We start from the raw sequence: 288,358 nt of genomic DNA on the forward strand, positions 1-288,358 counted from the left end.
CATTGGTGACCATCATAAGAAATTGGAACTTTTAAAAATCCTTTGTTATGATCCAAAAGGTCATTTAGACATGTCATGCCACATTCTTGTATACCCAGATGTGCTTTAGATTTCACTGCCTTTTGAAGAGGAAGAACTACTAAATGGGAGTAAAAGTGCTTACGCATTTCCATTCAAAGACCAATTCAGCCAGGGAAATCTGGTATGAAGGCAGAAGTCCGGTTGATACAGCCCTTCGTAGCACAATACATGCAAACTTTTTTAGTTGTTCTGATTATTTTTCCTTTTGGGTAGTACCACATGATATAAAAAAATCTCCAGCTAGTATTTTGCCCTCCAGCACATTGGCTGAATGCTGACATACTTACTGGCAGGAATATATAAAAAATAGGACAAATATTTCGAGGAAGGAATGCAGCATGAGGTCTTGTTACCCAGCAACCATGTGTTTAAAAGGACATCTGACAGTGGTATCCACTGAGAACTTGATGGCCTTCTAATTATCCGTTGAGGTCAGCAAGGTATCATAAGACAGATAAAGAACTGTGAAACAGCAATAAAAAAAGGATACCTTAAAAAGACTTCTCTAAAATGTCAAAGTAATTTTGATTTCTGTCCTGTGTTCCATTTAAGACCTTCGTGGAAATGACCAGCCTTTTTAATGGACATAGGTAAAATGAAATTCAAAGGAGAAATATCAACATATGTTCTTATTTGTTCTTATCTTGCCTTCAGCTGTAGGAGAGAGGGATTCACAGTAGTCAGGCACATTATTATTTTCAAATGTTTTCATCCATCCAACTCTCAAGTGTTAAGGAATAACTTTATGACAGCTGTGCTGTGAAATATTCCAGCTGTAACTACTAGTGGCTACCCAGGGTCAAATTCTGAGGTGAAGTGTGGTACCAGTAAGTCAGCTTTTTGCATTCAAACTCCCTAAAATATTCTACCGCTGCATATGAGGAACAAGATTTTCATGACACACAGTTCAAAGGGAGAAGTACAAATAGGGTCCAATTAAACTTCACTTTCTTCACCTTCTTCAAATATGTATTGTTTCCTTTATTACTGTGTATGGCAAGATCCCTAACCTGTTGGTTGCTGTCATCTCTTCTGGCTTTATAAAATTATTTTGTTTTGCATTACAATGATACTTAGATGTCTTCCCAAAGAGCTAAAAAGATCTGCTGGTAAAGTCTCTCTGGGCAAACACACTGTAAGACTCTATTAAGTTTACAGTCTCATCACAAGAGATGAAAAAAATGAGGCCAGAGACTTGCTCCAGGTCATCGAAGTGAGCTTCAAATTTAAACCTTGAGTAACAATCTCTGTCAATACCTTTATTCTCTGGGCTGCACCACTTACCATCTTATTATAAAATAATCATGCTTGCCCCAGGACTTTTAGGACATGAAGGTCTTCTCCAGGATATCTGACAGTGCTAACAGCAATGGGTGTTGTAATCAGAGCCATTGCAGAAAGGCAGGATTAGGAACTGGATAGGGACAAGGTGACCTCAATGCCAGCACAACCTGAAATAAAAAAAAGGATAATAGGAAACTGCCACCCTTGGCCACAAGAGGTATGCTGAACATGAGGTTAGGGAAGAAAGAGGACAATGGCCTGGGACACTGGAAATCACCATCACTTCTCCCTGTCCCTTCTGCCAGTCCAGACTGGTGGCTTCCTGGTGTCAGTAGCTTCCTCAGCTGCTATCAGAAGAGCTAGAGACACAACCCACAGAGAGCAATACGTGGTGTACTGTGAACACTGTGTGTAGTCCTATCCAGGTGAAGGAGGATCAAGGGGCTAGGAAGCTTGGAGCCCAGTGCAGGTGGCTACAGAGTCCAGGAGCCAGCCTGCAAACACCCAGCTTCACTCTAAGTCAGCACCCTCTTTGCACACAGTTGGAAAGTGCCAGGTAAGCACATGCTCCAGTGCCCACAGAGCCTGCTGAAAAGTCAAGGAATAAGCAGTGAGGACAACCAGCATGAAAACAGACCATGGGAGCAGCTGAATTTTCCAGCGAGCACCCTGCTCCAGCCAAAGAGGTGTGAACGGGCTGTTGTCCTGCAACATCTCTAGGTGTTCTCAGCTACTCAGGGAGGTGACAGCTTTTGCCACTGGTGTGAAACAGATTTCTTGCCTCTTTAGATAGAAGTGTTGCTTCCATCTCTCTCAGCGTAAACCAGCAAGAGCCCTGTGATCTCACAGGCACCTTTTTTTGTAAAGCATGCTTCTGAACCCACTCCAGATGCCTTCTCCTTATACATTCACAGACTACTATGGACAGGAAAGTGTGGGACACATAGTACTGTCTCACTGTCAGAGAAAATAGCTACCGACAGTTTATGATTGTTCTTCTGAGGGTTTTTCCTGTGATTTATTTAAGACACAATTCTGATGAAATATGTACCAGGCACTTTTAGCTGAATCAGAAATATGTCTTTATACAAAGAATGGCAGAAATGCAACATCCCATCCTGTGTGTGGAAAGAAACATTCATCCCTACAGATCTTTCTTTTGAATAAAGAGGGCTCTGCTATTCCTGCAATATTGTCTCCATATTACAATTGGATTCTGTTGTTCCTGCTCCTGACTAGTGTAGAGGAAAGCATGGACCTGGAGGGAGAGTGACATGGTGAGATGCTGCTCCCATTTGGCCCTTTGGAGAATTCCAGAAGGGAATCTCTGAGGGTGCTAGATCCCCTAGAACTCCCCCACATGTCTCTTCACTGGTTCTCAAGGCTGTGATGACAGAGTCTGTGATGTGGCAGTAGAAAGCTTCTGCTACAGTACCAGAGACCTGAGGAGATTGCGGAGCCAGGAGTTACAGCCCTGCTAACTCCCTGTTGCATGGGATGCAAACAACATATGGTTTCCTATCTAATTTTATACTGTTAGCCATAGCTCACATGAGATGAAAGTTTTAAACCAGCCATTGCTATAATATACAGAAGTCTTTAAAGTGTCCAACTTCTGAACCCACAGCCCCAGCAACACCCTCAATAGACTGCTGGAGTCTTGGCACTGGCCACATTGTCGTCCGACCCACCCTGCTGGTGTTTTACTACTGTAAAAAAATCCACAACTTGGGCCACAGGAGTGAACTAGGTAAATGTTTATTGCATAGAATTTGCCACAAGCCTAGCTCAGTTTCACTAAGGTTGGAAAGACCTCTAGGATCATCAAGTCCAATTGTCAACCCAACACCACCATGCCTCCTAAACCATGCCCTGAAGTGCCACGTCTACACGTCTGAACACCTCCAGGGTTGGCGACTCCACCACCTCTCTGGGCAGCCTGTTCCAATGCCTGACCACTCTTGCAGTAAAGAAATTTTTCCTAATATCCAATCTAAACCTCCCCTGACACAACATGAGGCCATTTCCTCTCATCCTATCACTAGTAACTTGGGAGAAGAGACCAACACCCACCTCACTACAACCTCCTTTCAGGTAGTTATAGAGAGGGATCAGGTCTCCCCTCAGCCTCCTCCAGACTAAACACCCCAGCTCCCTCAGCCGCTCCTCATAAGACTTGTTCTCCAGACCCTTCACCAGCTTCATTGCCCTTCTCTGGACACGCTCCAGCACCTCGATGTCCTTCTCGTAGTGAGGGGCCCAAAACTGAACACAATATTCAAGGTGTGGCCTCACCAGTGCCAAGTACAAGGGGCACAATCACCTCCCTGCTCCTGCTGGCCACACTATTGCTGATACAAGCAATGCTTGTTTTAGCTTGATCCACAGTGTTAAGTAGCCACTCCAAACCTAATTTTGCTCTGTCAGGATAGGGGATACTGTATATCAATTAATAATCTTGGTTTTGGCCAAAAATGTTCACAGGAGCACAGCTTAGTTGAAACAAATGGAAAGAGCTAAGAAAACACTGTCTGAATATGTTTAGTCCAGCTGCAACTCAAAATTCACTACCTGTAGTTTTTTAATGATATTTTCCTTTCTCTGACATTCTCTCAGGTCAGAATTGGGGCATGCAATTAGAAGCAGCAGGGACTACTTACTTACATATTAACCTTTCCAGCACCCCGTGTCCTCCCTTTTTACATTGCACAGTAACGGGTTTCTGCTGATACAAACTGTCTGTTTCTAGAAGGAGAGTGAGCATCTAATAAGTGACGTCATCTAATATGACTGTTGAAAGAGTCCTCCTTAAGAAAGGGAGTGTTTTGAAAGTATAGTTAATCAAAGAACTAATAAAGACCACCTGGAAATCATATTATCCCCAACAGGCCAATCTTCATTTTGTTAAGCCTCCTCAAGATTGGGCTATAAATCCCCCTGGCTGCGCAGAACAGTGCTGCATAAAACTCTCCAAAGTTTGGTCACCATCTCCCAGTACCGTGTGATGACCATAAGCCTATGTCCTTAATGGTACCTCTTTATCTGTCAGGACTGTGTGTACACCAACAGGCCTTAATGGCCTCACCAGAGACCTACATCCCCACCCTGTGTTCAGGAGCCCCATTTCAGCTCAGGCTTGGTCTTGCCTCTGGTCCTGTCTCCTGGATAGGCCCTGGATCTGTGTTGTAGCCTTGTTTCCAGTCCTGTCTTTGGTCCTTTCTCCTGCTGCTCCCAATGGGCCTCCCTGGATGGATCCTGGACATGGGTTATCACTTGTTTTGCGGGGGGCTGTTGAAGGACCCTGTTACCAGCACCCAGCTCTGCCTGCTGGAGGAGAGTGCCCTGGTCAGTGAGGGCACTATGCACTCCGGGGTTGCCCTCAGCTCCTGGCTCATCCCCTTGATGATGGCTAACCATCCGCTGTAGGTGGCTAACACCCATATCATCTAGGATCTGGGTCACACAATCAGTGTAGTTGACAATCTGCTTATACTGCTATATATGTGGAGAGCACATCTAATGTTCACTGGCTTCCATCTGTCCTGCTGCTAGCAGCCTTGCTCCTGGAGACTCACTTTCTCCCTTGTTCCTTTTCTAAGATGTTCACATTCTTCTTTACTTGATTTTATTTCTAATGATGATTTTTTCCTACAAAATCTCTGACTGGAAAGTTCCAGGCATAGCAGTCCAACCTTGTGAGAAATCTGTGGGCATGCTGGGGGAAAACAGTAAATGGGACTTATCATTTGTGTGTATAAGCCTCCTCCACTACTCTACATTATCTGGGTTGTTCAAAACATGACAGACAATTATGTTGAAAGGGTAAAATGCTATGATAAAATAATGTACTGCTATTCAAAGAAGCATATTCTACCATATGGTTTCTCCTCCTGCTCCAAAAGCATGAACGTAAATCATGTTGCTGGTTACATTATCACCACGCACTGCAATCAGGCATTCATAAGATTCAAATCCACTGAAGTCATCAGCAGTCTTTGAGTTAACAAGAAGGTCCAAAAAGTATTTTGCAGTGCTTGGTTTTCTGGTTTTGCAACATAGTTTGGTCTTTTGGAAGTGGGGGTCGGCAGAGAGCAGGCTGAGTTGAAGATAAAAAAAATTAGCATATTTTGGTATGCTTGAACAGATTCTACATCCATTTGAACATAGTTTTCTACATGCCCCTTTGCCATGATTCAGACTTCACCTCCTGTCACTGATAAAGTCCCTGGTATTCATTCTTAATATAACAGAATGTTACTGTTACGTAATATTTATAGCAAGCCTTCCTAAATCCTCTAAATTACCTAAAGTATGCAAAAATTCAAGGTATGCATCAAGGACCAAGCACAACAGCTTTCAGTTGTGGGAAAGAGTGAGAAGTTTAACTCTCAGTTTCCTGGATTTGACAAACTTAATCCTAACCCAGAACATTTTTTTGAATGCATTTCTCTGTGTTTTGGGAAATAAAGGAGCATGCGTCTCCATTGCATGTGCTCACAAAACCAACTTCAGCGTTTCCAACCATCATATATAATACACTGAAAAGATTTGCTCCTGAACCGTGTTCTTCTTGTCTGGGCACATCAGATTTGTGTAGCAGATGCATGATCTTGAGATGTCTTAGTCTTTCCCTAGTGTATCCTGAGTCCCTGATACATGCTGATTCAGTTTCCTAGTCAGGAAGCATTGGACCAGATAAAATAGATTGAAAATTACCATAAAGCCAGAAAATGAGCCTGGCAGGAGCCTTAGGAGTTCCAGCCCTCTGCACAAGAGAATAATCCAGGCTCCTCCTGATAGTTTGTCTTCTGCTTTATTCTTGAAGACCTCAGTGCTGACAATCACATCTCCTCTCTGCATATGTGAGAACATAGGTACTTTCTTCCAGAAGAAACTTTTTGTAGTCTCTGACCTAAATCTTCCTTGATACAATCTTATTTTATTCCCTCTTACCTGCTTCACTGTGGTTAGAGAGACAATTTATTCTTTACTCTTTTCATCTTTACTTGAAGGCTATTATTTTGTTTTCCCTTAATCTTTTCTTTCCTAGGATAAACAAGTCTAAGTCTTTTAATCTTTGCTCATAGGTCATGTTTTCTAGGTCTCTCTCTGTTGGTCTTCTCTTCCCTATCTGCAACTGCTCCACATATCAAATACTGATCTTCACCTGCCTTAGATAGGACAGTCCTGCTAAAAGATCCTGGCATTTATGGGCATTTTTATGCATATATATACTTATAAGTATGTATATATGTATTGTATATATGATCACATACACATACATATATCCCAGTGTATGTATGTGCATGTATACACAGTGTTACACATAAGCACGCAAATATATATCCGGCAAGCAATACTTCCTTCACTTCCCTTCATTAAATGTGGATGGAAGTACAATCTCATTCACAGTAAAAGAGCCTGTGCAGCACAGGACAGATGCCACTAGTCAGCAGATTGGTTTTGCCTGGAGGAAATTGGTGAAATTTTACACTAAAGGGCAGGGAACTTTACTGGACCTTTTGATGATCTCCTCCTGTAATGTCACAGAATCTTGTTAGCACAAAGACAATAAAGCAGACTTGTTTAAATAACCCATTACTATTAGTCTCTTATTCAGACCACATCACCAAATAAATGACTGCTGTGTCTGTTTTTTGATCAATCCTTCTTTGTTTCAGGCTGCCACAGAGGTTTTCCAGATTAACTCCCAAGTAAATTAGCTAGCTCCTGCTCAATGGACTGCGATGAATAGGGCACCAACCCAGAAATACTACGTACCTGACAGGGACTGAAAATCTGTTTCTTGTTGAACAGTACTAAAACGAAGATGCAGACGTGTAAATATTAGTATTGAAATATGAAGTGGTTGGAAATTGTGCATGCATAAACTGTTCTTCACTGACATATGAAGGTGGTGAATGAGTAGGTCTTGAATGTCAAACAGTTTTTCTCAAGTTTATCTCAATATATCATGTGAATCAAGTCAAAAAGTGTCTTGCTGAGCTGGACTGAGCCCAGTTGGAGAGACTGGTGCTGCTGAAGGGGATGGCCCTCCTCCATCTTCCTCCTCTTCCTTCTCCTCTCCAGTCTCACCTTGCTCTGACTTCCCAAGGAGCCGATTAGACTCACTATATCAGCAGAAAGCTAAGGCAAAAAACAGAGTAGGGTTTTACTGGCTTAGTGAGCTGCACTGGATCACCCCAGGGCCATCCAGCTACACGTGTTCCTCTTAATCATGCACTTATGGGCCAAGGCCTTCTACAGCTTTTGCGCACACCTTATTACATACTAGAAGTTGACCAAGGCCCATGGACACTATCATAAAACATGTGAAGACTAATCAGCTGCTCTGTTTGCTTATCCATTTGGTAATCTTCCCCTGGAAAGTACAGCTCAATTTCCCTTGGTGTTAACAGAGGAGAATGGGCTTCTGGGAGAGGGATTCAGAGCAGAAGTCCAACTTTGTCTTCTTCAATCAGTTTTGGAGAAACATAAGTCCCAGGGAATATTAGGCTAAATTCTCCCTCGCAGCACTAGACAAAGGCTTGTTATGAGCACTCCTCCTGCCACCCCAGTGATATTATCAAAGACTGAGGGAAGAAGATTGGACCCAGAATCCTGAAATATGGGTATATTACCTAAAATAGCTTGCAAATAAAAGAAAAGCCCCCGAAGAGAACAAGCGTTTTAAAATTGAATTTCACATTAGGAGAAGTGCATATTCATTAAAGTGATAATATGAAAGTGCATCTCTTCAGTTGTGATAAATAAATAGCAGCTCTAGAAATTATATTTTGTTATCAATTTTCAGGCCTATGTCACTAACACTAAATGGAAACTTTGCCTTAAAACTATGATATGGATTAAACCCTTTTGTAAATTTTAATAAACAGTGTCATTAATAGTTATTGTATGTTGCTGTTTATTGAAAAAAACAGAAAATTAAAAATAAAAGAATATCTATATATATTTGTAGAAATAGCAATTGAAACCCACCAATAATAACCTGGAATATTATTCATTTGTGAAGGCAAGCAAATCTTTACTTTTATGTCTAGACAGGCAAGGCTAAACCCTTATTTTTTCACTGAAGGCAGAAAAGCACCTGGAAATGAATTTGCCTGTTTCAGTTATGTGGACTTCTCAGTCTAAATGTGGTAACCTCCTTGGGTAAGTGAGGAGCATCGCTCTTGAAGTCAATGGGAATATTCTAGTAGAGAAGAGATAAAAATTAGACCAAAAAGTCTGAAAAACTGTACTAACAACCTCCCACTAACAAGGTTTGGCTCTGTAACAGAAGGGAGGATTTGTCTGTATGTGTGTCTGTTATAATTTTCATATTGTTCTGGAGTTTTCATTTCTATCTTTGGTTGGAATATTTGTATCAAAACAATTAAAACTCACATTTCAGAGCTGCAGAATCTGTTTATGTTCATTGCATATAGAGGATTCCTCCAAGGACTGAAGTGTGGCATGTCTGTATTCAGATTCAACCTGTGACTCCACTATGCTCAGAGGTAATGCTGCCACTGACTTTATAGAGCCACATATCACCTGAAAATTTGGGTGGAAGCCAAAACCTCCAAAAATCCACCTTTCTGGGCTTTTCTGTATGAATAAGTCTCACTCCAGTGCATGGGACCATACCTCTCCCAATCCATGGTTAAAACCATCACTGTTCCCCATAATATGAACATTACATTAGTGCGTTACTTTACTCTGTCTTTTAGTGGATCTTCAGTCCCTGGTGCAAAAAATGGTAGTGCCTTTAAAGTTCAGCTGTATTTTGCTCCATCTTTTTTTACTGTGGGTTTTCTTCCTTTTAGAGGACCAAGGTAACAGCAAAAGAAAAAGATGATTCAGCAGGCTACTGCTGATATCAGCAGAATCGTGGTTCAAAAATGTGAGGCTGGGCAGCAAAACTATTCCTCCTGCATTCCAGAGAGCAAGTTGATTTTGATCTTCTCCTCAGTGTGTAATCCAACAGCAATGAGCAGAATTAATATTCTGAACAGCCAGACCGATATGGATGATACAGAGACTTCCTGATCCTTCTCCCCTTGCCGAGCCACAGCTGCACTGAATTTTGGCTCAGGTTCTGGCAGAGTCAGATCAGTTCTTTCATTACGCACTTATTTTCCATGTTCCTTGAATTTCTGGATTCAAACCACCATCCTACTGAGTAAAAGACATCTTTTTTTCCCCACTCTCTTGATTTTCCAGGATAGAAATTGAAGTAGGAAAATTAAAAACTTTGCAAACTTGCAAAAACTGTCTCAGAAGATGCCAGATTTCCCCAGTTTCTAGTGATGCACTTAGAAGAGGGAATTTTTCAAGTCTTAAGTTTACACAGGAGCTGGTATTGTCCTATTAAGATAACATCCTCTCCAAGAGGTGCCACTCTGGACAAAGACAGTCCCTTAAGCACTGGCATCACAGAACCATTGTCTTTTCACCTCTGTGAAGCTCTGGGACCCCAGGTCAATCTGGAATGAGCAGAATGTACCCTTAGTACTTTCTGTACTGTTAAAAACAAACTTTGTGTTGTATGCCAATGAAGCTCATAATGTCAGTTTTGCCACTGGCAGAATATGTTCTGTGTCCTCAGAGTTCCTCTTGCAGCCTTGCTTTCTGGACAACAAGTGAAATGAGAATGCTTCCTATAGGTTTTAAACCAGAGGTATTGTGAAAAAGCATTTTGTACTGTAGTGAGATCTCAGGCCAGGAACTAGTAATGGCTTTTTTTTTGTGGTATGCCATGGGAACACTCAGCTAACAGAAGTGTGTCCTCAGGATGTGCTGGCATCTGTGGAAATAAGGGGCAGTGTGGCTCTTCTTCTAGAGTCAGTGATATATCACAGCCCTGCACAAAATTAGCATCGACATATGCAGTACTGTCAATTCTTGTGCTGATGTGAAACTTATTTTCTAGGGATTGGCACTCAGTGCCTCTACATTAATGCATAAAAAGATGCCACAATCTTTTCTCCTGCATCAAACAAGTGCTTACCTAAGTACTGGATTCTTTCTTTCTTTCACGTAAACCAGCTTGAAATGATCAAATTTAAAGCAATGAAGAAGCAAAACACTTCTTGAAAACATATTTTCACAAATTGCACTGTGGAACATAAAAATGCCTTTACAAAAACATATACATTCCACTGTTCAGGGAAGCTATTATTGTTCCTGTTACTGCTCACTCTGAGGCATCTGTCCTTTAGTTTATACCTGCATCTGTCCTAGAGATATGTTCCTAACAAATATTGTTTGCTCCCGTATACTCTGGATTAAATCCTATTCTCTCTGAAATCAATGGCAAAACATCCTTCGGTGCAGCCAAAATTTCTTTCTGTAATTATAATTACAGTTCATTCCCTGTCTCTAGTGTAAGTTTCTCTCTGCGTGACACTGGCATACTCCTTCCATCTGGCTCCTAGCCTATTAAATTTCCTACTTGTTTTTACAAATGTATAGCCAATGGTTTCCAGAACTTCATTCCTAGATCACTGACTTGCACATAATTTGTCAAAACTTAGTTAAAACATTCAATGTCCCCACTGGCCTAAGGATGATAAATGGGATGTCTGTTCCTCATATTTCTTTCCTTAGGAAGCTCTAGAAACTCCACTTATGTGAACTGAAATCCACTATCAGAGACTAACCAAGAGAAACTTGTCTGGTAAGTGATACTTCTGTGCATTTGCTGATGTAGTCAATTAAAGTAATAACCTAATATCCATGGGCTGGCACTATTTCAAAATACTTCCCTAGTCTTTTCCCATGTATGACTGACTAAGGAATCTGGATATAACAGACATGAACGTTACAGATGTTTTTTCTACCTATCTCACAGAGACGCATTTAATCACTGCTGATTAAAACTATAAGCCAACCAATGATTATCTCTAACTGCACCCCAAACATAACAAACAGGATCTGATTTTGACATATCCCTGCTATATGTCTTGCATACACTGGGTAGCCTTAGGTTTTTGCTCAGCAGGAACAATTATAAATGCAGACAGCACAGAGACTTATGCTGCTGCTGCCCTGTGCCTGCCTACGAGTGGTATAACATGCTGCTAAAAGAATGACACTTGAATGACACTATAGCAGTGAATAACATTTGCCTTATCTCGATTACAGTCCTGCTATAAGAATGTTTTAAAGAAAAAAAAAATCATTCTTACGATGTGATTTGTCGGATTCAGACTGGAATTTGTGCCACCAGCTCTCTAGCTTCATTCCTTCATGCTTCATCTGCCCAATTATCAAATCCCCTGTTGTACAAAGACACAATTCAGCTGTTCTAGGGCTTAACTGTGCCCTCAGATACAGGGATGTGCAGTGCTCTGCATCTTGTAACATCAAAATGCACAGTAGCCAGTTTTCACTGGGTACACAGAGACGCATCCACATCTGCGTACTGAAGTAAACAAGTAAACATGATCTGAAAGATCATTTAAGGAGACAAACATGCATTCAGATGCAATGAACTACCGACCTCGTCAAACCAGAAACATACTCCAAAACAATACTGAAGCATGAACGCTGGGAAAACAGATGCTCTGATTTACTTGCACTGTCCTCCAAGAGTAGATATTCTGGATGTGCAAATGCACTGGAAACTAGACTTTTATCCAACCTTGTGAATATCTGACATTCTCTTTCATTTTCAATAACCAGCTATTCCCTTTCCTCTGAAAGATTTATGTCATGGCCTTATTTCCACATTGACTATCTCCCTGTCAGTTCACCTCCCTGATTATCAGTCACTGCTAAGAAAATCTTCATGATCTAAGATATTTTATGTGTGCTTGCAGTTTTTATATCACACATTACAAATAAGGATTCTTTTCTGTGCCGGAATGACCAACAGACTGATGCCGAGAAAATGTTTAAAAAGAAATACTACAGAAAAAGAGGTTGCAGGCAGAGCCCCATTCCAGAATGACCCACCAAAACCTGCTTTTGACCAGTACCGAGCCATGGATTTGTTCACTCTCTCCGGAGGTTTATGATGGGTTGCACCTTCTTCTATGCGAAATACCAGAAATATCATTATCATTCACATCACTCACAGAAATATGACTAAGGCCAGTGAAAGGATATTTTCTGGTCTTCAAAAAGGAAGGAACAGTTTCAGTCCAACTACTTTCTGTCATCACAGGGCCCCAGATAGCATAACTGGCGCTAGCTGGCAGCCATGGCAGTGACACGGATCACTTGACAGCCAAGGGCTAAGCGACAGCTGAGAAAGAGTGGTCACCTGTCCCCATTGGTACCTTCTCCAAGAGACCCATGCAGGTGATGAAGGGAAGACTTCAGTGCCCTGGCATTGCCTCTGTAGGCAGGCATGTTTGCCAGGTTTCCAATGAAAGGTCCATTTCACGGTGCTGAGGATTGTTTCCACCCCATCTCCTTTAGGCATCTGCAATTGCAAGAAAACAGAGATGTGTCCTCTCCCCCAGCTTGTCAGTGAAAAGGGCCAGGAGCCTCCAGGGAGCCATTCAGAGCATTTAGGTTACAGTTCTGAAATAGCTTGTAATAGGCAATGTCTGTCCTTCTGCCAGATGCACATATTCCCCCTGAAGGAACTAACCATGGAGAAAAACTCGTGAATGGTAAAGGCTACCAACAAGTAAAGAGAGGACTTCATTCCTTGCAGCTTCTTCAGCACTTCAAAGCACTTCACCCTACAAAATGTTATCATAACACAAAGTTAAGAAATGGGGATAAGCAGATTCAAAGGCTTCCTCTCCCTGATTAAACTGTTAGGCTTTTGTAGCATGTTTAGCTGGGGAGTACACAAGCAGACCGATTCTTTAAAAGCAGCTTTCATTTTTACTCACAGGCTGAGCTGTCACAATTCATTATGCATACAGGTAAAATCAAAATGCAGATCTCTGCAGGAATAAATACCTACACAGCCAAGGTGTTGCTTTGCTATGGTTACTACTCAAAAATATACCATATACGAGTTCATGGAAAAGCTCCCGTTAAAACAATAAATGGAAAATAATGGGCATGTGGCACTGAAGCCTTCTTAAAAGGTTGCGTGAAAGACTTTATCATTTCAGAAGCACTGAGTTTTCCCTTGGAGCATAGTGAGAGGTTGCTAAGCTCCTGAGAGAATAAATAAAATGGACATGTTCATTTTTCATTCTCAGTAAAATATTGATGAAGCACCTTTGTCAAAATCTGTTTGGCAAACTGCATGGTGTATCTTGCATTATTGCATTTTATGCTTCTGGACACAAAGAACATAATCTTTCAAGATGCTCCAAAATAATAGTTTTAGTGAAACAAGAATATTGAATTTTGGTTTATTACAATCCACTAGGTAATAAAACTGTCAGTGTTACATTTGGACAATTTTACTGAGTGGAATAAATACTCGTAAAGGTCAGTATTTTTCACACTGTTTTTTAGATGCTCACTGACCATTTTGTGGTTTTACCACAGTTTTCAGCTTCATTGTCATAAAAATCATCCCTTGAGAGAGCTGCAGACTTACAAATATTAACATGCATTCTCATTTTGGATTAACAGGACTGACCAGTAGGTCAGTGTCACAGACAAAGACTAAGGAATCATTTTAAAAAAAAGACTTGGTTCACTTCAGAGTGGTGCGAGTATACTAATGATTTAATTGTACCTGTAGTTGATGAACACAAGATGGGTAAGTAAAGCAGAGAGGCGATTCCCCTCTACAAAAGGCAGAAAGCAGAACCAGAAAAAAAAAGATCATTTAAGGCTCATGAGATGCAGAGATACAGGGGAACTCCATCCATATCCCCATGCACCACTGCCACCACATATGTACATATAAATATACATATATGTGTATCACCATTTGCAAAGATAACTGCCCTCACTGCATTTCACTGGTAAAAAAAAAGACAAAGGAAAGAGCTTCCACCTTCAGACCAGCCTTTACAAGCCCATGGGCTGCAGCCCAGCTTAGAGCTTAGGAAACTTTACAGCTGGCCAAAAGGTTTAGTGAGCTGTGTGCCTGCTGGTCTCAGTCATTTCTGCGTTTATTCTCTCTTTCACTCAAGGCTCAGACACAGGGAGTCCCAGGGACTCGTGCACCAAAGCCCTTTGTGCAAGTATCACGTCAGAACTGCTCACAGGTCGCTGTTAGCAGCAGGCTGTCGACCGGTGGAGTCAGACCGTCTGATCTGGGTCCCTGGCTGGGAGGCAAAAGCACTGTGAATAGAATAGGAACATGCTCCTTCGCAATTAGGTATTTGTACGAATAATAACCTCATTTGTGAGAATGATCGTGAATAGCAAATAAAAGGAGGTATGAGCACGACCACGCTGAACAGCTGTTCAGAACTGGAACAAATGTTGGCGAATACTCATTTGCAGTATTCTTCTAACTCTGGATTTTCTTTTCTCCCCTCAAATATGGTCTCTACTTGAGTGGCTTAGCAAAATAAAGACAGATGGCAATGGATTATCTCTAACACTTCATTAATTGCAGTGCAGCCATTACAGTATTTCTAAAGCACTCACTAGAGCTTTGCCTGATGATTTCCTTTTAACTGAGTCGCATGCCCCTTAGTGAGTAGGGACCTAATAAGAAATTGCGACTTATTAATTAAGAATGCCTATGTTAGTCATAACAGCATATAAATACATTAGTAAATTTCATGGCTGAATATATGGTGCATTTCAGAGAACTTTTTCAGTATAAAGTAAGAAGCAACAAATTCTTGCAGAGGCATGGCTGCCTCGGACTGCCTTGCAGTGATGGCACAGCCATGAACTGAATCAAGCCAGGTTTTAGAGCCTAATTCACTCTGACGTCATTCAGCTTTCAAAATTAGGAGTCTAATTTCCTTTTTCAAAATTGGCTTAGGCACATACAGCCAAACTGAGAGATGATTCAAAGCCTAAAGATGCAGATAACACACAGTGAAATTACTAATGCGATCAGGTACTTAGTTCTAATGACCTCAGAGGCTATCTGGAAATCTCTTGGATATATTTCCTTCTGTTTATAAAAATGTGATTCATCCAATCCTGGAATAGAATTAATAGCAGGTGACTTAAGTAACCCACTACCCTCACACCTGAGGATAAGCGACAGCACACATCTCATTTCTTTAATTCTCTTTTAGATAAGTGGCAGGTTGAAATATATGTGAAGAAAACATCTGTTAAACAATTTTGAATAATCTTCTTTTAAAAAAGCAGACATAATGTGCAGAAAGAGAAAGGACTATATTCATAAAGGATCTCCGAATTCTGACAGAGAGTAGTTAAAGGTAGTACCTGATAGGCACTTAAAGCATTGCCACATTTCCCTTTTTTACCTAAAAATCATGAGGAGTTCACATACCTTGTCACTGCACATCAGACAGGACATTCACGATTCAATAGAGTTATCAAAGTCCACAGACATTCATCCAGTGAAAAGCTGGCTGGCTGCCTCCAGCAGCCGTACAGGCAGTACAACTTGCACGTCCAAGGAGGGGATAGCTACAGAGGTCAGAAGGATGAGAACTGTGTGTTGTGTGGATGTACTTGGACAGGAAGGAATTAGGGAAAAGAAAGAGAGATAAAAGATGTAAAGCAAGTGAGAGGTGGAATAGGATCACTAATATGAAGTGTTTCAGAGGAGAATGCTCAGTTTGCACTCTGGGTGCACTCTGATCCCTCAGGAGATCTCGGTGGCCCAGGCCAGCTAGAGGCATTCCAAAGGTCCAGCACCATGTGTGACACATCCTCACAGTTCACTCAGCCAAAACCTGCCATGCTATCCTGGTCTCCTTCCCCAGGTTTTCACAGGCAGCGGATCCCGTGGCACAGCAATAGTCAGTGCCCAGACTCCACAGGCAATAAATTACCTTGCTCCGTGCATACAGGATTCTATCCTCAACCCCTTTCCAGAAGGAGCAGCAGCTCTTTTCCCTGTACTACCCTGAACAAACTTCCATCCCTTCCTTCCCTTTCTGAGGTGGCACCACTCCACCAAACTCAGCATAGGCTAAAGAGAAGATGTTCATCCTGCCAAGTGGGACCTTTGGGTTAATAGACAGCTACAGCAGAGAGAGAGGTATTACCTCTCCATACAAGACAATAAAGTTCACCACTGGAACCAATCCTGGTGCCTCAAAGTAAATGCCAAATAAAAGGGGCGTCAGAAAGAGCAACAAAAATAATCTCTGCTCTGGAAAGTCTGACTGAGATACTGAAATCTGAGGTGCTCAGCCTTAATTTGGCTTAGCAGTAATAGCCTTAGTTTGGCTAGGCAATAATTCAGTCACAGTCTAATAGTGCCAATATGAGGAAAAAGATTACTGACTGTGGCTGGCTTTTTAATTTTGCAGAGAGAGGAGAAAACAGAAGAAAGGAAAAAAAAAAGAAAAATAAATAGAAAAGCAGATGAAATAGGAGCAGAAGATAAACAAAATCAAACCAGAAATAGCACATTCCTAGAAGCAAGGGTGGATAATTAGTCACTGGAACAGTTTGCCTCCGTATGGGTGAAGACATTAAGTCTTTCCGTCCAGACTGGATTTGTTCTCCTTTATCCAAAGAGAAGTTTTGATCTTTATGCAGAAATCACTGAGGTTTTCTCTCACATGCGTTGTCCTGAATGTTGGACCACATGATTGTTATATTTCCTTCTGGTCTATCAGACTATGGACTACACGATCTTCCTATACTAGGTTGGCAAAAAAATGCAAGTGATGTTATGTTGACTTATTGTTCTACTTTTGCTGTTATTTATTAAGAGGGTTCTCGAGACCCCGAGTAAGTGCCAGGCTCCCCTCAGGTTCTCCCCAGCTGAGTTAGAGGATGAAATGCAGTTGTGCCTCCACGGGGGTGTTGCAATGCCCAGTGTCCACTGCCTCCCTAAAAGGAACCTGCTGCCCTGGGTTGGGCATCGCAGCTCACCCTACACTGCATGAGGAGTACCGGGTGCCTCAGGTGGGATTCAGGACAGGCAGCGCACCGAGTGGTGAGATACATAAGCGAGCTCTTTGAAAACATCGAGACACAGATGTTTATTTCTCCTTCCGTTTGACCTCATTCTGAGATGTAAAGGTGTGACCAATGCTACCTCTGGGCTCACAGCTCAAAACCTGCTCTTAAATTAGACAGCAAGGTGTCGGTTTCAAAACCAAGCTAGGCTCATCTTTACCTTTTAAAACGAAGGACCTGACAGTCCTGCTCATTAGCAGCAGCTTCCCATCAGAGGGCACTTGGCCAAACACAGGTCTTCTTCGGACCCTGGAGCATGGGTTCAGACCCAGCCTGTTTTAGACAATAGGTAAGACAGTGAACGTGAGCACTTTCCAAACTTTGCACTGAATATATAGTGTCACAGGTCTCACTGGACCATGAAAAGGAAAATTAATTGGAATTAGATAATGTTTGGCTTTTGATTACAATGGGAGTAGAATTAGATAATTTAGCTTTTAAAGTACATGTATAGAACAAATACATCAGCACTTCCCTTCCCAGTGGACCATCATTATTTTTATCATGTTTTTTTTCATGAATCTAGGACTTTTGACATATCAGGTGCTCTCTATCACTGTGTTCAAATCACACCTTAAAAGTCCATTTCAAATGGATCTTTGTGGCTTTTTAACTACAATGCATTTGTATCTCTTTAGTTTTAATTGTGCATATGCAATTTTTGCAAAATCTTCTCAAGGCAGGACACCGACTAACCACAGGTTTTGAAAAGATTGAGTAACAATGGTAAATAGCAATAGTTATTTCTGCTAGTGCTGGGAAAAGGGTGAGGGTTAACAACTTATTCAAACAGAGATACAGAAGTGTCTAATTTTATAGCAGCACGAGACTACTTTTCTGAGGTTAGCATTCAGAGGTTGGCCTCACGCTGATCTTTTGACAGAAAGATTCTTTTTTGATTTATGGCTGAACAGGCAGAAAGAAAGCATGTGCATAATAACTTTCCATGGAAATTCAAGGGAGCGCTGAAAAATAATTTTAAGAGTTCTATGGGGTAAAGTTATGAGCAGCTATATTAGTGGCTCTGTCCCATTCTTTCCTCTTTAATTTTCAACAAATATAGGAGTGTAGGAATTGTTATAGTAGAGATGCAGTCCAGTACTCTCAACAACCACCCAGCAGATGTTTCAATGTAAGATTTAAGAACTTCTCAGTAAGTGCAGGTGGGGTAGTTGTCCCTCATTATTATGTCTCTCCTGATCGGATAAAGATTAGTCTATTCATGAGATTTTCTAGCTATTTCACAAAACTGTTGTCATCCTTTATAATCACTTTAAAGTCTTTTTTAAAATCCTGATTTCATTGTCTTTCTGGTGTAGTCAGTTCCACTTTGCAGTTTGGTTGTTTCACCAGTCTTTTCTGAACTTGCTCTTTTCCTCTCCCCATTACTGTTCATTGTATTTTAGATGGGGCTGCACGCTTGGTTACAGCATTATAACCTCTGCAGGGTTTATCACCCCATTCTTATCTCTGCAGCATATCCTGTCTTTTATTGACTGCATTCAGCAGAGTCCTAATGGCGCTGTGGTGAGAACCCGGCCTCTCTGCTGGGCTGATAAGGTTAATTGAGAATCCTCTAATGTCTGGGTAGTTCATACTTTTCTCTTCAACAGGCATGATTTCACATTGCTTAACACTGAAATTCACTTGTCATCATTCATCTGGATAACTGAGGCCTGAATCCCTCCTTAGCCCTCTGGTTCTTCTAAGTCACTTTGACTCATCTTTTCCCCAGTGATCACTCTTCCAAGTCATACATCTGTATATATAATAAACACTCTATACCTAAACAAGCTGATGTATCATATCCTAATCTTAACCACTCTTTATCACTGCTTCTCCACCTGCTCTTCTTCTTGAAAACAGGTCACGGGAGGCAACAGAAAACTACAGCCAGCTTTGCTGGGGACCATGCTGAGTCACCAGCACTTCACAGCCACCTCAAAGCAAGGCACTCCAAAGGGAACCAACAATGAGAGCACAGGTTGCAAGCAGGGTGAGGTGCTACCTAGTATCAAAACACACTACTATACAGCATCATTATGTCTCCAGTTTACACCATAGGTATTGACAAATTAGCAAGACAAATCCATGCTTTCCTACAGGTCCCTTCAGATGCTTTGGAGGGTTTCAGTGTGGGATTGAGGTTGATAATATTATACGTTGTCCGCATCCACCTGATTTGATAAAATGCCAAGAAGCGGTGTAATAGAAACTTTATTTAAATCTCTGCTATGACTGTATTTCAGTCTTTACCAGGCATTTCATAACAATAAAAAAATGCATCATCATTTTTTCTCACAGCACTGAAACTTCACTGGTATTTTGTAAGGCCTGTGGTTTCTGTTCAAGTATGAAACAGCTCATATTTCTCTCTTACCTAATGCTGAGTTTAAACTGCATCATGCCCTATTGAACAGTAGGAGTGTTTCCTATAAGACTTGGGAAACCTGCGTGAACTTGGTAAATCTACCTTTAATCTTCCACATGGAATAAAGCTCCTGGGAATCATAGCAGATAGTTTTACATGGAAGTCTAATTGTCTGAGGAACAGCCCTCATTCTCCAGAACAAACACACATTCAGAAATATACCACCTGTGAATATGATCAAGTTTGTCCAAACTAAAGATACATCTTTACAGAAAAATCGCTAATAAAGCTAATAAAGGACAGAGAAAAAAGTTTAACAAAAAAATGCTCCAATAGATCTCACCCAACAGACACACTCATTAAAATTTTTCAGGGTACATCAAAGTTCAGTTAATTCCCTGTTACTTTTAAGCATTTTAGGTACCAGGGCACTTTCTGCTTTCCTCCTATCCTTTTTCCAGATGCACAAGTATCAGTATTGCTATGCATAAGAGTTGCAGATTCACTGGAAGAAGGGAAGCTGGTTTTCCCAGGAGTTTCAATCCCATTTTTCACATTAGAATTGTGATAAACTCCAGGTGCATTTAAAAAATATTGGCACTGTATTCATTCCAACAACTGGACTGTTTGGGTTTGTAATGGATGGTCTGTGCTGGAGATGCAGAAGCTGTTGCTAGTGTGGGTAGTGTTTTGTGCTGAGCTTTAGATCAGAGCGATTGACTCACACTGAGCTTACTCCGGCTTTCTTTGGCAGAGCAGCCTTAATTTTAATCTGAATAACAACTGTTCAGTTTAGGCACCTTAAAACAGTGAGTTGAGGAGGCTGGCATGGCCCCTAGTGTAAGGAGTGAATTTGGGGCAGCCAACACCCATTCTCACTCCTGCTTTCTCAAGTCTTTGCAGTCTGACACCTGGGTCCTTTCAGCACGCATGGATAGCTACGCGGTGACTGAGCTGTGAAATACTTAATTGGTGTAATGCTGTCTGGCAATGCTAGCAAAGGGTATGAACCTGTCGGGGACATCTGAATACAGAATCTTTTCAAAATACCATACTAACAAATTGAGTTTATTACAATATTTTATTAAGACAAAAGAATGGAGAATGGTCTTCCTGTTCCTGGAAACTGCTGAGTTCTTAAAAATTAATTTTCACTCCCAAACCCAGTTGAACAGCCAATACAGAAAATTTCCTCAACTTGGTCACCAATAAGAATAAGAAAAAATGGAAATTATTGAAATGTTTTGGAACAAAATTGTTTAATTTTTGTTTGAACACTGTATAATTCTTTTTTTGCTTTCCTATGAGTTAAATAAATTTGTTTAAGTAACAGCCATTGCAGCATGAACAGTTTGAACTTTTTGATTTGAAAATAGAATTAATTTTGATGAATTTTGAACATTTTTACAAAACCAAATCCCAATTAAGAAGTTCATTAAAATCAGTCGTTTTTTACAAATATGCTTGAGTCTTCGGAGTAAAAGCTTTTGATAAAAAATAAACCCAATTTATCTTTGCTCTTTGAGTAAGAGTGAAACTCACTGTTTCTCACATCTTTCTTTTGCAAATATCAGAGAGCACCAACTTTTATAACAACAAGATTAAATATGTTAGTTTTAATTTGCATAAATATTTTAGTGACTGTGATAGACTTGGTGTCAATGTTTTTATTTCAGCATAGGAACAGCTTGTCCTTGGGAATCTCTTTTCCTCATTTTTATAAGCTTGTATAGATATGCTCAAACCATACACAGTAGGAAATGTGCCGCCAACGTGTTTCATGACCATAGCAGTTTTACTGTTATTGCATTTGATTAGGCTGCTTTATTCATTCCAGTTATCTTCTTCAAGGTCAAAAAATCTGCCCTGCAACAGCTGTTTTCAGTGTACTTTTCCTGTACACTAACCTACACCCTCCCAATAACACTAGGTCAAATAAAGTGACTAACCATTCATAAACAAAATGGTGATGTATTATAACCACAGAAAGAAAGAGAAGTTGCTACTTCCTGTAAATGTAGAGATGTAATTTTCAATAAAGTGAAGGGGAAAATGGCACTGTTCCCAGTTTTTCAAGGCTGTACGTCTAAGGATCCATTTATCAACTCAGTGACGGAAGTTCTGGAACTCCTGTCATTAATGCTGAAGCAAAACACATTTGAATGTCATGTCAATAAATCATTTCCCAACTAAAGGGTTGAAGGTTTTTACAATTGTTAATCTGGATGGTCTGGGAATAGAATTTACACACCATTTTCATTCATTACTAGGAAAAAAATAAATCCAGATTATTGCAATCATAGAATAAAAAGGGGACCCTCAGTTTCAAAGATTATTAAGAATGCAGAATATATACAAAATAACATTGTTTAATATGAGAAACAGAATATGTTTTGATAGGAAGAGATGTGCTTGTTTTTCTGATTCTTATACACTACACAAAAACCGTGCAAAAAACAATCACTTGCCATTTACTTAACAGAAGGCCGAATACTTTTTTTTTTTGCCAATTGATTCTACTGTGTTTTGTCAAGAACCAAGCAAAACAAATGGGCAATGAAGCACAAACTGAAAATGAGCTAATCAAAGCTATTCTGGGCAAAGGACAGGGAAGCATCGCAGACTTGCAAGCCTGTAAGGTCAACATCTGTCAGCAGTTCACTCTCTCCTATGAAATGGAGGTCAAACATCAGCATCTCGCCTGCCTGTAACCGTGTCAGTGAATCAGGAAGGGCATCTGTGATGGGATCTCTCAGGCAACCACAACCTGGCATTAGTCATTATTATATTAGTTTATGCCCCATTTATGTCTTTCAATGGGTATAATACAATTATGTATAGTGGAAGGCACCATCAGAGCAATAAGGTAGGAGCCAAAAAAGCTTCTTCAGCAAACATTTTTATAACACTTGCATTCTAATTAAAAGTAACAGTCATCCAAATCTTCAAAATGCGAGAGATGCAAAATCACCTCCTGTATTTTTGAATACAGGAAAAGTTTGATCAAAACAAGAGTTATTCACACAGAAGCTTTCAGTGTTGAACTATAATATTTTTTTCATGGGATAAGTAAGCCAACGGGCCAGAATGGAGGCACGGTGGACAGAGAAAATGAACAAAAATGTGTGAATTCCTGTAGAGCAATTCTAAGGCTGTATGGTGGTAGTGATGAGCAGTGTACGTGCAAATCTGACAGTGTTACATGCTATCTACAAATCTCTTGAACAATCCCACTTTTTTTTTTACCTCACACCATGGATTAGGAGGTTAATCAAAGCATAAATGTGCACATACCATCCTGTGGAAAAAGAGAGAGGAGGCCACTATACCACAGGGGCCACATAAATTCTAGTATTTGCAACCCAGGTTTCAGGAAGGCTCAGTACTTTTCTGTCAGCCCTCTTCTAAGGCAAAACACCAAGATAGGATGTTGGTGTTGAAATAATATATGATCCAGTAAATGTACAAAATCCATGGAGCTGTAGGGTAATATAGACGAGGCTGATATATGCCAACTTTATAAAGAAAAAGTTTGGGAAAAAAAGTGGGTTCCCCAAAGTTAGCATATTAAACTCAATGGTATAGCTCAATTGGTTGTAGAAGGCTAAAATTTTGGATCAGATAAATGGCTTCTGAATATTTATGAGTAGTCTCTATGTTATACAAAGTAATAGATCAGGACTCGAAGAATATCAGAGTACCATCCAAGCCTTTGTAAGCCATATCACTTCCACTCAAGGCCTTCACAGAAGGAAAGCAACCACCCCAGCCAAAGCGACATGACTTTCAGGGGCTGAATAGGATTTCATGAATGAGCAAGGACTGCTCATCCCCAGGGAAGAGGTGAGCTGCTGGAAGACATGAAATGCCTCCTAGAGCATCCAGAGCTACTGAAGAGCATAGAGCTACCACCCCTCTTGGACTGTGCTCTTTGCTCTTCATGCACACATATACAGTTTGGCTGGCCATGGGGGGAACAGCCTTGACACCCCACCTGTCAGTGATCCCAGAAGTATTGAAAGAAGAGATTTCTCTCCTTGGAGCTGACAGTTTCTTGGGCTTAGTTTCTCCTGTCTGACTGAGTATAGGGAACAGTTTAATAACGGTTAAGTCCAAGAGATTTGGGGAAATTATCAATGCTGAAGGTATTCTAAAAATAAGACCTCATTAGTTACTAATTCATGAGATATTCAGAGAGAAGAGTATGTCAGAATGGATTACTGAAGAGAGAACATTTTATAAATAAACATTATATTAAAAATATTAATTATTTTACTGGTATATTATTTTTATTAAGACACCATATGAGAGAACAATGGCTCTTGAGGGGACAATTAAACAGGAGGTAAATTGTTACCAGATTTAGTATACTATGTTAACATACCTTTGATAGCAAAACATGCTTGAAAAATGTAGTGAGTAGTTCTGCTGATTTCTTAGTACTTTTTCTGCCACTGAGATCACAAAAATTTCCTGTTGCATTGCACAGAGAATAGACTGTACCTAACAGTTTTACCTGAAACTTCAGTTACATGCTTGTAACACAGAAGGCTATGGTAGAGTCTCACAAATATAGCAGGAATCAGGTCTGTTCTTCACCAGTAACAAAATTTAACTTGCTGCACCCAGAAGATTTAGAGAAGTCTAAATATGGAGATTTTTTTTTTCAAGGTACTCACTGAGTACCTTCTTGAGTAGATTGGCATAAGGTGGAGTTCATTAAATCTGCCTGAAATTATAGGCAGCTTCACTTTGAGTTACATCTTACAGTAATGAAAATTCTGAGAAAAAAACTGTTGTATTTTAAATGTTTACTGCAATTGGTATCCAAGGGGATGTTAATGATTTGAAAAGTGTAAATGTTCATTTTGAGAGAGAAATTAAGTTTTCATTTGAATATTAATGCATGCTGGGCTTATGAGAGAAATTTCACTTCCAGTTCACGCAGTTTAAATGCTGGTGTGAGAGTCCCTGGCAGAATTTTCACATTCAAACAAAGGTCCAGATCTGTGGGTTTGGCAGTAGGCCAAAATAGCCCCTACAAGATAAATTCCTTTTTATTTGGGGGAAGGTAGTACCATCGTGAAATTTTAGGTTCCACTCATAAATTTAGAAAATAATGTAAGGTATATTTGATCATTAGAGGGTACAATCTTCAGTTTCGCTGTTTCAAGAGCTCAAACCGGCCTCATAATCTCTTTGAGCTTCTTAACACATTTGTTCTCCTTCAGCTCTGCCCAGGAATGCAAATGCCCAGTCAGTCATTTCACACAGCTGGTAGCAGGGGTTGGAAGGGAACTGTTACTTAAGCAGTTAGGTCTGGGGAGTGAAGACTTGTGGAAGAGACCTTGAGGAGCTATAGAAAGTCTGGGCGTATATCCACAGAAGTCCAAGAGACAGAGGGCCAATGCATATGAAAGCTGTGGAAGTGGAGTTAGCTCCAGCTGTTGGCCCCTGGCTCACCCTCCGGCAAGCAGCAAGCAGATAGAAGGCAGGACGGATGCAATGGCAGGCAGCCCTGGGAAGGCACAAAGCATTTTAGAAGGACCTAGATCTAGCTAAAAGCTTTTTGAAAGGCAGTTCGTACGATGCTTCTCACCCAGCTGTAATGGCCTTTGTCAGGTCTATGCTCACTGCTGAAGTTTTCATTTTAGGCTCTCTGTCAAAAAGAGAGAAATAGGCAGTCTTAGGTGGCAGTTCATCTGACCTATTTTAATGTATTGCTGAGGAGGGGGTGAATTTTCCAGAAGTGGATATTTCTGGTCAGATGAGTTTGTCAAATGGTCACATGAAACCCACCTTTAATCTCAGCTTTGAGAAGAAGAGATTTCTGAAGGAGCCTGGCGTGGCTGAGTATGGACGGCTGTGGGTTGATTGCATTTGTTTTAGTTGCTCTGACCTTTATGTAAGCCTGTGCAGAGTAGTGCACTAATCTTATGTTTAATGATGACAGAAAGTGCCAGGTTCCCCGTATGGGCTGCACAGATGGTCCACAGTAAACCCAATTGTATTTACTGTGCACAGAAAGACCACTTGTACCGCACATATGTGGGAGATTTGAAGCCTTGCAGAAACATCAGGCTCATCGCACACACGGTGAAAAGTTGATCCTTACATAGCGGGAAACCTGTGATGAAGAAACTATTCCAGCTTGGTTCTTTGTTATCCATAAATCCTAGACAAATGTACACATTCCTCAAATACCACCCTACAGCTCTTCCAGAGACCCAATGGGATGTATGTGGGGAAATCCAGACGCTAGATAGCACTACCATTATAGTCATTAGGAGAGCAATCCCCCAAAGGGATCAGTGAGCTAAACTACCATGACGGTAGACACTTGGTGTAGCAGAGTGGCAGGCGGCTGTGCCATTGCAGGAAAAATACTTGGAGGTCTGATTTAATCCAGGCTCCTAATAAAGAACAAGCTGGGAAGTCATATAGGAATCCTGTACAAGACTGAAATTTCATCTCATATTTGTCCCAAAAGAATCATGTCATTAGAAAGATCTGCCCTTATCATTGAATTTAAATACCTTTTCTGATAGCTAATCAATTTCTAGTGTCTAAATCTGGCTGCCTTTCCTCAGTTCAGCTAATACTTTGCATCAGTTCTGAGAAAAAAATCAAGGCGCTATATTTTACATACAGAGCTACTATTTTAAACTCGTAGTTCAAAAGACAAACCATTTTTTTTGCAAAGTGACAGCTTCTCCCCATCTTTTGACTGGCTGCCACGGATATTATGCCACCAGAAGATTTTCTGGTTTCTGCAGTTTGTGCAGTTTGGGCAATGTGTACAGTGGTTAAATACTCAAACTGGAAAAACTGAAAAAAAAAATCAACTAATTGAAAAAAACCTGCAAAGTAAAACCCCCCCCAAGAGTTATTTTACAATGGAGCTTGATATGTTTACAGATGGGATTGTATGATGTGCTTGTGACAGCAGTGGCCTTGCAGGGAAAGGTCAAAGTGGGTCTTCCCACTCCCATATTACTTTAATGTTTCTCTTTAGGGTTTCTCACTGCCAGTGTAAATAAGAGAAGGAAGCTGAAATTCAACTTGTAGTGTCCAAAGATAAGGGAAGGATTTTTATTTTCCTTGTTTCTGAATGAGAGCAGCTGAAAACTCTGTATTGAGGAGAGTTTGAGGAGTTGGTAGCCATGGGAACCAGGCTGATGCTGGTGTCTTTGCCTAAAGGAATCAAACCTCTCAAAACTTCCAGAAACATCTTTATAAGACCAACAGCAGCAGAACTGACAACAGAAAGAACAGCTATTGAGGCTCTGACACTAGAAACTGGGAATGTCAGGATTTTGGAGGACTGTGACCATGATTTAACAAGAAATCCATAAAATATGCAAGAAAATTCCAGCAAAAAGCTGAGAAGCTACAGAAGACACTGTGTAGCAGCTGTTGGGAACAGGGGTTTGAATGTAGGAGGGAATGACTCAGTCCTCAATTAAGTGGGGTGAGCGGGCATGAGTGTTCTTTGCATGTGTATAGGATGGAACTGGGGCCCCAGCTCAGAAAGTGGGATCGGCAGCTTTTAACTTGGAAAGCGAACCACATGGAAGATTTTTTCCCCATGTGATAGGAACAGAGAGGATCTTTGGAAGCCTACACGGCTCCTCTTCGGAAATGTCAGCCTCCCCAAAACCTGAATACAGTGGCACCACAGAAATGTCTGCGCAAAACTAAAATTGAGAAATTCCAAGCGGCATGTCATCCATCACCACAGCAAGATGGAAAATGGTTTCATAACTGATTTGGGAGAAGAGCATCTCTAGGCAGATGGGATTCAGCCAGGGAGCCTGCTTACAGGAGGCTGATCTCAGAGCACCATCCCACAACATCTCCCCTGGCGCAGGACAGAGGACACACAGCAGCACCTCTCCCCCCACGTGTGAGAAGTCAACACCTTTCCTTAACACTAGACCCCACCATTGCCCCAAGCTACTCCTGACCTGGCAGCAAGCACAGATCAGGGTGTTTGAAAATGAGAACTTAAATCCGAAGTTCCCCGCTAGAAGCCTAACAGCAGTCTGATCAGGGAAGAGGCTGAACCTCTGATCCTGCAGATCAAAGGGACCGTCTCGGCTGCTGACTCCCGTCCAGCACACTCAGGGCATTGCAGAGTTCAGCTTTCTGTGCTCCTCTTCGACAGAGCACCGCGTGAGAAAACCCCCAGGTTTGCTCCCAGCCTGTACATTATGTAATATTTAAATGCAGCAATGGGATACCTGGAGGAAAAAGATCTGCATGCATACATGTGCTGCTCCATAAAACAGATTAAACCCTCAGGAGCTGCTAGCAAGAGTCTAACAGGCATTCACCCAGCCAGACATCTTATGGGAAACTGTATTTAATGCTGATCAATAGAAAAAGATTCTGGAAAGTGACCTTGTGAGCTATGGTCTCGGTGGCATATATATTTGGAAACAGTGGGAGCTTCTGAGGTTTTAATGCAGTAGTTTCTGGAAAAGGATATCAGGAAGGAGTAGTGAAGGTATGTAAAGGTGGCATTTGTTGGAGGCAGTTATCCAAAAAGGGGGAATTTCTGGGCAGAAAATACTGCTTAAAACCCAAGAGTCTGAGCCAAGCTGTTTAAGCTGCATTCATGGTTCCTCTGTGAGTTTGTTGAACTGTTACTGTATGATCAAATCATTAAACTTCCCTTCCCTGAGGAAGTGGTAAAGTATTTCTCATCACAGCCAAATTGTGAAGCTTTATTCATTAATATTTGAAATCCTGACTACTTGTAAATGTGTAAAAGAGTGAAAAAATATTTGCTTTTATCTATAAAGTTTCTCTCCTTTGTAAGCTTAAAATTTATTATGTGTATATAAATTCTATTCAATATTCCAAGTACTCCTCCTTTGCTGCCTGATAGTTCAAGGATATGTCAATTTTTTTAGTGCCAAATAAATATTATGTCTTTTTTCTCTCCTTTTCTATATGCATTCGGCCTTTTTGGTTTGGCTCCAGACACAAAGAAATTAGACTTTGTAGTATTTGCACCGTTACTAACACTATAATAACTTAAGAGTAGTACCTGACAAAGAACACCAAGCCTTTTTCTTGGCATATGTTTTTGTATTTCCATATCCATTTATCCACATCTTTATTTCTGAGGAAGTCAGTATTCATTATCAGAAATACATTTTAAAACGTGTCATTATGGTAAAGCATTCTTTATGTGAGGTAGAGAAAAAAATTGCAATCATTTTCATCCTCACATGTTAGTATAAGGAAATAGAACTGCTAAGCATTTTTTAACATACTCTTTATTTTATCTGAGAACTTCCATATAAGTCAGCAGACTAATGTCTCACTCTGGAAAAAAAAGTTAATGTCTCAGCTAAAAATAGTTTAAAAACTGAAAAGTCTGATTACATTCAGCATCTTGCAAAATATATTTTTCTTTAAACAGTTTCTTTTATGCCTCAAATGCAAAATGAATGTAATAAACCACTCAGCTTAAAGCACAAATTCAGTAGAATAATTATTTGTGTGCCTAATTGCAAGTATATGAGGTGTGCAATTCCGGTATCTACAGTGAGGTCACTCACAAGTCTGAGCAAAAGCATGTGTTTAAGTACTTTGCTAGATCAAGACCTTAAGAAAATTATTGTTGCAACAGAGAAATTAAAATCACACTGATAGAGCTCTAGTGTCGTGAATTTAGCATAGGTATTACCGTTTACAGAAATCCTTTGTGGTACCTCCTACAACAACAGACAAACAGCAATGTTTTTTCTTCTTCTTTTGAAATTTAATGAATAACTTTCTTCCCCTGCTTTTGCACTGTAAATATCAGACACAAGTCAAAGGCATACATCTGACTGGGTTTGTATTTTGTTCTTATTCTTAATAGTTGAATCCAGTATAAAGTACTTTTTTCTATCTTCAGAGGATTGAGGTGCTAAGAGAAAGCCAACAAAAAAGGAAATAAAAATAAACTTGCTTGAAGAGGGAAGATTACCAGGAAAAAGAAGCATGAAGGGAAATCTTAGCAATATCTAGAGAGAGAGGAGGGGAGTAGAGAGAAACTACAAATGAGGTGTTGTCACATAAAAGGTACAGAGTCTTAAAAATGAGGGTAAGGAAGCCTGTATTTTATGAGGAAGATATGTAGGGATTCTGGTGAGCGAACCTGAGCCTTGGGTAAAGTTTGTTTGAAATTATGTACATTGTACAGGTTAAAGAAAGGCCAGTAATAGGAAGTGGTTAATGCCAATTATGAGACAATCGCTGTTGGATTTTTATCACATACCTACCAAAAGGGGTTGTTATTTTGAATGTTCCAGAATAAGCAAAAAGATTCAGTGAAAGTCTCAGTGTGAGGAGGAGAATAAAGTGGAAAAGATCAAAGCCAATACTGAGCTTCAACGCTGCAGAGAAAACTGATGATAGAGCAATGGGGAAGGGAAGGCATTTTAGGAAGAAGAGAAGCTCCATTTTAGAGCTGCTTGATTTTGAGAAGCAACAGGAGATCCAAGAGAAAGGAGTGGAGAAACAGATGTAGAGACAATGTGCTCAGAAGGAACAAAGGTTTTGGATCTGAGGGTCAGAAGCACCGAGGTAAGAAAGAAAATGAGAATAAGCCACGCCACAGTCAAGGAGTGGTGAGCAATACAGGGCAGGAATCCAGAGATGCCCCGGGAGCCACCAAAGCTGCCAGAGAGGTTGCTTCTAGGAAAATTTAGCTATTGAGTGATCACAGCTGAAAGCAAAGGAAGCACATTTTTGGTGGGGGTGGGGGATGCTGTCAAAATCTCAGTTCTTCTCCAGATTGAGGCCAGGAGGGGGAAAAAAGGAACAGAAGAAGCGGGATCTGGGAAAAGGGGGAGCTGAGAGAAATAAAGGCAGCAAATTACATCTAGAGCAGAATGAGCAACACAGAAGAACACGGAAGAAAATGAGAGAACTGAAATGTGAGTCCACTGCTATAAAATCTGAAATGACCAGAAACACTCTCCAGGACAGACTGTTTTAAACTTTCCTCCAAAGAATTATCCCCTCTGCAGGATAGGGGTGTGTTCATCTAAAATGATGGCTTTTTGTTACACATCTTGAATGGTATTCAGCATGTATTTAATGGGATGTGTTGCAGTTCAGCCTCAGGTATAAAGCAAATGATGCATTTCGTTGCTTGAGGCCCTCATTATGCTCTGTAAACAATCAGAATGGAGATTTATTCTCCACTCACTGATTTCCTGCTCTCGGGGAAAAGCACGAGGGGCGAGGGGCACGTTAGAAAGAAAGCACTAAGATACTGATTATCTGTTTCTCCAAGCCAAATTGATTTAGGTTTCTCCAGGCCTCCTAGCAACGGCTTTATTATTATGGAGTTATTTCCCCTCAAATACTTCTAAAACAAGTATCAGATTAATGTTTCAGATAAGAAGAAAGTATATTCATTAACTCCGAGAGCTGGTCTATTGAAACAGGAGCTTCTAATGAAACATGCAAGTATAGTTTCATTTTGATATGTTGATTTTTCTTTCGGTTTTACATTATTTAACAGTAAACAGTTAATGATGAGTATACAATACACTCACTCCATAAATGAGAAAAAATAATTCCTGTTAGTGAATCTTTTTCTGCATTATTAGCATATTCCATTTATTATCTTTTAATCTAGCTGTAGATATGACTCATCATACATACATGCATCACTTTTGTTTACTTATAAACCAGATATACTGCATATTACATTGGAAGTAAATGCATATATGAAGAGTTTATTTAGCTCTACAATAATGGCAGTTTCTGTTGTTTACAACATGGAATTCAAATTTCTTATCATTTCCCAGAAGAATTATGCTATGTTATGAGAAGTGAATTAATCTTATAAATATGTATTTTTTGTTTCATGGTAAAGTTTTCAGAAGTTGTCATGTTGCTTAGACTTGTACTTCCTAATAACCATTTTTTCAATCCCCAAGTAGAAAATCTGTTATGCAGTCTCATCTTCAAAAGTAGCTTTAGTCCCTACAAGTCAGTGAGACTCAGGGTCACATGGCAGTTCCTGAAAAAATATTTCTTCAAACTTTGAAAGACAATAAAAGATGAGTATATTTACTGCTGTTATACAGACCATTACTTAAAATTTCATGAAGAAAATATACAGAAAGGAGCACTTTCCTCATTTCCTGATTTTCCATGGTACAACTACAATTTTTCAGGAGGGACAGAGGGGTTTTCTGGTGCTTTCTCATGCTTTAGCCATAGGTATAACCTTCCCAATTGCTCCCCAGAGGAATACTGGCTGAAAACTTTTTTTTTGCCCCTTTTATTTTGCTTCTTTGTGGGCTGCCATGGTGATAAGGTCTCAGGCAGGCCCAGCAGCCAGCTCCGTAGCATCACTTTCTTCGACCACAGCACAAACTGCAAAGGACGGGTGAAAGCTGATGTTGGAGGACACAGGTGTGCCAGCATGGATGTGCTCATCTCCTGGGGGAACATGGGAAGCTCTTTACAGGTTATCTTAACAGGGGACTCTCTTAAGAGAGAGGAAACAAAGAGGCGGAGATCAAACTATCACAGTGTTTCTAGGGGACAGGAGTAAAGGGGTAGGAACTTTTATAGCCATATTGCAACACCCAGATGCTGCTTTGTGTAAAATACAGAATGGTAACAGTTTGGCCTACAAAGTCTTTTTAGCATTAGAAATCTTGCTGGTAATTACAGAATGTGACTCCCTTGAAGGCAAAGTCAGTTTGTATCTGTTTAACTGTTCCTAGAGATTTTTGCCCTATTCCTTCCTTCAAGAAAAACTCAGATGTGAGCCCAAGGTAGCCCTGGATTCATTGTGCAGGAAAATAGACTCAGTTATTTAGCCAATTTTGTCCAAGTGAGACTGGGCAGGAAAAATTAACACCAAAAAAAATAGTACTGAAGTGTGTAAAAATTAAATGGTATTTCCTTTTTATTGAAAACAATGTGTTTCGAGCAGTTTTGCATTTAGCAGCGTTTTATGATTGAACTGAATTCAGGTGGAGACAGTTTATATCACTGTTCCTACTAGTGGTACATGTAATGGCAAGACTTAATATTAGAAATATGGATTATTTAAAGTCAGCAAATACTTACAGCCAATAACTTATAGAGTGAATGGTGCAAAACACTTTGAAGTTTTAAAAAAGAAACCCTTCAAAATGTCAAGATTACCATCTGGCAAGAAGGTGGGGAGAATACACAGAAGGAATAGATGCTTTTGTATAAAGTCACATGAGACCTAGGAGGAAAGTTGTTTATAATGCAAGTTTTTTTTATGAACAAGAGCAATCTGTAGCATAATGTGGGACAGTGATTCAGAGACAAGTGGTTCTAACTTCGGATTAACTGCGTTTTGAACATTCAGTATCATTAGCAAAAGCATACTTCAAGTTTAATATGTTCCATATTAACAACACCAGAAAACAAAGGAATAAAATGAAACGTAAGTCATAACTTTTTTAAAAAAATCTATATTAAGACTGTTTTCTTCCAGTGTCCCCAAAAAATGGGACAGCCTAAAAGGTGTCACGGAACAACAAAGGAAGTTGTGTGCTACAGTGCTGCAGTCAATGGCCAATTTCAATATTTTTATTCTTCTTAACCGGTGCCACAGCTACAGGACCCATTACACCCTGCCCCTGCCGAGCAGGTTCCCCTGCACAGCACCCATGGCAGAGTCACAGGGGATGAGAAATCCCTCGAGGACTGGGCTCTCCCATAGCACTGAAGAGCATATTTGACGCTTTTAAATCCTTTCCTTCTTGGGATGTCTGCCTCTGGTTTGGCTAAAGCAACTAAAACCCAGTGTCTCCAGAACAAAGGGTAAATACAGTATGAGCTCTCTGATTCTTTAACACTCGTGTGAGTTCCCCTCTGGCCAGATCTCTGGCTGTCTGGAAGACAGATTTCTGCAAACACCACATTGCTCTGGGCTGCCCGAGCATGGTGAAGCACTGAAAATATATGGCTGCCGTTACTTACAAGAGATCATACAAATAAAAAAAACATGTCAATAATATAAAATATCAAAAAAGGGGAAATTTGTCTTTCCTTAAAGAGAAATCTATTCAGTTTATAGCAATGTTACAGAAAACAAATTTTTGTGATAATAATCTTTTTTTTTTCAAAAATATTTATGACTTCTAGTTTCTTCCCTATTTTCTGACTGGCAAAGATCAGTGATTATAACCAAGATCTGCATCTGGTTTACAATGAGGTCTGGACCTGTGCTTTGTAACTCAGACCCATATCTCAACAGAGCAGTTCTGGTTTGTTTCGTTTTAACAGGGTGTCAAGGCAGCCACATGAAGGCACAAAACACAAAACTGGAGTGTTAATTCCTTTTTGCTCAAGAAAAGGAGTTATTAAAGCACCAACAAGTGTTTGGGGCCTCCTTATTATCCCATCTAATATTGCCTCACACTTCTCAAAACTCCACCGAGGACTAAATGCAATACATTTATACCAACAATTCCTGCCTGGAATATTTAAATTCCTTTCAGTGAAACAAAGTAGTTGTTGCTACAAATCAACATCAAATTTAATGAAAAGGCAAAGGACAGAACATGTTCTTTCCCACAGCCTTCATTTTGTGGGTACAAAACCAAGCCATCCCTTGCTGGTATGATGACCCTGCACAGCAATGCACAGAGCGCAAGGGAAAAATCTTGGCGCCTACAAAGCTCACACATGAATTCCCCAAAAGTTTTCAAAGTGCCAGGGATTTTAGAAAGATTTGAGATACCTTTTTGTTGAAGAACTGTTGTTTTCCATGGAGACTTTTATTACCTAAAGACTCAAGTTTGCTTCTGCCTTATTGAGAATACATATTATAGTACAGCAAACAAGTAATGATTTATTATGGAGTCAGAAGGATTAGCAACATAGTTTTGTCACTTTCTTTTATGAATAAAACATATTAATAACAGCTTTGTAAAACTGAGTAAGGTAGGGCATAATATACTAAGGCATATAATCAATAAAAGTCAGAAACTTTAATAGGCAAGAATATTTGTTTATCTCTCTCCTTGAAATCAGCCATATGCAGCTTTCTTAATTATTTTACATACCTCTGAAGAAACTCGCCTTAGTGGAACACTGAATTTATTTAAAGTTGAATGTACCTCTTGAATATATGCCTAAATTTAAATCCGCAGCATTAACAACAAACAAATAATTCCCAAAAGCCTAACAGTGTTCCGTATGTATTTTTAAATAGATGATGAATATTACATACACCTGGTCAAAATTCAGGGAAATGCTTGTGCGGTATTTGAAGACTATCACTGAAAGCATGAACTAAACACAAATTAACTTTGAGGCATCCCTGAAAAGGGATGCTGTTCTGCACTCAGGTTGTGCTTTGTATGGGTAATAAACGCTGTAAAATTAGGAATTATGATTGTGAGCGAAGTTCCATTATATAGTTTTTGACAATATGCACACTGGTTTGGCTGCTGCTGTGAATTGTATTAGGTGTCTTTTAACGGGGTGAAAAATGCAAGAACCCAATCTTTCTTCACACGCACCAACAGTTCCCATCATTTCATACACATAGAATCTCCTTGTTGCTAGTGAAAAATGGTAGATGAGTAAAGTATCCCAGTATTTGGTAACTTCAGCATAACATCTCCCACTTGAACAGCTGGGATATACTTTAGGAGTAATTCCAGAAATTCTGGAAAAGAAAGAATAAATAAAAATTAAAAATTCAAATAAATGTATTTAAATAATAAACAATTTTTTTTGTGGCCGAGTCTTTGTTGTAAGTTATACTTTTGGTTTCTGTAACATTACTATAATGTTACGTCATACCTTTGCAGAGCGTTCCTTTCCTCACAAAAAACTCTTTCATTGCTATTTTGCACACCCTTTTATGGATAATTCTATCAGGCATTGCCATTTCCACAAAGCGTCGACAACAAATCTGTCTGGTGTAAAATAAATACTTGCATTGCTTCACATAGCCGTCAACTAAGCAATATATTGGTCCCTTAGCTAATCTGTTATATAATAAAGGTACCTAGTGCCTAGCTGTGCGTAGGGCCTCCTAGCCAAGATCTCTCTGCTATTTACACACTTTATCATATAATTTTGCAGAGGCCTCGTGAAATGAGGAAATAACAAATATTTATTCAATCCCAAGAACAGAAGCACAGAAAGCATGTTTTCAAAGGTAACATCTCCCTTCACAGCTGTGGAAACAAGAGCTTTTGGATGACGTTTAGCACCTGCAGCTGGTCTGGAGGTAGGGCTGAGTGCAGACCCTACCCCACCATACCCAGCCTTGGTTCAATCCCTTCCTAAAAACTGAATGTATGGCTTTTCTGCTGTAAATAAGTCCTGTGAACAACCAAGTACAGAAAGCAGGCAGTTGGTGTTCCACTTCTGTAATACAATATTAAAATCCTGTATTTTTTTCTTGTGGATAGACAATATGTCTCTTTCATGATTTATGATATTTAAACATGCTGACTTGCACACTTTTCCTGTTATTATGTTCAGCACGTTGAAAGTGTGCTGACTGATGTGAAGTTTTATCTGACAACTCTTCCATGTAAAAGTGCTGTTTGAGGGTGATAATGAGACCACCATGTGGGAGCTGATACTCTGCTTCAGCCATTGACCTATCCTGGAAGCCCCTCATCTTTCTTTTTTCTGGTTTTCTGACATAAAATATTTCCTTTCAGCAAATATTTCAGCGACTTTATAGATTTGTTCCCTGCTATATTTTACCTGCTCCTGCTTTCAAAGACAATAGTGGTCAATGTGTGAATAAAGAACACAGTGTAAGTACATACCACCTTATAGCTTGTTGCTTTCATTGCCATTTCTAGTCTACAGATAATTAACAAAGAAAAGCAAAAAGTCTGAATGAAAATACAGTCATCAGCTTCACTGGAGTCGTTGAAAGAGCCCCCCCAAGTTAATTCAAATGTCTTCCCTTGCATAACTCTCCTCTTGCTGAAATAACTGCATTGTTCCTACGGGGGTTAAATATAATATTTGTTTTACAACGTGACTTCATCACCATCCAAATTGCTTCTACACTACGCTTACCCACCACCCCACCCACTCCTGCTGTATATTTTAAGTACCTTCACAGATTCCTTTTTAACTTGCAAACTAGAGTGTCTCACAATCAATGGGATTTCAACACACTTGTTTTACAAAAGCACCCTTATTTCATAGGGTGCTGCAGTCATTATTGACTGCATACAGGAATTTAGGCTAAGTTTACAGTTTCTTCATTTTTTTTTTCCTGATCTGTTACATTGTGATTCCTTTAATCTTCAATTTTTCTCCTGTTTTTTTGCAATTTTACTTTAGCTTTGATCCATTTGTATGTCTATATTGTCTCTTTTAATACTTCCGCTCCCTTTTCTGTTTCTTAGCTTATTTCTGCTTGCTTTTTCTATTTTTGTTGGTTATTCATTTCTCTCTTCTGTATTTGCTCTATTCCCCTTTCCTTCCTTTCAAGCTAACAAACATAGGCTGTATTTACAGACCGGATTTTTTTAAAGAATAACATACCGAAGTCAGACTACAAATATTACTTATGCATGATGTCAGTTATTCACTGCTTGTCACTTCCAATGCACGCGTCCCCGGAGAGCCTCCACTGACGTTCTGGCCCAAAGTATAAAACCTCTACCATTACATTTCAAAAAATAACAAAATCTTTTAATGTATGAGCTGTCAAAAGAAGCTCTTGGATTACCCAGCAGAAAAAGGGACACAGTCACTACCTACACACACTATGTAAGTATGTGCCATGTAACTACTAGCAGCAAGAGCTGATAGCTCTAGGGGGTGGTGAGCCCTTTCTAAGCAGCTCCAGTGCAGGAATATGGGTTGATATGTTTTGTTTTGTTTTGTTTTGGTTTGGTTTGGTTTGGTTTTTTTAATCTGCCCTTGCCAGGGTATTTGGTGCACTCTTGAAAACAGGGCTTGGAGGGAAGCAGCGCCTGGAACCCAGCTGCAGCTCCAGTGGAGGAATGCCGTGGGTGAGTACCACGGTGGCATTGGATATTTGGTGTTAGACAATAAATAAGGCCACGTTGTGCTGCCTGCTGAGCTGCTCCCGGCAGAGAAACCAAGTGAGTAAGATAAACCAAACTATAGAAGGTGGGGTAGTTTCACATTCTGCAAAAGTGCTTTAAATAACCTGTCTCTGATGGCCTCACCATAGAGGGACATTAATGTGACTCACCCTCCACCCCAGGAAGATCCTGCGCCAGCTGGGGTGCAGAGAGGGTGTGAGAGTGTTGCTGCCAGCTCTAAGCCAAAGGGGAAGTGAAACCTCTCATGCAACTTAAAACCATCAGCCTTCTGGATCCCTCTTATGGAGATTGGACAAAAATGGGAAAGAGCTGGTTCAGGACAGCAATTCTTGCAGATGAAGTTCTTGAGAAAGTGTCACCTGTTCCTTCTAGCAGAGTGCTTTAATGAAAAGGAGAAAAAGATGCGCAGAGCTATGAAATCAGTATAAGGTTTCATGTGTCTGGTCTTATACCTCAGCCTTTGATTAAGTTTTCATTTGTCACATTAGTGTGTTACTTTGATTACAGTATTTCTGTATAACTGGCCCATTCTCATGCTCAGAAAATTTTACAAATACAATAGATACCATGAAATAAACATTATGAGTAATTTATCTTTATTTCTGTATATCATAGTTGTTTAAATAACAAATTATTCATTTCTACATATAACTCACTTCACGCTCATCTTTTAATATTCCTTGCTTTTCCTTAACTGTTCCTGAGATCCTTGTAAAGCTGACTCTCTTTTCTGAGAAAAAGTAAGTAAATACATCTTTAGAAAGGGCTATAGCAAGCTTTCTTTCGGACAGGCAAACACTGCTGTCTGGGCTAACGCTTCACCAATCCAAACCAGTTCTAGTTCTTGAGAACTAGGTGTGTTTTTCTGTCCTTTTCCCCATGTGTTTCAGAGCTCAACTGCAACTCACAGAACACCTGAAATAAAAATAGATCCGCTTTAGTAATGGTGAGACCCTGAAATCAGAACTTGCAGCTTCTGGTTTTATTCACACTGACATCCACACCACAGCTCAGCTGGCTTGAACGGTACTCAGTCACACTTGGCAGTATTGACCCATCTCTCTTGATCTTGAATTTTCTAGCTCCTGGTAATTAAAGGAGAAAGCCATGACTCCCGTAGTGACTCTCCCCTAGTGTTTACTGTGTGTTATAGGAACTGCCAGATCTTTCACACCTCACTTTCTCATCCAGCCTTGCCTGAAAGCATCAGTTCCCATGCTGACTTTCGAATAGCTGAAGGAAAGAAACGCCTGCCCTGGTGTTCGAGAGCTGTGTAACAGCCAGAGAGCTGCAGGGTGATGTGAACACGTAAGTAGGGTGGGGGCTTGTCCACAGATAAATTTTGCATTGCAGTTTAGTGTCATCACATTTTCTATCTTTTACTGGTTTTGTTATTATGTGCCATTCCCTAATGTGGCCGTGAGTGTGTTCCTACATTCCTCTGGTATAATAACGAGAAATGCGATGCTCTGTGGTTTTAGTCCCTGTAATGAGAACAAGGCACTTCTCCTCACACACAAAATTTGTAATTATACAAGACTGTATTGTGTTACTGGCAACTAATTAGAACTCTCTGTTGAAATGACGTTACTTTATTATATATCGTTAACATAAAATGTCAAAATTAGCATGATAGATGTTTTTATATGAGAAATGGGCCTACTTTTGTAAGTGTAATCAGGAAAATTAGAGCACTTTAAATATCAGTATTTTGAGATATTTTATATAATTGTTGAACAGATATAGACACAGGTTTTGCCATATAAAAATCATAAAAAGGGAATCTTCCTTTTAAAAATGCCAGTGACTGTTGCTTTTGTCCTCTGCATGTATTGCGCAGATTAAATAAAATTTAAAAAACATGAAATGCTGGAGTGGGGCTGAAATTACAGTATTAAGCCCATATTTCACTCTATATTCTTAGAGCACAGGGCACACATTAACCCTCCTCCTCTGTGAAGTAAGTAATATTATTATCATATTACATACAGTTAAAATGAGACAAGGAATTGAAGTGAATTCCTCCCGGCCAGCCAGTAAGCAAAATGCTAGTGCTGGGATGAGGACGCAGGGCTCTGCACTTTGGAGCAGGCTGAATATCAGGATGTCACATATACTTCTCACTCATGGATTTAACAGAGGATAAGGACAGTAAACCACCTGCTGTTAGTGGAAAGGTGTTTCGCAATGATAGATACACAAATATAAAGTAAAGAGGATGTTCAGAGATGTAACTAAAAGTTTCTTACTACCTATAACAGGTTTAGGACTAAAATAAGCATATAATCACTTACTACACGGTTGTGCGATTCTTGTTTATTGGAGCAATCAAGCAATCACTCTTAGCATTTACATGCCAGGTTACAAACGTTTGTAAACTAGATAATAGGCATGTTTTTCAACAGGGGTCTGTACGAGACATTAGTGAATTCAAGCCATAGTTCTCAAGGTACCTATTCCTTGACAATATTATGATGTTGGTAACATACAAAAGTGATGTGAGGGTAACATTCCCCTGGCAGCGTACTAAATATGCCGCAAGACGCATAACTAATGGGTATAATTTCCAAGTATGTATGGAGAATCAGTCTTGACAGTTGTGTTTACAAAGGCAGGCAGCTATTTGCTGAGAACAGATATGACATGCTATTCATCTTGCTGCTACTAAGCCGAAGGGATTGCAGCTATGATAATGAACTGTTAGATTTGATTGTTGGAATGCTTATGCAATGTTAGTAATAAAGGGTGTTTAAAAGCATATCTCATTTGTTCTTGGGCAATCATATGGTATAATAATTTTCCTGGGACACTTAAGAGGACAAGCCTAATTAAAGAACTGATATCTGTCTGGCTCACCTTTAATGGGTCTATGTTCCCTAAGTAGGTGTATGTAGCGAAAAGAAGCAGGCACATCTTTGTTTCTCTGCTTGCATGGGTTGAGGCAGCATGTCACATGATGTAGTTGTGGCCTCACACTTTTCAGTTACTCCATTTTGGATGGGGTTACCTCCACACACCTTCTGAAACTGGAAAGTAAACACAACTGTAACGACCTTGTAAGTAAAGCCCAAGGTGATAGTAGAGAAAAACAGGAACAAAACTAATGCCTTGTGCTGGATGCGACATATAGCCAAATTCAAGCTGACAGGGAGAACGCAGTGACTGAGTGAAGACAACAGTGAGTCCTTGTATGTAGTGCTGAGAACTTCAGGGAGCTGAGAAGGGGGTTTCTGGCTTGCTTCCTGTGCCATTTGAGCACCAGAAGAATGGGTCAGCATGGCTCTCACACCTCTCCTCTGTCATCAGACCCCTGCTTCAAACAATACTGAGAAAACTCTTTTTCCAACACTCCTAAATACCTGTGCCATTTACAGACCCCACTAGCATGTTGCTCACACATTTTCTTCAGAGCTTATTATTAAAGCAAAAAATAAAAAGAAAAAATACTGCCCAGTGCACAAACACAGGACTAGAGTGTCCTGAACCACCTTGTTTTTGTGAGCAGCTGGATGCACATGGTGGGTGGGAAAGGAGAACTCAGGGTTTTCTTGTGAAATATTGCCCAGCAAGCTTTGTTGAATGTGCACACGCAGCTCAGTGATGTGCTGGTGCTGGGCTGATCCCGTGCTGGTGCGTAGGCTGATCCAGTAGTGATGGCTAAAGTGGTGCTTTCCTCCAGCCATCTCGCCCCCACCTCAGCCAGCGTAGCTGAGGTGATGGCTGGATGGGCTGAGCAGGCCGACCAGGCCGACCATCAGAAATCAAGCACATGCCTCACTCACGGATTTAACCAAGGACGAGTACAACACACACTTGGTGGTGGTGTAGCTGCTCCAGGTTACAGCCTGGCCCGTTAACGCAGGCTGTTGCTGACCTCATTTCACAGCTCCTGGTCAGTAGACTGGAGAGGCTTGAGAGTAAATACACCCTACCGATGCAGGGGCAGGCAGTGAAGATACACCGTTTGGTACTTGAGTTGCTGTGGCTAATTCAGCCTGAGTGCCACGGTAATTCAGGCAGCAGCCTGCGTTTTGAAATGTATTTTGATCATTACACGTAAGTTTACACAAGCAGGACAGATCCAAAACCCAAACATCCCGCAGCCAGGCCTCTAGAGCTAAACAGAGGGAAATGAGCTGCTTTGTTCTCAGTTGTTCTTACGCGCAGTTACAGGTAACTTTGTGAACAGCGTATGCAATGCCAAAATAGAACTGAAATTCTCTTTGAGTGCAAGCAAGCCTTAGGTTTAGACGCAGCTGTGAGATGGGGACTTACTGTTAATGGCAGATTCAAGTACCACCAACAATGACAACATGTTGTTTAAGGTAGACAGAGCTTGTCTTCACTGCTGTGTTGTGCTGCATGAGAACAGGACCTTGAGTACCTGTGTTAATTAACACAATTTTAAGTAGTGTCAGCTGTTTCTGAGTAAACCTACTGATTAGAGCAACAAATGCTTTATTCTCAGTCTTGTAAGAATATGGATTTGGGAAGACAGTTATGATTAACAGCTAGGTTTTTTTAATTTTTGTATCTCAAAACCTTTTGAAAGTTGTGAAACATTTTAATAGAGTAAGAATATAAATGCATTTTATAATAATCTGTTCTTAGGAAAGTAAGTCTGAAACTGGGTAATTTTATGTTTATCTCCAGAGGTTTTTAGCTTAGTTCCAGACAACACATTTTCTTATGCACACTTTATTTTACTCCTATTGAGTAGTCTTATTGAATTAGACTAGCTTAATCAGGTGTATGCATGCTTATAGAATTCGTTTCTTGCCTTAGATATTATTTATAAATCAGGGGTTATGGCATTTCAAAATGCAGAAATCTGTGTACAAGGATTATCTTTTAAGTTGCCCTTAAATGTCATCCTGTGGCCAGTGTGCTGGTTTCATTAAAGGGATGTGGGACACGATGAAGTTTGTGGGTGTTCGTGATCAGCTCAGGTCTGCAGCTTGCCTTGCAGCTGTGGGTTCTCTAGCCACTGCTTCAATAGCTTGGTCATCCATCTGAGGCACAGGCTAGGCTGACACTGGTCTTGATGGTGAGAATGAAGACCATATTTTAGTAGTATATTAAAATTAAAAGGTGAGACACTAATTGTATTATTCCATACTTCTTCCCAGAGGCAGCAGCTGCACAGTGTGGCATGATTTAATAAAGCTATCCATCATGTAATGCCTGGATGTGAAAAACTTACTATTACTAGTGTCAGAAACAACTCCGTAGCTCTTGTTTCATCAGCAAGGGCACAACAGAATTGTTCTACCCTTGCTTAGGCTTTAACAAAGAATTAAAATATTGGTAAGCCTCTGTTTTGACTGGGAATGGGGAAACCTTCTGGCCAGATCAGGTCACATAAAAGGAGATGAGCTGCATTTGCCTATTCCTGCCCCTATTATAGTCATCCAGCCTAAAAAATGAAGGGCAAAATGCACCTCCTGTAAAAGGTGGTCACACAAGATGGGGCGCAAGCACCCCCACGTGTGGCAGGAGCTCCCTTTGGCACAGGCTATGGGGCTGACGGTTGGCTTCTGTCCCCAGTGAATAATGCAGCAAGCAGATCTTGGCAGTACCTAGGATGCATGATGTAGCTTACGCCTCCAGCACATTGGCTTTACTTAAGGCTGCCTGATGGCTTAGGCAGGCTTCTCCACATTTATTAAATTATTTTATATTTTCAGACATTTTTCCCCAACACTTACAAGGCTATCAATTCCAATTCCTTTTTTAAGTTTTAAAATAAAACCAAAAATTCCCACCCCCCCAAACAGCTACAGGAGTCAAGGTTGAAGGTTGTCAAGGTTGAAATGAAAGCCACATGCTTTCATTTCCCATTCTTTAATGCAGCCATGTTAGCATCTGCAGGAAGCAGAAGGTCCTTGTTAGTTATGTGGCAGAGCACAAGCACTGCAGCTTCCTCCCCTTCCTCACACCCCTCTGCCTTGGAACAGGCACCTCATGGGCCTCACAGATAATTTCTGTGCAATAGCTAGAGGAACTGATAAATCATCTATTTCTTAAGAGTCTATGGCATGCCAAAGCAACTTGGTCCAGTACTAAACTCAAGGAGCTGGCTTAGCACCAAAAGCCTTGTGCTACCCTGCCCCTTGCAGCCTGGGAAGCAGAGCTCTATGCAACTAGTGAGAACTCCCAGGTGGGATCTTTTAACTGCTGGGGGTGGATGGGGGGGAGGGCATATGAACATTAGATGAAAGAGCTCTTAAGGGAAGCTGCTTGGCTAAGGAGCTTCTCTACTTATGCCTGGGTCCTAATAACCCTAGGATGGTCTGGTTTTGTTACTGCCTTCTAAAAGGGTCACTTGTAGATAGATGGTCCTGTAGTCTGAGTCATTTTGCTCATTCCACCTCTATACAAACAACTGGAGTCTAACTACCCTTCAGAGAAGGCCTTATACGAGAGCATTTGTAAATCTGTCAGTCTCTTCCAAGTAAGAAGTGAATGAGGGGAAATCCCACCCCACCCCCTTTCTACTCTTTTAACTGGAGTGACAGGACTGTATTTGTGTTGACTTAGGTACCTGAACTGAAAGACTAAAATCAGGAAGGTTGGAGGTTTATAGGATGAGCAATGGAGTACTGTGGCAAAAAATGTGCTTTCAAAAGGTACCTCAATGATCAGCGAGCAACTGGATGTGTAGATCAATAGGCAAATGAATGGCAACGTGTGAAAGAAAATGTGAGCTACCACAGGTGATGGGATAATGGTGTGTCTGAAATTCACTTTTTACTAGTTCAGTGACTGCCAAGTGCAGAATGCTAGGAAACCAGTCTTTGTGATTCCATCTACCTTCTGCAATAAAAAAACCCAACTTAATTTAACAGGAGTCACCAGTCAGCTCCTGAGGCATAAACAGGCAGCTGAAACACTGCGTGTAGGCTGACTTCAATGCTGGATGCCGAGCAGCATTTGGCACAGGTGAAGGGGGTTTTCATCACAGACCAAAATTAACTTCAGTGAAGTTACCCCGTCTCTGCCAGGGCCGGAGGAACAATCTTCGGCGGGGAGAAGCGCCCGACTCGCCTCCCTCCCTCCCGCCCTCCCTCCTCCGCTCCCGGGCGCCGCTCGGCCGAACAAAGGCAGCGGCAGGTCCCCTTTGTGCGGCGGGGGCAGGGGAAGGGGCGATCCCGCCCCGCCAGCCGGGCCCGGCGCCGCTGGGCGGGACCCACGCTCCGGCCCCCGCGCCCGGCTAGGCTCGGCTCAGCCCGGCCCGGCTTGGCTCAGCTCACTTCAGCTCGGCTCGGCGGCGTGCCGGGAGGAAGCGCCGGCTGCGCGGCAGGCGGGCGGGCGGCTGCCGGCCGCTCGGCTCTCCCGCCCCCCGTCTCCTCCCCTCCGCCGCCCAGCCTCCGCCCCCTCCTCCTTCTCCTTCTCCTCCTCCTCCTTGCGGTGGCGGCGGCTTTCTCGGCCCCGGCTCCCTGCTTTTCCCCGCGGCTTCGCCTTGCTCCTCTTCGGGAGGCTCCCGCGCCGCGCTGGCGAGGACGGTAAGGACGGCGGTGAGGTGGGGTGCGGGGCCGGGCCGGGCCGCTGCTCGGCGGGGCCCGGGGCTGAGCGCGGCGCCGTCCCGTAGCCGTTCCCCCGCTTGCTGGGGGTGGCCCCGGGCAGCGGCGGCGGGCGGGACCCACCACCAGCCCCGGCGGGCGGCTGGCGAGGGGTGCGGGGCCCGCAGGGTGCGGGACCGGCGGCGCCGCGCTGCCCTGGGGGACGGGCGGGGGGCTCGGCTCCGCCGGGCGCTGCCCTGGGAGCTGCCCTGCCCAGCTCTGCCGGCGGGGGTCGGCGGGGCAGGCGGCTCCCTCCGGTGACAGAGAGCGGCCCCCGTAGGTTAGGTGCCCCGCGTGGGTGCGGGACCGAGCCGGCTTCGTCCCCCCGCCCGGTGGGCGGCGGCGGCGGTTGCGGCCCCGAGCGGGTCCGTGGCGCGGCGGGCGGAGCGGTTTGGCTCCTCTGAAATTCCCCGCTAATGTTAGGAGAAAACATATGGCCCAGGAGAAAGCCGCTGGAAGTCATAGCTGTTGAACTCCTCCGAGTTGTTTCCCCGAGTGGGGGCGAAGTGTGAACCTCGTCCCCGGGGTGCCCTTTCGGGGGGACGCGGGGCTGAGCACATGGCCGCCCCCCCCCCCCCCCCCCCCCCCCCCGGGCTGGGCGTCCGCCCGCCCTGCGCGGGGTCTGCTCCCCATCTGTCACAGCTCCGCCTGAAGCCGGGCCTGCCGGCGCCCGCTTTCATTTCAAAGCGCTAATCTGACCTAAAGAAAACTTTAACTGGGAGAAGGCTTGTCGAAAAGGTAATTTCTTCCGCCCTCCCCTTCCCTTACTCAGACAAGACATACGTGAAAAGAAGGGAAACCAATGGAATTACTGGTGTCCCAGGGTCCAATATACATATGGCAGCTCACAGGGCAGAGAAGAAGGTTAAAACTTTCAAAAACCTGGCACTGGCAATTTAACATCTCTAGTGATTCATAGCATTAACTTTTCAAAACTTGAATTTTACCGTGATTTGCGTGATGATCCTTGCTTCTATTTAAAGTCTGCAGTTACTGTGGTCAGATATTTAAGGGTGAAATGTCTCCTTTGTGCTTAAAATGATGATGCTATTGTGTTTTGTAAGCAGCAAGACAACTTTTATCTTTAATATATACCTTTTTATCACTTAGCTGTGAATACTTGCTCTGTTTGTAAATCTGCCACTGATTTGTTGGGTGGCTTTGCAAAGGCCACTTCAGTTCAAGTTCCTTTCTCTGTAAAATGCCTGTATTGATTTAATGGCATACAGGGGGTGCGCAGCTTGGCTTGTGTCTAATGTTAAGTGTCCTACTTGGTTAAAAATGTTGAGAGCTCTAAAAGGGTCAGTGTAATCCTTACCACACGTGGGCTCAACTGACCTAGAATTAACAAGATAAAACACTTTTAAGCAATTCTGGAGTGAAAGGTGGTGTGTTATTTCCTCGTGTGTGACTAACACAATTAACTACTTTTTCGAAGTACCCAATGCCGTGCTCCTCAGTTCAAAGGGTGGCTGAACACCCCACTTCTGCAAAGGTTTGGCTTGAGCTAGTGAGGCTGGGTGTGAGAGCAGAAGGTACCTAGCAGTGTGAATGTGCTCCCTGGGGAGATGTACCTGTTGGTGACGGTGGTACAGGGAGGTGGGTGCAGAGACCACCGTCGGTCAGAGATGGTGAGCAGCCCTTGCCGCGGTGTGGGGCTGTTAGAGCTGACAGGGCTGTATGCCCCGCCAGAGCCCCCATTTCATGTGGGTTAGTAGCATATCGTGTCAGTCGAAATTTCATGCTGCGGTACTGAGTTTCCCCTCTGTGGGCAGGAGGTAGCAGGCAGGTACCTGTGCACGGCAGCGTCGATGCAGGTATACCAGGAATGTGGTGGTTAGTGTGATTTACTGCCTCGATGGAACTGATAGCCTATGCCGGGAAGTCTGCTCTGTTGTGCAGAAGGCTTAGACTGCTCTCATTCCAGTGCATCCGTGTTAAGAAAGCTGTATCACAAACTGAAGTTAAGAGGGAAGCGGTGTTTTCCAGATTCGTATGTGGATCGTTCACTGTCCCTTTGCCAGAGTGGTTCTTTCCACGTCCTGCTGTAGCGCTTGGCCATCAGCGCCCTCCTTCCCTGTTCCTCATAGGCCTCTGGTGCCCACGCTGGAGACATCGGATCTCAGATTGCTGCTGGAGGTACTTAATGATCAGTGCAGTCTTCCAATGTATGGGAGATGGCTTTCTCTTAAAGGTTCATTTTATACTCCAAAATCTGGAGGGCTAACATTGATTTAGTGAGGCAAAATTGAGTCAAATTATAGAATGTAGCCTTGCAAACATGTTCTGGTTGCTCGGAGCTACGGAGTGCATTTGAGATACCGTGCTAGTGCATAAAAGGAAGATGTTTCTCAAATGTGCTTTTTAAAGTATGTTTCCCAGTGGTGACATAGTTATATTGGAAATCACTACACTGAAATATCATAGGGCAGATTTTGGCCATTAATTGTAGAGGAATGCAGAATAAATGAATGCTGATGTTTACAGCCTGGCTGGAACTAGAGGGCATATCTTTGAACTCAGGTAAGGAATGTCTCTGGTGTCTCCATGGCTGACACTGGGTCTTACTTTCCACTGCTGGATTACGGCTCCGTTCTACAAGGCCTTAAGCACATGTGTTGATTAGCCACAAGTTAATTATTTTAAATTAAACTGAAGGGTAAGTATATGTCAACTAAGTGCTTTTATTTCAAGGAAGTTTTATTTTAGCAGGGCAAGTTCTGAGGAGTTAGAGGAACTACTTTGTGAAGTCCACATGGCTGAAGACCTGTCGGAGTTAGAGGTTTAAAAAAAAAAAAGGGGAGGGGGCAAAGAAAAGGCTTAGACTGTCTTAAATGGAAGGTACAACAGCTGCTTGGAAACTGCATTTTTAAGGAGGAGGAAAAGTTTGCCAAGTGGGCCTGCAGCCTTGCTGTGAGAATAAGATACTGCAAGTTACTGGAAAACCTGTAAGGAATCAAGCAAAGGAGGGGATTGATCATTGGAGAGCAGAAACTGCAGGGATAGCACGTTAATTGCCAAAAGCTAGAGCATGAAGAAATTTAAGATGAGGAAAAAAATAAAAAGAGCAGAAGAGAATTTGGCTGTGATGTTGAGAGGATCAGACTATAGTTGAAAAATACATCTAATGCCTCCAAAATTAGCAGTTATAACCAGTTTAGGTAGGGATGAGGATCTGAACATGGGAGAAAGATAAAGTGCTAAACAAAAATGACCAGAGTAAATGTCTTATGCCTGTTTCCAGATTTAAGGCAGTTAAACTGAGGAAGCAAAGGGTCTTTACTTTAGGGGTCTGAAAGAGTTGGTGCAGGACTCTGGAGCCAGGTTAAAAAAAAAAGATTGGTGGTTATCTGTCAAGTTGAATATAGCAGTTGTGATTGCAAAACAGAAAAAGTATACTTGTTTTTATTTTAAAAGGAGAAGAGAATGAAATCTTCACACATTTTACTCTGGTCTTAATAGTATTTGAGGATTTAGAACAATTTTGGAATGGAAAAAGTAAGTATACAAAGACAAGTGGAAAACAGGATAAAATGCATCATGGATTTGCCACAATTAGGTCATGGAAGACTAGTGATATTATTACTGGTTAAATACAGAGTGTCTTAGACAAAAGGAGAAGGCGGCTTCAGTTTGGTGTGTGTACATCAAGGTGTGACACCAAAAATTACTAGATTGGAAGCATGGGGCTTGGCTAAAGAATGGTGAGGTGGCTTGGAAGGACAGCCTGAAGGAGAAATTATGTGTCTGTGTGCATGAATAAAGGAATTATTGCCCTGGACGGGGGCTGGTCTTTTTACTTCACCATACTAGCTGAGATAACTATATGCAAAGAATGATTGCTGATGAGGCAAAGTTAGAAAACATCCAGCATGGAGCAGGGTTGGATTATTGCAGAGGAAGAACTGAATGTCTGTGATGACTGAAGCAATAGGAATGAGAGGAAGTTAAATAGCTCTAAAAGTGAAGTTATCTACCAAGTGATTATTAACAACACATCTGCTATCAGTTGGCAGGTCATCCCTTAAAAAAGGCCTGGAGGAAAAGGCCTGAATTCCATAGTCAAACGGGATGACTCTATTTGATGGTGGGCATGAAATGAAAAAACGAAATGAAAGCAAATGTGATCCTCATTGAGATCTCTTCATTGGAGGTAGGCAAGTTATTATGCAAGGCGTTAGGGAGACTTCATGTCAAATAGTGTTACATAGTTCTAGTCACTTGTGTACAGCAAATACTAAATTCTAGTGGAACATGTGCAGGGGCATCCAGGCTACAAGGGTGGAGTTAGTCTGGAGTTAGACAGGAGACCAAACCTTAAGCTACGCTGGCTTTTGTAGCTTAGTAACGGCAGAGGGGGACATAGCAGCTGCTTGTAAATTCCTTTGGGCAAATTCTTGGAGAACAGAAAGGGTCATAAACTGAAGCCTCATCTGTAATTTTGGATTAAAAACTTGACATCCAGGAGGATATTTTGACGATTCGTTGAATGAATGTTAGAATATTGTACAGGGGGAAATAAAAATGAGTTTCCTAACTGTCAGATTTTTGGATGTCCTCCCAGCTGTACATCTCTTAAGTCCCAGTTTGTGTTTAAGTTTGCATGTGACTGTTAAGGAAATGGATGGTGTCCTGGTTTCGGCTAGGATTTTCTTCCTACTACCTGGTACAGTGCTGTCTTTTGGGTTTAGTATGAGAATAATGTTGATAATACACTGTTTTAGTTGTTGCTAAGTAGTGCTTATACTAGTCAAGGACTTTTCAGCTTCCCATGCTCCACTGACTGAGAGGGCTGGGATGCACAAGAAGCTGGGAGGGGGCACAGCCGGGACAGCTGACCCAAACTGACCAAAGCGATATTCCATACCGTATGATGTCATGCTAAGTATATAAACCGGGGGAGTTTGCTGGGGGAGTGACCACTGCTTGGGAACTGTCAGGGCATCGGCCAGCAGGTGGTGAGCAATTGCATTGTGCATCACTTATTCTATTTATTCATTTATCATTATTATTATTTTCCCATCCTTTTCTGTCCTATTAAATTATCTTTTATCTCAACCCCTATATTTTTTTCCCCCTATTCTCTTTCCCATCCCACAGTGGTGTGGGAGGAGTGAGCGAATGGCTGCGTGGTGTTTAGCTGCCTGCAGGATTAAACCATGACAGGCAGTTTGGGTAACTCAAGCTACCATAACTTTTAGGCTTTGATCTTTACTGCTAATCAACTGAAATAAAAAAACACTTCTGTGAAGGAAGTGTGATGAGCGGAAATACTTATTTTTGGGGAGTATGTGTTGTCCAGTCACTTGAAGGTGAATGGAATTTATAACAAGTAAAACCCCATTAGTGGCATTAGTAGCTGCTGCTTTTTCTTCTACTTTAGTGTATAGTAGAGTGGAATCAAGTACAAATCATAAAATATTAAAGATAACCACAAATTAATATGCATGGGACAGAAAATGCATAAATAGACACGCAGGCTGGAGGTCAGGATGGCTGACTTGAACCCATAAATAATAAAAGGATTATGCTTTCCTGTGGTGTGCGTGCCCCTATTTATCCTTTGCCTGATTTCATGCTCTCTAGTCTTATGAGTGCTCCGTGGCACTGGCTGCATCCTCTTGTTTGAGAACTGTGCTCCTGGGAACAGGAATAGGGAGGCTTCACCTGGGCAGGGACTCGAGCAAAACCTTGCACATTAGGTGAGGTGCAGGACTGCTGAAGACCCAGGGTGGGGGCTCCCAGCTGGGAATATGTGTGCCTCTCTGTGGCTTTGTTTTGCAGGTGTAGTACCTGATGTAGGCACTGATGCTGAGCTATACAAAGGGCAACGCAACCTAATGCTGGGAACAAATTGAGGTACGAGATATGCCAGTTCAGATGCGTTCTCTGGTAACTCTATTGAAGACTCGTCTGGTCCACACTGGAGGCATGTACCTCATAGAAGGTGTAATGGTGGTGTATGTGGTTTAAAGGCTCCACTCTGTTGCCTTAATTTGATCTTTACTTACAGCATCAGGGTCTGTCCGTTTGTAAGCTCTCCTGTAGTTGGGCTTGGGCTTTGTACATGCAGTCAAAATTCTCAAAGTTTCAAGGTGACTCTTCAAAATGGAAGAACATATGTCATCTGTGAGGACATATCTTGAGAATAATCATTAAATTAAGATGCTTTGAGTGTGTTTGTACATCAAAGCAAGATCAGCGTCTTGATATTGCTTTATGTCTGTTGTTTTGAATTTATAAGGCAGGTGTCTAACTTCCTTAGAAATAATCGAGTTGCAGACTCTTTTCCAGCATAGTTTATTAAAAATTTGAACTATTAAATTTAAGGTGTTTGCTTTAAATGCATGTATTTTCTTTCTTTAAAGAGGAGCTGGGTAATGAGCTCAATGTGTCAGCATCCCCCATAGGAAATAAATGTGAAGAGATTGTGTTGAGCCATCAAAAGAATAATTTAACAATCCCAGGGAAAATTGAATTTATTTTCTTGGTAGCTTTTAGCATGTATTATTAGGCTATTCTCTTATTGTGATTTTTTTCATTTGCTACTATTGCTCTTTTATGAGTGTTGGGTGTATCATTAAAAAAGATGAGACTAGGGCTGTGCTTTGCATTTGCATAGCATCTTTCACTTGACAGCCTTCAAGTTCCAAATATTAATGAATGATGTGGAAAAGTTATTTCAGATTTACAAAGGAGAGATTCAACCAGAATTCAGTCTCTAGTAAATCGGAGAGCAGAGCACTTGTCTCCTGATGCTTTGCTGTCTTCTTTAAAAACAAAATCACTCAAATAATTTCCTGTTACAATTTGAGGTCTTAGAAAAGCCTGCATTAAAAAATGGGAGGAAATGTTTTAAGACTTTATTGGATAGGGAAGATAACAGCAGCATCTAGTATTGTCTGCAGCTGAAGGAAGTGGAAAAGAATGTCCTTCTTGTTAGTAGGTCAAGGAACTGTGTGTTTGTGGTGAGCACGGTCATACTGGGAAGCAGAGAAATGGATTGGAGCAAGTGATACAAGAGGTAGAAGTAAAACCTGGAACGAGAGCACTTGAAAGAATGCAAGAGAAAATGTGATTGAGAAAATGAGAATTATGGAAAGACTGAATGAACAAATTGATGAACAGGGAAATGAAGGAGAAATGCTTATGTTACACGAACTCAATATGCACATTATCTTGTGTCCAAATTAAATTGGAAAGCTCATGTTTTATTGTGGTGATGTAATTGTGGGGTATCTATTAGCTGGTTCGGGTTGCACTGTTTAGAAAGGCACATTTTGAATGAAGAGTCGTTACAGAGGGGAAGGAACAAAGCAGAACCTTAGAGCAAACCGCAGGAGAACCTTTTAGGTGTGAGCATCTGTAAATTAGTGTCTTGCGTAGCTCAAAAACAAAGCAAAGGAAAAGAGAAGAATTGTGGGCAGAAGCATGGGGAAATAAAGGTGGTTCTGCAGCCTTCCAGTGGTTTAACTTCCAGATTTCCACATGGTGATTTTTTTTTGTGCAAATAGGAGTTGAAGGAGTGTGCTCCTTCTGTGAAAGAACCATTGGTAACAGCGTCTTCCTTTGTCCCATACCTCTGCACAGTATTAGACAAGTCTATTTAAATAACTACCCAGATTCATGAGTGGACCCAGACCTTTGGATTTGTAACGACCTTTGTATGTTGTCTTTTGCTATTTGACAAGTTAATCTGTGCATGTTACCATTTGGGAGGTCGGGGGCCACTGGGAATGAAACTTCCTTGCGTGTGTGTATGCATATATATATATATATGCAGCTTAAACTAGGGTGGAGGAGAATCATTTAAGTAAAGGTTGAGTAGAGCACTTTTGAGATGATGATGATAATATACATTTTATTTCTACTTTATTTTATATATATGAAAAGTAATGTTGCTGTGATCTATTTGACAGAATGTTATTTTCCCTTCTGTCCACCCCTAGTGGTTTTAGACCTGCTTTTTAAATGTCTTAATTAAAAGAACATCTTGTCGCTTAGCATGCATTCATGTACTTCAAGATTATATTTAGAAAAATTTGAATTTAACTATTGACTTATTTAAAAATGTTAGGATTAATGTGATAGATTTTACTTGCACATTGTATTTAATTGCAGAATTCTTATTATCTATGTTGTTTTGTCTTTCTGAGCTGTGATATTACTGAAGTATATTGCTGTTGAGTTCTCCCAGTGTGTTAGCTTTGGATGTTGAATGATAATTGCAGGGAGTGACAATCCTGAATTAATTTAAATGCTAGGCAGTATGAATGGGACTTCATGGATCGCTTTCACTCTGGCCAGATGTTATTTTCTCACTGGAGATCACTTGTGGCTGTAGGACTTCTCTCTACATAACAAAACTTGCTACAGTGTGTAGGGACTTACTGATAAATCAGTCAATTCCATTAATTAATATCTGCTAATCAGAAACTAGACTCCAAATTCTGCAACACGTGAGATTTCTGCAATGTGTTCATATAAATGCTTGGGCAACTTTTGCAGACGTGAATGTTTGGTCACTCAGATTTCCTGCAAGACATCCACAAATGCTTTGCTGAAAGATTAGAGATGTTTTAATTAGTATTTTCCTTTTTTAATTGTTATTGTGTTGTCCTCATCTTGTGACGTTTGCTGTGCACGTTAAAGGGGGTATTCCCATAGCAGAATTGGGTCCTATTTCAGTAAATGAAATGTTGCATGTTAGGTTAAGCTTCAAAAGTCCTAGCTGGAGTGAATCTCCCAAATCCTTCTGTATGTAGAGCCATGCACTTCAGGTCTTTTTTCCCCCTCTTTCTTCCTGTTTGATAGACTGTGAGGGAAAGGAGAAACTGACTTTAATGAAGCAGAGCATATAGGAATGCACAGTTTAAGCACTTGAATTTGGAGAGAAAATGTTCTCCTCTAATCTTTGCTATAATGGTTTGAGGTGTTCACCCATGACTATATGAAACAAAATTTGTGTATTTAGAAAAAACTCGACTTTTTTTCTGATGACCATTTTATTATAGCAAGTTTGTGCTATCACAAAGTTTCTATTTTAGGAATGAGATATCAGATTTTTTCCTGTTTAATTGAAAGATGATCAGTGTCATTTCTCTCTTCCTTCCCTCTCCATCCCCCTTAAAACAAAACAAAACCTTCAGTCCTTAAACAAAAGTGTCTTTGTTTTTACATTTGTTTTATGAAATCGCTTAAATCCTTTGGGAAAAGCTTTCCTCTCACAGGAAGAAGGGGGGGAAAAAAACCCTCCTAAAGCCAAAAACAGCAAGCCTGTTACCAGACATCACAATGTTTTGCTCTCTGAATAGTAGCAGATTGCATAAAAGAAGCAATTTCTCATCTTAATGAATGAAAAAGTGCACTTGCAGAAATGCACACAAATAGGCATATGGTTTTCACTCAGCAAATGTAAAATCAGTAGCACTCAGGACAAAAACTTGCTGCATACCTTTCTTGGGGCTTCTTTGGACTGTCACTGTTGGGAGTGGAACTTTAAATGTGATATTTTAAAGCTCTGTGAGATGGGAAATCAACTGCTCCCTTCTGGCCTTTTTTTTTTTTTTTTTTTTTTGTTATAGTAGGCAGATGCATGCATTACCCTTTCCTGATCTAGGAACCTGGCACCTGACAGCAAACATGAACTAAGTGAGAGAATGACCCATAAAGACCAAGAACTATGTGAAATATCACCCTGATAATTTGTCTGCATGGGCTTTATCCAGAAAATATACTAAGGAACAGGAGTGTTGATGAGATGGAACAAAATGATTGCAGCATACTTACTCCCAAATCTAATAAAAATGCAAAATTGAGTCAGTGGCCTACTATTTGCAATCACCTGTATTATTATGTGGGCTGGAGTGATCAAGGATGAAGGAAAATTGTCCAAGTGAATGCTGGATGTGAATGGAAAAAATAAGGCCTCCCTTAATGCCAGGAGGTAAGGGCTTATTTTCTGTAGAGTAGGAAATGAGACATTGGGCTAAAACAGTTGTATAGGACCACCCCAGAGGACACCTTTGTAAGCATTATGTGGAGAATTTGGAGTATGGTGGCCTCCCTGGGATCCAGTGGCACATCACATAGCATCTCCTCACATCTCAGGCAGCTCTTGGACTTTGCTTGTTGTTCCCTCTGTTTGTGCCATGTGTTGCCACTGTCCCCCTTCTGTCTCTGAAGACAATGCTGCATGAACATTGACAGCATGTGCTGGGATTTGGCATGTTTGCAACCTGTGCGATCGCTGTAACTTGAGGTCATGACTTATGAGGGGTGGCTGAGGTCACTTGGTTTGTTCAGCTTGGAGAAGAGAAGGCTGAGGGATGACCTCAACAGTCTACACCTTCCTCAAGGGGGGCAGTGGAGGGAGGGGTGCTGATCTCCTCTCTCTGGTGACCAGCAATAGGACACAAGGAAACTGAATGAAGCTTCATCAGGGGAAGTTCAGGTTGGACATTAGGAAGAGGCTCTTCACTGAGAGGGTAGTTAGTCACTGGAACAGGCTCCCCAGGGAAGTGGTCACAGCACCAAGCCTGTCAGAGTTCAAGGAGCATCTGGACAATGCTCTTAGTTGTGGTTTAGTTTTGGGTAGTCCTGCAAGGAGCAGGGAGTTGGCCTTGATGACCCTTATGGGCCCCTTCTAACTTGAGATATTCTATGATTCATATTTCATAGAAACAGCTGTGTCCTCACGACTGGCTTGTCCATAGTGTGATGGTGAATCCGCATGTTGCTTCCTGGACTTATTTTTATAACCTAACCTTGTAAGTACACCTGCTTGTCCTTCCGGTGCCTGGGAGGAGAACTGTACACTCTGTGGTGCCTTCTGGATTAGCGTCCTTGCCACTCGGAAAGAGGCGCGTGCAGAGATGATTATATGGAAGTTCACTTTGCATTTGAAACATTAAGTGCTCTTCATGAAGACTAGATCAGAATTGTAGGCTTCGAGGAGATGGAAGCTGAATTAACTTGTGCTTTGCTGGCTAAGCAGCATTGAAGTTTTCATTACTTGGCCTAAAATGGAATAGGTAAAAGCTGTAGGGAGAGCCCCTGTCCCCCAGCTATGCTGGGTTTAATAAAATATAGGATTTCTCCTTCTAAACTCTCATTATCCAAAAACTGCTGTGAAGGTATCAAATGATGCTGTTTAGATTGTTGCGATCAACTAAGTTGATTTCCATATTACTTCTGGATGACTCTTACTGAAAAGACTTTATAAGGTGCCCTGCCCCAATATGAAATCAGATCCTCACGCTCCACCTCCTACGTACATTTTACTGCATTGTGTAGGCTGCACTGCTCAGACAGAGTAGAGAGGGGTATTTGCCTCCTGTGCCATCATTACAGTCAATACTAATCAAATGCTGCTAATGACAATAGGCTTGCTTTACTGCCACATAGCAGGATATTATATATCTTGGTCAGAGGGGATCAGTGGAGCTGTGTCCTGGAAGAGCTGCCCACCTTATAGACCCATGCTCACTCTCCCAGTACCCTTAGTTCCTGTTTCGCTGCAGGGCCAAAACATGTTCCCCAAAACCTGTTTCCTGCAGGTGCTGCAGCTGAGGTCGGTTGAGGTGGAGACTGGAGGGGAAAAGACTGGTATCAGAAAAGTCCTGGTACTGTTTGCACCTAATAATTGTGCTGTGGCTTAGGAGTGGACATAGTTAGTATTGCAGTGCTGCAGGCTGGAGGCATGTCACCCATTGCTGTGGTTTAAGCCTGAAGGAATTGCAGTGTGAGTCGAACAGGAGGGCAAGGAGGCAGTTTATATTATGGCAGTTGTGATACAGATACTCTCTAATGCAAAGTTGGCTGCCATGAGGTTCCAGTCGTTCTGTTACGTCTTTCCCATGCTTAAAATTTCCACTAATTTAAAACTGAATTTCTAATGAGAAACAAAACCTGTTCCTTAATCTGTGTGACTTGCTTTCATGGAATACTTCATTCAACTTTGTACATATTGTGAAAGCCATCTAATATTTGAAAATCAAGTCAGCCATTTTCGACGTTGAACCAGACTGAAGAGTGCTAGCAATCCCCATGAAGTCCTCCTTCAATGAAGTGTAATTTGGTACCATAATATACTGAACTGAAGGAAGCAATAGAATAGTTCTGCGCTTAGTTCTTTTTACATTGCAGTTTTGGAGTTGCAACAGTAGATTTACCATTGTTTCTTTAATACCTTTCTCTTCTAATTATTAGGCGATATCTAGAACACTGAACTTTTGAAATCCACTTTAAGCGTTATTTTAATAACTGGTATGTTGGAGTGGAGAAAATATCCTCTTGTTCTTCTATAGAGCAGTCACATGGATACAACTTTTTTCTTTATTTAAAGCTGTTTTACAGAGTTAGAGTTGTGCAGAGCTTCCTAGGCTGGTATTTTTCTAAAGTCAATGTCAGAACTTACTTTTTCATACTCGCAAAAGATTGCGGTCTCTGACAATGAGATATATACCTCACTTTAGTTCTGTTTATCTTGTTCATCGAGTCAAACAGCTCTTGCTGTTATTATCCATGATCAGCTAGCTCATTGGCATGACAATTAATCAAAGTATGAATGAGAATATAAGGAACTCTTGTGGTTGGTGCCCTACAAACTTCACTGGCACCTCTGGTGAGTGTTCACCAAGGATGAGGAAGAGGCATGGGTTGGAAAGGATATGAGGGAGGCAATTACAGTGCTAGAGTATGGCTGGGATAGTTCTTGCTGCTGGTCTTCGTACCTCTGAAGGCTCCAGAGAAAAGAGGGAGTGTGCCATTGGGTTGCTGACCAGTGTCTCTTTAACATTATCTTGTCTTTGATCACAGGTTCACAGCCGTTGGCAGCTTGAAGTGTAGAACAACTTCTTTCCCGTTCTGAGAAATTACAGAACGTACCTGTTTAATTGCTCTCAATTATATGATGGCTTTTGTTTTAACCAGGTCTTTTCTGACTTGGGAAGAAAAGGGATGTGTTCCACATGGAAACCCGTGTACAGCTTTTTCAGATAGCTTAAAAATGTGTTTCAAAACTGATCTGAATTATCTTGAATTATATAGTTGGTCTTCAGCCTGAGTATGTATGAAACGTACAGTGACATAAAATTAAGATGTCTGGTTTATGATGTTGCCTGCTTGTAAAATACAACTAACTACTCACAAGGGAAGATCCTCTTGGGGATAAGATTCAAATTTAGTGCCTTACTTTATCAGTTATTACTTTTCTGTTGTTAATTTTCTCATTTAGATTTTTTTCTTCTAAAACAATCTATAGGACAAGTATTTAAACTAACCATTAGAGCTTTGTTTTTGATGTCTGTAGTGCTTTTACCTGTATGCTAATGTATGTAGATGAACAGGTCAGGACTACACCTATATAATAAATGTGCCTTAATTTACTCCTATGTACATTCCAGGGTGTGGATATTTAAATAAAAAGGGGAAAAGAGATGAGCTTGTGCCTGGTGCAGTAATTGTAGCTGGTGACTGACACTTGTGATGGGAGTGCAGCTATCAAAATAGGTGCCATCTGATGCCAGTTTTTTTTCTGACCCTGATGTAAAGGCAGCTTGTAGAGGCACATCAGTAGCAAGGCAGAGGCTGAGCGCCTGGTTGGGGCAGAGTCTTTCTGCAGTCCTCTGTTTGGTCTTGATGGCAAGACAGGTGTGTTGGATGTGTCCTTGTGGTGGGATATGCCTCATGGCCATGCTCCCTGATGCACTTGAGCAGAGGCAGCCTCTGGAAAGCGCTGTGGCTCCCTGCTGTGCTACAAGTCTGGGTTTCCCACAGGAGCCCACGGTACATGGCCTGGTCTGCCATTCCCCTGGGATTGGGATGTGGCTGGCCTCTGGGTTGGATCACAGGGCGTACTTAGCCATCCCTCCTGGATCCTTTGGTGTCTCCTACCTCTGGTTCTGTGAGAAATGCTCAACAGGAGGGGCACAGCTGACTTCAAGGGCTGATGTACCAGGAACCCAATGGTGCGCAGCACTCACAGGTTGCAGTCAAGGTTTTGCATCACAGATAGAAAGGAGCAATCCCTTCATGTAAAACAGCAGGAGGATACGTGGAACAATGTTCCTGGGAAAATGTGAATGCATGAGGCAGGGAAAAGGAGTTGTCAGGGGAGCTCTGGTTTTTGACTTGTGCCACTGACTGTTGTTCCTGCAGCATTTCTCAAGATCCAAGAAATATTACGTGGATGTCTGCAGGTAATCTTGAGTCATCTTGGAGTCAGAACACCGAATCTTTCTCCCCATCCCTTGGTATTTTTGCCATAACACAGTGGTGTCCACATGTGTACACACAAATAATATTCTTTGTTTAAAAGTCCTAAATGTTTCTTTAGGGACCTGATATAATTTTCTAGATGAGCTTTGCCTTTCTGCAGCTGGTTTGGACCAAATCAGGGGAAACAGTTATGGTACATGGTCTGCATCCAAAGGAGAAGCGTTGCTCCTCTGAGGACTGTTAGCTACGATAGGAATGTAGTCCTTGGCGGTTCGACTGGGCTGAAACTCATCTTCTTCTCTGGGCCTTGGAAGAGGTGGCCCACGATCCCTGAGCTAGTGTTGCTCCCCGCTGGCTTCTGAAGGGTGCTGAACAGACGAGTGGCAAGGCAGTGTGAGGTTGGGTGCCTGACGAAATGTGTTCCCAAGGCCCTGCTCCTAGGTATCTCTTCTAAAATACCTCAAATACTTCTAATTTTCATGTAATGACTGTACTCTGAGTTGCTTTGTCTGGAAGTAGTTACCTCTTGTAGAAGTTCTTGCTGGTGGTATAAGATAACTTGGCAACATCTATGAGAAAATGGTTATATGGGGAAGAGGTTATTTTGAGACTCTGTCTTATCTGGAGAACTACCAAAAGCTGGGGAGTGCAAAATACGTGTGTGTGGGTTTTTTCCCCCTGAAATTTTACACCACTTTTCAAAATAAATTCTTTGGCCTTTAAGTGGGTGTGTCCTTGCTCAGAAGCAGTGATTCCCAAATGTTTGTATTTGAGCCAAGAATAAAATCTCTTTTGATGCAATCTCTTCAGAGCCTGCCTTTGAGAAATAAAGAATTTGGTCTTTTTTTTGGAGACTTTATTCTCTTTATAGAACATAATGAGTTTGCTTCTCAAAATAAAAACAGACCTGCAGTGAAGATGGTCTGTTGCATTTTTGGCTTGATTTTATGCAGGATAAAGCCATTTAGTATTTAGTACAGTAAACTGTTTAAAAAGGATAAGTTATATAATTACCATGAACTTTTAAATAACCATTAGTACTAGTACTTGATTGTCAGTAACAGCATACTGTAATAATATTCAGAAATTAGCAGATACAAAGTAACTATCTGAGCCTTTCCTCTTACTACGCTGAAAATCAAGGATGCGGCTTTATCAGTAGGAAAATGGTTGCAGATATAGCCAGACCATTTAAAGACCTTTTTCTTTTATTTTTTGTTTATCCCTATTTGCATATCTTAATTATGCAAACTGAAGACTTTCAGAAGCTGAAGTGCTATTTTATTTCTTCAAGTACCTTTTAGTATCAGCTCTGTGAGCACCAGTTTGTAGGAGCTTGTTAACTTGCCTGTGACAATTTCTTCGTAGCTCAGATATGGCAGCTGATGTCTGACTGCTTTAAAATAATAATGAACGCCATAAAATTATTTATATACTTAGTAACGAGATCCTGTAGCTTAATTTCAATCAAACAAGCATTTGTATGGTGTACAGAAACAAATAAGTATGTTCTCTGTGGTATTTGCTGGTGGAATGTAGGTGACTCTTCATGCAAGAGAAGTACCTAGTGACAGAATACAAAGTGGTATTGAATGAGTCCTGATGGCAATTGGCTTGTCACGTATATTGTAGGGTGAAGGGTCAGAAAATAGACTTGCAAATGTTCCCACTTTCCAGTGTTAAATTGTGGTTTTATTGCTGGTGTTGGCTACAAATAGGGTAGGGGTTGAACCCAGTTTATGGATAAATCTCACCGAATTAAATTCCACTCCACTTTAAGAGAAGCAGCACCAAACATAAACAAAATGTCTTTTGCTGCTTTGTTATTTAAACTTTTATGACAAAATGGCTTAGGACTGAAAGCAGTAGTTTCAGTCTCAGTGAAAAATAGACTTTTCAAAGCTGCTGCACTGGAAAGTATATCTTTCTCTGTGGTTCTCTTTGGCATAGAGTGCAATAAAAAACCCTATAATCACAGGATTTAGAAACCCCTCCCCATGCACTTTTTAATAGTGGGCCAATCTTTCCATGAAACAAAATGGGTCGATGGACTTATGAATGGCTGACATTCATTTCACTCTCAGGTGCACCAGAAGAGCTCCCAGTTAGCAGCAGCAGGGATTCCTGAGGTCCCAAGCCCAGCTGGAAGTTTCCTGCTGCAGCACCTAATGTGACTTTGCTTCATATCGAAGTATAAAAGTATCAGAAAAGATTGTGTGAGGCAAAAGGAGATGGTATTTAAGGATCAGCCTTGCTGTTTTACTAGTCAGTTTGCAGTGCCAGAAAAATGATACTATCTTTTAAGATTATTTCATTGTTAGGGGAATTCTGTTGTGTTTGAAGGACCGTTCCTCCCCTCCTCAGCTTGTGAAGGCCTCCACCAAGTGCTTAGACTTCATCAGTTAATCCAGGAATTTACAGAAAGGTAATGCAAAGTTCACAGAGCAGTGGTGTGTTATGACTGTGTCCACTTGAATTTTTTAGTATGTTTGCAACAAGAGGGTGTTTTTTGTGTGTTCTTGAGTTTTTTTCCTCACTCTCAAGTCCATTCCAAGGAATGATGAGTTGAGTGTACATGTGTCACATCCAGGTATCTTTCTGGATAAATCACTGACAAGCTGATGTGTGGTTATTGTTTGGTTTTGAGGAAGGCAGATACTCCACTTCCTAAGCAAAAACCAAACTTTTCTCAGACAAAGCTTGATCTTTTTCTAAGTATTTTAAATCCTGCCTGTGTATTGCAGGTGTGTTCCCAGACAAATGCTGCCTGGTGTCTGCTCCCTCTGTGGACAGAAGGATTAGAATAGAGTTTCAGCCCTAATCCTGGGCTTCCTGGGCAGATTCACTTTACAGTCTTATTCCTGTGTGTTAAAGAACATGTTTTTGTTTATATTTGATCTCTCTCAAAAAAAGGCATTAACAGTGGTATTTTTTTTTATTGTATTGATGAACTAATGTTAAGATTTATGCGTTCCCCCCCAGCGGACTCTTCACAGGGTAGTAATTAGCCATGTGCTATGCAAATTCTTGTGGTAAAAGGAATTGGTTATCTGTTGCTTAAAACTAAATAACAGCAATTTTAAATGTAGGTTACTTTAAAGTATCTAAAATATTTATGATCTGAAGTATTTGTTTTTCAATTAATCCCTTGGTCTACTTTTTGTTACTTCTTAACTCCATGGTAAATATATATGGTTCCTTATGTACAGAATTGTATCCTGTAATAAAAGCCCAACAGTTTTTGTCTTCCTCAGGGCTTGAACTAACCTTGAGAATTTGGGAAATGTGAAAAATCAATTGATCACTTTTTTATTGGTCTTGCTTTGTGTACCTCTCATAATCCATGCAGTTCTAAATGCACAGATTGTTGTGCACAGATTGAACTGCATCTAAAATTAATATTGGCCAGAACAAACACATGGAACTATATTTGTTCACCAATATGTTTAATTGATGAAGAAGTTGGTAAAAGACTGTGTTCTCCTTACACAGTTCCTTTTGTTTATCCTAAAACTGTTTTGTATTTAGGGAGCTTTTAAAATCATCTGTCATCATTAATTAAAACAATATCTAGCATACAAGATGGTTTAAGCAATAGGAAAACTAGTTTCTTGGTGTTCTGAGAAATTCAAAGGAAATACTTTTGAATTGTGTAGTAATGGGAAGTGATGGCTTTTTGCTTAAAGGGGGGGCGGGGGGGGGGAAGTACTAGAAGCATGTTTGTGGTGTGTTGGTTTTTTTTTCTCTTGCCAGCATTTCATACCTTGATTTCAGTTTCTTTACCAGTCTATTGAAAGACTGGGTTTGGTGCCCTGGTGAGACCTCTGAGGGTTGGTGTGAAAATCTAGAGAGTCTAAAGTCAAAACTTCAGAGGTTTCAAAACCTCTAAAGTCAGTAAGATTTTTGACATGGAGATTGAGTTAATATAAATTTGCAATAACACCTGCTGTAATGGATGCTACAAAAATATAAAACCATGGTAAGACATACATGAAAATGTGTGGAGGTAAGTGCAGTTACAAGGCTGATTGGCAATCATTTTACAGAAACACATTACTGAGATCATCAACATCTGAAGTTTTCCAATGATCCCTTGTTCTCACTTAAAAATAAGCTTAAATGAAAATTAAGCCTGTGTCCCACATTGAGGGAGCTGTGAGCTGCCCCCCTGCATGGGGTGGGGATGGACGGAAGGGAATTCTTCCATCTCTGATCCATATATTTGTAATCTCCTACTGTTATTATTCAGAGGCCTAAAAATATACTGGATTCTGTTTCAAAAAAGAAGATTGAATATATGGTACTCTAGGAATAGTGTTTTAGGTAGTTTATGCAAGAAAATATCTGTTGTAGAAAAATGCCTACATAAGTGTAGAGTCTTTCGTTTGCATGCCTTTGAGACAAATTAATTTGTTCTATACAATCAAATGCTTTTTTTGATTCTCATAGAAGCTTAGCAATAAGCCTTGAGCACAAAATAAATTCTTTATCCTGTGTGATTTGTGTGTATTTGTCTTTTAAATCTGTTTAACGAAGTAGTGCAACAGATTTGGGATTAGTGACATGCTAGTTAGCTGAAGGAGGCTGGGACAGAAAAATGGGGAAATTAACGTGTTTTTTTTTGCATTGGGTATGATGAGCTGGCACAAAGATCAGCTGTATCATGCATTTCTTTTCAAATGGTTCCTGACCTCATGGGTGCAAGGAAGTTGTGATCCAGCTGTAGCAGTATAAATTTGGCAAAGAAAATAAGCATGGGTTTTGTGCAGATTTGTATATTGGCAGTAAAGTATTCTCAGCTCATGGGCTTTCCTTTTAACACTCACAAGTTTAAAAATAATGTTGGTTTAGTGCCAAGTGTCTATTGTAATACATGCCTGTTTGTATTTTCGTGCTCTTTGCTGCTTTTAGTGCCTTTATTTTTCCTCTGAATCCACTCTGACGTGATATGGAGGGCTGTTAATACCAGCTTAAATCAGGTATCGTTTGCAGAAGTTTCTGATACATTACGAAATATGATTTTTGAATTTCAGTAACATGAAATCTGCACTGTAAAATCCTACTTTTAATCTAGGCTTATTTTGGTTAGGCTGTGTTAAATCCATTCTTTTTTTTGTTTTGTTGTTATTTTCATTTGGGAACAAATCTCTTAGAACTCTGTAGACACGCACCTGTGCTCATTTTAATCCCTGTGTAGTTTCATCAATTATCACAGCAGGCAAGAAGAAAATAAAATTGTAAAATGCTTTTGAAAAGTAAATAAATTCAACCTGGGGTTCAGGTTTCTGTTTTAATCAAACATCATCTGCATTCAGGTTCTTACACAAAGCTGAGTAAGGGAGGGGTGCAAAAAGCCTTTTTTTGTTTTCATTGTGAAATATGTTTTGAAGTGCTCTGGTGTACGATGAGTATAATGTATTAGTGTTTGTAGAGGAAGTCTGTGTTTGTGTGTATGGATTTTTTTTTTAAGCTAGGAGAAATCTAGGTCAAGAGATTTCATTCTTATTAATAACTTAAGGCTTTATTCAACAAAAATTATCCTCTGTGGCTAGGAAGCTTCCTGACTGGGGAAGTGCTGGTGGGGGAGGAATCCATTGCCCTCAGACATCAACAGGAGTGTTTCCCTTTCCATCAGGGCGTTAAAATGCTCACCTTCCCCCATGTGTTTTTGATTGCCACCATAAAAGCTCACAGGCACAGGCTCTCCTGGTCTCCTTAAGACCTGATGTGGGAATGGTTTTGTGTGTATCTTGGTGCAGGGCCAGGGATCCTTGACATTTCCCCCTGTGTGTTCCTGCTGTCCAACCTACACCCCACGCCATGGCCCTGGACTTCCAGTGCTGCCTGCACCTTCTGACCATGGCCGACTGCATTCTGCCCAAAACAGGTCTCGTGATGTTGCTAAAACAAGCTCTGGCTGCAGGACCACATTTTTTTTGCTTCCGTGAAAACATCCATGTCAGCAAAATAAATAAATTTGAAAGCTGGCCAATTCTTGTTTTAATTCATTAGGAGATAATAAAGCATGAAAACTCACCCTTGGCCTTGTCTAGCTTTCCTGCTTCTCTTCCTCAGTAGTCATTGCCCTGTGTATTTAGATCCACAGCACCAGCACCTCAGCCTGGCATTAAATATGTAAACTGGAAAAACTGGGAAAAGTGCTGTTAAATATGTGAACTGAAGAATAGGGAAATTCTTGGCTCTTTCAGCTACAGTAATCTACTATGTTAGGGGCTTAAACAAACTTAGGGAAAACAGTTGTTATGAAGCCTTTAATTTTCCCTTATGCTTCTGTATCACCCTAGAACCAAAAGCAAAGGTAGTTAAATTAGAGAAGCCTCTTATCTTGATTTACAGAACTTGCAAATTGATGGAAAATTCATTACATCCCCTGTGTAAATTGTTCCATGATTAATTATCCTAAAGTATGCCATTTATAAGCTATGGCTGTTGTACTTGACAGAAAAATTAGGTTAAGTTAGATGCCATCTGTGTTGGCATCTTGAAGTTGTTTCTGGAGTAGTTCCTTCAAATGTGAAGGTTTAGAGAACTAGTCTGTATTTCCATGTCTAACACTTTATCAAGGAGTGCAAACCTGAGGGAGAAAAGGTCGTTTTAGTTAAAAAGTTTGTCTTCAAGACTCGTGTATTGACACTTTCCTTTTTTCCTGTTCCTGCCCAAGATCTTGTGGACATGGGAGGCAGAAAGCCTGCCCATCTGCTGCTACAGGACCTGCCAATGATACCTCTCTATCCTGCAAAACTTGGTTTCATGCTGACAAAAGACAAGAAATGTTATGTTTTTCCCTTTCAGGGAAAGTCTTCCAATGCGTGGAGTTGCACGTCCTAACTTCGCAAAGTGAGATGTGCAGAAGCCTTAGACGTTGTAGTCAGCCTGTGTGACTAATATAATTGCATCTTCTCGAGTAACTACTGTAGATGTGAAGCAGACTTTGAAGCAAGTCAGCTGACACCCACACACGACTAAATTATAACATCCTGAATAAATTGCTATGCAATGTAAGTGCTAAAGTAGTGTCAATACAAAGAAAGTTTGTTCCCAACAATTCTTCGTATGTTGAAAACCACTTGAAATTTGCTGGATTAAAAAGTTAACTGGTGTAGTTAGGTTATTTGCATGTAAAATGAGCAAAGATTATCAGGAACTTTAAAAACAAAAAATGCAGGAGAGAAAAATGTCAAATGTATTTTAAGTATACCTATCAAATTCTGTTCACATCCCACATATTGTAACTTCTGTAGTTAGTGACCAAATGGTGACTTCAAAGAAGTGGTATAATAAAATAATAATTAATCAATAATTTTGTAGCAAGCGTATTGAAACATATTCTTTCTTGAGTTGCATCATATGAAACCCTTCAGTAGGGTCTGAGGAGGCACACCTCTGAAAATATATCCCCTTTTTTATTGGCATACAAACATAATTGGAAATTTAAATGCGTTGTTTGTACAGTATGAAAATGTAGCAGTAGAAATGATAGCACTGCAGTAAAGATCAAAGTAGAAATCTCTTTAGATGTTGGACTTTAATTTTAAGTTTGATCCTTTTGTCTTTAGTGCTTTTGGTACTTAATTTTGTATGTTAAACAAGCACCTTCTTAGATGCCTCATATATTGGAGCTTACAGTTCAGAATGTTCAAATTCAACGTTTGGGGTTTTATACTTGTTTGCGTACCTATCTTTGTAGATAACCTGCTCAAAATTTTCTTCAGGAGCACCAGCATATCTGATATAGCAAATGTTATCAACTTTCACAAGGGAGAATGCCATATTGACATTTATTAATCTGGTGGAATCACCAAAATATGCATCATTGCGGATATGTGATTGCCTCCAGTGAAGAATACATATTTTGATATACAAAAATGTTGTATGCATTTTTGGAGACTTTTTTGTAACCCAAATGATTGGCATTATTTTCTTAGATATCAGATTGTTTGAAATTCCAAAGATTAACCAGTGCAAATATTAGTGGTCCCTCTCTATTATTTAAAAAGGGTTGCTAGGTAGTTGCAGAATGAGTGACAGGGTAGGATGAGCACTCTGTTGCCCTTTGTCTTCAGGGGAGAAAGGAGACCTTGCTTTACGGACTTAAAACCGGCAAGTTGCAACCTCCTGTGCGGCTTTTCTCTTCCTTTCTGACTGCTGCTGTGAAATCACTATCTACTCCATGAATTCTGTTTCTATTTTGAAAGCTTTTTGAAAATATTGTATGCTTTGTGCTTCTTCCCTGACCTCTGTGCTGTTAAATGAGGATAACAGTTATAAAAGGAAATCTGTGTACATGGCAACCCGTGGAAAAGCCCTATCAGCTGTCTGTGGCTTTTTGTGCTGCATCTGGTGATGCGATGTGACTGTGGAGGAGAGTCCTGATTGCTATTTTTATTTATAAGGAATGAAAAAAAGTGTCAGAAGTTTGAGTTGTCAGAACAGTGTGAGAATATAGTCTCTTAAGCTTTGCTCCTGATGTGACATTTGGCAAAGAAATTGGCCCAAATTGAGGTCAGACTGATGGAAGCATTTGGCAACTGTTGCCACTTTCATGCCTTACCGTAGTGACCTGATACAAGGTTGATAAATGTTTATAGAAGAATCAATAAGTGGCTTAAGTCCTCAGAAAGGAAGTGTAAAACCTGATTCAAACTGTTGATTTATAGTGCTCTTAGTAGTTGGCTTGGCTGCTTGCCTTTTGCCTGTGTTTGCCAGCTTCCCGCTACTTGGAGCGGAGCAGTTGCCTGGATTCACTTCCTCTGGGGTATGGAAGTGCTCATAGCATTGCACCGAAATGTTGGGTAGCACTATTTTGTATTTTCATTAATTTTTTTAACCAATAACCAGATTTTGATAACTAGCTCTAAACAAACAATTATGGGATCTTGCGTATTTTTAAAGTCTGTACAGAAGTGCCTTAAATAGCCTGTTTCTAAACTAGAGTTGCATCAATATATGAAGCTGTTTTCTTATCTGCTTCTCAAAATTGTGATTTGCAGCACAAGAATGGTATTATTAAATGCCTCTGATGGAGGCAGAATTTGCAGAGCTGGCATGTTGTGCTTAATCCCTGCTTTTGTAAATATCTACTGGGTTAGGACAACCTCCGAAGCACTGAACCTATGGCCTAGGGGTGGGCTCCACTTCTTGTGGTCTAGGGAGGAAGGCTTTTAGTAAGACGTCCTGTGTCCATGCATTGCTGGGTGTGATGCAAGGACTCCTTCCACTGTCTCATTAAAGTTGGATCATTGATATCCTATACCCAACACTCTTTCCTGCTAGTTCCTATGATGATCATGAAGTATTGAAACAGGTCATGAAGGGAGGTATTAAACTGCTTGTACTCTTTCTTAGATGTACCTAATATTGGACTACAAAACGGTTACGTTTTAATGTAGTTTCTAGGAAAAGTTTGTAGTGTATGTACTTTGAGGTGTGTTGACCTGAGCCTCCCTGAGTCACCAGCTTGGTCGGTAGCGCAGGGTCCTGAGGTATCCCCCAGCTACATACTGTCCCAGGGAGCTCCCCTGCCTGCCTTAGGTTTGATGTGGATGAAACCTGGGTGTGAGAGCCAAAACAGTTGAGCTGGGTCCCCAGATTGTTGCTATGTTTTTATAAATACTCTGGTGCTCACTCTTGTGCTTTGGAAAGTAAGTTTTAGAAATAATCTCTGACTTGTGGCCTCTCTGTGTGTTTGACTGTGTGGCCTGACCCTGAGTCAAAGCTTTGCATATCTTCTTATTCCCAGCAAAGTGGACTGTGGGTTGCAGGTGGTTTTTTTTTTTTTTGAAGCCCAGCTGTAGGATTAGTATTTCCTATCATGGGCAATAGATCTGTTTTCATGTCTCTTACTATTAACATTTCATCTGTTGACTGATGTAAATTTCAAAACTACGTTTGTCTGTGTCCTTTCCTCCTCTAGCTGTAAAACATCCGAAAAGAAACAATTACAGTTGAATAACCAGGATCCGGGTTAGTCTTCCTGGTTATACTGAGTTGTGAAGTTTTGCAAGAGAATTGCATGGTCTGGGTGTGATGTAGGGTAAGCAAGTGGCTGTCCTCAAGTGAATATAGATTAAGCTTAATTCTTGCTACTTTGAAGTTTTAATAACTTGCTGATGAAAATTCTTTACCTGGAAACTTGCATGTGGAAGCATGGGCTTGAAGGGCCTTTCAGACCCAAGGAACATTTGCCTTTACAGGCTGTAACGTCCATCTGTATTTCAGTCATGCCTAACTAACCCATAAATGATGACTGTTTCCCTCAGCTGATTCCTCTTGCCAGTTGTTTCTTATTTCTTCTCAAGTGCATAACTTATTTTTATCCTCTGTGTTTGCAAATGTCTCATTGTTAATTATTTGTACTTATTCTAGTTCTTAAGCTTATATTGTAAATCTAGTTCTTGTTGTGTTGGGCAGTGAGCAAAATCTGAAACTCCTCCAAAATGTGTGTGTGGCTCAGTGTTCAGTCACCATCTGGCACTTTCATATTTTCTGGACTTCCTACAGTTCTGACAAAAGTGCTATAATGCCTCTAGTCTTCAGGTACTTTGGAGAAACCACTCTTGCAGTTTCCTGGCATCGCTCGCTGGCAGAATTGCTTGGGCAAGTTTTACCTCAGCATTTAACTGTGTCCTGAAAACCCGAGAACTGTCTTGATCTGATCATTTAATGGGATTGGATGTCACTTTTATTGTTTTGAATGTGGGTCATTGTCCCTTGATCATACCCAAGGGAGAACTAACACATCTCATGTGGTGGTTCAGTACCAGAATAGAAGGCTTGGGACTCCGATGTCTCTTGCACAGCTTGTCTTATGTGGATATAGGAAGATGAGGGGAAGATGAGAGGCTACAGCAAATTTGTTTTATAATTTGCGTAAAAAGCCTTCTCCAACTGTGGCTGGATTTGCAATGAAAACAATCATGAGACCAAATCCGTTGAACACATTAAGTACCATTTGTCTATCTTTGATGTTGCAAAGACTTTTGAAAGTGTCTGTGTTCCAGAGTATCTTTCTTAAAATGATAATGGCATCGCTATTAAAAACCAGATAGAGGTGTCACCTTTGTCGGGTCTAAAATCTGTCATGCATAGTTCATGCTTTTAGTTCCATGCTTTTCTCATGGTTAGTAGAATTCCACTTCTACCCATTAAGCGTTACTAAGTTTTTTCAAGTTTGTTGTGAGAATGCACACAGAGTAGTGTAACATGTGATTCCCTCTTTAGCTGCATATAATTACTCTTATGTATATTTTCATGAATTTCTTGTCTTAAGATTTCTCCCAAATAGCAGGCAAGGACGGCAATAGCATATGGTTGCTTCTAATGTCTGTCCTAAAGTCAAACCAATTACTTAGCTTGTATCTCATGAACTACAAAGTGGCCATGCTTTTATGGAGACTATGAAAAATAAATAAAGCTAAATTGCAAACTCAAAAAAGGACAGTTCAGATTTTGGTTTACTTCAGGTGTTATACCCAGGCTGTAATTTACATTTTGGACATAATTCTTTAAGATAGTGTGTGCTGATGTGTTCCCGGAATCATCAGTAAAGACTCAGGAAGTACACTGTTTTTTATGAACTGAAGTCTCCAGGACTGTGTCCAAGTCTTAAATGACTTTCAAGACCTCCCAGCCATGAATCTCAGTGGCATACATTTATTGGTAGCCCTGAATGAGTGATTCTTAATGACTTTAATGATACCCTTTTTTTGGAGCTTAATTTACTTTTTTTAACTGCTAGAGAAGTCACCAGAAATTTTTACAAAGGGTCTCTTCTTTTATCTTAATTTCAACTTCTGTTCTCTATTTCATGGTTCCCAAAATGTTCATAGTAATGAGGCCGCATGGTATTTTTCTATTCCTTTCTCAGGGAGGACTTAAGACCCTCGATGTTCTGATTGAGATTCCTAGTTATACTTACTTAAAATAAATCATGGTATCAGACCCCTTCTTAAGCCTATCTTCTTTTGTCACTTGAATCATTATACTCGACTTTCATCGTTATACCTTGTTTTCCTTACGGTTTCACAGCCTTTCTTTCAACTCTTAGCTCAGCCATCGTCACTGAATCCAGGAACATTCACAAGTATACAGGCTTTCCTCTTTCAAGTCCCTCGGCAAGAGGTGTATATTCACAGAGACTGGAGATGGTAGGAGACTGTATATTAGCATATAAACTCAGTTCATAAATTCCCACCTGCAGTTCTGAGTTGGTATCTCTTGAACTGTGTTCGTGCTTTCAGCCAGGGAGTCCTTTCAACCATCTGCTGCTTTTCAGTGGAGTTTCTTGAAGGAATTGTTCCCCATGGCAGGTGTGTCCATCCTCTTCGATAACTACCCATCTCAGCTCTTTGTCTTACCAGACCTAAATCTGACTTCTTTTTTTTTGCTTGCTTGGCATCTGCCTGTTGTTCCTCAGGTGCACAAAAACGGGCAGGATGGAAACCCATCGGGTCATCCATACTGCTGCTATGTTCAGGTACTGTAATTTCCCTGCCTTCCATTGCCCTCCAAGACAATTTCTTCCTCAAGAGACATGCCATCTCTTTTTACTCATCTTTGGAGTCCTGTTTTACTGGGCTGCCCACTGTTGCTTAAGAACACTAATTATTTCTATCATAATGTATATACTTATTTTCATTCATTTTTTTTAATTCTAGAAAAAGAAAACCCATCCTGCAGAACCAGGTAGCATGCTGGGCAGAAAACCTGTTTTTTGTGTTCCTTTTTTGTTTGTTTTCTCTTATACTTTCGTGACTGTGATTCATTCTAAGAAAGTGCTAGACTCCCATAGAATAGATGCATATTTTATCATTTACCTTTATATTAGAATAAGTGCATAACCTTTATAAATTTATAAGTCCAGTGAGGAAGGTAGGAAGGACAGAAGCTCTGCTTTTGTAAGTAATCATACGATTGCATTAGGGATTTTGGTTTATTTTCCTGGTAAATGGTGCAAAAATGCATGTGGATTGTAAAATGACAGCTTGTCTGTACCTGGTATGTGTATTTCCATGGACACAGAGAGCATAATCCATAACTGATACAAACCTTAAATGAAACCCTCAGTCTTGGAGACTAGAAAAGAGAGTATCTGAGAATGTGGGCAGAAAACTAACAAGGGTAGGAAAAAACCCTCTGCTTTTTGTATTTTCTTAGATTTGTTCTTCAAATGTGCATATATACAAACCAGCAAACAAAAAAATTAGTGTGCTGGACTTGGTAATCTGCTTCTAATTGAAGCTTTCTGTCAGTATAATTAACATTTAGGAGATTAATGTACCTTCTGCTTCTGTAAATGCACTGTAACTTTCCCTGGCAGTATATAGTATCTGGATAGCTGTGCTGATCCAGAGTCTTCTAGTGAGATGCTCCCAGCTGCAAAAATAGTGGTAGTGAAACTGTGATACTTCTAAAGACGTTGCTGCCTTCCAGTTGTCCAGTTGATGTAACACTTGCTTGGGGAAATCAGCAGTGTTTTCATCAAACTTGGGGTGAGCAAGGTTCTTCCTAGTTTCTTGTAGGAGTCTTTGCAATTAAATTTATTATCCTTGGCCTAAGTTCGGGTGAATTTTTTTAACAGCTGTGTATAAAGTCAGAAAATGGGGAAGTTAAGGTTTCTAGCTCAGAAGTAAAACCTCCAATATTGAAGATACTTCTGCATTTATTTGGCAGCAAAGGTAATACGGAGGAATACTTACCATAACAGTGTGTGAGGCATGAAGGCGTTAGCATTAATTGAGGGAAGCCTGACTTCTGATTTGTCTAGATTTCTTTAATTAGATTCCTCTATCTCTTCAGTGGTTTAATACTGAATAAGTGAGCAGATTACAGCTGAGTTTTATTGTTGGTTTTAATGAAAACATGTCTGTCTACAGGAGTAGAAACTGCTGGAATTAGTGGATATGGCCCCTTCCTAACAAAACTCCACTAATTAACGTTTCTGAAAATCATGTTCTCGAAATTGACTATACCTTCCAATTTACGTTTGATGTGAGCTTTTTATCTGAAAGCTATAGAGATGTGAGAGTAGTGACTCAGCACCTCCTGCCTGTGAAAATTTAGGGTCTGCATTAAACAGACTGAATGTTTTTGGCACAATATCCATTGGTAAATATTTCCTTGTTTGTAGTTATATGTACAGCTGAGATCTCCAATACCTCATCTGCTTTGTTAAACAACTTCATTCTCTCTCAGGATCTGTGCTCTATTTGGCTGCAGAAAGCATTCATATCTCTTTTGGCACAGAAAATACATCTTATTTATTTGAGTAGCTAGATTCTTCCAGCTGCCTAGTTTCAGTTTCCTGACTTTAGTTTCTCCCCAGTGACAGTGATTAAGGTAATGCCTGTTGTGGTTTAACCCCAGTCAGCAATGAAGCACCACGCAGCCGCTCGCTCACTCCTTCCTGGTGGGAAAGGGGAGAGGAATTGGAAGGGTAAAAGTGAGAAAACCCGTGGGTTGACATAAAGATGGTTTAATAAACAAAGCAAAAGCTGTGCACGCAAGCAAAGCAAAACAAGGAATGCATTCACTACTTCCCATGGGCAGGCAGGTGTTCAGCCATCTCCAGGAAAGCAGGGCTCCATCATGTGTAATGGTTACTTGGGAAGACAAAACACCATCACTCTGAATGTGACCCCTCCTTCCTTCCCCACCTTTTTACTGCTGAGCATGACATCATATGGTATGGAATATCCCTTTGGTCAGTTGGGGTCAGCTGTCCCAGCTGTGTCCCCTCCCAGCTTGTTGTACACCCCCAGCCCACTCACTGGTGGGGTGGGGTGAGAAGCAGAAAAGGCCTTGGCCCTGTGTAAGCGCTGCTCAGCAATAATGAAAACATCCCTGTGTTATCAACACCGTTTCCAGCACAAATCCAAAACATATAGAGCCCCATACCTAGCTACTGTGAAGAAAAGTAACTATCCCAGCCAAAACCAGTTCAATGCCTTACCAAAACATGAAGTTCCATATTAGCTTATTTCTTTGTCAAGAGATCCGACATTTTTAAAAACTTCAGTTTGGATTATGAAAACCTCAGGGTAGACTTGAGTGAGGTTTGAAGCTTTAAATCAGTGCCTTTTGGGTTGTTAGAATAAGAACCCCATTCATTCATTCATTCACAAATCCTTCCAAATTAGAGAGATGTGTATTTTTGTAAGTACTAAAACTTTGGTTTCATACTTAGCAAGAGAATGAAAGAGAAGGAGAACATAGCGAGTGAGGATGAAAACTGTTTTTAGAAAGAAAGCCCAAAGACTTGTTGATACTGGACAGTGAAGCAGGAAACGGTGTGTCATAAAAAGCTCCAGCTTGTTGGATAAAAGCTGAAAATCAGGATGTAGTCTATAAATACAAAACAGTTTCATAAAAAAATTTTTAAAGTGCAATTCTGAGTGCCTTCGAGAAGCTGACTGAAAACTGTGCAGCTACTTTAATATGTATGTATTTATTTGTGCACAGGCACACACTCATACCATACTTTCTTCTTTAAACATGGATATATTCAACACAGTGATGCATGTTTCCCATAGGAAACTGGTAACTTTACCAGCACCAGCTATAATTTTGGGAACTACAACCTGTATTCTTTGCAGGCTCTAAACCAGCAACTTAGTGGAGAAGCAGAAAGCAAGGGATTCCAGTTCAACAGGGCAGAAGGGGAGGAATTTGTGAAGCTGAATATTTTCCTGCCCAAAAAGACACAAAGCTTCCCCCCCCTCCCCGCCCCGCGCAGTATTTTGTCACAAGTTTTTCTTTTTAAGCAGTACATCTAGGAGCTTTCTAGGGATTTTGGGGGTGTCTTCTGTCCTGACCAGCTGATAGCTGTAAAAATTGTCGCTCAACTTGGATATAAAAGTGCTAGTACTTGAATTTACTCAAGCTTTTGGCCAAGAAACATGGCTGGAACAGATCTACTAGCTGCAATTAATGGCCACATTCCCTCTTTTTCCTCTGACTTGTTAAATATGAACTCACAGGGATCTTAAACGATGAGTTGCTGCCATCCTTTCGCTTGCGGAGTTGCTTTAGTTTTGAGACTGAAACGAGTGTCAGTACAGAATTACTGCTTAATACTGTAATTTGGAATATCAGAATAATTTGTAATAATACAAGAGCATGTTTTTGGTTGGAAATCTGTTGTTGGACTTTGTGCTAAACAAGGCAAGTTTGGAAAACATCTCTTTTTCCCCTCTCATGTTTTTAAAATGCTGTTCATCTTATTTTTCTTTTTTTACCAAATACCAGAATAACAATACTACAGCAGTTCCATAATAACTGAGTAGTGCTATGTTGCTCTGAATGTGCTTCTGCCTTCATCTTCCTCTTGTTATTTTTTCTAATTTAGAAGCGCTTACATGAGGATGCCCATCTGCCTCTGATATCCCTCCATTGATTCTCGTTTCTGTTGTACCACTGTTTCAAAGGCATCCGGTCTCCAAGACAAAGCACTATCCGCCCACCCAACACAAATGAATCCTCATCTTAGGTGTACTAATGCCAAGGCCCAAACTCAGGCAGGTTCCCAAAAGATTGGGAGTGGGAAAACATGAAGTAATTGATATCTGACAAATATTGCTGCCAGTCTGATGTGTTAACTGTATGAAATGACTGCTTTCTTGAGTTTGTGCTTAAACAGTTTCTGCAAATATTTTTGAGATTTTTGTTAAAGGAGCCCTGTGTTTCATCACATGGTCTGTAACCTGATTGTAGACCTGTTTCTAGAGTGAATAACTGATTAGAAAATTAAAATAATTTGAAACAGCTCAGAAATGTTTGCTTAATAGAAGCTGCTGTGCCATCTGCTTATGCCAGTAAGGGTGCTTGAGCAAATACTGTCAAATAAAACCAAACCTCAGAAAGCTGAGGTACCTGAGTACTTATCTTTTTAGAGTATTATGATTAGAGCTGACCTTGCCATAGGTAGCATGTTGAGAAAAAGAACATAAACCTAAACAGGGATTTAGGTCAAATCTTGTAACCTATTAAATTCTTTATGGCTGTTTTGCATGTAAGAAGCAGTGGTGAATCGCATTAATTTCAGGAAGGCAGTGTCATTATCCTTCCTTTCTGATGGTGGAGTTTAAGGATTTTTACTTTGAGTTTTTCTAAGCAAAAGACAGTGTTCTGGAGTGCATATTTAACAAGGGCTGTTTTGTCAGCTGGGTGGAGGTCATGCGCAGGGAGGTAAGGTGGTTTGCAGGCTGGGTTTCTTGCCTGCAGTGGCATAGCACTCTGCGACTCCCCTGAGAAGATGTCTCACCACTTGTGCTCTTTGCTTTGAAGCATTCCCGAAGTGTTCTTCTGAGCAGTTTCAGTATGGGGAAAATAATGACATAAGAGAAATTCAGAATTGATACTTGTAGGTCACCTGTTAAATTTCAGAGCTTGGAGATTATGCTGTTGGGACTAGCAATGTAAACACTGGAGAGCATCTACCGCTGACCGAGCACTTGCTCGGTATCACTAACCACTTCTTTGCAGCCTTTCAATCTCCAAAAGAAGACATGTGTTTCTGATTTCTGAAATTTAGGTTGTTTAAGCCAAAAGATTCGACCTAAAAGGATGCCTGTTGCCTATTCTAAAACTGTGGGTTTGACACAAGATGATGAAGCTAAATGCCTTCCCTGTTGCTGTGTCTCCAGGCACTGCTGCAAGGAGCCTCTGGGAGTTCCAGTGTGAAGAGACCTGCCTCCATCTGGAGACCTCTGCTAACGGTGGAGACCTCCAGACAGGCCAGGTAGCCTTAGCAGGAGCTTGGAAATCTTACATCAAGGTAAAGAGACTCGTTTTTCAAGCAAATTGAAGTGGCTGATACAATTTTCAAAATAAGGATTTCTTTCCTTACTAAACACACACACAAATGCATCTCTGAGCTTTCTCCTTTTCTGTGTGTTGCTACCTGGTACAAATGTTGTCATAGCAGGTGCTGGGGGAAGGGTGGAAATAACAACAGTGCATTGTAAGCTAGAGCCAGAAGTAATTCATTATAATATTAGTAGAAAGATTTATCTGCAGTTCTTTTGTTGACAAGGGAACAGGCTGTTTCAGAGCTCTACAGCATGCTCTGTTTTTAGAAACGTATCCCACTTTAATTGCTGCATTCAGAGCTCGCTTCAAGTGGCCACAAAAATATGGAAACACTCTCAGATGTCTTCAGTGACGGGAGGAGAATGAGGTTTGCATATGATGAATTTCTATTTACCAGCACTATACTTATTTCTTAGTATGGTCATCCAGAACTCATTCTTGCTTGCAAAGGGCAAATGCTGATGGACGAAAAAGAAGTGTGACCCCAAGAACTTTGTTGAACCTATTAGCACTACAGACCCAGGCACTTTGGGAGGTTTGACTATACTATGGTTTTGTTAGATAGCCAGGATTTTTAATGTAGTGATGATATATGCAGAATCTTTCCTTCATACTGGCAAGATTAATTGAGCTTTGTGTAGAAACTTGGCTGAAAAAAGTGAGTAGCAGTGGAAATGTTTTCCACAGATTTCAAGATTAAACATAGGTCTAAAGGTCTGCCAACTTCTGCGTGTTTTTTTTTAAATAGCTGTTACAAGGTGTTAACTTCATTGTTTGAAGGTTCTTAAGATAAACATTCCTTGATTTGTCAGAGAAGAATTGCAGATTTTCCTTGTTAATCCTTCATTGATCTTCCTAATTTAGACTGGAATTACAGCTCTGAACTAGACCAAAGTTCATTGTCCTAACATCAGCAGAGTAAAATCAAAATCAGTATGAGCTTTCCCATTAGCATTGTCAGCGTTTCACCCCATAACCTTCTCTTATGATTTGTTGTATGTGCCTGGGAGTAAGACCACCAAGCACAGTTAGGCCCACTCATCCCTTTCTGCTTCTTTGAATTTAGTTATAGCTGTGTTTCTCTAGTCCACTAGCAAGGTTGCCTTGAACAACTGAGGACACTGCATTGAAAGCTTGGCAGAGCAGAAAACCCGATGATGATTATACAGTGTTTTTAAACTGGAGGAAAAAGAACACTCCACAAATATTTCTCTCCTTACTGTTCCACTTTGTTACATTTACCTTAGGAGTACATGTAACAATATAAGTTGAGATAACAATGTACTAATAATAAAAAAGAGAAAAATAGAGTATTTCTTTTGAATGTTATTTTAAAAGTGCAATTTTATGTGTTGAGAGAGTGAAGACTTCATAAAGATATTTGCATAATTCCATGGGGTGCATGCATTTACCTAAGTGGGGTGGTGGTTAGGATTCATGTACGGAAGTGTAAGGTACCGTCAGCTTTTGGTGATGCACAGTGTCTGGGATTGAAATGCAGCTTTGAACGCTGTCGCTACTTCCAGCAAGGCAGTTTGTTCTGTGCCTTTCTGTCTCTTGTTTCCCTTTGTCAGACGGGTGTGTTGCTAACCAGAAACACATGATATCAGACAGCCAAATGTTCTGGTGAAAATCAAGGGCACTTCATAGCTGTGAAGATTTTATATTTGCCCTAGATTCTTTTCTCATTGATGCAGCTGTAACTGTTGTTGTAAATTATATGAATAATTGATCAAGGAGTTCTTGTTACCTCAAGTAATGTTATGCTTATTGCTTCTCAGAACTGTGCTGCTCTTTGTACTACAGCATTGCTCCTACCCTGCTCTGTGTGTGTGGTTTTTATTCCCTTAAAGTTTTCTTCTGCTCCAACACCCTTCTCTCTCCCCCTCTCCTCTCTTGCTTGCAAGAGTGTGTTGGTTTTGCTTCAGTGTATTCTATGACTTAACTGAAAAGCAGGGTCTTTTTTTAATCAACGGCAACACATTTTAAAAAAAAAACAACAACCTCCACAGCCCTGGGAACTGTGCAGCGTACACATCTGGTTTCACATAAGCTTGAATTGCTGGCTTTACAAACATGAAACATGTAGTCCTTGCCACAGAGTTAGCTAAAGCGTTCCGTAACTTGAGACTGTATTCGAAATAAAAACAAAATTGTATAGCTTCTTTACCATGCTAATGGAAAACATTTAATTCATTTCTTCAAGCCAACCAAAAGAATGACGCAATGCTGCTTAAGCAGATTTACGGTGCCTTTCTTCTGTAGAAATCAATACAGCTTGAAGGTGCTGCTATGGGAGCTGGCTAGCTGATGGTGATCCAGCTGCGTTCAAATGTAAACTTCTGTACCGCAAACAAAAACTGATGATTTTGATTTGTGCAGGCATCGCTGTATCTCTGAGATGTTATGGTGTTGGATTTTATTCATGGCTTTTCTCTGTTTTATTACTGTTAATACTAGGTTGGAATTTCAAAATAGCACGTTCAGTCTGTTTATGATTTTTTTTCTCGAATTGTGTGGTTATTTTCTGCATTTCCTGAATTAAAGTGCTTAGCTCTGTGGTAGTGATGCCAGCAAAAGCAGCTCTACCTACATGCCATGTGTGCCCTTCAGAGGAATCTTGTTTGTTTGTTTATTTTTGAGGGGAAAGAAAGGCAAAACTGAAAAACAGGCCTTCATTCAATGGGAGTGTTAAGGGCTAGCACAATAATTTTCCACTTTGCACAGAAAAAGCTCTGAACAATAAGCGTTCTTCCATTTTTGCCTGTTGGAAAAGGTAAAATGCAGCAGAGTTGTTTTGGCTCAATCAAAAAAAAGGTTCTTAAAATAGAGCTATGATTTTTTTTTTTTCTGAAGAAGTGAAACCAACAGTGCAGATTTTCATAGTACGCCACCTTTTATGTCTTTGTTTCCTTTCCTATGCCCCTCTGGCCCCACTAATAGCTTTGATTTTGTTTAAACTCTACTATAAGAGGCTGTTAGTGTTTCTCTCCTCCTTATTCTCTTCCTTAATGGGATTTTGGTCTCGCTTAAGTGCTTTACTTCTGGCAGAAATTCTTTTCTAAAATAGCCCTTAGGATGGGGTCCCTGATGCTGCTTTTCTCCAAGTGCTGTATTTCCTTGGGAAGTCTCTCGCTGGTGGTCTGTGCGCTAGTTGTGCTAACTTCTGCCAGAAGGAAAATCATTACTTGATACATCTCTTAAAAAGAGCATTTCTGCTTTCATTTCTCAAGTAACTTTGATCCAGCTTTCTTCATTCTCTAACCATTTTTCTGTCCCATACACTTAACAATCTCATGGTGAATAAATAGCTTGAGAAGATGTTGTAGGGGAATTGAGGCCCTATTTGCAGGGGTAGTGTTGTATACTAGTAGTACAGGGTAGTGCAGGGGTGGTTTTGCAGGGGTGCAGTGGGTTAGTAAAGAGGAAGAAGGGGATCTGAGTTGTATGAGAGTCTGGGGATGGAGGGGTTTTGGACTCTTTTTTTTTTTTTTCTTGAGGATCGAGAAGGTGATAATACAGTTAAGATGGAGAGTGGTGTTGCTGATAGCTGCATTAATTTCTGTGAAAAGGCTGCCATGTGATACTTGGTATTAGTTGTATGTGAATCTAAATTACAAGTATTAATGATTTTGCTTATCTGGAAGAAAACAGTGAAAACATCAGATTTACAGGCCTGAATTTCAGTACAGTTTCAAACGTTCTTTAAAACAATTTTGTAATTTTTCAAACTACTGAATAGTTTTATTCGTAGTATAAGTACTGAATTTTTAATATCTTTTTTGATACAAAATCTTTTTTGATAGTAGTGTGGGAGAGCATACAGTGACAGTGTGATTATTATGTTTTCTGTAAACGTAAGGACAGCTTATATCCAGTAGCTGCTGGCTTAGACATAATAGAGAGTTCAGATATTAGACATTGCCAAGAAATTCTGAACGGCTTAAATATATTTTCTGAAATGCTTCCTGAAGATGGACAAAATGCCTCAGCATTAGCATCATGTTGTCACAGTGACAAATCTGGATCCTTAGTGTTTGTACAGTCAAACTTCTCCCTGGCTGCTATTTTGCAAATTTTGTCTTGTGTTACAGAATATCCGGTTACTGGAGATACTGCCCCCCAATACTCTTTCAAGGAAAGGTGTTATAAGGAACAACACAGAAATCTTTAAAAGAAGAAAGACGCATTCCCCTCCCCCCTCCCCCCTGTTTTTTTGGTAAGATTTTTCCAATGTTCAACCATTTCTGCTCAGACTGTCTATCTGGAACTGAAATGCAGGTGGATACATTTTGCCAATATGTTTACCACATAGGTTTTCAGTTTGACTGTTCCAAAATTCTTGCTAGTGTGAAAGGTCTGTCACTTAGGTTTTTTTGCCTTTTTCCCTACACTAGCACTTGCAGTTGACACTGGAGTATGCGATAAACGCTTTTAAAGCTACACTTTGAATAAAGCTTACATTTACTACAGCATATTTGCTCTGCGCTGTTACAGTACTAGCACTGTATTCATCTATAAACACTGTAATGAAGTTGTTAAGAAGGAAAGAAATGCTTATAGCATTTGCACTAAAGTTCATGGAGCGTGAGATAGCTATGCTTAGGGTGCCAGTAATTTGAAGGGATTAAAAAAAGCTTCTCGGAAATAAATACAAATAACATTCTCAGACTAGCAAAACAGTATGTAAGTGATGAGGAGAAAGACACTAATTATTATGTAGAGAATAATCTGAACTGAAATGCCACAGTGGAAACCACTTATGATCTGACCTTCCTACGTATGAATTGAAAAGCAGGAAAAAGTACACAGCATGACCTAAAAATGGTAGTCTTGAAGCTTCTTCGAATACATTGCATCTTATTTTTATCTAGCCTGAAATTTAGTTTTTCCTGTTGAGTCGAACCTGAATAAAACTGTTCTGGCAGTTTATGTTGTCCTCATGGTTCCAGCTCTGTCAAACGTAGCTATTGCTACTTTATTTTAAGAATGCCTCTTACCTGCAGTTTGAGTCCTGCTGGAAACAGAATGCTGGCAGGAGGATGCAGTCTTGCCGTTAAGAAACTTAAGTAAGATAAGGCTAATCCTATTGTATGCTCCCACTTCAGGAGTTAGTGCAGAACTTCCCTTTCCTAGTTATGGCACCATACCAGTGGCTATGTGCCTTAGGGGATTTCTCCCCCAGGTTTTTTTTGAGTTGTTAGCTTGGTTAGACATTAATATTCATAATGTTTAACAGGGTTGTGGATATACTATGTGCGCCACAGTTGTGACACACTATACTGTGACAACTTCCAGGAAAAAAAAAGCTCTTGTATATGCTCACCTTCTTTGACTCATTGAAAATGTCTCTCTTGTTATAGCAAATTTAGGGCTTTTTTAATGCAAGGTGTTTAATTTTGAACTTTTGTATCAGTGGAGATACAGTAAGAATTAGGATGCTGAATACTTGCGAGCTTTTGCTGAGGTGATTTACAGTTTAAGAAGCAGATAAGAATTTTTGAATTGTCATTTTGGATCAGTACTGAACCAAACTTCATTATCCTGCCTTCAGGAAGAGCTAGTATTGGCTATTTAAAAAAAAAAAAGAATTTTCCTACAGGTGGAAGTTGATAACCTACTCCCAATATTTGTTTTTACCTTTTTCTTTCCCATTTAGAGATTAAACTGCAAACAGACTTCAGAATGAGGTTATCTCTTGAGTTGTCTAAACAAGCCTTGGGTTTCTTAAAACTTGCAGCATAATAGAAGATTTGTAGGGAATTAGACTATTAGAGCATATGTTCTTGAAATAAGGTGGTTTTGAAAAGGCACGCTTTTCAGACTCTCCTAAAAATGAGTAACTTCTGTGAATAACTTAATGAATCCTAAGCAGTGGTGGCATGCATGTAATTAGCGGTTGGTCTTTCTTCCTTCTCAAGAATTTGAAACTTTTATAAGACCAGATAGTTATCAGTAGGTTTTGACTCACTGGGAAGAAGGTCTAGATTAAGAGCAGAAACTTTTTGTTCTTAGATCAACAGCTAACTTGCTGTGTGGCCTCAAGCATGTCCTCTTGACTTCCTTGTGCCAGTTTACCATTGTATCCACTGTTGTCGCCACCACCATAAAGTTCTTTGTAAGCTTTAGAGTCAAAATGCAATCGAAACTGTTTATCATTCTGAGTGGACTCAACTTCACTTTCATTTGCTGTGCGGTTCCTCATACGGCAATGTAAAGTGCAGTGGAAATGTGCAAGTTAGACCATAAAGAACTTCAACAAAATAAAACCACCCTGTGCAGTATGTATTACAGTGAAGTGTATTTGAAGAAAGCACACACAGTTTCATTTTAGGGGTACGAGTCTGTATAAAGACTGCGAGGGGGAATAAAGCTATTTTATTAAAAATGAGAATGCGATGACCATAATAGTTAAAATAAGAGGGAAAGAAAAGGTCTGTCCTGAAACGAATACGTGGCAGTCTTAGTTTGCCCGAGTCTTTAGTGGAAGATTTCCACTTGTGTTTTCTGCCAAGTAAATTAAATTTATGAAGAAAAGCTAGACTCCAAGTGTTGGACTGTTAGTATCTTTTAACAAGGTTAATGTGGTCAAGCAGAACATTGATAAAAGTGAGGTGACATTTAACAGTGGACCAGCTGAGAGATCTTTGTGTTCATATGTAATGTGAAGATTGAGTGTCCTGTAAGCTTATTGTGTTGTGTTTTGTACTTACTTTTGCATGCGTGCCAGGACATGCTCTGGGAAGAGGCATAAACTTTTTTCCTTTTTTCTTTCACAAATACATTTCTTTCCTGTCTAGAGCTGGAAAAGAGGAGTAACAAGAGGGGTTTTGTTAAATACAGCAAAATCTAATTACAGCTTGATTTAAAGCCACATTTACACAATGGCTGAGGGGTGAGTTCACTTCCACAAAAACAAACTCGTTGGCTTCCTACTGTGCATTGGGGAATGTGGAGATGCATGTCCTGGAGAGCAACTGCCTCCCTCTACTGGCACCAACTTTTCTTACACTGTGCTGCAGCTCTGCTACATGGTGTAAAACATGACTGTACTCCTATGCAAAAGAATACTGATATATGGATTCGTCGGTGTATGCTTATCTTGCTGATTATGTCACAGGTAACACGTGTGTTACATGTTATGCGTCACCTGTGGTAAGTTTGAAGTCTGTTTTCTATCAGCTGTAGAAATCCTGTACCTCAAAATGAACAGTTGTTTCCCCAGTCTGTATTTTGAACAGTTGTGTCCCTGCCAATTCAAAGGAGAAATGTTGGTAAATAAACTGCATGTTCTTGACAATATGGTTTTCACTGAGTTCATACCTCTGAAAGGTGCAAACTCTCATCTTGATTGTTTGCTGAAGTATCTCTGCTGAAGGTATTGGAGTAGTTGAAAACGTGACTTAAAACTTTTAGTGTTTTTTTTTCTTCAACTGGTTCAAACATCCTGCTGTTCTCTTAACTCTGTTTCTCAGAGGAAAAGGTTGTACATCTCCATCTTACTGAAAGTTCAAAATTCATAATATTTTTTTCTTCCTGGGATAGCCTTTGCCCAGGACCTCCATCCCAGATGGCTTCATAACAGCAGCTTATAGTCAAGACTGATATGCACATGGTCTTTATTTTTTTTATTCTTTCCAGCTGATGATTGCCATTTTTAACAGGTTTTGATTACTGAACTTGTGTTTTGTGCAGTTTTATTCATTCCATTCTGCTACTCTAATTCTTACTCTTAGCAGAGTCTGGAGGTTAAATATATACACTACTGTTATCTAGAAAAATCAATGCTAAGCAAAGGTGCTGGACTAGTCTAGCCAAACATACTTTTGTCAAATGTGTTGTAGTGCATCCTACTTTCCAGTTTTGATGTGTCCTTCATTATTGTTGTCTTCAAAATTGTTCTAAAACCTTATACCTGATGTGAGAATAAAGGGCTTATCTCTCCTTAGGCACACATTAATATACCCGACACAAAATTATCCAACATCCCTATTCAGTGGCCCTCAAGCAGGAAGAAAGCAGTTATGCGTGGTGAGGAAGGAGGTGCTGACAGGAGGCCGAAGGAGGAAAGATGTTGCCATGGAAGAGGGAAAGTGCTGGTAGAAAGTGACTAGTGGCGAGACCGAAGTTGCTGTGCTGCTCAGCAGCACTTCTGAGCCATGTTTGGAAGCTGCTTAGTGAAGGAATTTGAGTTGGTGAGAGGGCTGGGTCAGTTGGCACCTCGGGACATGGGGGAAGCCTTGGAGAAGGAAGAACAGGCATGGGGCATGTGGGGAGGGAGCCGATGCCTGTAAGGGTGAGTGGTGTCCTGGGAAGGGAGAAGGGACACCAAAGCTTGCTCAGGAGAGAGCATTGCAGAGACACTGGTGGAGAGGTAAAACTAAAGAGAGGGCCAGGCTTGGACAGCACTTGGAAGTAAAGCTTTTGAGGGAAATGAGGCTCTCTGAAGGCTCTCTGTGGCTCTGCAGTGTGGTTAGTGTTGTAGAAGGGCCAGAAAAGAAGAGGTATACAGATCTGTGGAGGGCTTGTGAGAGATGAGGGAGTCTGACAGGGCATTTCTGACAGGTAAAGAAAGAGCCAAAATTGGGGGTCCTTCCTGACAATGTGTGGGCCAGCATGCGAAAAAGTGGAAGGTTGCAAGAAGCAGAGAAAAGGGACAAGATCTTGTACGATTAATCCTGCTTTCATCACTAGAGCAATCTCCTGGGTTTTGTTTGGTGCCTACTCATTTTGCACTTCTCGGAACAGTTCAGACCCAGCTGTATTATTGTGATATTGGCCAACTATATCTGAAGTTGATGATGTTGAAAAAGAGGATGACAAAGCTTTGTGATAGTGGGAGAGGTCAGTGAATAGTATGAAGACAGTCATATCTCTATGTATACCTATATATAATTGCACTCCTAAAACTACAAGAAAGTCTCTCTTCCATGAAGTCATTACCCAGGGAATTCTGTCCATCTTAAGTCTCAGAGTTCTATTCAGTTTACACAAACTTTTGGAAGCATCAGTTCACCTTTTCTTGCTTTTCTAGGTATTTGTGGGGTTTAGGTCCTTGCTGGAGCTCCTGTATTCATTGCTTTGTATTTTCTCAGAGAAGTAGTCACATGAAGGTCATCAACTGCAGAAAGATAAATTAGTCTTTTCCAGCACTGTTTGTCTGTGTTGTATATGGCTTTCAAACCGTAAGGTGCTCCACAGTGCTGAAGGATCACCTTGTGGTGTTAGCCTTTTCCATCATGTCATGTTGAAGTTCTGACCTAGTAAAAGAAAGGAGATGAGTGTTCATTGGGATAAAAAAGCAGTCAGGTTCCACCCTTCACTAGTTCTCTCCAAACCGAGGTGGTGAAGAAAACGGTGATGGGAGGGAAAATCTTTGAGCACAAATGTGAGTGTCCAGGGATCAAAGTCAATGTTTTGTATGGCTGCCAGCTGGAGGAGAGAGCTGCATTCACTCTGGAGTACAGTGTCCAATGAAGTGCTCATTGTTGTCATCCTTGTGGTCCCTGTCTGGAGCTGTCCTTTGTCTCCCAGCTGGCTCTGGGCTCTTGCTGCTGGAAGCCACGCAGATATGTGAAGGAGTTTTGTGGCTTTTGCATCATCTCATATTGACCTGAATTTCTGCAGTCAGTTTCTCTAGGGGAGGTGACTTGTGGGGCAGAGGTGTGTGGTTTGCCTCTACTTTTCTCCTGATAGTTTTTTTTAAAAAAAAAAAAAGTTAAACTCTTGGGAAAAGAATCAAACTAAAACAACAACCAATAGTTTAAACCCCAGCCACTAGTCAATGTTGATATGCAGAAATGACTCAGGATGAGTTACAAGCTTTGTTCTTTTGGAAGCTTTTCTTTCAGGTGTGACAACTGTGAAGTTTATTCTCCTAGGAGATGCATAAATCTTCTGCTCCCTCCCCCTAATAATTAAATAAACTAGCTGCTCCTCCTATTTCTTTAGTGGATACATTTTCAGAGATTAATAAATTTTCACCTACCTTCATTACCAGAAATACACTGTCAAAATACTAGGTATGTGATTTTATTACTTCCTGAAAGAGCCATAAAACCCACCACCAACCAAAATCTGGACTTTGTAAAATTTTTAAAAGGAAGACTAACTGAAATTTATGAAGAAAGATATTCCAATAATATGTAATATAGAACAGATATTTTCCTCTATTCTGATCACATTGAATTTTCTCTCCGTTGTAAAAGAATTTAACTCCTGTGGCGAATCTCATTTTTGTTCAACACAGTTTTCTGTGGCTCTGTTCGAGTGGGAAAGTTTACAGAATTAAGGCATTAGGTGGCATAACCCTTCTGTTGCATCTACCAGATGTGGTTACGTAAGGGACTTGGTGTACGAAATGGGGCCAGTAGGTCACATTAATCAATTGACTGCTAATCTTGAGCATTAAATGCCTACCATGGATTTTTCACTTAACCCTGGTTAGCGCTGACCAGTAGTGATACGGAGCACTGAGCTGTTCAGAAGGCAGATACTGCATGTTTTCTGCACTGAAAAGAGCTCTTTGTGGAGGAAAGTAGCTTTCTTTACATGCAGTGTGGTGAGCCTTAGGTGGACTTACAATGGAGGACTTGAACCCTCCTGAAATTTTACTACTGTGGTTTCCAGTTCTGGGGCTGCCTCCCAGCCTACCAGAAGTTGCATCATTCCACCAAATACAGCTTTTCAAGGTATCCCTTATCCTTCCACAGGGTAGCTGATGTCAGGGTGGCTGTTATGGTAGGTCATCTGGAATTACCCGCTATGCGATAAAATTAGATGTTTCCACTCAGGCCTGTTTGTTAGAGTTTCTTGAAGTGTGTGTTGAATGTGAAGACTCCCTGATTAATATTTCCCAAGAAATTTGTACTAGGCTCTCCGGTTTATTAAAGTCTGAAGGGTTCAAAGAATAGAAAAATAATTTTTGGGTGAACTCACTCATAGCTGATTTTATTTTTTCACCATTGTCCCTGAGTCTTTCTGCTATGGCACCATGGCATGAGAAAAGCTTTAAGACCAACAATTAACCACCCTTCTTAATAATAGGGTTCTTAATAGACTTAGTAAGTATAAATACTTATGCTAGATAGATGTGCAATCTGGAACCTAAATCAGCCTTCCCTGATTTGTACGTGACAACGTCTTAAAAATAGTTTTCTGATCTGTAAGGTCTTTTCCAGAAGGAGACGTATTTATACATAGATCTAGTGTTTTAACAACAAAAAAAAATATCTCTTTTGCTTCTGCCTGTGCAGCCAAATGTTGTAACTTACATTAGGTTAGGTGCTGTAAACTTTAAGAGGAGAGAAATATTTTCTCATGTGTCATATAAACAGTATTTGATCAGAAGCACTCTGTGGTGGACTGCTTGAGCAAAGCAAGACTAAGATACATGACCTCAGCCAAAAATTAGTCAGTTGTTGCAGTGTGATTTAAGTTATCTCTGCCCAGAATTGCATGGCATTAAGATATAATTATTCTGATATCCAAGCTTGATACGTTTGCATCAATTCTAAATTAAGTTTTCTGTTACGTGTGGATTATTCCAGCAGGGTTTTGTCTCTTGTAGATCTTTGTTTATTGTCTGTCTTGTCCTTCTGTAATAAGAACAGGTTCAAAGAAATGAATAAATCTATAACATGCTCACTTTGTGACTGTTTTGAGTTATATCTTGATAACTTCTACAAGAACATTTTCTTTTGCAATGCTCATTCACTTGAGTTTTTACTCTGATAGGCAGCCTGTAATGAAAATGTTGACTCACCTGAATGATATCTTTGTTTTCTTTATTTTGTAAGTCAGATTGCAAGATAACTTTAAATTACATGTATTAGATCACATTTTTCTTGAATGACTGCTTATGATTATGCCAAGTTACTGCACTTGCCTATTTTAGTCACAGTCAATGTTTTAAATTTGAGTGTTAAGGGAAGCTGAAGGTGTTTACATAGAGTCCTGAATGATGATAGCTTCATATCTTGTTAGCTTAATATTTTGAGTCTCTTCAAATTAATGGTACTCCTTGTGTTAAATAACTTTGTATAAAGAACAAAATGGATTCATCTACTAACATAAAATACAGGTAATCTGGGAGGGGGGGGAAGGATCTGAGATGTAGCCTGGATATGTATGTACTATAGTCTTCCATTGTTTAATAGATTGTGCACCAGCAGCCTTTAATTTTCGAATGCTTTAATTCTAGTGCAAGTACTCAAATGACTCACCAGTTACCTAAAGCATCTGGTAACTCTACCTATATTTAGCTTTGCTCTATCTTCTTATCCTCTTTTCCATCTTCATTTTCTCAGGTGTAAGCTATAGTGAGTTTCATTAATGTTTAGAAAAACAAAACCTCAAAACAATGTGGGAAAGTGTTACCAAGTGTTCTCACTAGTACAGCCTCTGCAGGCTCTTCACAGGCTCTTTCTTCTGATGGCCAAGGCTTGTAGAGGGTAAGCCCTCTGTCTTCTTTCACAGTACCTTCAAACACAAAATACTTAACCGCACCTGCCAACAGGCTGCACTTTTCAGTTGGAGAGGTGGTAGCTTTTTCTTAAAAAGGGGTGCCTTCCCTTTCCTACTTGCTGTGGGGTCTGCCCTCCTAGTGGTGTCTCTAATGGTGACCAGCTCCAGCAGTGCCTTTGTTTTGGTGGTTCGTCTTTGCCAAGGCATGACCCCAGCCTTCCTCCTCCATTGAGAAAATGTGTGCTGCAAACCGATGTATTTAACCACAGGTCAGGGTGTCTGCCTTTTCAGCTCACTAGATCGAAGTGCTGAATTGCAGGGGGTCAGACATGAAATCAATATTGTTTTTCCATCTGGCTGCCTTGAGGACTATGTAAATTAAATCTGCCTGAAAAAAAAAAAAAAACCCAAACAAAAAACTTAACTTCACACTGCAAGAAGTAGAGCAAGTAAGTGTGAGCTGCTTGTGTTGCTGCTGGGAAGGATCTTGCCTGGATAATTTTGTTTTTAAAGTAGTTATGGGTAAGTTCCCCAGAGATTTGTAGTAGTGAGATGTAAATAATGTATACAACAATGACAACTTTACTTTTTTTTTTCCTCACAAGTTTTGTAAATCTGCCTCCAGCAAGCTTTGAAAGCTGATGAGGAGAAGATGTACTGCCACCTAGAAGGCATGCTTTGTTTTCTGGACTTCTTTGCCTGTTAATATCTGTTAGGTGTGGATTTTGTTGCCTTTTTCTTTTGGGCACACGATTTTTTCATTTTTCCTTTTGATGTCATTGTTGGGTTTGGTTTGGTTGGTGTTTTTTTTTTTTTTGACATAGTGAACTTCTCAAGTGCAGGCCTGTATCTCTTTGACCACCATCGGCTTATACAGATTTTAGGCTGCTTGTTTTTCCTCTCCAGCCCATCTTACATATCCCCAGTTAGTTTGGCTTGGTGCATTTTCCTCCTGTGTTTTTTTTTTTTACTTGAGGAAATTACTCTAAGTTCTGCCAAACATTAACTCGGGCTTTAGCTGCAGGAAGGCTGGAAGGGGTGTCATGGGATAGGATGATACATGGGATATTCTAGTACACAGTATCATTGGGAAGACTTGAAGGAATCTCTGGTTTTATTCCAAATATCTCCTTTCATTGAGAGCTGAAGAAATGTGCATAGAGAGGCCTAAAAAACCAATTGTGACTAATGCAAAAGACTTTTCCTTTACACAGTCTCAAATCTGTAAATGTCAATTTAAATCCCATGTTCTGAATGAATAGATGCTTCTAAACATAGTTAAATCTTTACCCTAACTTTGAATTTTTAAAAAAGTATTCATAGATCAACTTGTTTGGGTTTTGTCTCATTGTATTGATGAGATGCAAAGCATTAGTAGAAGCTACTGTTTACTGATGTAGTGTACTAATTTACCGCAAAAGATTATATTCCAAGTACTCAAAGAGAAAACGATCCTTCTAAATTCTTCTCAACATCAATATTCCAAAGCGATTTCAATTTTTGTTTTTAATGAAACAGGTATGGAATGATATAAATGGGGCAGTTGTAAACACCCCGAATAGCTTGAATGCTTTAAGTGAGATAAATGGCTACATTTTGCAGGTTAGCCACGGACATGCTGCAGCTTTATGTGCTGAACTGATCACTGTGAAAACTCAATACTATGTGTGGGGTTATTTGTATTGCTTCCTCAAAGTCCTTCCAATTACTAATATTTATGCTAGTGGGTGGGATGTGATGGGATTGCATGCAGCCGTCCAGCTGAGTATAGAAATTATTATGGTTTTTAAGTTATGCAGTGTTTTTCACAGTTGTGCGATTTTTGCTGCAAAATAAGAATAAAACGTACATTGAAGTCAGTGTTAAACACTTTATGCAGCTTTGAAACTTGCTTATGTTTCCCTTCTCTAGCAGCCCTTTTACTGCGGTTATGCTGCGTAAGTTTTGACTACGGTCTGCTGGAATTTGCTTTGAAAATATCACTGTCTGTTTTATTTTCTGATTAGCTTTGGAGCAGCTTCTTCTTTAGACCCTGATTAAGGCAGAAATTTGGGGAGCAAGGAGAGACTTTCTTGTTCAGGTCATTAAAGACTACTTTATCACAGACCACGCAAGAAGTACACGTTTAGGACAGACGGAAAGCTTCAGTTCTGACTTCACTTAATTTTGAGTGCTCACATTTTGACCTTATTTTCCCATGTTTGTACCTAATTTCTATAGGGACAAAAAAGGATTATTGTTATGCTGTTAAGGTTATGTAGGTCTGGGATTAGTGATTGCCCTTTCCACCTCTGACATGTTTGGAACTTTGAGACTCACCTCTGAGATATTACCTGCTTGAGGTAGTGGGAAACTAGTGATCTCAAAATGTATTTAAGTTCGCAGTGAAGACTAGGTTCAGACCTATAACTATTAGCCTGCTTTATATCCAATATTATGTTGATATAAATTCTTGCCAAAATAACAACCGTCTACTAAAATTGTGTGTGTCAGCAGTGTTAAATTACAGTGCCAGTGAGACAAAGGTTGTTATGTACTTGTGTTTCATTTAATGTAAAACTGAAATTCTGAAGCCTGTGCTTCTAGAAATCCGTTCTGGAAACGGGGGGGGGGATTTGCAGCTGTGTCAAAGGGATAAAACATTCCATCTAATTTGGGACCCATCCTCTGAGCAGCCAGCACTTCATGAGGATGGCCACCTGGAGGAATTCTGGTTTTCGACAGCAGTAGTATTACAAGTGGTGACTTGTGTGAGGCTACTATGCTCTGCAGGTATGTGCTGCAGAGAAATTGGGCAACGTTTTTTGCCCTCAGGCCTGGGAAGTCAAGGTGAAGAAAATGCCTGCTCTTTTGCCCCAGAAAGGTTTGAGAAGGCAGACCAGTAAGTAATTTGTCCCCAGGTTGTGACAGAATTCCCCTAGTGCATGTTCCCCATCTTCAGAGCATTCCCCAGCTCCCGTGCTAGTTTTGGTAGGGTCATCACTCTCCCCCTCACCTCAGTTGGAGCACTATGCAGGGAGCAGAATGGTCAGAAAAGGGCGGAACACAAGGAGTTGGGAGTCTCTAGGCTTGAGGGCTGGGCACTCATCTGTACCCATTTATACTTACTTTTCATAGCCCTAGTTACATGACTTCTGTGCTCATTTCACATTAGAAGATTGGCTAAAAGCCACAAGCAGTCCTGGAAGTAGTGCCTGGGATTTTATCTGCCCCACAAACTTTAACTGCTAGATCTACAAGCTGCCCGAAATGTAAGTATGCTCTTCAGGAACATTATATGGAATAAGAGTCCTGAAGACTCTCTCATAAAAGGGCTTTTGGCTTGCTCTATTAAATAATTAAGCCTGTCTTCCTGGAGAGGCTTTTCATCTGTGCCAGCAAAATGCTTCTGCTTTCTTGTAAGAAGACTGTGAGACTGGGTTCTGGTATAGCAAGTCACAGTTGCTGGTTTTATATGGAGACAATTTCTAGTAATTAAATTAACAATCTTTCTAAGATTAAAATCTAAATTTGTTTTACATTTGGCTAAAAAGGCTTGAAGTTTAGTGGGCTGTCTTCAAACTTGTTAGCCTTGAAATGATAACCAAAGCCATTGTATTCAAAGGTAGTTTTCTTCTGGGATTCATTGTCCTGAATATCTTCAACTCTTGTGTGAAGTATTAAGATCTGAGAGTTGCTCTGAAACTCTGAATTATGGGTGTGGACTGGAGACTTGAAGTCTAGAAGGTTTGCAGTCTCTGAGCTCCCAGTGAGCTGGCCGGCAGCAGGGCGATTTTTGAGCAAATGCCTGTACACATTAGCACCTATGAGGAACCACTTCATGTTCCAACAGTCACACCTTGACTTGCTTTCTAGTTCTATCTTGCAGCTCAACATAAAACACCTTCTCGCATAGAGAGATGTAAAAGAGCAGGAAACAGTCTTTGAAGAATAAAAAAAACCAATGGGCTTTAGAAAATTTGATGGGACTTCATTGTCATCACACAAGATCAAAGAAAGTCTGAGCTGTGCTTCCTAGTCAGAATTGGAAAGACTCTTAATTACAGAATTGAGCAAGTCTGATGGAGTTTCTCCTTCAAATGGAGGAATGCTGCACTTCATCCTTCAGCTTTTGTGCTCTTTGCAGCATAGCATTTTTGAAAAATTACACCTGTCTTCTATTGGAAGCCTTGCATTTAAAATTTTCCTGGGTCACTCTATAGATATCTCAGATATACTCAGCATCAGATTGTATCACCCATTGCATTAAGGTGGTCGTAGTGAAAATGATACTAAATAGAGAAGGAAAAGAAAGTGCCAGCAGTGGTGATGAAGATTAATAGTGTGGAGGTAGTGGAAGTATACTTATTATATTGCAAGCTCTTTTCTTTTGCTTTTCCACTGAGGAAAATCTGTACCTGTCTGTCAGCTTTCTGGCTTAAGTGACGCTCTCGGGATCCCTATTTTCCACCCCATCAAGTACAAAAAATGCATCTCCACTTACGAAGCCCTCTTGTGGCTTGTTCCAATGTAGATTTAACCTCCCATTTCCTTGTGAGCAGTTGACTTTTGCTGCTATTATACCTTGTGTTAGCATTTCAGCATTGTACATCAATCATGTTTCTTTTTTTTTATTGCTCTCTCTTTTTAAACCTGTTTATTATGGTCTGCTAATGTGTCTTTCTCACTTGGCTGTTTGGAAGCAGAGGCTGCTTTTTCTATGCTATATTTTACAATCTTTGGCTCACTAGGGTCATGATCATTGATTTTATGCCAGTCAGGCATGCACTATATGGGGTTCATGGGCTGGATACGCTATTTAAGGCTATTTCTTACTCTTACTGTGTTACTGATAGGCAGTGTGGTCCCTTTCTGTGGTTCACCAACTTAATGGCTATCTAGCTGGTCAGCCAGAGGTCATGAAGTGATGGTTGGGAGGCACGCATGTTTTGGTCATCTTATGGTCTCAGTTGTGCTGACAGGTGTGTTGCCTTCTGAAATGGACAGTTCATATGGCATCTCTGCCATCAGCTGCGAGGAAAGGTAGTGGAGGGTAAAACAAACAGGGTGGAAATACAAGAGGGCACAAAGGATATTTGTATAGTTTGAGGTGATTGCTGAAATACAGTATAGAGGTGGAAGAAAACATTGCACTGAAGGAAAATGGAAGGAACTTGAGAACTGGAAGGTTGACATGAATGGAGATGTGTTAGTGATATGTGGTGGGAAGCATGTTTCAGGGTGACATGAAGTCTTTAAAATGACTTATCATTGGAATTTGGGACTTCCGTAATCTTAAGGATGCAAACACAAAAATACTGTGTTCTTCCACGTTTGTTTGCGTGGGCAAAGTACAAGTGCTCAGCATAGTAACCTCCTGCAGGCTTCACTTCAGATCCTTCTTTACTGCATCCATCAGTGGCAGGATGAAAAACACCACACTGACCCCTTAACTGCACCTCCCCTGCTTATTTGAGGTAGCAGCAATGGAGGGCTGGTGTCTTCATTTCAATTAGTTGAGTCTTCGAGGAATATACTGCCAGCATGTATGCCTGTGGAGGCAAGGGAGGGTAGTGTCCTTTGGAATGTGAGTGTGTGTGGGTTTTTGTTTTTTTTCTGATTCTGAGAAAAAAGTCAATATAAATGCTATAAAAATACTGTGTAGAAATCAGTCAGTGCTGTCCTGCAGAGAATATCTGGCTTCAATATTGAGACATCTCTGCCTATTGTTAAGCATCCAGAGGAAGCACTGTCTGGGGTGTTTAAAGATACAATAAGCATGTTTGAAAAAAGGGTCCTAAAGTTGCAGGTTAGCTGATCATCTTCAAAACATGATTGATAGTGCTGCCATGTACACATGTGTATAGCCACACATGTACAGGTAACTGCTGTTTTACCAGATTGAAATTGGGATCAATCCAAGAAATGTCCCTGTGCTTCATAAAATGGACACGGGTTTTTCCATGCTGAGCGCCAACCTTGAAGCCTGGCAATTGTGGCTTTCTGAGAAAAGTTTACACAGCAAAGAGTAGGCCCATGTTTTATTTTTCTCCACAAATGATGATGGGTCTTGGGATGAGTTTATCACCAATCTGCAGACTTCCCAAACTCTACCAAGTACTTGCTAGGAAAGGAAAGAGCCCAACAAACAAAAATTGTGAAGTCAAAGGTAGTTTTCATAAGAAAAAGAAAATAACACTAGATAAATTTCTTTGGGAAGGAAAATTGAAATGTAGAAAAACTTGTGGAAGAGAAAATTGTTCCTGCATTTTTTAATCTGTGTAAATGTAAAAGGTGCCATACAAAAATCTTAAGATTTTATGTGTATATAACCATGCGACGGTTTAGTTTACTTCTAAAAGTCTAACGAATGCGTCAAGCCAAGTAAAATATTAATTAGGGTAATTAGTTCAGTTCAACCTCTCAAGGCTACAGCTTGGGAATATACACGCTATTGCCTTTAGAAATGCAGCATGTTGATTCACCAACCTTTTTGCTCAAATCACTTTCATTCCATATGTTTACTGTACTTTGCAAAACCTAATTAAGTAACTGAGGTAGCAGTTTCCAAGCAATATTTGGTATATTTTTAAGTCAAAGGTTAAGTGGTATCCACAGTGAAACCTGTTTAGTTGCAAGGCATGTCAGAAATATTTTGTTTTAAATATTTTTGTATTGAAATCATTGGATATATAGGTACTTATAAAAGCGATCATAACATAGTAAAAAGTTATTTGTTCCCAAAATAGTCATCTATCTGTTAATTCACTTAGATATGCTTAAATGAAGTGTAAAATTCATTAATGTGCTAGCTAGGCATTTTTCACTGTGAGATGCCGGTTTGTGTCGTATGATGAATTCATCATACCCTCATAGGTTTTCCTCTCTCCTCCCCTCAGTGATGGGCATCTGCCTTAGACCATATGGTTTTGGAAAATTTTGAAACTGTTCAGTCAAGGAGCAAGGCTAGAGGAAACCTAACTTTTAATTTCTAAAAACATCATAGAGACCTTCTATTTCCATGTGGAGGAGCAGGAGCTTGAAGTGCGGGCAGATAACTTGTGCCAGGGACAGGCTTTTGCTTTCGATGAAAGTCTGCAGAATATTGGCCAATCCGTGTACCTTTCACAATTTGTTCGTTTCCAACAGAGACTTGCTGGAGCTGAGTCGTCTCTTGTGACCGTGTCCTCATGAAACCTCTCTTGGCCTTTATTGCTGGCACAGCTATACGTGGCTGTTTCCTGTCCCAGGTCTGGCGCATGGTCCAGGCACTTGTGTGCGGTCACCAGCGCAGGCTGATGGAGCTCTGTATTGGTTGGAATTTATACACTTGCCTTTGCTGAACGTGGACCCTCGTGAACCACAAATGGCTCCAAACATCAGACCTGCGGTGCTGTTCCCCACACCTTCCTTGTCCAGCACATCATCACGGTGGTTAGAAGTGACAGCTGAAATCAAGACTGACATTTGGACTCTTCTGACTGGTCTCCTAAGCTAAGCATGGAGGTTTAGTGAATGTTGATTGTGTTGCAAGACACGTAGGTGTCTCTTGAAATGCCACTTTTGCAGCTGTTGATGGGGAAGCATCCTAAGGGAGGACCTGAACCACTGGGGAGTGGTGCTGGACCCACAAAGGAGGGAGCAGTAAGGGCTTGGGGAGCTGCTTGGCAGAGAGAGGGGATGTGCAGGCTTAGCAGCTTGCATGGGAGGGAGCCAAAACTGAGAGTCCAGTGGCAGCTAAAGCCTATTTAATTCCTGTTTCAGGATTCTTGGTCATTTTGTCGCCTGCTGTAGGTGCCTTGGTGGTCTGTAAGGGTGAATTAGATTAAAGCAATGATTTATGTCTCTCTGATTATCTTTATTTTGGTGCATGCATATAGTTTCCTTTGCTTAGCAAACTGAGCATTCCTGATAGGTGGATCAGAGGACTTAGTCAGGACTACTGCTCACGTTCCCCTGTTGCTACCTTTGACAAAACGTTAGAGAAGTCATTGTGGATCTTATCGTCAAATGATTGGACACCTCTTCTTCTCATGTCTCTTGAACTCTTCTTAAATTTTTAGTCTTTGTTTGAGGAAAAAAAAAAAACCAAAAACCACCAAAACCCACAACCAAACAACTTTGTCCCTCCTGCCTTTATTGTATGGATGTATGAAATACATAGTTTTCTGGCTTCAAGCAGGACCGCTGAGAAACTTGTAATATTTTTACAATATTGTAAAGAAGCACAGTTTATAAAAATTGATGAGCTCCTTAGATGATGTAATCTGAAAAGGAAGACTTGATAAAATAGGCTCCTTCATTTATTGTAACACAAAGCGTAATGTTGATTGTGAGTTGAATCGGGGGTAAAATGTCACTCTACCTGCATTTCATTTTTATTTCTAGCCATATATATTTTTGAGAATATTTTTTTGAGGTGAATTCTGCTTCTAGCACAGAGCAACTCGCTACGAGCAATTTTCACTGGCAGATTAAGAAAGCTGTGACACAGCTACTATGTATTGTCAGTAAATATGGTCTTGCACTGTTACCACATGGAAGTTTGGTTCCATTAGTAATATTTTATGTAGTAGCGAATACAGTTTTTGTACTGAAGTATGTATGACGGATTAAAACGTTTATAAACAACCTTGAAATATCATGCACTTGGGCTGTGCCTGGAGATTCTATGGTGCTGGTGGTACGAGTGAAGAACTAGGAAAAATGATGGTGTGGGCACATAGGAACTCATTATTGCAGTGGGGTTTGGGGTCTTGTAAGTATAGTGTTTATGGGATGTGTTTTATGTGTAACTTAGTGGAACATATTAAATGTGTTGTAATGTCTGTATATGCATCGTGCTGTAGCATTATGATATTTTGGCAATATCGATCGTGAAAAATGTACTATAGCTCATGAGGGGCAACTGGCACTGACAGTTCTGAGAAACAGGCTGTGTACTTCCACCTTGCCACTGATGTTTGAAAACCTTTTGGTCAGTGTAGAGCTTATGTGTTTATATGAACCATGTGGGAACAGGAAACTTCAGATTGTTTTCCAATTTGTGCTAATCAGAGAGAAGACTAATTGAAACATGCTATCAAGGAAGACTTAACTACAGCTGCATATATCTTTTTTTCATTATTATTTACCTGATACAGTAGAAACTCTCAGCATCTTTCAAATACACAGTGGTATCTTAAATCATAACATCCCTTAGTTTTGTGGACTTATAGTATTTATAAGATGCGTGTAAGGCTTACTTGAATTAGTTCCCGGTACTTCTAAGGGGTATTTCCTCACGGTAAGTATTTTCCAAATGAATTCAGTTGTTTTGCATAACAGCAAAAATTTCCTTGGCATTTCCACCATAGCCTCGTGAAAGCTTACTTAGGACTTTTTGTGCCAACGCACACAGAAGCCCTCGGGTCATCTGAGTATCTGCCCACATGTAAACGTAAAGGACAGAGGGGGTCCTGTTGACTTCTGTAGGGCTACTGTGCGCTGAAAGCATGCATGTGGTGCCTTGCCGATCTGAGGTCCATGTTGTAGAACGGGAAGTTATGTACATAAACCGATCCGAGATCTACTGTGTATATGATGCTGGTAATGGGTACATTGAAAACAAGATTTCCTACTGGCGGAAGAAACTGCTGCATTTTATTGTCTCCCTCTGATAGACTTGCAAACTGCAAGCGGACAGCTTCTGAAAGAGCACTCCTAAATATATGCTCTTTTTTTTTTTAGAGACGGGGACAAAACCCCCTGTAGACAAATCATTCGGGGGGGGGTGGGGGGGGAAACCCACCCTAAACAGGAATTTTATCTTTATGCACCCGGACAAACAGCAATCCTAAATGTTGATGCTTTTGGCTAAAAGGTGTAATCTGTTCAGCTCTCATTTCCTCGCGAGCGGTGCCTCGGCAGCCCTGTGCTATGGCAAACGGCTATAATTAGATTAGCAGCCTGCTAAGCAGTGGTGACAGTCTGCGAGCCTCAGCGAGCATGTGCTGGATTCTGCATGTGCCTCGCGCTTATTGGCAGGCGAGGTTGCTGCCTGCCGGTTTGATAGGTTTCCCCAGCAATCTTTATGCTGCATTACAGACATAGATACAGAGGTACTGTGTGCATGCAACGGGAGAGGTGCTCAGCTTGTAGCGTAAAAGAAAGCCCACCGATGAAAGGCGCTGGTCTTTGTTGCAAAACATCAGTACGTAAGGACTGCTAGCTGCAAGGGGAGAGGTCAGTGAAGGAGTTTTACTTGGTGGTAATTACTTTCAGGTCTTTATCTCTCCGGTAAAACAGTCATGCATGAAATGAATACTGTTAATCATGTCATCTGTTTAATTTGATCTTGCTTTCATTAATATCACGTGTGTTCTGATGGGAGAGCCATCAGATTACAAAATATATCATTACAGTGGATTTAGTGTAAAAATAGGGTGTATTTATACAGGAATATTGCTTTCATTTGAAATTTTGAGCCTGTGCATGTGAGTAATTTTACTGGTTGCCTTTTGTTACGCTAATGGAAATATTTCTTTTATTGGGATGTTTTCTGCAGAGCAATTGAATTAGAGCATTTATAACTATTGGTACATGAAGATAAATCTCTGTAAATAGTGATTAGTTTAAAGAATAATTCTGTAAAGTGTTCTTTAATTTGATCACAGCAATAACTATCTTGATGGTTCCCTTGCAACAAGACAGAGGGATGAGGAGTAATATGCTATTGTTCTTTCAACAAAGATGCTGGAGCCTTCATGTTTGGGTGGATTCTTTGTTTCATCCACAGGGTTTTATTTTAAGTGGCTTACAAAATGAAACTAAAGCCACCCTGCCTGGTAGATTGCAGTGTACCCTTTGCTTGCACACTCATGTATTTTATTTGTATATGTATTTTTCTCAAAGGCTGAATTTTGGCCCAAAGCCTTGTTTATTGTCAGAACTGCTTTCAGCAGTAGAATGAAATAAGATATATATGCCAATCTCTTCATCAGTGATTCTGAGGCTATTACAGTACTTATCATAGCACCATACTGATTTCTTTTCATACTTGACCTACGCATCAATTGATCACAACTTTTCCTATAAAAAGCATGCATATTTAATGAGCACCTTTTATAGCGAAAGCTGTTCAGAACAGAAGGAAGCAAGCATGAAGTATTTTTTTTTAAAAAAATCTCTTAATATAATCATGCCTCATTTGATGACTTTCGAATATTGAGGCTGACTGGTGAGACTTCAAAGTTAATGCCCTTGTCTGTGTCAGACTCCAGAGCCCACATGAACTTGTATATTAAGTCACCAGTCATCTGGCTGGCTGACTGCCACCATGCGTCTGAGGTATGAGTAGATTGTCTCAGCCAGGATCAGAAAGGGGTTAGGAACAAGAGCTATTTTGGTGTTAGTCTTTGCTCTTCCCTCTGCACCTATCCATGAAGGTGTGTTTTCTACTGTTGAAACCAAAGCAAAATTTAAGTTGTTCACTCTTAAACTATGTGGTATGAAACTGTGTTACCTCCTGAGTAGAGGTCCTTAAAAGTGGGCATTTATTTGGTTACTAACCTAATATGGCTGTGGGTACAACAGATACGCATGCTTTATTATTTGTTATAGTGTTCAAAAGGAAAAGTATTTGGGAGGTTTAATCATAGCTAGTACTCTCCAGTTGCTCTGAATTTTTGCCGTTGACTGAAATAGTTACCTTGGTGTCTACATTTAGCTGCGTTTTATTTCCAAAGTTGTTTTTTTTCAATGCAGACTTGGAAAATGGCATTTTGCATAGTAACAGTTAAGCCTGGACAGGGAGGACTCAGGATGCGAAGGCGTGCTGTTCTCAGGCGGTTTCCCATTCCCTCATTGCTCCAAATTACCAACCAAAAGAGTATTAAAGAGGTTTTGAGTTCATCTATGTCTTTTGCCTTTTTTAACAGAGGCTTACCTGAAGCAATTTATCTACATCTTTATGACCTTTGCAACAGCACAGCATCCCATGAAGGAGTAAATAACGGCAACATTAGTAATAAAGAAGCGTAGAAAGTAATAGCCCCAGCTGAATTATATATTTGCTGTATTCAGTTTATTTTCAAGAGATGAGAAGCTGATATTTTCTGTTTCATGTATGGAGCTATCATTATTCGTAAGCAAACTGGAAAAATGCTGTAAAAGTTAGTATAATTTTGGTGGTGAATACAGGTAATGCCACCAGCCCCTGGAACTGAAAAGCTGCACCAGCAGCTATTTAGATGGGGACATCTCTACCTCCAAAATGAGCTTTGATCTATGCAAGCATTACCAGAAAAGATGACAGTCATGAAACTAGAACTGGTGACAGTATAATTTAAACTTGCAATGCCTTAACAGCAAGGAATAAGCTACTTATTGCTTCTCTTTTTGTTATAACATCATTTTTCTTCTGGGTAAACAAAGAAAACAAATTGAAGCAACAGTTCATGCGGATAACTAAAAATGTTGTCATCTTGTTGCTATAAACATGTTTTAACTCTAACCAGTGTATAGCCACAGGGTATGTAGCATGCTTCAGATTATTCTCATTTTATTCTCTTGTCTTATATTCATTTTTGCTAGTGAGTTTTGTGATGTGAAAGTTTTTAATTACTCCTTGTGAAGAGATGTACACATAGCATATTTGCTCTGCACCACTGTGAACTGTTCTTATTTCTGGTATGTTGCCCTGTAGATAAATCTCCCAAGTCCTTTGTTATGTGAAAGGAAAACTTTTCTTTCCAACCAGGAATGCAGAGTGTGTATATATGTGTGGGTATGCATATGTATGGTAAGGGCACAAAAGTATGTTATGAAAATAAATGTCTCAAGTGTTTAGTATATATACATATATAACTGGGGAAGATCACTTATGCCATCTAACACTCATATATGTTTGTGTAGAAATTATTATGTTGCTAACGCGTTCAGTGTCACACCAGTACTCTCATTGTAATCCAATATAAATACTCCTTGAAGAACAGTGTTTTCAGAAGCACTAGCTTTGGCTGCTAGCTGAGATGAATATGTGCAGTAAATTGAGTGCCTGTAATAAACAGTGCTACGTTAGCTCTGGTTTATTAAGATATTATGTCTTTTTGCTGCTACGTGTGTAAGTGAATGTTGCATTACTTAAAACCATACCAAGTCTAAAGGGGAAAGATTATGCTTACGGTTAATGCTTTTTCTCCTTTTCCTTTTTTTTTTTTGTAGTCTGTTAGCAATGAAAGAGATACTTTAAATCTCGACGACTGTGTTTTTTACTGGTATTACCACAGTGTTTATTTTGCAGAATTTGCACTTCTATGCCTTTACAGTTCTTAAGTCAAGTAGCAGTAACTGATATGTGTAAAGGTTTACATTAAAATGAGGAAAGTGATATTTTGCCCTAAAGCTCCTTTTTTTCTTTACCTCTGTTTTTGGAACCAAGTCCAATTTTTACTTTGAAATGTCTGTCTGTTTAAATGGTTGAGATACTCAATAGCCTACCTATAAATGCTTATGATAAAGCTTCAGGAGATCATGGGAAATCAATAGCCTGTTCTCTGTGTTTTGTTGGGTGAAGGTCTTTTTTTAATCCTTTACACCTTAAAACTTTTGGTCTGGGAGGTAGGGAGGCCAGGGTGAGCCTCTGCAGACTCGGCAAGGTGTTAGTTAAGTTGGGGGGGCCTTATTGTCATGACACTCTTCCCACAGAAATGCAGCAGTGCTAATTAACAGGTTTGGAAATGTGACCGTGTTCTCTGTATGCAGACGGCCCATGCCCCAATTCGGGGGCATGGGTGCTCCCACGCCCAGGGACCGGGCACAGGCAAGGGCCTGTGGTGGGGAAGGTCTGCCCTGCCCCTTCCTTCCTGTAGGGCTCTCACACGCCTGGCACAAGTTATTCTGGGGACTAACTATGTGGAGTCAGAAACTTAAACAGTGGGTGAAATATGCCTAGCTCTAGGCATCTGCGTGTCAAACACTTGCAATGTTTAGAGGAAGGTTGTGTGTTACAGAGCAGGGAATAGAAGCAGTAACGTCTCTTTCTTGCGGTTCTCATAGTTGCAGTGGTATGATGAACTGAAAACAAAATGGATGTTATTAAATTTTTTCTTACACTTAATCTCCTGTTATGATTAATTTTAATTGTTCTTAAATATATTTCCTGCAGTATTAAGTGTGGCTTGACAGATTTAATGTAGAATAAAACCGGCAAATGGTAATCCGGGATGCTATTGTCTGCGTAATCCTAGTAATAAGATTCCTGTCTCAGTTTTGCATTGTCTTTCACGGATGTGCTTCAGCCACCTGTGGGCACAAATACTTGCTACAGCCTTTCCATGAAGCAGCTGAAGTTTCCAAACCAGATTCTCACTTTGTAAGTATGTCACTCTTAAACAGGAATTGCCCAGTCCATTCCATAACAGACATTATTTGGTTTTATACCCTGTTGTGCACTTGTCTCATACTTGTGGTACATTGGTTTATTAACTGAAAAAGTATATTATTTATACTGCTGATGGCCATCTATTTTTTTTTTTTTGGCTGTGTATCTGTTGGGTCTTGAGAATGATTTTACTGCATCCATTCATACCTTCCTAATATGAATGCATGTACTGCAAAATCCCAATTACTAGCAAAGAACATTATTAAATTCTTGCCTCTCTTTTAAGGGAGCTTAGCATTTTGGAAGTTGATAGCCTAAATATTAGGCTGTTCTGCTCCTGGACTAGGAAGACTGTAGAAACACATTCTGTAGCAAAGTTATTCCACATGTAATACAACTTGTATGGGTTATTTGTGCCATTTAGCTGGAGAGAAATGTGAATATCCAGGTTTGCAGTGGTATGCTAATTTCACAAGTCTGGGAATACTTGACTCTTGCTATCTGATCAGGGTCTGTGGTTATAATTGATTCCTTTAAGGTCTGTGTACTGCTTTTGTAGGTAATGTTACTGAAGGAGAGATGTTAATGCAATGTGGTGTGTTGGCCTATAATGCAAATGTGTAAAAATAATACAGTCCCTGTTCCAAAGCATTTCCTGCCTGCGTAATCTAGGCGGAAAAAAGCTAGAGAGGAAGGGAGAATGACAGACAATAAAGGTGAAGTATCTTTTATGTGATGACAAACTGTGGGCTTGCAAGGTAAACTGAACAGTCTGTCCTTTACGATCATAAACCATGGCTGCAAATGTCTTTAAATGTCTTTAAAAAGAGTGAAAAATATTATAAGATTGGTATAACTATTCCTGTCTGTATAAGCACTTACAGTACGAACTTCCCAGGGTAAGGATGATTTCCTTCTGTCTCAGTGTCATAATTGGCATTGGGTATTTTGGGCATTGCAGTCATCTGGAAATGAGTGTGCAGCTTTGTATTTCTACCATGGCATTACAACAGCAGTCTAGTCAGAAGACGTGTGAGGGATTTGACAAATTACATCCCTCTCTTTCTCGTTATTGTTACATCAGGCCTGCTGCAGTCTGTGGTCCTGTCCCGTCTGTCCCCCACATGTTTTCTTTAGCACATTGTGGAGTGCGGTAATTGCCGTTTTGGCCCCTACCTCCCTGAGGGCTGGGTGAAGCCCAGCAGAGGCAGTACGACTGCTGTTAATTTTATGTGGAAGGCAGGTACCATGGTGGGTGCAACAGAACAGGACCTCAAAATAGATGGTGTCGTTGTCCTTGGGTGTTTCGGTGCCTCTTGTTTCTCTCTTCCCCACAGTTCTCTTCCTCTTGCCTTGCTGCCACTTTCTTTCTAAATTTGTCTGCCCCATTTTCCCATTCACATCTATCTTTTTTTTTTTTTTCCCCTCCCATTTTCTCCAATCTATCTGTCTCTGCTTTTCAGCTTCTAGCTGCCATTCAACCATGTGCTTTCTGACATCCTCATAGCTACTGCTGCCTTCTTCGGGGCAGGGAATATCAAAATATACCTTGTAGGCAGAGGTGTCCAAGGACAGCAGGCAGGTGAAGAATTTAAGTTCTCTTACCAGAGGTGCTTTGTTTTTTGTTCTGTTTTGTTTTAAAAATATTATTTATTTATTTGTTGAAGCAAGATGTCCTTGGCTCCTGCTTGGAAAGCTCATTCTGACAAATACAAATCTTACCCCTGACCTTTCAAAGTCTGACGAAAATCTGCTTTTTTTCCTCTCAGCCTGTTACCTCTTTACTGAAAGCAAGCATCTCCGTTCATCTTCCTGTCATCCTCCTGTCACCTCTAGATCAGGCCTTTTCAAAGTGATTAATGGGCTTTGCTGATCTTTTCTGCAAACGGGGCTTCTTTTCATCATGCCTCCATGCAGGTACACCATACCAGCCATGCTTCTGTAAGAGCTTGACCTGAGAAGCTGCTTCTGCCCCTCCTGCTCTTCGTAGGTGTCTCAGGCAGCAGTGGCACATTACTGACCTGAATTTTGACAGCTTCACTGCTGCCTGCAGGGCTCTGAGCTGCGTGGGTGCTTACTGCCTTAAAGTCACACTTATTTTGCTCTTTTTTGTGCTGGCTTCTTGGCACACTTGCTGCACTGGATGCCTAAAGGATCGTGCTAGAGGCTCCGTGCTGCGAGGGGGGTTTGTGGACTGCCCTCATTTAAATCCTTACAGAGCAACAGCCAAGCAGGTTGTGCTACCATCGCATGCTAAAGAACGGGATTTGGATTCTTCATCTGTAGTGTAGCTCAGTGAGGAGTTTTTCCTATGGTACATGTAGGAAAACTGGGATGCTTCTTTACTATCAGCTGTGATTTTTTAGCTTTCTAAACAGCCAGAGTTTCTGCAAGTATTTTCTCTTTCCTCATGCTACAAAGCAACTTACACTTTATTTTACTTCAGCATGACTCTGAAGCCTAAATTTGTATCAGAAGTATGTTTGCAACTAACTCTTAAAAACAAATCCATTCTTAGAAGACATCTACAAATACTAAAATCATCTGGTGCTGAATTGGCATTGATATTTTTTTTATTTTGTAAGCTTGCTGAAACTGGATTGATGCTTTCCTCCATCTCTAAGAAATATGTATATCTGCCATTTATAGCGACTCTTCTGGCTTTTGCAGAACACAGTACTGGAAGCAGTAGGATCCTACGCAGAGGTTTGTTTTTTTTCTGTTTCTCACTAAAATTAAGTATGGAATTATCATTGTATATAAATATATATAAATACACACACACCCCACCTCTCAGTGGTATCCGATGACAGGACAAGAGGCAATGGGCACAAACTGAAATATAGGAAATTCCATTTAAACATAGAAAACACTTTTTTCGCTCCGAGGATGGCCAAACGCTGGCACAGGTTGCCCAAAGAGGTTGTGAAGTCTTCATCCTTGGAGATCTTCAAAACCTGACTGGGACATTGTCCTGGGCAACCTGTTCTAAGTGGCCCTGCTTTCACCAAGGGGTTGGACTAGACAATCTCCAGAGCTGCCCTCTAGCCTCAGCTGTCCAGTGAATTCTGTAACTAGAGGTCTCCAAACAGCAGACCGAGCAGGCCTCACAACTCTAGGAAAGCTATTTTTTTATCCAAAATTTTGTTATCCAAAATTACTTCGTTTTATACCTATCCTTAGTTATGAACGTGCACATGTATAGGTATGTATGCACCCAGTATTTCTGGCTGCTGTATAAACATACCTGGAGGCTAGGGCAAACTGGAGAATATTGGAGATGGAAAAGGAAGGAGGAGATTTTGGTTTTGTTTTTTTAAAATATACAAATGCCATGTCATACAGGCCCCACTGGGTTTCTATGTGTTATGCAGCCTTTGTAAATCTCACTTAAATATTTTTCCCTTCCACAGTAGTATGCTTAGTCCATATAGTCAAAAATGCTAGATAAAATTGATTTAAAGAAAGCTTTATTCTGAGTTGGTTTCTGTTGGGCAGTGCTTAGACATAATTACATCTTTGTTAGGGACCATGTTAAGTTTTAGTGGGCACAAAGCGCTGAGACGGAGATCTGCATGAGAGGAGTCAAAAGGCTGAGTCAGAATAGGGAGGGGTGCCTTCAGTTAGATTCTCTCCCTCAGAAACATAGCTCCAAATAAAGTGTAAACATGGAAAAACTGGCCTGGGTTGAGAACTCTCTACAAGCACTTCGTATTTATGCATATATGTTTTGGAGTCCTACATACGCATAGTTACTGCTCTGCTGGTATTCAGCCCTGTTTCTGCAGCCCACGGTAGATGTGCAGGTCTGACGGCGTTGCTGAAAACTAGGAAGCCGGATAAGGCTGACTACTAAAATTATGTTTAGTCTCTTTTGAATATACAAATGAAGCACAGGGTGACCGTCAGGGGCGGTGTTGGAGGAAGCTGTCTGCAAGCATCCTTTGTAGCATGAATTGGATAACTTGGTGGGAAAGGGAAATACTTGCAAAGTTCTTTATTGTGTCCCTTCAAAGCCATGAATCTTGTCTTATAGCATTAACATGGTTTCTTTCTCATTTTCAGACCCCATTAAAGTCAATTTTCCCCTTGTTTAAATAATCACCATCATTAGTATTATATTGTTTGGGGTTGAAGAGGTTGTCTTTGTTTACATCTTGGCTAAGATAAGTGACAGCATGCAGACCTGAGGTTTTATATTGGAAGCTACAGAAACCATTATCTTTGTTCCCATAAGCATTTGGATTTTTACTGTTTAAATACATGGCTATGCCATGTTTTCTCTTCTGGTGCTCTGTGTTTACATACGGTGTGGGATTTACTTTTTTCCTGCTTGTCCACAGGTCTTGATGTAATATTTTAAAAATGCTATTTAAACATATCTAAGACAGTGAAGCATTTGCAAAATTAATAATAATAAAATCTGTTTTGAAGATAAAAGAAACCAGTCTCTACTTATGAGAGCTTGCTTAGTTCCATGCTTAAATCACAAGGCATCAGCTTAAATCACAGCCACTAGGAAGTTTTGAACTTCTTTTGCAGTTGAATTTTCAAAAATTAATCAGATAAATCCTTTAATCCTGATGAACTGTACCATCATCCCCCGCCCCCCCCATTTGTTTCATTTTAGTTTAGCAATTAGGCTTTTTACGCTTGAATAGATTACTTTCTTTTGGTCTGTGCAATTTTCCTTTGAAAATCCTTTACCGGTAACCAGAGGTGGTGGAGAAGTTCTTTTCAGGTATCACAAACATGCACAAAGAAGGAATGGGTTTGTACTGACAGCTTGAGTCTGTCTTCCCAGCTGCTCTTTTCATTCCTGCATGTGTAGTTTTTAAACCATCCCTTGCTCTGTCTGTCCCCCTTTCTTCCCAAGTTTATAACGTGTACATGGCTGTGAAATCTGGACCTGTGGGAGCGAGTCCAGAGGAGGCCCATGAAGATGATCGGGGGCTGGAGCACCTCTCCTGTGAAGCCAGGATGAGAGAGTTGGGGTTCTTCAGCCTGGAGAAGAGAAGGCTCCAGGAAGACCTTATTGCAGCCTTTCAGTACCTGAAGAGGGCCTTTCTGGGTTTCAGACACACATTGCTGGGTCATGCTGAGCTCCTCATCAACCAACCCCACCAGGTCCTTCTCCTCAGGGCTGCTCTCAGTCTATTCTCTGCCCGGCCTGTATTTGTGCTTGGGTTTGCCCTGACCCATGTGCAGGACCTTGCCCTTGGCCTTGCTGGACTTCATGAGGCTTGCATGGACCCACCTCTCACACCTGTCCAGGTCCCTCTGCATGGCATCCCTTCCCTCCAGCATATCTTGAAATTGTGAACAAGAAAGCTGGAGAGGGACTTTTTATAAGGGCATGTAGTGATAGGACAAGGGGTAATGGCTTTAAACTGTAAAAGGGTAGATTTAGATTGGAAATCAGGAAGAAATTCTTTACTCTGAGGGTGGTGAGACACTATACTGGGTGCCCAGAGAAGTTGTGGATGCCCCATCCCTGGAAGTGTTCAAGGCCAGGTTAGATGGGGATTTGAGCAAGCTGGTCTAGTGGAAGGTGTCCCTGCCCATGGCACGGGGGATGGAACTAGGTGATCTTTAGGGTCCCTTCCAACCCAAACAATCATATGATTCTATAACTTAGGGCATCTGAAGCAAGAAGAAAAAGTCTTGTTCCATATTTTAAAGTGCAAAACTTGCACTTCACTTCCTTTTCATGATATATCTGAAAACGCTGAAAACATTTGATGTGAAAGTCTTCAATAAAAGTGAGACCTGGCTGTAAATCAAGCTGCCCAGCAAGTCTGAGACAGTCTTGGTGCTGCCAGCAGCAAGTGGTAGCTGTTACCGGTGAGACTGTCACTTTGTCGCATGATCCTGTCCTGCCAAACTCCATAGGGATGAAGGAACTGAAGTGGCAGGAGTTCCTGTTCAGCTGCTTTGAGTATTTCTATGGTGTTCCCCCAAGGAAGAATTTGCTACTTGTAGGGACTCAGTGTCAGATCTTCAAAATGGTTTAAGCAGTTTTGTGCTTCTGGAGGCAACGTGTACCGGGGTGCAAGTTGCCTGCTTTTCCTTACAGCTGGAAAGGAGTTTTCATTAAGCATGAAGGTGTTGGATGATCTCCTTTTGTAGGATTTTTTTTTTATTTTTTTTTCTGAAACCTGCCAGTTGGAGGGTGCTGTAACACCAAGCCCAGTAGTGTTGGAACAAAAATTGCTACTTGCACAAAGGCAGATCTGTGCCAGGTGCTTTTGAGAGGAACAATGGGACAGGGGTGTGACTTCTTGAAATTGTTGTAATAGCTTGAGATCATTATAGTCTTTAGTTTCTTTCAGCAGAAGTACCAACCAAAAGCACAAGCCTGTACCTTGTGCCACTGCATCAGGGCTTTTGCTCTGCTACAGAAAAGTTTGGAAGCTCTGTGTGTTTTTATAAAAAAAGACAGAAACCCAGCTACAGTGAAGCTTATTGGGATCCCATCTGCATTTTGTCTTCAAAATGGAGTTGCTTATTGCCTTTAGAAAATAAGTTGCCAATACTGAGAAACAGGCTGATAAGGTTAATTTTTACTACTAGTTCATTCCAATTTTTTGCACTTGTGGGAGAAGTCAGATGGCCCAGTTACAAATGCAAAACTGATACAGCCTCAAAAAAAAAAAAAATTCCCTCTCAAAGTGGAAAACCATACTAGGTGCAATTCAGTTTTGGTCCCCATTGTACCTGACATGATTTTAGCATAGTTTTGGAGTCTGGAGGGAATTTCCTTAGCATCCCTATTTCACATGAGCTGTCACCTGAGGTGATTTGTACTTCTTTAAATGTACTCTCTCTTGAAAGTGAGTCCTCAAATAGTCTGCGTAAGTTTTGAATGCTTGAGTTGCCTCTGGTATGGTTAGAGTACAACCTTTATTTTTGTATAGACGTGGGTTTTTTCTGTATAATTTTTAAGGACACAAAACCAGGGTTAACATCAGTCTCTATTCGAAGTTGTCCTCTGCTCACCTGGAATCTTGAATTTGTTTTCAGGGTTTTTTAAACCCCTGAAATGCCCCAATATTTCTTATCAATATAGGTCACTTTCTTGTGTAGCTAGTGCAGTTGCTATTATGGTAGCCTACTGAGAGCCTTATGTCTTAGGAAGCCCTTTCCAGACAAAGTAGCACTTAGACCAGTTTCATAATTTGTCCCAAAGGTAAAAATTCTGCAATCTACTTGAACCAGACAATATCTTTCTCTTCCTGCCTTAAACCTGTTAATCTTTTAAAATAATAATGAAAAATGGATGCCTTAAAAACAGTCATCAAATACAGTATCAGTAGAATAAAAACTGACCAGTCCTTCCTACCCCTGCTTTATTTCTCCCAAGGTCCTTACAAGCAGGAGAAGCCTGTATCTTGAAGATTTTCCCAGTGTAGCACATCTAAGATGCAGCCTTCCCTGTCTGCGCGCACTGAAATCTTCCATCTGTGTCTCTCATCCTACTACTGAAGTACTGTGCCATTGCTTTTCTAGCCTGGATGAAAGAACAGTCTTGTCCCACTTATATCAGTTCTGAATATTGCTTGAAAGAGCATTTCCCAAGCCTGTGGTTTTGATTGTATCATCCCTCTTTACATCTTTTTGTTGGTTTCTTCTTCCCCGTTGTAGCCAGTACTGAAACTCTTGATAAGGTACCCTAGCAATACCTATCATCCTCATTTATTATCACAATTTTTTTTTCCTGTCTCCGTAATGCCATCCTAAGTCACCTTGTCATTATGTTTTCAAACAGTTATCTCTCTGCTTTGTTTTACATCCTTTCCACCTGGGAAGAGCTAATACTGTTAAATCAATTCAGTGTGCTCCACTGTGTTATGGTCTTCTTTCAATTTACCTTGTAACCAAGCAATCTTGCAAAATGAATATTAGTAACTTTTCAATTAAGACCTAGAAAAAGATCTTTTCATAAGGACCTACATTTGTACTTGTAACTGCATCTGGAGAATCGTATCTGCTGGGAAGACTTTTCTGTGCAGATGGTAGGAAAAAGCTTGTAACACAACCAGAAACTTGCTGAAGGTGTCCTCAGTGATTACAGAGAACAAGTCTAGTCCAGTGGCACTTCTAGATGAGTGGATTTGTATGCAATGAGAATTGCCATGAATTAGAAAAGCAAATAGTCCTGTGAAGGAAGATAAAGAATAATGTTAATACAAGATAAAGGACAGCTTAAAGAATGCTGAAAAGAAGTACAACTTCTTATGGTGCTAATTGGTGTTGAAGATAGTAAACAAACTTGGTGTGTATTTTCTGGTGCTTTACAAAATAATTGGTGCAGGTGCAGTGGCTGTGGGAGCAAAGGCAGCTGTGTCATTTCGGAAGACTCCAAGTATTGTGTTGTGGTATCACAGAGGGGAAGTAGTTTTTCTTCAGAAACCAGGAATTGCAATAAGAATTACATTTCTCTTCCGCTGACCAAGTTTCATGTATGAAACCGGAGTGACATGGGTCCAACCTGCATTTTGGTTCCAAGCATTAGTTAAGTTAACTCTGTTTAATACTATTCTGGAAAGCCAAGGGGTTTTTGTTGATGTTCTTTCAGGTTTGGTGGTGTGTGGTTTTTTGTTTAGTTTTTTTTTAATAAGACTTTCAGGCATCTAAGTCCAGTTTTGTTTGCTAGATTATTCAAAACTGTACTACATTCGCTAGCTCCCAGTGAAGACAGTTGGCAGTGCTACTGTGTGATCACTTCATTGAAAAACAAACAAACAAAAAACCACCAAAAATGCAAACAACACAACTTATTGAGGGCTTTTTCTGTATTTTAAGTGTTTACATAAAAACACTTTGGAGTGCATGGCTATTAAAATCATTGGGACAGTGTTAAAAGAAATTGGAAAACTTCTGAACATTAACTGCTCTTAGGTATTTAGAAAAGATCTGCAAACACTAGCTTTCTTAAGAATTTGTATTTTTTTCTTTACAGTATACTAAGAATTATGAGGGTAAAGAACGTAACGGGTCCCTTGGAGGTGCCAAGTGAGATGTTTGTGAAACACCATCACAGAGGTCTACTTGGTACCATAGCACTGTCACTGGTGAAAACTTAGAGCAGCTAAGTTTTGAAAAAGTACTGGGTACTAATTTAAAGGAGGGAGGGAAAAAAGACTAAAATTAAGGAATTTCCTGTTTTAAGGATTGAAATAAGCACAGGAAATAAGATGCACCTTGAAATTCAAATGCGACTCTGATAGGTGTTTCTGTTTCTTGGAAATATGGTGGCATATTTCTCCTAGGCTTACAGTGGGGGCAGCATTTTATTAAAGTTATTTTATTGTAAAGGTAACACGTGAGAGAAGTGCAAGAGTACTGGAAGGGTCACAAAAAATGCACAGAACCACTAGTGCAAGGCAGATTCCCAGCTCTAGCCCTTTCCTGTCAGTGCAAGCGGGAAGCTGGGATGGAAAGGGGTCCCTCAACTGCTCCTGCAGCCCCCCATGCTAGGGGAGCTCACCCCCAGGGTGGGATCCCCTTGGCTGGACTAAGTCAATCCCATCACCCTGGTGCCTTTTACTGTCGGTGGAGAGAAATGGGCAGGTGTGGGTATGGCTTCTCCGACTGGCTTGCATGGCAGAGGTGGTCCTCCTGTCAGCTGTGGAGGGGACAGGATAGATGGGCTCAGACGCGGCTGCAGTTTCTTGGCCATGTTGCTCCTCTTGGAAAGCGATTTCTGAACTGAACTGCAGTGGTTAGAAATGGTTTAATTTCCAGCATAAATTTTTACTTCCCCTTAGCATAATATTCTATACTGATAACTTAAAACTTGGTGCGGTGTGGTATGGTATTTTTTTTTCTCCCCACCATATGTACTTTTCTATGGAGTGAAGCATCTGTAAAACTGAAAAGATTTTTTCAAGCATAGCTTCCTTATATCATCTCTTCAAGTTTGTATAAATTCCCTGGACCTAGTGGCTGCTTACAGAAGAGCAGTGGAAGAATGTTCCCCATCAAAATTTGTGCATACACATATATACTGGGTTTGAAAAAAAAAAAACAAAAAACAAAACACACCAGGCATGACACTGGTGTGTGATCACAGAGGCAAAAAGGTGTATGTAGTTTGGCCATCACTTCCCACTGAAACTGGTAACAGGCATGGGAATTGCTGGTAATGGTCACTGCCTATACATTCATGGCTTGGGAATAAACCCAGTCTCTACCACAGGAGGGCTAGTTCAAGGGCAGCTTTTCAATCTCGATTTGCTTTTTAAAGCAGTTGTGGTTTGTGGGTGTGTGGTAACTGAGGGAAAGCTGTAGCCAACCTCTTTGCAATTAAAAATAATCTCATTACCAGCACACAGGTGCTTTGCTGTGCCTCTCTGTGGTTCCGGGAGTTCTGGGATGGGTGAGTAAGCAGAGATTGGAAAGAGGTTTGAAAGGTGAGGAGGGATGTGCTGGTGTTGGGGTTGGGGGCATCCCGGGGCTGAGATGTCTAACAGTGTGGCGGAGCTCCTCATGTCACCATCAACATGTTTAGATGTGTATGTGCCAGTTCATTGACTGAAATCTCTTGGGGTTTTGTAGCAGTTGCTAAGCAACTGCAAAACACTTCAAAATGGTATTTTTCTTCCTTACCCTGGGACTGTCCTTGCAGCAGGGAGAGAAGAGGGGGAGTGAGGAATGCAGTGGGGTGGCTGCCCAGCAGCCACTGTCCTTCCTTCCACGCATCACTGCCAAGGTGATGGAGAAGTGCCCAGACTTGTCCCATCGCAAATTCGCAGCTCTTTCACACTGTCACAACAATTTCATATTTTTCATGTGCATAAATATTACCCTCGACAAGAGAAGACACTGTATTTTAAACATTCCTTTGACAAGGAGAGAAATTCTCCAGTAAAACTTCGGTATTTTAAGACAGGCAATCAGACACGCAGCAAAGGGACATAAAATGAGAGCTCTGCTGCCGCTGACCCATCCATGCCCTTTGCCCTTGGAAGACGGGTGCGTGCTCTGCATGGGTATCAATGAAAATAAATTTAATTTTTGCACTACCCCAGCACTTCATTGACATGGTATACAAAAACATCCAGGTGTATGAACCATTTTAATGGTCGGCATGCTAGCTATTAAGATATAAATTCTACTGTCGGTATTTCAAAGTATTATTTCCCATAAATAATGACTTACATGTAAGGATTATGTTCAAATTAGTGCAGCTTGAAATTGGATGGTGCTTTGTGCATTTTTATCATTAAAATACCATGTCCTTGTTGGCAGTAATTTAGTTTTGGTGGCTGATTTATTTTTAAGCACCTTAGTTATACAACTCTGTATTGTTGTTTGGCAGAAAGGCAGCTGCATGGGTTTTGATGATCTAGAGCTATTAGTTTGCAGTAACAACTGTTGGTTGTCATCCTTATCAGTTTTGCTTTCTAGTTAAGATGCAGCTGTTAGGACTTCCGGAGTGTGGGGGTATTGTCTTACCTAATGATGTAAATAGGATAATCCTAAAGTAAGGGTCTGTCCTTCAAAACAGCCAGGAAACGACCAGGTTGTGAGACCTCAGAGTTTCATGAGAAGTACCCCAGGCTGTGATTTTTGTGGCAATCTATGTAAAAAGATCTGGTGTTTCTTTTCTCATGTAAATGGAGAGTTTAAATGATTTGGAGATTATCCTAACGGATTTTTCACGCTGCATATTTATAACGTAATAGGGGAATGTACATTCGCTAATACCTTTGAATTACAGTTTTCTTGTGACATTTGGAGCACTTGCAGATGCAGGAGGTTTTTACTTTAGGGTAAGGGTTTTTAACTTTTCTTTTTGCTAAAGTATATGTTCAGTGCTATTTGTGTGAAAAATCCCTCAGCTACCTTTTTTTTTTTTGTTATAGCCTATAAATGGTAATCAGCAGGAGGGAAAGCCACACGCACAGATAATTGCAGTGTATTGCAGACTGTACAACTATGCTAAACCAGCTATTAGAAGTTAGGAAGTCAAGTAGGCTGAAGATGGTCAAAGGTAGATTTGAGATTTATGTGTAATTTCTTTTGTGGCACTTTCATGCATATGTGTGTTTTTTGAAAAGAATATCAGGTACTCTTCCCCCAAACTCCACCCATATAGCAGTCAGTCACTCATACCTAAATAAATGCATCTGCGTTGGAAATCACACAAGTGAAACAGTAGTGCCATATGTACATCCAGAAAGAGAGAATGTGTACATATATACCACTACACATATATATATATATAGTATATTTTGAACGATGAATTTTCCCAAGTGGAAAATTGGGAAAAGTGGAAGATCCTTTGAACAGGAGAGCCACTTCTCCCTTATATCTTCTGGATGTGATTTTTCTGGAAAACCTGGGGGTGGAGGGGGACAGAGGTTCTGAGTTCCTGGCTCGTTTCTGCTGCTCTGTGTGGCAAAGAAAGGCAAGGAGCAATCCTGTACTCGTATAAGTCTTTTTTTGAGGGATGTGCAGTGTCTTTGGACACTGTTTCTGCCTTTCCCTCTACCTTTCTGCTAGGAATATGAATTATAGTCAGTTGTTTCAGTAAATTAATAAAAAATGCTTTGGCATTACCTCTCAACTATAAATGTTAGATATAGAAGTTGAATATTTTGACATATTCTCCCACTAACAAAAGCAAGTAAAAATTCCTATTAACTTGCATAATAAAATCTGATTTCACAAATCATTGAACTTGGCAATCAACTTAGAAGGTTAGTGGTATTGGCAAGTGATGTTATAAACAAATACATCTAGCTCTTATTGACACCACTGTAAACCAATAACTTTTTTCTCTTCTTTTTCAACTCAGTCAGAAAAATTTCATATAATCTCAATATTTTTCCAAAGATTTTTATGAACAGTAAGACCACAGGAATACCCAAGAAGCTTGTTACAGCAGGTTTATGAAAAAAGATACTTATATACAATGAGATGCTATCTTTCAACAGAAAAAATCCAAATACAAGTCCTCAAGATTTTAATTCAAATACTTTATGATGCTTGAATAAAGACCATTGCATGACAACTTGCTGGGATGGGTGGGGCCCCTTGTCCTGATGGGCTCCTGTGGTAGCCCTTGTACAAAAGCACTGCATGGTGTGGCTGGTTGGTGAGGGTTGGCTGTACTGAGAGCATTTATTCTCAGGATGACTTTTTTTTTGAGGTATAAAGAAATTCATATTTTTGTTCAATTTGTGTGAATGTAGGACAGATAGTCTGGTCTGTGTGGATGTCATGACCACAAAGATGATGTTGCCAAGGCGATCAGCTCCGGTGCAGGCGTGTTCCATAGTGGAGTGGGGCATTGCGGCGTACAGCAGGGTTTCATGAGCCAGGGGAGCGCACACACCCACCAGGACTCAGCAGCTCTCATGAGGGCAGCTGAGGAGGTGAGGGCTGGGCCAGGAGCAATGGCAGCCACCCCAGGCAGCGCGAGTGACCAGGGCATGGTGCATCAGCCAGGGTGTGCATGGGAGGGCACCTCTTTGTCGGAGAGGCATTCCACTACCTGAGAGAAAGACTTGAAGTACACATAACCCAGCAACTGGCCACTGTCCTGTGACCATCTGTACAGGTTCAGGGCACTCATCCTACCTGACCCTCAGGGCAGAATGGTGGGCACTTGTCTGATAGCAAAGGCTGCAGCTCCGGCTAGGGGTTCTGCACCATCCACCCCAGCGGTGGCCAATGCCTCCACACAGATGGAGCTGCTGAAGGGAGAGGCTGCAGTGCAGACCTCAGACTGCAGGAAGTGCCTAAACCTTTCTCCTGGGGTGGGGACAGGCAGCAGACCTGCCTGAAAACAGTGTGCCCAGGTGGAGGACCTCCTGCAGCAGGTGGCTGAGCTGCAGGATGCAGTGAGAAGGCTGTGTAACAACAGGGAGGCTGAGGAGGAGATAGACTCCCCACTGGCACACACAGAAGGGAGCAGGGCCAATGATGCAGAAGAATGGAAGCTTGCAACAGCAAGGACCAGCAGGAGGAAGAGACTTACCCCGAAGCCTGAGGTACCCTTGCAGAACCGCTTCACCGCTCTGCAGACTGAGGAGGAAGGACCTGTCACACCAGGAGAGATGCTGGAGCTGAGTAAGGCAGCCCAACCTGCTCCCTGTATAACAACCAGCACAACTAAGAGGCAGTGACAGGTCATAGTAGTAGGTGACCCTCTTCTGAGAGGTACAGCGGCACCCATTTGCAGACCTGACGCACTCTCTAGAGAGGCATGCTGCTTACCCGGGACTCATCAGGGATATCACCTAGAGACTACTAAGCCTCAAATAGTCTAATGACTACTGTCTGCTGCTGCTTTTTCATGTGGGCGCCAGTGATACAGCCAGGAGCAGTCTGAGGGGTATCAAGAAGGATTATAGAGCCCTGGGAGCGAAGTTAAGGGACTCTGGAGTACAGGTAGTTTTTTCATCAGTCCTCCTGGTCAAAGGGGGAAGGTGTTTGAAAGGGCCAACTGAATCTGGCGAATCAGCAAATGGTTACAGCACTGGTGCCACAGTCAGGGGTTTGGCTATTTAGGCCATGTGAGTCGCTTTGAGAAACATAGTCTAATGGGGGCTGATGGGGTCCATCTGTCAGAGAAGGGGAAGACTATCTTCAGTCATAGGCTTGCCAAGCTAGTGAAGAGGCCTTTAAACTAAAGTTGCTGGGGGAGCGGAGCCTTGATCCATCCCACTCCTACCAGTTTGATGCCAATGCCAGCAATAGATGCCCAGAGCCTAGAGAAGAATCACAGGTCAGCAGGAGAGCACCTGAAGAGCAGCACAGAGGAATACCAGCTGCTCCAGCCAGTAAGTCACCTTCATCGGGGGCCCAACTTAAATGTCCTATGCAAACGTGTGTAGCGTACAGTATAAGCAAGAGGTGTTAGATGTGTGCACGCCTGTAGGGCTGTGATCTTATTGGCATCACAGAGACATGGTGGGATGACTCACATGACTGGAGCGTTGGAATGGAAGGATACAGGCGCTTTAGGACGAACGGGCAGGGGAGATGAGGAGCGGGTGTCACCCTCTTATGTCAGTGACCAGCTGGAGTGCATGGAGATGGGGCTTGAGGATGGATGAGGAGCCAACTGAGAGTTTATGGGTCAGGATTAAAGGGAGGGCAGGGACAGGTGACATTATAGTGGGGGTCACCTGACCAGGAAGACCAAACAGATGAGGCCCTCTATAGACAGATAGGAGCAGCCTCATGTTCACAAGCTCTGGTTCTCATGGGGGATTTCAACCACCCTGATGTCTGTTGGAGGGGCAACTCAGCAGGGCATAAACAATCCAGGATGTTCCTGGAAAATGTTGATGATAACTTTCTTTTCCAAGTGATAAGAGCCAATGAGGAGAGGTGCTATGCTGGATCTTGTTCTCACCAACAAGGTGGGGCTTATATGGAACATGAAGCTCAAGGGCAGCCTTGGCTGCAGGGGACTGTGAAATAGTGGAGTTCAAGATCATTAGGGCAGCAAGGAGGGTGCACAGCAAGCTCACTACCCTGGACTTCAGGAGAGTAGACTTTGGCCTCTTCAGCAATCTGCTTGGTAGAGTACCATAGGATAACGCCCTAGAGGAAAGAAGGGTTAATATTCAAGGATCACCTTCTCCAACCTCAGGAGTGATGCATCCCAACAAAGAGGAAGTCAGGAAAAAATGTCAGGAGACCTGCATAGATGAACAAGGAGGTCCTGGACAAACTCAGATGCAGAAAGGAAGCCTATAGAGGGTAGAAGTTAGAACAGAAAGCCTGGGAGGTATACAGAGAAGTTGCCCAAGCAGCCAGGGATCAGGTTACTAAAGCTAAAGCCCCGATAGAATTAGAGCTGGCTAGGGACATCAAGAAAAGCTTCTATAGGAGCATCGGTGGTAAAAGTAAGTCTAGGGAAAATGTGGGCCCTCTCTGTAAGGAAATGGGAGACCTGGTTACCCAGGATATGGAGGAAACTGAGGAACTCAGTGGCCTTTTTGCCTCAGTCTTCACCAGCAAGTGCTCAAGCCACACTACCCAAGTTGCAGAAGGCAAAGGCAGGAACTGGGAGAATGAAGAACTGTGCACTGTAGGAGAATATTAGGTTTGAGACCATCTAAGGAACCTGAAGGCGCGCAAGTCTGTGTGACCTGGTGAGATGCATCTGCAGGTCCTGAGGGAGCTGGAGGATGATGTTCCTAAGCCTCTGTCCATCATATTTGAGAAGTCGTGGCAGCCCAGTGAAGTTGCCGCTGACTGGAAAAGGGGAAACATAACCCCCATTTTTAAAAACGGAAAAAAGGGAGACGTGGGGAACTACAGGCTACTCAGTCTCACCTCTGGAGCAGATTCTTCTGGAAACTATTCTGAGGCACATAGAAAATAAGGAGGTGGTTGATGACAGCCAGCATGGCTTCACTAAGGGCAAATTATGCCTGACAAATTTGGTGGCCTTCTACAGTGGGGTTAAAGTGTTGGTGGATAAGGAAAGAGCAACTGACGTCATCTACCTGGACTTGTGCAAAGCATTTGACACCATCCCATACAACATCCTTGTCTCTAGTTTGACGGATGGACCACTCGGTGGGTAAGGAATTGGCTGGATGGTTGAACTCAAAAGAGTTGTGGTCAACGGCTCAGTGTCCTAATGGAGACCGGTGACGAGCAGCATTCCTCAGGGGTCAGTATTGGGACTGGCACTGTTTAATGTCTTTAGTGACATGGACAGTGGGATTGAGTGCAAGGTTGCCAATGACACCAAGCTCTCTTGTGTGGTCGACACATGGGAGGGAAGGGATAAGGCTTGAGAGGTGGGTCCATGCAAGCCTCATGAAGTCCAGCAAGGCCAAGGGCAGGGTCCTGCACATGGGTCAGGGCAATCCCAAGCACAAATACAGGCTGGGCAGAGAATAGACTGAGAGCAGCCCTGAGGAGAAGGACCTGGTGGGGTTGGTTGATGAGGAGCTCAGCATGACCCAGCAACGTGTGTCTGAAACCTAGAAAGCCAGCTATATCCTTGCCTGCATCAAAAGAAGTGTGGCCAGCTAGTCGAAGGTGGTGGTTCTGCTTCTCTACTCTGCTCTGGTGAGACCCCACCTGGAGTACCATGTCCAGCTCTGGAGTCCTCAGCACAGGAAAGACATGGACCTGTTGGAGTGGGTCCAGAAGAGGGCCACGAAGATGATCAGAGGGCTGGAGCACCTCTCCTGTGAAGACAGGCTGAGGGAGTTGGAGTTGTTTAGACTAGAGAAGTCTCCAGGGAGATTTTAGAGCAGCCTTCCAGTACTTGAAGGGGGCCTACAAGAAAGCTGGAGAGGGAATTTTACAAAGGCATGTAGTGGTACGACAAGGGGTAATGGCTTTAAACTGAAAAAGGGTAGATTTAGATTAGAGATTGGGAAGAAATTCTTTACTCTGAGGGTGGTGAGACACTGGAACAGGTTCCCCAGAGAAGTTGTGGGTGCCCCATCCCTGGAAGTGTTCAAGGCCAGGTTAGATGGGGCTTTGAGCAAGCTGGTCTAGTGAAAGGTGTCCCTGACCATGGCAGGGCAGTTAGAACTTCAAGGTCCCTTCTGACCCAAACCATTCTATAACTTTATGTCTTCTGAACATTGAACTTTATATGAGAATCCTTTTAACTTTAATGTTCTCAGTTTGAAGACTATCTGATCAAGGATGGCAGGTTGACTTTTAGGGCATTTAGTGTTATTTAATGTGCTCTAGGGTATCTGAGACAGCATGATGAGCAGGATCCTGGTGCGTCAGAAGCTCAGAGTGAGGTGTCACTGTGTTTTAAATAGTATTGTGACAAGGAAAGAGTGTCTTCTGCTTACAAGCAGTCTGCAAAAGTAAAACCAGAGATTGTGTGTTAAAACTCTGTATGCTGGGGAACTGAAACTACAGAGGCCTGTAGCAAGTCTGAAGAACTGCTTTTTTGTTGCTGCTGGTGGTGATTCTTTTTCTGCTTGCACAGGTTCTATTCCTGCCTGATAAAACAAATTCTGTGTATATATATAATAATTTTTAAAAAGCTATAGGAATAGTTAAAAAAAACCAAACACAAACAAACAAAAAACACCAAGCTCCCAAAACTGAAAAAGCAAGAATTTTTATAACTTGCTTGGTCACTAACTTGATTATAGTGGATGTATAAAAAGCGTCCATTTTGGCAGTACATTATGTTACCATGGTAACATCGACTTACTAATTTAGAAACCCTTCAGGGTAGTTTTGGGAACACTAACATTGCACTAGTATACCACAACATGAAAAGACTTCTTGTTAAAGTAACTGCTAAATGTTTAGGATGAGCCCTGTAGAGACATGAGGACACACACACACGCACACCCCCATTTTCTATTAAGATTCACATTGTTTATATTATTAAAAATATATGTGACCAGAAACAAATTCATATTAACTTACCTTAATGGTTGCACTGTTTATCTTATTAATTTGTTTTATTTCTTTCTTGGAATTGGGCCTCTGGTGTCCCGTTGTGGAAGCCATGGTAGATACAACTGCTTAGTCCCCTGGCTACAGGGGACTTATGGGGAGCAGTAAGCACATGCCCTTAATATGTGGACTGTATAACACACTCTGAGTCCTGGATATTAACAGGTTCTGCATCATCTTATTTGTGCGTGATCACAGATTTTTTCCCAATAGTATTGATTTATATCGGGTGCGCTTATATTGACGAGTTTTACTACCATTTTTTTCTGCATATTTAAAATGAAAGCTACTGATTCAAATATCCTATTGAAATGCTACATGACCAGTATTATACTTATTCTCAATTAATAAACAAAAAAAATTCAATTGCCAGCAGTAGGGAGGATGAAATACCTGTTTCCATGAGATATGTCAATGTCACTGTTTCTCACTACAGCTATTGTTTCCATTATCTTATTGTAAAAAAAAAACCAAACCTGTTATATCCCTCTCATGGGTAACTTCCTATGCAGTGGAGTAATTTGTAGGCTCAACTTCCTGAACCTCTTCTCATAACACACTCTAAGGTTGCTGTGAGCCCTTATTTCTTGCAGAGGTGGGCGAGAGCAGTGGTTGTGTGGGACTGGCAAGGTGAGTGCGTGCTTGGGGTGCTGGTAAGTTATGGCCTTTTCGCCAGATCACATCATGGGATTTTTCTGGCAACGTTTCTTCACTCACAGGAGAAAATACCACATGCTTTTCTGTTGCATATCAAAATAGGTGCACACAACTGCATTTGTCACTCCTTTACCTAACTCAGTTATGTTACGCAAAGCCAATCTTAGCATGGGAAATAAGCAGTATTTACTGGGTCTCAGTTGAATTGATTCTGCAGTCTAACTAGAGAAGACTTTTGCCAGGAAAGAATATTGGAATACCAGGAAATACAGTTAAAACAGAGCTGACTGCAGAGTAATCTCCTCTGCAGAGGTATATTTAACCACATCTGCTTTGTAGTGACTTTTAATATGCGTCTTGTTTCATGATAATTTCTTAAATTCTTTTTTGGAGGCAGAGGTAGGTTTTAACTTTATTTTCTAAGTGGTACTAAATTGACAGATCTGTACAGCAACAGCTAGGATTAGATTGCAACACCAGCTTGGCCAAAGATTCTGAACTTTTATTAGAAAAAGAAAAATAAAGAAAAATGACATTTCCAGCTCTTTTGGTCATAAGAATTACTGTTGAACCTGCAAGCAGAATGCAACCGAAGCAGTCATATCCTCACGTGTCTCTGTACTACCCAGAGCTCAGAGACATTTCATCTACCATACCAGCCTTGGAGGGTGTTGACTCTGAAGCAGAACAACTGTAGCCTGTGTCTGAAGGCTGCTGTATCTTCTCATCCGCTCTTGCAGCGAGTGTGCCTGTGCACAGTGCTCCTCTGCTGGTTGAGGGGAAAAAAACCCAAAACAAAACAACGCAGTGCTGTGTTCATGCCAGGATTTCGAGCTTTTCCATAAACATTAATGCTGTGCAGGTATGAATTTATAAGGAGTACCCAGCACTGTGACAGGGCGTGTCAAATGCAGATATTCTTATTAAATAAAATAATTAACACCAAGATTTTTAAAGAAAAACTGAACAAACCTACAGGAAAGCATCCATGTTTTTACCAATTAAATGCACTCAGGATTGAGTCAGGCTATAAATGGTGCTTCTCTTCTTTGTCGTCCCCCTCTCCTTTGGGGGAAGGACATTATTTTTTATCCTGGATCAGTTCTTTATCCTGAGTTTGCTGCAGCCCTACAAGCAGTTGCACCAGTGTAACCTGAGGGTTGTTTCAGAGGAAAGAGAAAGGTCTCGCTGCCATGCAAGAGGTGAGCAAAGTCATGTTCTCTCTGGAGTGTGGCTCCTTGGAGCTGTATTCAAGTGCAGAGGGTGTCTGCAGCAACCCATCCTTGTCACTGTGCCTCTTCTGTTGGCTGCCTGACCTTGCCCAGCCACTTGATCTACAGTGTCATGGTGATGTGCCGTTGGGCCAAAATGGCCTCATTTTAGGTCAGAGGTCAGTGCTGGATCAGTACCCAAGGAAGCTGGTCTCAGAATGAGATGGGGTCCAGAGCAGATCTCAGAGTGAGGTTGGGGTGCACATCCATGGCCCCCTTCCAGCACTTTGATGCTGGAGGTAGCACAGAGAGGAGCACTGGTGGGGATGGGGACGGAGCAGGTAGGAGCGCAACCTCATCTCATCAGTATGAGTGAAATGCAGACCGTGTCTTAATGGCTGAGTTTCCATGCTTGGTGTTGAGAGCAAGCCTCAGCCGCTGAGACTGCAGCTTGTTTTCCAGTTTGGCTGTGCTCCCCATTCCCCTGCAGTGTGCCATCCCAGCTGGATGCCACAGTGTGGCACAGCATGGCGACACGTGCAGCTGAGCCATCCCAGCTGTATTTCAGCTGTCCACTGCTCCCTTTCCCCTGCAAAAGCAAATAAACATTTAGAGGTTGAATTACATTACCTAGCAAGCACAATTTCATGTTTCCACATGCCTCGCTTCTTGTAACTCAGGAACAGCAGCAATGGCATTTGGGAATTATCTAGAGATAATAACAAATTGTAAGTCTATCTGGATTTACCTGCCTAAAATGTATTCTGACAACAGTGATTTAGTTGAAGAACTTGTGTACTGCCTAAGCACCATGTTTAGTTTTACCAGTTCCATCTGCCTTTGCTACTAAATGTATTCTTTGGATGTCCGAGAGGCTTTTCTCATCTGTGGTTGCTAGAGGACCAGTATCCCAAGGTTTTCCAAGGTTGAAATCTCATTAGCATGATTCTGGGAGCCAGGTACCATTGTCTCACTGATTTCAGAGGGTTGGGGGGGAGGGGTGTTCCTTCTTTTTTCTTTCGTTTTTGTGGATGGGTTTTTGGAGGTGGTTTGTTTGTTTGTTTTCTTTAAGTGTATGGTTTGCCTGGCTGCCAGTTGAGGCGGCTAATGCTTAAAGACAAAGCTGAGGTCTGCCTCTAACAGAGGCAAACACCTCCTGCCATGGTTTGGTGCAGAATGTGAAAGCAGGGGCTGTTTTGTTTCTTTCCACACTTCAAATCCAAATGCCACTCACAGCCTCCTGACGCAGGCTGTTTGAGGGCTAGTTTGTGAACTGCCGGTACAGGCGGCTCAGCCCTGTCCACTCCCCATCTTTCCACCTGGAAGGAAGTGTCTTGGGGCTGTCCCTTCCCACAAAGGTGGGGTGCTCTTACCCACAGCCCCTGTGCCAGTGTTCTGTTCAGCACTTAAGGTTTGGTTTTATGCGCTAGTGCAGTACAGACTGGTTGGATTTATAGAAGAATGACCCAGGCTCCTTTTCCAAGCATGTTATTTGGATAATTTTTGTTGTATGTTTTTCTGCAAAGGCAACATGCATCCTCCTCACTTAAGGGTGTGTTTGTGTCTAGTTTATCCTAGCTTCCCTGAATGCCTAAGAAGTTACTGTGGTACTTTATCCACCTGGCGATGTTCCTGGTTGGGAGAGAGACAGCTTGCTGGGCTGCTCCTTCACAATTTTTGTTGCCAGCTTTTCCCAAGCCTTTATTTACCTAAACATTAGTATTTGCCATGCCTGAGAGGCTGAGTTTTGGCCGTTGGTGTCAGTGACACAAGTTGCATGTTTTCTTGCAGTCTAGGAAGGGAATAGACGGAGAACTGAGCTGTTGTCAGAACTGGAATTAACATACCTTATGGTGTCTAAATCACCTTTGTCTTGTATCATTGTTTACTGTAGAAAAATTATTGGAAAGTGTCTCTTTTATCCCAACTTGAGTCTTCAGTGCAAGTTGTCTCTATTTCTTCCTCAGGTTCCCGCATAATGCGCGCAGAGGCCCTGTTCTTCTTAGACTAGCAAATAAATAAAAAAAAAACCTCCTTAGGTGCTAAAGATAATGTAACTGTAACTCTACAAGATTTATTTTCTACTACTTTTTACATTTTAAGCAGCAATGTTGTTTAGTATTCCCAGTAGGCTGGCATCTCTTGAAGTTGTCTATTTTCTCAAATGTGGCAATATAATCTCTGATTCATATGCCTGTTACTGATGTTTTCTCTTGTTTCTCCTCAATTTGCCACTTCCCATTGCTTTATTAAAGAAGTCAGTCTAAGCTTATATAACTTCAATTCTGGGTTGTTAGGGCTTTTTTCTTCAAAATAGGTTATACTTCATTTGTGCCAGTATTTTAGGACATTACTTTAGCTGAAGCGTTTTGACTTAATCTAATGGGTAGTGTGATAAAACACGATTAAACTGTTGCATCTTTCTTCAAAAGCTGTGTCCTGTTTTGCTTCTCCAAAAAACAAAAAAACTTTAGTTTTGTCCTTTCTAACCTAAACTAATGATATGGAGGGGAATTCAGATGCTTTATGAACCACATTCAAATTAGGAAGAGTTGAAAACACAAGCCTGGACAAATATTTAAAGTTCAAAAGAATCTAAAGGGGTCAGGAACATAAAGCAAAACTTCAAAACAGTAATTAACTTTACAAAAGATAATCCCAAGTAAAACTATTGCAAGTAATGGAGAGATTTCAAAAAGGGTAATACTGGAAAAAACTTGGGAATAATACCAGCAAGGGTCTGAAATATGGGGGGGGGCAGGATATTACAGCTATTGGCTGTATAAAGTTGCCCAGCTGAGCATACTGCAGGGGGGAAATAACACCACTGAAGTTGGTGGAGGATCCCTGTTGATGTTGGTTGACATTGCAACAAGCTCTGTGTTCTTCTTGTGTGGACACCACGAATAGGCAGTCAGTTGCAGGTGCTTTATTCCTTGGAGGAAATCAATGATATTGGAAGGGTATCAGGAGAGAAAAGCACAAATACAAGAAATAAAATTGAAGTACAAAAGAAATTTTCAGCATAGGTGATTGTACCAAGAATCAGGCATTAACAGAGAAAAATATAAACAAAATTGCTTTAATATTCATTTTGTAGATGCATAAAGCCAGGGAATGATCTATAGAAACTGGGAAGAAGCTTTAGCACTTGTGGTCTCTAGTACTAGATCTAGCAATTTATTAGCAAAGAGATGGTAGAGAATACTCTTCAGTTGTCAGGATAATGGACTGGAGAAAGGATCAGCTCTTTTTCCTAGCATCTGCAATTCCTAATTGCTTATTAAACTTTTATATGTGTGAAAGTTATAAGATGACTGCCTGTCACACTGATTCTCCTGCAAATCTCTCATCAGAGAAAAAAAATTGTATCCCATGAATGAACTTTGTTGTTTATCTAAAAACCTATTAACTAAATTAGACGATATGAACTCTATTTGCTATGACAGGTCTGGTTTCTGTTGCCTTGATATAGAGATGGTACTGGCTTTTCTTCCATTTATAATTTCATTCTCGGCTCTTTCATGTAACTTAAAGTGTTTTTTTTTCCCCAAGTTGGATCTCTTCTGATACATCTCCTTACTATCTTTTCTAAAATTGAAAATCGTCCTCCAGGTAAAACATCTACTTATCTGTGGATTTATCCAAAACTCCTTAAAATAAAGTTTCTTCTCATACTGCAATCCATCCAAATTGTTTTTCTCCTTTGTGAATCATTTGCAATGCCCGATGACAAGCCTGGATGCTTTAGTTGCTAGTGAATATTCAGTAGGTGTAGCTTCTCTGGTGATCCCTCTGTTAATCTTTGGCTAAGCTTGCAGCTAGTGGGCAAAAATCCTTGCAAGTCATCTTCCCTTGGATTGCCCGCACTGCCTGTGCTCGGGGACGCCCACGGGGGAGCAGCTTTGAACCAGTTGGATAAGAATTGCAGGGCGAGCTAAAATACCACATATCGCTATCCATTAAGCTTTTCTCCTCTGGATTCATGTGTAGTTGAACACTGCAGTTGTGTAGGAACCATTCTTCTGTAAAAACATGCTGTTGCTGTGTTGTGCTGAGCATATAATCCTGGGGGAGTTTATTTTTTATTTTAGAGAACTACAGGAGGAGAAACACCAAACGTTGAATCCAACAACTGGAGAGCAGTTTGAGTAGGCACGGGTGCAGAGGAGCCGTCGGAGCTTGCCCTGCCACGGGGCTCTGGGACGGCTTCAGCCACCACGGGAGGCTGGGTGCTGGGGATTGCTCCCCTTCCAGCCCTCTGGGGGATAGCAGAGCCCCAAGGGAAAGGGGGTCTGGGGTTTTTCCCCTTTCACCTTCCTCTAGCACAGGACCCGGCTATGTTTCTCACCTTCCTGCAGCAAGCAGGTACTTCCTCAAGGAGTTTTACTCTCTCAAATATGGCTGGGTTGGCTCGTTTGCAGAAACGTGGGTAGGCTGTCGGTTTGACAGCCTCAGCGCCTGAAGCGCCGTATTTATTGTTAGCGAGGTCCGGCCTCTGCACCAGCTTCCCCCTGGTGTTTGTCAGCGCCGAGCTGAGGTGCCGGCGCGGCAGCGAGCAGCCTCCAGCAGAGATAACTCTTATCGTGTGTGCTGCCGGCTTGGCTCTGCTTTTCCTCACATGGTGACAATTTCTGCAGGCCATCGGTCCGCCTGTTGTGTCCCAGCCGTGCAGGCAGTGAACCCGGCCAAAGGGTGCACGTTCATGCAGCGTTAGTGTTTGCACCTTCAGCCTCCAGCAGCAAACTTTGGGGAAGTTAATTCTTCTTTGCGATCACCTCGGCCCTTTCTTGACATCTTTTAGCGTTAAATATCTTCTGTGCTGACTTTGTTCTTGCATTGGGACTGTTGTTTAATTCGAGGCGCAGGTCAGCAGGAAAACGGCCAAGTGTGGAGAGGGACACCATTACCATTCCCTGGGACTGGAGTGGCACGGGTGACCTAAATTTGAATCAGTGCTCCATGGCTATCCAGCGTCCTCAGGCTGCAGCCTGTCTGTCTGCTGCAGTTGCAGGCTGAGAAGTGCTTTTATCGAGGGGCAAGATCTCTGCCAGTTTAATCTACTGAAATTTGGACATTGGAAATGTGGAACAAAATGGAGGGAACTAGAGAAAGCAAGAGAAAGCAATGCAAAAAAAGAGAAGTTGTACTTGAGAAGCTTGACTGAAGCACAAGAGCTTGCATTTTGGTCATATGCTGGGGTGTGTTTCGGCAGTTCAGTTTGTTCACTTTCTAGAACAGGCATGAAATCAGTCTATTTGTGTACACGGATGATGATGATAATAGGTTACAAAAGCAACACATTAACTTTGAGTGGGAGGAGAAACCAGGAGCTGCCTGAAGGCAAAACATTTCCCTTTTTTTTTTTTTTCTTTTTTTGAAAGAGCTCCTTTTTTATTGTGTGTTTTGCCATTGCCCACACTGATGATGGGGAACATCTTTGCAGTCTGCATAAATTGATTCAGCGGGTGGCCAACTGTGCTCGGTGCTTCCTCCAGGTCACGGCTGCTATGGTTTGCTGCTTTTTTTTATGTGTGCATGAGCATGGGCATATGTGTATGAGGTACGGGCATGCACGTTTTAGGAGCGCTTGGCAACAGCCCCTGCACATGCTGACCATGATGCCTGCTCACAGGAAAATACAGAACAGAAAAAGCCAGGGAGGTTTTCCTGAGGAATAGTAAGATGCAGCTTGTAGAAGCATGCCTTGTTTTGCTTATGCTGTTAAAAGCAGGTATGTTTTGGTTTAATTCCAGGCCACGAAATGCTCCTGACTTCTTCTTCCCTGACTCCCAGTGATGGCACCAGTACTCCAGGGAAGGCATCCTGCCTTTCCCTCTTGGATAAGGGACAAACCCTGGGTCAGCAGTGATGACGAAGGAATATTTTTTTTGCAAAGTCTATCTAACCAATAAGAAAAATTGGTTTGGTTGTTTTGGTAGGGGTTTTGAACAAAACAAAGTGAGGGTTTGGGGTGGGTGTCCCCCGCCCTCCTCTTTTCCCTGACTATGAGAAGTTTCTGGGTGGTTGTGCTGGTTGAACAGTCCAGAGGAAAACAGCAACGTTCCTGCAGGGGCTTGCAAGAATTTAAACTGGGTTTTGCTGACGCCTATTTTTATATCAGAGATGGCAAAAACATACTGACATATCTAGTCTATCTGCTTGGGAGTAGGGATTTCATTTCCATATGCATCCAGTCGTGCAGTGGGTTTAATAAGTTGGGTTACTTGTTTTAGCTCATATGCACTTCTCCCTTCCCCTGAAGAGAGATCCAGAAAAGGCCTTAAAAGTGAAGGTTTTCTGGGGGAAAAGGAGATTTGATTTGGATCACAGGGGGAAAATTTAAAAGTTTCACAGAACATGATGCTTAGATTAGATATCCTATAGTTCTAGTCAGTCTAGAAGTGTTTTGTTCCGCTCTCTCTAAATCCTACTAGTCTGTGGGGATGCCGATACTCTTAATTTTATTCTTTGGTATCTTAATCTAGCAGCTAAATAACTCCTTTCTTGAATGGGTTCACTTTCCATTTCCAGCAATATTTGTCATTTATCACTTATTCTCATCTTCCTGTGCCATGAGGTAAATTCTGTTTACTTTTTATAAAATGTTTTACATCATAAGCAATGGCATTTTAGTTAGGATCTTCATTTTCCTTTGCAGGAATTGAAAAGTATGCTGGGGAAGAAAACAGTGATTTTTTTTTTATGGAGTTCAGGGTAAAACATGTTAAAAAATTAGTATAAATGCATTACACATATATATGATGTAAAAAGTTTGTATTTCCAATAATCTCTTTTCAAGTTTTAAGTTTTCTCATGCAATACTGAAATTAATGGCAATATTTACCATCTCAATTATTCATTTTCTGCTGTAGCTACTGATGATGAACGAAAATAATTCAAGTGTAAAAACAAAAAAGTCTGTTTTAAGAGGATTAATAGGATACCGTAAAAAAAATTCAAAAAATTCTGGAGAAATCTTCACTAGAATGTATTTATCCTCCAGTGCATGCATGGCATCACAGGAAAAAGGGGGATTCTGCTACATTGGTGTAATTTGGTCTTTCACTGTCAAAACATAGTGCATATAGATGTATTTAGCAGTTTGGTGGTGTTCCACCCCACCCTCAAGTTATTTTGCTTCTATGTACTTAAATAGAAACGCACATATGTAGTTAGGTCTTGCACATTTACCAGCATTAATTTCTTCAGAAATGGTAGTAGTTGTTCACCTTTGTGCACCGTGGAAAATAGGTGTACATTGGTACTTGTTAAATTTTATTTTGATCCACTGAGAAGAGAATAGATTTGCCCAAAGACCGTGTCCAAAAAACCAGAATACTATGTGTTTTTGCTGATGTTCTGTAGCAAATAAAGAAATCTTAAAAGAAACCAGGAAGAAGGAATAAAAACCAGTAAACAATTGTTCAATTTAAGTTTCATATCATTACTGCCCAGATTTGTTATTGACAGATTTTTCTAATTCTCCCTTTTGCCTTCCATACATTTAAAAATTGGAAACTTAAAAACTTGATTTTTTTGATGTACCTACTTATTCCTGTTTTATCTTTCCCCTTTTGCTTTTATCTGCATATTTTAATCCAGAACTCGTCATGATATTCAGGCTTTTAAAAAAACATTCACAAAATCAGTGATTTAGTGCATGGTTTATCACTTTTAATTTCATAACAGCTGGAAGATAAATAAAATAATAAAATCTTTACAGCACAAGGGCAGAGAGTTTTTGTGATAACCGCTTTCCGTATAAGATTACAACTAAAAAAGAGGGGAAGTTCTGAATTTCATAATTCACTGAAGTTTGACACTTTTAAAGTTCGTATTATAACAGCACTTTATAGGCTATAGATGGGGCTGTTTCAAGCTCTGTTGTAAATCTGACTTTACAAGGCTTTAATGTTCTGTAGGCTACTAAAAACCACTCTAGGATTGAATGTGTGAAATAAAAAATTTGGTGTTTTTAATATGTTTTAATGCTCAGGGCATTTTGTCATCTTAAGTGTTTTTTCACCAAAATTTCATTGTTGTTGGACTTTGGAATAAATCTTAAAGCTTACCTTTCATGTCTGAGGGAAGCAGCAGGGGGTGGAAGACAGCCCAGAAATCAAGACTCACATCTGCACAGTAAAGTTTAAAGTATCAAATGAGCATTTGGCACTAGAGAAAATGGCATAAATATTTAGCATGAAACATAGTGTAATAATAACTAATAATGTTTTTGCATGGTTAGAGCGCAAGCCCCATGAGCTACAAAGGATAAGTTGTAAGTCCCAGAAAGTTAGCTTTTCTGGAAGACTGCCCCTCTGCAAGTCTTTCCATGTTTAAAAAGTCTAGGATTAAGCAGGAGAAGAAATGGTCTGGCCTGAAATTTTGAGTTTTTACATAGTTTTTGTATATTATCATTTGAAGGATTCACCTGTTTGGCAAGATAAATGCAAACAGTTAGGAAGAGGGATTAAAAATACACGTCTTGATTACACGTAAGCAGAGGTGAGTAACACTACAAGTTAGCCATTAGTCAGCATGCTGGGCTTTGACGTTTACATGACCTAGATGCAAGGCTGTGCAGGGCTGCTGTAACACCCTTCCTCAGAAATTTTGCTCCTTTCACTTTGTGGTGGTGATTCAAGACTAATTAAAAGTTTTTTTTAGGAATACTGTGTTAAAATTACCCTCAATCCCCATGCTACTTCGTAATGTACACTAGTTATGTTCACTACTAGAGTAGTTGTTTCTGGCTTAGTTGTCTAATTTGAAAAGAGCGGTGTATCACATGCAAGGGTGACAGCCAGCCTGCTGGTGACCTGCCAGCAGGGCTTCCAGTGGCCTCCTCTGGGGGGAGGAAATATGTTTATTGCTTTTAAACCTAAGGACGGGAGGGACCCTGGAGCAAAGACCTACAAATTTCTCTCTGCCATACTCCTTCCTCTGTTTCTGTGGGCTTGAAGTCGCATTAAGTTTCCTTAGTGAGGGTATAATAAGCTTTCAGAGGGTCAGGTTTGGTGATCCTTCTTTACCAGGTAATGGTTTCCTGAGCATCTCTGACATTGGTGTGCCAGGTCATTTCCATGCACAAGGCATGTAGCATGGCATTTGGGTACTGCTGGGTGAAGAAAAGAGTGTTGGGGAAGCTGTTGTCTCTGCCCATCACATAAACCACACCATGCACACCTGAGGAAGCCCTAGCAGTTGCGAAGTCTGTGGCACACAACGTGCATTTTGGACAATGGCACACCGTTATTTTGAGTTTGTGTGTGACTCCACTGCTGGAAGCAACCCTATGTGCTGTGCTGTGCTTATTTGGGCCAGCAGAGATAACCAGGCTTGCATTGCACAGGTGTACAAGAGACCTGCCAGGACAAGACAGGGAAATTAGGATAAAAGCAACTTGTAAGGATGCCATGTGCTGTCACCTTGGTCCCTGACAAGGTGGCCAACCGCCAGCTCCTCCTGTCCAGCTTCTACATAGCCCTAAGCATGGTTTAAGATGCACTAGCTGTTTGTCTAATGTTCTGTGTAGGCAGTTGCAGAAATTTGTGTAAGGATTCAACTGGAGACAGTGGTGGTAAAAGATTCTTCAGATTTGTAGGTATTTTCTACATTCTGGGTATTTAAGAACCTGTGGTCTACAGCCTTCTTCACAGTTAGGCAAGAAAATCCGGTTTCCTTCCATTAGGTGCTTTCTTTGAGGGAGGGAGGGATTTGTCTGTGAAACTAAGTCCCCTTCAGATGTCCTTCATGGAAAAAACCCAAGACTCTTTACTAGTATTCTTTTTACTATAGCGAGATCTACACTTGAACACTTTTGTGTGCTCTATTGTTTACTCATGTTGTCTAACTTGAGCTTAAAACTGCCAGGCAGCCAGGGACTAGTTTCCCTAGCTCTTGTCCATGAGGAATTACTGGAGAGGAAGAGACGTTCCCCCAAGAAGAAAGGCAAGGACAGGAGCTCAAGGTAGGCACACCAGGGCTCCTAGAGGAAAAGAATTAAGGTATCTTAAGTATGAATACTCTATTGGCCTCAATTTACATGGTTTGAATCCATGTTGTACTGAAGTCATGCTCTAACAGGCAGGGCAGTCGTTCACGTGCCCAATATTGGGAGCATGCACGATAGCGAAATGCTTTCATAATGACAATACCTGGTTAGAGTGTATCTGGTTTCCTTGTTAGAAGCATTAGACATAGGAGGGGTTTTTTTAGGAAGTGTAAAATAATGTGTCTTCAGGCAGCTGTGCAGCTTTGGTGTGAGGAAGACTATGGAAGATGGTTTCACAGGTATACTATGAAAAAATGCATGCTTATTTTAACTCTCTGTGCCTCTGCAGTTTCATTTCAAAATACAGAAGCTGTACTTCATCCAGTTTCTATTCCTGGTGACGGTTTAGTGAAGGGGCAGAAACACGGACCAGTTTGAACACAAAGCAGTTGTTTGCTTCAGATTTAATGTTGATGGGTATCAGCAGTGCATGGTGAATTGGCAGCACAGCAAGTCCTGTGATAAGGATGAATGTCTGGGCCGTAGGCGCTCCCTGTGCTCCAACTTGAAATCTTCTGGATGTCTCCCACTCTGAACAGGATTGAATGTAACTGGGGGGTATGTTATTACATATAGTGAGAAAACATTTGCGTGATTTTTCTTCTTGAGAGGTACTGTTTGGATTTGAAGGGGAAGGAGGGGAACCCAAAACTTCTCCGTGTCAACATCGTGATTCTGAGTGCCTGCTTGCAGGCACTGTCTTGGCTTGTGTCGTGAAGGTCACCAAATAAAGCCAGGTTTAGACACATGCATTTTTAATGAGGTAACTCTTTGGGGGTGCCTTTGCGTACTTGTCTACTTACAACCAGATCAGAAAATAGGAGTAGTCTTTGCCATGTGCTTGCTTGGGCTGTAGAAGCACAGCAGCAAGGATTGCTATTGCACTGTGTAGAAAGGGAGTTCTTCCTTGGAGATCTGCGTATTTTCACTTTTGAGCGTGTGTGTGTGGATTTAACTAAAGAACATGTGTTCACACAGTTGTGCTATTTAAATTAATGTGGGGTGACTCAGTGTGTATTCACTGCTGTCATCCCACAGTGACTGCGACAGAACATTTTGTTGTCTGAAGACAATGCAAATAACGCTAGCATTAAAACAGCATTGTAATTTCACAAGACGATATTCTGTTCCCAGAACTGTGAAGTGACTAAGAGATTTGCTGTTTTCAGGAAGGGGAGCAGGAGCAAGCAGCGCCCTTGGTTTCGGCTGGGCTGGGCTCCCCTGCCTCTCTCTGCCCCTGCTTTCCGGCAGCTGCACCGGGGTTTGTCACAGCAGCGAGCGCCTTTGCAAAGGAAGCGCTCCAGTGTTCAGCTGTGCTGAGAGCTGTTGTAACACAGCCCCCTCCCCGGGTGATCCTACCCTTAGCTGCTTTCGTCTAACAAGTGAGCTGTCCACCAGCATCGCACACCTGCCACCCATTCCAGACAGCCGAAACAGCTGGGAGGGCACGCACCGCTTCTGGCCACCCCTTACCTATTGCTGTTGTGGTGCTCGGCCCCACCAGGCGTGCAGTTTGCTGGAGGAGAACTCAGTAGGTAGGTTCAGTGCTTTGCAATTAATACATTGTGGATGCTATAGCATTCCTGTAACTTATAAAATGGCAATTCAGAAGTGAAGCGTTTTACGTTAGTTGTTCTTTGCTTTACCGTGAGCTTTGGTGGAGGGATTGTAGGATGAAAGCAATGTGGCCACGATGACTAGTGGAGAGCAGCTGTGCTGTCTTTGTAACTGAGGTATGGCTTATAAATGCAAATAAGTTGGCAGTACGAAATTAATAAACATTACATATATGTTATTAACCCTTAGCATAACCTCTTATTGTGTAAACATAATAACTCCCTTATCAAAAGAGTGGGTAATAATGCTTGGAACCTGAACACAAAGATGGAGTGGTGGGAGCCGTATACATTTATTCTTTCACAGGAAATATTAAAAGTAAAACAGTTCTGCCCTCAGAAGTACTCCTTTTGAGTGGGTTCCTGGTATACTGTTGTAATAATCGCATTGGATAATTACAGCATAGAAAACATGATGAGAAGATGAACTGAAGAAGGGATTGTTGTCAGTGCGCTGCCACTGCCACTTGTTGGAAACCTCACCAACCTTAAACCGCATTTGTAATACCACAACTTACAAACAGGGTGAACAACATCTGCAACATAAAGCCATTTGGAGATTCATTGGTGAGCACATTGATATATTAACATTGCAAAGTTTGCTTCATATGCACTAGTAATTAGCAGATAAGATAGCCGTGAATCCCCACCCTGAGTTCTTCACTGAACATCTTTAAGTAAGATGTGCAGCTACTGAGCAGGACCTGCGTCTTTAATGACTCCCTTCTCCCAGCAGTGTTCCCCAGGAGCCATGTGACAAAGTACCAGAGGGCTGCGCTTTGATTTCAGTAGTTTCATTATTAAGTTGTGCTCATCTCGAAGATGGATGTTGTTAAAATGTAGTTTCTGTTGATTGGGATAATGAAGAAAAAGAACTGATTTAAGGAAAATTACATGGGGGAAGAGAGTTGGATGTTTTACAGTCTTGAGATTCCAAGCATCCTTGCTGTGAAAAATGGGAGTTTATTTAATTAGCCAGTTTCTGTGTGGGTTTGCTGAGTTGCTTTAGTTTGTTTGTTCTCTGTCAGTTTCTAATAATGCTATTATTTATTTCCACTAAACAGAAAAAATTAGGTTGGTGATCTCTGCTGCTTGATGTCTGCTAGGAATAATGCCTCAGAGCTGTATCACTACAAATATTTTTATGTCCTGCCTGTACCATAGGCAGAAACATTGGGGAGAGGCAAACAGCTTAAATCAAGATTGTTTTAATATCTTCTGTTTTCTTTTGACAAACTCATTGCACGATTCTGCCTAAACATGATCATCTGTGAACTGCAAGGAGCTGATCACGTTGTTATTGAACGGACTAGTTCAGTTGATGTGATACCGCAGAACTTTGCATGGGACCCACAGTTATTTCCCTGCCTAGCACACGTTTTGTGGCACCAGAAAATCTCCTCTTAAATAGTTTCTAAATAGCCGTACTTGTTACAGCCGCCATGTAGTTTTGTCCCAACATAACCTGCGTGTCCCTGCATATCTGTATCACCAGTAGAGTATATTCAGGGCTCCTGTAGCATAATGAATATTACAGCATGCCAGCCAGGCTTGCACAGGATGGCACAGCCCATCAGCCCCCTGTTTAGCTTCTACTGACAAACACAGGCATCAGTAGCTCCTCGTCCTTCTCAGCCCTTTCCTGAACTGATTCCTAAATCCTGTACACAAAGAACTCTTGCACATCGCTGCCTGTTAACTAACTGCCTTGATGAATACATTACAGGTGCCTGCTGCTAGGAGAGATCATGCTTTTTTTTTTCTAGGTAGGTTTTTTTCTGCCTCCGCAAGTTTTCTTGATTTCCTCAAGTCATCCTGTTTTGTGTGCTGTTGACAACTAAATCACTGAGAGATGCAAAAAGCAGAAGAGTGGAGGAAATGCCCGCTGCATACTGAGAAGCAAATATCTTAGTCTTTCAAGAATGGAAAAAAGGAGCAAAGAAAGAAATGGATATATAAGATGAATTTTAACACATACACTGTAATATTTATTACTGTCTCCCCCACATGTGGATCACTTCCTGCTGAGGATGGGGTTGGGCAAAGAGACCGATTTTTGGTACCACTGAAGCAAAGATAGCAGGATGAGATTATAGAATCATGTAGATTGGAGATGGCCTCTGGAGGTCACCTGGTCCATCTTGCTGCCCAAATTGGGTCCCATTGGATAAGGTTGCTCAGGGCCATGTGCAGGACAGTTTTTAATATCTCCAAGGATGGAGGTCCAGCAGACCCTCTGAGTTCCTGTTCCAGTGTTTTATGTCCCTGACAATAAAAAGACTTTTTTCCCTGTATAGAGGCAGAATTTCCCATGTTGCCTTCCTTTCCTCCCCTCCCTCTTCGTGCATGCTTGAAGACAGTCTGTGTCCTCATCTGCAGACAGTGGGTAGGCCCCCCTGTAGCCCTCTCTTTTCAGGGCTGAGCAAATGCATTGCTCTCACCCTCTCCTCCTAGGTTCCAGAGGGTGACAGAGCAGGGGAACAGGCTGCCCAGGGAGGTTGTGGACTCCTTCCCTGGAGACATTCAAAACCCGCCTGGACGTGTTCCTGTGCCCCCTGCTCTGGGTGTGCCTGCTCAAGCAGGGGGGTTGGACAAGATGATCTCCAGAGGTCCCTTCCAACCCCTACCATTCTGTGACTCTGTGACATGGGTCTGGCACTGGGCAGCCAGCACTGCTCCAGGCAGTGTGTCTATGGGACAAACTCCCTTTTTCCTGTGCTGCATCCTAGATGTACTCGAGAGACTGGTTCCTTTTTTCACACCAGCTGGTCTTAGGCTCTGCCTTTTTTCTACCATTTTGTGCAACATCTCCAAAAAAAGTGACATTTTCAGATAGTTGTATGATGTCACACCAAATTCTATGTATGGTAATAGAAAGGAAAAACGCACTTGTTATTTCTTAGCTCAGTTATTTTTATCTCTCGCAATGTCCATTCTAACAACTACCCCCATTAAGCAAGACTTGACCCTGACGTGTTTTCTTGAGGAGCTTAAACTGTGTTGTCCAGTATAAAATTAAATATTCTGCAGTCAAATGCAATCATCCAGCCCAAAAAGGTGGATGCTACTCCAGGATCCAGGTGTGAATCGTATTCTGTTAGTGACTGAAGTGGAAAAACGGTGCTTAAACAGTGTTTTCTGCTGCTTCCCTGTTGTGGTTTTTTTAAATTATGTTGCCCCTGGTATTTCAAGAGCCTTTATACAGGTACTGTATACTCTCACAGCAAATCCAAACACAGTTTAGCAGGGCAAAGCACAGTTGGAGACTGGCTCAGTGCCCAGAGTCTACTTTTAACCTCTGCAAAGGCCCTCATCTTTCTCAGCAGTGCTGAATGGGGTGTAGGTATCCAATATTTTCTAGCCAGGGGATTAAAAAAAGAAAATTTCCAGATGGAATTTCCAAATCTTAGTGAATCACATGTTAGAAGTACTGGCCTGAAAGAAAGCATCGGTTTATAAAGATCTGAAGAAACAGGGTCAGGCATATTGTAAACATCCAGGTTAATGAGCTGAGAGCTGTGGCACCTGATGACTTCTCATGTCATTTTTTTAAGATATCCATTATCTCCCAGCTGAAAATGCACAAGCAGTTATTCTATATATATATTCTAAAAGCATTATGGTTTTCAGAGTATGTAATATGAAACAGTAGGTTTCAAATTTTTTTTGATGTGCTGACCATTACATGTGGTCTAATATATGTGTGAACTCTATATTGCTAATTTAGACTTTGGACAACACATTTTCTTCTTACAGGTATTTTTGAGAATTCCTCTGGAATAATCCACAGACTCATCAAGGAACTATTAACTATAGGTTGAAACAAATAGTATGTCAAGAAATAGACGACTTGATTTTATATTGTTATTTCTCACTGACTGAAGAAATTGGAACTGTCTCTCCCTCCCTAAAACAGGGTAATACCAACACAATATTGATGCATTCTTGAAGAGCTGTTGCTCATATCATGATGCTTCTTTTGGAACTTGAGATAATGTGCATTCCTTTACAAGGTACATGAATAAAACATTAGAAAAGTAGAGTTTGTGACCTAGTTAGGAGCTATGTACGTGTCTTCTCCTTGGTTGAACTGAGGAAACAAAAAGTAGAGTGAGGGATACCTTTACATACGACAAATCTTGTCTTAATTTTTGGTTTGGTTTCTTTTAATGAAAGGGTCATTTATGAGTGTGTGCTCTTTTGATTTTGGACTGAACATAAAGGAGCCAGACATCAGAAAACTTAATATGCACAGTGAAATTTAATTAGGTAACTGCATAAAAATCAAAGGGGTTTTTTTTGTAGAGAGGAAGCAAGAATCCCCTTTTGGTATGAGAGCACATATGTAGCTGAGTCCTATTTTCATCTCTTCTTCTTCACCGAGAGGTGTTAGTAAAAGATATGTATGATCTGCTGCCAAGGGTGATGGACCGGGGATATTGGGAGGAATGGACTGTATTCCTTACATCTTGCATGGTGACTTGCATGCAGCAAAGGTGTGTGAGGTCTAATTTTTCAAAAGGTAGCCTTTAACTTTGTACGTTCCAGTTTGAATTGCTTACACCTGGTTTTCAGAGATTCCAGGCACCTACTTCATGATCACACTTGGACTCTTGGGTGCTAAGTACCTCTTAAAAGGGTACACGAAGTCTCTGAATTTAGGCTTAATTAACCATTTCCATTAAAAACACGGGCCTAACTTTTACCTTTTTTAAAAAGATTATACAAAAATATATCTGTTTATAAAAATGTTTTAATATCTATATTATATATAGTAACTGTTGGGAAAGGTAATATGCTTCAGATGTGCTTCAATTACACTGCTCCAACTACAATTATTTGTTTCAAAAATTGGGGTGCGGGGGGGTTTTTTTTGTTATTTTGTGGTAGTAAGCAAAACTGAGTACAATTAGATGTTGAGTAGATGTTTCAGCACATCAGCTCTCAGATGAGAGGCTACCTGCAATTTTTTGTTCATCATAATTATTGCAAGACCTTTTTTGTTCGTTTGTTTGGGTTTTTTTAAAAAAAAAAACACCCCAAAACAACTACAACTGTGCAAGTGGAGAACTGGAGGATTCCATCGTGGGAAACACTAGGTAAACGTTTTGAGTGAGATAAGAAAGTGGCACATCCAGATGCGAGTATTTTACGTGAACCATCAAACCTTTTAAGTCACCTTTTGCTGGCTGTACCAAAGCCAGCGAAGTTTCTCCAGGATTCATGCAGGCAAAGATCAGTGATAACTCGAATTTCATTCTCTTCAAAATTTCCATTTAGCTTTTGTTTTGTTTCCCTCTATTATGGTAATATTTGGGGAAAAAAAAGAGCAGTGAGATTAGTATTTTTACAGAGAAAGATGATTGGGAAACATTTAACACAATTTCCAATTTTTGTTTGCAGTCATGGGAAAGATGATGTAAGTAGGCTGTTACAGGTCATGCAACTTGTGGTTGCAGCCACCTGCTGTGCTGCGTGCACTGTGTGCTCCTCAGCAGAGCACGGGCTGCGGCTTTGAGCTCCCTCTCCATTCGTTTCCAGGTTGGCCAGCTTGGGCACACAGTATCCTCTCTGTGTGTCTGCCCATGTCAGTGTGTGGCATCCTGACTAAGATTTGTTGTCACCCAGGTAGTTCAAATAAAGTCAAGTGTGTGGTTTTCACTTTTCCTGTTGTGGTATTTCTATGGTTTTACTGTTAGGGGTCAAGAATTCACTGAACCTGGATGAAGGCAAAAAGCAGAACAGTATAAATATTTAGGTATAAATATTTTAGCTTTTCATAAAGAAGGCAGACTGCAAACAGGAAGATGCTTTTAGTTGGTATGATGTTATCTAAGAAAATACTTGAAACTTGTTTTATAATAATTTCTTTCCATTTTTCTTTCATTTCAGTTTTCATTAGCAAGGGGAAACACTCCTTTTATCTGCTGTAATTATTCGTCTTTAAGATTCAGATCTTTGAGTCTAAACTGAGATAAGTTTTGGCAATTCTGTAGTTGTGGATATCTAAAGGAAAAGCCAGGTTCTGGCTCAGGAAACAAACTCTCTGGTTTCCAGTGAGTAAAAATGGGGAAAAATGGTGCAGTCCTTGAATCCTCACCACGGTGCCTCTATGGTTGCCCCAGGCGCAGGGCTCACCATGCTCCTCAGTTAAGAGCTGCCGAAGATGATACATCCCTGGCAGTGCCTTTGAGAAATGGTTATGAGCTGCATCCCTCTGGTGACAGTATCCAGGGTCAGATGTCTTTTTCAATCTTCAGATGTATCTCAAAAAAGTAATCCAGATGTTAGGCTGGCCTCTTTCTCCCTTTTAAAATCCTCACCGGGGTCTTGCTTGCGTGGCAGACAAGTTGGCTATTTCTTCCTTTGAGATTTTGAAATTTCAAATACGCAATATCAGTCACAATGCTTGGTCATCTGGGCCCCACACTGGTTTTGCTCATAGCACAGTGCTTTTTATTTTAAGGACGCTGAACTGACAAGCAGTCAGCTAGAGGGACCTCTGGCAGGGCAAAGTGGAGTTTTCTAGCCCCACCGATTGGAAGTGTACAGGACTTCAGACGGATCAGGTACCTTTAGAGATAAGGCTGACCCACAGAAGGAAGCAGGGACCCTAGCCAGAAAGAGAAAATAATCCCTATTTTCATATGTTACTCCTGCATTTCAATGAGTCTTAGTCCTAAAGATCTCACCCCATAATGAAGGTACATTTAATGAGTCTTCCAAATGTGGCGTGTTAGTAGAAGGTCCTGGCATTACAGGTGGGAAGGAGAGCTCTGGTCCTGCCAGCACTCACTCAGCCTGGATGTGGATTTCCTCAAGTCAATCAGTCTTGAAAAGGAGCATCAGTCCTTCCTGAACAGTGTACATATCCTTTTGTTTGCCAAATGGTTAAAACAAAAAAATCAGAAAATGGTAGAAAAGTTTAGAATATATTTAGCTACAAAATTAATTATGATAGCCCCAGATCTCCGCATAGTGGTTGTTAATGTTTCTTGCTTGACCTTGATTTCACCAGCAGATGAGAGAGACACTTGAAATTAGGATAATGAGCAACTGCAGTATGCCAGCTGCCTGGCCATTGTGGAGTGTTTTTTTTTTTCTAGGCATTTCAAAAGGATTTTTTTGGAGAGAAATTTGAATGAGGCTGTGGAATTTTTTAGAGAAGAAACCTCTAGAGAAATGTCCGTTCAGAGACAAATGTGATATTTCACACCTGTATAATTGGTCGATTTGAAAAATATTGAAGAAATTTATTTTTTACAATCTTACTCTAGTCCAGAGTTTCTTATCTTGGTTTGAGTGCTTCCTGTCTAGGTGCATGTTAAGCATTTTCTGGCATCACAAAGGAGGTTAAATCTTAGAGCTGAAGCTCAGGAGACAAACTGGCTTGTATACATGGCTCAGTTTCGTGGATTTTTGTGGTTTTGAGAAGCTCAACATCAGTTTTCCTTGCACTGTTTTAGATCTGAGATGTTTTTAAATATTTTTCTTTTTTATCTATCTTTTTCCTCTCTATTTTTCTTTAATAAGAGAATTGGAAAGATAAGAACAGCTGCTTTAATGATTCATGTTAAGGCCGGAATTCAACTACATCCCATGCACCTGTCTAGTAAGAGCCAGTGGCAATCAGTTCTTTACACAGATCTCAGCTACCATGTCTTTATATCAGCATATCTATTATTGATTTTTAAGAGACATTCTGCAGGACCACTTATTGTTCCTTAAAAGACAGTATTGTGAGGACCAGCCTTCCCTGTTGAGGTGATACGAATCTGCTAGTACTGGCCTTGTTAAGTTACTTAAAGGGGGGGGGGGGAATCTAAGAGTGGCAATAAGAAATAATTGGAGTGGTAACTATGCGCCGCTGACAGCGCACACTGTGTGAGCCATGCTGATGGGGGTGCCCTGCTGTACCCTGCCTGCAGGGAGCAGGTCTGTGCATCACCAGAAAGAGGCACTGAGCTCTCTATAGTCGTACGTGCTAGGAAGTGTTTTCAAGCTACTGCGCATCCAATGTAAAACTGTATGGAACCGTGCTGTATTTTCATCTGAATCATACATCTGCAAGAGAAATTAAATCCTGGACCTCCAGGTCCAGGAAGAAATCCAAGAAAGAATTAAAAAGCACCGAAGAATCAACTAAATGTTCTGTTGCCTTCTCGGAGGCCAGGCATTTGATAGTGGTTTAGTCACAAGTACACGGGTTCTTCCAAGCCAAGGCTGGCCACGTATTGTACTACAAATTCCCTGGAAGATGTAGGACAAGCACAGCTGTTTCTTTATCACCTTCCTTCTACCTCATGGAGAAGACAAGCACATGTTGTTCGGTGGTGGCCTTTCTGGGATGTTCTGTACTGGGACCAAGCTGGACAGGTAGATAGATGGGTGAACCAAAAGTTTCTGAGAGAGATCTAGCATAGTGCATGCAGAAAGGGATGAGGTTTTCTAAAGACATTAGAATTATATCTGTGTGAGCAATTAGAACTTGAGAAATATTCAAATGACACCTCTTAATGCAGTATGGTTAATTGGGAAAGGAAGATTTGGTGCCCGTGGCTGTCCCAGCAAGTCCTCGTTCATGTTTTTTACTGAGATTTATGCTACATTGTACATTTTCTCTCCTTTTTCTTGCAGTTGCATGTTTATGTTTAAAAATATTCACTGTACTGTACCTGGTCCCTCTCAGCTCTGTTAAGAGTATTGTGCTGATTAAGAAGTTTGTCTGAAACGTGTCACTGAAGGGCACTATGTTGGAGTGATAAAGTGCTAGTGGAGTTCTGCAACCACAGAGTTCATCCACTTAAAACAGTGCAATTAATGTATGGTTCTCCATGATGTAGGTTCATCCTGCACCTACAAAATTCAGTGCTGCCTGCCTGAGGATTTGCTCTCCTGCTGGTGGAGGCATCCGAGCCCTCACAGAGGGTGGTCCACAGTGGTGCTTTGTGGTTGGTCCCACCGATGTATGAGATGCGTAGACTGGAGAATATTGTGTTGTCATTTTGAAAAACTTGTGTAGTACTTGGTCTGACTCCATATTACTCTATTAGCCTTATCAATTAGCAGTTTTGTCACTGCATGCTTCTTTTGCCGATGATAAATAGGGTTGTTGGTGTTTTGTTTCACAGCATGACCATTGAAACCAGTCATGTGCTTAAAAGCTCCACAGAACATTAATCTGCTTGGGTTTCGTTTGTATGTCTTCCTTGGTCGTTGCCGTCGCAGGTCCAGATCCAAGCTCACTGAAGCCTATGGGGTGTGTCCCATCCTAGTGATTTCACAGTTTAATGCATACCCTCTCAAGAAACCGTTGACCTGGAGCAGTACTTTTGTTGTGGAACCAGAGGATTATTATGGCAACCCACTGTACGGGAGCTACTCCAGCATTAATACTTACACTTTGTATTACTATGACCTTTTTCTAGCACTTAGAAGATGCAATAGGCTACACATTTTTTAAATAGTATACACTGCTGTTCACTAAACAAGAATATATTCCACTATATAGTTCACACTACGGTTGCATTGTAAATGTGTTGATCCCTGTTGCTGCTTGAATAACGATCTAAAATAAGCGTAATGTATTTTGAGGAAATGATAGAAACTTTTCTAGTCTTGCCAAAATTTTGAAGATATTTATTTTTGTGCATAGCTACTACCTTGTGAATAGTTTTCAAGTCCATTTGAATTACTAGTATTGGAGTAAACAGTATATATGTGAGTGTTTATGTCTATATACTTGTATCAAAAATAATAAAAATGCATACATGTTGATATGGGAAGAAGGAAACTTTTTGGTGTGTGCCCTTACATGGTGTCTGTGTTTTGGAGCTTTCTTAAAAAAAATATTGTGCTGGACAGTCTTCCTCAGCTTGGCATTTCTACTCTTCAGCTGGATGTCACCAGCCTCATTGCAGGGTTAGGAAAACAGCTGCTTCTGCGTAAAATTGTGCAGAGGAAGGCTGCGTCCTGCAGAAGAGCCATTTTCCTCCCAAATGAATACACTGATTTATTTTTCCCTTAACTATTGTGTATACGAATACTTAATTACAGGAATATAATCTCAAAATTTTAAAATTATGTGCTTTTCTGTCAGCTTACTGCATTGTGAAGATACTTACAAATATTTTTAGCAGGTGACACAAAATACAAAGGTTCAGATTTTTTTCTGCATGGATTTTAATAACCAATTTAAATCCCCAAAAAGTACCTAATAATTTTGGAGAAAAAAAGATGTTGCATATGAAATAAAACATGTATTGATTGGCTAGAAAGGAGTAGTATTTTGTAAATACACTACTGCCATAATATTAAAAAACGTTGACTAAAAAAGTGCTTTAGAAAAGGGGAAAAGGCTAATTAAAAAAATAGCAAAATTCATACTTTTTCAATAATTTTGTGCCACCAGTAGAACATTTATATTTCTTACATGAATAATCACTTCAAATAGGTGTTGAAAAGTAAACAACTAATTCATAATAGATGTATAAAAAATTAGTAATAGGGTTTTTTTTGCAGTGGTTAGTTTGGAATATATCCTGTCAGCTCTCCCTAGTTCCCAGCAGGGAGGTGTGTGGGGGTTTTAACTACACAAACTTTCTGCTCTTTGACCTTAACCCTGAATATGGGAGATCACTTAAAAAACCTGTCATCACTGTAGATTCCATATTTTCATGTCAAAACCAACTAGCTGCTGCCCTGAAGTAAACACTAACATTTACATGTTGATATTTTTCCTCAGTTACTTGCAAAGTAGCTAATGCTGATTCCACACCCTGCTAAAGCTGTATCATGGAAATAGAGTAGGGTTTTTTTCCCAGCATTTTCTCTCTTCATCTGGAAATAGCCAAAACCAAAACAAAAGGGTTTGTTTATCTATAACAAGAACTTAAAATGCACGACTTTGTGTTGTCCTTCATCAATGAATTAAAAATTTTGTTTTGAAATTTGGCCCTGTTTGCATTTATGCGTTGATCCACAGCGTGGCTGCATCTCGTCCTGCACCCTGGTACTGCACCGTATGTGAGCTTGTGTTCTAGGGCTTCCCAAGTGACTTTTAAATTAGTTATAATTACACAGCTTGTATCTTTTCCAGTGCGCAGCCATGTTGATTTCATCACTTATCTCACCTTTTATTTGAAATAGTCCTGGTCGCTCTCGTGGCTGCCTTGCGGTTCTTTCCCTCGCTTCTCATGGCGTGGACCAGCCTTGCCGTCCAGTTTCCACAACCTCCAACATCACAGCAGCACTGACGTACACACACCTGGCGTATTACTTCTCTGGTGGGTTTTTCATTGCCTTTTTTCATATTTTGTGGGTTTTTTTGGTTTTTTTTTTAGAACCACCTGGAGCATTACACTGCCCTGTTCAGAGCGTGGACAAGAGTCTGGCATTGCGCTTTTACAGGTATCTTTTTGAACTAAAATGCATATTATTTTTCCCCCCGGGGTTTGATAAAATGAGGGCAATTCCAGAAGGACTTTACCCATGTCCTCTTCTGCTGTCCTGGGAGGTATGTTCTGGTAATGAATTTCTCTTCCTTGACCCATACTAATCAATTGGGTTGGCAAGTTCATTAGTTGCAAATATATATTTCAGTACTGTTTAAGAAAGATTGAGGTTTGCTTTTGCTGGCCTCAATCATGCAGCAATGTAGGTGTCTTGCAGAATCCGTTTTGGGAATAGTCCAGTAGTTCCAGGTTTTTTCTCATCCTTTATTCACAGTCTGTACTTTGTTTACAGTCTTTCTCTTCAGTAGATTCTGTTAACTTTTTATAACAGAGACCTTTGGTGCAATCGAGTGCTTCTAGCCTTAGTCGTCCAGAGCTCTGTAATTTATCTGGTTATTACTAATGCATTCAAAACCAGAAGAAAGCTTAAACATGTCTGAGTCCATCCACAAGACTCCAAGCCTTATTTCAAGGTCTGAGCAGATAAGCATTTAAGTTTGAAATCTTTTATTCATTGTTAAAGCTCCTATACAAAAGAGGGGAATCCAGCATCAGGAATAATGGAAAGAACGTCATGTATCGAGTAGCTTCATCCTTGGTGACTACAGGGAAACCAACTGAAACCCAAGAGGGCAGGTGGGGACAGGAACTGTACATGTGGCAGTTTGTACCAATGGTTGTACAATTCTTGAAAGACTGGTAGAGCACCTCTGGTATTTCACTGCAGCAAAGAAAAAAAATCACTAATCAGTGTCTGATGCGTCATGTATCAAATCAGCAACCCCTTCACTAATATTTAGTTTCAGTTCTGCTCAATAGAAGGTGTTTCATGTCCATCTGTTTCCAATCACCATATTTGGCTCCAGAATGTAAATTTGCATTGTGTGGGGTCTTAAATTAACAATTATTGCTGCTGTTTTATTTCAAGAGAAAAATGTGAACTCTGAGAATATGCTTGCCTTGTTTCAGGGTAAAAATCTTTTCCCAGAATATAGAAAACATCTCAGAAGCCATTTCTGTCAGCTGAAGAGATTGGGAGCTTGAAATTCCAGATACTCTGTAGTATGAAATTAAAGGCAGCAAAACTGTCTTTCCTTGTAAGTGATCTGTGTTAGTTTTTGTGGTCACAAGTTAACCCACCTTAATTTCCCAGTCGCTTTTCATATTTTTACCTTCCTGATGTCATGCCGTATGGGATTTATTTCTGTCATCTTAAAAGGGCAATTCAGTGTTTGATGTTCATACAGATGTTCCAAGAGGTCTGTATTTTTTTGTTGGAGATATATTGCTCATTTTACAAACTGAAAAAATCGGGTCCATGATTTATGATGAAAGCAGCATTTGGTCCTGGCTGTGGTGTAACACAGCCAGCCTTGCCTCATTATTAGCTTTTAGAGAATGTCTTGAAACCAGTCCAATCAGTGATGAGACGGTGCTAGTGAGTGAGGGACATCTCCTTCGCTGGTGGGACTCAGTTCCCCCGCAGTGATGGTGACGGTGTGCTGGCAGGGTGGCTGGCCGGGAGAGGTTACCTTTATGCAGCAGGCATGGGTGGATGAAAACACAGGCATCTCGTGTCCACACTTGAGGCTCAGCCTGTTGTTTGCTGCATCTCATGATTTGTCTGGCTTAGGTGGGTTGGCCCTGTGATGTTCAAGTTCAGTTTCTCTAGATCCAGCTACTTAAAAAGTTGGCTGATAATCATCTCTAAAGAATTAACAATTTCTTGGGGTAAAGCAGTAGCTACAAGCCTGGGATACTTGTATCCGGTTTCTGAGTTTGGAAGAAGGTTCCTTTGTTGTTCCTCAGGGCAATCATACTCAAACCTATATTTAATCCCTTGTTTGGAGATTTTGCTTTCTTTACAGGAGAGGGAGGAGCTATTAATGTGGCTGTGTATCATAGGTCTGAGAGGAGAACAGATACGTAGCAATGGTGAGGTAGTCTGATACTATAAGGGGCGGTAGGAATAGAGAAATAATTTAAGCTCTCTTTCTAAGCAATGTTCTAAGGCACTTGTGAGAACAAGGTCGAGTCCCTAGTTCAGGACTCCTCGAGGGCAAGCCAACAGCACTTGAAGCAAGCTGAAGCAATGCCAAAAGGAAGAACTGTATTTACTGAGGCAGCTACAGCAAACCTTGGCACTCATTCAATTGACTGGCCAGTGTTACTGGTTGACTGGATTTCCTCCACTGTTCATTTTCCTCTTGAAAACGTGTGGAGCTCAAAGGCTGGTATCCTCAGTCATCTCTTCCTGCCAGCCACCCTGGTGCCAGGTCCTCTGCTGCCAGCCCGCTAGGCTTGGTGGACAGCCTGCCCTGGGCATGGAGGCTGCAGGAGACAGGAGAGGACATATCTCTTAACTGCAACCCAAAAGTGCCTGGGTTGGAGGGAGCTTTGCTTCAGGAGCTTCACTGCATGATAGATACCCTTCTTCACTGCATCCTTGCACCGGCTCTGTTCCCTCTGTGGGACATGGGGGCTGCCAGTCAGGTGATGATGAAGAGCACTTGAAGTTTCCTTCTCTTTTTTTTTTTTCCTCTAATCTCTGTCTGTCCTTGTAACCTATTTCTGCTTCCTAATCCACTGTCCGTGCCCATTCTCTATTCCTAACACTGTTTCCTCTCTGCTCTTTTCCCAGTAATTGCATTTCTCCTCTGCCTTTCTGTGTCTTGCCATTTGTCACTCTGCTTGTGTCTGTCCCCACACTCCCAATTCCAGGTTTGGGTCTGGTTTTTTTTTTCTTGGAGCTGAGATGCCTCAACCCTCCCTCTACTGCCTCCCTCTCCACTTGATTAAATGCACTGATTGCAATGCAATAAAGCTTTTGTTTTCTTTTAAGACAGTGAGGTTTTTAGTTTCTTAAAAGGTGTGGCCAGGAGGAATTTCCATCATCATCATAACTTCAGCAGGTCCCTCGGATATCTGAAAACCATTCGGTGCGCAGTCTGGACAGTCTGAAAAGCGACTTTCTAAGAACATTGGTTTAGTGAAGAGTCATTACATTGTATGTCAGTAATACAAAAAAACACTTTGAGCATCAAACTTGGATATTAAACACAACTTTGGATACTCATTAACAAGTAGCTAACCAGATATTCATCTCAGTTAAATAGGTTGCGAACAGCTTGTGAAGATATGTAGTTTTAACATGTGGGCCCTGTGGGCACATATTTCCAATATAGCAATTAAGAAGAAAATACCCTCAGTGTATTCTAACAGCCAACACCTCAACAACTCTAGTAAATGCATCCAGTGTAGTCTAAGGGGTTACACACGTAATCAGGCCATGCACATACAGTGTAGTACTTGTGTTGCTTTATGCAGCTCTGTCATTGATTGCAACATCATAATAACACTGAAGACCTAAATTGCATTGTGTTCCAGTGCCAAAATTGGTATTTTTAATCATCGGCTTGAAGTTGTGAATATACAGACATGTCTTCAAGACATAGTGTTATGCACTCCTTTCATTTTCTTTCTTGACTTCTAATGCTATGTATCTTTAGACTTGAGGCTAGAGAAAAGGGGAATGAACTATCCTGTGGTATGGGAAAATGTCCTCTTATCTAGAGAAAAACATAGCTGTACCAGTCAAAAATAAAAGATACCATTCATGGAGTTGCTCTGAAGGTTGCCGTGCCCTGGAACACTGCTGTAAATTATGAGTAGTTTGTTTTTGTTGGGGGGGAGGGGGGAAGTGTGTGTTATTATTTTAAAAAGACATGATTTGGTTTTACATAGTCAAAAATTTCACAGTGCATTTATTTAAGAAAACATAAATGGGCTATATTTCACATACATAAAGGTACAATACTTAGAAATGGTTAACTCAGGGCAATTATGGTGTAGAAATTATTTTTAAATAGCCATGCTGACCTTACTGAATTAATATATCATGTTACAGAAAAGGCTGTTTAATACAAAGAGTTTTGACAAAACCCCACAGCTAATCAGAAGAGTGGCTCAAAGTTCTCAGTTGTCAGAATTAGGCCACTCTGTTGTAATTCACTGGCTAAACATTATCACTGTTCTAATGGTACTGGTTTTAGCATACTCAGTTTTTAATTGTGCCTGCTGTACTGCCTCTTAAAGGTGGTCTTGTAGGTTTGTCGTGGTTTAACCCCAGTTGGCAACTAAGTACCGCACAGCCGCTCGCTCACCCTCCCACCCCTGTCCCATGTCCCCCATGTCCCGTCCCGTCCCCACAGTATGGGGGAGAGAACTGGGGAGGGGGGTGGAACCCATGGGTTGAGATAAAGACAACTTAATAGGACAGAAAAGGAGAGAAAAAATTAAATGTGGTGGTGCTGCTGCTGCTGTTATGATTATTATATATCTAAAACAAGTGATGCACAATACAGTTGCTCGCCACCCGCTGACCGATGCCCAGCCAGTCCCCAGTTGCCCCCAGCCAACTCCCCTCAGTTTATATACTGGGCATGACGTCATATGGTATGGAATGTCCCTTTGGCCAGTTGGGGTCAGCTATCCTGGCTGTGCCCCCTCCCTTCCCGGCAGAGCATGGGAAGCTGGAAAGTCCTTGTCTTCATATAAGCACTACTTAGCAAAAACTAAAACATCAGGGTGTTATCAACTTCGTTCTCACACTAAAGCCAAAACGCAGCACTATATCAGCTACCAGGAAGAAAATTAACTCTGTCCCATCGGAAAGCAGGATAATAGTTAACCACTTAATATCAGATGATGTTCATTGGCTATAATTTAATATTTATTTCCAAAGATGAAATGGTTCTGTTCATTTATAGACTTTATTAAAAAGAATTCTCTATATAACAAGTGTAAGCTGTTAAAATAAGAGAGAAAAGATTTAAATATATATAACCTCTGTGACTTTCTGGTTTCTTGCTTGTAAAAATTTGGTAAGTATTTTGAGAAATATTCCATATACTTGTTCACTATTTCTTTCAAATATATTTTCACAACTACTAAGAACCTTCTGAAAGACACAATTAAGCTTTGTTTTGAAACCTTAAGTATTTTTAAAAGTTTCTCTTACTAATTAACCCTCTGACTAAAGGAAAGGAAATTTTAAGTATGATCTATTTTTTCCATTTATAATAGCTCTTGATAGTTTCTGTTTTTTCACAGCATACTGTTGGGATTGTTCCTCTTTTCTGGGCTATATTTGTTTACTTTGGGTCTTCATGTATTTGAACATTTCTGGAGTTCTGCAGGTTTAGTAACTGCAAGAAAATGTCTAACTGCAGCTGTTTATTATTTCTCCAATAAAATCTGTTTATAGCTATGATAGTATGTTCCTTTAAAATATTTCTCACTGTAAGCAGTTTTAGAAAACTTTTCTCAATAAATAAGAGTCTAAACATGGCAACTTGAGATTTCAGGGCTTTTGGCCTCTTACAACAGAGCCTGGTAAATTTTTTCCTTTCCCACAAAAACGAGCCAGCAGCAGCAGCAGGTGTCCGTAAGAGATGAGATTGCTATACCAGGTCCGTAAGGTCGGAGACTGCTGCACTCTTCTGAGAAATGGGAGGCTGGATCAAATCCTCGGTCCCCGCATTGGGGAAAGTCTCCCACCTCCTGAGGAAGAACCCAGCTGGCAGAATATTGAGTGGGTCTTCCTATTTCAGCTGAAATGTCCTACTTGCTAGAAATTACTTAATTGCACTGGAGCAGGGTTAGTAACCCGATTTCCTCGCCAAGTACCCTATGTGGGCTTTGTAACTCTTTCTTTAATTTAAAGAAACCTTGCAAATATTTTATATTTTTTAAGTGGAAACCAATGAAAAGAAGTGCTGGAGAGGGATCTGTGTCTACTTACAGTATAGCCTAGTACTTTGAACATCTGCCCGGGAGGGCTGCTTTCAGTCTGCACTCCAAGTCAAGCTGAGGAAAAGATGTTTCCTTCGTCATCCTAATGATCCCTGACTGCGTTTTTAGGGCTGGTAGGTACCTGCTGGATAAGGTAGTGTGAATGAGCAAGATGGGCAAAGAAATCCCTGGTTCCTCTACAGCTTGGGAATTAGGCATCAGGGTTAGCTGTGTGCATGCCTGCTAGTAGAAGCAAAGGGGCTGCACCCATGCCAGGTGGCGTGGGTGTGCAGGGCATACCCATCGGCCTTTTCCCCTGAACGTCCCTCCTGTTACATGCTCATGTTCGTTCCAGATTTCTCAGTTCCTTCCCAATGAAGTCAAATATGGGAGATGGGGAAGGTGTCCAGATTTTGACCTGGCTTGATATTCAGGTGTTGTACCCAGGCAGAAGAGTTCAGAAGTGACTCTCAATTTGTTAGCTTAAGCAAAAATGTACTGGCAGAGGAACACATGCTTCAAGGTGAGATATAGACCTAAACATCAGCTACCCGAGATTTTATGAACTCTGCTGTCACTTAAATGGTGAACATAGAGACTCTGTTTCCCTACAGAATCCATGTGTTTCAGTGCACATTACTTTTGAGTGCTCCGTTTGATGTTGCTTTTACAGGTTTGCATGAAGTGAGCTGCCAAATCTCAAAGGGAAGGCATGTTGCCTTGCTGCAGTAGCTGTGAAGGAGGTGAACCTACTGAAGTCATCTGGTCATGGGTCCTCAAGTCTGACTACAAGGGCTGTGTTGGTAGACACACTGCACATTTAATATAAGCTTTCATTCTGAAAATCTATACTTTTCATTTTATCAATTTAAGTCTGGCTTGATTTCTCAGTATTTCCAAGTTTACGTGCAGAAGTTGTTCCTCTAAGCCAAGGTGATTTATGTTTTAGGGCTCACTCCATAGTGTAAGTTAAGACCAAGTCTCATCTTGTAGTTGCACTCATGATGACAAGTATGCTGCAGTAGACTGCTTTAACATTCATACAAGTTTTCAAACACTTAAAGGATTTAGGACTATGTTTAATTTACCTTGGTGTGTTAAACTGTCCAGAATTTGCATTTTTAAAATATTGCTATCCAGATGTATGTTCTGCAGCCGAGTTAATGATAATCAGTTTTTTAGTGAGGGACACTGCAGAAGTTACTGAGCTGTTGCCCAGGTGCCTAATTACTGATTATGCTAGTGCTTCTGTTGTTCTCTGCAGGGTAGAAGATCAGACTTCGCTGTGGCCAGGGGCCACAGGGGTGACTGATGTAGAGAGTCTGCAAATCCTGCTCGTGAGGCAGTGTTTCTGTGTGGTAATACTAGGAGGAGGGTGCTTTGCAGGTGTGTCTCTGCATTTTTGCAGATAGAAGATTTTGGTTTCCTTCTTCACTGATGCGTATTTCTACTGAACTTATTACCACAAAGGTTTGGGTAGCTTAAAATACAGCCCACTCTTAAAATGGACTTGTTAAGAATTACCACAATGAGATGTGAACTAAAATGAATAGTGTTCCATTTCAAACATTTTTCCTGAGCTTTGTAATTAAAACCATTTTGTTCTGCCTCCCTCTGTTCTTCCAGTGCTCAGCAATGACACATAAAGCTGCCCAATAAATTTCTTTTTTTTATTTACCCATTGAAAATGTTACCACTAGGGAAAAAAGTGGTTTTCCAGGATGCTGAATCCAAGCATGGATGTGAAGGACAGCTGCCAGGAGCAGGAGATGAGGTGCCAGCTTTTCCTATTAGTAGAGGAGAGGAAAGGAATAGCGTGTGGTCCAAGTAGCACCGCTCCTTCAACCAGAGCAGAGCAGGAGTTGCTGCGTCTAGCAAAAATGGGATGGTGCAATGGGGAATTGGTTTGAAGAGGAGGAGGTGAAGGAGCAGAGAAATAAGAATCCCCCTTTTCTAAGAGAAGAGGGTCCAAACAGCTGGGACCTGGTGCAGCAGGGACCTGCCTCAGGGTCTGGTGAATCTTTGAAATGTGACAGAACACCAGGACCAGGTATTCTGTGTTGAAAAAAGGGGCCGTGTTGATTTCTAAAAGTGCAGAGGATCTTGGGGAAATTGTGCAGGCCCAGGAGACCACAGGATAAACTGGGAATTGTGATCTTGTTGTAGGGAGGAGCCTATAAATTTAAATGTGATGGTTATGGAGAGGTGTAGAATTAAAAGGTTAAAAGTGGTTTGGACTTGAGACCATTGACACCAGCTGATGAATGAGAAGTAAAGCTGTTCCCTAAAGCTTTGCAAAGTGTTTAGAGGATCGTTCTTATAGAATGCACACTGAAATAGAAGCATGTGCATAAAGCTAGAGCTACCAATGTAATAAAACAGATTACATTCCTCACTGTACTTTTTTAGGCTCTTGCCTGATTTTTTTTTTGTTGTTTAAATTAGATGCTGAAATTATTCCAAAGAGTGCAATACAGTGTAATCAACACAGGGGTCCAAAGAAAACAGGATTGATTACCATTACAGCTTTTACAAACACAGCATGTGATATCACTCTAAATAAGATAACTTTTTTTTTTTAAACTATCTAGTTGGAAGAAGGGGAAATGTCATTTCTGAGTTTTCGTGTGCATTTGTGCAGCTGTCTGTGCCTTTTGAAAGAAATCAGTTTTCATGTTTGGGAGCCATGTGTAGGGCAGTATTTACCCAGAAGCAAGTATTGCTGGGAGTGGATTATTACTACAGGGTAGAAAATGTAACAGTGCTGGATCTCAGAACTAGAAAGCAGCAAAATACTTTCTGAAGATTTTTCTTTCAAAGAGAGGCCTCTTAGCCAGCTCCCAGTGAGTGCTAAGCATACATTACAGGGGCAGTATGTAAATATAGCTGCTAAGTTGCTTTCCTGCTTTCCACGGAGGCATTTGTACCTCCGTGGATTTTCCAGAAGCTGCTTCCCTGTAACGGTGTTAGCATTTCTGGTTGTGGCAGCATCCTGCTTTAAACCTCATCGTTTCAACTGCACAGTGAAATAGGAGGAGTGCTAAGTGGTGGCAGTGCTTCGTTTCTGGAGAGTTTTAACTTAAAAGTCTTTTGAGTACGATGTAAGAGCAAAACAGAAGTAGTATAAATATATCAACCCATTGTATGTTTATCGATGCAAATTATTACAAAGTTAATGCTAGCTGTAGTTTGGGCTTTTTGGTTGGAAGTAATACACCAGTAGTGAAAAGTGGCCACCTTTGCCAAAGTTGTTACCTTCCCACTTGGTGGAGATTTCCCATGTCTACATAATTCTGCTGCTCTTGGTTTTAGGTCACTGTAGTTCACGGTTTTTTTTGTGACCTTTTGAAGGCTTAAACGTCTACTTGAATAGATATTGCTCTTCGCTTACTTTCACTGTTTCATGTTTTTGCAGGGGAGCAGAGTTGAAAATCAGCACTTTCATTAGGTTTTTGGCTCATGGTAGGTCCGAAAGATTATTCCATCTTCTCGTGCTTTATCTTGACAGTTAATATTATGTGAGACAAAGTCTACACGTGTTTATCTAAAATTGATTTTAGAATCAAAATACTGCTGCCATTCTGGATGTGTATTATCTTAGGTCAATTTAAGCCTAGTTTATTTAGGCTTAGCCTGTATTTTTAAACTTAGTAATATAAATATGTGAGGTTTATAATGACAGTTATCCATAGAAGAACTTATATCGGTTTTAGATGTAGACGTTAGTATAACTTAGTGCATAGACCTGTAGCAAGTCATTCTCAGTGAAGCCTGCGTTTATAGGCTTTGCAGGGACTGTTAACAAAGCAACATCTTCATAATGGGACCTGCAGCAATAAAGTGCACCTAGTCATTAGCAGAGCCTGACGTTTTCCATCTGTGTCCTGTGTTCCTATGCAGATCTTGTTTTGTGATCTCTTTGAGTACTATTGCGATCACTCATTGATTACTTATGCTGGAATTTATGTGATGTTTATGGTGCATCTTGAGGTAGTGGTAGTTATATTTTATCGTCTGGAAAATAAAATTGACACGGGCCTTTAAATAACAAGGAAAGCAGAGTAAAGGCTGTCAGCCTTCGTTATATTTATCCACTGCGCTTCACCCTACGTCCCGTACAATCCCTTCATCCGCTGTCCCAGAGGGGTGAATCAAGAGCATGAGCTTTGTGGTAGCTTTGTCGGGTGAAGCTGTGTCCTCGCCGAAGTCAAGAGCAGAAATTCCACTAATTTCATTTGGGCCACGTTTTTACTGTTGTTTTTAGTTGCTTTGTTGCAACTTGAATACTGTTAAAAATACATCATGCTCTTTTGTGGATGCTTTTCAGCGAAGAATGGCTGAAACCTGGTGTGGGAGCCTACAGGGCAACACAGAACCGGGGAGGGAAGGCACATTGTTTGCTGTCAGTTAGCATCATTCGGTCTGTGTTTAGAATGCAGCTTTAGTTATGAGAGAAAACATAAACTTGAGTATTGCACAATAACATTGTGGTAATAACAGTGCTAGAAATAAATATTTGCCAGAATGGGGCCAGTTCATAAATTTCTTTCAAATTTCAAAAAACTGCGTATTTAGAATATATGGAGCTATAATTCCAAAGTTTCTGCATAGTTTATTCCTCCTACTGTCCTTGCTTGAAATCAAGGGATGAATATTTTGTAGAGGATTTATTTGTAGTTAATGATAGTTGTATAGCTATTGCTGCTCTAGGCTGTATTGTGTTCCCCTAAATCATGCAGATAGTGCGCCTGTTATTTAAATGTGAATATCTGACAAACATATTACAGACCTAAGAGTGATTAGAGCACGATGCCTAGAATGAATAAGTGCTTTAGGTCTCTGGCTCTGTCGCAAAGGAATCCTGAGTCAAAGTGTCTGGCTAAAAATACAGCTTTAAAAAGCCAAAACCCCTGTGCCCCTTTGTACATTTTATATTCTACTCAGCAGGTCTGCAACAGTCGATGGGTATTAGAGGAGCTCAGTTAGTGAGAACTTTAAGAAAGGTTTTATTAATGTATGCATAGTATTAAAACAAACCGTGTTTGAATGGGTGTGTAAGTTTTTAGCTTTGTTTTTCTTTAAATAATCTCTTAAGTCTAGCAGTTGTTATAAGGAAGAGCAATAGCGGAAATCCAGAGTGAATCCTGGAAAACCCAATTGAGTCCATAGAAGAATTACACCTATGAAGTAGACATTTGGATGTAAACAGAGTAAAAGGAGCATTTCTTAGGTCCCTAAGCATATTTCACACATTTCCTGGGAGTGGGTGAAGAAAACCTATTTGCCTTTGAATTTCTGCAGTGCAAAACTGGTACGAGAGCTGTACACAACAGGAGATTCAGATGCCTAAGCAGTGAATTTCTTTGGGAGTTTAAGCCAGAAGAAAGACATTTCTATATCCCTGTTGCTGCAATGATGATTTTCACAGCTGGAAACTAAGTGGCACAGTTTTGTCTTCCTGAGAGTATGCTGTACTGCTGCTGCTCAGCCTTTTTCATTACCAATGAAATTAATAAGTGGCAAGGCTCTCTAGAGTCGCTGCTGTGTTTCAGGTGCCCATGGACAGCAGAGAGGCTGGTAGGAATTGCGCTCACTTTCCCTGCTAGCAGCAGAATTAGGCTGCAGCCATCACCAGCACAGGCAGGAGAAGTTGTTTCATTAGCACTTTACATTTATCCACCTCTCTTTCATCCCACTTTCTTTTCTAACAGTGTCTGGTTAATAATTTTTAGCTCTGTGAGATAAGAGTACTGAATAAACTTTCCCGTGATATTTAAATGCAGCACCCCGGTGAAATGGGGCAATTTAAACAATACACAAAGCCTTAGTTGATCCTTTTTTGCAGCTGCATGTACCATAATTCATACCAGCAGCCCCACAGGTACAAAGGCTCTGTGCCTGGCCACGTAACAACCTTGCTGTTACTCCCCTGGCTCCCTGTGCTGGCCCGAGTGGGCATTTCTGCCCTGGCTCTTCACCAGGTCTTTGCTTTTCTTTCTAGGCATGCCTGAAGCTCATTGCCAGTCACAGCATAGTTCCATTGACTTCAGGGCACTTGGCTCCATACGTGCTTGCAAACAAGCACTCCTGTTCTCTCAGATGAACATGCATGCTCTCTGGGATTTTTTTTCCCCTTCCTTCTTCTTTGTGCCTTTCAAGTGTGGTGTTGAAGCCAATGTGGATGATTAGCCTCTTAAGCAATGCTTGCTGGCATCGATCAAGGCTGTCCTGAGTGAGGAAGTTGTTAAGTACTGGGGAAAGACTTCCAAAAGCAGCCTTGAGTCCAATGCCTCGGTTCCCACAGCTCCAATCTGAAGTGGTGTATGGAGCCGCTCGCCAGAAGAAAGGAGTTGGCAGCTGTTCTCTGGGGCAGGACCATGGTGGCCTTTAATGGCAGTGGCCGAGGAGGAAATGGAGAGTTGTGGTCTTGCTTATTCAAGTGGCATTAACTCAGTTGGGTGACAGTGGTGTTTAGTACAGAGAGTTGCGGGGTTTGGGGGGATTTGCTTTCTCCTGACAAGACTCCTGGTCTCACATAGGTTTGATTTCTGCACACAAGTATCAAATACACACACCAGTGAGGCGTTTTTACAAGCACTTAGCCATCAAGCTCTGAGCTGGCAGCATGGAAAGATTTGATTTGTATGTACGGAAGAGAAAAGTGTGTGTGCAGATGTGTGTTGGAATTGGCTTCAGCTCGTTTGGAAATTTGATACTTAATTTCAAAACAGTACCAATAAATATGTTGATTCAAATGAGGAAAGTGAGCTTTTTCCCTTTCAAAAAGAATTACTTAAAATTCAGGAAGTCAAACTGCTGAGGAGTTAGTGCTAGGATTTATAAAACAACATTGAAAGGGAAGCTTAATTAACATTTCACTACCCTTTCAGTTGCACTGAATGCGTGTCTGGTTTATCACCCACCTAAATATGTTAGTTTGTATTTGAAGAATGCCTGTGACAGTGAGCCTTCAGGAGAAAGCTCAGCTTTTTCCTATAATCTCATTATAACATTTATATATTTTATTTGCCTGCTTTGACCTTGGATGATTTAGAGAGAATATTCAATGTGTATGTCATGTATTTCTGGGAATCAGTACTTGAGGTTGCTTTCTTTTTACTGTTAATGTATCTTTAGCTAGAATTTTAATTTTTTGTTGGGCTTTTTGCTCTAGGCACTATACTGATGGCACGCCCTATATTAGTAAGTGGGTTATTGATGGATGACCATGCACGGCATGGCAGTACACATGAAAGCAGGTCATCCCTAGGAATGATGCTGCTCTGCGTTCCTTACAGGAGTGGTGAAGAAGCAGCTGCTTTTCTTTCTCTCCCTGAAGAACACAGCGATAACAGAAATGGGATATTAAAAAGGGCAGCATAGATTAATGGGGCAGTAATAAAACAAATGACACCCATTAGCTAAATCACTGCTGAAAAGTAGATTCTGCGATAAGTGCCCTTCAGTGCCTCATGTGGGAAAAATTGTTACAGCACTTGTAACATCATCCATGGTGTTGGATTTTAGACTGTTGTGACAGTCCTAAGTGATAGGATCTTAAAATAATTTTGAAGGAGGTAAACTTCATTTGCACTTAGTGGTTGGTAGAAAACTTGAATGATTATATCCAAATGTGAAGACAAGTTCTTTTCGTTCAAACCCAGTCAGAATGTTTTTGCCTGCTCACAAAATATTTCATTAAAAAATGAAGCCTTTTTTTGTTGTTCTGTTAAGCCTGTAAGGTGATCACGAGAACTTGGAAATCCTTATTTTACTACTGGAGCACTGGTGCTTTGGGGACTAATGTTCAAACAGGCTTTGAACTGGAATAGGTGGCTTTAGCAAGATCTCCTACTTTTTAGTTGTTGATTTTAGATTAAATTAACAATGAAACGTGTGCATTGCACTTAAAGCACTACATATCTCTGTTTGCTCTCTGCTTTTTAAACCAGACTGTTTTCTGGAGCATTTAATAAAAAAGGAAAATACACTTAATTTCTTAGAATTACACGGTATGTTGCCTATAACGAGAAGAATGTTTGGGGTTCAGAGATAAAATGTGAACACAAATCAACTAATCAAAGCCAAAGATATTAGTTTGAAAGTGCTCTTCCATTGATCTTCAGGAGATAGGTGGGTCTAAGTCTCTGAATTGACACATTTTGCTTCCCTTTTTCTCCAGAAATACATGGCTGTATCATAGTGGGGTTTAATTTTTAAAAAAATTTTTTCTCTTCCAGTGTAATTTTGTTAAATCCAAGCTTAGACAGTAAGCAACAACCAGCACGTTTCTCATAAGATGCACAGGGGTGCAGAGCGAGAGGGGGGCATGGGCGCCCTGAGCGCCGCCTCCCCTGCGCCGGCGCCGGCGGCTGCATCCCGTCCGGCGGTGGGAGAGGAGGGCCGGGAGGCGGCTGTTGCTATCGCTCTGATGTCAGGCGCTCTCGCTAACGTGTGGTTGGTTATTCTGCATTTCAGATCGCTGCCGGTAGCGGAGCACAAAGGGAACAGCGAGACTCCCGCATCTTTCAGCAAGAAGAAAGGAGTCGGCGGAGCAGACTAATACGGACTTGTGTCGGGTGGCCTTGCCCTACAAAGGCTGCCTTTAAAAGAGAAACGCAGTGTTATTTAATGAGCTGTGAGATGAGGCGCTGCTGCTAACGCTCAGATCCCAGGATTCATCGGCTCTTCATTGTGCTTAATGTACATGTTTCTGCACCGTGCATTTAGGAGATCCCAGAGAAGAATCCAAAACGGCTGCGGGGGAAAGACCACCAAACATGCCTACAGAAACACTACCGACAGGTAGCATGGTGAAGCCGGTCAGCCCTGCTGTCACTTTCACGTCCGCCGTTCCTCTCCGCATCCTGAACAAAGGACCTGACTATTTTCGCAGGCAGGCGGAGCCTAATCCAAAAAGACTGAGCGCGGTGGAGAGGCTAGAAGCCGACAAGGCAAAATATGTCAAGAGCCAGGAGGTCATCAACGCCAAGCAGGAGCCTGTGAAGCCAGCGGTGCTGGCAAAGCCGCCGGTCTGTCCTGCGGCCAAGCGAGCTCTGGGGAGCCCCACCTTGAAAGTCTTCAGTAACAACACAAAGACCGAGAGTGGCGTCCAGAGAGAAAATCTGAAACTCGAGATTTTGAAGAACATCATCAACAGCTCCGAAGGCTCCAGCTCAGGTTCAGGGTATAAGCACGGTCCCCGAAACTGGCCGCCCCACAGAGCTGACTCAACAGAGCTGAACCGACACTCGTTTGCCGAATCTTTGAAGGTTTATCCCACACAGGGCCGTAGCAGCCCACAGGAGAGCAGCTCCAATGTCAGCAGAAGGCTCCTAGATCAGTCGGCAGAGACTTTCTTGCATGTCTCTCACAGCTCTTCAGACATTAGGAAAGTAACTACTGCAAAGCCCTTAAAAGCAATACCCTGCAGTAGTTCAGCCCCACCTCTGCCTCCAAAGCCCAAAATCGCTGCCATCGCCACCCTGAAATCCCCAGAGATTGAGGCAGTCGAGTCTGGATGCGGAGTTAGTAGAAGACCCTCCCTACAGCGATCAAAATCAGACTTAAGTGACAGATACTTTCGTGTCGACGCGGATGTTGAGCGATTCTTTAACTACTGCGGACTGGATCCTGAAGAGCTTGAAAACCTCGGGATGGAAAACTTTGCAAGGGCTAACTCTGATATTATATCCCTCAACTTTCGCAGTGCAAGCATGATTAGCTCAGACTGTGAACAGTCTCAGGACAGCAACAGTGACCTTAGAAACGATGACAGTGCCAATGACCGTGTGCCATACGGCATTTCTGCCATTGAAAGGAATGCCAGAATCATCAAGTGGTTATATAGCATCAAGCAAGCTAGAGAGTCACAGAAAGTGTCCCATGTGTGAGAGAAAATCCACCGTAGAAAAAGCAAGGACTGTATCTTTGTCTGTGAATATTCAGTTGTGAAGGGTTGTGAAGTCTACTTGAAGTCTTGTACACTTCTCAAATCTCTTTGTGTTGCTTGTTGTGCAATGTTTCCAAGTTGCATGCCTGTCAACATGTGAGCTGACCTGGCTTCCACTTGAACAATAACTAACTACAAAGCCTGGCTAAGCATACACATTATCTGCCAAAAGTTTAAGACGAGAATCTAATTAGGGCTTCAGTATAATCAGAGTGTTTACATGGAAAGGTTATATGACTTCTTTGGTATTTATGTGGTTCCTTGTGGGTTTTATATGTCACTTCTTGTCTTAATACAGAAATTGTCAACTGACGTTACTAGCTTTTAAGTTGAAACAGAATCCCTTTTGGGGGGAGGAAGAGTAAAATTGGCCAAAATAAGAGGTTTAGGCATTCGACGATAGGCAAAGCAGCCTTATCTCTTGTAGAAAGTGCGTTATTGGCACGTGTAAAACTGTTTCTGAAAGGCAAAGAATGTTACGTTCTTAAATTACGTATCTCTGTTCAACTATATATCCCTACTTGTAGTAAGGGACTGTTCAGTAAAGGTTTCTTTTTTCTAGATAAGCTCCCTCAATTTTACAGCAGAAGTAGTTAGTGAATCTGCTTGACCTCTCATAAATTAAATGAGTCTTGCATTTGGGTTGGTGTAAACGTTTTGATGATTTTGTGTTACCCTGTTGGAAAAGCTTAAAGAAGGTTGGAATCAACAGATGGAAATGCTGCAGGTGTGGGATTTTGTGAGTTTGTTTTTTACTCAAAGATTCCTGGTCTTAAACTTTTGACGGGAATGATTAGATCCTATAGCTGATATTGAATGCCTTTATTAGTCAAACACATCATGACTACAAACTCCATGCTGTCTGTTAATTTTTTTTGTAGACCTATTTGAACAGTTAATGAACAAAAATGGAAACACACAGCCATATCAATATAACACCTATTCAGAAGTAAATACACTCAGTAGCTTAACTATATCTGAAAAATTGTGATTATGTTGTCTTGCATATGTTATATCCAAGGCTGTGAAAATTTGTTACAGCTCTAGGAAAGTGTAGAAACATGACAGTATGTAGCTTTTTTTCCCCCCCCCCTCCTTATGATGGTTAGTGCTGCAGGTCAACATGTTACAAATCTTTCGACAATCTGTGTCTTCCCAGTGGTTTAATTAACTGTCATTTCAACTGACAGTGGTGGTGTGGTAGCGGAGGGGTTGAAAGTACAGTGGTCTGCTTCATTATTATTGTAAACATGCTTTGAAGTAAATTGCAGCACTACCTTATACTTCATCAGCTAATAGGAAACTTTTTTATTGTGTAAATGCTGTAAGACTTTGTATATACTTCAGTTGTTACGAAATCTTTAAAAGGAAGAGTGTTATGCTAATAAATAGCTCCTGGTGCAGGTATGGTAGGTTTTTTGTTCTTTTTTTTACCCCTCCCATTCTTAAAACTATATCGGGAACTCAATTGCAGTGTGTTTTAGTGCTGTAGAAGGTCTTGGTTAAATAATAGTTCCAGTAAAAGGTTTCTTTTACTAAAGTGCTTTTCAGAATATAATTTTTTATAAAGTAACTATAGCAGCATGATCTGTCTGAAGAACTAGAAGAGATTTTCAAGACTCCTAAAATAGCTTGCTTCTTCCTTACCTAGCAATGTTACTGTTCCCGTTTATAGCATCTGTTCATAATGAATCACCGCAGTCTTCTGAATACTTCTTCAGTAGTGCTTATTTATATATTTGAATATTAAAGATGTTTTACAAAGTCGGGTTCTATCTTTTCTCTAAGAAGCCTGTAACCCAACTTCTTACCAATAGCCACAGTTTTAATGCAGGCGAGCCTAGAAGCGGAGCCACACAGTCATTTGTTGCCTATGGAATTATCCTCCGCTAATTTTTATACAATTGTTTTCCAAATGATTGTTCATGTGGGGGGAAAAAGCACACGTTCAGTTTCAGGAGGCTGCTCTATGGTTTTTACAGTTGGCTTCACAACCTAAGACTTACAACATTCCTAGTTCAGTCAAAAAAAAAATGAGGAGCTATGTATTTCAGCTACAGGCACATTTGTGACATTTTAAGCTCCATGGGTTTCAGTTGGCATTGACATCACACTGGTTTTTCAAGCATATTTTTGCAATAGTAAGTTCTACTCAGTTCAGTGACTATTTTGCCAAGGAAAATAATGCTTAAGGGATTAAAGCCAAGTGTAATGCAGCTGTACAGCAATGAAATAAAGAAGTTAAAACCTAAATAAAAATGCACTCACATTGTTCTCTCTCAAGTGTTTTAAGAATGATGATAAACATGCTATCTCAACTGTTGTCAGCCAAAAACAGTAATAAAGAAGCCTTTGTAACCAGAAAGTGGATTCGAGCTTATGCTAGTATTCTGAACTTGTTTCCCAAGGTTTGTAAGGAAGCAGAAGGCTCTTGAGGAATCAAATTAATTCCCTTTTAATGCCAGAAGGGGTTTAGGCTGGTGAGCTACCTGTAAGAGAGCATTTCCTCACCCGAGATCTTAAGCAGCACCTTTGACACAGCACAGGCTCTGACTCCGCTATCCCTGCTTCTTACAGTTTGCATGTGAATAAGATTGTACAGGCCCCAAACCTTCACAGTCAACTGAACTTGCAACTCTGGTGAGCTTGCAGTAGTAGAAATCACAAGATTGCAAAATGTCCATAAGGCTTTCAACAGGCCAAAAACAATTGCCGTAATTTGTCACTTTATTACAGTTTATGCAGATACTATTTATTTAATTATTTATTTATTTACAGTCTTGGTATGACCTGAATGTTTGCATAAAAGCCGCATTGTTGGTGTCGGATCTGTTTTTGTTTTCAAATGGGAATAACCGTTTTGCCTTTGCAGACGCGTCGAGGGGGTTCACTGTTTGTTTCTGCATTAGGAGATTCATGAGTGCTGAACGTTGAATTTGCAGAGTTGTAACCAACTCAGATGCCTCATCGGAGACCCGTTCTGGTCTTGCTCCTGCTGCCTCCATCAGGCATTTACTCAGGTGCATCGTGCACAGCAAGCGTCCCCGGTTAAACAGCAGCTCTTGTTGCAGCAGCAGCTCTTGAGGGCGATGTGAGTCTGTGGCACCCTGTGGAAGCCAGTACTGAGCCCAGCTCTGACAGTCCTGGCCCCGGAAGGGAAGGAAAATGCAGTATGTTTTCAGTAGTTAGTGTAAGTTCACACTCACGCACAAAAGAAACCACCACAGATGTTTATGGTGGTCCTGTTATTTTGACTTGCCAAGGAGGGAAAGGAAGAGGGAAATGATGTGACAAGTACGCTTTGAAATCTGTGTACAGCTTTGCGCAGAGAGAAACTTTCTCTGAGTGAGAGAGACGGGCAGCAAAGTAAAACTGCTCTTTTAATCACATCACATTATATAGTAACAATGTTGTGAAAGATGAGAGAGAGAGAGGAACTGTGCCACGAATTTACATTCAACAAATACAAGTACTGAAATTTTCTTTCTTATGAATTCTCTTTCTGCAAGGGAGAGCGCTGTGCTGCAATCGTATATACCATCTGAGTGACCGAGGGCTTTTGAAGGGTAAACTCAGAATGATGATGCTTTTGGCAGAAATTCAAAAATCAAAAGACACGCTCAGACAACAGAGCCAATCAGTATTGCTGACTTATCTCTTTTTACAGCAGTTTATCCATCCATGGAGGCCATACGCATTTGATTCCAGTCATTCAATGAAAAACAAAGTGTTTAATGGAGCTCTGCAGTACAGAGCTGAATAATTTCAGTCTGCAGGAGAACAGGAAGGGAGCTAAACCTTAAAAACAGTCTTCCTGATACCTATTGATTATGGGATGATAACGTTCAGTACGTTATAGTCAGAGCTCATTTGTTCATAAGAAACTTTTTATTAAGCAGAGCAGTCAAGCCAATAAACCTGGGAGGTGCCAGTTTTCCAAGGCTATAAAACTCATGTTTTATGTGATTAATGGTACCACACCAGTAGCCGAGCACATTAGGCTTAGAATATAAGAGCATCTGGAGCTTTGTTCCCATGAACAGTAAGGGTCCATCGCCTATTTTGGCAATGAATATAAATGCAGATATAGTGTAAGGTCCCTTTGTGCTGTACAAGAGAATAAATTGGTCAAGGTGTTTTGTCCTGAATTGTGATATATAGCTCTATATTAAAATCCATGTTACCAAGGCTTAGATGTTCACTGATACTCTGAATTTATCTGACATTCCTTGCTGTCAGCAGAAAGACTCCAATAATCTGCCCTTTGAAATATATCACCCATAGCTTAACGGGAAAGGCCATTAAGATTGTCTGTTCAGCGTAAGAACTTTTACCTCCTGATGATGGCATCTGTTAAGTGAAGCTCTAAATATGCAAATTTTTCTCCCTGGAAGCCCAAGTGGTGATCAGTAGCTTTGTCCTAGCGTCGTTACAGTGAGTATCTTGTTGCTAAAGTATTCAGATGTTGTCCATTTGGGGTGTAGTGCAATAAAGTGGAGACACCTACACCACAGCATCTGTCTTGCCCTGGCAGGTAGGAACAGCCTTCGAGCATATTTTATATTTGATCACTTAAGAATTTGGTTGTGGCTGCTCATCAACACGCAGTAATAATAAGTGGTGGCTTTTTTTTTAGTTTTCATGAAAAACAATTATATAACTAAAACTGTAGTCTCTTAAATGTCATTCTTCTAAATTTAAAGAAATTTTCATGATGGTCTTATGACAAGAGTAAGAGAGTGCTAGTATCTGTGCTATTATTGTTTCCTGCTTTTGGCACTGTAAGTCTTCTCCACCTTCTTGGTGTCTTGCCTTTTCTGAGTTTTCCCAGCTTCCATTCTTCCTTTCTGCATGTTCCTTCCTTGTCTTGTCTGTTGTTTTCATCTTCTCTCAAATGTATGACCAAGGTCATCATCTTCACCTCGCTTAGCCTCTTCTCAAGCAGCTTCATCCTTCGGTTATGTCAGTGCCCCTGAATCCCAAAGCAACTCCCCCACAACTTGTCCTGTCTTTTACAACCCCCTTATTCATGGCAGCCTGTTTCCGAGAGAGTGACTCTGTGGATGCAGTTGAGCAGCCATGTCCTGAACAGATAGTAGTCTAGTGGATTGTTTTTTAATTTTCCAGTGTGCCATGCCATTTGCAGGCAAGATGAAACAGCAAGAGGCAGTTCTTCAGGGAGAACTAGTGATTGAACACATTCATGAAGAGCAGGATGCCAGACATATTTTGAAATATCTCTTCTCATATTTGGACCTTGTGGTCCAAAATTGCCTGTATTTCTTTCTCTGCTGTATCTCACTCAATACATACCCTTGCTGCTACTTCTGTACAAAATGTTGGGTTGAGGACCATGGTGTGCAAAGGTGGCACGATTTCTAGTTAAAAGAGTGATACAGGCCTGCTACGCAAGCAATATTTCCCATTCTTCCTTCTGCCATTTGATGGTATCATGGCACCTGTGTGCCTTACACCTGTGGCATCCAGACCACTTGCACTGTCTGCTCGGTTCCATGGCAGCCGGACAAAGAGCACTGCCTAAAAAGGCCATCATAAACGAGAGGGCGGTGGAACATCCAGGAGAGGCAAGGTCTGTCCTCACCTGCCTAGTGCAGGAGACTTCCAACTGTGGTAAGAGAGGTTTGCAAGCTAAAATCCCCAGGCTGCCGTCTCATGAAGCCCTGGGGCTGAGGGTCTGACACCTCAATCCAGTGTACGGGAAAAGGGTACCTGTGTGTTCATATGGGAGGTGGGATAAATCAGTGTATGAAAGCAGAAGGCACCTGGTGAAGCATGCCACTGTTTCAATAAAAACCTGCTCTTCATATCTTAAAAAATCAAGAAGGGAAAAAAAGGAACAGGACTGAAATTTGGAGAACAGCTGTGTATGCTAATGCTTTCAGATGAGATGTGGAGGTAGGTAAATAGTTTTGCTTTTTAGGAAATTAAGCTTTTAAAAAAATCTTTTGATAAATGGCCTGTTTTTCAAGTGTATTAATCTTTTTATGAAGTCAGTCTTGCCATTCTGAACTGTAAAACCTTTGCTACTCTCAGCACAGACCATTCGGGAATGTACTGACAGTGATTTGGAGTGGCTTAAGGAGTAGGATAAAAGGTTGCTTAGCTGAACGTGAACTTTATTTTACTAAAGTTTTTGGGGATGGTGGTTTGTTCTTTATTTTAAATAGTTTGGGGGGACAGCAGAAAATTCACATAGTCTTATTTATTAATGTTGGCCTGCAAATAAGGCTTGGGAACACAGGTTCAGTTAGTGTGTCTAACTGCATGAAAATTATAGTATTAGGTTTTGGCAAAGGCTTGATTTTCTTTATTCATGTTTTGCATATCTTGGAGCATATCGGCTTACATGTATCTGGCACCAAACTACCTCATCCCATCTGAAAACACTTTCTGTGAGCTTATGGGTTTGAGTCCATCTGCTGAATTTTCCTTTGTGTTGAAGGACTCTGAACAAAGAGCTGTCAATGCTTTCAATTTCCCATGGTTTTGTTTCTAGCATGTTCGACAAACAAGGTCTTTCAAACCCTCTCCTACAGACTGAGTGAAAATAGGAGCTTTATATCCGTATGCGCTCTGATATTGAATTCAGGACGTAGAGAGCAGGCAAGAAGTCATATTGTAAAATTTTTTTTTTTGCTGCTGTTTCCCAACGAAATTGCAAGGTTGGATTTCCACCCCCACCCCTCCCGAAATGCTATACAGTGACACAGAGCCAAAGAAGCTAATAAAACCTTACAGGTTTTCCCACAGTGCCATGAGGAAACTATAAAACATGGCTGGGTTCTTCATCTGGGAAGACCATGAAAAAACTGATACCCAAATTTTGGCCCCATTGAAGTCAATGGGAGTTTTACCACTGATCTTAAGTGGGGTGGGCAGGATTTCACCCACTGTCAGAGCTTAGTATTTTGCCCTGTTTGGGGGTGGGTTTTTTTCCCCTACTGTAAATCTCATGCATTAGTTTTCTACTGCTTCCTCACCTATTCTTCTGTCTCCCCAAGCAGCACAAGGGTGGAAACCCTCCAGGCACCACAGGTAGGAGCCCTGGGAGCAGTGAAAACTTCTGCAGGTGTTCAGAGGTCCTTCCTTCCTTTCAGACAAACCCACAGCAGCATGGCTGGAGCACCTGCTTTTTGCAGCGGTATTTGCCTGGGCCATCAGCCTGGCTTGGTTAAAGGGTAAAAAGCCATAATTTTTGCTGACCTTATTCTTCTTCCTGGCTTGCAGGTGTGTCCCATGGTAGCCAAAATGGTGTCTAGTAAAATTAGTCACTCAAAGAGGCTGTTTCAGGCCTTTGATACCTGGCTGATACGTGTGCCAGAGGACACAGCCCTGATCTAAACACAAGGAAGCAGCTGCAAGTTCACTGTCTCATCCTTTGGTGTGGAAGGAGAAACCACCCTGGGTCTAGCTAGGTGTGTTGAAATTCCACATCTACAGCTCCTTCTGCTCACTGGGCCAAGAAATTGTACTGTGTTCCTGCGCAGTAGCACCATTAAGGCCCCTGATGAGGACCATGTGGGCTGCCAGACAGTCTAGAAGATGTTGCCCACACATGCAGCTGCATGTGTTGCACCTAGGCTGTCACTAATTTTTCAGTTACTTTTGCTGTGCTTACCCCAAGAAGAACCGTGTAATGTGCTGCACTGAACTATCTTAATGAAAAATATTTTTTCTACAGGATGTAGATCTGAGAGGTGAGGCAAAGAGAGGTTTGGTGTAGCACAAAATACTAGTACTGGTATCAGGAGAAGGTCAGGACCTACCTGCCCGAAACAGGGTGTGTCTATTTACACATAGGTAGCATGTGTTATAATACGTTCTCTGAATTTTTACTGGACTGCTAATGACCAGCTTATGGAAAAACTGGGAACTAATGAACCATCTTGAATATTCATATCAAGCCTCAAGGATGCCCCTTTCACTCATCTTTAAATACCACTGAAGTGTTTCAGGAACAATGTATGACTGGTGCTATTTTAAAACCAACTTGCCCTAACACAAACCACGTTTAAGTAATAAACTGCAAAGTAGTCAGCTGTGATATCAAAAATCTTTATGGGAGGTTATTTATGCAAGGCATCATTTCTGAAACGTTCAGGGCAGAGACCTTGCTCTTTGAAGGTCACAGCTGAAAGGTGTACGCTTCTCCCGTGGTTGTCCTACTTCCAGCTCTGCTACGGAAGAGGAGGCGAGGGGAACACTCCAGGGCCCTGTCCTGGCGAATCCCCCACCACGGGCAGGGCACTCCTGGGCTGTCAGGTCTTGGGGATGTGTTGGATTTAACACACAAATGCAGTTGTGATGTGGAATTAGAGATTTTCTAATGGGCTTATTCCAACCCAAGTGCCACACAGAGCTGATGCTCAGGGACACACCAGGTTTTCAGGGGGCTGCTGAGTGAACAGATGTTTAACGCCGTGAAATTGTGGAGTGTGTTGAAAGCGTATGGAAAGGGGTTTCTGACCACGTGTTTCACTGAATAAAAATGGCATTTCAGGTGGTTGAAATCATGGCAGAGCACTCTGATTCAGTAGATACTGGGAAAAAGTCAGCAGTCTGAGTGGCTGACTGAAGGCGAGAGCCTGTGTGGCTTAAGGAGCAATGAAGTCCTGCAGCTGCATCCAGCCCTTCTGGGATACAGCCTGACATGCCAGGCACGGGGAAGGCTGGGTCCACTGGAAGGAGGGACTAGCTCTATAAAGCCAAGCACCAAGCCAAGCCTAGGCAATTAATTATATTTTTAATTCAGCTTTTTTTAAGAATCATTTATAGCCTCATACTTATAGACTGGAAATCTAATCCATTGGTTTAATGTGTTTGTGAGTGGTGGCATTTTTTTTTTTACTTGTTTAGTATTATTTTAAGCCAGAGAGATAGTTCGATATGAACACCTGGCAGCTCTTGACACCTGGCACTTTTTCCCTGTGTCAGATGATAGCAGGTCATGGAGATAAAAATACGGGTTTGTTAGCTGGGTTATGAATAAGTTGAACCTTTTCAGGAAAAAACTGGTGAAAACCAAAACATACAGAAGCTTTTCCTGACTGATGCTGACTATTGCACATGTGGCTTTCCCAACAGCTACAAGTAAGTTGTTAGGTTCCAAAAATAAGTGTTAGGCTTGCTGTCTATAAAACCACTAAACAAGGAAGCAGGAGACAGGGCATGAATTTTTAGAGTGATCTTGGTGTTCGCATATCCTGCTGATGGCGGGGGGACAGCATATCCTGGCTGGTGCGGGGGGACGGCAAGGGGAGACGCTGGTGGTTTAGCACATGGTCTGTAGGAGAACAGAAGGGGGAGCAGAAATGTTATCTGAAAATAACATTAGCCATGACGGTCTGACCATGAGGTCTTCCTCAGGAACAGTCTGCAGGAGCAGAGCTAGACACTGTGTTTAAATGAACAAGCTTTTCAGAGCAGGGATGTTGAATGTTTTCACCCCTCAGTGCTCCCAAAAGATCTGACTGGCCACTGCCCTCAGTGCTGGCTTTTTATTTTTTATTGCCACTCTCACGAAACATCCCTACAGACTCATTTGTAATGTTTCTCTCATTTCCCTAGGTAGGGAATGCCAAGATAAGAATACTGGAGGTCTTTGTACTGTCAGCAGTGAAACACAGCAGAGATGAGTGTGATACGAAAGGTCCAGGAGTCCAGGAAATTATCTTCAGCCTGCTCCCTTCAGAAACCACCCCCTTATGGGAAGGCACTGATGTGCAATAGCAGAGGCAGGAGCTGCCTCCTTTTAATGTTTTGGGAAGGAATTACTGGCCTCTTTGAATAAGATGCCAATCCCAGGCTCCCTCAGAGCTTCTGCTGAAAACAAATTGCCACTTTTTTCAGTCTTGTCCTGCGTCGCACCTCAAACGTTATTGCTGCTGCAAATAAGCAGCATTTCTACAGGGATTTAGTAGGTGGCGGGGTTGGGGGAAAAGGATCCTTGGCTGATCCGGGTCCTCATGTGTCCCTTCCCGCTGTGCTGCAGGAAGGCACACTTCTGCAGAGCAATGCTGCTTGCTTCCATATTTCCCCTATGCTTCACCACCGCTGTTTCTTTCCCAGACCAATGTTTTCATGTCAGCTACTCAGGAGCTGAAGATCCTTTCTCCTGGAACTCATCATTCCGATGTTGAGCGGTGAAATCAGAAATTAGAGCTGCAGCTGTTTGCCAGTTTGGCTTATCCTTGAAATTTTTTTCTGACAACAGCTTGGGTCTCCACTTTATTTATGACCAGCCATATGAAACTGTGTCATGAAGCATATTACTAAAATTTTAGTTTTCTCATTGTTTTTTTACTGTAAGCTAAGGACATTTATTTTTCTGCCTTCATATTTTTAGTCTTTGAGTTTCCTCAGGTTGAAGCATTTATTTCTTTAGGCGACAGTGTCTATGTTCTTTGAAAGACTGTGTATTATTTGTTAACACTGTGGTACACGTAACTCTACTAAACTATCGATATGCATGTAGTTAGTCCATTGAATATATATGCATTCGGGACCAGGAGGCAGGAACACTAAATGTGTGGGAAAATTTAGAAATAAATTTTTGAGAAGCAGTTTGGAGCAGTTCCAGTCTATCTGAGCACTGCAGATGTAACACAGGCTGCCTGCATTTGCAATGCACAGTAAAAATTATCAGAAGATTCTGATTAGTAAATGGAATGTGTAATGTGTTCTCAACAGACCATTTTCCCATAAGAAATAACTCATTTTGAGTGCTGTTTATTTTTCAAAAGCACATAATAGAACTGACATCGAGAAAATTTTCTGTGGAACATGGGAAATAAAGAAAGCCACCTTCAAGTTAGAGGAGCCCCAAATCAAACAATTAGGTTGAAACACTTCTGCATTATTTCTAGCAAAGAATTTGATTGACAAGTGAGTAGTGAAAGAGCAGTAAATCTCTGCTCCCAGGGCTTTGTGGTCTCTAAGCAACTCAGGGTAGAAGGGCCCTTCCACTGCCTGCAGCCCACCCCACTGATGTCCCAGCGCACCATTTGGGTCGCTGCTCACGAGCAGAGTTAGCTCCATCTTTAAAATAAGTAGGGCCAAGTTGCTGCTTTAAGATGGCTTCTCCTTTACCAAGTTCTCTTTGCCCTTCTTTCCCAAAGACAATTCTCCTTCAGAAAACATAAGCTACTGCAGCCGTTGCATGGTTGTCTCTCCTGGCACCAGTGTGTGGTTATGTCCTGTCGTGATTCACTCTGTCTTGGCAACACTTGCATCACAACAAATTGCTTATGTGGCCTCTAAGAGCATGAAGGTGTTGTATCACAACATGATACCACAGCTGGTGATGGACAATGAGGCAGCTGGTAGCCCCTGATGTACCAGGTCACATCTGCCATGAAGGAAGTGGCTTGTGCCTAAGATGGGTGCATCTTTGGAGCCAGGAGAATTCATGGTCATCAAAATCAACATGTCCCATGGTTAGGTTGCCTCAGTGGAAAATCCTGTGCTCCAAGACCCTGCTCCTCAGCAGTACAAATGCCAGTGTTTTCTACTCTGTGAGAGCTTTCGAAATTCTTTGGAAACTGAATTTTGAGATGTCAGTCTTTTCTGGAGGGGACTCTTTCCTGAGACAGGGTTGCTTTTGTTGGCACAACTGTCAGCTGTTGTTTCAGGCGAATCTGTAAGCTCAGGCAGGCATTTACAGCAGTTACAACCCCTTCTTTTTCAGTTCTTTCCAAGAAAAATCTGCAAAATCTAGAAATCTATTCTCTGTACTAAAATGTAGGAATAAGGACTCTGGAAAATAATTAGGAAAGGTAACTCTTTGCCCTCTCCTTTTCTTTGGCTCTCCAGGAGTGCTCACACTACAAAAAAAAGGGACCATGCTCGTACCAAATATTGTAAAATATGTACACGTTTGTCACATGTAAACCACTGAAAACTCTAAATAAAGGGAGGCTACTGATTTTTCTTTTTATAGATTAGGTTTTGGGTTGCAGAACAGCTCACTGCATGTTGGCAGCCACTGAGCGGTGGGATTGGATCGCCTGCCTTCTCAGACAAAGTGCCACCTTGAAATGTGAACATAAGCATCAAAATGGTGCATTCCAGCTTGACAGTCAGCCCTGGTCAGGACTGGAACAGGAGACTTCTTTGGGATATTTGGATGCTGAGTGAAATGTCTGACAATTCAGTGTGTGCAGTGAGATAACAGATCAGCATACGAAAATGCAACAGGCTTAGTGTTGCTGAGGTCCCGATATTTTTCTGACCACTTCTGCACAGTAAGCATAGTGTAACTTCGCTGTAAACAGGACTGTTGTCTTTCCTTTGCTTTGGAAACTTTAACCATTGTCTCTTTCACTTAATCTGTTTTCTTTCATTGTATTAAAAACTCATCATATTCCTTTCCATCAGCAGTTAAATTTCTGGGCCAGTAGCAGTGACTCTTTGCATGTACTCTGCATTTTCACTTTGATTTTGAGTCCTTCTCAGTGATAGGCTATAAAAAACACCAAATCATTATGACTGAGGATGCCACACTGATGTAACTGCAACACTCTGTAGCTGAAAAATATCAGTGACAATTCTCTGTTCCTCTAATTCTGACTTTGAGAAATCATCAGATCAAAGCCAACCACTAAGTGAGTGTATGATGGGTTTTTTCCCATTTCCAAAAGAAATACCACAACTTGCAGAGCAGAAAATCCCCCCTATCCTTCTGTAAAATCCTGCAGAATGAGACATGCTTATGGCTGCAAAAGGAGGGAAAATCAGATAAAGTTCTGACACCCTGTAGAAGTGAAACTCCTGTCATTTCTGCCACCAAGGCTCTGATTTCACCCCAAAATTACAGTAACTACTTCCTTCAAAGAGTATTTTGCCTCCTTAAACATTGTTTTTGAGAAATGCGGCACTATCACCCCAGGTACGAATTTGCATTAGTGGAAAGTGATATGCCATCGTGAAAAGCAGGCTCCAGAAATTAATTCCTCCTGAGTGCGTTTTGTTATGTTGGTTTTTTTTTTTCCTTTTAAATAGACTCATTGATTTTTAGGCCAGATGAGATCACTGTAATTGTTTTGTCTGACTTTCTCCATAACATCAATTATAACCAGGCATGAATTAATTCCCCTTCGTATTACAGACTGTATTTCAGTTGAGAAATCCTATTTTGCTTTGAACAAAGGCAGTGACGGAGAACTCACAACAGCATTTACTAAATCATTTCAGTGGTTAATAACCCCCTGCTTAGATAAATTGTAATCTCCTTTCCAGTCTGAATTTGTCCAGCTTCAAAGAGCAGCCCTGAGGTACTGCTGTACATTTGTTTGCTAGGCTGAAGAGTCCAATACCACAGTTCTGCTTACTGCGTAGGTGCAGAGACTGTGGTTGTGTCTGCCCTTAACTTTTTCTTGGGCAAACTAAACAGCCCTCAGATGAACAGTTTTTCATCCTACCGGCTCCAGGGTGCCCTTGCAGAACTGACTAGCATAGTCAAAATGAGAAGGTCCATTACCCATGCATACACCGTTGATGTAGCACTAATGATATTTTCTTGTCTTTGTCCAGCCTTTGCACATGCTGGAGCAATGGTCAAGGTTTACAGGACATGTCTGAAGCAAGTCACCCTTGGCAGCCTTACCACACCTTCTTGCTCCTTCCTGCCATTTGCAATGCAGAGTGTCACTGGATCTGTCAGCGCACCACCACGTGCCATACCTCTCTAACCCCCTTCAGTCACAGTGATCCCTGTTCAAAAACCAACAACCCACAAAACAACAGAAAAACAGCAACACATTGTTCGGAGTGTTAAGGTTAACCTAGATCATGGTGACAGAATGGGGTTGGAGAACAGAGATGTGAGCAGCTACACTGGGTCACCTGTAGTCAAGACATGGTATTCAAGCTCAGCCAAAACTTCTCTTTGCTTTGTCCAAGGCTGTGCACTGAGCACGTTTCCATTGAACAGTCCTTAGTAGGAACAACTTTTTCCTGAATATTTACACCTGACTTTGTACTCAACTGCATGTTACTCAAGGTCTTCCTCAAGGGCATGGCCTTGGATTATTTGGTGGTTAACCTCACCAGACATCATTCTGCCTGGCATTCATGAGGGTCTTTGCTTGCTCTGGAGGAACCAAAATAATTTAAATTTTCAGTGAGTTATTTTATAAGTCCTTTTCAGATTTTTGTGGGGGACCCTTATGGTGCATGTGTGGGTACTGTTGAATCTGTAACTCCGAATGTTGTCTTCAGAGATCACTGAAAGAAAGCTAGTGTGTTCAACAGTCTCCATTCACCAAGTGGAACAGTTACTTTCTCCTTACAGCTCCCTTTTCTCTTTACTTCCCTCAGAATTGATCCCTAATATCATAGTGCTTAGAGCACAAGCTTTTAGGAGAGGTTAGGTCCTCTCTAGGACACCACAAAGTGTTGTCATAGCAGACATGTTAACACAGTTGTGTCTTCACTATCTTTTTGCCATCCCATTTTTAACTTCCTCTGCGGTTCCCTAGGAATATGTTAAGGAGAATTAAAAGTTATTTTCAGCATAAGGGAGACAAAACCTAGTGTTATATGTGTACAAGTGTCCAGTTACTGTGGATCCCATCATCTCTCAGACAGCATGACCTCTGCATGCTGGCTTTTTCATGCTGAACTTTATTTGACTTTAAAGAATGAAATTAATGTTTTTGCCCCTTACCTGTGTAGCTCATATATCGGTCAACAACTGTCGACTTTGCCCAGAGCAACTCTTGCTCTGTTAACCCACAAACTTGCTCTCCAGAGTTCTTCAACTGTGGACTCACAACAACTTACCAACTTCTGGTTTTGCTCAGGATTTCTTACCCTCACACAGCACAGAAATAATATTAATATTGTCCACTTAAACAAGGAAGCTTTGGGCCCATGCTTACAACTGTTGAGCCAGAAGATAAATGTTTCTGCAAAACTCAAGAACATGAGTTTAAAGTGCGAAAAGGCTTGAAAATTCACCTATCACAGGTGCGACTGCAGTTCCAATGCCATATAAATTAACCTTTGTTTTGACTTAGTGGGATTCCTAATGAAATATCTCGTGACTGCTTTTGTTTTTAAATTTACTATGCTTTAATTCAGTAATTGGTTTATGACTGTAATTACTAGTCTTTCAGGCAACACTTATTAAAAACAAATTAGGTTGTTCCAAACTCTGGTGATTTTATGATCTTATAGATCAATATAAATCACAGCTAATTAGGCTCTTTATCACTTAGGTTTTCCATACACAATGTATTACAGCATTGCAATAACAGGCAGTATTCCTACCTTTCCATATGATTTAGGCATATTAAAACAGAATCTGGTTTATAATAGCAGAGGCTGAAAACCAGATATTACTTAAGTTGCCTGCTGCACAGTAACAACGATAGGATGGTGTAAGCTTATAGTGTTTATCTACATAGGAAAAAAAAATTAGAAATTTGAGCAGAATCTGAAAAATGGTTTTAAAAAAAGGCAAAAATACCGAAGAAGCCAAGTTTAAAATGGTATTTGGATCTTTGTTTCCTTTCCAAATCTTATCTGAGTTGTTACAGGGTATAATTGTGGCTACGCTATAATGAACAGAAAAAAAAACCCCTTAGCTAGTTATAGTTGCAGGTATTCCTTAAGATGTCAAAGCCAAAATGTGAAGGGGGGAAAAAAAAAAAAAGAGTCTGGACTTGTTTTTTTTTCTTAAAAAAACTGCTCTGTAATAAATTTCTCTTTAATGGCCACTAACACTGCAATTAAAGATTTTGGTATTAAAACAGGGTAGAATTTACCAACATGCAATGCCTTGAAATTTACCTCAGTGACCATCTAATTCACACTATTGCACTTGCTAGAGGGATGTTGTACTATAGAGCAATATGGTGCCTGTTTCTAAGTGGCAGTAAATGCAATGTAATGCAGGGTCTTTCCAATGCGGTTTGACCAGCCTGAGTTCAGTGAGGTGCCATCTACTCACCCCAAAGGACATGCTGGTTCTTCTGAAGTCAGTGAAGTTATGCTACTGATTTCAGTGGAGCTGGGATTTCTGTCAGCTTTAAGTTTTCCATGATCTTACAGCCAGTGCATTGCTTTTTGTTACTAATCTTGATGATTTTTATACCAGGTTGTGTAACTTGTGGCCCTGCCCTTTGTTCTCCCTCTCAAATGTCCTTAGACTCTGCCCTTTGTGGCCCACACTCACAGCTTCGTGCATGTCTAGAAAATGTCTGTTGGGAGTAATACAGTGAACAGAGGTGCAGAGAAAATTCTTCTTATGTCATTTTATAATGTTATAACACTTACTATTTTTATGTTATTTACCTTCTCCCTAGCATGCAGGTGCCAGATTAAGAGGCACAACTGGACAAAACAAAACTTTCTCCTCATGACGTCTGACAAGACACTAAAATGTTGATGTTGATCTAAGAAAAGTTATTGCCAATCGCTACAAACCTGGTCTCTTCTATATGCCCAGACTAACATGGCTAAACCAATATTCTAATTAGTGTGCATGCAATCCCAGACACTATGCATGAAGGGGATGACCCATAAGCACCTCATCCTCTGTTAATTTTTACCAGCTTCCAGATGCTTTGTTTCACACCTGCAGAATATTACAGGAGTCTCTAAGTGCTAATGTTAACAAAAAGTGCTGTTGCTCTTCAGGAGTTTTGGCCTGAATCAGGGCCCTGCAGGGGTATCCCCACCAAATCCTTCAGGCCAAGATTCAGCAGTCTTGTAAATTTTGATTTTCGAAAACGTATAATTTAAAATACAGGTGGTTTGTAATGCTTTTGGAAAAAGAACATCAGCCAGAAATTCCTGACACCTAAGGTTATTGTCCTGCACTGACCTTCTCCATCTTTGCCTTCATATATATTATGGCTGGAAAAGTGCACTAGCTTAAAATAATCAGCATGAAATTAATTAATTTCAAAGGTGTTTGGAACAGTTTTCTATCCCAAGCATGATCCTGCTTTCTTGGAAAAGAGATATTTCTAAGCATGGAGGGTTTTAGTGAACCTTACTGATGTGGGGACTTTTTGCTTGGGTTTTATTCTTTTTTTTTTCCAGTTGTCATAAGATGCATACTTTGTATGTCACCTTTCTACTGGCTGATAAAGAAGACAATCACTTGAATACAGGGGTCATTTTTAGTTTTAAAATACTTAATTCAGAGGTATTCACGTGTTCCTTTACAGTCTTCTTGGGCTGAGGTGCTCCAGTGAAGCTTAATTGCCAGTACTACACACACACACTTAAAAATATAGCTATACCTTTTAAAAGACCGCAGGGTCATATCTGCCTGGGGATGCTAGGAACAGGCAGGGGCTGCTCCTGCCTGTCCCTGGACACACAAAGGCCATACTAAATGAGAGGTAGCTAGCTGTGCTTTGGAGGCTCACCCGTGACACCTCGAGGGGGCTGGCAGGCAGGATGCCGGTCCGCAGCCCAGCCTCTGCCCAGCACCGGCTGCCCAGTCTCTCTGGGGCCCCACATAAATGCTTACCTCAGGCCAGGCTGACTAGCTCCATTAATCATTTATTAAACTGGGCTGGTGTGGGGATGAATGTTTCTAGGCTGTTGGGCTTAAGTAATAGTCCAATGTACAAGTGTTACCTGATATAATCACTACATGGTTCCTGCAGTCAGTGCTTTATGTAATACATCTTTTGAAACCTCGGTCCTGCTGGTTTAATTGACTTATTGGAGAAAAACCAGACAAACATGAGCTGATAACATGTGCTACCTCTCACACTGGAGGTGGTGTATGCAGGTCAGCATCTCCCAAAAGCAAAATTCTTTCTTTTCTTTCAAATGGAGAGAGAATAAACCTAAAGATTTGGAGTTTTCCCCCTTACCTCCCATCTCTTGAACAAAGACGATTGATGGTCACACACATGCCGCACTTTCTGCTTCAGATGTGATTTTGGTTAGTAGAGGGTTCAAAACATGCAGTGAACTGTACCAACACAGGGGAAGCAGGCTAGTGAAGACCACTCTGAAACATTTTCATTTTTGCTCTGACCATTTCTAGAAAAGAATTCCCACTACACCACCCTGGTACTTAAACTAGTGAAAACGGCCTTCTGTTGTCTCCTGAAACATCTTATCTGAACTACCTTGCCCTGATGGGCTTGAAAAAACTGAGAAAGATCCAAACACTGAGAATGCTTGCTGGGGATTGTAGCTTTGGTAAAGTCTCCTTGATGCTAGTTCAGATTGCTAGCTGTTGTTCTCTGACGTTACATATTGTTTCAATATATGGTATACAGCTCGCAATTCATCTGTAGAGGAGCTTTAGAAAACAGTAACTTCTGATGCAATCTAGGGCTGAGTTCAGAAGCAAAGCCCAGGAAATTGTACTGTTTCAGGATCATCAGCTGTTTGTGTCCTTGGACAAGCTGAGGTACTTTATGGACTGTCATTTCTGTAGTTGCAATGGAGTCACAGGGGCAAGTTTAAGATAAATCATTTTATTGCTCAAAGGAATAACTATTTTATTGGATTTTATCTTCTTGTTTTTCTCAAGTGGATCCCCTGTTCCCATACACTGCAGCAACCCAACTCTTGCTGTGACATATTGATAATTCGAGAATATTTATAAACAGATTAGGAGCCATGATTTCTTAATATTTATGAACTCAACCCCTTTTTCTTGCCTTGAGAAGCAGATTAAATAAATAACAAAGTGAATGTTGGACCCAGTTTGAAAGAGACTTTGTGAAATACTTTATTTTAAATGTTATTTTAGCAGGTAGGAGTAGCATACTTTTACTGGCCAAAAAACCTGAGAAAGATCATTAAGGAGAAAAAAGAAAAGTCCTCCCTCAAATGTTACCAAAATGTCACATCACATAGAAACACTTTCAAAGAGGAAGATATGTTCTGTCCTGATGCACCAGTTTCATAATATCGTGACATTTACATTCTAATGATAACTAAACTTTGATCTTTGGGAAATTATAGAGCAAAGAGCTTGATTTGCTGTGATTTGCCACCTCCCTGAGGGAACTAGATGCAGCCTACAAACCTCACAGGGGTTATGCAAACAGAAAAGAAGACAGTAAAATATTGGGAAAGATGGCTGTTTGGATTATGTGTGCACAGAGAAGTTATGAGGATTAACCAGGTTGAACACTGGGGTTCGTTTAAGGATACCTACACAAAACCCATGCAAACACTCTCCTCCACTTAGGAGGAGAGGGTGCTAAAGACATAAGCCCGAACCTATCTATCTTTTCCTGACAGTGGCTCTTGAGAAGTTTGGAGACAACGGGCTGAAGAGATTGATGACCTTTGGCTTTATTCCTGATCCATGTTGCAGAAATAGCCCTAGCACAGGGAGGCAAACCTGTAAAAACCGTCCTTAGGAGGGAGTAAATGACATAATTCTAGGCACAGCTTAGTAGAGTACTGTTGATTCTGTCCTCTGAGCAAGGTGGAGGCTGTGGTGTCTACATACTTTTGCAGGGTGTGCTCTCGTGTGTCCTCATACAAATATCTACTTTAACAATTAATCTGGCTTGACACAAAGTGCAGAAAATATTTGCATTACTGGTGAAATACTGGCATTTGGATGCTGCTGCAAGGCAAATCCTCAGTGTACAGCAGATCTGTTGTTGGTTCTCGCTCCCCTCAGACCATAGAAGCAAACACTTTTCCTTCACAAAATTTTCCTTTAAAAATCCCAGCAGTTACTGAGTTTTAAGGGATTATTGTACTTGCTTTGGGGCATGGGGAAACTGTCTGCCTTTAGTGTGAGTGCAAGAGGAAAGAGCAAATGTACCTAGGTTTGTACCCATGGGTACTGGATCCTGGCAGGCACATCCTGTAGCTCAGTGATATGTTACACTGAGCAGGTTCCATGCAGTGGGGCCATAGTAAAGAAGGGAAAAGTCAGTGCATAAATGGCATGCAGCCAAAGGCCTCGTTTTGCCTCTGTAGTCATCTGCTACCATATAACTACCCTGGGCAATGTTGTGCTTCTCCAAACTGAAGAAGCCTTTAGGTTCATTAAGGTCTTCCAGAGACAAGTGCCTTCTGACCCAAGAAGCTACCCTTCAAAGCACCATGTGGGACAGAATCAATTAACTCTTAAGAAGTAAAATCTGAGAAACATTTAATAAATTAATCTACTCCTTCCTGGCTGGAAATTTTACTGTAAGAAAGAATCTTCTTGGTGCCAGAGTGCTCAAGATGATAGTCTGTTGTGTGGCTTTTCAGACCCAGATTATCAAGTGATGTATATTCCGTGTATTCCAGTAATTCAAAGATACTTACACACATCTTTCTGCTGGAACTGGTGTAGAAAAATGTCTGCAATGAGGGAAATATGGTTTTTACTGGTAGAATTCTTGCTTACAATCTTCTTACAATAATGCTACACTTCAAATAATATAATATTACATTGCAGAAAGTGATGCAATTCTCACATCTGAAACTGAAAAATTCCTTTTGTGATTGGCCTAGAGTCTTTAAGGGTTAGAAGACAGTGTTCTCATCTGTAGGGAGATTTCTGTAAAAGGAAATATAAACTTTACAAACTGTTCTTGGTTTGCTTTGTTAGTAATACTCAGTTAATTAATGGTTTATATTTAATTACAATAGATTGCAATTCATTATTTCAAATGGGTTTAAAACCTAATAGGCATCAGACTACAGAGCACATACCTTTCCTTTGTGCACAAAACTGCTTCAAATTTCTCAACCTTTTGTAATGTAAGTGCAGGAAAAGAATTAAAAATACGTACACAAAGGGAGATACTCTAGAACATTTTGTCTATTCATTGGAGCAGCATAGTCAACATGACAAGAAAAATTAAACTGGGATTTAGAGACACTTTTTTTACCTTGTAGAATGAGGAGCTTTCAGGATTTTACTTTAATTACCTTCTTGTTCAGTTTTTCCTTTGTTGTCTGAAATCATCAGTGAGACTTTTGTCTTCTATTTTCTATTGCTATAAATCTCTTGAGCAAAATTGCTGCCTTCAAGTAAAAGCAGAATAGAATTGGAGACAAAAGCAGGAAAATGTTTAGGCAACAGATTCCATTAAGAAAAGAGAGGGAGAGAAAAAGAAAGAAAGTACATCTAACTGAAGCAAACTTTCTAAATATTTTCATTTCTTTCCTCTGCCGAAACCTTCTGACCTCCTCCAGGAAAGTTTCCCAAATCTGCTGTGAAGACAATAGGGCAGAAGGGACTATGCTAAGGGACTGTAGTGCTCTGCCCTGCTCCCCCTGCCAAGCTCTGCTGCAAGGCTGTGTCAACACTGCTTTGTCCTCTTCCAATTCCCTTACCCATTTCTTACTCCTAACCCGGCCCTAAGAAAACTCCTAAGCTGTCTTGGGAAGGAAAAGAGCTACTGGAAGAAGAAACACACGGAGAAAACCTGCTGGATGAACCCAGGAATGAGGTACCTTCAGGCCACTTCAGCTCACACAATGTGGCAGCTGAAACACCTGAGCATCAGCTCAGGGCAGATGAGTCCGTCTTTCCCAAAAGGTTATTTGAGAGAGAAAGACACAGAAGATAGTGCTTTATTCCCAGGCAAATAACATCCAAGTGGCTACAGCCCCCCATCAATGCCAGGTGAAACAGTCACAGGTCGCAGCTTAAACCCAGAGAGGTCAGCCTTGAGCAAACCTACCGGGTTGCTGTAAAATGAGGCCGGGTTATCTAGCATAAACATCTCAAAGCAGAAGTGCTGTGGCAGAGCTGTGAACCTGCTTGAAAGGCTTCGCACAGAACCCAGCACCCTGCTGTGACAAGTTTCAGTTCTTAAGAAAGAGCATTACTCTGCCAGTCAAATGTGCTCACAGAAAGCCTCTGACCAGCAGGAGGAAACAGGATACTTGTAAAGAGAGAGCTTAAGTTACTTAGCACCTAACACAGATATATCAAAAAATGCAAGGTGAGGTCTTTTTAATCTCCCAATTATATTTTTAAATTGTGCTCCTGCTAAAGGGAATGGGGTGCAAGATCTGCAAAGTTTCTTCAGCATGTGTAAACCCCAGGAATTTAAGACTCCTTGGTGATATTTAGTCTGAATGCAAATGGAACTTCCCTGGTCTTTGTTGTCCTTTTTCCAAGTTTTTAATGGGTTTGGCCTCCAGGTCCTTTACTCTTGAACGACTCTAGTGTAGCAAATAATAGGTATTACTCCACTTGTTCTGAGCTCCAGGAGAGGATTATTTTCACCCGCTGCAGCAATCCTTGCCATCCCTGTGAGAAGCCCTAGCTGACGTGCTGTACTTAATGGCACAGTGCCCAGGAGCAGGTGCAGGATGTGGCTTTTGGGCACTCTTTCACTCAGCCAGTGTGTTGGCCTGAGGAGAGAGTTTCATCTGGGACACCACCAGTTTGGGTTCAAAGTCTAGGTGTGTAGCAGGCATTATTTTATGCATGTAAAACCATCTATTGTCTCTGTGCTTTACATCTGGAATGGGGACAACAATGTTCCACTTGTAAGAGGCTAGGGTAGCACTGATTTGCTGAGGTATTCAGGGGATGACAGAACTACATCAGCACTTAGATTTAGCGGAGTCCCATCCATATCTATATAATACCTAAGAGATTTTAATTGGGTAGGTGTTTTCTTGGGGTTTGAAGAAGTGGACCATGGTATGTCTCTGCAAGCTCAGAAGAACAGGTATCACACTGCAAGGTTTAGGTAGAGCTTTCAGTCAGCTCAGGAGGAAAACTTCCCCCTTACTTTCTTGTTATCTGTCTTTTGGTGGCTTAAAGGCATTACAGAATACTTTTCCTCAGGAAAAAAAAAAATGCCTCTGAAGAAGAGAAGATTTTAAAAGGTCAGTTCTTATCATAGGGCTACAATTGAATTTTGAATTTAATAGTGGCTGCCTTAGCCCAATATAAGGCTTGTAAAGTGAAAGCCTGCCAGATGAAATACCTACCTGTTTCTCTATCTGACTGTCTATCTGGTATTTATTCTATTTTATGGCTCAGTCAAGAGAGGAAACAATAAATACACAAGTGTCTGTGAACTACTTTCCCAGGGAAAGTTGGTAGAAGCCAAGAGTCCTGCTCCTCTCATTAAGGCTAGCAATCTTTATAATTGACAGTCTTGTCTCTTTCTATAGATGGCTCCAAGAGCCATTGCCCACAGCTGTCTGCTCTGCTGACAGCCTCAGGGAGCAGCATGCCCAGACGAGCAGGGACCTCTCTCCTCAGCTGCGCAACTTCTGCCCACATCCTTGCATGGCACTGACTGCTGTGGATTTCTCTCACCACATGGGATGGGGGACAGAATTTTAGGAAAGAAAGTGCAATACCAGACATGAAAGAGGGAGAATGGCTAAAGCCAGGCCTGCCTCAAATGCCTGTGTTTCTTGTCAGCAGTTGGGTTGCATGGGGAGACGTGGATTGCCAGGCTGCCCTCTTCAAACCATCTGTGGGTTGAATTTTGACCCTCAGTGCTCGTTGCCTGCCAGAAACCCTTGTGAGAAGATGCCAAACATGAAGAAAGGGAGAGGAGCAACCACGCCTGAACTCCAGCCAGCTCAGCTGGCGTGGTGCTGTGTGTGAAGCCCCAGGAGCCTGTTAGGAGACAGGCTGAAGGGGGCAGCTGGCACCACGACCTGCTTTCCTTCTTCCAAGCATGGCAATAGCTGGGGTACTGTAAAAGGGGGATCCAGACCTGGAACAAAAACACCCAGTGGGCTACAAAAAAACATGTGAACTACTGCACCACAGAACAGCTGGAGATCATTGATGTTTATCTGTATGGGAAATATGGCTGTTTTCCTTCTGCTTGCATGTTGCTATGCCTTTTTCAAGAAAAAGCAACCTCTTCTGAAGGAAAACCAGTGAGCAAGTGAGCCAGAAGAGCTATACGATAATTTGAAAGGCTTTGACTTGGTTGTGCATTACACCACTTCTTCCCTGTAAATACGTGGTGGTGTTGTAATGGTAGCTCTGGTACCTCTTTTACATCAATAATCTACTGATAAGTCCCTCAGTGTGATGTGTGCACAGGTAAAGTGTGCTGATTAGCCCTTCAAGAGGGACTAATGAAAGTCACATTAACACTGTTTAACAAAAAGGTAAATAAGGAAATCTTTTGGAAGTGGGCAAGTATTTGGCATCAGTCATGTGTTTCTGTGAACAAACCTTCTTAGAGTGGCTGCTGATGTCACTGTCTATAAGAAGTCATGCATGTAGGTGAGGAGTAGAAACTGATGTTGATAAAATGGATAATGTCAATATTTTGTTTTAAAACTGATGAACTTGCTCATACAATACAGTGCAGTAATTATACTTTCAGGATTGTCTGAAAGGAATTAAGTTGTTTTCAGGGCACTGAACACAGACCAGAAGACTTGGCAAAGGCACCTAACTTCTAATCTAAAGGCTTCATCAGGTATTTCCACCACTAACATTGTAACTGTAATGCTTGACTAAAGGGAAAAGTGGTGGGGCTAAGGGATTGAATGAACACATTTATCTAGAATACATTTATAAGGACATTACCTTAACAGCCTGTGCAGGATGAAGAGAGGTTTTGTAATCTGCTTGCTTTCACGAATATCATCATAAGAGCAAGCTACGTGAATGTTCCTTTGAAAACGTGTGCAGTTCTCTCTCTTTCTGGATAACTGCAGGCTAACCCTGCAAGGAGTTTTAGAGTAACTCCAGGGTGGAAGTTACTAGGGAAAGGACTTGTTGTACCCAGAGATGGCTCTTGGTATGCTCACAAGGGTCCATCCCGCAGGCAGCTTTCCAGCAAGAAGGAATAATTCTAGTCAGAAATGTGTGGAGACATTGGGCTAGAATGATGGTCAAGCAACTTTGAAAAAGACCTGCATTTTATAAAACAAGCTTCGACAAGATGTAAATGTCTAGACATGTAATTAAGCAAAATCTGATTGATTATCAATAATAGTACTGTCTGATGTTTGTGACACTACTATAGCATTCACATGCAGTATTAGCTTCTTTTTTCCACAAGAAGGGATGGATTTTAAAAATTTACTACAGCACCTGTTGGCCTGCATAATGGCAACTACATTGCTTAAGCTGTTCTTTTCCAAAGTCAGAAGGAAATCGCCTTCTCTCACCTACAGTATTGCGCTGTTGGCGTGGAGCATCCTGTCTAGGTTTTGTAATTTGCCTCAGACACATGAATCACAGTCATTACCAAATGCAGCAGTCCTGATTGGAGGGCAGAGGGGTGGGATAGGAAACCTGTTTGATCCAGCAGAGCAAATCCTCTGTTTAAGTTGGGAATCCTCCAAATTCCCATCATCTGTGTCTCAATACCATTTCTGCATACTCTCAGATGAAGGAAAACATACCGCATCTTTACATGTCTAGCTAAGAAGAATTGGTTTCAATTACCAGAGAGCTAAAATTGCCAATCTAGATATTAACTTCAGCTGCAATTTTAATACTGGACTCACAAAAGAGGATTCAAAACAGCAGCTTTTTATCTACTATCTTGGGATGCTGTAGGAAGGCAGCAGAAGCCAAACAGCTGGAGTATGTGGTTTTTTTCTGCACTTGAAAATCCTTTTATTGAAGGGGGAGGAAAAAAGTGGAAATTTTTGTGTATCTGATGAAATAAAGTATGTTTGTGCCTAATATTAAAAGAAATGGAAAACAATCCATTGCTATGGCAAAGGGATTCTTCTGTACCTCTGCCAAGGTCATTGAATGAATAAATCCAGGGAGAGTACAGACCTTGAAAGAGAGCAGCTCCGCTGTTTCCCCACAGCAGCTCTCTTAGGACTCAGAAGGGTGAAAGAGTTTCCTTGCCATTACAAAACTGTTAAATACAACTGCAAATGTTTTTTGTACACTTGGCACTTCGAGGTCTCACCAACATATAATGGACCTAGCAATACCCGAGAGATTGCTGTGGACAATGAGTCAGTATGTCCGTGCTCCTTTCCCAAGATCCTAGGTCTTCTTGCTTCAGAGATCCCACTGCGAGCTTTTGGTGTTGCAGTCTTTCAACAACTGGGCTTGCTGTCAGGCTTTTTGAATTCAGGTCAGTCTGTTCTCTGTTTTTTTCCATTTCTGCTTTGCAAAGCAGTGCTATTGAGCAATTCAGAGTGTATGCATGGGTTAAGCACTTCAAAAATAGTGTTTTCTCCAGCCAGCACCCTTCCCCTGAAGTAACCCATATGATTTCAGAAGTTTTACTGGGATAGAACATTAAGGTGCCAAAACATAAAGACTTGGTGACAAAATGAGTTCTGTTTCAATGCACCCAGGCTGTCTCCTATGTGCAACTGCCTAAGAGCTTGTTGGTACATCTGGCTACCTGGCTACTACAGACCCCTGAATCCCAGGTAGACATTTGGAGATGAGAGGTGTGGTCTCGCAGCGCAGTCTCCTAGTGTTGTGGTGGGGAGCCTGAGTACTCTGAGTGCTTTAGCTCCATATCCAGAGACACTCAGAAGTCCTGGTCTTACTCCACTGGTGGGTCTCTCAGGCTTTCCAAGTTGTTTGTTTATGGAGAAACTGGAGGCAATCCAGTGGAAGGTTATCAGGAGAGCCAGAAGCCTGGAGGATGTGTCTTGTAAGGAAAGGTTGGGCTTGTTTCGTCTGATGAAGAGGAGGCTAGGGGGAATCTAACAGCAGCCTACAACTACTCAGAAGACAGTTGCAAAGATGATAGAGTCAAATTTTTAGTAGTGGCAGACCATATGACAAGGGGCAATAGCCACAAACTCCTGCTTGGGTGGTTCATTAGAACCGATGTCTTTACTGAGGTGATAGTGCAGCACCAAAACACATTGTCCAGTGATGTTGTAGAATCTCCATCCTTGGAGGTTTTCAATATGTAAAAATACTGGACAAAGCCATGAATAACTTCATGCAGTGTTGGTGATAAACATGCATTTAGTGGGAGGTTGAACCAGAGACCTCCAAATGGTGCCTTCCGACCTACACTTCTATGATCTGAAAGCTTTTAAGAGTCCTGCTCTGCAGATAAGCAGGATCACAACAGGAACAGCTTATTTATCTTTCAGAAAAGAATAAACAATCCCCACTTCTCCTGCCAGGACAGGCGTATTTTTTTCCCTTCCCTTCCTCAGGTTGCACGCTTACTGAACTTCCTCTCTGAGAACTTCAGAGAGGTCCAAGCTTTGTTCTGGCTTGAGATGGCAAGCATTTAACATCTGCAGGTTTTCTGTGCGACGGCATTAAGAATGGTGATCAGCCTCAGTAAATCACAGTCATAGCGAGGCAGGCAGTAAAGAAATGCACGTAGAGAGCTGAGATCACCAGCACAGCCCTGCCCCTCTATTCATTGCACTGTTTCAGCAGATGGGACAGCATTTCTAGGCAACTCCCGTTCCAAACACCCCAGATGGCAGGGTCAGATTGTTCTTACCATCAGTGTACCGTGTTCTGACCAAGAGGGAAGTTGGAGCACTGATCTCTGTCTCCCCTTTTCTTGCTGCAGAAGCACATAGGGTTATCCCCTAGAATCAGGCCTGCCATTAAAAGTGTTTGCAATAATCTCTGCAAAGTTGCCAGAAAACCTTGCTGCTGCCTGCACTTTACTCCAAACAAATTAAAAGGCTTGCCTTTGATTTTTTTTTAACCACTCAGCAGCAACAGCAGCACAGTCTAAGCATGTAAAACAGCTTCACTGAGTGCACCAGCTGAGTCACTGCTTTTTACCACAAACCCCTCACAGCAGAAGCTGGAGAAATCAATAACACTGTACAGCTTAGTAAAAGTGCTGAAGTTGTTCAAGGTTCTTATATAGAAACACACCAAGTGTTCATAGCAGGAAAAGCAGCTCACCTCATTAACGCTTTAAAAAAACCTTTAAGTTTAATTTGCCAGGCACACTGAGGTGTAACCTTCGTGATGAGGGAAAGCGATGGATGAAGAAATATAAGAAGGAAGTGGAATCAGTGATGCCACTGGGGGGGAGGCATAAATCAGCTTTCAGCTTTATCACTGAGCCTTGGAAAACTGTTTAGTGCATTCTGTATTGCATCTTGGTTCTGAACACACAGCCTGCATAAGTACACAGATCCTGTGCAGAGGTAAAAAAGGAGCTCTTCTTAAACTGTAACGCTTAGCAGTCTGAGGGCAAGAGTACCACAGGGTAGCTGAATGCCCTCTCCCTTGGCAAGTCACCTGGGGAAACCTGCTATTTCTGGGATATTGTACTTCCATTATCCTCTACAGAGGGGATAACAAGGTGCCAAATCCCATGCGAGTAGGAGAGATGGTGCTACTCTCACCATCTATGCAGAGACAGCTCCCAGCCTGCAGCGTTGCCAATGGCTACAGTCAAGACTCAGGATAACAGCCTGTCCAGTCTTCTTACACACACACATACACATGTAGATGTGCACACTTCCATGCATTCTCCATTCTACAAGTCTCTTCTAAGACACTTGCCTGTAAATATTGGCCAGGCACGCTGCTCCTCCTTTGATAGCCCTGCAAAACTCTTTGCGTATCACAGTGATTTATTGTCTTACCAGCTCTAACATTTGGAAGACCCACTGAAATTTTCACCAGGGCAAAGATATTAAAGCATAACACTAGCCATCCACTACACATTTCTTCCTTCCAGAGGCAAATTTATATGAAAATGGCCAAGTCTCTTTCTCTATGCACAGTTCCTCTCTTTTCCATCTTGCATCAAAGATCCCATTCATCTCACTTTTTCCCTCTTCTCTTTTTCAACTTTAATTTGTGAACAGGCAGAGGTTCCATCCAGGGGTATAAGACTTTCCATGGCCAGTAAGCAGATGTTCTTCGTTTAACATCACATCCAAGCACACACTCATCTCTTATCTGCTAGCATCTTGTGATTATAATCACAAGATCCTTTTAATTATTGCAATATCTTCTTTATTCAGTTATGCACCTGGTCCATGGAAATTTGATTGCATTCCACAGAGCATTTGAGCTTTCTGACATTTTAAAGTCTATGACTGCTGCAGCAGCAGTCGTGACCTCCCCCTTGAAAACTTTTAGCATTGAAAAAAGAAATTGCACCTGTGCAGGAAAATGAGCTATACGCTGCCTAAAGGAGTGTAACGAGTTACAGCTGTCCCCAGGGTGAGATGAAACATCAAGCCTCCTTCCAAGAGGCCACTGGAATGGCATCACAGCACCCCGGGGGTCACTGCTCTGTCTTTCTTCACTTTTCACTTCTCAGTTTAGCTGCTAAGATCTGAGGAATATATGCAGTGCATCCTATATGCATACAGAGGCCATAACCATATTGAGTTTATTAGGGTTGAGCTGACCTTTTGCATTTGACGTTTTTGGTTTGAAAGAAAACAATGGTATTTGTCTTATATGACATGTAGACTTCCTAAACCATTCAGCTTCCCTACAGTTTGGTGATATCAAATCTGTGGTCTGCAGAATAAAACACTTCCTGGCTGTTGAGAATGAAGCTGTAAACGGTAAAGAATAGCCTGATGGAATAATAAGGGGTAGAGTAGAGCAGAAACCTTCCCTAATCTCCTCAAGTATCTGGATCTGAATTACTTTCCTTACTACCAATCACTGGTAACATTATTTGCTCTCTGATAACTGCATTACAAGGAGAAGTCAAAGAACTGGGGTTAGACCAAGATGTATGCAGCAAGGCAGGAAGAGTGCAGGCATCCCACCTTATAAATAAATCTTCCTTTAAGGAAAAGGTTTATAGTATCTTCTTTGTTTGGTGCAGCTAACATAGCAAACATGTAAAACCAAAACACACCTGCAATTATGGATCACATTCTCATCTGTTTAAATCCTTTCTCTACAAAGAAACAAATAAAAAACCCTCCCCATGCAGGAAACACAGGTGCATCCAGGAAGATGCACCTTTCACATCCAGCATCCCCCTAGCCTGAGGGGAACACCAAGCATGTTGCCTCCAGTTTGGAGACCTGAGACATGAAATTCTTTCCAAAGCAGAACTTTTTGAATATTTTAAACATGCTTCCCACAACTAGGGGAATCACTTCCCAGCACGGGGTGGGGAGATTTTGCATCCTCTGCTGCCTGCCTTATTGCTGCACAGGGGTGGCTTACTTCCAAGCAGCACTGTCAGGGTGGGCACAGCATGCTGCAAGACCCAGGTAAGAAACCACCATGAGGCTAATATCACAGAATCACAGAATCAAAGATTGGAAGGGACCTCAGAGATCATCTAGTCCAACCTTTCTAGGAAGAGCACAGTCTAGACAAGATGGCCTGGAACCTTGTCCAGCCAAATCTTCACAGAATCATAGAATAACAGAATGGTAGGGGTTGGAAGGGACCTCTGGAGATTATCTTGTCCAACCCCCTTGCTTGAGCAGGGACACCCAGAGCAGGGGGCACGGGAATACATCTAGGCGGGTTTTGAATGTCTCCAGGGAAGGAGACTCCACAACCTCACTGGGCAGCCTGGTCCACTGCTCTGTCACCCTCACAGGAAAGAAGTTTGCTCTCATATTCAGGTGGAACTTCCTGTGTTCCAACTTGAGCCCATTGCCCCTTGTCCTGTCATTGGGCACTATTGAAAAGAGCCTAGTCCAACCATCCTGACATCCTCCCTTTAGATATTTATAGGTATTGATGAGATTCCCCCCTCAGTCTTCTCTTGTCCAGGCTGAACAAACCCAGGTCTCTCAGTGTTTCCTCATAAAGGAGATGCTCCGGTCCCCTGATCATCTTGGTAGCTCTCCACTGGACTTGCTCAAGCAGTTCCATGTCCTTTGTATACTGAGGGGCCCAAAACTGGACACAGTACTCCAAATGTGGTCTCACTAGAGCAGAGTAGAGGGGGAGGATAACCTCCCCCGACCTGCTGGCCTCACTCCTTTTAATGCAGCCCAGGATACTGCTGGTCTTCTTGGCCACAAGGGCACATTGCTGGGTCATGGTCAGCTTGCTGTCCACCAGCACTCCCACGTCCTTCTCAACAGAGCTGCTTTCCAGTAGTTCAGCCCCCAGCCTGTACCGGTGCATGGGGTTGTTCCTCCCCAGGTGCAGGACCTTCTATTTACTCTTGTTGAATTTCATGCGGTTCCCCTCGGCCCAGCTCTCCAGCCTGTCCAGGTCTCGTTGGATGGCAGCACAGCCTTCTGCTGTATCAGCCACTCCTCACAGCTTGGTATCAACAGTGAACTTGCTGAGGGTACACTCTATCCCATCACCCAGGGCATTGATGAATATATTGAACAGGATTGGACCCAGCACAGACCCCTGGGGAACACCGCTAGTGACAGGCCTCCAACCAGACTCTGCTCTGTTGATCATGACCCTCTGAGTCCTGTTGTTGATCCAGTTCTCTGTCCACCTCGCTGTCCACTCATCCAACCCACACTTCCTTAGCGTGCCTGTGAGGATGCTATGGGAGTCAGTGTCAAATGCCTTACTGAAGTCAAGCTAGACAACAACCACTGCTCTCCCTTCATCGACCCAGACAGTCACGCCATCGTAGAAGGCTATCAAGTTGGTCAAGCGTGATCTTCCCTTGGTGAATCCATGTTGACTACTTCTGATAATCTTCTTTTCCTCTACATGCCTGGAGATGACCTCCAGGATGAACTGCTCCGTCACCTTTCCAGGGACGGAGGTGAGGCTGACTGACCTATAGTTTCCCAGGTCCTCCTTCTTACCCTTTTTGAAGATTAGAGAGACATTTGCTTGCCTCCACTCCTCGGGCACCTCTTCTGTCCTCCACAGCCTTTCAAAGATGACGGTGAGTGGCTCAGCAAGAACATCCGCCAGCTCCCTCAGCACTCGTGGGTTCATCACATTGGGACCCATGGATTTGCGAGGATCCAGTTTGCATAGGTGATCTCTGACCCAGTCCTTCTCAACCGATGGTAAGTCTTCCTTTCTCCAGAGTTTTTCTCTCTCTTCTATGGGCTGGGATGCCTGAGGGCCAGCCTTAGCAGGAAAGACTGAAGCAAAGAAGGCATTCAGTAACTCCGCCTTCTCTGTATCCTGTGTCGCATGGGCCCCTTCCTTGTTCAGCAGTGGGCCCACTGTGTCCCCAGTGTCCAATGTGGCGTAGTCAACCGCTTCCCTGGGGAGAATATTTCAATGGTTGACTGTTCTCACTGTGAAAAATTTCCCTCTCATGTCCAATCAGAATCTCCCCAAGAGCAATTTGTGTCCATTCCCCCTTGTCCTCTCCATGTGACTCCTTGTAAAGAGGGAGTCTCCTAATATGTCTGCCATAAGATGACATACCATCATAGAATGCACTTCATCTGATTTGTTTATGCTAAACTACTTTTCATATTTCCAAGCTAGTTTGGACAAAGCTTTAGAGTCCATGGCAGGAGAACCCAGCCTGGTGAAGCTTGCAGGTAGCCAGACAAACCTCCTGAGCCCTTCCTGTGTTGCCCTACAGGAAACCATGGAGAAAACTGCTCAGCATAAGGTGAACAATGCAGTGAAGCTATGATTCAAGGTATCACTTTAGTAGCCTCTTCCTGGGCCAAAAGAAGATGTCTGGGATGTGATATTAACCCAGTGATTTATCCTACTTGGGGATAAAAAGACAGCAGGGTTAGGTTCCTCCATCATTAAATATGTTAAATATGAAATTGTAATGGCTAATGTTCTCAGAGCATTAGCATGACAGGGTAGTGAGTCCTTAGCAATTCACTTTACAAAGTCATCTGTTCTGGAGTAATCATCCTTCAGCATGTATTTTCTCCCCTGACACTCTTCTATCCTGCAGAGGGGAGAGTGAAACTCTTATTCTTTGCAATTTTCCTAGCTATTTTTTTCATTTTTGCTTTAAAAGCACTCTCAAATTCTTCTCCCCCTGCCCACTAGGTACTCTCAGTCTCCCTTTTTACAGACAAGAAAAGCAAACTTCCACTACAAAGGAAATTTGTTGTTTGGTTTGTTTTTTTGGTTTGTTGTTTTTTGGTGTGTTTGTTTTTGTTTTTCTTTTTAATGGCAAACCTCTCAATGTATAGGCAAGGCATCTGATGGTCCTATAGACTTTCAAAGCTACTCACAGGTAGCAAGTACTGTGAGTTTTTGCCAATCCACATTTGTGCTGACTGAACAAAGTTTCTTCTCTATTATTGTGCATTTGCCTTTGGAATGCCGTCTTCAGGAGGGTTCCGCGCTCTCCCTCTGAGCCTCTATACTGTACACCTCCAAACGCATAGTGCACATCTCTCAGAGTAACAATGCCATTTGTTACTACTGCAGCAGCACCACAGGGCTGCAGTGGGGCTCTAGACCCACACTGGCACTCACTCTTGACATGTAGTACTAAGACTGGCTGCAGACTTGAGAGATACAAGAAGTTGGTAAAACACAGCACACAGCACAGGATAACAGTGAAACAACCATGATTATTTTGCAGGTGTAAATTCTGTCCTCATCAGCAATCAATCCTGCATGCAGAAGCAAGGCTTCTGTGAACTCACTCAGCCCTACCTCCCTACTGTCAGCATCATGTAGGTATCCACACAATCACGTACACAACCACACAGGCATGCAGAATATCTTAGGCTTCAGGATAATGGTTTTCACCAGATTTCCTAGCTAAGGACAGACTACAGTCGTTTGCACCATGGTGAATGTCTGAGGATTAAAAGCTTCTGGTTGAACAGCGGAGATTTCCCTGAAGAGACGGATTGCCAGTCTCCCAGCACTGGTTGTAGAAAAAAAGCAGAGCAATTATGTTATTTGGAAATTTGCCCTTCCTAGCTCTTTTTTCAAAGCAGATTTTCAGCTATCAACCCACACAATTTTTTTATGTATCCATAGAATACTATCGACTGAATTTTATTCCACAGTGAATCTATTCTTTTGGTGGGAAGGTTCTCTGTCCCTTGCGCCCTTCCTCCCAAGTCAGGGTGGGTCCTGGTGGAAAGCTGCAGGTCCTACTGGTGGAAGGGGAGATGGCTCCATCCATATAGTCAGTCCAGGACTCCTCTGCTGAACCTGCCCAAAAAGTGAAACCTCCCCATCTATGCGTGTGTGCCCCCCACTAGCAACCAGACCAACCCTTTTTCTACAGACTGAGTAATACTTCTCACAAAACCATGATCTCAGTTGATATCAAATGAATTTGATTCAGAAACTTGGCAAGAAATTTTGCAGCGCAGTTACCAGTCTCTAAACTGTTCTGTACTCTCTCTAATCAGTGGGATCATCACTGAAGTGTTTTGGTACTTGTATTGTTTGGTATTTTGTTTATATATATGCCAAGCATGTGAAAATGTACTGTGTACATTAGGCTCCCTGAATTGCATCTGTACTACTGAAATGAGAATGTGACCACTGAGCTTCCATGAGCTTTCTCTAACAATACCGGAGTATTGCTTGCAAGTAAAACAGTAAAGGATAGATTCACTGGTACAGAACTGAACTGAAACTGGGTTGGGAAAAAGTGATTTAAGTAAAACCAAAATGAGCTCTTTCTTTATTCCTCAGTGAACTAAATTTTCATTTTAGATTCAATAAAGTATTCTATTTAAAATAAAAAGATTTAATTATGGAGGGACAATTTAAACTGTTTTTTAGTGAATAAAATATTCAGCAAACCAAACACCATATTTCCAATAATCACTTAAAAACAGAGTATACAGAAATGTTGATAGGAACAACTAAATGAAATGTGCTTGTGACTGTAGTATTTCTGCAGGTCGTTACAGGGAAGAAAACAACCAAACAATAATAGTATAAAACTAAACTGTTGAAGAGTAGAGCTTTTCAGTCTCACCATCATTTATTTTCTCAGAAAACTGTTTTAAAAATAGAAAAATTCTGAAAACTGAAAATGTATTCATTGTGAAAAGATTTTACATTAACTTGATAAACAATAAAATAATAGTATGAAGTTTTTTCTGCCCTTTGAGGGATGCACTCTTTATTGCATTTAAAATGATAATAAACCATTGAGAGCCTACTGGGCTAGGTAATGAATGTAACACAGCAATTTAAGAGTTCATTTCTGAGGCTCTATAATAGTTTCCAGAGTTTTTTTATCTTACTGGGGTTTTTATGGTTGTGCAATTGTAGTAATTGAAAGTAGATTATAAAAATTATTCTCCTCCAGACCTTTCTGGGGGAAAGAAAGAGATGGAATCTGAATGATGTTTCATCTGGGAAAATACAGAAATATAATTTTCGTATAACATAATGGTTAGAATGCCTGTACCTGCAATCTCATTATTATAGGGAATATGCACAAAATTTAAATTAAATTGGACATGCTTTCCTGGCTCCTTCCCCGTGCCCACCAGCATAGGCAACGCACAGAAATGTATATCTGGCATATGTGTGAGCAGAGAGATGGGTCTTCACCACCAGAGGTTCACCAGCGGTGTGAAGTATTAATGCCCCTTGAGCAGCATCTGCCCCCTCCACATGACAAGAGAAGCTGTGTTGGTGCCAAGACCTCTCCCAGGCTATGGCCAGATCTAGCCTAGTCTTCGCAATGGGAATATACAGGGATAGGCGCTCACGTACTAAACAGTGAAGGAAGTGCAGATTTTCTGTTCATACTGAAGACAGAAGGAGAGGAAATAATTATAATGCAGGGGACTAAAGAGTGCAAATAACAAATTTACAGGATGAGAAGATGATAGCTGAAGGCTAGAGGTGGGTGGGGCAGCTCTGGGAAGCTCATGTGCAATAGAGGTATTTTTCTGTGTCCTACTATGGATTGGAGAAAGATGGCAGCACCAGAGGCAGAAAGGGCATCGTTCTTGTTTCCAGCCCTGACTGGAGCCACTGGACTTTGAAGGAAATGGGGGCTCAGAGCCTAAGAGTGTAAATTTGTCAAGATGAGAAGAAAATGGATTTTGGCAGAGGAAGTTGATATACTGTCTCAAGAAAAATGATATGTGGAAAGTGAGAGAAGGCAGATTTAGCATCCTCACAGACACAAGAGTTGAGACTTATCTGGAAAAACTGGAATATGATGGAAAGGGAAGCTTAAATAATATGAGCTTGAGGAAAAAGAAACGTGTCTGGTGATAGGTAGCCACAATACTTAAGTCAGAAGGGCTGAAAGAGGGAGAGCTTTTACTTCAGTGATATTATCCACCTGCGGCAGGAGGGCAGCATGTGAGGCAGAAAGGCAAGGATGCTGCAGGTGAAACAGCTTCAGGAGAATGGGACGGAAAGGTGGGAAATCAAAAAAAGCCCACATTTCTTACTTGAGAATTTGATTAGATGCTCCAAACCCTTCTGCTTTTCAGCTATGCTGGAGAAGGAATTTTACACTGGCATGTCTTGGAAATGCATAGTGGCATTAATGAGAAAAGTCTGTGACCACAAGTGTGCTGTGTCCTATGAACATGCAGGAACCTCATTCCAAGCCCAGGATCTTGGCAGTCTCTGAAACAACACACAGAAAATACATTAAGCCCAATGAGATTATAATGCTGTGTAAGCATTTGCCAAATTTCATTCATATTCTGTAAATAAAAATCCTGTCATCCGAGCCATGGTGACCTATGAAACTGAGGACCCAAGGATATTGATACATTCTGAGAAAAAAAATCGGTGACGCTACATATGATTGGAAGGACTTTGGCTGTATCAGCGTTGTTAGCCAGGATAATGCGCTCTCGCGGCACAACAGAGCAGGGATCACCTCGCCGAGAGCGGGACGGGACGGAGTGGCCATCTGCACATTCCCGATTCCCTTCACGACAATCAGCCCATTTTTCAAAACGTACTTTGCACACAAACGCGTGTGCTTAGCATTTATATTAGCGACATATGTGGCATTGTTTGAGCCGCAAGCTCATTAGCATGTCGATGTGACGTGCCACCTGAGCAGAATGAAGCTTGCGGGACAGAGATTAAAAGGTACATGGAATTGGCTGAGGGCAAAATAGACAACGGCAAACAATAATACTATATCTAGCGACAGGGAGAGTCATACTTTTTATTTACTATGTATTTTGATTGATGGCTCTAATAACCTCACATTTGAAGGTGTACAAAGAACAGTCATGACCTAAAATGCTTTCATCAGAGCTCTGAGGACCAACCCACAGCTGCCTTAAGCCAGTGACTGTAAGGATAACCAGAAAGAGTCTGGACCGGGCTTAGATCAAAACAAGGGAAGAGCAGGAAAAAGAAGGTATTAGAATTCTGGAAGCAGCACTGACATTTACATGGGATGAGAAGATGGGAGAGGTACTATAAAAAAACGCAACTTCTACTATAGATAATGATTATTTAAATGTCCAAGAGAACAGCCTGCACCTATAGTACTAGTGACTGAAAATCACAAAGGATCAGTATAGAGTTTGCTAACCAGACTGAAGCTGATCTCAGGCACGGGAAAGAAAGGAGAAAGAAAAATTTAAACTATATGAGTCATAGAAAAGAAACAAGTTCAGAGCTTTGATGTGAAGAAACAGAAGAAGAACCAGCAGTTAGCTGTACTGTATGAGCTGGTAGCTACCTCTGGGCTAAGGAAAATTAAGCTTACCCATGAATGAATAGCTTGGACTAAGACTGAAGTGAAGTAATTTCTGTGGATGACATCCCTAGCAGTATATAGCCCTTAATTGCACTAGAAAGTCTGCAGATGTAGAGAATCCTCATTCGTACCTACATCAGAATAAATAAAGTAGCCAAAGGGGGACTGATTTCTTGTGGTGACTTTGTATTTGAGGGTCCTCAGCAGGGAGCTGAGGGTGATTTAAGTACTTAGATGCATGCACAATCCACCAAGAAAGGAGAAAAACAGTGCCAGGACTGATGTTGGTTTCTGGAGCGGTGGGCTGCTTTTGTGCTGAAGGTCTGGCTGGATTTCATCTGCTTTGTTCAAGCACAGCATAATAGAGGGGCTTTGAATTAGAAATGAAAAGGGGAAAAAGGACTTCTACTCAAATTAATGCTGCACAACCCAACGTGAGGCAGATCTCTGAGGTAGATCTGCTTACACCTTTTTCTTCTGGCGAGCATGTGAAAACTGTTTCAATCTCTGCAGCTCCGCTTCACTAAAAGACAAGCTAGAGTAAAATCACTGTTGCAGCCAAGGAAACCCAAATCAGCTGCATCTGAAACAGATTAAAACAAAAAATCTTGTAAACAAAACTTTTTGTCCCCAGACCCCTGTTCTTCAGGGTAGGTCCTTTCCTTCAGCCTTGCTCACAGGCCAGCAACTTTTAGTGGCTTCGTATTTGCAAGAAATTTTACACAGCATCTCTCCCTGGGACAACCTCTTTCTTTCCATCACCTTTGAGGTCTGCCTACATCTCTTCCCTCCGCAGCCTGCTCAGGAGCCCCCAGCCCCGCTGCCATGGCAGGCTCCCTGCTGCAGCATCTGTCCCTGAGCAGCCCTGCTTGCACTCCACAAACATCCTCCCCTGCTGCCTTCTCTCCCTCCCTTGCAGGGATCTGCCCACCTCAAGCACATCGTCCCAGACTCATCTTGCAGCAAACTATATAGTACCTACACAAGCATAACCCATCACCCCCTTGCCACATTTCAATCGATCTAGGACATTAAACCAACAGAGAAACTCAATATCAGAAGGGTAATCAAGATTGAGTCCCCTTCTGCTGAAAGGCACTACGCCATACAGTACAATATAATAAAGAACAATATATGTAATGTAATATATCACATAAACCAGGGGTTTCACTGGGTGCCTCCTTCTGAGAACAAAAGTAATTGAAGAATGAGCAAAATTATACTCCAACACATGTGTGCATGGCAATGGGGCCGAACCAGAGGAAAAGCACTGCCAGAGAGTGGTAATGGAAGTGTAGTGCTTGCCTTGTGAAGACACTAATCTTGAAATTACTAGTATATGAGAGTAATGCCATGTGGAATAATAAAGGATGGATATAAACATGAAAACAGTAGTGAGAATTGATGGCAATCAATACACAAGAGGAGGATTAACACAAAATCAGTCAGGATACTGAACTGTAGCTACAACTGAGCTGGTTTCTGAGCATAGATAAACCTGAGCTGATAGCTACCTGGTACCCCAACGCAATGTTAAAATCAGGTTGGCATCGGCCCGCTCCTCCTCCTCCAGACAAACATGCTGTTCATTACTTCAGGCACACATGCACATGTACATAAACACACACACAGAAGCAAGTTATTTTGATTTAGTCACCTACTTTTTTTTCATTTCCTGCATGTGGTTCTTCTGCATGATGATCCCACCCTGGCTGTAATTCCGATTTAATGGCAACCACCATAGGTGTTCGGTGACATTTATGCACCTTCTGTGCGCATCCGGGTTGCTTTGCAGTTGCGTGGATGACTAGATCATCTCACAGGCACAAACCTGCCTTTGGAAAGGTTGGAACCCATGAAGTCTGACTGAGTTTGGTATTGTTATTATCTCAGCTGTACAGTGAGCATATCACAATAGTGTTGAATCTAAGCGCAATATGGAAATGAAAATGCACCACAATAATCTAGCCATCTTACATCCCACTGTGACTTATTTATTTTTTCCTTGCTTTACTCATGAAATCTTTCAGTTTCATGCTTAGCTCTTTTTCCAAAACATTTAATCAAATTTCATTTTATTTTTCATTTTGTAGGTCTCATATGGGTATCATTGAAACTGAAACCAATTAAGAAACATCTGCAGACAACAGAATGCTGTCAAGTGTGAACAACGAAATCTCTTCTAAGAGAAGACGGAAAGCAGAGCACACTCTCAACAAGACTGGGAAAGCTTTGTGAAAACAAAAGCCGTGTTTATGTCTTCACTGCAGCTTCCAGCGTGTTGCAACCTGGCTCTGAAGGACACTGTAAACCAAGACAGAGCTGACCTAGCCTTTGCAATCAGCAATACTAATTAAGTATAGCCCACTGCCAGGTAGCCTGGTTTAGGTATACTGTACTTCATCTATGTAGGAACATGAAGCAATGATTGCTTGCATATGAAGACGATATTTTAGTTTAAACTGGGTTTTTTTTCTTTTTTTAATTCTCATGATCTCACTAGATAGCCTCATAAAGGTTATATGGAGACATTTTCCCTATCTATCTCTAACCTAGTTTCATTTCTTTTATGCTTCATCTCGAGTCACTGAGAAAGTCACGCTTCTTTATGGGATAATCATAATGTCCCCATAAGATTTTATTATCTTAACATACTGGTATATATTCACAGCCCTAACTCTAGTTTAATATGTATTCTTAAATAATTAATATGTAGTATAGACAAGCCCATGGTGCAGGAGAGAAATTAGATATCAGGAAGGTTTCTTAGGGAAAGATGTACCCTGTCCACCTTGTCCTGCCTCTGTCACCTTTCAGGAGCACTAAATTCACCACCAAGGCCTCTGAGAACTTTTCAGAGAAAGAAAATTTGTATCAATGCAGTAAGAACTGATTGTACAGAGAAATTTTCACATGGGGTATCTCCAGACACCACAAAATCTGCACAATACCATCCAGAAACAAATGGAAGGATGTCTTATGGACTAAGCAAATACCAATGGATAAAATTAATAGCCCACTCCATTTATTAACAGCCAGTATTTTTGCATTTTTCCCCTTTCTCTTTGCCTTGTAGCTATGGGAAATGCCCATCCATACAGACGTTCATTTTAATAAAACCTTCTTCCTTTTCTGTTCTGACATATCTCCTTATGTCTTCTCTCTTGCAATCTCGCCATCTCTTCAGTGAGCTCTTTAAAGCAGTTTCTAATTTTATCTTGAGCTGTGAAGTTTTTGAAGATTCTCTGTTTGAAAAAGGCTGCAAGAAAAAATAGGCTGAACTGAATAAATAGTTCTTCTAACATTTTGATGTCTCATGGGTATAAAAGCTGTTCAGAACGTGGGGGTAGGATGAGGTTCTGAAAAATGACGAGTGTATTAAAGCTCCCTTGCTGTTTTTCTTCTGAAACGCAGGGCTTTAGGTCATGCAACCTCCTTAACCTCGGTCAACTTCGTCACAGTCATCTGATGTGGTCCTTGTGATGCAGCATCCCAAGAAAGAAAAGAAACGGGGCAGGAGGAGATGAGTAAGAGGGATTGGGTCATAAGCTTCTGCTCCATGTAACTGCAGACATATGAACAACGGAACTGTCTACAAAGGAATAAGTCATAACTGTAGCAACAAGTCATGTCCTGCTTTGCTGAGAAAGCTTTGAGGAAATAGTTTTACCACTTTTAGAGTAAGTATAATATGTAGCTGTATTTACAAATAGGCTTGGATAGAAAACACTACTTGAGTAGTATCTAGGGATATTCCTAAATTTCTTAATAATGTACATTGGATCAGCACCTAATATTTGCAATGTCTTATTAAAATAAATTTAAACAGGTACCATTGTTCAGATATTTTGCTAAAGTAGCTTGGTTACAGGCTTGCTGTGTGTTTTTTTTAAACTTAGGAGTTGCTCACTTAAAGGTAGTGCTTCACTGATTCCCACAAAATAATTGGCACAATGCAATATATTTAACATGGGAAAGAACTAAATTGTAGTTTTTGTTCAGTTTGGCAGGCACTGTACTGAAACTCATATACTCCAAAGGATCCTCTCAAATCCTGCAAACCTATTAAAGAAAATTACTCCCCTACTTCTCAGGAAAATCTGATACAGCCTTAGACTATTTGGGGGATAAGTTATTTCCTTTTCTCATATCTGAAGCAGGTTTTTTTTAAAGTTTGTAGTTCTCTTCACTTCCAGTGTTTTCCCCAAACACCTTTCAATGTTTTCTGTGGGAGCAGTCACAAAGCAATAGAAACATGCCGAACATATTGATTACTGAGTAAAATGGTTACCCTGGCAACTAAAAATCCTAGGAAAGCACTTAAAACTTCCTTTCTTTCATATACTTTTTTTCTCTGGTGGTTTCAGAAGTCATGGATGTCAGATATAAAAGTACATGTTCTGAATACACAGCCATGGAGAAAAGGTGATTCATGCCTAGATTATCTATTCCAGCAGGAATATAACTACCCACATTACTGCCTTAGTAATCCATCACTTGCATAACGGGCAGGCAATTTTTGTAATTTTGGGGGGCAGACTAATCCTCTCCCACTGATTTCTAAATCTATATTCAGATGTGATCTAAGGAAAGAAATTCAAGGACTAGAATTTTCCTAAAGTGCCAAGGCAAGCAAGATGAACAAGCGTGGAAGAATTATTATTCATGTAGCAACCAAAAGTTTGTTCTGCTCTGTACAGAGCAAAGGAAATTAATGTCCTCTCTCCATGGTGGTTTTCATCAAACAGTGACTAGGTGTGACAAAAGTAGTGACCTAACCAGAGGAGCAGCAGGGACCAGAGCTGGTGGTAGTGGGCCCATGCAGTTACTCAGGCTCATTCTAGGCACAGCCTGATGGTGCTAGTGTATTTAAAAGCATGTGCAATTGAAAATACACATGAAGCTCATTTGGGAGCAACTTTAGATGCCTCGTTTCTCTGTCTCCTGCTTGGTTCAACCCCCAGACACATGGAAGACTGCCTACTTACTGTTCAAGTGACCCTCGTGAACAGACTCAGCTTTTCAACCGTTTTGATATTGCAGAAGGAATTGCCTTTGCAGGCATTAAGCAGATGCTTGCTGGTCCATTCATTTGTAAGCAGGAACTGTAACTGGACTACGAGGAACGGGGGAAACATGTAACAATGATTACATTAGGGTTTAGAGTTTTGTTAGAATAAAGGAGTCTAAGCCAGCAATTCAGAAAACAGGGCACTACTGTTCAGGCTTTGATATGCTGATTTTTTTCTTCCTTGAACAAATGGTGGTAGGGGTTTTTTGTCCTTCTATACTGGCTTTCCAAATAAAAATGGTTTTGAAAAGATGCAATTACAGAGGTTACAAATAACGTGCAGCAACACAGCTGGCACTGGAACATTTCCAGAACATAATCACCTGTCGCGCGTGCTAATTCCCGCTGTGATGAGGGCCCATTATTTCCAGTGGGGTCCAACAGATTAATTGTTAAAAATGTCATCTCTTAATGGAGCAGGTTTGGGATTGTCTAAGCCCTAGCCTGCTTGCCTATGTCATTTTTCATTAAGAAGGCATGTTTTTCCTTTGAATGATGGCTTTTTATTTGTCCCAGGCTAGTATTGTCAATAGAAGGCTGAAGAAAATTTGATCAAGCTATGTGGAAGCCTGCTATGAAAAGAAATGACACAAGCAAAACTTGCCAGTAAATGCTATCCTAAGGAGAACTGAATGGGGTATAAAGTGTGGGGAGAAACATGGTGGTTAATTTTTATAGGTGGAATATTACTTCAATGCAACAAAAGGCAGTTCGCTAACTCCCTTTATTTGAACAGATGTTTGCCTTGTGTTGTCATTTGTATTCTCAGGGCTTTTCTGTCAGTCTTGAGTGGGAAAGCTCTGCTAATGCCCTTCTAATACATTCTCCTTTAATTTTTTTTTTTTTCTGATTGAAAAATGCAAACCTCTCGAGTAGGGCAACAATGTTTGTCTCATATATGAGATTGGAATCACTGTCACTTCTATAAGCAGCCTTCTGCTGAGAAATACAAAGATGATAACAGTGAGCACTAACGTTTTGACATACACCAGTCACAGGACTTAATACTAACATCAAATTGACATACCTTGTAGGGGAAGGAGTGAATCCTCAAAGGAAATATGGTCCCGCTTTCCTGCAACTGTCATCACTTTCCTTTGCATGGCACTGATTTGGGGATGTTGGATCAAAACAGTGAAGTCAGTCTTAGGATTACATCCTAACCTGACTGATTTTGCTGCACAAGTGGGGCAGAGTGTGTTTCCGATTGTACTCACAGTATTTGCTGCTGTAACAGAGCCCAGTACTCCCACTGAGGTCTCTGCCTACCTGTCACAGTTACCAAGGGACCGTTGTCTGGTCAAAATGGGACCATGAAGACTGTTCATCATTAAATACCAGAAGGTCATGTGATTTTTCCCATCAGTGTTTAGCAGCAGCCAAGCTTATTGCACTAAACCCCATGCATTTTTAATTCTGGCAGCTCTGAAGACTGGTGCGCTCCCAAAAGCCAGGTGAGTTTAGCTTGCCTGCAGGGTGGGAAGGTCCCCTGATGCCACAGCTATCCCATGTCCCAGAAAGTCACACCAAGTAGCCCTGCCAAGTGATGAGGTGTTCCCAGAGCAGCTCTGCCTCCCTTTGCCCCTGCCCTGCTGTGCTGCCTCGCATCCCCAGGCGAGCTGTGCCAGCCATGCTGGCGGACAGGGCTCAGCTGCAGGCACAAGCAGCAGCCGCTGCTGATAAAGTGCTCACTGCCAAAGGTCCTTCCTCACTCATTTGGCAGGGGATGATTTGTGGAAGTAGAGCAGCTCCCGCAGCCTCTGACGGACTTCCCACGGCTTGGGCCAGGGGGCATTTGTATGGAGGTATCCTAGCGCAGCAAAAGCCCATAGCTCCATGTATGCATTTTTGTGTTTTGTCACTTCCTTTCATTTCCTCGTCTCTCTGTGGATTAATAACAGGCCTATGCATGACCATGAGCTGTATCCTTTAAGAGCTGTATCCTTTAAGAGCTGTAATCTGTAAAGCCACTGGGCATGCACAGCAGCAGCTAGGACTGCCGCATGTCCCACGGTGTGGTTCTTCAAAAAGAAGCACCTCCAGGGCAGTTATGGGGAAGGGATGCTCCTGCCTTTCAAGTGTGCCTGCATGGGGGTGTGTGCATATGTAGGAGTTGTTCTTATTACTCACTCCTTGGAAATTAACAGCACGTCTTACTTAACGATAGATGAGGCATTAAACACAGGCTGTGGCTTATTGGATGGGAAGCATATTGGTGCTATGTGGATATCATTGACCCAACAGCTTCCTTCTGTGCTCCCAGCCCTTCTCAGGGAGATGCTGGACCCAGGCTATTCTTTCATTGTTGAGTATTTGCCTTTTAATTTTCTCTGATCTCTCTCTTCCCTTCTCTAGTCATTATCTGTTACTTATTATATGTACAGGACAAATTTCCTTCATTACTTGATCTGAGGCCCTTAAGTGGATACTACTACTGAAAGCCCTGGGAAGAAGGTAGGCTTGAGAGACAGTGCTTATTGCTGGAGTCCACAGTTAATTATGGATGCCAATATGGGAATGTGGAGGGGAGCAACGGGTGAATGGAGGGAGCACTCAGAACAGCATAATCAGATGTGGCTTGTAATCAGCAGTGTTATAACTAGCAGTATGACTAGCAAAACCCTAGAGTTTTAGACCTCCTTTATTACTTCCTAATAAATCAATGAAAAATAAAGTGTTATCTGGTTTTGCACAAGTAATTTAAAAGATAGAGTATTCACTGTTCCCATGATTTCAAGATTGTCTATTCCATGTGGACAACTTTATGCACAAACAAGTTAAGCCTTTATCTTATTGAGCCAGAAGGGAACCCAAAGCCTACAGTTAGCATGCAGGCTATTTGCAAACTGGGGGTCCAGTGTGACATAAATCCTGCCTGGGACGAGCAGAAAGGCTCCTAACCTTTTTATTTTCAACTACATCAGGTTTTCTTCCAACTCCATCAGCTGATCTAATGAAAGATATTGACTCTCCAAGTGAATGTTGCCTGAGCAATACTACACGACACATCTGAAGTTGCCACCCATCTCCAAATGTGGTGCTTACAATTCTTCTTTGGCAAACAAAGTCACTCTTTTGCAAATACGTCAGATGGGACAGTAACAGTGATTTGTGCTTTTACATAATAGGTTAATGGCTAATGGAAGTAGGAAACCAGAATCTGGGGTTCTTCCCGGGCTGAGACAGTTCATGCACACATTGACCAATTCCCAGTAAATGCCCCAACCTTGATGCTGTAGGAAAGGTTCTACTATACAGAAAGTGAATGATATTCATGGAGCTTGAAAGAAACAGTTATAAAATGAACAAATGTCCTGTTAAGTTCGGCCTGGAGAAGCAGAATAGCCAAATGAGCCCAGTAGAAACCAACACTGCTTTTTTACACTTGGTACAGTGTCCTTTAACGCAGCTAGACAAGTCTGGTACCTCAACAGGCTCATGCAGGGCTACGTCAGGCACCTCTGACAGCACAACGCTGTGCCGCAAACAATTGTCTCAAATTATGAGTCTATTGGTCTTCCCAGTGATTGTGACCTATGCCAGAAAGCCTCTATTCTGTTCATGATTTTGTAGGATATATACATGTTGTGTCAGAAAACGCACATTTTATTATATCTGCAGTGTTAGGAACATACCCATGAATCCCTGCCTTACCAAGCTTTACAAATATTGAAGAAGGCAGGGCTTGCTACGCGATATTTGCTTTTCACAAGGAAGTAGCTAAAGGTTGTTTTATTATTTTATTTTCTATTGTAAATAGAAAATACAAATTATATATACCCTTAAGGTAAACAAAAAATGAAAATATCTAACTAAATTGGCACTTAACTTGACCATTCCTATAGTCTACTTAATTGAAAGCTCAGAAACACAAAGTAGTTTGTATAAAACGCTAACACAGATGATTTCCTCTACTTTGATGAGTTGCAAACTTCCAGCAAAAGTTACTGGTTAACAAAGACTCTATTATCCATTGGGTTTTCCAGTCAGGCTTCAGTCTTGCGAAGATTTAATGTCCTTGAATAACTTTGTTTTGCAAGAGTCAGACCTTCGGCTTTAGCTCTATCCTCTGATTCACATACACATATAAGCTACTGACTACAAGATAGGTAGAAGACCTGTACAGCCTTGGATTTGAGTAATTTAACACTCTTTGATACATCAGAAGTACCACTGGGAAATAGCATTTTGCATATTACTGGGACTCCACAATAGCATGCACCTCTGTATAGTTATGTGCCATCTTTGTAATCTTGCAAAATTATTAGAGATGTGGATTGCATTTTATGCACCTCCTCCTCCAGCTACATGGATTGTTCACACCAGCACTTAAACAACAACAGTAGCAAAAGTAACAGAAAAACAAAACATGTAGAAGCCACTAAAGATGCTGTCAACAGCCTGTGGTTTTTTGCGTGCAAAATGAGCTCCCTCATCTTTGCTATTTCTCTATCTTTGCGTTAACAAACGAAGCCAAGAGAGCAGGAGATCTAGAAATTAGGAGAGGAACACCTGAACTGAAATGGAACTGTTTTGAAAATAAACCTAGCTGGAGGTTTGAAAATTAGGAATGAGACCAAATTCATGAATATCAGCCAACATTTCTGTTGGGTGACCAGTGATTCTGAACTTTTCAGATCCCATCCGCAAAATTCCCAAGGAGTCTGACAGTGCTCAGCGTCGGACCTCTGGATATCTGATCTCATTTGTCAACCTTAAACCAGGCACTCCGAATTACTACTTGCTTTTGAGAAGTTTTAGTCTTTGTGAACGTGCCCCGCAGAAGGAAAATATTTGTCTTTTTACTGTCTCGTCCCTTCTGTTGTATACTTCTATAGTTGTTTTGTCCCAGGCTGCCAATCCACTGCATCAAATGGGTTCTGCTGTTCTGGGTTAGCATAGGAGTATCCTTTAGGATGGAATAAACTGAGGGATTAGTCTAGTAAAGGTATCTATGAGTAACTTCATGTATGAAGGAAGTGTAATCCCATGAGTTTTCCCCCAAGTTATGGGTAAGCTGCAGACGGAACAAAAAAATCAGAGCTAGCCTTTGTTTCAGTTGCAGATACCCAAGCTTAGCTGTTATCAGGTTAATTCAGGCTTTAGCAGAATCCACTAAAAATATGTTCTTTATGCAAAAAACAACCCATCTCCTTCTGCCACTTGAATCTGACAGATGTTCAAAAACCCCTGAAGATTAGGTAGGCTTCTGGAGAGGGAATACATATGAGTAAAACTGAAGGTAAAATCCTAGCTTCATAAAAATAAATGGAAAACTTCCCGTTGCCATCCATGGAACTAAGACATCACACTAAGTGGCTTTGTACAGAGCACTTCTCTTTCTAAAAGCAACCTTTATGCATCGAAGCTTCCACAGCAAAACTAATTTATAATCTGGTCAGGATTTGTGTACGGGTGTGTACATTTGTATGTCTCCCATGAAAAATTTCTACCAGCCAATCACCACTCCAGAGCAGACTGGAAGCTGGCAGAGTAGCTAATTACTCTCACTAAGAGAAATCTGCTAGCTTGATTAATGCCTATTTACCAATTGTTGCTGTTATTTCAGCTGTAATCTCAGAAAAGGGTTTGCTACGGATGACTCTCCTGGAACCGTGTTTTTCAGTTTTTCTGTGCTACAAGTGATGTCTCATTCTTCATTCCCAGAGACAGTTCCCTGGAATTCCAAGTAATGGCAGTGACAGCTGTGAGGATGTAGTAATTAGTATAGTGACTGTGTGGCACCATCCTCTTTCATAACACTGTTCATCTGTAGATCTCAAACTACTTTTGGAAAGGTGCATCACTATGAAAGTTTAACAGATTAGATCTGGGTGTTGAGGTTAACACTGAGGCTTCCACTTTAGTCAAAATCTTCTATGAAGGGTAGATAAGTACTAGGTTAGCTAGAAGACCCTGATTTGTCAGTGAGCACCTGACACAGTCTCACTGAGGTTAGCAGAAAAACTAACATTGATTTGGATCAGACTGACAAAGTAGGAAAACAAAGAGGATAACTTCAAGACTGCTAATCTGTTTTTTTCTATTTCTGTTTCCAGCTTCACTGAAAATAAAGGTCTCTGTCACTATGCAGAAATATACCTTAATTTCTAAGTGCATATTATTAAAAAATGGGGATTTTTAATTGCTTAGGAAAATAACAGTGTTCAGCATTTGGCTTATAGTCTATATCACTGTTACAGTGCAAATAGTGGCCATGTAATGACTGTTCAGCAATGCCTGGTTTTTCTTTAAAATATATTCCTGCCTTAAGAGGTTATTTACAAATGACTGGATGGACACAGTCATCACATCTCTGATTTTGGTGACTCTTGTAGGTCAAAACCTTTTTTTTATGGTATATGTAGCAGTGGGGTATGGGTGGGGAGACACCCACACAATAAAAGAGCTCTCTCTTTTCTTACAAAGGAGCTGAAGTGAGGTGGTAAACATACCATCCAGTTTGCTGTTCTAAGACCTACCAGCTACTAAATAGTATCTTGTCCTTCCAAAATGAAAAAGAAGGAGCAATTACTGTCTTTTGCAGAATTTCAAGCACACTTTAAACAACAGTAGTGTTTGTCCACCTGCACAAGCCCTCTTACAGCAATAATTCACACTGCCAAGTAGACTGGGCTTGTAGTCCCTTGGGAGAAACAGATTGTGTGAAAATGCATCCTGCCTTTTTTGGGGGGAACAGTATTCCTCAGCTCTCCCCATGAGATCATTCTGGGGGCAGGAGCCAGTCCTGAGCCGAGCCTGCCAAGCCTTTTCTGACTTATACTGGTTGGCCAGGGCTCCCATCAGGCCCTAGTGCAGTTACACATAACCAGAGTGCAGCTCACTCTCCCTTTTCGTGGGAAGGAGGCCACCAAGAAGGGTTGGCAGAGGGACAACTTCCGAGGCTCAGAATCCCCCAAATCCCCATAGAAGTAGTGCAAAAGAGTATTGCAGAGCCTGTGCAGTTGGCGCTGTATACCTCCTTCAGTATACCAGTAATGCTTTTTCCAAAAACTTACATTAAATAATGTCTTTGCATTTCAGCACTTAACATTGACCATACCAAGGGAGATGAAAGCTTCACCCAGCCCAGTGTCCAATTTCCAGAAGTGACCGGTAGCAACTGGCTCGGGAGGATACAAGAACAAGGGAAGGCAGCAATACCTCCTGTTGCACTCCCTCAGCATTGCCTCCATCAGTCTCTGGCTCAGGGGCTTCTTGACCCAAAAGTGGTGTCCTTGTATTTGCATGTGTGTGTGAATTAACAGAGCCCTGTGCACAAACAGCTCTTGGTAGGTGGCAGCGTCCACTGCTGCCACTGTCCCTCTGCCAGCACATGACCCATTGCGCTCAGCAGCAGCCTGCAGCCGCTTGCCTGTATCTTGTTTGCTCATAATGCAACAAACTCTAAGGACTGAAGGATGTGTTCAAACAGGCTCTGAGCTGTGATGCTCAGGCCTGGATTTGTAGCCAATTTTTTTTTTCCTGAACCTGGCTATGTTCCGACTCAGTGCTCTGGTTTTGTCTAAAGCTATGGTTTGTGTCTGAACCTGAGCCCAGAGCCTGCTTGAATAGGTTCTGTTGTTCTCTTTTGAGACTATCTCAGATAGCAGTGCTCCCAAAGGAGTAACTTAGTGCCTTTTGAAGCAGCTCTGCCTCCCAAAGAAGTCTTTCATCCCAAATGACCTCAGAAACAGCCATGTGAAACAGTTCCTTCTAACACAAAACTCAACTTAGACTGAACACAGGGCTCAATATTTGTGAACTTCAGCTGCTTTTTGCAAAAGTTTGGAATACACAGGTGTAAAACATTCAAACGCCCAAGAAGCTGGCAATCTCCACCTTACCTCCAAGCACCAGAAGAGGGGAGGTGAAGGAGGAAAAGGCTGGGAGGAGCATGCCTGGCCACCGGCTCCAGGAAGCTACCACCGGTTCAGTGCAAACCTCAGCAAGTCAGTGGGGCAGTTCATGCACATCTCCTGGGAACCAAGATGCATCACTAGTATGTCATTAATCCAGAAGCGTTCTACAAACCTTTTATCTATGCTTATTGATGAATCAGAGTACAAATAGGGTGAGTAATGGATAGCAAAGACTGGGAGACAGAGCTGAGGCAAGACCCAGCCTCACAGACTGTAGTCCCTGTGTATGTAGCGTGTGTGCTGCTGTGCATGAAGCACTGACGAAAAGAGCTGGGTGTCTGTTTCAGCTTTAAGGAGCAAGAGTATTTCTCTGTAATGAACGAATTATGGGGTAAAGACACCTGGATGGATCCTTTTCTATGAAAAAGCTAGTGGGCCCTCTTACCTTCAGATCTGCCCCCCTTCTCACCTGTGTTGACATGCAGGTTTTCTGGGAATAGTTCCTTTCCCAATGATATAAGGGTAATTTATTTGCTTAGGTTGATGTTTAAGTTAAAAGCTAGCTATTTCTATTGTCATTCCTTACCAATCCAAACAAATAAGTAAAATAAAATTAGTGCTCTGAGGACCTATTTGACATTTCATTGTCAACACAGCAATAAGGAATGTCTGACAAAGCCTCAAGGCAAATGATTAAATTCTTTATCTGTCACACCAAGGAAACGCTGCTCCTGTTGGTAATAAGACTATATTTGTTGTCCCTCAAGGAGAAGGTGAAAAATAAATTCATGACTAGAAGCCATAAAGCTTTACTGGTTGCATGGTCTATTTCAGGACAAAAATAGCTCCTTTGGGTTGGGTAATAGATATTCCTTAAGCATCAGTTGTCCTATTTATCACAGAGATTTCAGAAAATTATGAATTCCTACACTTAAACCAGTAGCATTTCCCTGGGAAACATGAACGCTGACAAAATCTGCAAAAGCAAACACTGTTACAATAATTTTCCTCTTCAGCCTTTTACAAGGTCATCTTTATTGAATCTATTATGTTTTTCTTAACCTGAGCAATTTTTAAAAGAATCGTTTTGTTATTTTAAAATTATCCCGCATCTTGGGAAGATGGTAGAAACTTATAGTGAAAATGCCCTGTAGACCATGTTGGCATGAGCAGAAAGATGACAAATCACAAGTTGCCATGAAAAAAATCAGGTTGTGTATTGAAGGCACTACCTTGGAGGAGAAAATGTTATTGCCAGAATAGAAGCAGTGTAATTCCAGTCAGAAAAAAATGAAAGAGTAGCAATCACAAATCTTTGGAGCTTTTATTCCTCTAGCACAGGTCATATTATCAGAGGTGAATGTGAATAACTGACACTTCTTGTGTAGTATGTAGGATAGGAACCACAAGGATTTTGAATTGGTATTTTATGTTAAAATAATTAATGGGCAGGTAACAAAACCATGTTGAAGCATAGTTGTGCTAGTGGTAAATGAAGGAATGGGAAAAATTTGAAGATGGGCATCAAGGGTGGCAAAAGACCTAAGCAACAAGTGCTAAAGATGATACCTTCTTGGAGAAAGGATCCTTCTAAAGCAGCAGTGGGTATTGCTCAAAGCTGGTACAGGATTTAGAAATGCTGCTTGATTTTAAGAGAGAAATATGTGACAGTGAGCCAAACTGAGGGTTTTTTATTCATGTTCTGCCAGAATCATGATTAAAGAGGTCAGAGCATTGTGCCTCTCTGCATCAGTTGTATTAATAGCTGCTCACACTTAATGATAAATAATATGAAATAAGATGCTAGTTAGTCAGTTCCCTGTACTTTTGGCTTCTTTGAGGCAGTTTGGTTTCAGGGGTCCCCGCTAGTGGGTTTTAACCCAAGCATAGTGCTGAGCTGCAGGCTGAGGCAGTGCATACAGCACGTCTTGCCACAGTCTGCCTCTGCAAGCCCACTCTTGCCTACTGTGCCAGGAGGCACATCTCTGCTTTGCACCACAACTGAAATCAATTTGCTGGTTTTAACGTCATCCCTGGACAATGCAAAAAAGTTCTAACAAACCTAAAGAGTATCTGGCAAGTAAAAAAAAACAAACCAAAAACAAAAACCCAAACCAGAAACAGCGAGGGAGAGAGCATGAGACCTCATTGTAGGTCAGAGGTGAGGTCAAGTGTAAGAGCGATGCCCAAGAACTTGTGGAGTATTTGTTGGCAGTAGCAAAGCCCTTGGCTGCCTTGCGGTGCTGGATGAAATCCTAAATCCACTCATCTGTTTTGCAAAAGACAAAGCAGCACTTCTAGAGTTAATCATAACCAATTTATGTTTCCAAAAGTGTCAAAACGTGATATAGAAAGAGTATTTTCTTGACTATCTTGTTCTGTTGAATACAATGGCTTATTATTACTGCTTTCATTACAGTGTGAATATTGCCTCATGTGACTGGAATGAATAACACCTTCCCAATTTAATTAAGCTGTTCAAGATTGCATTTATACTTGTTGAAGCCATCACTCTTCATTCCTGGGTTATCATGGCTGCACCTCAGCTCAGAGGAAAAGGTGAGTAAATTATTAAAAGACGGTTGCCTAATTGTGAATTAATCCACCTGCTGGGAATGCTAACTAAATGCAGTGGCTGGCACCTCTGCTGCGACACCAACCTTGTCATTGCCTCCACAGCTGCACCAGCTGGTTAGCTCAGTCCCAGGATTTCGATATCTGCTCAGATGGCACACAGTATGTGTAGATACTGTATAATGTGTGGAAATTATTTATGAGAACTTCCATTAAATGAATTTCATAAAAGTTATCCATGCTGCCTTCAAGGGATTTATTAAAACCATCTGCATGTTAAGCTTGCAACATGTAAATGAAGTTCCATTTGCATCTTACCTGTAAGATTTCAAAGCAGGTGCACCCCTTCTGCAGCATCAATCCAGCCTCCATTGATCTATTTTCAAGCTGAACTCTCAGGCCAGTATGAGACGTTGCCAGAGTTTCCCAGTATTACTCCCTAGCTTCTTCACAGATGTGCTTTCTTAATGGTTGTGCTCCGGGAATTTGGCTAGCAAACTCTAGTAGTCTGGACTTTAATAAGAACACCACTACCAAGCATCTCTGGCAAGTGCTTGTCTCCAATTCTCCGTAAACAAACCATATATTGTTAACTGGAAACAATGGTTGCCTGTAATATTTTTATGTGTGGATTTAAAAAAAAATCAGCACTTGGGAGTGTTACACATAGGAAAAGCTACTTGTCTGTGCAGGAAGACAAGCCATAATAAATTGCATGTATGTAGCTGTCTCTTGCAGGTAGAGGCTGTGAAGTCTCCATCCTTGGAAATATCCAAAACCCAACTCAACACAGCCTTGGGTAACCTGCTGTAGCTGATCATGCTTTGAGCAAAGGGTTTGGACTAGACAATTTCCAGAGATCCTGTCCAACCTCAACTACTCTGTGAGAAAACAAACAGATACTAAAACCCCAGGAGTGTTTTGATCTTCCTAAAATATATTATATCACAGGTTGAAGAACTATTGCATTGCTTCCTTGTACAGGAAAATATGGAGGAACTATGCAAGGAAGAGTAGAGACTGAGAAGATACCCACATTTTAAGAAATCCTTACAGTAGCAAGGACAGCCTCTTTCAAAGGCATAACAGCATGGTCTTCATTAGCTCATGCTTCGACCTGACATAATTTCACTGCTTTGTGAAATTATTTGTGCTCTTCCACATACCTGTGGTGTGCACAGCACACCCTGCCTTCTGTTTCTTTCATCTGTAAGCAAAATTATAGAATTTAAAAATATACACATGTGGAAGATGAGCATGCGTTTGCTCATACTTATGTACGTGACATTTTCAGTGACCACAGGAACTCATCAGATCATGTCTCCAGCTAGAGACAGCTCAGTCGGATGATCTAACAACCTACACAGCTACTTCTATAGGATGGCTCAAAAGCAACCCACACTGCTCTGTGTGGTCTCTCAGGCTTTATTTGAGGGAGCTGGCACACTGGCTTCCTCCACCCGGTCTTTGTTTTTTTCTCGCAAGTCCTGACAAAACCACCCCCTGAAGTGGTGCAGCTTTTAAACTTCAAGTGATATAATAGAATTTGCAGATGTTTGTACATTACCAGCTCTGAGCTAAGGCCCTAGAAATCATGCTGAAAAGCCTGGTAATCAGTGATGAGACCATTTCAATTTAACCAGCATATATTATAAACCACATTATTATGTGTCACTGGAGACATAATAGTTTTGTCCCTCCATTTCGTTTTCTGGTTTCTACCCTTCCTAACGTATATCCTAAAGCTTTGCATTAAATTTAAATAATTTGTTCCTCTTTTGAAAGGGAACCTTCTGATGCAGGTCTGATAAAGCCATCAAAAGCCCTGTTATTATGTGCTATAATGGCCCACAGGAGTGTTTGATTAGAGCATTTTCCTTGTCACACCGACAAGCTACAAGATATTATCTGCCTCGGGAGGCTAAATGGAAGACTTGAGGGATAAAAAGGTCTATTGTTATTACATGCATAATCCTGTCACTGCAAATACCACAAGGGATTAAGACAGATCTCTCGATGTATGGAGTGAGACATTATATGTAAATCAGTTTTGTTTACCAACACTGCTGTGTTGTAATTATTCTATCCACCTACACTTAAACTTAGGAATAAACTAGGGAATACTCCAACTGTGATATGATTGCTTTCTCATTTATAACAAATGTTGTTTTCCTTATAATGGGAAGAAGCAACTGGTGTCGATAATGAGGTGTCTGTGTAGACCTTAACACAGGAAGCTCAGTAGTGATATTAAACATTAACATTACGTCAAAGCTCCAGGCCTTGACATCCTCTAAGACTACTCACCTGCCTAAAAAGCCTGGGACCGTAGGACAGCTATTCCAGGTAGGCAAATAGCCCAAGAAATCCAGGTCCACACGAAGCAAAAGAAACGGCTCTTGCTCTCTCCTAAACTTCGTCAATGCCATGTAATTTTTTTTTTAGGTATTGCACTAGGATAAAATGGAAACATTAGAACTATGGGGTGCTACATAGAAATATTGCTGAATATACCTGGCTAAGTGCATATAAGGTGAGGAAAATAGAAAGAAGGAAGAACTGTAGTCCTGGGGGCACTGGGACATAAGATGTTGGCGTGCTTCTTCATTTGCTTTTGTTGTGGCAACACTGATGTAATTGCCATTGATCTTTGACAATAAGCCCCAATTATATATTTATCATGCCTGATAGAAGCATCACTGTAAGAAAATGCTGTTTTTCTTGGTGGTAGAACAGTTGTTATGGTGACTCCTCTTCTTCCCTCATTTAATACAGGAAGCAGAGCACTAAAATAAAAATAATTCAATTTATGGAATTTATAAGAAACCCACTCTGAAGCTGTAACTCAAGACAGAGATGTTTGGGAATACTTAACAACATATTTATTTTATATTATTTGACTTTTCATTCTGGAACTTGAAATTTTATGGAAAGATGTAGTAATAGGAAATATATGGCATATACTATATTATTTGCGCCTATATAATATTTATAGAGTACTGTGGACACTGAATGTACAAATACATTTTGCAGGTTAGGTAGCCACTGAGCAAAGGTTACCTAGGGCTCTGTTTGGAAGACCTTACTAGGAAGTATGCTTGATGATTTTTTTTTCCCCTTGATGATTCAGTTTTTAACACCACTTTCTGCTTTATCCTGTGGGTGCTAACAATAGTCATAGTGCTATAATATTAAACAACAATTCTGTAATTCCTTTATAGTACTTGCTCATATATTTCACAGGCTTTAAGCAGCAGAAACACCCAACATTCTTCTTCATTTTCAGTTTTCCATTTAGATCAGAGTTGTTTCTAAAGGAACAGCAGGAGCTGTTGTGGGCTCAGGCACAAAGAGGGAGGGAATCTGGGAAATTATAAACTGAAAATCATTAGAACAGGAAAAAAAATCAGAAAAGGGGAAAATATGTTAAGTAGAGTACAAGTCAAGGTGCAGCTGGGGATGTGCTTGGAGAAGAATAAGAGTCCACAAATGGACAAAAGTTAAATCAGTCACAGGGAATACACAATCCAATAATATTTCTCATATGAAAACACTAAAAAGTACCTGTGGTGAAGTGTAGCATTTGAATTACTGTGAGAAGATAATTCCCCAGAACCAGTATTACCATTTTATCAGCCTCCTATAGCAAAGGGGCAGCATCACAGCAGATGAGAATTGCTAAAGTTTTATTAAAACCAGACTATCAGTGTAACTTTTTAATAAGCAATTTATCACCTTTACGAGCCTCAATTTTTATTAACCTCATGTGCAGCTGCAGATGAATTACTTTCCCAATCTAGGGGCCGGCAGCCACGGAGCATCCCCTTATCAGCAGCAGGCCATTCACTTAACAAGCAGCTCTCATGGCAAGAGGGATTCATACTTCTTGGGAGTACTTCAGTCTGGGACAGATGCAATGTCAGTGCCACCTGCTGAAAGGCTGTAGGCACTCCTAGGAGATGCCAGGGTGTGCAAAAGGGACTTCCAGCCAGTCTGGCAGGTTTGTATATTTATCTGCTCAAATGCAGGCTGTGCTTGAGGAGCTTTAGACTTGTCCCACCAAAGACAAATTTGTAAGTGCCCCTGTAAAGTTCCCCCCTGCTGCTGGAGTGCAAAGCTCTGCTCCACGCCTGTGTGCAAACACAAGGCAGTTCCCATCCAGCAGTGCTGTGCTTGTACACTCAAAATACAACTCCTGTGAGCCCCGCAGACCTTCCCTCAGCTTTGCTGCCCTTACATTTATGTATTTATGAAAAATACCCCTACACTTCCTCCGAAATCCCTGAAAGACACCATCTTCTGTCCACCCAGCCACAGAGGGTTCATACCTGGCATTTGGGTAGAGCTACCTGCAGGACTTGGACCACAGAGGGGTACCAAGATGCCCACAGTGCTGGTGATCTCAGCCCAAAGCACCTCTTTCTGTGCTGAAGGGGCCAATTTGCCCTGAAGTCCCCATACCCTATAATCTTCTGTCAGCTCCAGGCAGAACTCCTGCTGCTCTTAGTCTTCTTTTGTTATTCCTAAAGCTACACCAGCTTAATTAAATGATGTGTTCTAGAAATCAAATTAGACCAAGGAGTGCCATCCTCTCTGTGGAATCCCTGAGCTGAGCCCCAACGCTGCCCAGAGCAACTCAGCCCAGCCCCAAGAGAGTGCTGCTTAAGTAGGTTTGCAGAGGCCAAGCAAACAGCCAGGGTCAAAGCCAGACAGACAAACCCCAAGTCAGCCTAATAGGATTCACTTCAGATCAAACTGATTTCTGTACAGCTTAGATTCAAAATGCAAAAAGAAAGCCTGTTGGATTTTTTTTTTAAGACTTAAATCAGGTGGTTGGGGGTTTTATTCTGCCTTTAGTAACTTCAAACATACTCTTTGTAAAGTCCCACAGCTGATACCATAACACTCTACCCTATAGGGAGCAAGTTAAAATTGATTTACAATGGAGACCTCTGCACTGAAAGGGTCTCCTATGCAAACTGGATCCTCACAAATCCATGGGTCCCAATGTGATGAACCCACGAGTGCTGAGGGAGCTGGCGGATGTTCTTGCTGAGCCACTCACCGTCATCTTTGAAAGGCTGTGGAGGACAGAAGAGGTGCCCGAGGAGTGGAGGCAAGCAAATGTCTCTCTAATCTTCAAAAAGGGTAAGAAGGAGGACCTGGGAAACTATAGGTCAGTCAGCCTCACCTCCGTCCCTGGAAAGGTGACGGAGCAGTTCATCCTGGAGGTCATCTCCAGGCATGTAGAGGAAAAGAAGATTATCAGAAGTAGTCAACATGGATTCACCAAGGGAAGATCACATTGACCAACTTGATAGCCTTCTACGATGGCGTGACTGTCTGGGTCGATGAAGGGAGAGCAGTGGTTGTTGTCTAGCTTGACTTCAGTAAGGCATTTGACACTGACTCCCATAGCATCCTCACAGGCACGCTAAGGAAGTGTGGGTTGGATGAGTGGACAGCGAGGTGGACAGAGAACTGGATCAACAACAGGACTCAGAGGGTCATGATCAACAGAGCAGAGTCTGGTTGGAGGCCTGTCACTAGCGGTGTTCCCCAGGGGTCTGTGCTGGGTCCAGTCCTGTTCAATATATTCATCAATGCCCTGGGTGATGGGATAGAGTGTACCCTCAGCAAGTTCACTGTTGATACCAAGCTGTGAGGAGTGGCTGATACAGCAGAAGGCTGTGCTGCCATCCAACGAGACCTGGACAGGCTGGAGAGCTGGGCCGAGGGGAACCGCATGAAATTCAACAAGAGTAAATAGAAGGTCCTGCACCTGGGGAGGAACAACCCCATGCACCGGTACAGGCTGGGGGCTGAACTACTGGAAAGCAGCTCTGTTGAGAAGGACGTGGGAGTGCTGGCGGACAGCAAGCTGACCATGACCCAGCACTGTGCCCTTGCGGCCAAGAAGACCAGCAGTATCCTGGGCTGCATTAAAAGGAGTGAGGCCAGCAGATCGAGGGAGGTTATCCTCCCCCTCTACTCTGCTCTAGTGAGACCACATTTGGAGTACTGTGTCCAGTTTTGGGCCCCTCAGTATACAAAGGACATGGAACTGCTTGAGCAAGTCCAGTGGAGAGCTACCAAGATGATCAGGGGACCGGAGCATCTCCCTTATGAGGAAACACTGAGAGACCTGGGTTTGTTCAGCCTGGACAAGAGAAGACTGAGTGGGGATTCTTATAAATATCTGAAGGGTGAGTGTCAAGAGGATGGGGCCAGACTCTTTTCAATAGTGCCCAACGACAGGACAAGGGGCAATTGGCACAAGTTGGAACACAGGGAGTTCCACCTGAATATGAGAGCAAACTTCTTTCCTGTGAAGATGACAGAGCAGGGGAACAGGCTGCCCAGGGAGGCTGTGGAGTCTCCTTCCCTGGAGACATTCAAAACCCGCCTAGATGTGTTCCTGTGCCCCCTGCTCTAGCTGTGCCTGCTCACCATTCTGTGATTATGTGATTCTGTGAAATACCTTAAAATTCTTCGCTTAAGGGCGTTCGGTTCAATTAACTTGTAACTTTCAAATCACACTATTGTAATTACTATTTTGTAAACATTTAACTTGCATTCACAAAAATTTGATCTATGTTGGGAATCAGGAAAAGAAGACTATGTCTTTCTGCTGTTTGATGATAAAATGTCAATGAAAGAAAAAACAGATGCCCCTGAAACACAAGGAAATGAATATCTGCAATGTGCCCTTTCCACCTGATCCATTAATTCCCACCCATTCTAGCAGGACATGCCAATCTATGGGATTGCAGGAATGAAGAAACAAACCCATAACCTACCATGAGGTAAGGAATGCCCAAGCACATTCTTAATACAAACTCCAGAAAAAAACAGTTAGCTGCTCTTTTGGTTTTGATGTGATTGAGTGTGCTGCAGGAACCTGCAGCAGGGACTACCCACAAGGGCAGAGAAAAAGAGGCTTTAAATCATCTGGTTGTAATAAATAATTTTATTGTAATAATTCCTTTGGACCAGACCACTCAAAATGTCCACTATGATTTCAAATAGCTTAACCAATAAAACCCAAATAGGATGGTTTAGAATGCAAATACCACCAGCCACTTAACTGGAGTAGATGGATATCACAGTGGTATTAATAAATGGATGATAAGGTGTGCAAAGGAAAATTACCTGGAGTTAAAAGTGAAATCACCAAAGCAGAAAAAAGGGCAAGTCATGTCTTGGATGAGAAAAAAAAGTGTCCTTTTTAAGGATATAAAAGAATATAGAAAATTTCCTTCAGTGTTTACCACAGTGGCAAACTAGGCAAGCACTCTTGTAGGATTTACCTGGGCTAAGTGTGTATAAAAATGAACCCTTGAGTATCTGTATTCCCCTTTGTGGAAGCAAAAGACAAAATGTTGAAGAGCACATCGACAGCTCACTGCAACATAAAAACATGTCCCAGCACATTGCCATACTAGTGATATATTAAACCAGGGGGAAATTAAATTCAACCTTCCCTCCTTCTGTGTTGCTGCCAAGGGACAAAAATATACCATAGGCTAAAGGTTCTCTGCCAGCCCCAGCCAGTTACAACATAACATACAATTAACTTTCACAGCTGGTCACAGGCTTTGTCAGAAGCCTGGGGAAAACAAAAAATCCTGTGTGTTGAACCTGATTGTGAGTGTACTTTAAATATATCTCATTAAATCTGTCTGAGTTACACTTGCTGCTAGCTGGGTTAGCCGGCTGATGGTGTGCTTACAGGACCACATGGGAACAGTACAACATGATCTATCTAGTCAATAAAAACTCTCAACTTCCATGGTCTAAATTGCTTTTGTCATTACATTATATACAGCCACAGTGAGATCACTGAAATCGTGCCTTTTTCCTAACTTTGGTTTCAATCCTGCCCACAATTACACACATGGTCACAATCTACCAATGAGGCTTATTCTACTTAAACATTTGGACCTCACCTGTTAACTCTCTATGGCCAAAGCTATCATTGTATTACATGTACTTATACGCACGGCTATCAAAAACTCAACCACTGCAATAGCTGCCCCTTGCTGGACTCAAGGAAACATGGAGGGTACAGGGAGTTCCCACTTACTGGTCAGAAATGCTAGCTCAGAAATTTTTCAGCTAGCAGACTGCCACTTGATGAATTTAAGCCCTCTAAGAGAAGACTTTGTCTCCTTGTAGCCCTTGCATGCATGCTTTAGAGGTTTGCCACAGGCCTCAGGGGTCTGTGGACCATTCTTTTGTCTGATCTCACAGTAAAATGGGCAGGGTACACGTGTGCACCATGCTGAAGTGATTATTTGCTTTCCAGACTGGGACCTGACTGCGTATGTTGGAGCATTTGGACCTATCTGAATTCATCTGTATTGGTGTGAATTCAATACAGACTTCACAAAGCAAGTTTTTTAAAGGGATGATCACCTAAAGCCATTTGGGCTTCTGATCACTGCAGTTATAAAGCTAGTCTAACAGAAGTGGTAGCTATTCAGAATGATGAATGATACAGTTCCTCAAGCTATGTGGATCTGTTAATTTTAATTAAAATGAACAGTTCTGATCTTCTTTATCAAGTTCTGCCATAAGATAAGGTGGTGAATACCAGCTGGGTTGAATCAAACCATATTTAATCATTTCAGTTGTGTTCTTATAGCTGTTTCCAAACGATTCCTTGGTTGGTGTATTGGCCTTAGTGAAATCAATGGGAATTTTGCCATGGTTTGGAATGAGGTCAGGATATAAACACCAGCACATGCTGCATATAGAAACATTTTCATCATAATGTCACGTCCTGAATAATAGCAAAGATAACTTCAATCTGTCTTTGCAATATACTGGCATAGTTCAATGCCCCCAGTAGTGACTTAAACACAGACAGTGTGGCTTTTTGTCTACAGCATGGAAGCTGATGGAGAATGAGTAAACGATAACTTCACACGGCTAAGGACATGCAAGCATGCTTAACTGTCTTAAATTTCTGTACAGAAAAACACAATTAAAATATATTTATATACTCAAGTAGGTGATCCATTTAAAATAACTCCTAGATATAAATGTATGCCTTTTTTTAGTTCTATCTTTTGTGGCATTTTCTAGGTATGTCCAGAGAAAGCTTGATATTACAACAGCCCTATGTGAACCATGTAGTTTCACATTCCATTTTTAATTATGTTTTTACTTGTAATTCACAGCATGATGTTCCTGCTAGCAAGGAATATTATCACAGCCCTCCTGAGACTACTTTAACATATGCCCGTTCCTGTAGGAAGGCTGTGAATCTAATGGATAAAATGTCTATTTTGTTTGAGGATTTGCAACAACTCACCTTCAGCTTTTCCCAAGGTTCACCTGTTTCCCTATACCTATTACCAGGAAAAGTTAGATTAGTTCTTAATTGTACTTAATCTTACTTCTTTTCTAAAGCAGATCTTCATCCAATCTATTTTATGAGTAATGGAAGCCAACACGGTGTGTTAAAAATAAACACAATCATCTGAAACTGCTCCATGAACTAGTTTTGTTAGGAAAAATAAAGGCTATCCCAGTATGTATGTCCATCCATCTAATAATGAGCACTATAAACTTCCCTTCAAAAACTGCATGGCATTAATTAGTAAGATGTGATAGTTTCTTTGCTAACAAGAGCCCCTACATCTGTTTGCACTTCCAGAACTTTAGCCTAAGAGCTAGGCATCGGAGAGAGTAGTACACAATTTAGTCACCCAGAAATGAAAAAGCTGTCCCAAATTTCATGGTAGATATTGTGTGTAACATCATCCTTTCTGGAAAACAAACATTTATAGGTCATAAAAGCTAAACTCACACATAGACCTCTCTTCTAGTAAGTGAAATGATGCTGAGGAGTGTTCCCAGGCACCGGAAGTGAAATAATCTATACTCTCAAACATTAGAAGTGTTTCTGGCACGCTTTTGTCTGATTTGTTCTTTCTCTTACAGTTCCCAGGTGCAGTTGGGAGATACTATAAACCAAGGAGAATTCCCAACAGACAGCCCACCTGTTTTACCAGGTAAGAGAGTCTAATATGGGGTATTTGGTTCAAGTTGTCACCATTGCCGTGGAATGAGTCCAGGCAACTTTAATTTAATAGTGTAATAAACTCTTAAGGAATCCCAGTCCACAGTGAATGGAGATAATTTAGCTTTGTACTTAGGCTGCTTTGAGGGTGAACAGCCTTTAGTTTACATATATATTTATACAAAGAACCCCTATTTCACTGCAGTGTGTTTGACTCAGGTAGAGAGATAATCCTTCTGCAGCCTTGGGACTTCAATGAAAGCATCTGCTTATCTGCTTTGTTGGCATGTTTCATCTCTGTGCAAACCCCTGGCAGAGAACAGTTTTTCACTCTTTCAGTTAGGAAACTCTTAGGCATAAAAGCTAACTTGTTGTGTCATTGTTGCCATGAGTTTTAAAAAAAAAAAAAGCCTAGCAGATTGGAACATCCTGATTCATAGACAACAAGGCCATATGAACCATAAGGTTCACTGCAGTGTTCGTGAACTAGCAGCTTCTGTCAGGATCCTGTTACCCAGCAAAAGCCTCATCCTCTTTAGTTTCCTGAAACTGGATATTCAGTCATGTAGAAAATCAGTTCCCCTTCATGCCCATTTACAATTTATATAATTTGGGAAAAGCTCATTTCTGCATTTCAACAAATACATTTTACGGTTCAATTTCTAGGTTCCATTGTCAAAATTATGTTTCCCGCATGTGGAAAGAAATAATCGCAGGCACTTCCAGGATGCCTAGCTGTACATGAAGTACCCAGCTCACGTACAGACAGCTAGCTGTGCTGTACTGATAGATAAATGCTTTGTGCCCACAGTGACATACAGCTCTGAACTTTTAGGTCCTGGACTTGAGGACTGCTCTAATCCCACTCAGCACTTTGCTTGCAGTTTTTTCTTCCTTGTGAAAGTTCTCAGAAGGGAGCTGCTTCATTGTTTCCAGTGGCTGCTTCCTTCCACCAAACTGTTTTTTACCCTGCGTGGCATCTTCTCTGACCTGCACAGCTTTATCTGTCCCAAATTAAGCTTCTGGGTGCTTCGTTCCTGCTTCCTTCATTAGAACACTTACATCAGCCTGGAATAGGAGACTTCAGATAAAAGTTGCCATGCGCTCCCAGATTGTATTAATTAATCACCAGGATAAGTTCTTTTAAAAAGAGAGGGAGACAAAACATATTTTTTTTTTTAAAAAAAATGTCTCATTCTGGAGTGACATATCTTTCCCCAGAACAGCTCCTAGCCAGATATTTAATTATAAGAGCCTCTGCCTTCCAAAGAGCAGGACAAGCTCTGCAAAGATAAATTAGTTCCTAAGGAAGTCTGAGAGAATAAAAAAGACTGTCCGTCTGAGATCACAGTGAAGGTAAAAAGGAGTTTGTAATAGCATCACAGCCTAACAGAGTCCTTCTGCCAGGCAGGAATAACTCCACAGGCAATATTACAGATCACATTCAGCAAAGGACTGGTGTGGCCTTAAACTGAACTTCCTCACATGATATCAAAATGCATTCCCATTGCCTTCACTGCGGCAGTATCCACTTTCAATGGATTTGAACACAGCCAAAGTGGTGAAAGTAGAGTTTATAAAGAAAATAAATATTTACACAGTGGAAAAAAATATTGCAGATATTGGCAAGAGAGAAACTGCAGAAGCTGTGTGACAGGAATGCTCTGTGACTCTGTGCTAGTCAGAGTTTTGTATTAGTTTAGCCTGCTGAGTGCAATGCATCAGACAACGTCACTGAGAATGCTTGCTTTGAGCCGTGGTTATGGTGTGAGTTTCCTCTGCTTTCCAGAAGGGCTAGGCAAGCAGCTAGGTAAACCTACCTAGGTCTTGGAAGAGCTTCTTTTTTGAATAATGCATATCCACAGGTCCTCACACACCAAAGAATGCCAAAGTGTATTTTAATGATATAAAACCTCTAGCACTGACATATAGCTCCTTCAAGGGTCAAAGAGGACAGGTAACTCATGTGGTATCACACAGCCGCAGCGTTGGGAGGTAGGGGAATTGTGGCCAAGGACAGAAAGGTGAAGCTACTATGACGTACTAGTATTAGTCAGAAGATTTTTAACGTCTGTGCGGCTCAGACAGAAACACATCTTTTGAAGTCTGGTCTTGAATATTCAGCATGTAGCAAGCTGAAGGGAATTCAATTTATCCAATGGAGAAAGGAGAAGGGAAAACACAGTTTATCACAGCAGTTTTAGCAACTGATGCTAGAAATGTTACCAGCTGTGATATTTAAAATTTAATGTGAAAACCTGGAAATGCCACTACCCAATCTAAGCACTATCGCCACTGCAAGTAATGCCTAACACTCCCTTCGAGCACTCTTCCGTGATGCTGTGAACTGTCTGAGAAGTTTATGCATCACCACAGGTGAGTTGTGACATTTCACCAGTGCTATGCTTTCTCAGCCACCAGAGCAGCCTCGATAGTGCCCTGACACATTGTCTTCTGTTCTCAACTTCCTTCCTCTCCAAAGACCTCAACAAGGACCTTTGTGGAAGGGGACTAGTCTACCCATAATCTTGTAAAACTGCTTGGCTTTTGAAGGCATGCCTGGGCCCCGTGTTTTGTGTGTACTCACCCCATGGGTCGCTGCATCCTCCCCTGATCAGTGGAACCACAGCACTTCCACCAAGCCACTGCCCTCCAAGGTGGGGCTGGTGGCCTCCTTCCTCACCATCTGGGACAGGTCACTCAGTTTTGGAGCTGGAGGTAGGAGAATAACTCTAATGTCAGTGAGGCCTGCAATAAAGCTGGAGAGAAGACAAAAAGGTATAATAACCTCTCAGAAATGCCTATAGGGCAAGGAGAGCAGGCAACTGACAGTTTGGAGGAGGAGAAGGCATGAAGGTCTATAGAGCTGCACGTGAAGGTCTCCTGTGGGATGAGCTGGGCTGGGACTGGTCATCCAGGTCTGGGTCTGCTGTGGGGTGACACACCAGGCATAGCCCCCTCAGTCCTATAACACTGTTGGGCAAAAATGCTTCACTGGGTGAACCTATCCCATTCTTCACTCAGTGTGACAGGTCCTTCCAAGGTGCTTTTAGGACACCCTCCAGTGACACAGTATATCCCACAATTCATGGTGGGGTATCTGGAGAAGAAAAGGTTATATAAAATTGGGACTTCCCTTTTAGGGTCTGCAATGATTCTTGCAATTCCTTTCTCACATAATTTTTGGTAGATATAGCACTGACGCTGCAATCCTTGGCCAACCCCAATGCACAGGGGAAGAAAAAGTAAAAGGAAGAGTCAGGGAAAGAAATAAAAGCTCTGAAAGCTGGTGTTATATGAGTTACAATATCAAAAATCACTAGCTATAGAATTGTCTGTGTTCTTCAGAAAAAAAAAATTATTTGATTAATATTTAATGGACTCAGAAAAGTATGTATCACAGTATCAACTATCAACAATACAATTGACAGTGTGGGAGTACTAGGAAGTGCAAAGACACCATAAACGAAGAGAGGAAAAGCACCCCCGAAACCATACATACAGCTTGTGCTATCCTTCGCATCAAGGCACTTCCCATCAGAACAAAAGAGTTACAATGTAATTTTAGATGGCTAAAGACAAAATTAATTCCTATGGCGAGCAAAGAGCTGGAGAATGCTTTGGTCTTCTAGCTAATGAAACCATTAAAATGAAACCATTTCCCCCCCCCCCCATAGTGGAGGATATATATCCACATCTGGACACAAACTGGGAAATCCATCTGACTGATGAAGTGGCTCAAATGCAATGACTGCTGCTTTCAACGCACGGAATAAGAGCCTGCAAAAAGAAGGTGAACTAACTCTGAAAGGGACAAAGGCTATGATTTTTAAACATTGCACCACAGAAGCCTAAGCTGAAGTCCATCTTCAGGAAAAAGAAACTATCAAGTAGAGACTCCCGGCAAAAAGATTGTGTTGGAAATACTTCAATGACCTCTATGGAGTGTGAAAGGCGTTCACAACCCCTGAAACATGCCTGAACTGTTGGTCAGCTTCACCAGTTCAAACGCACCAGAATAATATCAACAGCCTGGAGTCATGTATCAAGCTCTTCTGAGAGGCTCCGCGACCGATTACTTCATGTGAAGTTATCAAATTTTGGATTCTGCTCCAAGCTGTTTTGGAAGATGGAGCACACAGGAAAAGAGGAAACTTATGGAGATAATATCCATCTGATCATTTCCCTTAGGATTTTTGTAGCTCAGATTTTCATGGGAAAGTTTTCTTTTCAAATTAAACTCATCTATACTTCATTCCACAAAAGCAGGACTGTTTCCTAAGTGTCTCAAAGGCTCAGGGGCCAACACACTTTACATGTTTGCCATCCGATCCATTGCCCAGCAAGGCACTATAGCGGTGCCTTTCAGCCACACACAGACATGTTATGGCAGGAATGAGAATACAGTAATGTAAAGCTCTTAAATATTGGGTATATTTTCAGCCATAGTAAGCATTTCAGAAAAACTGGAATCAGGGCTTCTCACGTTTACGGAGTTACAGGGACTTCTGGTTTATACTGAAGTGTGCGTTTACTGGAGGTGTTAAAACACTGGGCAGTATCATATATACTCTGAAGTCACACACTGTTCTTTTAATCTGACTGCCATTGTATTTGTTCAGTGTGGAAGAAAAATACTCTTCCTGACCATCAACACTGCAGACCACTCGTGGCATTACAGTTCTGCTTTGTGCAGCATCCACTGTTACCTATATCTTCTTTAGTCCCTTGCCCTATTCATGCCACAAGGTACAGATTCTTTCAGAATGTGTTACCTATACAATATTGAATATATTTTCAATACAGTAGGGATGTATGCTGCACACACCTCAGCTTTGCTCAGAATGTTTTATGATGTTTATTAACAAAAACAGCACTGCACATCTTGCAACACAGTGCTTTAAGCTTCATAACTAAGTCAAACAAGTTACAGCTAAGGGACATGCAGGGAGGGGGTTGGTTTTGTTTACTTCTCTTAAGGAGAGCAATACAGAATGTTTAAATTTACATGTAGTTGTTTTAACACAGGAACTCATTCATTTTATAAAAAACCTGTATTATAGATTTATATGTTATCTCTACAAAGAACGTACTTCATTTGTGTTCAGGAATATCAAGTAAGCTTTTTCTTATATCTTGAGAATAAAATGTATATGGTTAAATTTGCCGGAACACTGTTTGGGTGTCAGTGTAAATGAGAATCAGGTTCTATGAGAATCAGGAATTTAGAAATCCTGCATGGTTTTTCATAAAAAGCTTCCGCATAAGAATACAGAAATTAATTAGTACCTGAAAGATATTGATTTCCTAATAGCTATTAGGATAGGAGGCACTATGAATCCTTTATTACCCACTTCCCCCAAGTATGAAAACTAAGAATTTGGCTTAAGTATTAAATGCATTCATGTGACCTAACGGTGTGGGAACTGAAATCAGTGTAGACAGTATGCTGATGCTCACCGTTTCAAATGTCATGCCAGTTATGTAATGCAAATATTTTCCCATAGCATCAGTCAGGAAATGCACACTAACATTAAAACCATTAATATTTCTAAGTTTAAATAAAGCCTGAACTTGTAAAATTTACTAGTGGCTAATCAGTATGAAATCTATTCCCTTTGCATCTGTTCACATCAGTTGAGGCTAGATAGCTAGATATTTGATTCTTCATGCAACCCAGTAAACATGAGCATTTACTGAAAAGAAGGCAAGAGAAGAGAAAGGGTACCCTCCTGGCATCATTCTTATTGCTAAGGAAACCATCTCCTTTTGCAACAAGCTAAAATACCTATTATATCTCTGGTGTCTACTACATTTGCTCCAGTTCAGTTCATTTCGCTGCATGGTGGTAGAAAGAATTTTAAATCTCATCACTAGCAACGGATATATTTAAAAGCATTGCCTGGCAACTGATTTGGCTTCTCTGAATTTTATTATATAGCATGTTTATTTTTTTTTTTCTGACAGTTGATAATGTTCACAGGTTGGTATCTTTGACACATCTGTTTATGTACTATTCACTACCTGGGAACACAGACCAATATTTTAAATAATACAGGCAGTGCAGTGAGGAATATGTCCCTTTTTTATTTTTTTTTTCTTTCAAGCAATAATAACATACACATCTGTGTGTAACATGCCAAGCAGGACACTACAACGGGATAAAGGCAGCAGATTATACAGACTGGAATAATGTAACCGATTTGCTTTGTACTGTACGGTCAGGACTATAATGCTAAACAAAAGACTGCAAAAGAATTGGGTGCCCACATTACTTAACTGTTAGCTTGCTCTGTTTTGGACTGTTTCAGTGGGGTCTCTCCAGGAAAAAATCTGCCCTAGAGGAGCCAGATGATAAGCACTGTGGATACAAGCAACTCAGTGACACTTGGTCTTTTTAATATACCAGTTTACCTATGATTCATCATCACAAAATGGAGGTTCTTGCATAGATAGTGACCAGAACCCGAGTGCCTGCGTGGGTCAGTGCAGGCACTGCTACCCAGTGTTACATGGGTTTTACCAGCTGGCAGCCAGATGCAGCCCAGCTGTGTTGGGTGGCAGAACCAACTGCACAGTGAGACTGAAACTGGACCTAAGGTGACACACTGAAAGTCACTGCATGGTACCTTGTAGCCCACAGTGATTGTTGTTAAAGTGTTTTAATTTGCCAGAGAATGAGGATCATCTTCTATTGGTTAATTAATATGGAAAGCATGAGGAACCTTTTGGAAAAGCTAGACTTCCTAAAAATATCTACTTGACGTTTTGATTCATCTCTACTGCCGAACTTTCTATTCTGTACATTGAATGCTGCTTAGAAAAGTCCCATGACATCATTTCCTTTAATCAAAACTTCTTCTTTCTTAGCCTAAAAAAAAAAAAAAATAAAAAAAAAAAAAAAAAAGAGGGTAAGTCTGATGCTTTCTCCTCCCTCTAAGATGTGGCACTGCACTTTTTGTTACTCCTACCTTCAATAACTCCATTGATATTTTTGGACACGACATGCAATGTGATCGTGACTAGCAAGTGATTTAGCCATATTGGCTTTCACAAGTGTTTTCTGTCTCCTAATGTTGTTTGCCTACACAGCTAATGATAAATTTTTCTCCAGTCATCTCAGCTAAGCCTGCTCTATTGCACACAGCCCTGTTCGGTATGTAACCACATGACATATTCTTGGAACAGAGTAGAATAGTCTGTTGTATGGGCTGTTAAGGCTTTGCTGCCTTTGGTGAATCTCAGTATAAATATCTATAGGAAGAAGATGCAAAAAAGTTATCCATTCTTTTAATTGCATTTTTTTAACATAATAAAAATCACCAAATTTAGCCTTGAGTCTATAAAATAAAATATTGCTGAAATGTCAAGGTTCAGCCCTACCTTGACTTTAGCCTCAGACATAATGCAAGATAAATCTGGCTTGTAGAATAAATAATCATAGTACTTAAAAAATAAATCCAAGTAATACATATCTGAAAGATCACTTACAGCAGCAGGGTTCATTTGGTGCTTCATGGGACAAATCCCTCTGGCCTACCACAAAGGAAACACAGGGAAGACTGCTAGATGAAGCACTTAGAGCTGAAATATTTATGCACTGTGCCTACCTAGGGAAAAGAGGGACCGCAGGCATTTCTTCTCCATGCACATTTACATGGCCCAGCACTTACTGCTATATCAACACAAAACATTGCAGGGGGCCTCAAACTGTAGGCTCCCCACCTCAATCCAACCACTGTAGCAGACAAGACTGGACCACCTCAAAGGTTTCATTGTATTGTTTTCAAAGCTGTAATATTTACAGTGTAGGTAGACTATTTCCATCCTTCTCCAGAAATAACATATATCTCCAGTGGCTGGGATTTTCAAGGGCGGCTAGGGGAATCAGGCCTGCTGCTGACGGTTTGCAAGATTTTACATCCAAAATCCCGTGATGCTTAGAAAATGCCAGTCCCTGTACCTCATTCAGATATATCTTTTTCTTGAGTGTAACCCAGACAACAACATGGCCAGACCCCCATATTTGGCATTTCTTTGGATTTCCCTCTGGCACCTGCCTATCTGATTCAGCTCCACTAGCTCCCACCACCTGAGAGACACAGTCCAGCACCTTCTGTTTAACTGAGGAGAAAAAAAATGCTCTGTATTCCCTTTCAGTGCCTGGGTACCTTCTTAAAGGAAGAGCCACACATCCCTATGCAGTGTCCTGAGTCCTTCCCTTTTTAAAAAATCTCCCCCATGCGGAGGAAAACCCACTATTCTGTCCTTTCCCAAGTCCTTTTTACCTAAAGTTTCATCTTAGGAGCACAGCCAGGTGCAATGGCTTCAGACGGCCCGTTTCGACTGCGGTGGTGTGTAGATGCAGGGCTTTGCCTAGCACTTGCAGAGAACCCTTAATGCTGCCAGTACTGTTGTAAGAACTGCTCATTTTGTTCAATCAGAAAAGCAAATGAGAATATAAATGTTTGGCTACTACCAGCACCAGATGGAGGTTAGAGAGAAAACAACAAGCAGAACAACACCAATGCCCCAGCGTAGTCAGGAGAGGTTGATGAAGTGGCTGTTCTTCCCCATGATTTCCTGAAGGACTTATAAAATTCTCTTGTTAAATTTAAAGGGCCTTAGGTCAAGTCCATCGTAGTGTTGAGTGCCTTTCCCGTATTCCTGGCAAATAAATCGTGTTGTTTTTTGACATACTCCCTGCTCGATAAGCAGTTACTCTGTCTTATACAGTGGTGTGAGGCTTGTCAGATTGGCGCAGTCTGAATCAAAGAGCAGTTTTAACACAAATGCCAGCTTTCTGCAAAAGCCTTCCTTCAAAGGAGACTTGTTCCCTTTACATTCTCCGCCCCTCTGAGGGGGTCTGTTTATGTAGTGGAATACTTGTAGATTATAGAAAGGTCCTGTTATTTGGACTTAATCATTTTATTTTAACACTTCATGCGTATTTATACAGTTCCAGGGTTTCATATCTTTAAAAAACTTAGATTGGTCTTTTGAAGTCTGGTGGGAACCATATTTGTCACTTCCTCAGAACAAAGTGAGGCAGATGCACAGCACTTTTCCAGCCTTGTTTTGTATTCTACAGCCCACGTATGTTGTCTGGACAAAAGCAAAAAGTCCAATAAAATTAGCATTGCACAAAAACACACCGAGCTTCCAAGATTTCTTCTTTTCTTATGTAAACTTGCCTAGGATTAATTCTTTTAATTAGAGTATAACCTCCTAAGCGACACATATATTGCATAATTTTATTTCTTTCTCAGACGTTTCTCCTCTGCAGCATTACGTTTCTTATCGAGTGAATTTTGGGACTCCCCGCCTCCTATTCAAATGAAATTGTAAAATGAAATGGCAAAATCAACAAAGTGTATATTAAGCATATTCATCACTAAGTCATAAAGCTGCAAAAGTATCTGAGGTGTCCCTAAAGGTCTATCTCTCTCTGGTTTCCCATGAGGTAGCCACCTAAATTCCCTTATTGTTCCATGTCTTAACAAATGCAGTATCCTGGGGTCTATATTCTTTTTAATTAGAGTTGGGCTTTTTCTTCTTTCCATCTGTTATATTTATCCAGCCACAACTTTATCTTACTTGTTGCTGAATCTAAAGTCAATGAAGTAACACACTTAGCTTTATTGTTAATGAAGAGAATTCATATTTTAGACTCTCTAGATGCTCTGCCCAAATTTTTACTTGGTAAAAATGCTGTGAAACAGCCTTCTGGAACTTGGTAATTTCCTCTCATCGCCAAATTTATTACAGCTGTGTATTTTGATCGGCAAAGCAAATTACGAATAGGTTATGCTGGTTTAAACAGAAGTATTAATGTGTCATGTATAAATTAATTCACTGCATTTCACAGTGCTAAATGCAAATAATTTCCTTAGCAAGTTTTTGTCTAATTAAAACAAATATATTTTAGAATTTTCTCAAAATAGCGTTCGATATCCCCTTTAAATTGTTTTCTTATATAATATATTGCAACAGAGCCATCATTCCACTTTCATTTCAGGTCATTTTGTGTCTGCGACCAATGGTTTAGAAAATTCTACTTTCTTTCAGCAGAAATATCTGCTTCCAAATTGTACCAAAATACAACCTTCAAGATGCACACAAAGGGCGAGAAAATTGTTAATGTACTCAGCTTTATAACTTCTTTGAGAAACGTCTTTGGCATCAAATATGCTATTTGCAGGATTGAGCATGACTTTGGTTGTTCTCAGATCAAATTCCTGAGTTTTGAGCCTCTCTTAGGGACATGTTGGCTTGTTTCAAGTCACAAGACTATCTCCCCACTCTCACCATCTCCTGTTCACCACATTTACTGTTACTAAATATTTTTTTTTTTTTTACTCTTCTCTGTGTTTTTGCACATCTCTGAGCCAGGCCAACTGACTTATCTGGAACTTTCACAGTCAGCAGCACCAGCTAAGGACTCTCCTATTTAATAGGTAACAGTCTTGTCTGGGGACACAAGCAGGGGAAATGATTGTTGTGCCTTATTTTGGAGGAAAAAAGGATATAATTAAACCAGTTCAATATTTCTGAAATTACATTTTTTCACCATTTCACTCTTGCCAGAACACTCCTGCGTTTTGTTCAGAGTCAGAAAACAAACCTTCTTTATAGGTGCTGATATTTCCAGAGTCAGAAAATTCTTCCTGTGGCCAGGGAAAGGCATTGCTGCCCCTTTCCAGTTGTGCTGCAGAGCATCTCTGCCACAGACCTGGTCTGGAAGCCCCGGGCATTTGTTTGGGAAGATGGGAGCAAGCACTAGCGGCTGGCTGGAGGGAGCAACTTCTCTCATCCATTGGATGTATGCCCTGTTCTGGTGGCAGGGCTGAGCAATGGCATGTCACTGCACAGCAAGGTGCATGCGTGGCATATCAGTTAGCACCGATAGGCGTAAAAGCCCTTTCAGCATGTTGTTCTCCCATAAAGCTGCAACTGGACTTGACAGCTACATTGCAGAACTGGTGGCTCCCAGTGCCATGGCCTCAGCTGTCTTTGCAATGTTATGACCCTTGGAGTTGACCCTGCAGCAAATGTTATAAGGTCATTCTTGTTTCATCCGCAGAATTGCCACATAACTGCACATGGCAATATAGCGCTTAAGACCTGAGCATGAGAATCACCTGTATATCCATACCACAGCTTGTATGTGTGATGTATTAGTGATATGCTAATCTAATGCTAAATCAGTCCTCTAGTGACTATAATAAATATTAAGTTTTCAAAGTAAAACTAGTTGATGACAGCGTAATGGGGGATGGGAGGCTAGCTGTAGCCCAAGAGATAGTCATTAACTCCTGCAGTATCAGCTCTATATTATATCAGATCAATATTATATAGCATAAGAGAATGATTCAATATCCAATAGTGCTTTGGTGTTTGTTTTGTTGAAATCAATGTGAAGTACAGCAGACAAAAATACTCATTAACTATGTCTCATCTTTACCTGAAAAGTTGCTTACTCTCAAATAATCACGTAGGTTTCAGGGTGTCACTCAATATGACAAAATTAGACTCTACTCTGGGGAAAAATCAATAGATTTTCTGTAAATTATTTTAAGATAAATATCTTTTTGGAGAAACTGAGAAGTTTCTTTACTGTGAAAACTAAACACCGTGTCAGATCCTCCAGAATACTAAAGCATAATGAGACATAAAGTCAGTTCTAAATGTACAGTCTTTCCTTTTATTTTGGGAACAACCTATTTTATGAAAGTTGCACTTCTGGATTCCAGTGAAGAATATGGCCCTTTGTGTCATTTTAACATCTTGCACAAATCTCAGTAGACAGAGTCTATAATCCAACAATCACAATCAATGCCTTGTTATGCTGTTGAACAGAAAAAGGGTTCTTTGACAGGATGATTCGGTGTTATACATGCTAATGTGAGCCATAGCATCTGCAGAATAGCTCATGAATACCCCAAATACTGTTCAGCACTCTAGTCAGAGATGTGTTTTACTTAGCTATAGTGCCAAGATGCCGTTTCATTAACCTTATTTCTCTTTCTTTTCTGTAAGGCATAATTCTGTTGTAGCTTAGACTCACCAGGATACGTCATGGATACCAAGTAGAGTAAATAGTGTTAACATAATATGCACAGTCTGTGCTTCCAATTTCCATGCTTCACACAGGAAAATGTGTAATGACTAAAGTCTGACAGTTTAATTTATTCAACCCTATTAGACTGGTTTGTTAAAAAACCCTTCAATTTCAGATTCATTTTCCTTTTCTTAAACCATGAAGAAGGAAGTAATTTACTTCCATCCTGCTTTAATTTTTGACTGACCTGTACTGCACACAGTTAATGGAAGAGCTCAGATTTTTCAAATGTCAACAGTGACCCTGTCTCTAGTCTATATTTGAAATTCCAACCACTTCTTGGTATTCACCTTGTGCCATGGTTTCTCAAAGTCAGAGAGCAAATGAGTTAAATGTATGTTGAGAAAATGAACAAAGTTAGAAATTCTGTTATATAAGTAAGTTTCCAGGATGAAATCAGGTAGTTTGTTGCAACAGGAAGGAAGCTGTTTAATCTTCAATTTTAGCAAAGTTAAAAGTTAAAAGCAAAAGAGAATCTATACTATGTCAGAAGTTGATGGAAATAAACTCATTGCAAAAATTGGCAAATATTACTGTATGCTTCTGGAACTGAACTTTTCCAGAGGGACCTTACCTAAAACTTCAGTTCAAGTCTCCATCACAGGTTTGCACTGTAATCCTAAGCAACTCACTTATGACCAGATTTTTCAGAGTATTTAGACACTAAATCCCATTAGACATTTTTCTGTGTCTGTAGCCACTGTAACTTAGAAAAAAATCAGCCTTTCTGTCATAAATTTCATTTCTATTGCAGGAAGGATAGACATGCTGACTTTGCTCAGAGATGTGGTGGTAAGTACATTAAAATACTGGAGTAACTGGTAACTTTGGTAAACTAAAATACAAACAAAGGAAGTTTGCTTGTAAATCTCAACTTTCCAACACTCACAGAGCTCAGGTTTTGAATTTTGCTTTGTACAGTCTCTGACTGTTGATTTCTAGCAAACTTCCCTTTCAGTTGTAACAAAAGGTACAATAATTAACTCTGTCAGAATAACTAACCTGTACAGATCACATTACAGCCTGAAGGCTCTCAGAGTCTACATGTGAAAAAGTTTTGGACTGTGCTACCAGCATAATTATTCTGATGACTGAACCGCTCCTGTTACATTAACCCTCTTTCAACACTCTTATTTTTAACCCCTTCTAAGGTATCGTAACCTAAATCAAAATCCCCAGCTTTCTTACTTTTTGTAAGGTCACAATATTCACTTAAAGATGGGTAACCTAAGTCACAATATTTTTATCACACACTAAGAACACACATGAATGGTTATCACCATGGGGTTCATGAGTAGCGGCTCATCAAGTCACTGATCACAGTCCTGAATCCGGTAATCCATACTTCATCTCAGACCAGCATACACTTTTCACACAATCAAGCCTTTACGCTCCAGTACGAATTCCACACAGTGGCCCGCCTGGTTAGCATTGAAAGCAGCTTCTGATGAGTGAAATGATCCAGAAGTTCAACTGTGCAATCCAATATTCCGCTCACATTCGGACAGAAGTGGAGGAGTTTTGAAAACTCAGAGGACATTTGGACAAGCAAATTGATCTTAATGTCATTACTGATAAGAAAAATGCAGAAAGGTCCCTCAATGGCCAAAAATGTGCTTATTTGAGTTACTTAATGCAGCAATATTCTGTTGGGTAATTCAACATGTTTTTCCCTTTTATTTCACAATAAAAATCGGTTCGTTTGTTTCTTAATACAAATATAGCATCTAATTGCTCACAGACTTTGCTGTGCCAGCAGTGTCACTACAAAAAAAATAATCTCTGTTGATCAAAGATCTCTATCTTGTTATTGTTGCCCTCCTGGGAGTGGTATGCTGATAGAGCTCAGCCACAGCATTTCTCTGGCTCTGCTAGACCAATATCAATGTATCTGAAGGTGCTGTGGCTTGCTAATATCTTTCATTCCTGGGCCAATGCCAGCTACTTGGTGAAGGTAACAATATTGAATGTAACTCCACAGTCACAAGTAGAAGTTAAGAGCATCCCTTAACAAATCAACAGTTTCTAATAGTGCCCAAGCTTGCAAAATTTTGACAGCAGATTGGATAAAAACCCAATAGAAAAAGAAGTTGATACCAAGTAATTTCAAACACAGCCAAAAATGCCCTATAGCCACTGACTACTTGTGCAGCCACACATGAGATTTGGACTGTGCAAAACATTTCACAGGGAAGAGTCTTTCCAGAAAGTTTGGCTCTGTCATAACGGCACTGCCTCTGGATATCCATCTTGGGAAGGTTTGGCCTGTACTAGCGCCTCCTCATAAAGCGTTACAAAGTGCACTGGAAAACGATGAGTGTTCAGGACTTCTTTTTTAATGTGCTTTTTATTTAAATGCAAAATGAGTCAAAGAGAGGAATTCAAGTTTACATAAGCACAGTAGGGGAAACTCCCAACAGCCTGTTTTTTGAAGGCAGGCTGACCCATGAACAACTTGTAGCTCCTAAACAGCAAATCAGTACAAAAGCATGAGCTGACCCTTCAGCAATTCTTTTAGTAATGTAAGCCCTGCTAACGTTGCTTGTCAGTGCTGTAGCAGATAGCAGCTCTTCACCGATGAGTGGTGAATGAGAGGACGTCCAGCTTCACGCATCACCACAGTACATACAAACCTCCCTCACTGTCCACTCTGGGACTGTTTTTACCATACTCTTTCTCTAGCTAGACTGCAAATTGTTAACAGCCGTATTTGACAAGAATATGTTTTCACATCAGACAATATGAAATGTAGTGCCACAGCAAGGCAGGTAACAAGACAGTGCCTTCACTCAGGGATAAGTTACTAGATTATTAGGTGAATTTGGAGAACCTCAGGAGTATTTTCATGGTCATCTGTGGGGAAGGAGAACAATGAGGCAGGACTGCAGAACTGCCTAACCCTCTCCTGTTACAAATACAGTTGGGCAATAATTCTCACTCAAGCGATTTTTCGACTACAAAATACCAGATTGTCAGAACTGACATGTTAGTGAGGAAAGGGCATTGGTTTCAACAAATATTTGTTCCTGAAAATACTTAGGGGAAAAAACACCCCATTTCGAACCTGTCAAAATATCTATTAGCATCTTTATTAACTGGGAGATTCCAACTCTACTCTTTTAAGTTATTTATTTTGAAATTCAAGCTACTTCAAGCTATCTGAACTAACCAACTAAGACATCATTGAAAATAAATTACCTATTTAATTTTGCCCATGAATATTTTTCCACATTTTAATTTTTCATCCTGATTTGAGCAAGGGCCAAAACTGTTATTAAGAAAGGAAATGAGTGGAAGAAAAGCATTTTACTTCCAAAAATATGTTGCAGTCGACTCCCAGCTATTCTAGTTTGCAGAAACGTGCAAGCATTGATCTACCAGCTTACACCATACCAAGTGACCTTTCTTGGTATTCCTGTGCTTTTGCTTTGTCCAGAGCACTTCAAAGACTCACTGGGAATGGCTCTGTTTCCAGGATTCCTTCTTCTAGACCTTTTTCAGGTGATGTCTTTCCCCAAAGTTCACATATACTGTAACAGCACAGGTGGTGTTCATCACCTCTCAGCTTGCAAGGTATGGCAGGTTCTAGGACTCCATCATGGGCTGTCCCTGCTAATGCAGATTAATGTCAGGGAGATTTGCAGGTCCAGGTTTCTATCATTTGTCTGTAAGTGCCTAGAAGATACTGTTGTGGCTGCTGAGTAGCTGCCAACAGCTGCCTCTTGTTATTCACCTCCTTTAATTCTTCTCTGCCTCCTCATTGCTTCCATTTACTGTTTCACTAATGAGGGAAGATTAAAGAACCGCCAAAGATGAGAAATGCAAAATGCAGAAATGAAAGGAAAGGTTGCATGGACAGGATGCCTGTAGATGACTTTCTAGAGTTTGTGCTGAGTTAAAGGTCAGAAGCTTAAGTGGATGGGGATGAAGTACTGCCCATATTCCCTCATACACTCCAATTTCACTCCCCAAAAGAATAAAAATATCAGGTCAAACTGTGTTCCAAGAAGAAAGAAGTAATAAAATTATAAAAGAAAGAAAGACCAAAAGGAATAAGCATTCCTTGAGGTCCAGAACACAGCTGAAATGTGTTGGTTTTTTTCTAGATTTGCCTTTCTGAGCATTACTCTACAACTAGAATCTTTATTTTGAAAAGACAAAATTTCAGTTTTTTCCGAAAGAACCGGGGACATAATAAAATTTTATAACACTCAGTGCAAATAATATGAAAGTAAGCATGAGAACTGTGTAAAGTTCTGCTTACAAGAGACAGAAATTTAACAAATTCATTCACTGCAATTACCACTAGCAAATTAAATAACCCATTAGTATTTCCTGCGATTAAATTCCCTATGATGTGTTGCCTGTACTTCAGCCGATGTTCCCCAGCAAGCACTTCACCATAACCTATGGTATCACTGTGCGCTGACAGACAGGAGGAAAAAAGACGCAAGGATAACTGAAGCTTTCCACAACTGGGTAACCACGAGACACTCATTTCAAGAGCACTTTGTGAGAAGTATATTTTTCTTTGAATAATTTACAGGGTAAATGATTCCATTTCAGATAACAACTCGAAGTGGTGGGAACGCTATTCTATGCAGAGACTATTTTTCTACAAATTCTTTTTCAAGTGCCTGCCATACAATGCAACTGTAAGTTTCAAGCATATCTCTTTGTGTTTGAAGTAATAGAGAGGTATTCCCATGGGTGTGAACTATATTGAAGGTAAAGAAACCACCTCAACTTGACCTGTAGTTCATTGGTAGCATTTTGTCAAAACTTCGGAGATTCCCATGACTGCTGTGTAATGTGTTAACCTGTTTGCATGAACCAGTGGAGGAACAAAATGCTGTATACTGTCTTTTTGTTCTCTATGTGTACAGAACTTAGTACTGTGTCGCCTTGGTGCGTAGCTAGAGCTCTTAACCCCCACAGCAGTAAGATTGTAATATTTATAATTAGAAAGTGATGTAGTAATTGTATGAGCTGGGAGGAAGAGTTTTGAAGTGTTGGCTTCAAAGCCGAGTCTGCAGATCCCGCTTACTGTTGTATCAGCACCACCTACTGGTACCTCACACCCTTTGTCTTCGTCATGCTGTCAGGAACTTCTCCCTTTACATTTTATTTAAGCTCTAAAAATACTTGGGGGGCACTAGAAAGAAAGTTTGTTGTTTCCTAAATTCTTTTGAGACCACACAGAACAATTTGTGCTGATGTTATTTGTTGTACGGAGAATAGAATAAGAGGCTTATGCAGATCCCTTAAATCCTGAGTTAGGCAAACCTTCCTCTGGAGGCAGCAGAGAGGATCTGGAGAGTTGACTTCTGGTTTGCATAATTTTTTCACATGGAATCTAGTTCATCATATTTTTGCAACTGAAACAAAATCAGCACAGTGAATTATTCTGAAAAGTTTTTTACACACACTTCATTTCACCCATTGTGACTGTGAATAGTCGCAGCCTTTCAAAGGGAGGATTCACCTCACCCCATACAGGCATGTCCAGGAGTATGTCCCCAATCAGCTGAGAGGGTCTGACCAGATATGACTGCCACAGCTTGTCCCAGAAACTACCCCTTGCTATTCTTGCAACAGTACAGTATGTGTCATGCTGAGATTGAGGCGCCTCCACAACCTGAGAGTGAAATTAGTAGGTATCAGTAGAAGTATCCATCCCATGCTGAGAGAGGCATCAATGACCCTTCTGAGGTCTCTCCATTGATTGCAATAGGTGCTCTACCAAGCTGACAGCTAGCATTAAATGCAAATGCAAGCCGGAGTTCATATGGGACTGACACTAGCAGCTGTAGCTACAGAAGGCCTATATATCTCTATATTTTTGACACATTAAATTACAGCATGTTATTTTCCTGAAGGAACTGCCAGGGGAGTGGCATGAGAATCTACTACTCTTAAAAACATCAGGAATACAGAAACTCAAGATCAGGAGACATTTCAAAAGTCGTAAAATCCACTCCACTTCTATTATTAACTGATACAATAATATATTGTATCCCTTTTTTTACTAAATTGAAGTTGAATTCTACTTTCTTTTTGCTAGATATCCAAACCTAGCAAATAGATGCCAAGTGAAGCAGAGAGAACTTATTCATGCATCAGAAGAGCGAAATGTAGGGATAATGAAGTCTGTTCATCCTTCCGGAAGGCAGCCATGCAGGATACATGCATCTCTGGACAAGCCACAACAGGTGATGTCCCTGGCCCAAAATGGGTCAAAATAGGTAATTAAGAGGCATGGCAGGGGAGATGGGACACTGCAGTGCAAGGGTGCTGGGGACACAGAAACGCTAATGGTACTTACAGAGGGGGCTGGAGGTACTGAAAGGGCCTTAAGGAGGACAGGAGAAGGGGAGAATCAGATATTTTGGCTTGGAACTGGAAAGGATTGTAATGGGAGGAGATATAAAGGGAGAAATGGAAATAGAGAATGCAGAATATAGATTTGTGGGAATTTGGCTTCCTTAGTTCTGTGGAACAGTTTGTCTAATATTTTTATTATTACAGCTTCCCCCCTGGCAGAGGCGATGGGAGGTCTGCTGCAGACTCACCGCCTGTAGACTCGCTCTCACATCAGTGTAAATATGCCCTCACTACTTTTCCTCATCAAGATGCTTTCCTACTGCGATCTCTAAAATCTGTTTTGCAGTATCTGCTGCGCTACAGACTGACTGTCAAAACTCTGAAACCTTCGTCTTTTTCTGTACTTAGCCTCCGTATCCACTAGCTGCCCGGAGGGAGGCAACGGGTTGGCTACTAGAGCCGCAAAATGAAGTAAACATACATTAGCACTGGCAGGATTAATGCAAATATCCTGATTTTCAGAGCATCCGCAGGTAGAAAGACTTTATTTTAGAATACCCTTAAAATATAATAAAATATCTATTCTCCTTATTTCACATGTATTGTATGTGGAAGATTTGTCTGATATCCTTAAATCCCTGTGCTCCTTCCTGTGTGTTCTTGAACCCTTTGTCACATGGTGTCAACTGCAAAGTTAAGGTTGTCAGGGACCCAAAGGACTTGCATCTTACTTTCAAAGGTATTGAAGTGGCCAGCCTCATTTTGTCCCTTGTAACTGGAAGCAGTTCTGTTCTGCTTTTGTATGCTACAACTGGAGCTGTAGTTTTCTGGGTTTTCTTTTTCAGCATTTCTCTTCTCTCTTCGTCTTTCGTTTTATTCTACTGTTTCTGTTTTGTTAGAAACTTTTGCACATGTGCAATTCATGTCAAATAAAAGCCACTTGTAGATCCCATAACTGAATGGTACGTTATTAAATCTTTTCAATAGCCTAGGTAAATATAACCAGTAAAAAAAAACCATCATCAGTGGTGAAACATTTGGAGGCAACAAAACATCAGACAGAAAATGAAGACACTGTTGCTGTTTTGCAATTACTGTAATATAATGTCTGTAACAAAATCCAGTGCACATTGTGGAGTTAAGCCAAAGAAATTCTAGGTTGAAGTGATGATGAAATGGCGGAACATTATACCTCAACAAGAACAAAAAGTCTATTAAATTATTTTAACATACTGAGTTTGAGAAGTGTAGAGCTTTAGAAATTAGTAATACTGACACATTTTTAACAGACTGTGTTCTGTTTGCATTGGCGGTGATTTTTTTTTTAATACAAATGTGAATCTCTCAGTCCCTAAGAAATTTCCTTTGATTTATCATACAATGTTATCAGTTGCAAAACAGCTGGTACATTGTGACCATGGGCCATTACAACCCATTGTGTTCACCCCAAACCTTTTCTTGTTCCTACGTTATTTTCTATGGGAAATTTCCCTCTAACACAGTTCACAGCCTCAAAGCACAGAGGTCCTCCTCCCTTTCCAGTGCAAGCTCCATGGGACTGCAGCTCCTGGAGAAGCAATAAAACCAGGGAATTACTTGCTGACCACTGTTCACAAAACCAGTCTTATAGGACTATGCATTTTTGGCAGAAAACAAGCAAGTGGATTTACATAAAAATGCTATGTCAGCACTCTTTCATTTGGTGCTTGAATAAGAAAGATACAAGTTCTCTAATCAAGAAGATATTACACTTCACTGTGACTTCAGAAGTGCCTTTAGAAGCTTTTATCTGACTTATCTTCACTCTCCAAAATCTAGTGTGGTGTTTGTTTTTTTAGTTAGAAAAAAACACCCCACTGTATTTTCAGCCTGGAAATTTCCCAGAGAAATGCTGTGTGATGCCAAGTCAATTATAAATTAGTCATTCAAAGTCTAAAGGCTGGAGAGGCACAGTGAATTGTCAAAGCACTTCCAGCAATAATTTGGTATCAAAAGGTGGAATGTTCTGAAGAGCTACTGATGTCCTGAGATTTCAGCAAAAATCTCACTACTAAAGCTCTCTTGAACTCTGAAACATCTTTTCCAGATGCCCCCGTTACCAGATCTCTACATTACATACTTCTCAGAGTTTCAGCAACAATATAGTGTCTTCTCAGAGTAATTACAAAGTGCACATCATGGAAATATCTACCTCCAGCTTTCCCTCCCACTGCTAGTCCTCCTAGTCCGGAGCTGCTGGAAATCCAATCCTAGCCAGCCTGAGGACAGACAGCATCTCTCGCTGTTTTGGCAGGTCATAGCTGAACTAAAGCTGAATTGAAAGAAAACCCTTATTTTCAGTGTAAGGCTTAGCCTTATCGTAGTGAAAACTCAGCAAAATACATCAGCCAAGTTTTGAGTTTTGGGAACTCCCATAAAACCCACATCAAATTATCAACAGCTGTCCTGGTTCTGCCAGAAGACATCTTGTTTTGAAACCTTTTTATCTGGGAACATTGTTGATAGAGCTTTCTCTGTACTCGTATTCAGAGTACTGGAGACAGGAGCTTTTCCTTGAAGAGCAGGGATAGGTGTTTGATGAAGAAACCCAACCCAAACAGTTACTCTCTATTTCCTCCAAGAAAAAGAAGGCAGATTCTACAGAAGATCCCACAGACTGCATGCAGATGACATGCTGCCAGTTAAGCCATGTTTAGCTAAGGAATGTACAGTAACTAAGTAAACTAATTAAACCCTCTGGTCTTTCTGTCTCTCTAGACAGATAGATAAACTACAAGTCTTTTGTAACTTTATATATAACTTTTTATTTATTTTTTGAAGGCACTTGCATTCCTATTTTGTAGGTTATTGAAAATTACCTTCCAAATTTATGTGCTCCCTAGCAGATAAAAAGGTCTTCCATATATTCCTGAGGTCTGGGTTAATCCCATTGTGCCAATATGAATTTGGCTTGTATCATAATATATTTGTGTTGTTTTTGTTTACATGGTAAATTTAATGTGGCATTACCAGTCCTTGAAGTTCAAAGACCTGACATTATATTGCTGGTTTTATTTCAATCGCAGTTCAATGAGCATTTAATCATGCCAAGTTTCAGGTCTCTGTCTCAGCCTTCAAGCCCTTTATACAGGTTGCTTCCTAATTTTATAAACCTAAAAATATGAATTTTATTGTCTATCCCTACCCTGATCATTCTTTTTAAAGACTCCACAATGCTTTTACTTTAAATATCTAAGAAAGATACTATTAAGTTTACCTTTGTTCTAACTTTATTCTTCTTTCCTTCTTCTCTGTTAAGTTACATCCAAAATTTGGGGTGGTAGATGGGTTGAGTTTTAATGATTGGTTTTTGTTATTTTTACTTGCATTTGAAGTATATATTTGCTTCTGGACATCTGGACAGCACCGACTGCAGTGAAAGTTTGAAAATAAAAGACTTGTTGTCTGTTACCCAAGTTACTCCCAAATAGAAGACTCTAAATGCTGCTAGTTTTAATCTCTAGGAGGAAAATATCTAGGATAATTGAAGAGTATTTCAGACATAAAGAAAAATACAGGACCAATCTTAGTGACGGGACTAGAGCTGCCAGATAGTAATTAACTGTTTTAAATCTATAGCTGTGTGAGAAAACATTGGTCACAATAATAATGTTATGCAAATTAAAATGGCTGCTTGGGATAGACAGATTTAAATTTCCAGATGTCTGTGGATGTATACATTTCACTGAGAAAAAAAACCCTATGTGCTAATCTGTATTCAGGTGATCACCTGAAACATTGTTGGCAGCCTTAATCAAAAAGGAGGCAATCACAGAGAAACACACACTGGAATAATACTAATGTTTAGGGAAGATACACCTGTCAAAATATGGAACACCTAATTATAAAAAACCTGATTTAATAATAAAGTTATTTGGCTTCTAAAGAGACTGAAGTTTTCACATCCTCTCTGCTAATTCAGTCTGTATCACTGCAGGCATTTTCACTGGGACAACAGCTGCATACCACGTATCAATCCAAGGAAGGCTCAAAGAGACAACGTGTGACTACGTTTTTTATTCTTGACATATTCGTTGTGTGAAGGCTTCAAGTACAGGAGCCAAATGAAGGGGAATCTTATTTCTATTCAGCTGGGGTTCTTTCCTAAATAAAGCAGGGCATGAGAGTTCTTTACAAGCATACATGATCAGCTTGCATAGTTCAGAATATTGAAGCTACATGAAATGTATTATATATGCAATATATTTTATATATCTATTAAACATATATATTTATATATATAATATATCCTCGGTGGTGCCATTCTTCTTTGCCAAAGACCCCCCAAAATTCTGCAGAAAATCCCAATAATTTGTATCTATATTCTCCATAAGAGCACTATTGCCATCAGTGTAGAGCAGGTAGCATTGACTCTTGAGATGGATCTGGATAACAGACCACAGCCTTTCCCCAGTTGTTCATGGGCTAAAACAGATTGTTCTATCCATGCGCTTGCCAAGGGTTTGGCTGACTATGAAGGCACAAACATAAGTGCACAGTTTAATAGTCTGACTTGACAGGTCCTGTGTGACCCCAGCTCCATTATCCACTACTCCCAGCATTTCTGAAATGTAAGCTAGCATCAACAGGGTCTAAACAGACTGGCTGGAGAGAGCGGTGGGTGTTTGAGCTGAACAGCACTGGAAAGTGCTGAGGACAGTTGGTTGGCTATTCCCGTTGCAGCTTCACAGGTATTTCAGTTCAGCATTCAGGGGACAGTCACCAGTGTCCCCCTGTGTGGCTCAGCTGGGGTTAACGGAGCATTATATGTGTGAACACTGGACACTTAGTGATATTAGCTGCCAGTCCACAAGTCCAGATGGAATCCCGGTTGCAAACTGTAATCACTTGTGTGTTCACCAGTTTGGATTACTAAAATTTTCAACTGCCGGTCAGCTCAACAGGCCTTACTTAGGGCAGTGATTTATTTGTGTGCAGATGCTATGGATCCACGTCTTGATGAAATATTGAACTGGAAACTGATCTGTTCTTCTTATCTGCACTATTATCAATCCTTCTTTCCCATTATACATGAAAGCCCTTGTTACATATCAAAGAACATAATGTTTGCAGTCAGCCTGGTTGTTGCCATGCCTTGCCTTATAATCCAAATGACAAATACTAATTTTTATATTTCATTATATTTTATTATATACAGTAATAGAATATATGATATATTTAAATATAAGTTAGTAAAATAATAAAAATGATAATTTATTTAAAGGATTTCTTTCACTGCCTTCTTTCTTTCTTTATCTTACCTTTATTCTTGGGAAACTGAAAACATCCACTTTCAAACATTACTTGTTCTTCATTAGTTATATTTAGGGTCATTCCAGGTCTTACCGATAGCACTCTTTTTTTTTATTTCACTGCAGATTAGCACATAAAAAGTTCAACCAAAACTTCAATAGTTCATTGGACTGGGTCTGGCTAGGATGGAGTTAATTTTCTTCATATCAGTCCATAAATGCTGTTTTGGATTTGTAACTAAACCAGTGTTGACATACCAGTGCTTTGGCTAATGCTGAGCAATGCTTGCAGAGCATCTTGGTTTTCATTTTCTCACTCTGTCCCTGCAGTGAGTGGGCTGGGGGTGAGCAAGAATCTGGGAGGGCACACAGCTGTGACAGCTGGTCCCAACTGACCAAAGGGATATTTCATACCATACAGCAGGATGCTTAGCAATAAAAGCTCATCGAAAGGAGGAGAAAGGTGGGGTGCTCGTGGTTATGGTGTTTGTTTTCTCACATAACCATTACGCGTGGTGGAGCCCTGCTTTCCTAGAGGGGCCGAACACCTGCCTGCTCATGGGGAATAGTGAACTAATTCTTGGCTTGCTTTGCTTATGCACACAGCTTTGCTTCACCTATTAAACTCTTTATCTAGACTCATGACTTTTTGGCTTTTGTGCTTCTCATTCTCTCCCCCATCTCACTGGCAGGGAGCGAGTGAGCAACTGGGTGGGCACTTAGTTGCTGACCAGGGTTAACCCACCACATTACAAGTAGCAGAGATCTTTAAGTAAGTTTTTACTTCTAAGTTTCTAGTTTTAGTTTCTGACATGCAACATTGTCGAGTTTGGACCCTGACTACAAAATTACAACAAGATAGCTAGCGTTTTTCTCAGTGTTTCAGAGTATTTCAACCCATAGGATTAAGGTGACAAACCCAACTTCCACATTCAGAAAAAGTTGTTAATGCTTAACATGTAAGAGTCAAAAAGAAGACAAAATGTCATACTTTTTAAACCAGCCTGGTATTTTGGCTCCCACAAGCCACTCCTTCAAGGACTCTGAGTCAGCATTTGCCAGGCTGACACCATTTTCTACTCCAAGTTTGCTTAAGCATTTGAGTGAGCAACCCCATTTGGTTTTAGCCACCCTCAATGGTACTTCATAGCTCTGCTGAGAGTCCTGCATGTAAAAGCAGACCGAGGAACTCCCTCGTGCCACGGGGCTGACAGGACAGAGCGAGGGCTGCTGGTCCCCACGGAGGCCCAGGCCTGCCGGTGGACAAAAGCCTTCCTCCACCGCCCGGTGTTTAGAGGAGGCCGCGGGCGAGCCCACCCTCCCACCTGCGCCCGCGGGGAGGGACACGGCTGGTCCCCCGCCGCCCAAGGAGACACGCACACCCGGTATCCCTCCTGGGCAAGGCAGGCTGAGGGCACACAGACAGACAGATAGACCGACCATGAGGTCAACTCCCGCCGTCCCCATGGAAACGATCCGGTGGGTGGGGCTACGCCGGCCCGGCCCCTCTCGTTGCCATGGCGCCGCCAGTGGCGGCGGAAGCACCTGGCAGCCCTGGCCCGGCCCGGCCCGGCCCGGCCCCGCCCCGCCCCGCCCCGCCCCGCCCCGCCCCGCCCCTCCGCCGCCGCCGCCGCCGCCCTGGGAAGATGGCCGACGGCGGGGCTGCTCCCGCGCAGCAGGAAGGCGAAGCGTCCGCGGCGGCCGGCGGTGGCCGGAGCGATCGGCAGGCCCGGAGCGGCGGCCGCCCGCCCAGCGCCCGGGATTTGCAGGTGAGCTTGTGGGGTTGGGGCGTCCCGCCGCCCTCCGCGGGGCGGGGCCGGGCCGGGCGGAGTGCCGTGTCCCCTGCGGGGCCTTCCCCCGGCCTCGCCCCCGGCCGCCCCTGAGGGGAGCCGGCGGTGCGCCGTTCCGCCGCCCCGCTCATTGCCAGTCGGGGTTACCCCTCTGCGGCCAGGCAGGGCCGGGCCTCGGTGCAGCGACAGCCGTCCTTTTTTACGTTCTTCCCCCAACACCCCGGTTTCGCGGCTGGCGGAAGGGAAGGACGCCTCAGAAGGGGGAGTGGGCGCTTTAGGAAAGGGTGGGTGGCCGGCGTGGGTGGTGCCAGCTCTCCGGGGACCGGGCAGGGCCCTCCCGACACCTGCCAGCTGGGCGCTGGCTGTACGCGAAGTTATTTCGGTGCCATTGTATTTCCTGATTATTTGGTAGGAGCGTCGCGTCCCGCGTGAAAACGCCAGTCCCCACAAGTGCGGAGTAAGGCTGAGGGCAAGATCTTTTCCCAGGTTTGTATGGGGAAAGTTTCGAGAGTGTGATCACAAACTCGGCATTAGTACTGAAATGCACATCTAGCAGTATTCCCTATTTGTGTGTGACTTTGAAACGATGTGAAGGTTCAAAATATGATAGCAACAAGTTGATTGAAAGACAGGCAAAACTTCTACTAACTCAAACTACCCCTGTTTTATTTAATTGTACATAATTCACAGGGAAAGAGAGATATAGCTTTCTTTTTTGATTACTCTTTGGGATTTTCATAGGTTCTTGTTGAGATTAACTTTGCTTCAATACGTAACAGTAATAAAGTCTGAGTTAATACTTTTGGTTCATAAGGCCCTTAGTCAGCTGAAGCAGACAGGCATTTTGGGTAGATGATTACTGATAAAATGTTAAATGCCAAAGAAGCACCCTCCTGGGTCAGAGTAGCTGACCATCCATCCATCCATCTCAGTATTTAGTTTGTTGTGGCACCATAAGAGATGTGGTATAAGGAAAGTACAGAAGCCTGACCATGCCCTTTTACGTTCCCTCAGCATCCCTCAGTCTTTAGATTAGGGATGGTACAGGGTAGATCTTTGCCTTGTCCTTTTAGTGTCTGTGTACGGACTTGTCATCTATGATTTACCCTATCAGCTTCACATATCTAAAAGATATTTGCTTGTATCTTAAGATAGAGCGGTTTTCAGTGGTTTTCCTGAGCTGTCTCGTTACTCAGTTTAATTTTCTTACTGAGTATAATTCTTCAGCTCATATTCTTCCCCTGCAGAAAATGCCTCACAATAATATGTGATTAATATCCTGTGTTCATAGCAGTGTGTTTTGAAGGACGGATGGTGTTTCATTTTATTTTAATGGTTTTATTTTATTTACTATATAAAACTGTAATGAAATTGTAGGTGTTAGTATCACTTGCATGGTGTGAACAAAATGGTTTGGGGACAAAATTAAGGATGATTTGACAAAGAAAGACTATTATTCAGGACAAAAGTAAGATTGCTAAAAATGACATTAGATGTGCCTTGCATAACTTCCTAAAAAATGCTTTCCAGTGCAGCATTCGGGGAACCCTTGTGAAAACCTTTTTTTTTTTTTTAAAAAAAGTATTTGCAATGATATCTTGAATTCAAGACAGCAAGGCTGAATTGGATCTTAATTCAAGTACAAGCTTATTCAAGTTACCTTTTTCCATTTCTATGTCAAATGTTTGTAAAATTTATTATTTGCTGCCCGATCTTGTCAGAGGAATACATAGCAACTTTATTTCCATTTATTAACATTAATGAGTTGATGCTTAATATATATGTGTGTATATACTTTTGTGGTTCTGAATCTAATACAGCCTGAATGTAGCTAGTTATGCAGTGTGAACCAAATAAAAGCAGAGTACAAGTTCCAAGTCACAATGGCATTAAGCATTGTGTGTCTTTTCCATAAAGCAGAAAGGAAGTTGAATTTAGAGAAGTAGTTAGGGTTTCTCATGATGTTTCTAATTTTCTGGAGATGCACACGCTTTGTGTGAGTGTTTGTCTTATTTCTGCTCCATGTGTAGTTCTTGAGATACAAGACTTCTAAAAAGAGTTCTGTTTCCTACAGTTGGCCTTGGCAGAGTTATACGAAGATGAAGCTAAAAGGCAGTCATTGTGTCCTGACAAACCAACAACTACAAAGATCAGTAACACAAAAATAACACAGAGGTACGATGTGCTTTGTACTTCAGAAGTGTGTTGAATAGGTACTGTATTAGCTCACAAAACTTTGTCATACTTCCTTGATCTCCTCCTAGTATAAAAAGCAATCTACAGCAGTTTATAATCCAGAACTGTGAATTCCTGTAATAATGCATAGTCTTGGTCTTCTCAGAATGCTTTTAAAATTGTATTTATTTAGGAGTCTTTGCACTATATGCTCTTCCAAAACACTTTAAACCCACTTCAGCTAAGATAAGATTAAGGGGCTGTAAGTGAAATGCAGTGTTGCTCTTTGTTTACACAGATAGAATTTGGAAATTTGCTGTATCAGAAAAATACTGCAGTTCTTTGTTTCTTCAAAATTCAGCAAATCAGTAGTTTGTTGAAACTTGGCAAGTGAGCTGCCTTGAGTGTTGTGCTTAGGTCAGTACTAGTTAAGTAACTAACCTGAAAAGAACAATATTCATTTGAAAAAGTTTTAGTGGGTTCACTAGTAGGCTCATATGGGGTGAGAGAAATAAGAAGGTCTTCTTAATGAATTTCTCTGGTTTTGGCAGGTGGAAGGAAAGATATGTATTTATGTATAAATCCAAGTTTTGCTGGGCTGCAGTGTTTGCAGTTCACATAGCATTTGAAGAGTCAATGTAGCTTTAAATTTTTTATAACTTCATGCCAGTTTTTGATTAATTTTTATTTAAATTGTTTTAAAGAAGTCTTTAAATCATTACTGTCAGCAATGCCATAACAAGTCTTGCATTTGGCTTGTCTTTCAATCGCTGCTGTCAGTATGGATCTTGTTTTAAAGGAGGTTAAGCAGCAGAAAAGTTCTTAGTCACCAGAGCCATGCTTCAAGTGCGTATGCAGATCTTCAGGCAGAGGGATTTTTAGGACAATACGTGACACTTGGAAAATAGTAAGGTTTTGGTGAGTTTGTTTGTTTGTTTTGGTGAAACCACCTAAGTTGATGGATCAGCTACATAGAATACAATTTATAAACAAATAAAGCAAACAGCTCCATTTACCAATAGATATCATGAAGTTACAACTTCCAAATCCAACTGAAGGAAAAGCTGCAATACAGTGTCTTGAATGCTTCAGTGTGATAGCTGTTGGCAAGCATTTGCTCTTTGTTGGCAGTCCTACTGGAACCTGTCTGAGAATGACGAGATGGCTGCTATTTGCATGGCATCCAAAGTGAGAATTTTTTTTTGGTAGAGTTCAGTTTGCTCTCAGATGAGCAGTGTATTATTTGCAAGGTAACATAGTGCTGCTTTTGAAGTCACCTACTTGGCTTGCCTTCCACAATTGCAGGTATAGAAGAATGTCCTCTGGGCCCTGCTGGAACAAATGCCATATTATATACGCTGTCCTGTTGTGTAAGCTCCTTTAAGAAACTTAACACTATTGGCACAAAAATATAAGCCCCACAAAACCTACAATGTGACAAAGGAAGAAAATAGAAGAGATTAAAGCATTTCTAGTGCCTGTGACCTAAGTCCCTAACTTTCTGAGAAAGTAATAAGAAGCAGATCCTTCACTGAGATGTAGCATTACATTGTTTTATCAACACTGATACTTAAAAAAGCAATGGCCTGCTCTGCTACACTTTGATTTCAAAGGTAATCAGAAAATTTGCATAAATCTGAATTAGTGATCTGCTATTACTCATGTAGCAGATTGTATGTATGTTCTTATCCTGTGGTAGTTGGCTGCCTCATATACATCTGCATTAATGAATGTTATCATCAAGTACTACAGGATAAGAGCATATATCTCTATAGCTTTTCCTGGCATTTTGCAAGCTAGAAACTCTAGCTTGTCCTGTGGCAGCTTATTGATCTGTCCTTATCATAAAACAGGATCTGATTCTGCATTTTAATCGTCTTTGGAAAGTCTTTGTGATGTTGCCATTTAACATATTTTTAAAATTGTGTAAAATAGAAGTGAGAACTACTATTTTTTAGTTTCTAGGATCGTCATAGATAGGGAATCCAGGATATCAGAGAAAGCCAATGTTGACGTCATTAGACAACTTACCTCTTGACAAATACAGCTAAAATGTGGAAAAAATTTGAAGTATAATTAATTCTGGTAAGCTAGATTCTGAAACAGCTGTTGAGCTTGCATATTACCTGTGGGACCTCCAGTGGCGTAAAGCAGAATTCTGCCTAACGTATGCTAGAATAAAATAGAATAGTTCAGCTTGAAGGGACCTACAGTGATCATCTAGTCCAGTTGCAAAATTACCGTGCCATACACATGCCCTTTCCTATTTATTCACTGAGAAGCATTCATTGGTATGTACTTCGGCAAAAAAAAAAAAAAAAGTATGGTGAGAACAAATAAAACCCCAACAATTTGGTATCCTTAGTTTTAGAAAAATAAGTAGTTTCAGAAGTTAGATATGATGTACTAGGTGAAATGTACGTACCAGTCATCTTCAAGCTTTTTCTTTTATTCTCTTGGCAGTCTTAAAATTGATTCTCTTAGAAGGTTGAGAAAACCAGAGAGAAGCATGAGCGATGACAAAGAAAACCAAAGGTATTTTTAAAACAAAAAAATTCATTTAACAATTGTGAAAGGAATTGGGTTTTTTTTGTGACATTCACCCTTTGCTCCCCTGTTTTTCAAAATGCATGTGGGCTAAGTCTATCCTGTGAAGAACAAGTAACTACAAGGACACTCTGTGACTTATTAGAGTGCTAGCTGTTCACTGCTGTAATAAAACTGTATTTAGCAGAATCAGGCTGTAGCGATCTAGGACCTGAAGATACCTTAATGTGTGACTGTATGGATGTAAAGGTTGTAACTTACGCTTGGACTCAAAACCTTTTCTGGCTTTTCTCAAATATCCTGAATTGTTCTGTGTATCCATTACTCAAATATTTGAGTACTTCCTTTCTCTCTTGAACACAAATTCTAATGAGAATTCTTGTTTCTTCTCTTTTAAATCTAATGATAAAAGATTTTCCGTATAAATGGCAATTGAGATAATAAAAACAGATTTATGTACAAAGGAGAGATAATACTAAGGGATTGCGGTTTATGTGACATCATAAAAGCAGTATGATTATATGGCACCTTCATACCCACTACTGGTTTTGGGTAATTGTAAAATATGGTGGAATCAACAGCATTTTAAGTCATTGACCTGAGAGACAGTTTCACATGGATTAATTAATTTGCTTTGCCCAGAGTGATTAGGTGAAAAAGTTAAGGAAAGTAGAAAGCACTTATTTTATTAGTTATTAATGCTTCTTGTAATCAAAGACAAAACACACTCAGGTTTTCCAGCTTTTGTATTGATATGCATATTTTTTTACAGAATCTATTCTGTTGTTCTTTAGAGATTTATAGCACCTTCCTCAAGATAATACTCAAGGAATATCTTGATCTTCAGAATCAAACAGATACAGTTTTGAACAGAATTATTTGTAGTTCAACCTTTTATCTTCAAGAGCTAGAAATGGGGCTGTGTTGAAGAAAAAGAGCACAAATTAGCTTTTGCAGCAGTTTCTACAGATTTTAAAATGCCTTGAAAGGTTAATTAAATTTATTTAAAACTTTCCATTTCTAATACCGGCAGGAATGGAAGTATACTAGACCTTTAAATTAAAAGATCAAGTTGTGGCACTGTTCAGGTCTTCCAACAACAGTTTTAGACTTGTTCTGCCACGGCAGTGTTATATGTGAATCCATATTCTAACCAGCCCAGGCACAGTCCCATGCACAGGACACCCCTGAGAAAATTGGTCCTTCTCGGAGCAGGCAGCATCCATGTAAGATGAGGTGTATACAGCCACAGCTGCATCAGGACTGCATTCACTTAAACATATGGCCTTGGCCCCTAACCTCTGGGGTCTGTTCCAGAAGGCACCTTGGTAGTTTTGTTACTGAGATGTTTTTGGAGTAGTGCTGCTTGGGATTGCTGGGAAGGTCAGAACCAAGTGGAACATTTCTGTGGTCAGAATGAGAAGATTTTGTGCCAAATTTGGCTCCTTGTTCGTTATTTTTTTTTCTGTTGATGGTAAGAGGAAAATTATGCTTGTCATTTAAAAGACTGTGACTTATGAACATTACTGTTCTAAAGATTTTATTCAGGTGACTCGGAATATAGAGGATTACAGATTTCTGGGGCTTCTAATAATCCAAGTAAAATTGTTGCTGAACTCTTCAAAGAAGCAAAAGAACATGGGGCTGTCCCATTAGATGAAGCCTCAAGAGCATCTGGTGATTTCAGTAAAGCTAAGGTAAAAGTTAAAAGATATTTTGACCTCTATTTACATTAGTCTCTCTGAAACTTATCTAACCACATGAGAACAAATATGCATTTCTGTGGTTTGTGAATAGCAGAGGGTTTGATCAACACAGTTGTATTAGCTGCACTCAGGTAGCTTGCTCTAGAAAGTAAACTGTGGAGGAATCACACGATTTCAGGGGAAATAATTAGAAATCAACCTGAAGTGGAATTATTTGCTTTATTTTTAGTTAAAATTGACTTTAAAAAAAGCCCCCAAACTGCACTTGCATTCCAATCAACATCTCTTTCAAATTAATGTTTGAAAAAGTGTACAGATGAGAAACTGAAATGCATCACATAAAACCTGCTTAGGCTGGTTATGGTTACTAGGTATAATTTTCCACTTAGAAAATATACAAGTTAGAACAGTGTGTTTGTTTTTTATCACAGAAGCAAGCTTGCTGATGCTTTAATTTGCACCTAGGTAAGAATTTTAATAAACTGTTTCAGATATTTATTTCAATAAGCTTTTCTATGTATTTTTCCAGTCATTTTCTGGTGGTGGATATAGGTTGGGTGACTCATCACAAAAGCACTCTGAATACATATATGGAGAAAATCAAGATGTAAGTAAAATTCTGAATAGCAGGAAACAGAATCTCCAACAGATAGATGCCTGCTTAATCATGTTCACAGCTTGAAATGCCAGTATTACTGTAACTATGTCCATGAGGAAGAACTAATATCTAAGTATTAGCTATGTGTTAAGTAGAAATTGTTAAAGTGTCCACAGAGGACAGATATTCATTGGATACCCCTAAGGCCTCCCTTGTGGAATTTTTCTGATGTAAATTACTTTGAAATTCTCAGCAAATAATCCTCTCAGTTACTTTCCTCCAGCTGTTTTTCTACATTCTCTTAGCTATGCTAACATTTTAATCCTCTTAGGTTGGGAATTGTTTCTTCTTGTGGCTTGCAAAGTAGCCAGTCTCAAACTGGAGGGCATGGATGTATTCCAGGAATGGTGAAGCAGCAGGTTAGAGGCCTTTGGAAAATTGTCTGCCCTTTCTCTCCTCTCACTTAAAAGGCAGGAATTGAGGGGTGGATGGGGGGAGGGTGAGAAACAAAGTTCATTACACTTTGCCATTCATGTGAATGGGTAGAGCAAATGTTAAGCTTATCTAGAATCAAAAACATTGTCAGGCCAAAAGATCTGGTTCAGGCTGAGGGTGCTGTCATGTCACACCAGGAGCTGCTACCTTCTGCCCTCTTCAGCAATCCTTCTGCCCTCTATGTGATGGCTGGCTGTACTGAGCGAGAAGCCTGTTGCAGTGGGGTTACCATAACTGAGGACAGGGATAGTTCTCTAAGGGAAGGTCAATTTTACTGGCTGGGGAAGCCCAGTTGTGCTAGACTGCAAGGCATTAGTTGCAGGGAAGAGAGGTGCAGGCTCTGAAGGTGAAAGGCTCTGGTTGGAGATGGAGGCATGCAGCAAAATAAGGGAGTGAAGGAGGCTGGTTTCCAGGATTCTCAGCTTTTAAACTGAATGCAATTAGTATCAACTTTATTGAAGCTCAGCACATAATAATTTGAGGAAAGAATATTTTTCACTATAACTGATGTATCAGCGGGAATTTGTAGTTCTGTGGATTTATTTCTTAATTTATCAACAAGAAATGTTTGCTGCTTTTTAATAAGTAGTTGGAACACTCTGAAGATCAGTACACAGTCACTGTATATCATCTGTTATGTCATGGGTAGCTAAGAGATTTGTTTTCCCCAAGTGTAGAAGTGGTCGTGAAGTAGATAGTAGTCTGTAACTATTAGTTGCTTTTAAAAAAGATTCTAAGAAGGATAGTTACAGTGCAGTGCTCTGTTCTTCCATTGTCGCTTGCATCTTGTTTGTGGTCTGCTACAAAATCTGTTAACTATAGATCAAAAATTCTATAACTAATCTGTATGAAATTGAAATTCCTTATTTGTCTGTCTTCACTTTTTATTTCACCATTTTTGCTTCATAGGTTCAAATTTTGCTGAAACTATGGAGAAATGGTTTCAGTTTAGATGATGGAGAGTTGAGATCCTATTCAGACCCAACAAATGCTCAGTTTCTTGAGTCTGTTAAAAGAGGGTAAGTTAAAATGTTAACTTTTTTGAGGTATGTCTTTCAAACAAAGTGGATTAAAATTCTTTCTTCATGTGTTTATAATTAGTAAAAGCTTCAGGCTGCTTCTCTGCCTGCACCCATAAAATATGTTCTGTATTTGTCATCAGATGCATGGGGGATTTAAAAATTTGGAACACTTTTGTTCCTTCTGGTGGTTTAACTCTGAATGCTACTTGCTCAGACAGCTGCTAGTTTCACATGTTTCATTAGCCCATTCTAGGTTTTGGCTGTTAGATCAACGATTTGTTTGTTTGTTTTTAGTTTTTCATTTTATCTATTATGGGATTAAATCAATTCATAAAACAGTTGGATGTCTGTGACTTTTAAAGTAAACATGTTAATAGTGTCTACTCATACTGTACTGTGTAATGTTTTTGTGTAATTCTGTATTGCATTCAGAACATAACTAAGAAACTTTTATTTTTGTAATTAAGGGAAATTCCTGTGGAACTGCAGCGACTTGTTCATGGTGGCCAGGTTAACTTGGATATGGAAGACCACCAAGAACAGGAATATGTAAAGCCTAGACTGAGGTTCAAAGCTTTCAGTGGAGAAGGGCAAAAACTTGGAAGGTAAAAAACACTAGGTTTTCTGTTGTGAGTTCACATGGTATTTCAAAAGTGGATTTAATTGATTAGGAGACTGCTGGAGAAGGTAATCGTATGACAAAAGCAATATGAAATTACTCTGTGCCACAAGTGTCAGCCCTGATTTCACAGAATCACCAGGAATCATGGAAGTTTATATGTAATCTTAAAAAAGTTAAGTCTTAGTCCTATGTCCTCATAGATTTGCTAGATACTTTGCACTTTGTTGTGACAATGAGATTTCTCTGACGGTTCTTGTGTATAACTTTGCCTATAATTTTCTTTTTAACTTCAGCTGTGTTTAAAATAGGAGCAAAGGAAGCTGAAAGGTGATTATCACTGTACAAACTTCATGAGAAAAATCTCTGGATAGAGGAAGCAGACTCAAATAATTGTTCCCTCTTTAGTGAGGAACAGGCAGAACTTAGTCATGACGCGATACTGGCCAGTAAGAACATACTCTGGTTTAGCTGCAGTACATGCTCTCTTTTACTGCTGGGATCATCACAAAGGGAATAGGAGATGCTATTGCAACAATATGGCTGATGCTTGACTTAATGCAGATGGAAAGTACTTTTGTATGGGAGCCATTCTGCTATTTTTTCTGAAATGAAGCAGCAGAAATAATGCCCTGAAATGTAACCTTGTAAATAGTCACTCATTATAAGTTATACAAGGCAAGTCTGTTAGCTTTAAGAAAGAGAAGTAATTTGATAAACAATTTTTTTAAATTTGACCCAAAATAAATGAGCAATAAGTTGCATCAAAAACTCTCACCTTTTACTAGGATTTGATTAAAACTTGAAACGATGCTGCAAAAAATCTATAGTAGGAGCTGTTTTTTTAAAAACAACCAACCAGAGAAATTGTACATGCTCCCCTAGATGAAATAATACTGCAAAGCCTGGATTGTGGGAGAGGACGGGCTCAACCTTTAACCTCTGACTGGAGCCCCCACTTCCTCCAATTCTAGTGTCATCTCCCAGTATAAAATTCATAAATGTAGTTAAAAATGTGAAATTTAGTTTTTTAGAAAAGCTTATACCTGGTTCTGTTTCATTTACTATCCTGGTGCAAGAGTAGCCTGATGCTGTTAAAGCTCTGTAGTGTATAATTCAATTGAACTGATACATAATGTGCCAAAAGTCATTCCTGTGACTAAGCATTTCAGACTAATTTGACCAAAAGTGCATAATCTCTGTTCAGCTTTAGTCGGTCAGCAAGAGTAAACAGTAATGTGACCTCAACTCTGCCAATCATCAGTTTTTCCACATAACAGTTGCAGGCTCTATAGCATCTTTTCCAGCTGACTTGATATTAGCTGTTGAGTTTTAAATACTTCTGGGTTTCTGCTCATGTTTGCATGTATTCATCTAATGTGTTTGGTTGCCAAAAAAAAAAGGTATTACTGGTGTGCTTATGCAAGTAATTTAATTTGATAAATTATTACTGTTTCCAATCTATACTTCATTTTTTTAAAAATGAGGAAATGTTCTCAGTAAAGCTGAGAAGGTGGTAAGCTCTGGTAGGAATCACATGGGAAGCAATTATATATAATAACTTCTTCACTTGAGCACTTGCTCGGGAATTAAAGAAAACAGGTGAGGAAGAGAGGAGATTCTATATATAAGAAAATATACACACTTGCTGTGTGGCATTTTTGTTTGTTTTGGTAGCTTATGAAGTCTCAGGTATGTAAGCAATGAAAGGAGTAGCCAACTGGTTATCTCCAAGCCGATTTATATTACTTTTATACTAAATGTAAAAAATCTCAAGCTTGCTATGTGGTGATGTCAATTACCTGTCAGTATCATTTGTGCTCTGAAAGGGTGGGGGATGCCCAGAATCATAAAGTAGTGCTCCTAAAAGCAAGTACAAAAGCAGTTTGGGTCAGTTTAATGCAGTATAATGGTGCATGATTATTTTTTAATGTAGTCCATGAGGTACGCTATATAAATCAGTATCATTTCATGCTCTGTAGGCATAAACAAAGATGGTTTTATTTGTACTTGATTACCTATTTAAAATCATGCAAGTATAATGATATGCACAGTTATAAGAAAAAATACATATGAAACATTGCAGTCATTGGCAAGAAATTACAAAAGCATTATTTGTCTCTATTTAAAAAGTTGTATTTATACTTAGTTCAGATAACATTGAGAGGATTTTCATTGCTCACTTGTACTTGCTATACATGGTACTCATTCAGTGAAGATGACAACTGAAACATTATCCCATTCTGGTTTGACTCCTTTATTAACATTTGGTCTATTTTTTTTTAATCCTCTAGCCTTACGCCTGAAATAGTCAGCACACCTTCTTCCCCAGAGGAGGAGGAAAAATCTATTCTTAATGCACCTGTTCTGATTGATGACTCCATGCCAGCAACTAAAATACAAATTAGGTTAGCAGATGGAAGCCGATTAATACAAAGATTTAATCAAACTCACAGGTAAATTGATTCTGCATCAATGCAGGTAACCGTAACTATTTCAATAAGTTTGTGTGTTGTCATTCATTGAAAATCAGCAAGACAGCTGATACAGCTCCACTGAAATGTTATAGCTCTGTGTCATTTTCATAACATAGGTATACTGATAAATTGACCATCAAAGCAAAATTATGTAGTTGGAAACACAAGATATTTGATAACTGCGAAACCATGAGCTTTCATGACCAGTTATGTCCTGTGATTTGTCAGGACACGCTACCAGCCATAACTGTTCTTAGGGCAACTGAAATCTGGACAGCCTCACTATGTTGTCATTCCAACCTTGAGCCCTTCTTGGGAAGAGCATGTGGCCGACTCGGATGATCCTGTGAAGGCACTTTATTGCAAGGTGTTATGGAGTATAGTCTGAATTGGAATATGGTCCACACTACAGGCAGGGAAATGCTTTGGCCCATAATCAAGAGCTCCAGCTTTCTACTGTGTTATACTTGAGACTATGACTAAACATGACATGGGTTAAAGCGTAGACTTCAGCCTGTGTGCAGAGGTGTATATGGACATCACATACACATCAGCAATTTTGGACATAATTGCCAGACATAAATAAGCTGGACATAATACTGAGAACCAGCCTTTGTTTTATTTTGGGTGGCCATCTCCTAGGAACTGGCAAGCATGTGAGCTTGGTAGGTTTTTTAGATCTGTTAGTTTACTGATTAGTGTTTGCCATCGGTTTTATTGACATTGTTGGGGCATTGCCACAAATGGTGTTGGCCAACCCCATTTATTTGCCTAAGAGATTGTGTTAGTGCAAGGTTCTGCAAAGCTCTACTTTGTGCTGTGTGGCTAAGAGAACTTTGGGCAGAGGGCAGAGATTTGGGCAGTAGTTCTACCAATGCTTCACAGCAAGCAGGATTCTAGCCAGCCTTGGTCTGAAATCTGCACCATTGTGTTAGAACACAGCTGAAACTGAGCTTGAATCCTGCCTTGGAGATGGTCTTAGCATGGACCCAATTACATGTTAATATTGTTACATGGAGACTTCACCTGTTTCCTTTTTTTTACTTCTGGCTCAGAACAAGGGCAGAGCCAATGTGCAGGTTTCTTCATCTGACAATATACAGAGACCACAATGAGGCAATTTTAGCTGAGATGCCAACAGAGAGGAAGATAGAGCAATAATTTCCCAGATTTTAGCAGACCTAATAGTACAGGCTTAGATCCTTTCCTCACGGCACCTGCTGGGGAAGTGACTTAGGAGAACCATAGGGCTCTTTGGGAGCCTCTGTAGCCATGATCTGTTTTCTTTTGCTTGCATGAAAGAGTAGAAGTGGTAAACTTCCCAGTAACGTCTGTAACCAAGGATGTGTTGACAGAAGCTTATTTAGATCATTGTTAACTCTCTCTTGGATGTAGATCTCTTTAGTTATCCTTGCCATATATATGATCAAAATCAGCTACTAAAGTGCATTGCTTGTGTCATAAGCCATGAAGACTGATAGAAAGTTGAAGTCCCTGCTTATTCAGCTACATTAATCTGTCTCTTATTAGTTACGGTAGATTTTCAAAGATTTATTCTCGGTTTACTGTCTTTGAGAAATCTCAAATTTCAGTTTTATCTCTTAAAATCTTATTTATTTTTCACCTGTGTCTTAAAGAAGAATTACTCTTGTTACACTGTTGACGTGATTGTTTTATGGGCTGTTGTTCAGAAATTCAATGCCAAGTGAAAGTAGTGGATACCTCTTGCTATTAATAATTACCCTCTGCTTTCTCATCACTGTCACCATATATTTTAAGATTCACCCTTCCATTAATAATTCAGCCTTTTTGGAATATACTAATTAATAGTGAAATTTTTGACAGCAGGTGTTGAAATTACTTGACTTTCCATGCTAAGTATCAGTTTGCAGTGTACTTCTATGTTAAGAATTTTATTTGTTCTTTGAGAAAACAAACAACATTCATTTTAATTTTTCAAGTTTTGTACGCAAGAAGCAAAAAATTTTAGGCTAAAACCTAGTAGCCTAGTCATCTGGATGAAATAGAAATGTAAAATCAATAGGACATATTGAATGGTTTAGTCTGTTAGAAAGTTTCATGTTCTCTGATTATCTTAATGTTCAGAGATTTATGTCAAAATGGAACCATACATAGTTTTCATGTCCATATCCTTTCCACAGGATTAAGGATATTCGAGATTTCATTATCCAGTCCCGTCCAGCATTTGCAACAACTGATTTTGTTCTTGTGACTACCTTTCCAAATAAAGAACTAACAGATGAAAGCCTGACGCTACAAGAAGCAGATATTCTTAACACTGTGATTCTTCAGCAATTAAAGTAACCTTACAGTTGTTGGTACGATACAGGGAGCGTGCTGTATCGTCATACAATATGTTTCCAACAGGTGAAAAAAAGGAAGGATCAGTGTCTTTATTCCCCCACTTTCACAGATAAGATTTTTGGATTTCATGTCTTCCAGCTATAGCATACCTAACCTTTTTATTTTAATTTCTCAACATTGTTCAACCTTTTTTCAGTGTTAAAATCAAGCTTCCCTGTGTTAGTATGTTTTAAACCACATCTTGTACTAAATGTGAAATGAGATATGACTTTATGACTCTTCGTTATTTTGAGGGGGGTGGAGGGAGAAGCGTTTTTCTGAAGGGGACAGTATCTTTCATACAGTTGGTAAGATTTGCACTATGGAAATGTTTTATGCTGCATTGAGAAACAGCCATTTGGAAACTTAGCCTGTAGGTTATGTTTACCTTCCAAGCTGTATTAGTATTAAGGTGTTCTGTTTAATAGGTCAACAGATAATTAATGCCCTAATATAATTTTTTGTATATTCTGTTTGTAGTGTTTCATGGTGCAGTATAATATTTATATTCTAGTTTTTATGTAATTTCCCCTGTATTGTTGCTCATATGAGTGAATCAGTTCAGGAGATGCAAACCTCAGCTATTGAAGACTGTAATAGATTGTTCTCATTTGTATTCTAGTTGTTCTACTTGTGGTGAAACTAAGTATGAATTTTTTTTCTTCTTGGAGTTAGAGAAATACGAGAGACCACTGCCATCTGGAGAAACGCTGCGGTTTAGATTTCATGAGGGTAGGCCTGTGGTGGCTTTGAACCTGAATATGCAGTTGAACCCTGTGCAGCTACATGTTGCTTCACCTGAACAGTTACTTCAATAACCCCAAACAAAAAACACCGAGGTGCACAAACACAGCACCTGTTTATGCTGTCACTTGCATGCACAAAAGCAGACATTTTAACTGGTCATGTATTTTTGACTTGAATTTCAGGTCTTTATATTTAGAATTTTGGCCAAAGGCATTTTGTAATTTTCAGTGGGGTTTTGGTTGTGCAGCTTTCACTGTACTTTTTTGGAAGCTGTATAATTAAAGCCCTTGATCTTTGAAATGGTATATTTTTTTCAAATAACTTGGCTCTACTCTGCAGTATGCAGGTAGGGATCTTACGTTGTGGGCAAACTGGCTGCTGTGCTGTAGTAGTATGCAGTTTTATAGTATTTGTGGCTTTATATCAGATGAGTGGATCACTCTCTGAAGGAGGGTAAATGGGCTGTATCTCTTGTACTGATATGTGTTAAACATGCTGTTTTCACTGATTATTTTATTCTGAAGATATCAATATTTATTTATGCTAAGCTTATAATTGCTCAGTATATTTGATAAATCTTAACATTTTTACCTCAAAGTAGATATTTGAGTAAATTTTGAACGTGCCATTGTATTTGGAGTATTTTGTATCGTAATCTGACTATCTGCATGATTTTAGTCATAATTCATTTCATGTGCTAAGTAATTAAAGTTTTGAGCTAAAAAGACCATAGGCAACATTTCTTGTTTTCTTCCCAATTTACGTTGTGATAAAGTGGCGATTGTGTTATGTGCCAAATATTTAAGCTTAAATGGAAAGGAATGGACACTTACTATGCAGATATTTTATATATCACTTCTCTATATAAATGCAAGGCCAAAGCCGGTATTGTGATATTGATCTTGGGCAATCTGTGGTTTGGGCATATTTCAGTTCAGAATATAGGTGACGTTACATTACGTATTACTTCTGAAAACTGTTATTAATGAAACACTGAGGTACGAGGGACAGTGGTTAACTGTATTTTTTTTTCCTCTTATTATCCCCAGACCACAACAGCATATTATCACAATCTCCTTGTTTCAAATAGCTGGTAAATTTTAGTGTTCACTAGCAGCTGACAGCAACTGGGGGTCCCAGTAGTTGATATGATTTTGTCAAGCACTAAGAAAAGGTATCAATGGTCATGTTTAAATATTTCACTCCTCCTCAGTACTATAAAACCTATATCATCTTCTGTCTCATAATTTTATGTCATACCTTTTAATGTCAAATCCTCCCTCTTGTAGCTAACATTTTGGCATTTTTGGCACAAAACTGTTCTTTGAATACAGACCTGTGTGGATATGCAGTTAAGACTGGCTACAGGGGAGAAGGGAGACTGAAACAAGGGAGAAGGAACTTGGTAGAGGATGATGATCTTTCTCTCACAGGAAGGCTGCTGAGCTTCTTGGGAATTCCTCTTAGCTTCTGTGAAATACAGGCAATATCCTGTCACTTGCCCTTGTAGACAGTTTATGAAAAGGGTCAGGCTTCACCTCTGCTTGTCTTTCCCAGAAATCCTTTATCACACAAGAGCCAAATAATCAAAACCTGAATGTTTTCTCTTGAAGATCTCTCTGGACCTGAATACGTGTGCGTTGCTTTTTTTTTTTTGGTGGGTTTTTGTTTGGTTTTTTTGACACTACTCCCATCTGTGTAATAATTTATTCTGAGTAAACGCAGTCAGGCTTGTTACATTTTGGGGTTTTGTTTTTTTTCCAGCAGCGCATTGCGATGTTTGCATTCATTCCACTTTAATCTGACTGCTGGACACACTTGTATATTAACAGCTGTATCATGCTGTTCTCTCATTGTGGTGAAAATCTGTCCAATATTAAATGAACGAAGGAAGACCATGCAGGCACTCAGAGGTGCTATTACCAACAACCTGTGTAGTTGCGTGCACTAAGCTAAAGTGCCTGTGATCTTTAAATTGCATTATTCTGTGCAGGGAGAACAGACTGAGAGATGCACCTTCCCCTTGCTCATGCTGTTTAAGCCCAACAGGCCTCAGCGTAGGCATGTGCTGTTGTGCACATGGATGAGATGGTGAGCAGCAAGAGTCTGTTACATTAAAAATTTAATTCATGGCACACCAAAAGCAGTAAGCTTGTGGTGTTTCTATGGGATGGATATAGTTGGTATGGGTTCCTGAAGAGAAAGTAGGACTGGTACTATTTAGCTGCTCATCAATTATTTGAAAATAAACTTGAAAATCCACAGATTGATGCAATGAGAAACAACAGTAGGCAGCAACTGTGATGAACACTTAGTGAACTGAGCAATAGGATCAACTGCATCCTTAACACAGCCAAATGTCAAGTTACGAATCTGGAACCATCTGTGAAAGATGCGAGTAGCCTGGAAAGCACTGGCCCTGGAAGGGAGTTGGATGGCAGCAGGAAAACAATACCGCAAGAACTATTTACACCCCTTTTTGGTTTACAGAGTTAACTTTGTGACTAGGAAATGAAATCTGTGTGTTTGTTATTGGTGAGTTTGGTACTGTTTATGGTGCTGGTCCTGCTTCTGGAACTTTAGAGATGGGGCCAAAAACAATCAGTGGAAATGCTGAATTAAATCTCTTACCCTAAAAGAGCTCAGAACAGGTAGCTTATCAGAAGAAAACAGAGAGATGAGGTGATTTAAAGTGGGCAGTTACTTCACAGGTGGGGGAAAAAGTGTTATATGACTGTTTGGTAGAGAAAAGCATAACAAGAATATGAAGCTTGTACAAAGCTGGAAACTCAGTTCAGGTATTTTCAAAGTGAAATTAAAACACGTTTTTCAATAGTTGAACTACTGGAATGAACCGGCTTTGAAAATCAACTTCTCTATCTTCTGGTTTTTTGTTTAATTCTCATTGTTATGCTGACTTTCTGTAAGATTTGTTTTAATTTAATCAAATCTATTTGGGTTTTGCTACTGGGACAACTAGGTACAAGAAGATAGCTTAGGTTTTGGACAGCCTTTGTGCTTTGTATATATACTAATATATACTCATACTTAAAATTAATAAATTCTGCTGTATGTTTCATATTTAAAGGCTGGAAATGTCAGGTACCTCAATGTGCATCTTCAATATTTTCATTACAGACATTCCAAAAAAAGTCTGCTGAACTTCAAGCAGATGATCAACAGAACTCAGATTACAGACCAGAACTCACCTTTTACACTTCTTACTAGCAACCCTCCTCCTTTAGTAATGGTCTTGTTCTGTCCGTAATTGAAGAGCTCTTTGGGAGCACATCTAAATGTTAAAGGAAAGAAACTGAGTTTGTCACCTAAAACTGAGAAGTGGGGAGGGTATCTTGTTCTTGTCTGTTTGCTGGGAGCTGTCTGCTCCTGAGTTAAATATGATCTGTAAGCCACATATTTGGGTTCTTTTTCTGGGGTATGAGAAGATAGATGTCTTATTCCAAACTGCATTAAGGTAAACTGAGCAAGACATTCTTAACTGTGGAATTTAAAAAAAAAAAATTCCTCTAGGGAATTATTCTGGAAGAGCTACTATTCTACGTTTATAAATCTACCTCAGTCCAAACTAATTTGGTGAGATCTTAGACCATTTCAATACTAATGAGCAAGTGCTCCCAAATGGGAATACCAAGGAGTCATTTTTCCTATATGATGTTTTTAGCCAAAGTTTGAACAGAAGGAATTTCGTATGCAGGGCTGTGAAGTTATTTATTTCGTGGAATTCCTAGTGTCTTACGGGGTGCTGATATAAAAATTTTTATTGTCTATGCCTGCAAAAAAAATATAATTAATAGTGTTTACTAGCTCTATCCTAAAAATTACCAAATAATTGCACTTTGAGGACAAAATAAATTTTCTGATTTCCAAATTAAATTTTAATTAACTTTTTCATGGTCATAGCTGTTTACAGCATTTTGGACAAATGGAAGCCTCAGAACTTTAATGTCTGCATCGTGCAAACCCCACACAAATGTTCCATTTCAGTGAACAGAATTAATTTCTGTTTAACTTGACTAGGAACTGTTGCAAGATAAATTAAATCATTGTTAATCAGATGTTCACAACGTAAATGTCCTTAGTCTGTCGTGCCTATTTAGTTAATCTGTTTTAAATTAGATTTTACAAATAAAAATCTCTGCCTGAGTGTGAAAATATAAGTGCTAGTTTTTTGGAAAGTTTGCAGTTAATAGAGAAGAACTTAGATTATGTATTTATTTCTACCTGCATTTGAATTCTTCTCTTAGCAAGCTGGTTCTTGTTAAAAGAAACTGAGAAATTTTCAGTGGAGAACTCTGAATGCAGAATAGTGCCACCACTTTTTGTCTGTGAATGAGTACCTTGGTACATGTGAGTACTTGTTTCCACTTTTTTATTTATCACCTTTTCTTTATATTGGTTCTCTTGTTTTGAATATGTCATGTGTATGCTTTCAACTCTTTTAACTATAAAATTACATTCCTGCATATTTTTATTAATGCAGTGCTACTTCCCATAGCAGTCCCCAAATCCTGTAGTCTAAAAGGAATCATTGAAAGCAGAAGAGGCACCATAAGGGCATATAGGCAGATGGTTATGATAAAATGTTTTTCACTAAATTATTTGCTCCTGGAGTCTTCCTGAACACTATTTCTCCTGGAAACAGACACAGGTCTTAGACGCAGTTGGAATTGCTTGGTAACTCTGGTCACCGCTCAAAATACTGTAAGCCAGGATTTGGTCTGTGTGAAAAGAGTGAACACTTCATCTGGAGAGATGAGACAATTGGACCGTAAAAGGATCTGCTCAGAACCTGAATCCTATCTTAAATCCCAACACTGGGAAAGTTCAGAGGTACCACTGAGTTGTATATGCATACTTGATATTTCCCTTTTCATCCATAAAAAGGGAAAGTGGCTATTCTGACTTGATTTTAGTTGTTTTGAAGATGCTCTTCCCTCTGCTCATTGTGAAAATGGTGCAACTGGTTTGCAAGGAGAGAGCTAACTCTTCCTGAGCTTACTGTACTGCAAGCTGGTTTTAAGATAGAGGCTACAATCCACCTTGGTAGAATCAAAAATAAAACTCAAAAGGCCTGGAAACATTCTAGGTTTCTGCTAGACTTAACAGATAGATCTGGCATCAGTCACATCCCTTAATGAAGGGCTAAGCCCTATTAGTAGCGATATGCCTAAGGGACATTCCCTGAACATTTCTATCTTGCCTATTGTACATTAACCACACCTGTCACATGGACAAGGGAAAACTGGAAACAAAAGATTCTTTGCAATGTGATAATTTAAGGTGTTGATGTTAGCAGAGTCATTTTTATTTGCTGACGAAAAGGGGTTAATTTCAAGTGTGCGTTGTTGATTTTTTTTTTTTCCTTTGGTTTTTTTGTGTAGTGCAGTTCAACTTCCAGGTTTCTGTTTGGGTCTTCATGATCCATACTTTGCCCTCTCTAAAGCAATTACTTAAATGAATCTCCATTCATTTATTCATATTTATATGATATATTATATCCATTATATCCATATATTATATTCATGTTTATTCATAAATAAACAGAGGAGAGGGGACAGGTGGATGTGTCAGTCTGGTAAAACTGGAGGCAATTTGGGCCTAGGAGGCAGGAGAGGATGCTTGTTTAGCGGGGACATCCAGCTGAAATAGTCACTGTTCTGTGAGAGGCTGTTAGCTGGATCAAAGCTGGTCTTCTGGGCTGCTGACCTTCTTACACCTGCTTTCCTTCATTCCTGACTATCTACTAGTTGTTTCTGCTGGACATTCCTGGTCAGTAGCGCCTGCAGTATGTCAGTTCTTACAGACAGTTGTAGTGGTTTGCAGTCTGTTAGAGAAGGCAGACTTAAAGTCTTCCCCTCTCCCTCAATACCTTTCTTCATTCAGTTTCTGCAGCATAAGACCCCAAGATACGCTAAACTAAAACTTAACCTGGGTACATTAAGCAAGCTTGGGTTTTCTTCTCACCATGTCACTTACAAATATTGCACTTGCCCCTCTTCTGTTTAATTGTATTTAATACACGTGCTCCAAACAAAACAAATCATACAGTCAAAATTTTGGTGTTTTCACTACATCCCCTCTGGTAAGCTTATGGTGCTGGCAGGTAATTTCTGCCCAAGGACTCCAGCCCTGTGGAGTTCTCATGAGGGCAGCTCTCCTTCCTCATGTCCACACTTCACTATGGCAAAAAAATTTTTTTTCTTGGTTTATTAATAAATAAAGTTTGGTTAGTCTTTGTGTATTCCAGGATTCACAGAGCTCTCCACTGTTTTGATGTTTCATGTTTAAATCTGACAATTCTTTGACAACCTGCCAAGGGACTCTTAATAATATATGAGGTTTACTTAGCTAGTGCCTTTGTTTTCCTGTTGTTGCAGAGCTCAGCCTTTGGAATACAGTTCTGTCTGGTTTTTGTGGGGTTCTTTGTAATATCTCATGGCCCCAATTATGACATAAATCCTAGGTTGCATGTATGACAAAGACGTGGAGTAGGTCACAGTGTCAGCAAATAAATGTGAGAAAGCTAGAACCTGGGAAGGATTTTGGAAGAACTTTGATTCTCCACATTTCTTCTCTCACCTGCACTGACCTCTTCCACACAGTTTTCACTTGTTATTTGCTCAGCTAAACATTATCTCATACAAGTAGAGAAAGTCTCTTTATGTTCTGTGTCAGAGGCTTGAGCCTGCAATGCTTAATGCCTGTCTTCCTAAGGAACTCCCTGGAGACTATTGGCCTGCCTGTAGGCACATGTGAGAACAATTTAATGCTTGGATCCTAAGATGTTTGTGGCTGGTGCCATGTGTCTGTAATTCCTAAAAATAGTGGCTGCCTAGTTCTAGTTGCAATCTTCAGGCCCTACTGCAGTAAAACTTTGAAACAATAATAAATCAGTTTAATGACTATGTTATTGGTTTCTTTTGTTCTAGCTCCTAGTGCCTGAACAAATTCTAGCTCCTGGTGCCTTGACTGATACTGCAGTATCAGTTGCATGGTTCTCCAAGTTGACGCATTGATGGATCAAGTCTGTAGCTTTAGTGTAGAGAAAATATATGGAAGAGATAAATATTTGTTTTCTCTCTCTTTCTCTTTTGAAGTGGCAGTTTAGCTGAACCCATAAAAAGTCAGAACATGTCAACCTCAACCTGGCAAGGTCTGTTTGCCTTAGTTGTCTGTATAGGCTTTGTTACCCAATCGACTGCGCAAGCAGAGAAGGTAGAGGTGACCTGGAGTTAGTGATTTCCAAATAGCCTTTACTCATGGCCAAGGCCACCAACAAACATGCATTTAATTTTATTAATCTTCTTAGAATAGTAGCATATGCAAGCTCAGATGGTGCTTCTGTCATTGTACAAGTGCAGTAACAAGCATTTGTTAAAAGCTGTTACAACAGTGAGATACCTTTATCATGAAGAAAAGTATATTTTGCTAATGGACTTGTTTAGGTCTACTCTTAGATAAACCAATCCGTCTCTTTGCCATGGAGTAAGAATGTGATAGTCAATAATATGGATTTTTGTCATATATTCAGAAGAACCTGAAATTTTGTGTAGTAGCAATATCATTGTTATAGACAGCTTGTATACAGTTATAAGGATATTTTAATTCCTGCAAGACAGGATTAAAAAAATCTGTTACTATCAGATAGGAAAAATGTATTTGGATTAGGATTTTATAGATGAACCCAAGCAGGGGTTGCCAAAGCTTCTGGTCTGATGAAATCAGACTGATCTTCAAGAGTGAACTATATTATGGTTTCTTCAGGATGTGGTAAGTATTTTCTAAATTCCATCAGTGAAATACGGATGTAGATCCTGCCAATAACTTGCATTTCATAACAAGAGGAAAGTGTTAGGCTTTAAAAAGAAGCCTGAGTATATTGAAGATTTGAAAGCCAGACCTGAATGTTAGTTAAGCAATTGAGAAGCAGCTGCTAATATCAGTAGAGCCCAGTTTTCCTTTCTGGTTTGCCCTTAATGTAGAGCACTTGATTACAAACACAATGCAAGCTGGTCATAGCAAATGATTAGGGGGAGATTTTTTTCTCCTTTCTTGTCATTCTGAGGGAGGAAGAGATTGTAATCTGTATTGGGCATTTCTGCTAGAAAAGCATCAACAGATGTGACAATAAAAGACACTGCCTTCTTACTCCAGCTATCATAGCATCCACAGAGCTTGCAGTCTACACTTCCCATGCAGGGGGCTACCCTTTCATAAACGTCGTGTTTTCTCTTGTATTCTTGCCTACTTGAGCATCTGTCACTAAAACTGAGGCCGTCTTCTGACAACGTATTTTCATTCTGTGCTCCCAGGGTCTCATCTATTATGTTGCACCTCATCCATGCAGCTAATGCTTCTGCTTGAGTAATTAATTGCTTGGGTGGCTAATTAGGCTGATCATGCAGCAGGTATTTTTCTGCTGAAAAATTACTTTATTGAGGATAGATCATAATAGTTTGTATCCCAAGGATCCACCTTGTTTCTGAAAGCCAGATTTTTGTGCATATTTGAGAAATCATTTGGAAGATGTGTACTAGAGTGGAAGAAAGGAAAACGACTCTTCCTCAACTCAATAGGGGAAGATCGTCACGTTTGAGGCAAAGGTCATAGTGGATTCTGCTTTCTACACTCTTTGCACTTCCTTTTTTTTGCCATAGCTAAGCTAAATTTTCATATTAAAGACCTTGAATCTCTTTTGTTTTGCTTCTCTGTTGCCGCTACTCTGAAGGTATTGGTATCTGGGTGTTTCTCAGCCCTGTTCTGGTCAGAATGAAGTCCTTTAATCAACAGATAGGGGTAATGGCAAGATTTGCACTGGAAGCATGAGGCTATTCCTTTACTGAGTGAGCTGAAATACTGTGAACACAGAGGAGCTCTCTAGTGAAACACCATAGTGGGTGTAAGAAGTGAATGATAACAGCAAAGGACCTTGGTTAGCATGAGAGGGGATGGTGGCTGGTTCTCGCAGCAATACGTTGTTATGGACTGTTTTTCCCCATTGCTTTTCTGTCTCTTGTGTGCTAGAACATGCCTCTGTCTTTCCTCACCATTTTTTACTACGTGGATGATTATCATCTTTAACCTAAGCTCAGAGCACTTTGGCAGTATTGCTTCATCCCAGTAATGGGATTTTAGCTGTCACTGCAGCTGATCTGTCAACCCATGACATGCCAAAGGCTGCAGATATCACAACCTAGCTGTGGGAGAACTTCCCCTTTCTGTTGTTCCTTCTTTTTTATTTTTTTTTCTTGTCTCCTAAAGCAGAATAGTCAGACTGAATTGCCGCAGGAGTTTGTTCTCATTCTGTGAGCTCATGGGGTTTTCTAGATCAGGAAGTTAAAAGGAAAGCAGACAAAAGCTCCAGCAGCAAAAAGTGATTCTGCTTATGAACCTCTTCCTGTGAGCACTACATCAGTCCCTGGAAGCTTTCCCTTCCCTGCTGCAGTACCAAGACTGAGATAAAAGAGGAGGGATGAACCATGGAATGATTTAGGTTGAAAGCTTCCTCTTGTTCATCTGTACCCTAGGGTTCTTTCACCCTACTCTCCAGACTTAGTAAGGGACAAACAGATCAGGTTGCATTTAAGCCCATGGTAGTATAGGAAATCTATGGAGTTGCCAGTGAGAAACGTGGAGAACAAGGTAATGATTTTGGCTTCGCCATGGGCAAGTCTTGCCTGACCAAGCTAGTGGCCTTCTATTATGGAGTGACTACATGAGTGGACAAGGGAAGAGCTATGGATATCATCTATCTGACTTCTTTTAAGACCTTTGACATGGTCCCACACACCATCCATCTCTCTAAATTGGAGAGAGAAGGATTTGGTGGGTGGACTGTTTGGTGGATGAGGAATTGGTTGGATGGTCACGTCTAGAGAATAGTGTTCAACAGCTCAATGTCCAGATGGAGATCAGTGATGAGTGGTGTCCCTCAGGGGTCTGTACTGGGACCAGTACTGTTCAATATCTTCATCAATGACAAACAGTGGGATCGAGTGCACCCTCAGCACATTTGCAGATGACACCAAGCTGAGTGATGTGGTTGACACGCCTGAGGGACAGGATGCCATCCAGAGGGACTTGGACAAGTTTGAGAAGTGAGCCTGTGTGAACCTCCTGAGGTTGTGCAAGGTCCCGCACCTGGGTCAGGGCAACCCCTGGTATCAACACAGGCTGGGGGATGAAGGGCTTGAGAGCAGCCCTGCAGAGAAAGACCTGGGCTATTGGTGGATGAAAAGCTGGACATGATCCAGCAATGTGTACTCACAGCCCAGAAAGCCAACACTATCCTGGGCTGCATCAAAAGAAGTGTGGCCAGCAGGTCAAGGAAGGTGATTCTGTCCCTCTACTCTGTTCTGGTGAGACCCCACCTGGAGTGCTGCATCCAGCTCTGGAGCCCTCAGCACAGGAGAGACATAGACCTGTTGGAGTGGGTACAGAGGAGGGCCACAAAAACAGGGATGAAGCACTTCTCCTGTGAGGGCAGGCTGAGAGAGTTGGGGTTGTTCAGCCTGGAGAAGAGAAGGCTCCAGGGAGACCTTATTGTGGCCTTTCAGTACCTAAAGGGGGCCTATAAGAAAGATGGGGACAGACTTTTTGCAGAACCTGTTGCAATCAGACAAGGCTTAATTTTTTTAAACTAAAAGAGGGTAGATTTAGACTAGATATAAGGAATAAATTTTTTACAAAGAAGGTGGTGAAACACTGGAACAGGTTTCCCAGGGGAGGTGGTAGGTGCCCCATCCTGGAAACATTCAAGGCCAGGTTGGATGGGGCTCTGAGCAACCTGATCTAGTTGAAAATGTCCCTGCTCCCTGCAGAGGCGTTGGACTAGATGGCCTTTAAAGGTCCCTTCCGACCCAAGCCATTCTATGAATTCCCTGGCTGAGGAAAAACAGACAGATGTGACACACATGTCAAATGAAAAGATGGAGGTTTGTGGACCTGTTGGGACCATTGCCACCAGTGACAGCTCTTAGAACAAGGACTTGATACACCTTATTTCAGAAATGATGGGAATAGGTGTTTAGAAAGGGAAAGACCCCAAAGACTAAAACATATCTTTCCCCAGAATAATGACTTTTTTGAATACAAATCAGTTTTCAATTTATATTGTTGAGATTGTTGTTTAGGGTAGAATGTAGTTCCTACCCTGAAGAGTTTCCCAGGTATCTTCAGGTTTCTTTAAAATTCTTCATTTGAATGATATGATTGATGTAACTTCTTCCTGAGGTTTGGTGGGGAGTAATGATGGAGGTAGACTTGACTTGCACCAATAAGCCTAGTGAGACAGGCTCTTTTTTTCTTCCTGTGAGTAGAGATTGTTCTCTATTGCCCTATATAAAACAAGTAAATTAATAAAATTCTCATGTTTATAAGAAATATCTGCAGCATCAAACTTAAATATGTAGAAGCCTATCAGAATAAACAGCAAACAAAACAAAAACAGTAGCATTATAAAATGATGGTCAGTGTCTTTGGGTTCTGATTAGGAATTTGGATAGGTTTTCTCTGTTGTATTTTAAAGTAAACAAAAAAGATGCAACTCTGCGCCTGAACTTTTGCAGAGAAGGGTTTGTGCAGCATACGTCTGACCAACTGATCTGAACAGTATGGCTGTGACAGTCATGAGACGCTGCATACCAAAATTGAATGTCAGCAGACGGGAACATCTCTGTAGTTTGATGGATCCATATTTGTGCATACAGCAATAGATAGAAAATCATTCTTGGGTCTGCCCTGATACATCTCTTCTGTGATTTCAAGTTCATAGAAATATACAAAGCCACTTTCTGCCCTAATAGAAAAAGTTACAGAGGAAACTTTTAAGAGCAGTGGTTTCACTTCCAGGGAGCACAGTGATTTTTCTTCCTGTGCTGGAAGTTTTAGATTAAGTTCCTACTCACGTTGACAAGACTGGAAGCAAACCAATGCCAAGTGTCTTGGGAAACATTTACTGTGTAAGAACTCCAAAGAAGTAGCTGGTAAATGTTTTCAGAAGAAAATGCTATGAGTCTACATAGATTTCAATATATGCATGCGTGGTAGGATGAAGTTAACATTTCTATGGTTAAATGGAAAAAGCAGAAGTTTTAGTTACTAGGGAAGCTATGAAAATAATTAATGATAGCCATTTAGCAGATCAGACCTAAGTAAAATACATCAGAATCTTCAGCAAACCAAAATATTGTGACAGCCAGTATAGATCAAATGAAACAGTGCTATGCTTTCCATCTTTCAATCCTTTAACTTGAAGTAATTTTTAAATAAGAGTTTTTTAAAGTAGAAGAAAACCAGAAATGTGTCATTTTGAATACAGTGAAAGGAAAGAACTAATTTGCTTATTTCCAATGCAAGTGATTCAAGAAATACAAGCCATATATAACTGTTGTGATTGACTACAACTCACATTTTTTTTTCCACAAAAGTTGGCCAAAGTGTTTTGCGAGATCTGTGCAATTTTGACTCCCTTGGCTTATGCATAAACTACATGATATGATGCCTAAACCAAGAACACTCTCTCTCCAAGATCTTCTTTCAGAGGATAATTGAGAGCAAAAGTCTCCGAGGCAGGTTTATTATTTTACATGCCCGATAGCTATCGTTCCTGTAGAAATCTAAATCTGTTATAAAAGCCGATGACAAAAACTGAATTGAAAGTCTTTATTTCTTTAGCAGTCCTCAAACTCTGAGAATGGAATTCAGTTCAAAGTCTAGGAAACTTAAGTGTAGGTATCTACCTGTACGCATTTATGTGTGAGCAAGGTGCACAGCTCCCATTCTGGTCAGTGGAGGTTTCGGGCGTGATCAGGGCTGCCATCCCACAGGCAGCTCCCAGAAGCCTTTTGGTCTCTTAAGACATCATGAAGTTGACAGATTTGACACTTCACTTACGGGGTCCACGTGCCCGTATGAAATGAGCCTAGAGATTACATGGGATACCACAGGGCAATTCAAATGGCTTTAGATACCTGTGTGGGGGTGAGTCTAACCCCTTATCAGTGCCATCATTTCAGTTCAGACATTTATTCTGTTTGCCGTAAAGTAGCCACGCATACTTTGGCAGCTTCTGGTGTTCAGGTGTCTGCTTGTGCTGCCTAGGTCTCCACTGGCTGTATTGGGAGTTTTGAAATCTAGTCCACATATAGACACCAACAGATAAGTTTCTTAATCTGTGAGCTGACGACTCTGTCAATCTCAAAATAGGACTTTAAACATTTTTAATTTTATTTTCCTATAGTCTTTGGTGGCACAATTTAATATTGTATTTTTCAGACTATACCATAAATCATTTTCATCTATATAAGTGGCACCCAATTTTTCCCTTTCTTTCTTGTATGCTCTCTGTATATTCATTGCAAAAATCTATATTACACTGAAGCTAGGAACTTAAAGGCTGTAAACTTACAAAAAACACCTGCCTCAAAATACTTTAATTACCCCCCATATACACATAACAAGCAGTGAAAATTCTGTATTTCATAGAATAGTTTGGGTTGAAAGGGCCTTTTAAAGGTCATCTAGTCTAACACTCCCTGCAGTGAGCAGGGACATCTTCAACTTGATCAGATTGCTCAAAGCCCCATCCAACCTGGCTTTCAGTGTTTCCTGGGATGAGGCATCTATCACCTCCTTGGACAACCTGTTCCAGTATTTTACCGCCCTCATTGTAAAAAATTGCTTCCTTATATCTAGTCTAAGATAGTTTCCTGTGCCCTTAGTTACTTCTTGTTGCCCAACATGTTTTTGACAATACCTAAATTGTAACAATGGTTCTGTAGTGCTGGTGGTAGCTGCATGTGTGCTTTATTCGGCAGGCTCCAGATACATTATTTTCTGTATGTTTTTACTGGTAGTCCTCTGCACAAAGGTTCAAGGCTGATTGACAGTGCAGTCTGGTGTACTGATCTTTAGCAATAGCTGTAGTAGTGGAACACCTTAATAAATGCTGTTCAAGGCTAGTTTCCAAGGCTGAACATTATCACCTAATAACTTCGATCAGAGTGGTAGCAAATATTTGCATAAGTACATGCATGTGGTTTCAGTCTGCTGTATTTTATTTACAGGAGTAACTGTTTGGAATAGGGTCTGTCTGAGGTCTACTCTGGAAATTGTGGTTCATGGTTTCCACTAAACTGACGTGCTTATTGGGCTGTCTTCTTCTGACTCCATCCTACCATATCTCCTGAGAGTCACCCTGTTTGTCACTCCGTCTCTCAACCTTTTGTTCTCCCTCACACTTTTGTTAACTAATGGAAGCTTACTTGAGTCATGCTCATGCCACCTTCCTTTCTCTCTGGCTTTGTAGCTTGGTGAACAAACCATTTATAATCACAACCTGGAGTGCTGCTTAAGTGCTGTTCTGGCTTCCCATCAGTTGAATTTACACCTACTTCGCTCAAGTGATGCTTCTTCCCAATGTCTTTAGCCAGGTCAAGTCTCAAAACCAATACGTCGTCCCCACCCTTGGTCACCCATCAGCAATCTCTGTCACAGTCAGTGGCGCTTCTCTTCTTAAAATGTTACCTCTTGGCTTCTGCATAACTGCTGTTAACATACAGCCTTTCCGAGCCATCCTCCTAACAAAACATTCATCCAAGCGCTCCCTTCTTGCTCTCTTCTCTCACTGTGGCAATTTTCTAGTGCTCTCTTGTCCTACTATATCCAATTGTATTTTTGCTGCAAAGGTCATTTACGTATACTGTGATCCCTTCTCCCTTGCTCCTTCTGCTTTTTAGCATCAAAGATAAACTTTTTTCATTTTCAAAGAACTTCATAGCTTAATCCTCACCTCTCATCTGGTATTAACTGTCTTGTTCTCATTTCTTAGATTTGATCAGATCAAGATGCTTCAGTGTCAGTGATAAACTTGACATTAACCAACCTGTTGGTCTCTTCAGACCATTAGCTGGCATGCTGGGAATACTGCCTCGTTTACTTGCTCTCCTTTAGATGGATGGTTTTCACCTTGTCTTTTTCTTAGATTGTGACCTCCTTGGGAGATTCATGGTGGTTTTGTTCTGTGTTTGTATGATTCTTACAACAAAGTCCTAATCTGTGTGGAAATAATATCAATAATAAACAACAATAGTAAAAACATTCTTAGCAGGGAGGCCAAGGAATGAGCATGTAACTTCTGCCATCATTTAGCTTTAGAAACCACTCCTGGGGTGCCAGCGCCAGGAGCCTCAGCAGTTAGCTAGGGTCATCTGAATTGCAACCAGGCATCTACCTTCTGGCATTGCAATGCCACCACTAGGAAGGACGTAATGTCAGCCATCTGCAGATAGCTCTGCAGTGTAGCATACCTCTGCATATCTGTGTCCGGCACCCATAGCATCTCGTTATGTTTTCTGCAGATTCTGCAAAATTCCTAATGCTTTATCATATCACCGGATTTCAGGAAAAGTCCTTGGACTATAGTCTCTTTACCGATATAGGAGAATCTCTTCTAATTCCAGACACACAACTTCAGCGGACAACAGTTGTTTTGGTCTGTTTACATAGGTTTGCTGTGTCTGAATAACACTGGTAAGAAACTAATGTACGAAGAGTATGAGGCACAGTTAACAGAACCAATAATTGTCTGTGGCTTGTGTCATTAATAGTTTCCCCTGTCATTTTTAACATCAGCTTTTAATCCTCATAAGGATATTATTTCTTGTTCCAAGTTCTTACATCTGGGAAATAAAATAGCCATGAAACAAGTCAGTTTAATGTGGAATAAAGTTCCACAAATGGAGAAATAATTTCATGGCTCCTCACACTGAAGAGGTCTCAAAACAAGAGTGATTCAGTCAGCCAAGGTGTTTTAATCTTTCAAAATCTCTGTGGGATCCTGCTATCTGATGAGACAAATTTCAGAAATTACTGTTATCTTTAGAAAGGTAAGTAGTGTCTGTAGGATCTTATTTATTCATGAATTAAGTAAAATGAACTTTTAATTTTGAAAATCTGTGTCTCTTCAGTGAATTGATCTGAAGTGACCTCTCTCTCCTTTCATGACACGTGGACCACTGAAGGTCAGTCGATTTGAAATGTGTCCCTCAGAGTTGTCTGTCTTGGCAGAAAACAAATTAAAGTCAACAACAGTTAGCAAGCTGGGTATTTACACTGACAGCAGTCCATTTAATAGTATGTAACCTTTTTATTGTTTAATTCGAAGGTTATTATGAGGCAATGACTGCATTTACCACCAAACCTCCTTTAGCAGTTAGCTAAAGAAGGGCAGTCTGCAGGCATAATTATGATCAAGCCCCTCTGTGTGCTGCTTAACTGCGTTGACCTTATGTGGTGTAAATGAGAGCAGATCTTGGCGCTGTCTTCAGGCTGCTGACATGCAGCTATAGCACTCTCTGCAGTTCATAAATGATGGATAACTATTTATGCTGCTACAGCTATCCATTTACACCAAGACCGTGAACAATATATTTTGAAGCACCCTATTGATGACTAAACTATTGTTATCACTAAAATTTATTTCATGCTTTCAGGAATAATTAGCTGATAACTAGGTGCCTACAGTTCTGCTTCTGCTTAAGCCCAGAAGTGCTGTAGTTTTGACAGAGAAGAGCAGCACTTTGCACACAGCTTTGACCCTCAGCCCATCAGGATCCATAGCTCAGGGAGTCCTCTCCCTCTGCCACTGGGGAGCTCCTCAGAGCAAGCCTTGCAGATCAAGTCCCCACTCAATGCAGTGGCAGTTTCTTTCTTTTAAAATTTGGCTAGGATGGTTTTGGCTTCATCTTGTCAAGCAGTTCCAGGCTGAACCTTAACCTTGAGAAAATCAGGATGTGTCGCAGCTCACAAAGGCCCCCTCAACACTGCATCCTCCCACTCTCAAGCCTGCCACTGCTGCCTCCAAGTGTGGCTGCTGCTGCTGCTTCACACCTGCGTTGCTGGAAAGAAGCTGGTTGAGCCTGCTGAATGCAGATGACTCTGCCCAGGGTATTTTACATGGCCCTTAGCATCTAGCAAAAGCGTATCTGGTGTAGTTTAATCATGGATGAATCCCAGCTGGTGAATAACAGCTATGGCCAGCATGGTTTTCTGATAAGGTGTCTCGTTTCATTAGTAAGGTCATCATGTCACCTCCAAGAAGTCCAGGATAAGGTAAAGATTTCTTTTAGCCTGAAAACTGTAAAACGTTTTGACTGCCTAGATTCCATCTGATCCACCAAAATGCCTCCTTCTGCTGGGTTATGAGCCACCTGCTCTCACTCAGCTGCCTGTGTCTTGCTCCTAATCCCAAGCACTGTGCAGAGGCACCTAGCTAGCCCTATGCAGAGCTCGCCCGGGTCCAAAAAACCTTAAGCACTTAAACTCTTTGGTGTGCCTAATCTATAATGTGCTTGTGCCTCACTCAGGAGGTACCTCTCGGTCTTACTCACCCTTTAGGGGACAACTGTAAAGTTAGAGTCACCCCCTGGGGTGTGGGAGAGACTGGACTCAGTTCCCTCCTCTACCTCAGGGACTTCAATCCCATGTCAAAACTGAATCTTTTCTCAGCTAAGAGAGCACTTTGGCTATAAGGGTACCAGCAGGGAGTCGTGCAAGTCATCCTGTTGAATCTGTTCCATTTTTCAGAGCAAACAGGCTACACATTCCCTGAGAAAAGGAGTGACTGCCTGAGCTAACCTAATGGTTAGGGTTCTCACCTGGGAGGTGGGGTCTTTGCCCCCCTTCTGCCCATATCTCTTTATGCATTTTACCTAGTAAGTATGTAATGTGAAAAACCCACACAACTCATGGCTGAGGCTGCCTCCTTCCCACCAGCCTGGATCTGCCCAATATTTTTCTAATTGCTCTTACAGCCTTTAGTCTTACATTTTTTGGTCTCCTGTCTTAAGAAAAGTAGTGCTATCAGGAGAGGCAGCAAAGAGAATTGCCCTGTTATAACCTTGCAGTGTCCATGATCCTGGCAAGGCAGATGACTATCGATTGCTGAAGTATTTGATTGCATTAGCCGAGGCATACCAGCCACAGACTTTGTACTCTTTTCTCCCGTCACTTGCATCTGTGTGACCCTGGTAACAGGGGTTTAACTGAGGTTAGAAAATTAGCAGCCATGGCAGCAAACCAGAACACCAATATAAAAAAAAGAAGAAATCTCTACCCAAAACTGTTCAAACTGTTCATATGTATGTCTTTTGTCACAAAGTGGAAGCATGCTCAGGAGGTTATTTATACTGGATCTTTTCAGCTGCATACCACTAGGTCAACGTTAAAGTGGCATTGATCTGCAGAGTCCTCTGAAGACGTGCTCTGCAGAGCATGGAGATATACTGCTCATGTTACAGGAGTTCAGAACTGGGCAGAAAGAGCTGGTTGCCTTTGTTGTTTTATACTCCTTCCCACTGAATATGAATCCATATGTTATGGGTCCAGCATCCATTGAGAATTCCTGCCCCAGCAACAGAGGAGGGACAGGGGGCTGAGTGGTGATGGCTGCACTCCCGCAGGAGTTCGGGCAGGAGCACCTGAGCCACCCCTGCGGGACCCTGTGTACGGTCTGGCAACAGTGCTGGCTTCTGCTAGTTTACAAGGACTCTGCATTGGACTTGGGAAGGATGGATATGGACCTTCATGCCTGCCTCTGCTGTGGTTTGTTAGCCTGGGAATGGTCCCGCTGCCTGTGTTAGGAAATCTTTGAATTATCTCTCCAGGAGAGCAATGTGAGGTGTGCTAAAGCTGGCCATTTAAATGTATGCAGATCTGTATTGTTATTATTATGAAATAGTTGTGTTGCAGGAACATGCAGGAGTTCTGGCCATTCTTTAGGTACATCTGCCCTAGCAGGAGCTTCTCTTTTCCATTGGACCTGGATTTATTAAGGTTTCTTTGAAAAAGAAACTTTGTACCTTGCATAGTGGATTAAATAACTTTTAAAGCAAAGTTGTTCATCATGTGCATCAATATGTATTACAAATTAAAAAAAATAGTTTTTTAATTGCAAATAGCCTTTTAAGACCATCCGTTTAGATTATTTCTATTAGAAATTTGTAGGGATTTATGCAGGTTGCAATGAAGCACTTTTTGTTCTAGAATATCAACAAATTTAGCATTGACTTCAAAGCCAAACATAAATTTGTAAATAGCAGTCCAGCCTGACAGAACTTCACAATTTTTATTTGCTTGCTCTTCATCTTTTTGGTGTAAAATTGGCTGAAGGCTATAAGCAAAACCTAATGTATTTGTAGCATTTATCTGGTACATTCTGAGCATTAAAGACTGATCTAATCCTCACTGAAAAAAAATACAAAAAAGTAAACATCAGGCAGAAACTGAACCTTCTCCCTGTATGCCTGCTGCCATGAAAACACATGGCACGGTTCCCTGTAGCTGAACTTCTAGTTAAAATGCTGAAGTCCCTATGAAGGGATTGAAGGAGGAGACAGACCACACCAACACCCTTCCTAATACCTTCTGTAGATCTGCCCATGTGGCAAGTATCCAGAAGGAATGAAAAACTGAGTATAAGAAGGGGAAGATGTAGTAGTTGAGGGAAGAGTACGTTTCAGAGTCCCAGGAGAGAAAACAGGCATCTGACCTAATGCACATGCTGTCAGCATAGTGAGGAAGGCTGGGTAATTGGATTGGGCCAGTCAAGCAAAGCCCTGAGAACAGAATTCCAGTGGACCAGGATTATCACACAGCAGGGGAAGGAGGAATTGCCAAGTAGTCAATGCAAACATGGAGACGCTGGCTTTTGTATCATCTCCTGTGCTGTCTCTGAGAGCATCGACACTTGGGAATAAAGCTGGTAGCCTCCCCACAATGTTCAGAACTTGATTGTAATCTGCAGGGTGAAGGCTGCGGTGTTTTTACCTTCCTCTCAGTTCTCTACTGTAGGTATTCCTTGGGTAGCTGAAAGTCAGATCAGCTCTAGAAGCTACCGAATACTTCAATTTCTCATAGACCAAGGGAGCTGAAAGGAAACATTAAAGCACAGTCAGAGCAGTCTGGAGCAGTCGATTTGAAGAAGACAAGAGGATGTAAATGAAGGCTTAATTTTCGAGGGAACCTAGAATTAGTTTAGCAGTCGTCATCTTATCTTCTGTTATCTGCTCTTGTAATTCTTTGTTGAATTCTTTTTCATCAAGGAAGGGTATTTTGCTTAAAACATTGCATAGCCTTGCTACCCTCAAAAACTGTTGATTTAAGCAATCATGTTAAGCAAATGTTGTTTAAGAAAGGGGGAGTAGGTACTCTAATGGTAGTAATATGTGCCAGGGTATGTGTAATTATGATGTCAGGCTTTTATCGTTTTTTTTAAGTCAGTGCTAACTTACATTGAATGTGCTATAATTTATATAAATCATACAAAAATATAATTGACAGAAGCATGAAAACAAGTTCTACCTAAAGACTGGATACATCCCTTACCAAGAGAACCAAAGTAATAATTCAAAACCACTTGCATTATACATAATAGTTTAATATTATACATACTGCAAATGGCAATGAATTGGTGTTCTCTGTTCTCCTTTGAAAATGGAAAAAGATTAAATAAAATTACAAAGACAACACACAGGTAATAAATAATCACATGTTACAGAATCTTTTTATTTACCTGTGAATATTTAGCACGGTGGCTAGTGAGAAGAGAAACAGGTACATAATTTAAAGCAGTCCTAGCACTCAGTTCAAAATCCCATGTTTAGGAAGAGCTCTATCAGCTAGACTGGATGTCTGGCCGGAATGTGAAATCTGAAAATATCTAATAGTCCTGTATCTCGTCTTCTGTGGTGAGGCTTACTTTTGAGTCAAGGACAAAAGGTCAGGCCACAAGTCCTTAGAAACATACAAAACCAGGATAACAACAGTATTTTAAGTCCATTTTTTCTTTTCATTGGCAGATGATAAGAAAGCTCTCTCTTTCAGCCTGAAGAGGTTTCATCAAAAAATGGACTTTTATGACACCTCTCCATCCATCATTTGCAGCAGAAAAGGACAGGGATGTTACAGAGAGCCAAATTACATTATCCCTGAAACAACTGTTCTTACAGACATGCCACCACTAAAAGCGAAATATGTGGGCATACTACCCATGATAACTTTAATGGAATTGGACTGGGGCGACTTAAGGACTATGACAGATGAAGGCTTATGGAAATATGGAGTTCAGAGAATGGTGCAAAATCCAGCCAGAACCACTGGTGAATATATAATGGCTATTTACTTATCTCCATATTGGCATTTGAGCTGGCTGTTCTAAAGCTGGCTCAGATGGCTTTGGCATAAATCTTTGAGAATGTTAAGACATTAAAATGACACACAGCCTAGAGATGCATTTGGTTCAGCCAATACCATTTATTTTAATACAGTTACAACTTTCTGAAAAGAAGTATGTTACATGAATATAATACAGGTTTTGCAGTTTCACTAGAACGTGAACATTTTTGTAAATTTTCTTCAAGTCTTATTCTAGTTTTTCATAAAACCATAAAGGTACTTCCCCAGGAAAGTCTCCCCTCCCTGCTGTGAATCTGCCTTTATACAACAGAATTTTTATTTCACCTGTGGGGAGAATCACCATCCCCAACATTGCAATTACAAAAAACTAATAAGTTTTAACTGTAGTTGAATTTTGACAATTACTTTGAATGAGCTGGTGAAAATCTAACTAACTCTGGGAAAGCATTTGCTGACAGAAAAAAAAAAGAACTACTGTACATGCAAATTCAGAATCTTAACTTTCATTTCAGAATGGTTGGTAAAAGGGGTTGGT

At 41.0% G+C, this 288,358-nt stretch overlaps 3 protein-coding genes across 9 annotated transcripts in view; 2 read left to right on the forward strand and 1 right to left on the reverse strand.

The window, feature by feature from the left end:
• Positions 1 to 44,920: 44,920 nt before the first annotated feature.
• Positions 44,921 to 164,792, forward strand: FAM110B (family with sequence similarity 110 member B). Of its 6 annotated transcripts, XM_075085071.1 has the most exons (5): positions 44,970 to 45,314; positions 77,255 to 77,385; positions 147,530 to 147,596; positions 156,849 to 156,895; positions 161,912 to 164,792. In XM_075085071.1, exon 5 carries the CDS (start codon positions 162,214 to 162,216, stop codon positions 163,324 to 163,326), a length of 1,113 nt encoding a protein of 370 aa, XP_074941172.1. In that variant the 5' UTR covers positions 44,970 to 45,314; positions 77,255 to 77,385; positions 147,530 to 147,596; positions 156,849 to 156,895; positions 161,912 to 162,213; the 3' UTR covers positions 163,327 to 164,792. The 6 variants fall into 6 exon arrangements, 5 of the variants coding, with proteins under 5 accessions (XP_074941174.1, XP_074941175.1, XP_074941172.1 ...); XM_075085073.1 differs by lacking the exon at positions 156,849 to 156,895 and having other exon boundaries at positions 44,967 to 45,314; XM_075085070.1 differs by lacking the exons at positions 44,970 to 45,314; positions 156,849 to 156,895 and adding an exon at positions 46,092 to 46,109.
• An 86,878-nt stretch (positions 164,793 to 251,670) lies between these two features.
• Positions 251,671 to 267,339, forward strand: UBXN2B (UBX domain protein 2B). Of its 2 annotated transcripts, none has more exons than XM_075085076.1 (9): positions 251,671 to 251,836; positions 253,932 to 254,032; positions 256,496 to 256,567; positions 258,117 to 258,276; positions 258,815 to 258,892; positions 260,288 to 260,397; positions 260,868 to 261,005; positions 263,314 to 263,475; positions 265,603 to 265,859. In XM_075085076.1, exons 1-9 carry the CDS (start codon positions 251,714 to 251,716, stop codon positions 265,727 to 265,729), a joined length of 1,071 nt encoding a protein of 356 aa, XP_074941177.1. In that variant the 5' UTR covers positions 251,671 to 251,713; the 3' UTR covers positions 265,730 to 265,859. The 2 variants fall into 2 exon arrangements, with proteins under 2 accessions (XP_074941177.1, XP_074941176.1); XM_075085075.1 differs by having other exon boundaries at positions 251,674 to 251,836; positions 265,659 to 267,339.
• A 20,577-nt stretch (positions 267,340 to 287,916) lies between these two features.
• Positions 287,917 to 288,358, reverse strand: part of CYP7A1 (cytochrome P450 family 7 subfamily A member 1) — a 7,137-nt gene continuing 6,695 nt past the window's right edge. The window contains exon 6 of the mRNA XM_075085077.1: positions 287,917 to 288,358. This exon is cut by the window's right edge and continues 513 nt beyond it. The gene's annotated coding sequence lies outside the window, so the exon portion shown is untranslated.

This window comes from Phalacrocorax aristotelis, chromosome 2, assembly GCF_949628215.1.
Source record: "Phalacrocorax aristotelis chromosome 2, bGulAri2.1, whole genome shotgun sequence".
NCBI lineage: Eukaryota > Metazoa > Chordata > Aves > Suliformes > Phalacrocoracidae > Phalacrocorax > Phalacrocorax aristotelis.

Excerpts from the sequence above, each read along its gene's own strand:
- FAM110B (XM_075085073.1), top strand. The coding sequence starts at position 162,214 with ATGCCTACAGAAACACTACCGACAGGTAGCATGGTGAAGCCGGTCAGC.
- UBXN2B (XM_075085075.1), top strand. The coding sequence starts at position 251,714 with ATGGCCGACGGCGGGGCTGCTCCCGCGCAGCAGGAAGGCGAAGCGTCC. Across the intron at positions 256,568-258,116 it reads GATGACAAAGAAAACCAAAG|ATTTTATTCAGGTGACTCGG; the intron begins GTATTTTTAAAA and ends ACTGTTCTAAAG. Across the intron at positions 258,893-260,287 it reads TATATGGAGAAAATCAAGAT|GTTCAAATTTTGCTGAAACT; the intron begins GTAAGTAAAATT and ends TTTGCTTCATAG.